The sequence below is a fragment of the Sebastes fasciatus genome, chromosome 13 (assembly GCF_043250625.1).
Source record: "Sebastes fasciatus isolate fSebFas1 chromosome 13, fSebFas1.pri, whole genome shotgun sequence".
NCBI lineage: Eukaryota > Metazoa > Chordata > Actinopteri > Perciformes > Sebastidae > Sebastes > Sebastes fasciatus.
The window spans coordinates 8,440,083-8,665,715 of NC_133807.1; the positions used below are offsets into that span (position 1 = coordinate 8,440,083).

Sequence of the window (225,633 nt, forward strand, 5' to 3'; positions counted from 1 at the left end):
CAGCTGACAGACAGGCTGCAAACAGCCGCGCTGATCCTGCAGCTCACGTTGGATGCCCCGAAAGCAAGTGTTTCCAGAGAGGTTATAAAGTATTGATTTGGTTTCCTGACAAAAAACATTTATTTACACGTACCTGTTGTTGTAGAAAAACAAACAAGCCAAGTGAAAGTAAAGGGCTCACATACACACAGTAGCTCATTCATAATAGTTTAGTGTGGAGTTTAATGATCCACTGACTAACAACAGTAGACTTTTTGACATCTGTGGATACTAGCCAAGCAACATTAAAGTCTGAGTGGCCCAATGAAGTATATTGATAATGATCAGCAAATAGATATCCATACAAAACAATGGTGATTCACTGTATATCCAGTTAAAGCTTTTACATTTGTTGTCATAAAAATCTGATGTAAGGAACATCTTTCGTGAGAAAACTTGCAGTTTTTCTGGACTCGTCTGGACAGATCTGAAAAGTGAAGCCAATGTGGAAGTGCCTTAAACTTGCATCATTTCTAACAGCCAGCAGGGGGTGACTCCTCTGGTTGCAAAAAGAAGTCTGACTGTATAGAAATCTATGAGAAAATGATCCTACTTCTCCCTTCTTCTCATTTATTACCTCAGTAAACATTGTAAACATGAGTTTATGATCTCAATCGCTAGTTTCAAGTCTTCTTCAATACAGCACGATGTTCATTTAGTCAATTATGGTCCCATTTAGAGTCAAATAGACCATAAAGCAGGACATGCTTTAGGGTGTGGCTACCTTGTGATTGACAGGTCGCTACCACGGCGTTGTCCGGTCTGGGAGTTGTCGGTGTTCAAAGTGTTTTTAGTTCAGAAAGTTAATTGTAACATTTTGGTCGCCTGAAAATGTCTTATTCAGCGTTCGGTTGTGCTAAACTCCACCCTCTCGTGTCACTTCTGGTTGCAAAAAAAAAAATGACGACGGCCAAAATGACAAACTCGAGGCTTCAAAACGGCAGTCCACAAACCAATGGCTGACTATGTCCACTTCTTATATACAGTCTATGTCGGGACTATATAACCACCGCTAGTGTAAGTGGCCAGATGATTCAAACATCATTCAAGTTGAAATCAAGCTTAAAGTGCAGTGGAGAAACATCACAGCCAACCTCTCACCAACTTCATCTTGCAGATCAACACATCAACACGTCAGCACTTTAAAACCTGTCTCTGCATGGCATGTGTGTATGTGTGTGTGTGTGTGTGTGTGTGTGTGTGTGTGTGTGTGTGTGTGTGTGTGTGTGTGTGTGTGTGTGTGTGTGTGTGTGTGTGTGTGTGTGGTATGGGGGTAGTGGTAAATGTCATTCTTCTGTCTGGGCCGCCTTGGGTCATTACAACATCACACCGGAGGACAAGACTGGAGTAAAACTGACAAATGAACCTGCCCGTCTGAGCGCACACACACACACACACACACACACATACACACACACAGATGGCGGGACAGTCTCGTACGTCAGCGACCTGATGGAAATCTGGACTGGACTAACCAGCTGGAAAAGTGACCCTCTGGTTAATGGAGTGGCCAAGGGAACGAGAGGATGAGAGGGAGAGAGGAAGAAGATGAGTGAGCGAAAGTTGCAGAGGCAGAGAGGGTGTGTGTGTGTGTGTGTGTGTGTGTGTGTGTGTGTGTGTGTGTGTGTGTGTGTGTGTGTGTGTGTGTGTGTGTGTGTGTGTTGTGTGTGTGTGTGTGTGTGTGTGTGTGTGTGTGTGTGTGTGTGTGTGTTGTGTGTGTGTGTGTGTGTGTGTGTGTGTGTGTGTGTGTGTGTGTGTGTGTGTGTGTGTGTGTGTGTGTGTGTGTGTGTGTGTGTGTGTGTGTGAGAGAGGGGGGGCGTCATGGGAAACATTTTAAAATTTAGAGCAGGTAGAAGAAGATTATTGGAAGAAGAAAACAGAGAAAGTGACGAAGACGGTGACAGAAAATCTGAAGTTAAAAGATTATTCCGGTTTATTACTTGGATCTTAGTTTAGTAGTTTTGGATCATCATTTCTATCAGTTATAATAATGTCATTCGCACCAAAATAACTGCCATTTTAAAACTAAATTTGAAGATAATAAGACAAGCCAACAGTTTATCCAGATTATCTAAATCACTTTTTGTTTGGAGGCAACTGAAATTTTGGCATTAATCCCTCCTTGCATATAATAACTGTATTATGTGCATACAACTACGGTAAGTACGGCAGGATGAAAATCAACATGGAAACTGGCTATCGAGTTAGCCAAATCATTTGGGAGTTAAAATCTGCCTCGTCAGACATCTTTTTAGCGATCCCGTCACGTTCCCAGACGTCAGCAATTAAATAACGGTGGAGAAACCAGAGAGAAAAAGATCCAATTTATAATAAACAGTAATTTCCCTTACCTAAACTCAGCCTACCGCTCACCTGCTGTTTATGCATGAAACGCTGTTTAACAGCCAATTAATCGCCATCTTTGTCTGTATAATTAATTTTGTGTGTGACCAGCAGAAAGAGGAAGGAAGAAAGTGAGGAGGAATCTGTTAGCCTTCATTTCTTACAGCAGTAATTACGAGAAGATCTTCCAACAACCGAGCGTGAAATCATGTCATCTGGTTTTATCGGACAGAAAGAGAGATAGAGATGGAGAGAAAGACAGAAAGGGGGGAGGAGGAGAGGAGTAGAGAGAGGAATAGACTGAAAAAAATAGAGACTCTAGATAGATGATTGTTGTCATGAGCTCTTGGACTGCCTGTTGACGCCAGTAAGGAATCTACACACACATCTACAGTACATATACTGTATGTTTTACTGTATTAAACATGCTGACAACTCAGCAGTAACTTACTAAAACAGACTCCGTTGTCAATTCATTCATGTGGATGCTGACGAGAATCTTTTTGCTTGTCAGCAGAGCTTGTGCTAACTCTTACAGTGTTAGTAAGTAGCACGATATGAGTGAATCTCAGGGTTAGACACTGTGCATACAGTACGTGTAACTTTGTAAATGTGTGTGAGGGATAAACGAAGGACACTGGTGCAACAGGAGCGAGACAAACAGTGGGCAAAGTAAAGAAGGGAAAGGTGAAATGCTTGTCTTGTCAGCACTCCGTCTGCCATCAGCCATCAGCTCAATTCACCTTGGACACGGAAAACACACACACAAACACACACACTTTATCAGGTCACTGTGGCAGGTAGAGCCACAGACTCTCCGCTCTCTGGTCACATAGCAAATCTGTCACTGCACACACACATCTTCGCACTCGACAAAACAGCATTCGAGCAGAGACGGTGAGCAGAGAAATAGTATATAATTTGTACAACAGAAGGTCTTTCCTCTAAAAACCTGCAGTAAAACTAATATTCCTCTGACAGAATCCCAGTAAAGCAGTCGCAGGTGTTTACCTCTGCACCCAAGGTCAGAGCTTTCGATGAGTTATTTTTCCATGTGGTAGATGCTATCGGCAGCAGGGGAGAAAAATAGTCTCAATATGGACAGTGACATTATATCCCCAGGGCGACTGAGCTCAGAGGTATAAACTGCGCTTCATCTCCTGTGGAGCTGTGAGTGTTTAAAGTTCAGTCAAAGTCATTTTCAGACAAATGAAAATTCACATCAGAATCAACCACCACTTTCAGTAAAAAAGCGTCGTTCTCAGCAAACCCATTGAGATATAATCTGGTGCTACTTTTCCACACAGCATGTCATTTTTCTGACGTTTTTTAAATCAAAGTGGATTGATTGAACACGGTCTTTATCAGTCACCACACAATCTTAACTTGGTGCTTCTTTTGTTACCCAGTAATCTACATTACAATGCAGTACAACACTTGCATTAATTTCCCCTGTTTTGAGAAATACTCTTATTAGCTTGCTGGAGGAGCGTTAGATGACGCCGCTGTCATATCTGTGGCTACCTGTTCAGACCTGGTATTAACACGCGTCCTGAGTGATCAGATCACAAGTGGATCTTTGGAGCTTTAATTACGTCTGTTCACACCTGGCATTAGAATGCGTCTCCAGTGGCCACCTGTGATCGGATCTCACTTCCCCGCTCTATATGCAAATAAACACACGACTAATACAGCGGACGTAATATTGTGACGTAATATTACATGAATGTCAGTAGTAAAAGCCTACATATTCATGAATCTGGGTGCATTTTATTAACATCAAAACGAAAGGCTATTGCACTTCACATGCCTAGCCTGATAGTCTGTAGATATGTAGCCTACAGATAAGATATATTTTAATTAAATACAGTTGTACCGACAGGATACAGTAGAGCACATAAGCTGTTTCCGTGCTGCGAGTGCAGACAAGCGCCTGTCTATTCACATGAGGAGTAAAGTGAGACCCCGCAGATCCCAGCGGGACGCCAGTAGAGTAGGCGGTCCTTAATGTGGCGCAGGACACATTCACGTACCCACTGCTAAAAGAATGTGGTCATATGAGGCACAGACCACCTCTGAATGTGGTCTGAGTGATCGGATCTCGACGTGTCCTCAATACGTCTTGAGTGCGTTCACACCTGTACTTAGATCTGTCCACTTGTGATCGGATCACTCAGGACGTATGTTAATAAAATGCTTAGCTTAGCTGAGGGGAAAGACTGGTAACAGAATCGAACTGGCTCTGTCCAAAGCTTACCAGCACCTCCAAAGCTCACTGGTTAAAATGTTTTATCTCATTTGTTTAATTCGTACAACAACCGAAGTATAAAAGTGCAGAAACTTCCCCGCTTTATAAGGTGTTATGTGCCTATTTCCTGGCTGGGAGCACTAGAGTCTTCACTGGTTGCTTGGTAACTATTTTAAGCCAAGAAATAGTTCCACACATAACACAACATGCACCATCGATTTAATGCACAAGCTTACCGGGGCTCAGGGGGGAAAAAATTAAATTCACAAGGAGAAGCGCTACCGGGCACGCACAAAATACTCTGCGTAAGCGCGCATATACATGCTTTGAGAGATGAATATTGGCCCCCAGTGAGCCGACCTGTACCTTTTGATGACATAGATTCTGTATGATATAAGTATGCTCCACTATGGGCTTCTAATAAATAATAAATTAAACTGCAGTCATGAATGTTGATGCGTTGTTGTATGCATGTATGAGGTGGGGGCCTTGAGAAAAGCCCTTGGAAACGCCATAGCCCCGGGGCCCATGGTACTTTAATGCGGCCTTGTCCGCATGAAATGAGCACTTGTCATTTTTATACTTCGATTTTTGTACAGATAATACACATGAGATATAGTATGGTGATTAGTTATCTTTAGAGGTGCTGGTATACAGATTGTGTTACCTTTGGACAGAGCCAGACTAGCTGCCTCTGTTTCCAGTCTTCACTTACTAACTCACCAGAAAGTGATTAAGCACATTACCCTAAAGGTCAAACTATTCCTCTAAAGAGCAAAGTAAATTTGGTACTTGTTAACCCTAGTTAACTACATTTAAATTACTGATTTAACCCTTAGAGACCCACATAGACCCGTTTTTGACTTTGACCTAGGTCTCTAGTTTGTGGCTGTAAAGTTTCATGAGGCTGTGACTATATGGTGTCATTATATGAAATGGCTACTGTATGGAATAACATCATCACACATGAATAAAGTTGAGCTCAATGGATCCACAAGAGTCTCAGCTTTCCAGTCATACCCAATTTATGTAATTCCAAGACTGTTTAGGGACCCCAGTATGAAGAAATATTCAAACACACCATTTTAGTATTGGCAAAAATAACACATTTATACTGCATTCAAAAGACGGCATGGTTTTTGCCTCAAACTGCATGTGATTATCATAAAGTGGGCATGTCTGTAAAGGGGAGACTCTGTGGGTATCCATAGAACCCATTTTTATTCACATATCTTGAGGTCAGAGGTCAAGTAATCCCTTTGAAAATCGCCATACCAGTTTTCCCTCGCCAAAATGTTGTGTAACTTTGGAGCGTTATTATTTCCTGACAAGCTAGCATAACATTTTTGGTACCAATGGATTCCTTATGTTTTCTTGTTTCATATGATATCAGTATCTTCCCTCTAGCTTTAAGACTGAGCTCACTACATATGGTTATAATGATTAAAGTAGTATCTTCTTTAATACTTTCTCTGGCTTAATATCTATTAAAGTAAATGATTCCCATGCTGTCATTAAGTCAAATTGGCCGTATCAAAAGTAGAAGCAGAGTGTACATTATCAAGCCGAACAAACTTTGAGTAAGAATGTTATGCTGTGACACGGCATGTGTTTATGTCCTGCTCAGATGATCCAATATTTGCTTCAATTTTTGATTATTCACAAATTGCAAAGTGCATTTTGACAGGCCCAAGCTACAAGGGAGGGAAAAAAAATCCATGCTTTTTATTTCAACAACCAATTGCCCCAAAACAGCAAACGTACAATAATCCACAGGGAACCTTTTGGGGGGTTCCCCCAAGAGCTGCATTTTAAGCAGTTTTGTTCTGAAATGCTGCACTTGGGTATTGTGTGCCGCTGTTCTAGAATCAACATCCATTTGTCTAAATCCAGCTTTTGCAACACTATTATGTAGAGTGCATATCCTTGTAAATAAAACAGCTTCGGTTACAGCCTCCAACCAGGAGGACTTAGGAAGTCTGCAAACATAAAAACACAGTGTTCGGCATCCAGGCATATACAAAACTTGCCCCTGCACACACTCACTTTCTACTACACAAGCTCTTTGGCTCGGTACATTCAATCACATGCATGATCGACAGCCACTAGCTAATGTTTAAACATTATTTTCTCCACGGCCCAATAGAAGATCATCCCCATGCCCTGCAGGAGCACTGATTGGTGCGTTTAATGCGCGAGACGCAGCGCTTCAGCTCGCCTCACCACATCTGAAATCAAAGGAGCGCGATGGTTTTATCATAAAGAGCTGAGAGAAAGAGAGTTCTGATACATAGATAATGTGAAAAGATAGAGAGATGGATCGACGTGCTAAAAGAGAGACAAAGAGAAAAGGTTGGGTGAGAGAGAGAGACACAAAGGGAGAGACAGAACCTGAAGCAAACAAAAAGACAAGGAGCTCACAGCTGAACAAAACATTCATACGGAGAGAGAGATTTGTCTACTGGATGGGGTCACGCTTAATTTAATCTTAATCTAATGTTCAGTGCATCTCAAACTTTTTCTCCATCCATCGCCTTTAATTTCTGCTTTCTCTTCCTCTGCGTCCTTCCTCGTCTGTATATTTTTCTAACTCTCCGTCAAACACAGCTATACTCACAACATGAGTGATGGAACGGAGGACAGGAAAAGAAATACGGCACAGAGAAAAGAAAAGTCAGGGCAGATGGGAAGGAGGGATCGAGGAAAGAGGGAGGGCGAAAGAGCTAGTATCATGTCTCTTTTTGGGTACAGGGACAGTGAGTATAAATAGGTGGTCACTGTGAACGCAGCCTGTACCATGCACCCGCCTAAATACTATTCTTACACACACACACACACACACACACACACACACACACACACACACACACACACACACACACACTCAGCAGCAGACAGAGGTTATGGGTGAGGCACTGTACATGATGTGACCTAGATGGTGGAAACTAGGCTATAAAGAACAGAGAGAACACACACACACACACACTGTAACGCAGTTGGTCCGTGTCCTATACAGAATGCAGGTTGGTGTTATATACACATATACAATTACTGTAGAAGACCTATTCATTCCATTAAGACTTGACAATGAAGAAGTGTTTGTTCTTTATGTAAGCCATACTTTTGTTAAAGCAAACATTTGTTAACTTATTTTTGCCAAATAAATGATGTTGAAATCAGAACATGACCTCCATGCTGTAACATAAATGTACCGAACCGAACAGAAAACCGTGACCCCAAAACCGAGATATGAACTGAACCGTGAATTTTGTGAACCGTTCCACCCTACACATAGCCATTTGACCCACTGGTTGTATAAAAACATATTGATTAGTGCGGCTTTAATTTATGCAGATTTGTTCTAGAAAAGCAGAGGTATCCCCATCAGTGTTGTGTGTCTGAGGCGGTTGAAAAAGGTTGCAAAAAGCTGTAGTTAGCAGGATATTCTTCTTCGGGAAAAAAGCTAAATGCTTCCTTCCATCTGTCCTGCAGTCTTTATCTTTCTCCGGTCCTTGTCTCCGTCTACCTGGCTGTCAGGTTGATTCGGTCCTCTGTGCTATCGGATGGCCCGCTGTTGATTTGTCAGTCTAGCTGATGAGCCGTGTGCCTCTCGGGCTGCCGGTGTGTCTGTCTATATGGCTATGTTTGTCTTTCACTGATTCTCTCTTCCAGAAAAAACACACACATACTTGCTCTTTTATTTAGTATCAATCAGTCTGGTTAGACAGCCGACCTTGAAGAAGCCCTTTGATTTTGACCACGCCAGTATATTTCTGCTCCGCTGGGGACTTGGATTCAGAGGGCTTTTTTTTGTCCTCCCAGTCTCTGATGCACTGTAGTCACTCTTCCTCCCTCACTGCAGTGCTTCCCTCCTCCTCTTCAAACAAACAGTGACACAAACTGCCATCTACTGCTCAAATAACAGTACTGCATCCCCTGCTCCATCTCTAACCCTTCCACTCCTCAAACCAGTAAACACTTCACGTTCTTGAGGGTGGAAAAAAAAAAGGTAGTAGCCGACTTAAAATGCTTAATGGCTGTTGCGCTTCATTTTGCTTCATGCAGCTGTCTTCTCGTTGATAACGAAGCCCGGACGACGGAAAACCTGCTGGACCATTTAGTTGACGCTTCTATTGAAAACAGCTTACTGTGCCAGAAAAACGTAATGTACAGGGAAATCAAACACACCTCGTTATCTATTCATACTAGCGCGCAAGAGATGTCGCCAAGTGCTTAGTATTGATTTTTTTTTTTTTCTGTGGAAGTTTTAAAATTCACCAAAGGGAGCAGTTTTATAGCAACAAAAGCAAACCACATGTTGCCACATAAAGAAACGTGTGGTCTTTTATGTTGTCACTATTAACCAAATGTTTTTCAAGTGATGTGAACATACTGTGGGCATTTAGCCGGAGGATGAAATTAGGAATACACACGGTCGCATAAATGTGATTTGCAGACGGGGGCCTACAGAGAACAGCTGCATTTGATGGCCACTACAAAGCGTATGACCTCTGGTAACAAGCGCATATCCTCCGTCATTTTCTGACAGGGCAAAGGCCACAGCAGGGACATGAACCTCAATGAACCCACATGAATAGTGCTGAATATAATAGCATCCATCCACGGAGCTGGTAGGGGTGCAGCGTCTTGCTCAAGGACACTCCAGCGGAGCAGATGTTTGCTCTCACGGGACTGACTTGAACCAAAAACCCATCGGATGAAAACATTCCACCCTGCTGCCTGATGAAGAGGGAGTGGATTGCTGCCTGCAGCAAAAGAGGGAAGATACAGCTGTTCCGTTTGGGATTCAGTCGGCTTCAAAAGGTTCAAGAGTGCAATATTCTGCCAAACTCACTCTTCTTTCAGACACGTCTGTCCTGTTTCTAATTCATGAGCCCGCTGGCAGATTATTGCAATTGAAAGTGCAGCCATTAGCTCTGTCGGAACAGGATAGCTTTTACTGGAGGGGGTCAGGTAATGTCATTTTCATGGAAGTAACTCATTGATCGTTTTTTTGTGTCGTGTGGCACAGAATCATGTGAAATTATTTCCAGTTGCACATGCCTGTGTAAGAATAATAATTTTGGAACAAATAAGTAAAATAAGTAAATAAGCAGTCATGTTAAAGCTAGAGTGGGGAATGTATTTTAGAAATATTTTTGTTATATTAGTTGAAATTCTCACTACATCCCGTCAGCAATCAATAAATCAAATACTCTGACTAAAAAAAAAGAAAAACCTGGTATCTGTGGCTGACGCAGGACTGTAATGAGCCCGTCCAATCATTTCATTCGGCCCAAATGAAATGATTGGACGGCCTAACTGCCTGTATACCTACCTACCTACCTACCTTGCTTGATAGTTATGAGTACTAACAATTGCCATGTTCGTTGTTTATGTTCATTGTGACAATTTTGGGGGAGTGGCTTTGGAGGGAGGCCTGAAGGGACGGACTGTCAGTGTTGCCGACTTGGAGACTTTCTCTTTAGATTTAGGGACTTTTGGAGCTACAGTAGTTCTGCTGGCTACGTACTTTCATTGGAAAAGAGTTGCCAACGCTGGGCTGGGTTTTTCTGTTGGACAATTTTTAAAATCTAGCGTACTCTTGCTGGTTTCTCCAATGTTACCTACCCGAGCTTTAAAGGTGCAATGTGTAAGATCTGGCGCCATCTAGCGGTGAGGTTGTAGATTGCAATCAACTGAAATTTCTTTTTTGTGCCAAGCGTGTAGGGAGATCTGTGGTAAAAACGCGAAAATGCGGATGGTCCAATCTAGAGCCAGCGTCTGGTTTGTCCATTCTGGTCTACTGTAGAAACATGGCGGCCGGTTCCGTGAAGTGGACCCGCTCCATATGTAGATATAAACGGCTCATTCTAAGGTAACGAAAACACAACAATTCTTATTTTCAGGAGATTATACACCAAAGAAAACATACTTATATTCCATTTCTGCCAATAGATCCCTCTAAATGTTACACACTGTTCCTTAAAGTACACTTTCACACTAGTACAATCTGGAATCATATACATAGCTGAGACTTTCAGCCAAAACGCCACTTTAGGCGTGAAAGTGCCACGTGTTATGGCAATAAAGTGGCAACGTCTAAGCCAGGTAGAACGTTGGCAATAATGTCTATATGGTGTAACATGTTGTACCTTTATCCAATCATAATCAACCATTGTGTGGCCTGATTCAAATGAAATCAAAGTGATCTGACATCCAGCCCACTACAGTTTCATAATGACCTGAAAATATGTTTCCATGTCTCAACCGGTGGAATCCGTGCAGTCTGCTTGGAAAGGCCCTGGGTGAAGGTGGCTCGCAGCTCCGACCGTGAGTTCTACAGCACAACCTCGCCTCACCTCGCCGCTTCCCGTGGACTGCGGAGTGCTCGCTCCACAGTGCGCCGGTGTGTCTGTCAAATGGGGCAGACTGTCCTCAGTGCGTCAAGGATCTGCAGCGATGTCGGACCCAGTCTGATTAAATTGTTAACTAGAGCACAAAGTTCTTCATATATCTAGCCTCTTAATTTTGCTCTCAAAGTGCACCAGATAGATACATTTAATTTGAAAATGTACAATATTTCCGTACCACCACAGTCTCTCAGAATCCTGTGGGAAACACAGTATTACGTCATCCAAAGCTGGATTGTCCCCCAACTTCAAAAACCCATCCCGCTGCCGCTGATTGCAATAGCATATTTAGGAAAAACTATGAATTCTCTTTACTATAATAAGCCTAGAGTTGGTACAAAACAGTGGAAGTGACTGTAGATTTATTTTTTGCTCAGAGTGGGTGTAGAGGGGGCCCGGCTCTGGGACAGTAGAAAATGACTGTTGAGCCTTCTGGAGGTGTTGTGAGCCTAATTAAATGAAACATCTGTGATGGAAGGATAACCCCAGTGCCATACAACAACAACAACAACAACAACAACACTTATAAACTAAACCATGTAACATCGAGATTAGGAAAGGGGTAAATAAACATTGCGCTGCATGTCAGAGTGCTCACATTGGATTTTAGCACAAAGAGATGCAGCGTCAAATCTTGTGTTGTGGTAAACAGATTCATGCAGATCATTTACTGTATTCAAACAGCTGACAAAAAGGTTTTAGATTCCCATTAGCGGGAATACTCATCCCGTCCCAGCAGGGATGCTTGTCATGATCAACTGGGTTGCATGAATTGATTGGGGAAGACTTAACCGAAGAGAAAGATAGCAGTCCTGATAGTAGAATTGAAAAATATACGGAAAATATTGTAAAAGACAGTGTAAAAGAGAACATGGGGGCAAACACAGTGTGTTATATTTGGGTTTTCATTCAACTGCAACGACTATTAAATGTGAACTAGAGCTAATTCACTCATATGTCCATAATCTAAAACAACAAAATTCAATTCAATTTACTCTACAACTAGCAGAGTTCTGCATGGCTGAATGCCGGGATGAGTCCAACAGTTTCTGCTTCATACATGGATGACTACAGTTACTGCAGCTTTACATCACGATCTGTGTTTATTGCGTGACAAAGAAGTTATATAGTGGAAAGATGTTGTAACATCCAAACAGGACATCCGTGCAGCCACTGGAACCATGACAAATAGGTTTTTCCATTTTCAAACAAACTGGGTTTTGTAAAGAGCATAATGGATAAAACACACTGTACTCCACTTGGTGATGTAACAGGTACACTTAAGAAGCAGTAAAAAAAAAACATCCAAATTAGTCAAATTTGGGAAGTGAAATGGAAGAGTTTTCTCTGTTTTCCTTCATTTCCCTTTTGTATTTTATTCCACATTTATATTTCAGGTGTTTTTTTTCAGAAGCTTTTATCCGGTGAGGTTTACATGTGCGAGCGAAGAAAAAGCTTGAATTCTTACATCACTGACATTTCAAGCTGCTGGAGTAAGAAATGCAAAGTAAAACTGCCTGTTTTCTAATGTGTTGGTGCACCTTGGGTCCTCGCGATGATAATGTGTGATGGAGCAGTGCTAATGTAAGCTATGCAGAAAAGGACAAAGAACAAAAAAGATGAGAAATTTCAGGGGGAATAATTCAGGGGAGGGAGTTTAATAAAGTGAATGCTTATAGCTTGGAGGGACACAAAATGACAGCAAAAAGTGCTAATGTGCTTTAAATTGTCAAAGCAGAGAGATAAATTGCTTGACAATTAAACTATAATGATCAATCTGACAATATGAATAAAGAATGGATTTAAGGAAGAAAACAGGCAATTATAACAGGGATTAAAGATGTGCGAATAGATTATTTATAAAGCCTGTCTGTTATACTTTGAGGGAATGATTTAATACTAGGGCTGTTGAAGTTAACGCGATAATAATGCGTTAACGCAAATTTGATTTAACGCCACTAATTTCTTTAACGCATTAACGCAACTTGTGATTTTTGAGTTGTAGCGGGCTCAGTTTTAAAGAGAGTGAAGATACTGGCATCATCTGAAATTAGAAAAACATAAAGAATCCATTGGTACCGGCCATGTCATAGTAATAACGCTCCAAACTGACATTACATTTTGGCGAGGAAAAGCAGGCATGGCCATTTTCAAAGGGGTCCGTTGACCTCTGACCTCAAGATATGTGAATGAAAATGTGTTCTCTGGGTACCCATGAGTCTCCCCTTTACAGACATGCACACTTTATAATAACCACATGTGGTTTGGGGCAAGTCATAGTCAAGTCAGCACACTGACACACTGACAGCTGTTGTTTACTGTTGTGCTTGAGTTTGCAATGTTATGATTTGAGCATATTTTTTATGCTAAATGCAGTACCTGTGAGGGTTTCTGGACAATATTTGTCATTGTATTGTGTTTTTAATTGATTTCCAATAATAAATACCTGTACATACATTTGCATAAAGCATATTTGCCCACTCCCATGTTGATAAGACTATTAAATACATGACAAATCTCCCTTTAAGGTACATTTTAAACAGATAAAAAAATGTGTGATTCATTTGCGATTAATCGCAATTAACTATGGACAATCATGTGATTAATCACGATTAAATACTATAATCGATTCACAGCCCTATTTAATACACTTCCTCTCTTCAGACAGGACACTGCAAGGCCTTTAGGCACAGACAGCAACGGCCAGATCACCTCTGGATTTTCAGCTGGACTTTAGTATGGCTGGGGATGATGGGAGGGCTGTGTGACGTGACATAAAGGCAAATAGCACAAACAATAAACACACACAAAGGAATTCAGAGAGACTATATACAGGTCTGGACACCAGAGGACAGAAAAAGAAACAATTGTTAAATTTTCAGCATGAAAGCTCGCTCTCACTCTCTCTTTGTCAATCTCAGACTCTCTCTCTCTCTCGCTCTCCGAGATAAACGCACACATAACACACATAACACACATTCACGCACTGTCCCAAATTTATTTCTGCTTTACAGAACAAACACGTTACACACACATCATGTCTCTGCTCACTGAAACCACTCACTGGTGCAGAAACCTTTGCTCTGACTGTGTGTGTTTCCATCTGGCAAAACTAGACAACAAGACTGTTTTTTTCATCCTCCTTGCTGCAGTGAAAACACTCGAGCACACACTAAAAAAGGCTGAGGAGGCACATCAGAAAACAAGGAGCCATAATGGCCTCATGGACGATGTGAAATGCTTGATCAACTTCACCACAAAGATGGTGGGACAGTTTGTAGCCTGAACTGATGTTGCTGCCATAACCACCCTGCTCTTTTTCTTTCTAGAGGAACGTACAGCAACCGAGAAATGTTTTGATGTTTAATTGTTCATGTCTTCGGAGAGAAGAGACAGTGCTGTAAAGATCAGTGCCAAGGACACTTTAGATCAGTGATTACCAACGAGCCATACAGCACTTGCCCGTTGTCAGGGGGTAAGATTACTGCTCAACTTATTTGGAAAAAACACAACACAACAGAAATTGTGATTTGATTAAAAACATATACTGCAAATCCACATATTGAGGTGGCTGTAAAACCCGAACATTACATTTTGCAGCTGAGAGAGTGTAAAAATAGCTAGCAAGCAATCAGGAAAGTTAAAACAGTTAGCTAAAAGTAATAAAAAAGTCCAAATAGATAGCTTAAAGTAATGAATGAAACAGATGGAATACTAAGTTAACAAACAGTTCAAATAGGTTGTAATGGATACTGTTTGAAATAGGTGAAAGTAATGAATAAACAGAAAGATAATCAGCATATTTTATAATGTTGGAAGTTCATTGACATAATGAAGCTTATGCATAAATTCAGTCAGGAAGACTAGGGGTGCAATCTCATTCATTCTCATTCATTCTGGGCCTCTCTCTCATGGGCTATTAATATGTCAGCTGATTATGGGCGTCTCTCTTTTCAGTGACCAATCAGATCTTGCCATATCTCCCTAAACCAATCACATTGCTGCTGTCAAAAGTTTAAAAAATGTTCTCCTCTATGCTGTTTTCAGTGTCAGCATTCAGCACAAACTGATGTGACCCTACACCACCTCCAGATTCATCACATCAGAGTAATCCTGCTCCACTTCATTCATCGGATCTGCATCAATCTTCACTACCACCATCACCAGTGTCTAGACCCGGGGGAATAATCCTAAATCCTACTACAGCCTCACTTCCCCCTTATTATTTCACATTGGGTCTAAATCGCCAAAGAATGTTACTATTCATAATTCGTGCACTTTGTAATAAATCACCATTCAATTCATACGAGTCTCTCCTGATTGAAATGCAGTTCAGTCAGCTTAAAATTCCACTGCAAGTGAATCCAAATTTCAGCTGACAGCTGCATGTCAGCTCCAAGGCAACAAGGTGATGATGGACACCTGACGGAAATATTTGGACTTTTTACTTAAAAGCCTGGAGACGTAAAATGAAACACAAACAAGTGTGCAACCTCCAACATAAGCACCGAAAAACACCTTTACAGCGCTGCCTCTCCCCAAAAAAGTGTGACTGACTGAGCTTATAAATGTTTTAGTACAACGCAGTTTGACTTCATCAGACGAAATACTGACCAATAGATTGGGCTTTAATCTTCTGCTACTGAAAATGGCACTTTTGAGTCTTTCAGTTTGAGCAATTTTGTAACACGTCACACTCCTGGAAACATCGATAAAAGGAGGTCTTCCCAGAGGTCCAGGGACTGGTCGTTGGTAAATGAGTTTGCTGTTGGCTCGATCGCCTTTCATCACATCTGACTTTCATCTCATTGCACGTCCGTCTGTCTGTCTGTCTCAAACCATCCAGTGTCAACACTGTGTGACACTCTGAGGCTGAGGGGAAAGAGACGAGGGAGCCAGAGACAGATAGACAGCGACAAGTACGGCAATTTGGAGGAAGGAGGTGGCGGAGGGGGGGGGGGGGTCAAATGTAAGCTGAAATGATGAAAGTCAACAGGATGAATAAGTGGGGGTTTTTTTTCCCCGCATATATGTAAGTGCATACGCCACCATTCAGTAGCCTAACACAGCCTGAAACAGATGTTGGTTTAGCACTACATAGTCAAATGTAATCTAGTGTTTATCATGCATAAACATATTTTAAACTTTGAAACTTTACAAAAGACACATACACATAAAGAGAGAGAATCCAGGACAGCTAGTTTTTCAATTTTGACCACCTCAATTTGGGAAAAAGTCTGTGTGAATGTGTCTGAGAGACAGTATACCGTAAGTGTGTGTCTAGTTTCATATTAACAACCTGATAAGTAATCACTCGTACAGGGTGATCTCATTAGGCTGAGATTTGTTTATGCGTGCATGTATGTGTGACGTATAGCCTATTTTTTACATTTCTAAAGTCTTAAAGGTGCAGCATGTAGGATCTGGTGGCATCTAAGGTTAAGCTTGCCAAGCGTGTAGGAGTACTACGATGGCTGCCGCAAAAACATGAAAACGCGACCTTATCTAGCATTGTTAGGTTTGTCTATTCTGGTCTACTGTAGAAACATGGCTCCGTGAAGAGGACCCGCTCCATATGTAGATATAAACGGTTCCTTCTAAGGTAAAAAAAAAACACAACAGTTCTTATTTTCAGGTGATTATACACAAAAATTAAACCTATTTATTAATATTATATTCCATTTCTGACAATAGATCCGCTTAAATGTTACACACTGTTCCCTTAAAGGGCTGTCCACACCAAGAACGATAACTATAATCATAATATATACTTTTAAATATTGTTCTAACTCAAGCGGATGGTGTAGTCCACACCACAACTATAACGATGGTGGTGAACGATATTGTTGAGATCACTTTGAGAGTGATTTGATGAACGATAGGAACACCGACAGCCAATTAAAATATCCATCCAAATTTACAGGGGTGTCATGGCCGACACATCTGGAGTCGGCCCTTTAGTTATGTGAAAGAACAACCCAAGAGGAATGTATTAGAAAGATATTAGACATGTATCAAACATATTTGCATATTTTTAAGAGTTATAGATTTGTTAGATTAAAATGAACTACATGTATTATAGATTTAAAAAGGAGGCAGAGGAGGAGAGTTTCACTCAAGAAACTGGAGAGATTATTTTGTCCAGAATTTACACATAGGCTTCACTTCTTATTCTGATGATGACACTGATATTTCTGAAAATATAAAAGAGTTAAATGTTTGAAGTATCATCACAAAGCAGTCCTAAGTAAACTCTTAACCATAGAAATATGTTGCCTAATGACTCGAGTGCATACCACATGTGGGTTCTCGCATGAGCAGGTAATACCACAACGTGGAAAAGGTGTATTTTGCTATGTGCTGTGGAGGACACCCAAAACACACTGAATTACATAATTACAATGGATGGTTTGGGTCCCATCACTATTTTTCATAGGAGTTCAGTCTATGACTCCTCAGACATGCGTCGACCTTCGGGAACTTCAACAAAGTTTTATAAGTGTTATTGACGGGTATATTAACTCTAGACTGAGATCCAGATGGATTTAACTTGACTTTCTGCTTCCTTCTTGGACATGTGTCAAACAGCATATTAAAATATCATATTGTCTTCTTTTAAATATTATTCTTCCTTTCGTGAGATATTCGCATCAGTACAAATCGTCAGGGATATTGTTTATTAGCTGATGATTGATGCGACTCACCAACGTCAACTATAACTTTCAGGGTTTCCTAAGCAGCGACCCTTCACGCCCGCACTCCTCTCAGTCTGTCCATTTCCGTCTCTTTGCACCTTTGTTTAGGCTATTAGAGAATTTTGCTGAAGTGCAACTCCCACTAAGTAAGGATTTGACTCAAGTCTTGTTCCACTTGTTCCCAGAGGTCAGACTTAGTGGGTAAAAAGAGAGAGATAGATAGATAGATACTGTAGAGGGAGTGCTTGTTTGTGTGGTAAACTTGTGCCCTCATTTCAGAGTTGCAGTCTCAAAGTGCTGGCTCGGCTGTTCTGAAGGAAGGAAAAAGAGTGAAGAGGCGCAGAAGGAGCAAGAGGACAGAGAACAACTTTGCCCAACGCTCAGAGAAGCAGGGGTCGGTCAATTATGATCACCTCCTCCGCCCTGCCCTCGTTTATTACTTCCTCCATCTGGCTTGCTGCGTCTGTCAGACACTTTTAACCCTGCTGGACTAATAAGTTAGTGTGGGAGTTGACGTCAGCCTGAGGTTTAAGTATAGCTGACCGCGTTCAAGCTAATCAGGTTGCAAACTATCCCCAACAAGGCCACCACTACAGCAGAAACAAGTAATTAGAGAGGGGAATACTAAATGTTCACATGTACACAATATGTATACAATCAGGCAAAACACACACACAAGCATGCACGTACCTGAACACGAGCGGTTACTCTCTGAGGACAAAAAGAGCTGGTCTATGCAGAACAGAGAGTTATTACCAGAAACACTTATTTAAACAAGGAGGAGGGGGAACGGTGGGATGAAGAGAGGGACGGAGGGAGAGAGAGATTTTGTGAATGCAATAACGCTCTTAATGGCGAGGAGAATATTAACAGGGTGTGGAGGCAGTCTCAAGGGCATATGCAAATTCAATCCAAAATGCAACTGTAGGTGGCGGGATGTGTTCGGTGAGCCTGTGCTTATCTGCGAAGAGTCGAGCTCCCTTAGAGGCCGAGTTAAGCATGATGCACATTACCGTGCATGCTCGGTCAGGGGGTAATGAGTCACCTTGAGAACACTTTGTAGGCTACTTCATTTTACAGTCTGTTGACTTTTCATAACAAGTCAATTGAAATGAAATATAAAACACACATTAAGTGCATTGTTCATGTGCAGCTCTAATGGTGTGCAAAAAAGTGTGGTTACTTGGGCAAAGAGGATGATTTGGGATCCACAATACAGTGATTTAGTTAGCAGTATTTTAGTAAATTGGTAAGACAGTTGTGTGGACGTTGTCTGTCTTTTTCTTGGTATCTTGAGTTGATTTCCCTATCTGCTTGATAAACAGTTAAATGGAAGGTACATAGGTTTGCAATGTAGCCCAGAGCTCACTTCAGCACAAAGCTCCCCCTCCTAATTTCCTAATTTGCAAAATGTTTTCATGGCTTGGTTCCCAGAACAAGAGGCCGACTTTCTCATTTAGATTCTTGTCTGAGAAATGATTCAGACCCCTGGTGTACTGTACATTATGAAGCACATCTGCGCAGCATTCAGGTAATACATTTACCTTCAACTCTGATAACTAACTCTGATAGTCAGTCCGTCAATGTTCGTCAATGTATTTTACCATCACGTACCAGAACTTTAACCCAACCTTAACCAAAAGTTGCTTAACTTGCCAAAGAGTATGTCGCCATGTTTCCATTCAATTGTCAAGCGAATTTCTAGCAAACTTTTGAAATGTCCCAAAAAAAGAAACGTGAATTAGGTGCCTTTCCATCAACTGGTTTGGAGCAAATAAACTCGGCTACAGCGTAGTTCGGTCAGAAGTTAGTGCTACAGGCTATGCAAGGCTGCAATCCACCAGTAAACACAGTGGAAGAAGTAGAGGTTACGAACCGGAAACAAAATAAGTCGGCTTGGCCATCTGTCAAATCCATGTACGAGAGGAAAATGGAGAGAGGTCTTCAGAAATTATTTTCAATTAGTCAAGTTTTAATTGCTCTTTCATGTCAGCTAATAATGCCGATGTTTCATGCTGTCCGTAGATCAAGACAAGCATTCGCACGTTATGCGAATATCCAAGAAGATGCAACAGCGGAAACAGCTGATCTGTCATGGGAGTTAAATGTCCACAGAATTTAAAAGGCATTTTCATAATCCACTTATCTCATCAACATTTTTTCGATAAAGGCAAAAACCACCTCTAGTGGGCGTAAAAACTTATTTTCCGCATTGAATTTTGACATTCTCCATACAGCTTTTCTAATGCGATACTTCAGAATGCGCAAATATGTGAATGTGAACACGGCTACTGACGGTTAAACAAATACATCAAAATGTGCAGTTTGTCCAATAATTTTGTTTGCAGTTAAGAGAAATGAATTATTTTGGCCAAATGTTATTGTTGTTGTTGTATTGTCAATTTGTCTTTTTGTAGCTGAGGTTTTGGTGCAAGAATATCTGCATGTGTGTGTTGGGGGGAAGTTATGTTTGCTTTAGTAGAAAATAATGGGACACTTCCCTCATTTTTCTATCAAAGCTAAGATAACACTGCGACCAGTTTTTGATTGGAAGATTAAACTTTTATCAGCCTTTGCATTGGGAGCCTCATCACAACCGCTTGATGATCAATAAATATTGATGGAGGAATCATCAATCATTTATTAAAGCCTTGAGAAGTGGGAGACAACACAAACCCCTTAGAGGTTAAAGAGAAATGCCGGCATAAGCGGTTTCCCTGCTTTCAATGAGAGGAAACTTGTTGAGGTTATCGTTTAAAGATGTTATTAGTTTTGGCCAAAACAAAGGGAAGAGGATGATTCATCACAGGATACAACAATATCGCCATCCTTCTCATTTAAAATGGTCAAACTCATCTTGTATCATATAATAATCTGTACTTTTTGTTACTCAGATGAATAATGACCTTTGTTTTTGCTTTTTTTCCTATGTATTTCAAACGCTGATTAGAGGTTACTGATTGGGCATTCTTTGTAGACCAACTGTTGTTATAAATATTTTTTTCATTTTTGGTAGAGCATTTTTAAGTGATAGTAAGGTCATTTCATCACTAAATGTAGAAAAGGCCTCTCCATGTGAAGCTGCAACTAAACATGAAAGGATCCAAGACTCAAAACGATGGTGGCAGCTCTACAAAGCCGGTAACTTGAAAGTGACCAATATTACATTTGACTGGTGATATAACACACCTGATAGTGGTATACAGGATTTTTTTTATGCTCTCTCTTTGTTGTTTATATACATAATAAGTCCTAAAGTATTAGTGAATATACATTATGAACAATCTTGACAGTGCCATCTTCCAAAGACGCCATCTCAGTGTCTTTTATAAGTTCTTCCTTGACCATAAATAGTAGATATTTGATAACAATAATAACTGAATATAAAGGCTTTTGGAAGTTGTTTTCATTTTGTTGATGGAAAAGTGAACAACTGTTCTGTAGGTTTTAATTTGTTTTAACCAGACATGCAAGACAGGCAGTATTCAAGTATCATCTATTAAGACAGAGAACTCTCTGCCAGAAAGGAGGAACAGTTGCAGTCTTAAGACCTTTGCACACCAAGTACGTATTTTTCGTATGTGTTTTTCTTATCCGTCATTCGATAAAAAACGTTATGCACAGAAACCTTGCACACTGAGTCCGATGCATTTTATTATTCTATTCGTTGTGAAAAATTCGCAAAGCGAGATAAAACTGAATTAATTACATGGTTGCAATGGATAGCTCTAGTCCCAAACAGGGCTAATGAATGAATGATATTAGCAAGAAGCTATTGTTTAGCTGCCTAGAGCACAATCACTACCGTCTAATCTTTTGTGCATTTCCGTACACCTTTGTTTTGCACCCTTCCCTGATTCCAAGCTGTTTCTAATCACCTCTCACAGTCTATCTTTAAATTCTGCATTGCTTGTAATCTTTTATTTCTTTATCGTTGAGTGCTTTGTGCTGGGAGACGAAGTGAATGTTTATCAGATTCCATTATGGAGGATGACGTTTGCACGGATGGTGGCTCTGAGTTGTCAAACAATCCTCTTTTGCCTTTTGACGGATGCGGAAAAAAACGCAGAAAAACAAACCTGTTCCGAAAACTTTAATGACGGACAAAAGTTTCAGATTTTCAGTATGTAAACTTGATTGACACAATGTGAGGTCGTATTTATTTTTAAAAGTGAGACAATTTGGGATGAAAAATACAGAGTTGGTGTGCAAGGGCCTTTAAATGTGTAGAACACCCAGCTGTGATTGATAACTGAGATGGCACACTGACATTAAAACTGGCACATCTGCATGTTTAGAGAATCAGATGGTGGGATCACACATGGCCTGGACGATTCTAGTGAAGTTCACTTGGTCAGTTCATGACATTAAACCTACTAGTTGGCTTGATATCAACAGCGACGGAAGTTAAGACCACGTCTTTAGGTTGTCAGTATTGCCACTCTTATGGCTCCAGCATTAGAGTTATAAATTCATCCGTAGAGGATTGACATCATAAACTCCAGAGCCTTGTTTCATGGTGTGGCCTGGTGGTGAAACAGTGTGGGGCATCAGTTTACATCTGTGGAGGCAAATTTATCATTGTGATGCTGTCAGCAGTATATCACTGTCTTTACCTCACCCCATAGCCTGCAGCCACCGCGGGGAGTTGACAGATTTGCCTATATATGTGTGTGTGAGAGAAAGAGACTGAGGGAGAAGGATGGGTTCCCCCCCAAGGCGCCCTCACGTTAAATGACCTTGTATCAAAGTGATGTAATGACACAAAAGATTGATGCTATAGAGTAACAATGTGGACTTTCCTTGTGCTCACACTATTGCGTGCATGCACAGACACCCATCTCCAATGAGATGTATTTGTTTAATGGAAAGATAGACATGACTGCCAACTCTGCTACGTCACCATCCAAATGAGAGGCTACACTTTCTCCTTGAAGACGGAAAGACCAACCACAGCAATTATTATTGAAATTCAAAATAAATTTAATTCAGCTTTGCAAATACCTCATGTTAAACAAAGTACAATTTTTGTAAGTACTCGAAATATAAAGGATCTTCGAAGAATGATCAAATAGTTCCCACTGATTTATTTTTGCTTGAAATGCCCATCCCTAGTTAAAAGGGACTATTTGTAACTTTCAGAAATGCTTGTTAACAGCGACACCTGTGGCCGTGAAATCAACGAAAGTCAGCGTCGAGCTCGCGCTTGCTCGCTCTAAATAGACATGAAAGAGCATCGCTCAAAACAGTGAGGCGACACACGTCAGCTAAAACCACAATATCACTCTATATTTCAGCTGCTTGGCAGTAATGTTAGCTGACCAGATGAAGGTCTCTCCATTAACATGATTTAGATCTGATCCTAGTGTTGGCTTTTCCTGCCTCAGCGCAGGCTGAGGCGGCAGGGCTCTGCAGCGTGTCTCCCTGCTCTCTCCGGCTGCGGGCGGAGAGAGCAGGGAGACACCGGCACCCGGTCGGTAACGAGACGATAACGTGTCTCTCTGCAGAGCCCCGTCACTTCACAAGACACAGGAAACCTCTGTTGGTCTGGAAGAGCTGCAGCATTTATTTCTGCACAAATCACTAGATATTCTCAGAGCTAAACTAACTCTTCTGCAGTGTGGAGTGAGCGCGCGTTCACGTCTAGAGGTGGAGCGAGAACGCGCGCTGTCTGAGTGAAGGCGAGCAGGCAGAGGAGCAGAGGCAGCGGCCACACGCGAATGCGCATATGCGAGCGTGCATGTGTCCCGACCCGGTACATTTATACGCTTAAAAAGTTACAAACAGTCCCTTTAAAAGTTCTAGAAAAAAGCTAGCAAGTGAATCTCGAGTTCACAATATGTTATCACAGATTTTGTATTCATTAGACATGGGGGACTCCATAGTTCTCCTGGGAGACTTCAACGCGCACGTGGGCAACGATGGAGACACCTGGAGTGGCGTGATTGGGAGGAACGGCCTCCCTGATCTAAACCCGAGTGGTCGTTTGTTGTTGGACTTCTGTGCTAGTCATGGATTGTCCATAACGAACACCATGTTCGAACATAAGGATGCTCATAAGTGTACGTGGTACCAGAGCACCCTAGGCCGAAGGTCGATGATCGATTTTGTAATCGTATCATCTGATCTGAGGCCGCATGTTTTGGACACTCGGGTGAAGAGAGGGGCGGAACTGTCAACTGATCACCACCTGGTGGTGAGTTGGGTCAGAGGGTGGGGGAAGACTCTGGACAGACCTGGTAAGCCCAAACGCGTAGTGAGGGTGAACTGGGAACGTCTGGAGGAGGCCCCTGTCCGAGAGATCTTCAACTCACACCTCCGGCGGAGCTTTTCTGGCATCCCTGTGGAGGTTGGGGGCATTGAACCCGAGTGGACGATGTTCAAAGCTTCCATTGCTGAAGCTGCGGCGGTGAGCTGTGGTTTTAAGGTCTTAGGTGCCTCAAGGGGCGGCAATCCTCGAACACCGTGGTGGACACCGGTGGTCAGGGAAGCCGTCCGACTGAAGAAGGAGGCCTTCCGGGATATGTTATCTCGGAGGTCTCCGGAGGCAGTTGCAGGGTACCGACGGGCCCGAAGAGCAGCAGCCACTGCCGTGACGGAGGCAAAGCAGCGGGTGTGGGAGGAGTTCGGAGCAGCCATGGAGAAGGACTTTCGGTCGGCACCAAAGTGCTTCTGGAAAACCATCCGGCACCTTAGGAGGGGGAAACGGGGAACCATCCAAGCTGTGTACAGTAAGGATGGGACACTGTTGACCTCAACTGAGGAGGTAATCGGGCGGTGGAAGGAGCACTTTGAGGAACTTCTGAATCCGACCAATACGCCCTCTATGGTAGAGGCAGAGCTGGAAGCTGATGGGGGACCATCATCAATTACCCTGGTGGAAGTCACTGAGGTAGTCAAACAACTCCACAGTGGCAAAGCCCCGGGGGTTGATGAGATCCGCCCAGAAATGCTGAAGGCTCTGGGTGGGGAGGGGCTGTCTTGGATGACACGTCTCTTCAACACCGCGTGGAAGTCGGTGACAGTGCCTAAGGAGTGGCAGACCGGGGTGGTGGTTCCCCTTTTCAAAAAGGGGGACCAGAGAGTGTGTGCCAATTACAGGGGTATCACACTGCTCAGCCTCCCTGGTAAAGTCTACTCCAAGGTGCTGGAAAGGAGGGTTCGGCCGATAGTCGAACCTCAGATCGAAGAGGAACAATGCGGATTCCGTCCTGGCCGTGGAACAACGGACCAGCTTTTCACTCTCGCAAGGATCCTGGAGGGGGCCTGGGAGTATGCCCATCCAGTCTACATGTGTTTTGTGGACTTGGAGAAGGCATATGACCGGGTCCCCCGGGAGATACTGTGGGGGGTGCTGCGGGAGTATGGGGTGAGGGGGGCACTTCTCAGGGCCATCCAATCCCTGTACGCCCAAAGCGAGAGCTGTGTTCGGATCCTCGGCAATAAATCGGACTCGTTTCCGGTGGGGGTTGGCCTCCGCCAGGGCTGCGCTTTGTCACCAATCCTGTTCGTGATATTCATGGACAGGATATCGAGGCGTAGTCGGGTGGAGGAGGGTTTGCAGATCGGTGTGCTGAGGATCTCATCGCTGCTTTTTGCAGATGATGTGGTCCTGTTGGCATCATCGGTCTGCGACCTCCAGCACTCACTGGATCGGTTCGCAGCCGAGTGTGACGCAGTCGGGATGAGAATCAGCACCTCTAAATCTGAGGCCATGGTTCTCAGCAGGAAACCGGTGGTTTGCCTACTCCGGGTAGGGAATGAGTCCTTACCCCAAGTGAAGGAGTTTAAGTATCTCGGGGTCTTGTTCGCGAGTGAGGGGACGATGGAACGTGAGATTGGTCGGAGAATCGGAGCAGCAGGGGCGGTATTGCATTCGCTTTACCGCACCGTTGTGACGAAAAGAGAGCTGAGCCGGAAGGCAAAGCTCTCGATCTACCGTTCAATCTTCGTTCCTACTCTCACCTATGGTCATGAGGGTTGGGTCATGACCGAAAGAACGAGGTCGCGGGTGCAAGCGGCCGAAATGGGTTTCCTCAGGAGGGTGGCTGGCGTCTCCCTTAGAGATAGGGTAAGAAGCTCAGTCATCCGTGAGGGACTCGGAGTAGAGTCCTTGCTCCTTTGCGTCGAAAGGAGCCAGTTGAGGTGGTTCGGGCATCTAGCACGGATGCCTCCTGGGCGCCTCCCTTGGGAGGTGTTCCAGGCACGACCAGCTGGGAGGAGACCACGGGGAAGACCCAGGACTAGATGGAGAGATTATATCTCTACTCTGGCCTGGGAACGCCTCGGGATCCCCCAGTCAGAGCTGGTTAATGTGGCCCGGGAAAGGGAAGTTTGGGGTCCCCTGCTGGAGCTGTTGCCCCCGCGACCCGATCCCGGATAAGCGGTTGAAGATGGATGGATGGATGGATAGACATGGTGGTGTTGTAGTGGACTGCATCATATTGAGAGGTGTTTCTAATCCATCTGTAATCTAATTGTCCATGATTGTATGGCTGAGCTGTTGCATTGGGTGGCATTAGATTGTACATGATAATGTAATACAGTGGCCACTGAATTTAGTTCTGCTACATTAAAAAAAATTGTTTTTCAGACTCTGCACTAATCTTTGAAAAAAGCTTGTAAGTTATTTGATAATTTCACCTCTTTGGGACTTCAGGAAATTATTAAATTAAAACAAGGGAAAATGCTCTTTGGTTGTTCTGGTTACAACTATGGCTGACATCGATTTAAATATTTAATCGCAATTAATCTCATGATTGTCCATAGTTAATCGCAATTAATCGTAAATTAATCACACATATTGTATCTTTTCAAAATGTACTTTAAAGGGAGATTTGTCAAGTATAGTCTTATCAACATGGGAGTGGGTAAATATGATTGCTTTATGCAAATGTATGTATATACAGTATTTATTATTAGAAATCAATTAACAAAACAATGACAAATATTGTCCAGAAACCCTCACAGGTACTGCATTTAGCATAAAAAATATGCTCCAATCATAACATGGCAAACTGCAGCCCAGCAAGTAACAACAGCTGTCAGTGTGTCAGTGTGCTGACTTGACTATGACTTGCCCCAAACTGCATGTGATTATCATAAAGTGTGCATGTCTGCAAAGGGGAGACTCTTGGGTACCCATAGAACCCATTTTCATTCACATATCTTGAGGTCAGAGGTCAACGAACCCCTTTGAAAATGGCCATGCCAGTTTTTCCACGCCAAATTTTTGCATACGTTTGGAGCGCTATTTAGCCTCCTTCTCGAAAAGCTAGTCTGACATGGTTGGTACCAATGGATTCCTTATGTTTTTTTAGTTTTATATGATGCCAATATCTTCACTCTAGCTTTAAAACTGATCCTCCGAAAGGTGAAATAGCAGCCGGGCCCGACAGTTGCTCATTGGATTTTTAAGAGGTTAATTTAAAATGGCAAGTTGCGTAATTGTGTTAAAGAAATAAGTGGCGCTAAAACAAATTTGCGTTAACGCGTTATCGCATTAACGTTGACAGCCCTAGTTACAACACGTAAAACATTTGCAATCAGCGACGATAGGTAGTAGACATTGCTTTGTTGTTAAGGGTTCACTGAACACTGGTGTAAAAGTACTATTCACATAATATAGCATTTTATTTTGAAGGAGTGGGATAGTGTAATCCTTCCTTGAGACTATAATTTTAGACAATTTCAACTTTTTTAATTATTATTATTTTGAACTGGTGATAGTGGACTTTTATCCCATCTGAACTGGACCTTAACACTGAAGTTTCGTCTCGACACAGAAAGGTAGTCCTGTCTAGATGAGAGTGCCTCCACAATGTTCAGCTGTACACCAGTGCCAGCATTTTTAACCATGTGTAGAATTTGGGGTGATGAATCATCTCATGTTTGTGTATGAGTGTGTGTGTGTGTGTGAGTGTATTACTGCGTGTCTCTGCCTGAGGTAGAATAGAGGGAATGACAGTTTGGTTTGAAAATTAAATCAGTTTACTGTAGCCGTCGACATTTGAGCTTATTCTGCATAATGGTCTGGAAATAGTTCACTATGAGTAATTTCAGCAGAGACAGAGAGCCTGGCAGGTCTACTCAATAAGCACTCGTCCACAGTATAGTGACACATCTTGCACAGTGAAAATAGGGAGTTAATGAAACCACTCGCGCACAGACAGAGGAGGAGTGATTCACACGTTGCTGATAAATGTAATTGTAGGCAAGAGTTCAATTGCCGCTTCTAAAATATGAGATTTTGACAAAGGCCTTCGACACCAGCGGGCGTATTACACTTGACATGTTATTAACACCCACCCTTTCCCCCTCTGACTGCCTCTCTGTCTCTCTCTTAGCTACAACTCTCTCTCTCTTAGCTACAACTCTGCCTCTCTTTTAGCTACAACTCTGTCTCTCTTTTAGCTACAACTCTGTCTCTCTTAGCTACAACTCTGCCTCTCTCTTAGCTACAACTCTGTCTCTCTTTTAGCTACAACTCTGTCTCTCTTTTAGCTACAACTCTGTCTCTGCATATCTGCCTTTTCTCCTCCTCCCTCTGTTTTATCTGCTTTCTCCCTCTTGTTCCCCAGATCTGCCCTTAGCACAGTACATCAAATCTAAATTACTCCAAAAACGGTTAATTAAGTAGCTGGTAAGGTTAAAAAAAAAAAACATGCATAAAGTAAAGTATCCCGCCACTTTATAATTAGCCCTCAGTGGGCAATTCGGTCATAGGAGGAGAACTAAAGTGTTGTATGTGAAAGATAGATAGACCAACCGAACTTTGACCTTGGCAATCAAAGGGACAGACAGGGGAAAAGAAAGAGCCAGCCTCTCTGGCCTCGTCCCACCATATTCCCCCTGTCTCCCTTGGTTGTCATGGTGATTAATAGAGACCTTAAGTCCACAGTGGGGTCCAAACGCTGTGATTAGAGGAGATTGCACCTGTCACACGCACACAAACCGACAAGGCAGACAGAGGTGACCTGAACATGGGCCGGGCCATATCTCTTCTCGGATAAACACAGAGGCTCAGCTCGTCAGTCGAGCATTGACATCAGCAGCCACACAGATGGGTCAGTGTCACGATTATAGATTATACAGGAGCTCTGCAAACTTTGCAGCACGACTCCACAGGCAGACCACAGTGCCTCGTGCGTCGGTGTGTAAACCCTGACTCAGACGGCAGCAAGTTAGAGGTTCATTCTCCAAACCATCCACTTTTGAGCCTGACTGTCCTGTATGACGTCTGCATGGGGCTTCACAGTCCCATAGGATGTTGAAACTTCAAAAAAAATTATCAGACAGAGAACTTTTAATTGCTTCCTGAGGAGCAGCCTCCTTGAGGTGCTGAAAGATTAAAATGGTCAAAAAATTATCGAATAAGTTTTTTTTCTTCTTTTTTTTTTTAAATATACATTTTTAAAAAAGCTGAAGATGACTTAATGTAATCGCGTCCTGGGGTTTTAACCAATAGATTCTCTATACTTAACACTTTTATCAAGTTTAACACTCTAAACAACAGTTTAAAGAGCCTCTGTATGATCACAAAGACACTGTGTAATAGGGGGAGAATTAAAGGTGCAGTGTGTAGGATCTGGTGGCATCTAGTGGTGTGGTTGCAGATTGCAACCAACTGAGTAACCCTCCGCTCACTCCTCCCTTTCCAAGACTACGGTAACGTGAGCCGGCGAGTGCAAAATCGTGGTAACGCCGTTCACCACATCACTCAGAGGCCATGCTTGCCATAATAACACTACTTTAAGAGCAACGGAAGTTTTATGCACTCTAAGGCTCACATTACTGCAGTTTCACAAGCGTGTCAGAGAACTACGGTGGCCTTCAGGTAACGTAAAAACTCGAAAGGCTTTCTTTAGTGCCAGTGTTTGGTTTGTCACAACATGGCGGACTATGTGAAGAGGACCCGCTCCCTAGATATGAAGGACTAAAAAGCTAACAGTATGCAGTATGTTTGACATGTTATATAAATATGCTACTTCTGGTGGAGCTTCAGAGTTTTGAGAAGTCAGTAGCGTGACGTGGAAGTGGTGTACTAAGTTGTTATGTTGTGAATAAACTATAAAAGTGTTTGAAACATCCTAAACGTACGGATTAACGACAGAGAAGCGGAATATACTGAAGGAGAGGTTTGAGTAGTTTCACATTTTTTGCCATGACGATTGGAATCCATTGTAATCGTTGACTACAGCTGCTGCCCTCCATGAACGAACCTTTCAGAGCTACCTTTCAAGCCTAAAGGGGCGAGTATTTGACACTCAAAAGATAGATTATCAATAGAGTATTCCTTTAAGAAGCTTGTGCGTTTCTTCCTTTCACTCTGAAAGGCCAGGAGGCGACCAAGGGGAAACTATTAATTGAACTCAGGATGACTGTTGCCTAGTATTCCTCTACTATTAATATTCTATTAATAGCATTTCAAATGGATCAACTGACGAGCATTGTAACAACAAACAGTCACTCTTAATAGACACGTGTGGTCATGCATCTGCTTGTTATCTGTAGTTTTGTTCAGTTTTTTTTCTTTGTGCTTCCATGTGTTAACAAAGGCATTTCCCTGCTTCTGTTTCTGCATTTACGTGTGTGTGTGTGTGTGTGTGGTTTGCATGATTGAGTGTGCATGTATAACAGGTGCAGCACCGCACGGAGAATTTCAGAATAAAACATGATAAATCTCGACCGCCTTCAAGGTTAATCTCTCTGGAGGTGTAGGATCCATATATATCTCCGCCATAATGAGCCATCAGCTGCCACGCTCCGCAGACAAGAGCCGGGGCGTAGATTCACTGTCACTGCCACGACGCATGTGTGTGAGCGTGTGTGAGCGTGTGTTGTTGTGTTTCTACACTTGATTACTCTTAGAAAGGTTATTTTAGACATCGACGTACGCAAAACTAATTGAAAAGAAAAAGACAAATTGGATGACAAAGGGAACATAAAAGATGACAAAACAGAGGAGGGTGCACGTGTTAGTAGAAAGTCTGATGTGCGCAGAGCGGATAAAGACAATGTTTTTAAAAAAGAAAGAAAGAAAAGGGGGTTCATGCTTTGGTTCTCTGAAAGAAGAGGGAGAGGCGGAAACTCTAATTAAGGATAAGAGACTCTTTCTGTCTCTCTCCTTTCTTTTGTGTGCCTCAGCAACTTTTACAGCACTTCTTTTTTCCCCCCCTCCTCCTCCCTTTTTTTCTCATTTACTGCAGTGGCAAGCACATTCCCCCACTCTCTGTTCAGTGCCTGCAGCATTGGAGAGTGCTGTACAGCCTCCTCTCAGGGCACACACACACACATAATACAGAAATGCGTACAACCCACACACTCGCATTCGTAACTTCTGCATTTTTGGGGCATGATGCACATGCTTAATCATGTGTTAACACAAAATAAAGACAAATATTGTGCCGCGAGGTGCCCCCGTTGGGCAACAGCAGGGGGTGTAGGGACTCAAAACGATGACGTGATTCCCCTCTCTGATCTCTGCTAATGGGTTTGTTTCCAGAGAGAGTTAAAGGAAAATGAGAGAAGCCGCGGGACAGAGGAGGACGGGAAGTAGATAAGGGGAGATGCAAAAAGATGCAGGAGTGAGGGGGAGAGAGGAAGAGGACGAGAGAGAAGAGAAGAGCAGCAGGAGGAGAGGAGGGATGAGATGTAGGTGGCAAAAAAAGAGAGGAGGGGGAAAGGAAAGGAGGGAGTCAAGCGAGGATAAGAGATGGATGGACTTGGACTTATAGATAGATGAGATGGAGAGATGCTGTGGATGTCTTAGCTAGGAGACTATTAGCATTCACACCCTGATGCCTCCCCCTCATTCTCCCATCGCACCCTCTATCTTGTCCATCAGTTTCCATCTAAGCCTTTAGGGTGAAAGATTCACTTACACACAGGCGCGCGCGCACACAAACACACACTGTATGGCGCATTTTGTTAAGGAAATTCTCCTCACGTAATTTCCTAAATAGTTTTTTTTTTTTTTTTTTTTATACTGTTTCTTTTTGCTGGCTGATTGTCAACAACAGTGACTGCTCAACTGATGTGAAAACGGCCCTCGCGACTGACCTCTTTTCCTATTTTTCTATTGTTTCCGGGACATTTGCATCATCGGAAAATAAATGTCTCAAAGACACGCTGATGAGCTGTTATGAAATAATCTGTGTCCTCTTCTTTCACATCCATTATTATCATATTTTGCTGTTTTTTCCTCTGAGACAAGATCTCTCATTACACCTCGGAGTAATAGCCTGGGAGAGATCAGGATGCACACACGCACGCACACACACACACACACACACACACACACACACACACACAAACACAGTGAAATGAGATGAAAGTGAATGTTCAGAGTGCCAATGTACTGCTCCCCTATAGATTGAACACTTGCAATAGATGGATAGATAAACAGATAGACAGATAGATGGATAGACGGATAGATGGATAGATGGAATGGATGGATAGAATACAATACAATACTGTCTCTGGCCACATGCCCCCCTTCCCTGACACCCTTGTGTGCATTTGTTTTTTCTTTTGCTCCAGTGAACGATTAGCTCTGCCTGGATGGAAGAACACGCCGCTCGTTCTAATTTGAGGCACAAAGAAACCCAGGCGCAGTCTATTGTGTTGCTGATGGTCTCACTTGTTTACTGTAATTATACCAGCATCTAAAAATGGAAGCGGTGATGACAGATCGATGTACACCCAGCATCTTTACCGTCGTCCTACTTCAATAACAGCTCAGAGACGAGATGAGATGTTTCGCCCCTAAACAGTCTATCCTTTGGTTGACTAAAGCTGCCCCGTGATCCAAAGGTCAAAGGTTTGCCCCCTGAAAGAAACTTTAAAAGGGGAACACCACCTAAATAAAGAATTCCAATTTGTTATTTCCATGGCCGAGGAAAGTTCAATCAATATTTGTGAATATGAGGTCCTCTCTCTCAAAGCCAGAAACCAGAGAGGTAAGTCTCAAACTTGTGATGTCATAGGGTATAAAGTCTGGAGCTGCTCCATAGACAATGGAGAGACTGATTTTGTGCACCCATAGTGTTTGTTTTGTTTTTTTTATACCCAAATGAGCTTTATTCTATTGCAATGTTCACAGTAGTGAAACAGAAAATGTGTCCATATACTCAGAACATCCCCCTGGATGCTCTCAGTGTCATCTAGAACATCTTTCCCCATTCATTGTCTATGGAGCAGCCTTAATGTGTATATCTTGCATGCATTCCTGCAGCACCTGCACACACAAACGTACAAAGATATAGGCTCATGTTCGTGTGTGTACAAAATGTTAAGTTGGCCAGGAATACATCAATCAAAACTTAAATTATTTCTTGTCAGTTTATGTCATTTCCATTAAACAGATTGACACTCTGAGTAAAAAAATACGTGTATGATTGAAGTGATTTTTTTATAGCATTCAATTTATGACTGAACAGTGTAAATGTATGGGAATTGCTCTTTTTAACGTGTTTCTCTTTGAAGGCTCCCTGATGAGTTAGAATCATCTACAAAATGTGTCAACATGTTTCATGGTGTTATTCCATGTCAATAAATATGAATGTAGCACCACACACACACACACACAAATACACCTCTAAGACGTGTTCACAGCTAATGACTGTTGATTGAATAATCAAATCAGTGTAATGAAGGAAGAGTGGGTTACAAATTGATTTGACAATGATTTTAATTATTGGCATATTTACAGTTTGATAAACTCATGAACTGCTCATTTTATTCAGCCGTGAAGGAGAGGAGAGGAGAGGAGAGGAGACGAGAGGAGACGAGAGGAGACGAGAGGAGACGAGAGGAGACGAGAGGAGATGAGAGGAAAAGGGAGGAGAGGAGAGGAGGAGAGAGGAGACGAGACGAGAGGACAGGCGATAGGAGAGGAGATGAGAGGAGAGGCGAGGACAGGCGAGGCAAGGACAGATGAGGCGAGGACAGGCGATGCGAGGACAGGCGATGCGAGGACAGGCGAGGAGAGGAGAGGAGTGGAGAGGAGAGGAGAGGAGAGGAGAGGAGAGGAGAGGAGAGGAGAGGAGAGGAGAGGAGAGGAGAGGAGAGGCGAGGACAGGCGAGAGGAGAGGAGACGAGAGGAGACGAGAGGAGAGGCGAGGACATGCGAGGCGAGGACAGGTGATGCAAGGACAGGCAATGCAAGGACAGGCGATGCAAGGACAGGCGATGCAAGGACAGTCGAGGCGAGGGCAGGATAGGCGAGGCAAGGAGAGAAAAGAGGACAGCACTGGACAGGAGAGGAGAGGAGATGAGAGAGGAATAGAGGAGAAGAGAGGAAGAGAGGAGAAGAGAAGAGAGGAGGGGAGAGGAGGGGAGAGGAGAGGCAAATGCCCTAAAAAGGCTGTAAGTGAAAAGGTTAGAGAGAGAGGAAGCCTGAGGAGAAATCAATAGGCCGAATGTTGACATAACCTTCTACTCATCTTATATTAACCACACCCTCGTGGCCTGTATTAGAGAAAACACACACACTCACGCCCACACATAAACACACACTCACAAGGTCGAGTGCACTCTGTAATGTATCATCCAGGAGTTCACAGGGGACTGTTAGAAGTTAAGAGGGAACATGTGTTGTAGCTCGGTGACTGCTGTTTGTGTGTGTGTGTGTGTGTGTGTGTGTGTGTGTGTGTGTGTGTGTGTGTGTGTGTGTGTGTGTGTGTGTCACTGCTCCTTCCCCTCTGTGCAGTTACTGTATACATAAATACTGCTGTAAATACAGTTGCTCCTCTCTCATTCTTATCTGACCTTTCCTTACTCTGCTTTCTTCCGTTTCTTCCTTCTTATTCTACGTTTTTTCTTCCTTCCATCTATCGCACCTGCTCATTTGCTTTTCTTTCTTTATGTTTTTCTTTCCTTTCCTTCATCGCTAAATCACTTAAAAGCAGTCGTTGCATAAAAAAAAACTGGTTAACTATTTACATACGGCCTTGCCTTAACCTGAATACCTAATGCCCCTCACATGTTGATATATTATTAAGCAGGAGCAGCATCACATTATAACATTTCCATACTATGGTTTGCATTAACCTATACATAAAATCATGCATGCTGTCAGTGTTTTCTCCTATTCACAGGTGGAGTTACGCACACTGCTCCCCAGTCATTCTACAACCGGCTGGCTTTATGCTACACACTCCCATGACGGTAGAGGGAGTGTGTGAATCTCAGAGCGCATGCTTAATGTATAAGTGTGTGCACAATATTAAATGAACACTCATAAATTTAAGATAGGTGCGGAAGCTGAAATCACAAGTGATAAACGAGCTAAGTGTATTCTTATGGCATGGGACCTGGAGTAACAAACTTTACAAAATGCATACAAAATAACATTTCTGGCTTCTGTGTACACACACACACATAGCTCAAATAGGTTAGTTCACATATAAATTGAGAGAAAGTATAGAATAAAAATGCCTGATAAATGACACTAGAGCTGATGAAGTTGCACAAAAGATGAGAAATACTGTATAATCAATATGAAAATGTTAAACTCAAAATGTGCCATTACTTTCTTCACATTCACTGTGATTTTATGTTGTTTATAAAATGTCCACCAGTCGATCTTGTTACCGTTAGCGACAGGATCTTTTGTGCAATATTTGTAAGAGAAAACCAGCATCAACATGCCCGTACCAGCAGTGTGATTTCAGCAGAATCCTACAAGCTCGAGGGTTTTGCATTGCTTCGGGGGATTTGGGCCAAAATACTGTAAGTCTATATATGGTAAGAGCTGCTGTAGCAATTTAGAGATATCTGCCAAGTACAATAAATAGACAGGAATGAGTGTTGGTGACATTGCTGCAGGAAAAAAAAAAAATGACAAGTCGCAGTGACATTTCTGACACATTTTACAGGAACAACAGTACTTAGTGTCCAGTGGATGGGGACAGCAGACTATAAATACCACCCTACATTTTTACATTTAACATGCCGTCAATATGTGCGTTCATACAGAGTGGCAAAGATGGCAGCTGTAGCAGGTAACGTTCTAGGTAGAAGACAGGTGTACGAACAAATATGCTCCATTTTGATGACATTTAGCTCTTTGTCCTATGGAGATGAAAATGGAATTATTGTAAGGCGCTTTGGATAAAAGCATCTGAGAAATGAATGTGATGTAATGAAAGTTACAATTCACATTAATAAATGTCTGTGAGGATCCATATGTGGTTCACAATAGGAAGTGGTGTGTATCATAAGCAGCAATGAAAAGGGTCATTCTATCATTTATACATAATGTATGTAATGTACAAAGTGTGAATTTGGCACTAAGCAACTCTCTCACATTACACAGTCATTTGATCAATTGTGATTATAAAAATACTGATTAAAGCAGCTTGACAAACCTTTAGAATAAAAGGGTAATAAAAATGACAAAACAGCAGAAAAAGCACAGTGTTACTAATAACATTAACAATGGCTCTGTTGAAGAGTCCCAGTATGTAGTGACAGTGCGCCAGCATGAGCAATACCAGGACCCTGAAACTAAAGCAGCTTAAACCTGCAGTAGGCAGAACGTTTTTGGCATCATTGGGCAAAAATTCCATAATAACCTTTCAGCATATTGTAATTCAAGTGACTTCTGCACCTCCTCATGGCTCTGTTTTCAGGCTTTAAAAAATCTAGCCCGTGACAGGAGACTTTGGCCAATCACAGGTCATTTCAGAGAGAGAGAGCGTTCCTATTGGCTGTGGTCCGGCTGGTGGGCGGTGCTTGGTATTTTCTCAACTGTCTCAACATGGCTGCTGGGTCACAAACTTTCTTATTTAACAGCTAAACAGTACACTACAAGATGTTTCTGGAACATTTGAGGCGAGAAATAGGCATTACAGTAACAGAATATTGATTCATATTTGATCAGCGCTGCCTAGTTTGACCGTTTGATCAGAGTTCGCGAGTGACTGACAGCTGCTCAGAGACGGCAGGCTCCAGCTCGGCTCCGATTGGTTGCTTTCCTCCGCTCTGTGAAATCTTGCAGATGCCATTAGGATCACCAGAGGACACCAGAGGAAACAGAGGCACATGATTTTTTTTCAGATTACCTGTCTCATGCACTTCTGTCAGGATATGACCGTTTTATAAAAAAGAAATTCTTTTAATCATATTTGCTCCATTTCTACACTGTTGCTTTAATGGAATTCAGCCATCATTCATTTTATCATTTGCACCTGTGCATTTCCTGCTGCGACATGTCAAAATGTTTCCTCAGAAAATCAGTGCTACGGTGCCGCCCACGCTGTTTGAATGATAAATGATCTCCTGTAGAAGCAGACACACCCTCGCAATTAGTACCAAAGATGTCACCAACCTATTAAGTGTGTCCTTTATGGTGATAAAAGTGCTGGTGGTACTGTGTGTGTGTGTGTGTGTGTGTGGTCTTTGGTGACAGTAATGTTAGATGGTGTTTCTTTGAAAGATCAGAGATGCTGTCCCCCTCACTACACTGCATCTGAACTCGATACGTAGTGAGAGCCAGTGTTTGGTGACATTACCGTGGCGTGGCACTTACTGGAAGGCCACTGCTTTTAATTACCAACAGCTGCAAGAGCCTTTTATAATGAGGGGCTCTCTCAGACCTAATTATTAGCGGCTCTACTGTTGCACATACAAGCTGGCACACACACACAACCACACATCTCTTTACTTCAGACCAATTAAAGATTCAACATTTAGCCCCTCTTTCTATCTATCCGACTCTCGTATTTCCTGCCCTCTCTTCCTCTCTGGTGGTTTATCCTAATTGGTCGTCTTGGGCTCTGTGTCGTCCTGTGAAAACCTGCTATTCACTTTGGTTTCAGTTTTTAGCTTTATCGCTTATTTACTTAGTGTCTTGTGATACCCTGCAGGCTCTAACATTAAGCAGCGTCTGGCATTCATGACTCACCCAGTATGTGTTGTTTTTTTCTAAAAACTCATTCTACATCCTTGGAAGTCTAGACAAGTTTGTTTTCTCCTAAATTTGGCTTCTAATCCGATGAGGCTGGTTCAAGAGAGGAAGATATATATAAAGATGGACGACATGACAGCTGCCCAAAAGGGAAGCCGGAACATCTCGATCGTCCCCTGGTGGCCGGCTGCAGTATAGCTCATAAATCCCACCCCCTCCATGTTAGCAGATGGGACATGGGCCAAACTAAAAGGTCAAAGTACACATCAAATACATTTTTCTCAAAGATCTGTCATGTTAGGTTGTTCTTATCACGCTGATGTATGTTCAAGTGTTATTTTTTTCTGATAAGTTTGGTTTTGATTAGTTATTTGATGCTATCAAAAGGGGGTGACACGTCGTGATTGGCGCGGAGCCAGAAGCTCGGGAATTGTACGAGAGAGGGGGATGTAACTTTCCATCACCGCCACCAGTCTGTGTAATAGAACATGTGTCAATTTGATCATAAATGTATTTATAGAGATACAGTATTATAGTTAGGTGTTGTGTCTTTCTAGCCAAGCAGCTAGGTGGCTCACACTAAGAAGCTGCAGCCGCGTTCAGCTTGTGATTGGCTCAGGCGGGTGTGTGGTCGGGACCTCGATACCGCAGCTCCAGCCCCTCTGATCACTACTGCGCAGACTCTGGCTTCAAATAACGTCAAAATCTCAAGATGGCAGCTCTCGTAACCGGGATATTTTGGCTTCACTTTTGTACAGTGGGAGGAAGTGGAGACGCGTTGCCCATCTAAAAAAGTGATATATATATATGCAGTCTATGGTCAGGTCCTAATGAATTGATGTGAAGTTGTTGCCGGTGCAATGTCAGTTAGACAAAGTGTGGATGTAAACTCATATATACTCTATTCAGTCAGCCGTCGCCACACAACAGGAAGGAATCACTCTTCTTGTTGTTTTGTTATCATAAAATGTTTCCGCCTGTAACTCAATCTGGATTCTTGATTACTGAAATGCATACAGTCAATACACATTATATAAACAGTAACAGTCCAAATGTCACGCAAACATCAATATAAAACCTTAACAGTTAACATTTGCTCATTTCAACTATTTTTCAAAAGGCGGATACTTTTTCTGTTGTTTTTTTATGTCTTCTGTGACAAAGAGTATTGACTCCGATTTTTTTTACACCTGCTAAAGGTCATTTCATTCATTCTCTTGCATAAATTCGGCCCTCTAAATGTTAGCTTAGCCCCTCTGATATTTAGGGCTCTAATGGACTGTTTGACTCAGACATTGTCAGGAGGAGCGTTGGTTTTGCTGTGCAGTCGTCTGCTGTGCTTGACCTTTTAACTCCCCTCTCACAATCATTAGAAACACAGATACATGCAGAGAGGGGATAAAGAAATCCCTAGGACAAAAAGTACAGTAGCAAATACACAAGAGAAGAACACACTTGTGGAGTTCTTTCAAAACCACGTTTATAATATTGTCTTTAAACATCTGTTTTGTTCACGTATTTATTAGGCCTGCGATAATAACCCAAAATCGTTTTAACGCCACTAATTTCATCTTTCGGAGGTTGTAGAGGGCTCAGTTTTAAAGCTAGAGTGAAGATATTGGCATCATATGAAATTAAAAAACCTAAGGAATCCATCGGTATCAACCACGTAACACTAGCTTCGTTAGTCACGAAGGAGGTTTAACAACGCTACGAAGTTACGCTAAATTTTAGCAAGAAAAAACTGGCATGGCCATTCTTAAAGGAGTCCCTTGACCTCTGACCTCAAGATATATATATGAAAATGGGTTCTATGGGTACCCATGAGTCTCTCCTTTACAGACATGCCCACTTTATGATAATCACATGCAGTTTGGGACAAGTCATAGTCAGTCAGCACACTGACACACTGACAGCTGTTGTTGCCTGTTAGGCTGCAGTTTGCCATGTTATGATTTGAGCATATTTCTTATACTAAATGCAGTACCTGTGAGGGTTTCTGGATAATATTCGCCACGACTTATTGTTGTTAATTGATTTCCAATAATCAATAAATAATTACAAGAAAAGATGACGGTCAATATGGGTTGCGCGCTTACTTTGATCTTTAACATCTGGTGGCTGTGTGTCTGGCCTCTCCAGTAGAGCTTTCGCTGCGGGGCCGCAGGTTTCCACCCGGCTCTGCTTTGCCAAGCACACCGGCAGTGAACACTCCGTCCTCCTCACGACGATTATCTCATTAACCTTATGGTTCCCTTATAGCATTGGGTTTAAAACCTAAAATATTGCCAAATAAGCGCTATTGCTTTTCGCTTCGACACCAAATCCTCTGCCATCGTTTTGTCTGTCAACTCTCTCTCATCCCGTGTGTGAAATGTGACTCCTTCTACTCTGTGCTGAGACTCCGTATGGAGCAGACACTATTCAGTTTGTAGAGTCCGTTGTCCCACCATGTATTGATAAAGATAGGCGAAAATGAACTAAATGGGTTTTATTTCTGTAAAAAAAAAAAGCACTGTGTAACACCGGTAACACCGACTACCGCGGCAAGCCTATCCTCTAGGCCAGTGGTCTCAAACTCAATTTACCTGGGGGCCGCTGGAGGCAGAGTCTGGGTGAGGCTGGGCCGCATCAGGTATTCCACAAAAAGCTTTGTTAAAAAAACATGAACTGTCCTGAACATGAATGGAACATTGAAGAACATGAACGGTTCTTCTGAACATGGCTTCTCTTGCCTACTCCTTGCTGCCAGAGATCTGGCAGCGTTTCCTCTCACATAGCTGAGCCACATTTGGCTTGAGGGAGGAAGCAGTTGAGACCCTCAGTATAGCTTGAAGATGATCATCAGTAAGTCTGGACCTGTACTTGGACTTAATGAAGTTCATGGTGGAGATGAGCTTTTCGCACAGATATGTGCTCCCAAAAAGGCACATGGTCCGCCTGAACATTCGGGAAAGCTCAGGGAAGCTGGGGGGCAATTCTCTCAAAAATTGCCCAAGCTTGTCTGCTTTTCCACTCACCTCCCTGAACTTGGCTTTGAGGTCAGAGTTGCACTGCAGGTCAATGAGCTCCATTTGAAGCACAGGAGGGGCATCTTGCACATCGAAGGAGAAGGGGTCCGCAAAAATTTGAAAAGTGGCTCTGTGCGTCTTGAAGTCTGCAAATCTGTGATCAAATTCCTCCTGTAGCTTCACAATGGCATCAACATACTTCTCACCACTGAATGGTGTGCCTGCATCCACGAGTGCCTTGCATGCTGGGAAATGGCAAAGGTTTGTCTGAGAGAGCTGGGCTTTCCATAACACAAGTTTTGTGGAGAATGCTCTCAAGTTGTCATAGGCAGCACTGACGAGCTGCCCCTGGCCTTGTAACTTCTTGTTCAGTACATTCAGCTCATGCGTGATGTCAACAAGAAAAGCTAAGTCCATGAGCCATTTGGGATCACTTAGCACAGGAACAGCCACCCCATCCTTCTCCATGAAGGCTTTCACTTCTGCTCTCAACTCAAACAATCTCTTCAAGACGTTTCCCCTGCTGAGCCAACGTACCTCGGTGAAGTAGAGCACATCCTCATATTCCGACTCCATTTCCTGTAAAAAAGCACGGAACTGCCGGTGCTTTAAGCCCCTGGATCTGATTTGGTTGATGCATTTCACAACGACAGACATCACATTGTCAAACTTCAGGCATTTGTTGCAAAGGGCCTGCTGATGGATAATGCAGTGCAGAGCAATGGCCTCCTCCACACCCTCCTCTTCCAGTTTTCTTTGAACAAGTGCCACCAGTCCATTTTTCCTCCCTGTCATTGATGGCGCTCCGTCGGTTGTTATTCCAACAAACCTCTTCCATGGCAAACCGGCATCCACAATGGCATCACACAGCTGGCGAAATATCTCCTGAGCGGTGGTCTGGCCATGCATTGGAATTACTGTGAGCAACTCCTCCATCACTTCAAAATTGTCATCAACACCACGGACATACATTGCGAGCTGGGCAGTGTCAGTGATGTCTGTGCTCTCATCAAGAGCGACTGAGTATGCATGGAAACATTTGGCTTTCTCACGCAGTTGATCATAAATGTTACTTGACAGGTCAGAAATGCGCTCTGCCACGTGTTGGCAGAAAGGCTGATGTTGCTAAACTGACCCTTCTTTTCCGGACAGACTATACTTGCAGCCTGTAATATGCACTTTTTGACAAACTCGCCTTCTGTGAATGGCTTTCCCGCCTTAGCAATCATCTCACTAACCACGTAGCTAGCTTCGACTGCTGCATCATTCTCTTTGGTTGCTTTCTTGAAGAAATCTTGTTGCCTCAGTAGACATGTTTTAAGATTGGCAACCCGGTTGGCTCTATCATCTCCCTGGTATTTTGCATACTCCTCAGCATGCCTAGTTGAGTAATGACGTTTCAGGTTGTATTCCTTGTGCACCGCAACTTTCTCTGTGCAAATAAGACACGTCGGGGTGCCCCTGTGCTCAACAAAGAAATATTGCGTCTCCCACTTCTCCTGAAATTGTCTGTGCTCGTCACCAACCTTTCTCTTCACTGCAGGCTTGGAAAAAGACATGATTGGGGCTCACAAAAACAACAAAACCAACTAGTTTACTAGCTATCTGCATTACAACTCCTTATCCTCTCCCGCTTCTCGTCTCCTGCGCGAGCCCTCCGCGTCACTCCCTCCTCAAGCCTCTGCCAATCACAGGTGGCTATCTTCACAAGTCAATGTCAATGCTGCGTTCGCTGACATCATGTAAACCTGACTAACTACAGTAACAGAACTTGTAACTTAAAAGTGGACCCCACATCACCCAGTCGTTACACTATATATTCATTCCACTTGGTGTCACTCCGCAATAAAGTTGTGCCTGCTGTGTTTGTGTTGCTCTGCAATTACACCACCAAACCGCTAGTTGGCGGCGGCGTCTCTATGAGTTTCCTTCTTCTTCTTCTTCTTCTTGTACTACAAACAGAAACTGAGCGGAGTTGGAGCTAATAACTGTTGAACCACAGAACTTTTACTGACATTACTGGAACGCCGAAAAGACAAAATATATCTGAATGGATTTGTGTGAACAAACATTGAAAAGATCGAGGCAGAGAGAAGTTGAACTTTATGTGGTTGTCCGGGGTCCTGGCCGTTCAGCATCGCTGAGAGACTGGACCAATCACAGCTGTTGCGGTCTGCGTCGCCGCGACGTGTAGTTACATTTCTGGAGAGGTGCACGTCAGGCTACGGCGTCGATTCAACGCAGATGCTTTGATGCTTGCATCAAGCCCGGCCGATTGCCCGTCCCCGGGAGCCATATACCCCACTGTGATTGGTAGGTTCGTTCAGCTCGGGCTCGCGCAACAAAGGGACCTTCCACACACAACGCGGCAAAGTGCCATTCACATAAAACTCGTGGGCCGTGGGCGCCTGGTTAGCTCAGTTGGTAGAGCGGGCGCCCATTTAACACGGCTTGGTCCTGACCGTGGCGGCCCGGGTTCGAATCCGGCCTGTGGCCCTTTCCGCATCCACTCTCTCTCCCCCCTTCCCAAGACTCTATCCACTGTCCTGTCAATAAAAATGAAAAAATGCCCCCAAAAAAATAACTTTAAAAAAAAAAATTAAAAAAAAACTCGCGGGCCGCACTAACATTAAACTTTCATATCAAGGTGGGGGCCACAAAATATCGTCTCGCGGGCCGCAATTGGCCCGCGGGCCGCGAGTTTGAGACCCCTGCTCTAGGCTATCTGCTTATGCTCGTTGACTCCAGAGAAGTGGAGAAGAGTTCGTTTGTAACGTTAGTTATCCAGCATTCAGGAGCAAAAGTGAACTGCAGCTGCGGCCTGCATAGGCCAAGTGCGGATGACATGCTTGACAAAATCCATAGAGCCCTGAAGCCCCGCCCCCGCTGCTGCACAGAGCGCTGTTCACTTGTTTATTAAAAGTTTATTAATATTGAATTTATCACATGTCCGAATTGCACCAAATTCAGCAAAGCACTCCCTTGGGCCCCCAGCAATACATTTGCCAAGTGTGAAACAGATCGGATGATATCTTGAGATATGTGAAGGATATACCCACAGACGGACAGACAGAGATTGCTTGCTTTGTAGTTAGGTTGTTGTTGATGTTCAGAAAAATGTGGTCACTATAATTATATTGTGGTACTTTTAAAAACTTTCCGTTCACTTACTGGATATGGATCTCTCCCAGTTCCACCCCCACCACCTCCTTTCCACTATTGATTGTCCTTCATCTGCTCAACATTGCATTTAAGCCACACCTAAACGGTTCAGAAAGCTCACTTCTGTGGGCTGTGGTTTTTAAGAAAAAAGAAAAATCTGACGCTGCATTCTGCCATGGCCTCGGGAGTGGGATGAGAAATATCCCAATTAATCAGTAAACGGGGGGGAAAAAAAGAAAAATAAACCCTTGAGTCAAGTCCAGTCCATGTCCCCTTTAATCAAACCCACCCCAACTTCCCTTTAATCACAGCACTTTTCTCTAATGCTAAATAAAGCCTGGAGGGCACAAGGGGCCGAGGGGGCGAGAAAATCCCCAGGAGATTGTCTGTCATCAGTTGAGCGTGTTACTGAAGTGGAAAATTAACCTCTTCTTTCACCTGACGCAGAGATGGAGTGAGGTAGAGCTGTAGGTCCATCGAGCACGGACAGTGCATCCTGTCATTTGTATGCATTGCAGCACCAGCCCTAGTTAAAAATCGCGCATTTGCACATTTCGTGTAAGCTCACTTCTTTTCCCCAATAAGCCTCTACTAACATCCCAACCTTACTCCTCTCTCTCCTCCTTCCCCAGTGTAGAGATTAAAAAAACTGCTAAATAAACCATATTTGTCGATTAGCCCACATGTTGTTCCATATACATTTTGTTTCTTTCGCTACAGGGTCTCCTCTCTCTAAGAATTTTGAAAGTGAGACATGATCTCTGCAAAAAATGACGCGTGTTAAGACTTCAGATACTCAAGTCTTTCGTTCTCTGTAAGGCTGTCCTCCATCTCAATGATGAAAGCTCTGTCAATTGGCTCTTCGAAGCAAGAGTTTTCTCGCACACACACACAGACACACACACACACACTCGCCACCAGCGTCCTCATTAGGGCTTCCTGCCACTTCAGCATTTCGTATCCTGTCTTGTTTTAGCAGAGCCAATTTAAATGTCTTGCTTGTAGATTTGAATCATTTATGGGTGAAGTTTGGCATTTTTTAACCATTCCAGGATTTTCCATTGTATACACTGTAATACTTGTATATACTGGTTCATATTTAAGCTGCTGTGTTGACAATGTCAAATGTTTTTTTATGTTTTAAGATGGTTTCATGTTGTTTTTGTTGTGTTTTTTATGTAAAGGAATGGGCTGTAGCACTGGGCCCAAGACAAATTTCCCCTCGGGGACAATAATGTTTACTCTATACGGTGATAGAATGCTTTTATTCTTATGTGTGCACTTAAGATGTATGTGTGACTGGGTTTGACTCTATTTCATGCTTATTCCTCTTAAACTGCTGTCTCTGCATCATATATAATGCTGTATCTCAGCATTCATGTCACCAAGACACGATTGTGATTCCCAAGTTTAACTAGTCAGGTCTTTCCATCTCTGTGTCCCTGCTTGCTCTGTAGAGACTGTGTGACAAATTACAAGTTTATAAATGGATAGAGGTGAGCCGTTGTTTAAAAATCAATACATCACAGGATGACTGACACCAAAATCCTCTTCATATCTGTGAGAAACAGCTTTGTACAAGCAAACAAGTATGTTAAAAGAGCCCAGTAGTGATTCAGTTTAGATTTATTTCATTTAATGTTAATCTGAAAATACACACTCTCCATGCAACGCGCAGAGGTATATGTTTAATTTTTATTTAAGGTATATAAAGACTTAATCGGACCTTCTGGAAGCAAAAAGAAAATTCTACCATGGCGAAGGCCTGAGGTGACCCGCCCTACTCTGTCTCTGGTTGGCTTTCCCTGATATTCTTACCCTAAACCTAACTAATCTCACTCCTCATGCCTAAACCTAACCAACCCAACCAACAAACGCAACGAGTAATAAGAGGCAGAGTCGTGGGTCATGCCTTCGTCAGTAGGAAAAACAATCGGGAAGGTCCAATGAACCATGTGCTTCTGTTTGTTGCAAGGAGAGTGTGTATTTTCGGAAAACAATGGCCGTTTGTTTTCGGGATAACGAGCTGTCGGACAAATGGGCTTTCGGTCCAATGGGCCATTTTTCGGACTACTTGGGACTTGGAATAATGGGCAGTCAGAACAATGGCCGTTTGTTTTATGGATGACGGGATAAAGGGCTGCACAGTTAATCGAATATTAATCGCAATCCCGATTTTGGCTTCCCACGCTTCCTAAAGTAACAGCTAGAGATGCACCATCAATAAGCAGCCAATTGAAGCCGGACGGTTTTCAGCAGTCTCATATATCCAAGTATTTGCCGGTCACACTCACATGTGCAGCTGCCACATGATGGTTTTACGTCGGCACAGTCAGTAACATCACAGACACAACATGTCGTTGTAGTGGAAGTTCTTCAGTGTGAGTGAAGAAGACATAAAGCTGCAATCACAACTGTAAGTCCAAAATGAGCCGTGGAGGAAAAACCTCAAAACATTTGGAACAACTAACTTAATCAGACACTTATTATGTTGGAAGTCATTCTCATGATGCTGCTCAGAGTAATCACAGTGACCGGCTCGTCTGCCTACGGCACAGAGCTGGAGAGCTCCGTTAACGGAGGTTCCATTGTGTTATATTATGATGTATTCAAGCTCAGCTCAATAAAAATGAGCATTGGACTATGGTAAATCATAACGCTATCATGACGAGTTCAAATATAATCTTGTAAAATGTAGTTTTTAGCAAGAAACTTGAATAAATCTAGTTGTTTGAAGGAGATGTTTTCACAGCAATATAGAATAGATATTAGAAGGAGAAATGTGACCTGTTTCATTTCCTTTCACTACCTCTAAGCAGCTTCAAAGATATAATTAGAACTACTAATGCCAAGATTTTTTTTAATCAAAGCAAATGTTTCAATGAAAATACAATCATTTATTTCCTAATAATTTGAATTATGTGTTTTTATATAAATAACAACAATAGATGACAGTAACAAAATAAAAAGGATAACATTTAGAGTTTTTGACAGTTGGAATGTAGCACGACATGGAAGTGAAAGCAGCGCTCTGCTTATTTAAATGTGGAATTGCAATACAATATTTTGTCCCTAAAATCTATGAATAATCGTGATAAATAAATGTGATCTCAATATTGATCAAAATAGTCGTGATTATCCTTTTGGCCATAATCATGCAGCCCTACCTCACTGGCTACCTAATAGCTGCCGCATTGCACTGCGCTCATACAGCAGTTACCACTGATAACGCCAACCCACAGCATCATCGCAGAAACGTAGCGCCCAGGTAATGTAAATGTAAATCGTAAATTGTAAATGTAAACACTGTTAGCTCTGTCAGCACTGTTGCTGTTGTTTGAACTGTTCGTGCTGTCAGCACCGTTAGCCGCCACCATGTTGAGAGCCGTGTGGAGGCAATCCCTCAATCATAGATATGATCTGAATCTGGAATTTAGCACCTTTAATACTATTAAAAGACAAAAGGGCAGAGTCATTGCAATGATAACTACCAATCAAACACCTGAATGAGTCATGTTTACTTAATATTTTTTCCTCCTCTCCCTCTTCCTCCTTGCTTTTCTGACTTTTTACCTTCTCCCTGCGTTTTACTTTAAACTCTGTCCGTTTCTGTTGCCCGGTATTTTTTTCCTCCCTTTTTCTCTGTTGGGATATGAATCACTGCTAATGTTTAAGACGCTATCTTGGAGTGTGCTTAACCTCTGCCCCAACCATCCACCACTGTTTTCTAACCCTCTTTCTTCTCTCTCTCTCTCTCTCTCTCTCTCATTCACACAGAAGAAGTGAGTCATACACAGAGAGCATTACACACATTTACAGAAAAATGCATACATGCAGACAGACACCAAATGGAAAATTTGTCTCTTTCCTGCTCTTGATACAAATTGTGTTTGGCACATGTCTATGTGTATCCACATCACCCACTTAATGTGGGTTTGTGTCCCTGTGCGGATGTGTGTGATACTGTAATTTACAGGGCATAGCTCTAATGTTGTCATCCCATTGTGAACGTGTCGCCTCGGTTTTTCCTGACGTTGTTTGTGCATGTGGGTGGGTCTCTGTCTGAGTGTGTATGTGTGTGTGTGGGCAAGTTTAATCTGACGCTGCAAATGATGTTTGACGTTAATGAAATGTTTAATGAAGCCATGGCCAGAGGGGAGGTGCGGGGAGACACATGCACACACAAAAACACACACATTTACCATCCACGCACCTGTGCATGCATGCACACAAATGGGCATGTTGCACACACATGCACACACGAAGGCATTATTAAAAGGTCCCCGTCACACTAAACAAAGGTGACAGAAAACCACCGTCTCTCCATCCTGAGACTGTCAGCACCAGAGAAACAAAAGCATCGGTTGCTTGTTCAAAAGCTTTCAATGCCCTGCGTTTGTGGGTTTTGTGACCTGTTGAGTATTTCCAATTTACATTTTTCAACATTTTTGAGCTCCACAAATTCAGATGGTGGTGTTGGCAGAAGTTTAGTAATGGATATCTCAAAACCCACCCACATAAAACCAAAACTATCTGCACTGCTAGCTACCATTAATGTGAGTTTTGTTGTGCTTTGGGTGAAATGATGCTTTAATTTGAGTCATAGACCAATTCATGCCTTGAGCCTCTCCCATTCAAATGTCATGTTAACTTTCAGACGTATTTAGCACTGGTTTTAACCTTTCACACTCCCTGGGCTTGCAGGGTCAGAGTTCTGTGATTTGCAAAAGACCTGAGCAGCTGGAGAGCAGCCAGGGCTCCTCAGTCATGGCACCTTTGGTTGGTCTGAATCACCGGTCCACAAATCAGGGTCCTTGAGGCCACAGTGCTGCTGGGTTTTTATTCTGCAGAGTTGTTTTCCTTTTGGCTGTCTAATCAGGGACTGGTTAGACCAAGGACGAGAGGTGACTGCAATTAGCCACCTCACAGAATAAAAAACGAGCAATGCACTGAACCCTACAGTAAATACCGTATTTGAGAATCGGTTGTCCATAAGGTCTGATGACATGGGTGATTGGGACTTGCCCTCAGGACTTCAATGAAAAAAAGCAGTGGGGTTATCAAAAAAATTATGCATGACACCCAGGCTGATCACCAGTTTGAACAATTTTGAACAATTTGATAATAATGAAAAACTGCCTCTTCAATTAAAATATAATGCCTCTTCAATAATAAACAAATGCCTCTTCAATAAGGAAATGTGTATAAAGGGGGTTTCAATGAAAATAAACCAATAAACAAAACACAGCCTGCAGGCTTTAGGTTATCAATAGGCAAGCACAAACTCTTGCACGAATAGCACTAAGATCTGATGCAGGTAACCGAGTGGAGAGGTGTTCTTTAATAATCACTCTAGCTAGGTTTCAGAATTTTGGAGGGATTATTGATCATTTTTATCAATTCACAAGTGGTAAAAAATGGTTAAATTTAGCACCAATTCCTTCCACATTTTCACAGTTTATTTTAACTGATTAATTAATTCATTCATTCATGTTTATTTCTGATTTATAACTAGAACAACTTGACACACAGTGCTGAGTTGCATCTCAAATTAATCTTCATGTTCCCAGCTTTCAGATGATGTACATCACTTCTATGTCACATCTACTGCTGACCTGCTATCTCCCCCTAAATACCCCCTATACCTCCCTAAAAAAGACAAAAAAACAGGTCTATTGTTGGTCTCAGAGGGTTAAAGATTCTATTATTTCAAAACTCTGCCAGGTGCTGGGCAACGCCGCCGCCGCCGCCGCCGCCCTCCTGGCGATCAGATCTCCTATCGGCGATCTCAAGTAACCACTATTGGACGGCATGTAAATAGAAACTATCACCCAACCACAGCTCAAGGAAAAACAGCTACTGGCTGCTCAAAACGTCCCCATTAGTTTCCAGATAAAGTAACACCCAAAGGAATTTCCCCTCGCCCTGAGTTGAGGGTCTAAGCTTGTTTTCATGTATTATTTTCATAATGCGAGCCCTGAGTGTAACAGAGAATAATGGCTATATAAACCAAAAAAAATTGCTGGAGGACTGCCAGTTTGAATCCAGTTTGTGTGTGGTGGGCATCCTCTCCTCTCCTCCCCGCCTGCCCCCGTGTTGTTTACATGTAGGTGCCTTTGAGTGAAGCACTTAGCTCTGAACTGCTCCAGCTGAGCTACTTGTTATTAACAGTGAGGTGCAGCTCCCAGGTGTGAATGTGTCTGTCTGTGAGTGTGAGGGGGGAAAAAAACAGGCTACATGCTCAGCAAACCTTGCCAGAGTAAATCAAATTCTAGAAAAAAAAAAAAGAAGGAAATTCCAGTGTTGCGAAGAATAGTAGAAGATTAACGTCTTATTTGTCCTCGCAATCAGCAGCACCATGAGTGCAACCTTATAGGAAAGTGGAAGTATAGAGAAGAGACCGTATAGAGATTTGGCTATCACAGTTAACTGCATTTACCATGAGACCATGAGACCATCACACACACACACACACACACACACACACACACACACACACACACACAGATATACACAAAGACAATAGGAGGGAGAGGCAGCAAGAGAGTGCGGGGAGAACGCGAAAAAGAGCGAGCGAGATAGCAAAATGGAGCAGGTGGGAGGAAAGAGAGGAGATAAGACTGATAGAACAAAAAGTGGTAAAATGCATGTAGAGAGGAGTCATTAATCTTTGAGATGCCCCTTCCTCTTTTGTTCTAAATTGCCTGCTATTTATAGGCTGTCGTCGGGGCTGCGCCCGGGTGTCGAGGATGTTCTCATTGGTCCAGAGAGGGGTCAGAGGTCAAGTGATTTAACTCCAATTGCAGACTTTGTGTCTCCTATGTGTGCGTGTGTGAGTGTGTGTGTGTGTGTGAGAGAGCGAGAGAGAGAGTGTGTGTGAAATGATTTAACTCTGCTCTGAATGTGTGTCTCCTGCGGCTTCATTATCCAAGCTGGAGAATCACACACTGAGGCAGCAGAATCACCTTTTAATGGGACTATTTTCAGCAAAATGGAAAGGAATGAGATAAAGCAACACACACACACACACACACACACACACACACACTCAAGTGATATAAGACATTTACGATCAGCAATAATGCAACATATTCTTCACAGAGGCATCAGGACAACTTTTCAGCTAGTTGTGCTGTTTGTTGGTAAAGTAACTAGTGCAGGGGACATTAACCATGGCCACAAAAAGTTACTCTGTGGCCACAAAATATCCGCTGTAGGTGGCCCCCTGTGGCTACCAAGTTTTAGTTTTGAGATTATGGCATCCGCGTCCTAACTGAATGCGAACGTCAGCAACAAAGTCAGTTTGATTGCATGGTTCTATACTAACTGGCCACAAGTGACGCAGCGCTGAACAGCACAACTGAACTTTTGTCGGACACCCTGTTTCTATTCATTCCTGTCACTTATTTTAATGAAAGCGCCGCAATGGACGAAGAACGGCTGATTCCAGAAGATGAAATGAGGGCATTAATGCTTTGTAGTCGGCAATCCCCATTAGTCGTTAGCAGCCGGCGGGCAGCACAGTCCTGATTGGCTAAATAGAGGCGCTAGCAGCTAACGTCAACGGAGGCTGTAGTGTGTTAAATTATGATGCATTCAAGCTCTATTCAGTAAAAGTAAATTAAAATGTTATCATGATGTGTTCAAATGTAATCTTGAGAAACCTAAATACAGTTTGAAGGGTATGTTTTCACAGCAATATAAAATAGATATTAGAGAAGGAAATATGACCTGTTTGACTTCCTAGCACAAGCTCTAAGCAGCTTATAATACAAAATTAAATTTACTAATGCCAATCAAATAAAAGCAATTATTAAAAAAAATAAAAATTCCTAATCATTTGAATTGTATGTTTTTATGCAATAAAGATAGACTGTATCTTTTGTAGTGTGTGCAATAAGAGCCTTTGAGAGAACAAAGTCTTTTTGAGTTTTCAATCTAAATAAATAATAATAATAATTATATATTTTCATTATTTAATGTTTAAAGGAAGCCTGTGTGAAGTTACATTAAATTGCCTTTTCTGTACTGTTTTTACACCAAAAATGTACTTTGGCTACCCAATTAGTGTCCCGTGGAGCCAGTGCTTAAACATATTAGCGTCAATCCCTGTAGTGGGTTGTGCACATGGATTCACTTTTACCCCATGGATTGACAAAGTAAAGAAAAGCACACTCACTAATAGTGGTATGAACATGTAAATGGATAAGGGAGGACAACCTATTGTATTCAGGATAACTGTTCCAAATGCTCCAAACACTGCCATCATGTTGATCCCTGTTTTTGTATCAACATGGAAAAAAACAGTCAGATATGGCGTAGCTTTTAATAACTTTAAAGTCAGCCAAACCAACTTCTTTCTTCCTCCTCTCAGTCACCCAAAAATATACTCAACTGCATGAACAGAGCAGAACAAGCTACAGCAATCAACTTGGATGGTTTATAAACATTTAATCAAAGGTGTCATAAATCTAAATTAGAGTAATCTTATTTTAAGCACTTGAACTTTAGTTTCCTCCATATATTCGTCTTTTCCTGGGCCACATTTGCTAAGCTCCTCATTTCAGATCCATGCAAGAAACAGCTTCTTAGAAAAACAAACTGATCAGTCGCCAATAATAACTGGAAACCGCCTGACTATGACACAAACTTAAGACAGATATGGAATTATACCTAATGCCTAGTTCACACTACACAACTTTCAAAGTCGTCAGATCGCAGTATTGTTCACACTGCACAACTTGCTCTCTTGTAATCGGGAGTCTTGAAGTCGTTGTGGTTTTCACACTACATGACTGACCGGCGACAGGAGGTCACACACTACAAGATCTTTCACCGAGAGGAATCCCCGATGAGGTCTCCAATCTACGTTTTGTCACGAAAACACGAGAGAAAAGCACAGTAAATGTTGTGATATGTGCGAGACGCATTGCTGATGTTGTAGTTGGCACATGTTCACAAAATAGCCTGTTTCCACAGGTCTTTTTTAATATTTATTCCTTGCTCCGTGTTGCAACTGCACACACAGTAAGTGCCTATTGTTACAGGCAACCCCTCCTCCCCCAGGTTTCTCCTCAACCCATGTCTTGCGCTCTCATTGGCTGTAGCTCGTGGCCGGAGTCCACGACAGGTCCAGATATTTAGCATACAAGATATCTGGAATGTGTCTACGAGGCGAGCAGTTCACACATGACATTCGAACGGCGATGTGCAAGCGACGAGCCAACGCCGATTTTCCTCAGATCTGGGGCTTTTGTCTGGGAACTCCTAAATCTAAAATCTAAAATCAGGGCTAAAGGCAGGTAGTGTGAACTCGCTATTAGAGGCCCTGCTTCTCACAGGCGCTGTAATCTATTCTGGATGATGAGACTCTGCTCAGGTTAAAATTGAGCGAGCTTTGATAGGAGTTAGGCGAGTTCACCAAACTCACTGCACTGATAACAATGATAATAATGCTGTCCCGCCCTAACAGATGCAACAAAACTAACAGCAGGGTGAGGGATGTCATTCATATACATGTGTTCACAACAAGAGGTCTCATCAGCCAAAATTAGGGCTGCACAATTTTGAAAAAATATCCAATTGCAATTGTTTTGACTGATATTGCAATTGCAATATGATTTGCGAAATATTATTATTTTTGTCATTTTTAGTGAAAAACATTAAAATGATTATGGTGTGATTTTTGTGGGGATCTGTAGCAGACAAATATGTTTTCTTAAGTCTGTAAAATATGATGTGTAGGCCAGGACATTTATGCAGCATGGCAATATTTAATTTAAAATGGTATTTTGACACATATTTAACCTTTAACAAATATTGCACCTCCTGCGATTTGAAAATTGCAGTAGGCCATATTGAGATTTTGATAAAATTTTGATTAATTATGCAGCCCTAGCCAAAATAAATGAAAACACCTGTGAAGGTGAACTGGGCCTTTAACTTACTTTACTGTCTAGGGTTAACAGAAAAAGAACAAACAGTGCTATACCTAAATTAATAATAGCTTAATAATGAGCCATGAATATCTGAATTTTGAAGTGTTTTTTTTTCATTGGGAATACTTTCTACTGAAAAATATCCCAATTATACCTCCACGGTGTGCTCTTTGGAGTAAAGACGACACTATATTTTTTAAATGAAATCGTTCAAGGTTGTCTTTCACAACAGCTGCTCCAAATGAATTTTAGGGAGTCAAATCCACATGGAGGCTTAAAAAGTTTCCAACTCCCTCATCAGTGTCACAGCCCGGTTCCATGCCAAGCTCAGCCTGCCACTGTCCTGCAGGGACAGACGTTGTCACGACAACCAGAGTGCATGTGAAGGCCAATCAGATGAAAACCCCCGGCCCACGTCAGGTCCCATGATGTCTGCGCTTCACTCGCAGTAAATTGTTTGTGAGCGTGTGTGTGTGTGTGTGTGTGTGTGTATGTTGGGTAACAACACGCCTGATGGCTATGGTGTCCATCTTGGCTGTGTCATCGTATGCTGACCTGTCTGTGGTGATGGTATGTGACACCCGTCTCTCTTCCGCCTGTGTGTATGTGTGTGTTCTTTCTTTTATGTCACATTAACACTTTTCTAGACTTCTTGCGTATTAAATGAACTCTCCATAGTTCAAAGAAACGTGTGACTTTGTTCAAATGTGGACAATCTTATGTTTATGTGTAAATATCATAAGAATATGTTTGTAAGTGTGTGTGCGTATGTGTGTGTGTGTGTGTGTGTATGTGTGTGTGTGTGTGTGTGTGTGTGTGTGTGCGTGTGTGTATGTGTGTGTTCATAAGCCCGCGGGACCTGTGCAAACTGGCAGCCTGTTTGTTTTGTGGTTGTCATTGATTATCTGGACGATGATGTTGCTTTAATTGCATCTATGAAAATGTATCCTGACAGCATGACTGTGTGTGTGTGTGTGTGTGTGTGTGTGTGTGTGTGTGTGTGTGTGTGTGTGTGTGTGTGTGTGTGTGTGTGTGTGTGTGTGTGTGTGTGTGCGTGCGTGCGTGTGTGTGTATGCATGTGTGTGTTTGCATGCATGTGTGTGTGCGTGCGTGCGTGCGTGCGTGCCTGTGGGTATTATTCTTCTTTACACGATGTGGAAAGTTTGCTCCTTATTTGACCTCAAAGACTGCAAGGCAAAAACTAGGACACCACAGTAAGTACACATTAGCATACACACACACACACACACACACACACACACACACACTCAGCAGATTCATATGGACCTGGCTAAAGCACATGCACATGTTTGATGTGGTTCAAATGTGAAATAAGTGCAGTTTGATGTTAGCTTGTGGTTCACAGTGCTTTGTAAACAGGTTAAGATAAAACTCCTTGTATTCTATTCTAAGTGTCATGTTTTATTCCAAACCAGCCACAGCATAACAATCTAAGAGATACTATTTTATGCATCCAGGGTTCTTCAAATGAGTAATCCCGAGAAACCAAGAAGTCAGCTGCAGACATCGCAAACACTAACAAATATTTTATATTTGTTTTAGGACGTTCAGATGTCATTCATCCCAAAGACAGAAAATATCGATACACATGAGTATCGTGATATTATGTTGTGCAATACTGTATCGATTCTCCAGAACACTGTATCGATTTTTTATTTAATTAATTTAATTAAATCCGACAGCCCACCGTCAGGCCCGGCTGCTATTCAATCTTTCAGAGGTTGTAGCGGGCTTAAGAAATCCATTGGTACCAACCATGTCATACTAGCTTGTCCAGAAGGAGGCTAGATAACGCTCCAAAGTTTCGCTAAATTTTGGCGAGGAAAAACTGGCATAGCCATTTTCAAAGGGTTCCCTTGACCTCTGACCTCAAGATATGTGAATGAAAATGGGTTCTATGGGTACCCACGAGTCTCTTCTTTACAGACATGCCCACTTTATGATAATCACATGCTGTTTGGGGCAAAAACCATGCAGTTTTTTGCATGCAGTATAAATGTGTTATTTTTTACTTTTCTAAAATGGTGCGTCTTAAAATTTAATTTTAGGAATCGCAATATATCGCCTTGCTTACAGTATAGCAATATATCACAATATATTGAATCGTTACCCCTATATCATGATACGTATTGTATCACCAGATTATTGCCAATACACAGCCCTATTCAACACTAAGCTCATATTTTTTTTTAAATGCCGAAGTGTCCTTGAGTGAGACACTGTAGAACTTTTTATTCCAATTCCATGGGGAGTAATATACTGCTATAAAAGCCTCCACTCTCCTGGGAAGGCCCTCCACCAAACTTTAGAACCTGGCTGCAGGGATTCACTCCCATTCAGCCACAAGAGCGTTGGTCCCAGGAAGTCAAGTTCCTCCACACCTAACTTGTAAAACCACGGACCTCGCTTTGTACAATGGAACGAGAAAGGACCTTCCCTTCCCCAACCTGCTGCCAATGTTGGCAGCACATTATTGGAACTAAAGGTGCTAGCCCAAACTATAAAGAACAGTGCTCCACAAATGGTACACTTTACTCCATTTACACTTAGCCACTTCATGCATCTTGGGAGGATCGGAACACTATTCAATAGCAAGTGTAAATGCTTCCAAGAAGCATTAGAGAGGGACTGAAATCCAACACATTTTAGCCAGAAGTTGAAAAGGTGTAAATGCACCCGTCTCTCTAACACACATACGTAATCTTCACTTTTCCCAGTAGTAACTAAGAAGCAGGGGAAATAAGGCAGCTGAAGGACAAACGCAGCTCCTGTAATTTCAAAACACCGTCTTACAGATTGTGCAACGCAATGTTGCAGCATTAAATTGATCCCTGATCAGTTGGGCCATTGATCTGTGTGGGTGAGGGAGCGAGCATAAACAGTGTGAAGGTTTTGTAGTTTGGCTGCCTACAGCAGATTATATCAGGACTAGTTGTCATTTCCACAGGTGAACATGATGGTCGCTGGCTAAAAGTTAAACGCCTGTTTATCCTTCCATCTACAATCACTCCTCCCCTCTTTTCTCCATTCTCACCCATTCCCTTTCTCATCCTAAACTCTTCTTCCACACTCGTGCAATCATTCTTCTACACACCCCTGCAATCTAAGCTGTGCATAGAGCTTTCAGAGCTTATCTACTTCAAGGACAATAAACCTACAATTACAATTACAATCTCTCTCTCTCTCTCTCTCTCTCTCTCTCTCTCTCTCTCTCTCTCTCTCTCTCTCTCTGCCACTGGGAGGCGAGTCTGTGTGTTTCAGGCAGGAAGAAAGATTTTGTCTTAGGTATATATTTGTCATAGGGTCAATACTGAGTTCACGATTATTTAACACGATTACTCATTGACTTTGGAAATGTCATGCACTTAGAAAGAATTTTTAAACACATCCCTCCGGTGCACTTTGAGAGCAGAGAGAGAGGGCACCACGAGCACTAAGCGGCGAGGCCTGGGTGAGGGGTGCTGTAAAGCGCCACCTTCACCCCGAGCCTATTCAGGCCGACCTAGCCAATGGCAGCGCACTACCACGGAGAAAATACGCCCGGCGAAGGTCAGCCAGTGCGGGGGCGAGTTCCCACGAGGGGATCCTCCCACACCGAGTGGCGGTTACTGGCCTGCCGGAAAAAGACGAAAGCGCACCGCTGTAAAGGAAAGGGGGTGCGCTCGATTTATAACACTGGCTGCGGATATTCGCTAAAAGATAAATTAGCATCAACTTTTAGTTTGGCCCGCACTTCGCCGCAGAATCAAATGGCCGCAGCTCGCCGAGCTCGGAGCAGCAGCCGCCGCAGCTTTTCATAGACATTACACAGCAGCTCACCACAGGCCGCACTTTTTGGCGTAACAGACACCATCCTGTATGAATATAAGCAACACACACAACCATCATCAAGCACATGCGGCCGTGCATGTGTGCATGTACTCGCACACATCCTTCCTTTCATCTTGTATGTCATTATCCAGCCTGTGCCTCTCTTACCTCACTTTCCATCCAGTATCTGAGTGTGTGTGTGTGTGTGTGTGTGTCTACATGACAACAGACACTCCTCTAGATAAAGATGCAATGTGTCTGTGTTATTTTTTGCTTCATATTTCAGGATATGTATTTGTTCCTCTAAGACCAATAACTATTCTGCAGGGTTTTTTCAACTTTTTCCTTTATTTTCTCTCTCTCTCTCTCTCTCTCTCTCTCTCTCTCTCTCTCATGCTAGAGAGGGTGAGTGAAAAGGGAAGCAATTGAATTACCTAACACACACATCACTCCTGTCAGGCTGTAGGTGATTGGCTGCATGTTCTCACAGCGGCTGCTGCTGCTGCTGCACTTGTAGTTGTTGTTGAAGCTGTTATTTTAGCTTTCATTTGGATGGAACCTTCTGGGGATGGTGAGCCGAATCAAATATTCATGATAGCAAAGAAAAGAAACATCAAACTCTGCGAGACTACTTCCAGCACCACAGTGTACACACACACACACACTTACTGTGTGGTAGGGAATAGAGGACGAGAGAAATAAAATCCTATATGTGCAAAACACCTATACAGTATGTCCTAAGACAGTAGGTATTCTGTGACTGTATAGGTTTAAAAGGGGGGGGGAATGCAGGATGTTTTTTTTGGTTTAACTTTGGAAAATAAAAAATGTTCTCCCTTCCATACATACGTAATAAACTGGAATAACGCTGATGATTTATTCATTATGTTCACTGTGGTGTCACAGACTGTGTTTTCTTAGCAAAAACTACAAAACTCAATCACTGACTTCTCCACTGTGCATTATCTGTCAAGAAACCCAGCTTGACATTTTGATTTCCATGCCCATGTCTCTTTGCTCAGACAAGCTGAAGAAATAAGGCTTTTACATTTAACGTTTTACTTTTGAAAGCTCCCTTCTTGAAATATTAATGCTGAATCTTGTCAAACAAGGATGTTGCATTAACACTCTTAACAGAGTCGTCTTCGCAGCCCGCTGCTGCCCACTGGCGCTCTTTTTGCCCGTGTTTGTTTTATTTTTTTCAAAGCAGGTATGGGTATGGCAGGATTAAAATAGAACACCAACGTATTCCCTGTAGGCATCTGAAGAGATACATTTCAAAAATAAGATACAGAAACAACAGCTCAGAAGAGGAGATACATACTACAAGAAAAATAATAAGGCTCAAATTAAACACAACAAAACACAATAGGTAAATCAACAAGTCAGCAAAACAATTCTTTAAATCAGATTTTTTTTTTTTAGTTTTTGAATACATACATTTGGATTTTTGTACAGATTAAATATACAAGATATAACCGGTTAATTAGTGAGTTTTAAAGGTTCTGACACGCACTTGCATATTCTATCTAGTTGTATACATTGTATATTTTGTATATTGTAATTTTTTTATATACTGTCTCTATAGACACTGTGGGCCTTATTTAAAGGATCTATAGCGCATGGTCTAAAGTGCGTTGCACAAGTGCATTTAGGGCGTATCAAATTCCATTTTTGCTAGTTAAACGGCGCATAATCTGGGCGCAAACTAAAGCGCAAGGGGCAAAAGGGGTTGTATTTGGTTTCTTAATCAATCAGAGGTGTGTTTTTGGGAGAAGCAGGAATTAAACCAATCAGAGTGTCAACTCCCATTCCCTTTAAAAGCCAGGTGCGTCTGCACATTGGCGCATTGCTATTTAAAAGGCGGATTTGGCAATTCAGAGAAGCGAGTCGTTTACTGCTGAGGAAATGGATCTGCTCATGCGTAAAGTGAAAATGTGCGAGCAGATGCATGTGGTACTTGGCCAGTGGACCCTCTGCCTCCGCCGTCTCCCAATCCTCTGTCCCATCAACAACTCCGTCAGACTGCATATGAGCACGAGCATGAGCATATGTATTGCTAAATAATGAAAACTGTGTTACTTTCCGATGCAACCCCCGGGGGGCTCAGACCGGCTGAGCGGAATCCTCCAGAGATGCATTACGCACGGACCTACAGCCGGGCACCGCCGGAGAAGCGGTGCGTAACACGCGGATCCATCAGCTTCAAAGGGCCCTGAATCTTTGAAGTAGCCTCCGTCTACACTCGCACACACAGAGGGATGAGGAAAGGAGAGGCCACAGAGGCATGTGTGTGCGTCATGATCTCTCTGGTCACGGCGGTCATGCCAGAGACCAGAGGATGAAATCTATGCGATGAATGAAGGAAAAACATTTTATGATGTCATTCAATGTTTGATATATTTTACATAAAAAACATTATATGCACGGTAAATTACAGAGTTCGAATTACACCGCAGCTTCCAGGGGAGCCCTATTTTTCAGGGACGGGAGGGTACTGTACACAATACTGTACTGTACTTTGTTATTGTCATCTATAGTGGTTATTATACCCCCGCGACAACGTAGTCGGGGGAATATAGCGCTCCGCCTGTCCGTCCATTCGCGTGTCACACTTTCATTTCCGGAGCAGAACTCAAAAACTATTTAACTTAGGAACTTCAAATTTGGTATGACGGTTGACAGTGTGGTCTAGTTGTGCTTTTTGGGGGTTAGAAGTCCAGGGTGCCATACATTTTTTTAATTTTTTCAAAAGGTCAAAACCTTTGGCCCTACTTTAGTAGGGGTCAAGCAGTGAGCGGGGGTATGTGAGACATGCTCACTTTTGCCTTGTTTGCATAAGAACACACAATTCAAAGGATTATGAGTATTTAATTATTTGCTTTGATTAAAAAAAAACTTTCATCAGTAGTTTTAATGATGTATTATAAACTGCTTAGAGCTAGTGAAGTTAAAGAGGTTATAATCTAATATCGATTTTATATTGCTGTGAAAACATCTTGAAACAACTGGATTTATTCAAGTTTCTCGCCAAACTACATTTTACGAAATTACATTTGAACACATCATGATAACATTGTAGTTTAACTTCGCCCAATTATTCAAAAATCATTTTTACTTAAGATTGAACACATCATAATGTATCTCAGTGGCACCTCCATTAACATTAGCAGTTATTTATCCAAGCAGGACTGTGCTGCCCACCGGCTGCCAACAGGTAACGCTACTAGCTCTCCTCTTGCCGATTTCAACACAGATTTGTTGTTCACAGTGTAGCATTACCAGGGAAAAAATAAAGTGCCTCCCCTCAGGTTTAGGCTCCGGTCGCAAACAAACTGATATATGATGTAGCATGCGTAATGCGTATGCATCATTGTGCATGCGGAACTGTCAGAAAGCATCAAATAATAATCGACAGTCACAGAGGCATAAGATCGGACAACTAGGAACTGGTTCTCAAAGGGAACCAATTCTCTATTCCCATCCCAAAGTGGCGGATGGCCTGACAATTTTACCCACCACTACCAACAATTTACCCGCATTTGGCGGGTGGCCTGTGCTAATTTCAGATCCTGCTGCCTATGTAGATGCTTCTTACTATCTGAATAATGCACCGTTTAGCAGGAAAATACTGCGCCACAACAGCCGGGTGTAAAATAGGGCCCTGTGTCTTTAACTTGTAGTCCACAATACCCAGGACTACAATTCCCATGATGTTTAGCCACACAAGTTCAACCGATTGACACAATTGTTCTGCATAAAGGCTAATCAAATGATGTTCCTTGAACCTTTTGTACTGCTGCATTCATTTGCTACCTAGAAATGTGTTTGAGTGACCCATCCTCATTCATATTATGAATATGGCCTATATTACATCCTAATACCAGTGGCTCAAATGGCTCACTGGGTGGCCGTAAGAAATGGACCGGAGAAGCCTGATGCATGTTAATGCTTCGAAGAATTACCATTTCCTGTTCCACACACACACAAACACATCCCTATACACTAACACACATGCACAAAATACATTATTTGTGTACAAAACCTCTGTACACTCAATTAATGTTTCGCAAAACACACACACACATATTTTCCCCAAACGACCAATGCTTTTTAACAGATTAGATTTTTCAAAAATAATTACATCCGCCTGTGTTACTGTAAATTGTTCCAAGAGGCTGAATGGAGGGGGTGCAAGAACAACACGACAAAAAGAAATCTAAATGAAAATTACTTGGACGGGAATTACTCAGCAGCTAAATGATGCGTGACATGTGAAAAGATGTGCTGGCAAAATATGTTCAAATACGTTCAAAAAGGATGACAAGACGAGGAAAGCAAATTTGTTTGTGAAAAACACTAAAATGTGTAGGCGAGCAGAAGCAAGAGTGTGTATGTGTGTCAGCATATGTGTGTGTGAACTGAAGAGAGCGATTGTATGTGTGCATGTGCAGGTGAAAGGTGAAATGAGCCATGTGATTTGGGTTTTCAGATGTGCACCAATTGTTGATGCAGTAACTGTAAATGCTGTGTGGTAGATGGTCAGCCTGTCACACCGAATCATTCGCTCTGAAGCACGCAGGCATATGTAAAAAGCACGCACACGCTCCCCTCATACAGCTCGTCACCCGTCTCCACAGTGTACACGACATGATCAAGTCATAAACACAAGAATGAGACATGCAAAAACAATACGTGCCCCATTAAAAAAACATGAGAGACGACTTTAAAGTGCTTCCACTTATAGACAGCCGCGCACAAAACACAGTCATACAGCTCGCATTTTAAACCAGGAAAGTCGTGCAGAAAGTAACGTCGTGGCTATTTCAGGTTGGACTAAAGAATCCAAGTGGATGTGAAAAGAGGGAATGACAGAGGAAGAAAGGGGAATATGTAAAGAGAGAACAGTGTGTGTGGTGGCTGGGGATCGCATTGGAGAAAGCCAGTGGCCTGCACACTAAACACACAAAATAGACAGTGGAAACTTGCACACACAAAGAATTAGATGAGACACAAGACTTATTTTCAACTCCAGATTATGCAGGGAAAAACGTAAACACTTAGTGGACTAACTCTGAAAATGCTTCATGTGAAAACATCTTTCCACGGCAAGTTGACAAGTCATTTTCTGAAATATTTGAAACATGCTTATTTGCTTTCTTGCCAAGAACTAGATGAGAAGAGTCATGGTAAAATTTTGCCACTTCTGGTTGCAAAATACCGAGATGGCGACGGCTAAAAAGCCAAACGCTTCAAAACGGCAGTCCACAAACCAATGGGTGACATCACGGTAACTACGTCCACTTCTTATGTAAAGTTATGTACAGTCTATGCTTCAGACCTGCCCTGCTTCCTGTCATCATCTAGAGTATGCTGTGTTTTAATATAACTGAACTCATCTTTTAGTTGTTCTCATTTACATATTTTATTGTCTAAGAAGTATGAATTTAATTGTGGTTCATAAATGCTACCTTAATGTTACCCCAAGGCAAACGGTTATTCCCGGGCTGCTGCTGCTGCTAGACTGAGATGTCGATCGAATCGCTGTTTTACGATTGCAAAGTCATCCGACGAAATAAACATAAATATCACAGAGAAACTTAGAGGCAGCAGTCACTTGTTCTCTTGACCTTCTTCCCCCACTAGCCTGCCACTTCACTGAAGAGGATACACAATGGGGAGTCATTTTTACACCTCACTCCTTTCATTTCGTACACCACTGCCATTGCAAATGGAACAATTTGTTAACAAGCCGATACAGAGGGTTTATCAAGCACCATGGATAAGGAAATCCTTAGTGCATAAATAGCATAATCTGATTTGAAATAACTGACTGTGCAGATGTTCAACCTCAGGCAGGTATGCATGAAAGCTACCACTGTCAACAGCTAGAAAATAATAAACAAAATAAAAATGAATGCCCATATGTTCAGTTGAACAATATCAAAAAAAAAATTCAAACTGCATAAAGGATAAAATCTTTTTCTAAAGATTGAGTATTGAGCAACAGCTGTTTCTTAGTTCTTTAAATTACTTTTCTGTCTGACTGGGTGTACCTTAGTATCTGTTATCTGGAATCTCAACTCTCAAATGTGGATCCAAGGCATGGTGGGTAACAATATTAAAACCAAACTATAAATCTATTTAATTTTTTTTCCTATCCCTTAATAAGTGAAAACTATCATATACCAAGCCAACCTCGCAGTAGTTCACTATTTGGGGAATCGGCAATAACAAGAGCACTGAAGACACAATAATACACCAAACTCCAACACACAAGGAAATAGTCTCTTCCAAGTCAAGTCAAATGGGGCTGTAAGTCATGAATTGGAGTGTGTGTGCAGGTGGGGCTGAGAGTTATGTGTGGTGTTAGCCTTGCGTTGCAGTCAAAAAGTAAAAAAACGTCGTCCTAATGTCTATTCCTACCTACTTTTCCTTGACCTCGATGGAAAACATCATGAGGTCAAGGAAAGATGTGAAGGAGAATTCAGAAAAACAACACGATGTTAAGAGTATCCGACTGCTCCTACACTTGGCTCCGTAATTATGATGCAACGGCAGTGGATGTTTCTGACGTGGGTCTGCCAAAGATGGACTACAAAAGCAAGATTGCCCCATGCGTTGTTAAACAGCTCTTTCAGTGACATGCTCCTTCACCCGTGGTGTGCGAAAGAGAGATACCGCAGGTCTTTCTGCTGCTGTAACACTTTACATCAACATCTAATAAAGGATTATCTGACCTAACGTGGACAACCGGTGAAAAATATTACTTTATTACCAAGGTTGGAATTGAAAAAAAAAGAGGAATATATTATATGATAAATATCATGATAATATATAACATATAATATAGTAGATAAATATAGTTAATTGTTTGGAGTTATATAGAAGGGGTAGGACCCTGTGTAGGCTGGACTTCTTCCTACTCCTTTCGGACATGTCATATTTATTTATGTTGATTATTTGTTTATTGACAGTTTGCTATATGTTTACTTTTCATTTTATTTGTTTTTCTTTTTTTGATTTACATTTTCAAAACATATAAATAAATAAAGATAAAGTGAAATGAAATGGTTGTCACTGTCCATATTTATCAAAATGAATCCCATTACTGTATGACTGTATGAAAATAACATGCAAGATAAGCATATCGTTTGTTTTCATGAACGACAGAATGGTGCGGCTGCAAGGAATTGTGGGGCGGCATTATCTCCTTTCTTTTCGTAAAGGATGGTCCAGTGTACTCTATGCTAAAGGAGATGAGAAAGGAAGCACTGAAGCACCTTTCCTTAACATTTAGAGAATTCAAACAGCTCTTATCATGGCTGCTACTTAGATACTTCCGGGTCATTTCACTCAGTTAGGAACCTTACTAAGCAAAAAAAACACTTTTCAACCGCAGCCTTGGTTTTATCCTACCATCATGAAGAGGTTGGCTGTTCTTGGCTCTGTGGATCTTCAATTCAGGAATCCAGGTTTTAGATGTTTCGACCGGTTTGGCTCAGCATCATCTTCACTCAACTCCAAAAACCTGCAGTTATCAACGTTGACAGAACTGATCATTATAGTCACTTGTCTGTCTGAACTACCAGGAATAGCTCATTCCTTTAACCTAAAAAAAAATTAATATCTTTAACTTGACAATGCATATATTTTTAACAACCATAGAGAATAATGCATGAATTACATTATGGTATGAACTATTTGGTATAAACATTACACACAGTATAATGCTAAGGTGAATGAATGAATGACAATTCAACAAAACATAAGCTTATTTAACATGTTGCGTCAGCATAAAACACTTCAGTAACTTAACCAGCTGCAGACAAAAACACAGCTTTACCAAAGCTTTCAGTAATGCTAATGATAAGTAAGCTACTACAGTCAGCTAAATGCACTGATCATCACTTAATGCACAACTAGCATATGCTGTCTACCTGCCTACGGTGCTGCGAAGCCGCGTTCTGATTGGCTAGGACAACTTCCGTATCATTAACCCTTTGTGGCATGAGTTACAAATGGGTTTAGACCAGGTGTCAGCAACCTTTACTATCAAAAGAGACATTTTAGGCAAAAAAAAATCTGTCTAGAGCCGCAAAACATTTGAGCAATGTGATGAAGGTAACACAGTTTATAGTCTAAGTATATAGTATATAGGTCTAATGCAGTGAGGCCAAAGTGCAAATGTACTACGGAGTATTAGGGCCACATTGAGGGAAAAAACATCTGAGATGTACAGGATAAAGTCATAATATTACGAAAAAAAAAGTTGTAATATTATGAGAATACAGTCCTAACTTTACAAGAAAAAAGTCGTAATATTACGAGAATACAGTCATAACTTTACGAGAAAAAAAGTCGGAATATTACGAGAATAAAGTCATAAGTTTGCGAGAAAAAAAGAAAATAACACGTAAAATTACTACTTTATAATATGCCTTTATTCTCGAAATCTCAGATTTCTTTTTTTTCCTCAATGTGGCCCTAATACTCCATCGTACTGTCGTACCATAGACCTACAACAATGATAAATAAAAATGAAAATGTAAACAAAAAAACAGTTATTATTTCCATTTTTAAAAAATCCACAGGGACCCACTGGAGAGGGGCTAAAGAGCCGCATATGGCTCCGGAGACGCAGGTTGCTGATCCCTGGTTTAGACCATGGTTTAGACAGGTGGAAATATCTTTATTTAGCCAATGTATAGGGAAAACACCAAATTTAGGCGGCAGGTAACAATTAAAAGTCTAAAAAAAAAAATTCTCATTTTACAGCTAAACAGCACACTGCAAGATTTTTTTGAAAACATTTGAGGAATATGAGAATATTGATTTATATTTGATCAGCGTTGCCTAGTTTGACTGTTTGATTGGAGTTTGCAAGTGATTGACAGCTGCCTCCGTTGAATGGATAGCCAATAGGAACGCGCTCTCTCTGTCTGAAATGACCTGTGATTGGCCAAAGTCTCCCGTCACGGGAGATGATGATGATGCCAAAAACTTTCTGCCTGCCCTTGCTTTCAGTGGAGGGGTCTGGAAAGTGTCAAACATTTCCTGCATTCTGGTGAATTTGTATGCACCAATTTCTGGTGGAAATGCCTTTATTTATGTAAAGGAAAAACAAAAATAAGATGGCAGGTGACAATTAAAAATATAAAAATATAATTTTTCAGTAACAATCTCAGGCATTCCGTATTGCTTCCAAATATTTATTCATCTGTAGATCAACTTTTCTCATTTAAAGTTAATCGTGCTGAGTCAACACACATGAAGGAATGATTTACCCTTCCCTCCTCTTTTGGGTCTTTTGTTTGGGAAAATAAGTAACCTCTTTTAAATGTGCATGTGCCACCAATTCACTTCAATGATACATTAATTCATTTTAATTCATTAATAAATCCCTGGACTTTAATTCAATTCAATTCATTTTTATTTAACGTTTATTTTTAGAGAGCGTCAAATCATAACAGAAGTTATCTCGAGATGCTTTTCATATAGAGCAGGTCTAGAACAAGACCCAACAAGAGCATGAGCATGCATTCTTATGCAACAATGGCAAGGAAAAACCCCATTAGTGGCTAGAAACCTTGGGCAAAACCCAGCAGAACCTTTAATAGCTCATATGTGTTTCAGCAAGATTTCTGTTCATGGTGACCCCTAGCTCACCTGGTAGAGCATGCCGTGCACCCTATATAGGCTGAGGCCTGGTAGCGGCCCGGGTTTGATTCCAACCCATGGCCCTTTGCTGCGTGTCATCTTCTCTCCCTCCCACCTTTCCTGTCATTCTCCAGCTGCACTAATAAAGGCAATAAAAGCCGTAAAAAAAAAAATCTTCTGCTCATGTTCAAAACTTTCTGCGCATTCCAAACATATCTCACATCTCAGTGTTCTCTGAGAAGTCAAGAATAAAGTCGGACTATTTGAGGAAAAAGTAATTTTACATACATGGTCCCTGGAGAATTTTGGTGATTCCTTCACTTTTTTTTAAGCTTCTAAAACTTTTAATGCACCCTGACCTTTACAACATATGGGTAAATCAAGATGAGAATATGAATAAATAATATGCATAAATAATTTCAAACAGAAGGTGACTCATGCGTGAAGGATTTGGCTCCTGTCTTTTCTAAAAGGGTGCTTAGCTCCGTTTATTGCCTCTGTGTTCCTACAGTGAGTGTGTGTGTGTCCATCTGCTTTCACCTGTTCCAAGGTCCTCCTGTCCTTGAGATATTGTTCTATATGAGGTAGGAAAATGTCCTTATAATTAAAATAAGCTGCATTCTTTCGGTAAAACAGAAACACTGCTTTCACAGAAGCAACCCTGAAATAGGGAGAGAAGTAGGGCCTTCTGAGTCCATGTGTTTCCTTCTAATCAAGGAACAAATATGCAGAGGCTATGCCTTGAAATGTCATTTATACAAACACACAAACATATACACATTAAACCAGCATGCCTACACTGTCGCCTGGCCTGGCATGCCATATCCTGTTAAGCATCCCCCTCTAGTGTTACACCATTAGAATGCAGTGACTGTGATATATAGTGTCAAATGCAGCAATGTGCAACATATATGACATGTCACCAGTCTCATATATCTGATTCCTCTGTGTTGCCTGGTGAAAGTGCAAAGCTTCTATATTGTGAAAAAAAAAAATCAAAACTTCTTTATTTAAAGGAACAGTGTGTAGCATTTAGGGGGATCTATTGGTAGAAATGGAAAATAATTAATAAGTATGTTTTCTTTAGTGTATAAACACCTGATTGTTGTGTTTTCGTTACCTCGTTAGAATGAGCCGTTCTTATCTACATACGGTGCAGATCCTCTTCACGGAGCCGATGCCATGTTGCTCCGCCAAGTTTCTACAGTGGCCCAGAATGGACAAACCAAACCCTGGCTCTAGATAGCAATTTTCACATTGGCCACCGTAGTTCTCCTACACGTTTGGTACACAGAAGAAGTTTGAGTTGGTTGCAATCTGCAACTTCACGGCTAGACGCTGCCAGATACTACACACTGCACCTTTAAGTGAGAGCGTGTAACTAGTCAGCCGATTAGACTGTTGTCAGGCTATTATATAGGTGGTATCAGTGGCTATAAGCCCCATAGATGTGGGTCAATAGAGGCCTACTACGCCCACTAGTAGGTTTTATCCTCTATTCACATGATAGATCACCGAAAGAAGGTATAAAAGAATACGACAGTGACCTCTAGCGACTGTAGTAATTATGACAGGAGCAGAAGGGGAAGTCGGGCGCTGTAGTATAGATAGTGTGAAACTCCGTAAGGGGTGGAGGTCGGAGACGATGACTAGGACACACAGGACATTCACCCAGGAGACCAGAGTTTGCATACTGAGTGAAACCAACAGTGCGTAGTTGTTTTGTAGTTATTTTAACCCAAAACACAATGTTTTTCCCCAAACTTAACTAAGTGTTTCTTTGTTGCGTAAACCTAAAGAAGCCTTTTTGTTTTTGTTTCACTTTTACAACATAGTAGGTGTAGTAGGCCCCTAATTACCCACATTTATGGCGCTTATGGCAACTGATAACGCCTATTTAATGGCCTGATAACAGCTGAATTGGGTGAAGTAGTGATGTTACGTGCTTTTTTGTTGAAGACGCCTGGAGCCGAAACACAGCTGAGAAATTATTGTCCCTGAATAAAATCAAATAAAGTCTCCCTTCTATCATTTTCTCATAGTTACACAAGCACATTCACTGTCCTCTGACCAGTTAAAACCCTGCCACTTTCCAGTTTTAGAATACTAATATTCCCCCTCTTGCCATTATTATGATATTGACTTAACTTTATTTATTATGGATTAATTTACCAGTACACACATTTGATGCATTACTCACAAGACAATTATTGTTTATTATACGCTTATGTTATACAATCATAATATAGGCTACTTGCCAGACAATACATTACATTGATATAAACGGATTAGCCTAAATGGAAACACATTTTTTTTCATTGTTGACAGTCATTATTTCCAAGCTTGTACTGGTGTAAAAGACATTAGCCTATATCACAGACCACATAATACATCTGCCTGTTTTACACTCTTTGACCACCAGGTGGTTTCGTGTGCACATGAAGCCCAGATGAAGTCTTGTGAAATGAACCCTTTTACCAACCAATTTGCTGGAGAGCTTCAGTGCTTCATGAAGCTTCATCTCATCATCACTACGTGTATCAATAAAATACAACCTCTAATAATTATTTAAGAAAAGGGTCTGGGTTATAAAGATGCAATCTTATGGCCGGACAAGATTATATTGGATGATTGCACCAAACCCCAGATTCACTTCAATAAATGGTCAATTGGTTGAAGTAATTGATTAAAAAAAGGTTTATTCCAGGACAATTTTTTTTCACATTTAGTCTTAAAAACAATACCTGTTCAACAGGAAGTATGCTTGTTTGCTTTCTGGCCGAGAGTTAGATAAGAAGATTGATATCACCTGCATATAAAGCTGGAGCCAGCAGCTTGTGAGCAGCTTAGCCCAAAGACTGTTGAACTGTTCCATTGCGTCACCGTATGCACGTTCAGTATATTTAGATGCGTGTGTGATGAACTGTGTTATCTATGTGGCAAAAATGTGAATGTGGGTGTACAAGCAGGTAATTGGTGCTTGTGTGAGTCTCTCCAAATATGACAAACCTGCGTGTGTGCTCATGTCTGTGTGTGCTCATGTCTGTGTGTGCACGTTTATCTCTGAGTGTAGAGATGCGTGTGTGTCCGTGCACCTCAGAGTGAGGTACGCTAACAAGGCTCCTACTCTGCTGACAACTGAAGGGAACCGGGGGAGAAACAGAAGGTGACAAAACAAACAGCAGAGGGGACAATCCCCATGTGTGTCACAGAGCTGACAGGAAGCTCCACAGACTGCTTTAATGTTGTCAAACCAAGTTTTAAAGCTCCCACCCACCCATCGACCCACCACCACCACACACACACATGCACATTTGCCCCACCTGAGCTACAGCACGGGACTAGAAACCAAGAATCTGATGTCTTACTTTGGCTATTTGTGTTCTGCTCAAAGATGTTCTGAGCACATAGATGAAGAATACAGTCTTATTTAGAGCAAATATTACTAGTTGGAGCACATTACTGTACCATATAGGCCTAGCTGCATGCATGGGGGGTCCATCCACAAATTTCAATGTGTCTCAAAATATCCAGGAATATCCAAGCATGTATTTCTGGAGATTGAAGCTATTCTAAAATCAATTTCATCCTGATTTTTTTTTCTTTCTTTCAGTATTTAGGTTCATTCCCTCCATCAAGATCAGCATAGAGTGCTCCAGGGATGACGTATTTTTGTAGGCCAACCAAGGCCTATTGAAAGAGGCTGGGACACGGGTCATGGGGTATAACACATGCGCAGTGTAACTGGAGCTGCGGTCGTGCGCTGTGATTGGCTCAATTTTGGCGAGTGCAGACCAGATTTTACTGCGAGTGTGTTGTACCCCCAAAGATATGACGCGTGACATCTCCTCTTTTCACCCTCCAAGAGGCAAACCAGGAAGTTAGCATCACCCTGGGTTCCCTCGACAAAAAGCCAATGGGATTTTTCCATCGGGTTTTGGATTATTGCAGAAAAGAAACTCTGTGGCAAACACACGTTTATAAGGCTTACACGTTTTGCTCCCTAAAATAATCTCCACAAATGAACACCACTTTTATGATTTTTGAAGCAATCGTCAGAAGTAACGTTAGGCTATAAACCAACTACACCACGGTGGCATGAATGCGAGTATATACAACGAAGCTGTAAAGGAGGACGTTTAGTAGTATCATTTAACCACTTGTTAGCAACAGCCTTTTTTAAAGACGCAAAGGCTTCAAAATTCACAAGTGGAATATTTACTGATGTACTTTACGTCTTAGAACAAAATGTTAAAATCTCTACAGCTTGTGTTAACCACAGACCTTATTTCAGGCATATAACTAAAAACCCATTAAAAAAACCCACTGACTTCGAGACAAGGAAACCAGAAGGGCTAAAACGCTAACTCATTTCAGGTGTTTACAACTCATTCCTGTAGCACTTTATAGAGACTTTTGTCAAATTCTTTCTTCCATGACCATATAGTATATCATTTTTCAGTTGGTATTTTTTTCTATGCGTATGTATGTGTTACTATGTCTAGTGTCTAACTCAACCTTTTCTTACACTTTGCTGCAATTAAAACCGATCAGACAGCTACTTTAGGTTTTATCTATGTGCGACCAAAGTGTTCTGCAGTCACATAATGAAAGCTGTGGGAGGAAGAAAGCTGAGCTGTGGTTATCTATGCACATCCATAATAACAGTAACCGTCCCTCTTTATCTTTCACATTCAGTCAGGGTGGGAGTGCTCTGTTTTTTTTTTGCCTTTGCAGGAAATGGTACACACACACATGCAAATAAAAATGCTTCAATAGTGTTTTTATTGTGCATCTACCGACAGGCAAACAGAAAGAAGAGGATGGATAATCAAGAGGCAGGAAGAAGAGTTTCTCTCTCTGCGTTTCACTTAACATTTCAACCAGAGGTGCAGTCAAAAAGATTAGATTTTATCAGAATCAGCTTTGTTTGCCAAGTACATGTGCACTTACAAGGAATTTGACTTTTCATCTCTCCTGTTGTACTTATACAGAAATAGAAATAACAGCGAGGGACAAGGGCAACAAAGTTGGACAAAAAGGTAAAAAATAGACAGAACTGTTATGTACACAAGTATGTGGAAAAAATAGGTGTATGTGTGAATATTACATAAATATATATAAAAAAACAAGAGAAACAATGACCAACAGTAAAATAAAAAATCAAATGTCTATATACAAGTCAAGAGTTCTGTAAGTTGTAAAAAATACAAATAGCGTACAGAAATAAATACCGAATGGAAATACATTGACTGGATGATTATGTACGGTATGTACAGGTGTCTATATACTGTGTGTACAGCGTGTAGGATTTATATTGACAGTGACAGATGATATGTACATTTCTTTTTAAAAATGGTGCATTATAAACTGTAAAATTATATCTATAATGGCAGCTTTGGATATGAGGAGATCAAAATTGATTCCACATATGGCCTGAATGTGCCACTGTGCTATTTTTGTTTCTCACAATCAAGTGGGAAATTTGCAGATTAACTTTCAATTGTTAACTGACAATCCAGAATTTGAGAAGTTGAGTCATAAAATGTGGGAAGAATTATAGACAAATCCTTATTGTACCAGTCTGAAATGTACTCTGCTTGATGTGCTTTCTGGCCCTTGTTTCAGTTGTTAAATGTGTTTTTTTCTCTAGATTTCCTATATTTTTAGTGGGCCATGCTGTGGTACAGATGTTTTTCAAAAAATATACAAACACGTACGCAAAAGATGGCTGGGTTGAGTATGCTGTGTGCTCAAACCCGCCCCAATTTGGACCCATATTTCTCATCATACTTTCACATAGAAAATGTATTCAACCTTTAAACAGGTCACGAGACTTGGATCTTTATTTGGCTAAATCAGTATGGTATTGACAAAGTCACAGTTTATGCTTTTTAAGACCGCTTTAGATCCTATAATGGGTTTGTGTTGTATGGACTTTTTGGTTACTTTATTTTACACAGGTAAATGGATCCATCTTGAAATTGGAAACCAGGATGGAGTGGTTCAGTGAAAGTTGTACGGACAGTGTGCAAGTGGGTCAGTGTGTCAGGAAAGACCTCAAAAAAGGACAAAATACCAGCAGGCCAGTCCAGATACACTCCTATCGTACTTCGACGTGTATAGGGGCCCATAAACTCCAGATGGGAATTGTTATGACAAAAGTCCCCATCAGAAAACCAGCACCAAGACTTTTCATTTTTTCCCAAAGAGAATTCAGTTGAATAGTCGTGTACCCTGGCTATACTTTTGTATGCCACTCCGACATCAGCTGAATCACACTCAACCTCCCAGTAATGGCGACCGGTCAGACCCTCTTCACACAGTACTTGACAGTTGTCGAATCTGGAGTCTGGATCATCAGGATACGGCTGCTTCTCATGAACAGATGTTCCCTTTTTGTTCTCTTCTGTCAAAATCACAGTCACACCTGCTGTGTTAGGGTCCAGTGTCAGATCACAAGCATCTGCAATCAAGACAGAAGAAACAATTTATTAGAGTTCTATTTCTTAAGTTCTATTGCTTTGTGAGCATGGCAGGCCGTTTTAATATGTAATAGCTAGACAGGATATTCATTAGAGATATCTGCAACGTCATTTTGCCTAGTCAAAACTCTAATTCTATTCTGACTAGGCAAAACTCTAATTTTATATACAGTATATAGCACAATGATACCGGAATCACATTACAAGGTCAACCTGATATCATGCCAAAGCCTGTCCACCAGAGGATAGCGTGTCAGTGTCACATTTTGCCTCGCCGAGGCGTGAATATTACTCGCATGAATGAAGCTGCAGTACCAGTAGGGAGCAACAAAACCACTCAATTAAGACCAAGACACACCAAGCTGACATAAAAGAACTAGCGGCGATGAAGGCCGACTGTTGCGTCGCCTCACGACGCCTTTGTCTTTGTTGACAAGTTGCATTTGAACACACCGCAAATAATTCAGACGTCCTGCACCTACATTTGAGGAAATAACTCACCACACCAGCAGGTCACAGTAGTCAGTATTCGTCATTCAAAAAGGGAAAACGTAAGACCTAGGTCGGCGGATATACAAGCCGTTGTTATGATACGTACATGAAAGACAGCGGCTTTTGCCGACCATTTTCACACCACTCTCACTCACCACTTAGCTTTATTCCAGATGGCCGTGTTGTTGTGAAAATATTTGTGTATTGAAATGATCAGATGAGATGAAGATGAAAAATGACAAGAGCCCTCTGTGTGTGCCCTCCTGACTTTACTCGTTGGCTTGCTTTCCTCACTTCCGTTTCTTTACTAGTACACTGATTCGCTGAAGCTGAACAGCCAATCAGAGAGCCAATTACCGACGAGCTCCACTGCCGATTCAACATGCTGATTCAGCCAAAAAGCCTCCGACACATGCAGACTAGAGCCAAAAGTGCGGGACAAACCGCAAAAACTAGATGCTCACCGACGGCCCCAAACTGTCCAATGGCCGACCATCAGCTTGTTGTGTCAGGGCCTTTAGGTTTAGGCAACCAAACCACTTAATTAGGTTTAGGGAAAACGTCATGGTTAGCCTTAAGATAAGTACGTAAACAAACTACAATACATATGGAAGCAACGTAACGTAAGTACGGAAAACAAATCACAAAAAAACACGTCACTAACGTAACAAAACAAAACACCGCTTTTTCCTTGGCATTATCGTGTCATTCACGTCTTTTTGTGCGACCGGGCTGCCCATGTAGATAAGTGCCCTCCACTTAACATGATATCCTTGTATCCACATTTGAAGGATATTTTAAGACTTTTAAAAACAGCCTTACTGCAACATGCATGTGTTTTACAACACCACAGCTTTAGCATTTCATTAAAAATAAATGCATTCTTACACTGTCTCAGTAGCTTCAGGTCAAACCAGCATTCTTCATTGTGGTCCACACTGATGGGAAATAGAGGGACAGCAGTTGACAACATCAGAAATACTGTCAAATCAAACGAATGAAGTGAATCTTGCAAATGAATCTTGGAATAATGATAGAAGTGAGTAGACAGCCTGTTTGAGCATACTTGAGTTTCTCCAGACTACAGCGTGAATCCCTCTGTATTTCAGTCAGCAGCTCGACTCCGTGATCCGCCAGGTGATTAAAGCTCAGGTCCAGCTCCCTGAGGCCGCAGTGGTCAGACCTCAGGACAGAGGCCAGGGCGACACATCCATCTTCTGTCACTTTACAGAATGACAGCCTACAGAAATCAGACAAGTGACATTTTAGGCCTGTGGTACATGCCCTTATCGGCAGCGATTTTCACTTGTTAACATGACATGAACCTGATTAGTCATTTATCAGGCTCTCCCTTTGGACTTGTTGACATGTAGCGCCACGCATCACACAAGTTGACACTTTCAGGGCAGGAGGCAGAGCAAAAGAAGAAGAAGCAAAGCACTTACACACTTAAACCTGCAGTAGACAGAATGTTTTTGGCATCATTGGGAAAAATATCCATAATAACCTTTCAGCATATTGTAATTCAAGTGTTCTGAGAGAAAACTAGACTTCTGCACCTCTTCATGGCTCTGTTTTCAGGCTTTAAAAAAGACTTTGGCCAATCACAGGTCATTTCAGAGAGAGAGCGTTCCCATTGAGTGTTCCCATTGAGCGTTCCCATTGAGCATTCCTATTGGCTGTGCTCCGTCTGGTGGGCGGTGCTTGATATTTTCTGATCTCAACAAGGCTGCCGGGTCACAAACTTTCTCATTTTACAACTAAACAGTACACTACAAGATATTTCTGAAAATATCTGAGGTGAGAAATAGGCATTACAGTAAAAGAATATTGATTCATATTTGATCAGCGCTGCCTAGTTTGACCGTTTGATCAGAGTTCGCCAGTGATTGACAGCTGCTCAGAGACGGCAGGTTCCAGCTCTGCTCTGATTGGTTGTTTTCCTCCGGTCTGTGAAATCTTGTAGATGCCATTAGGAGCACCGGAGGACACAGAGGCATTTTTTCAGATTACCTGTCTCATGCACTACTGTCAGGATAGGGTGACAGTTTTATAAAAATAACTTTTTTAAATCCTATTTTCTCCATTTCTACCCACTGCAGCTTTAACATGGCAAAAAATATTTTTAGAGGTAAATTTGTATGTGACACACACACTTCATATATTTACACCATCCTCACTGATATATCACTGGTATAAGGTGGACAAAATATTTATTCTAAGTATGATGCAATACAATTCAACAGCAGTACAACCTCCAAAATACCCATAAAGTTGAATCAACAACTCTCTGAAACAGTGCGTTTGTTGTGTTGGTGAATTACAAAAGGCTGAATCTGGATTAGCAAATTCGCAAAGACAAAGTGAATAAGAGCTATTCGTTACACTGACTTTAGTGTTTTCAAACAGCATGGGTTCATCAGTGCAGTAGAGAGCGCCATCACTCCTGTGTCCTGCAGGTCATTGTAGCTCAGGTCCAGCTCTGTCAGGCGGGAAGATTTGGAGCTGAGTGCTAAGGCCAACGTCTCACAACCTTTCTCAGTGAGCCTGTTGTGACTGACACTGAAAGACAAAGGTAGCAATATAATTGAATTGCTTAACAGAATATTTGAACAACATGTACACATGAAAAACTTTACTTAGCATGATGTTTTATTAATTATCTGTGTATGATCACGATTTAGTTTTTCTGGCTTAAAGGAACAGTGTGTAGGATTTGGCTGCATCTAATGGTGTGGCTGCAGATTGCAACCAACTGAGTACCGCTACGCTCACTCCTCCCTTTCCAAGACTGTGGTAATGTGAGCCGCTGAGTGCAAAACCATGGTAACGCCTTTCGCCACGCTCAGAGGCCATCCTTACCATAATAACACTACTTTAGGAGCAACGGAAGTCAGACGGTGGCTGGTGGTACCGCAGTTTTGTGCTCTGCGGCTCACGTTAGCGCAGTTTCACAAGCGTGTCGGAGAACCATGGTGGCTTTCAGGTAATGTAAAAATGTGACTCTCTCTAGAGCCAGAGTTTGGTTTTTCTGTTCTAGGATACTGTAGAAACATGGCGGAGCAACATGGTGGACTCTGTGAAGATGACCCGCTCCCTGTGTAGATATGAAGAGCTCATTCTAAGCTAACGAAAACACTACGATTCTTAGTTTCAGATGGTTATACACTCAAGAAAACATAGATATGAATATTATATTCCATTTCTGCTAATATATCCCCCGAATTTTACACATTGTTCCTTTAATGATATGAATTGATATTTGTTCTTTCACCTTGTCAGACATAATTTTGCCTACATACTTCTTCACATGTATTGGATTTTGGTTCCTTCTTTCTTCTATTTTGAATGATATTGCAGCTGTAACTGAGACTTTTTACAACTTGTTGCAGTGCGATATAATGCAGTCTTTTACCTCAACACCTCCAGGGTACAGTTTGTGCTCATCAGCCCAGTAGAGAGGATCTCCATTTCTGAGTCTTTCAAACTGGTGTAACTCAGTTCCAGCTCTCGCAGGGAACATGGGTTGGAAGTGAATGCCGTCACCAACTCCTTGCAGATTTTTGCAGGACCAGGATTTCTGTTCAGTCTTTTGGTACAGAGATGAAAAAAAACGACGTTAAATTTAGACATATATAAATAGGTCATACTGTACAGCTCTACCAAACTGACTTGTGATACAAAACAAGCTGACTGTAGCTAGAGGCTGTATAAAAGTACACAGTGGGGTGTTTAGCAAACAATTTTACATTACACAGTAATTTGATTCAGTGTTAATGTGGTAAACATTGTTTATAGTAATTGAGCTGTAATAACAATGATACATCTATCAAAAAGTATTCATTTAAAGATGTTTTAGCAGCACGACTATTCCTACAATTTCGATGGTGTCTTCATAGAACACGTTGTAATGTATCGAAGTAATAATACTTCTTTACAGTACTTTAGTATTTTTTTGGAGTATCTGTTCTTTACTTGAGTTTTGATATTTCTGTCAACTTTCACTTTTACTCCACTACATTTCCTTAATAAGATGTATACTTCTACTCTGATACATTTCCCCTAAGCATCTTCGTTACTCGTTACTATTGCAAGCAAACAGGTTTGGTGAATCAGTGATCCTAGCTTGCGAGTTACATCGTTCATGTGACGGGCAAGTGCAAACAAAGTGCTCTCAAAGTTGTAATTCAATTTTGATTTATGCTCAAGTCCAGGCAGGCTGTGTGTCAGATCATGCTACATGCTACCTGCAACTATGAGGGAAGGAAGAACTGGATTTTGTTCTCTAAATCCTTTAAGTCATTTTTCTACAAGTGTAATGCAAGCCCCCAAGAAGAGTGCCGGTCGTTGATCCCAGCTTTCGTAGAGGCCAAACGGAGGTACTGCAACTTCCGTGTCCGTCCGTCATTGGACCCAAAAATACTTTTTCCCATAGACTTACATTGGGAAAGAAACATCTGTAACTCAGCGGATAATTTCTTTTTAGGTAAATCAACTTCCCAGTACGAACACCTAAATAGCCCTTATTCGTTTCATTAGGTCCTAAAAGTTGTAAAATGCACTAATAGCCGAATCCAAAGTTATTTTTTTTTTCATGTGAATGAGACCCAGACCGTGACGACAGCGCAAGCCGTGACGACGGCTTGGCGTTGGGACCCCGTGACCGAGTCATGTGACCGAGCGGACGCTATCGCACATGTTCAATGTGCCCAATGGATGCGGAAGATTGCCGGAAGATCCGGGTACTTTTCCAGACTGAAGCTGAGCCATTTTGTCTTCATGCGCCACTGAGCAACTTTCATAGGAATGAACGGGGACTCGCCTCCAACGCTGTATCCAGTTCTCTTTATACATCTATGGTGTAATGTTGCCACCATTTTTAAGGTGGTGTATATGTTAAGAGGAATAAACTTATTAATCTCAAAATCATTGCTTTTTTTAAACAGCATTTACTTGTACTTTTACTTTTAATACTTATATACATTTAATATCAGAAAATTACTTTTGATACGTAAGTACAGTAAATATCAGACACTACAAGACTTACTCAAGTAATATTCTAATAGGCTACTCTAACTTTCACTAAGGTAATTTACTGGTTAGATTTCTACTTTTACTCAAAAGTAAAAAGCTTTCAGGTACTTCATCCACAACTGATAGAACGAATACATAATTTCTGCCATATGACATAGCCAAGAAAATTGACTTTTATTCATACTTCAGTGTTTTGGGGAACAACATGTCTGAGACTGACCTGAGCTTCTCCAGTTTGGGGCTACCTAGCCCAACAGAAAGCAAAGAGTATAATGAACCTCCCAGCAGGTTGCCACTCAGCTCCAGTTCCCTTAGATTTGAGAGAACTGATTTGATAGCTGATGCCATCTTTTCACAGTCTGGTTGTACCAGTCTGTGACCTGAGAGACTACAAACACAGAGGATAAAAGCGTTACATGAGTGCATGTATAACAGCAACAGCAGTTGGCAACACTGACTGAAAGAGGATGCAGTGGTTCGTAAATGTCCCTGTTTGTTGGGGCTCATCCTGGCTTGGCTGGCTGAGTGCACATTATGCAATTTTTGGTGTATTAATCCTCTAGGATGAGAGCCAACTGGAAATATAGAACTTCAACTATGGCAAAATGGCCTATGTTGTCCAGAAACCCTTACAGGTACTGCAATTAGCATTAAAAAATATGCTCAAATAATAACATGGCAAAATCAAGTTTGACCCAACAGGCAACAACAGCCGTCAGTGTGTCAGTGTGCTGACTTGACTATAACTTGCCCCAAACTGCATGTGATTATCATAAAGTGGACATGTCTGTACAGAGGAGACTCATGGGTACCCATAGAACCCATTTTAATTCACATATCTAGAGGTCAGAGGTCAAGGGAACCCTTTGAAAATAGCCATGACCGTTTTTCCTTGCCAAAATTTTGCGCTAATTTGGTTGGTACCAATGGTTTCCTTAGGTTTTATCATTTTCCACTCTTGCTATAAAACTGAGCCTGCGACAACCTCCAAAAGTTTGATTGCGTTAATGCATTAATGAAATTAGTGGCGTTAAAACGATTTTGCGTTAATGTGTTATTATGCATTAACTTTGACAGCCCTAATAGCAACACAATACAATTAAAAGTAATAGTTTTACTAACCTCAGAGCTTCTAGTTTACACTGAGAGTTTTGCAGTCCATCAATCAAGATCCCTATGCCTTTCTGAAAAAAGTAATTATTTGTCAGGTGCAGTTCTGTTAGCACGGAGTTTGGCATTCGAAGAGCTGAGGAGATTGTTTCGCAAACCCAAACACCAAGATCCACACCTGAGATTCTGCGAAGAAGAAATTAAAAAAGACAATCATGCAAGATCAGATACAGTTTGCAGGGAAATTATAAACGTGTACTTGTGTGCGCTATATTAAAAAACGGACAAAGTGATTGCATGCAATGCAGAAATACCACTATTTAAGTAACCAACCCACCTTGCTTTTCTGCAGTTCCTCACAGCTGGGACAAGCCGAAAAACACCTTTTGCTGATGGTCTGTATTTCTTCAGGTTGAATTCATCCAGAGGCGTATTTGACATCAGAATTGAGTCAGCCAGAGCTGAGCACTGAACAGGGGAGAGCTGTGTTTCTGGATCGTGATCCGGTCTCAGATACTTCCGCACAGTATCGTGTAGGGAACTGTCTTTCAGCTCGATCAGGCAGTGAACGAGGTTCAGACATCTTTCAGGTGAGCAGTCCCCTAAATCTATTTCTAAAAGGCTCTTCTTAATTTCCTCAACAACCACAGAGTGCTCCTCTTCCTGCTGAATCAAGCCTTGAAGCAGCTCTTGTGTTGATTGTAGGGACATGCCGATGAGGAACCTGAGGAACATGTCCAGTTCTCCTGTCTTTCTCTGAGTTGAGTTAGCTATCGAGATTTCCATCAGTTCGTCCAAAGGTAAATTAACTGGATCTGCATCCAAGATAGACTTGAGCTCTTCCTCAGACCCTTTGAGCAGGAACTCCTTGAGGCTTAGGGAATCTATCTTTTTACTTGCAAAACTGTGGTACACAAAGAGGGCAGCAAAGTACTCCTGAACTGTCAGATGCACAAAGCAGTAGAGTTTCTTCTTGTTGAACACATTCTCTTCTTTGAATATCTCTGTGCACAACCCACACTTAAGTCCAGCTTGGGTTATGTCGATGCCATAACTTTTCAGATCATTGCCAGTAAATATGATGTTGCTTTTATTCAAATGTTCAAATGCCATTCTGCCTAATTTAAAAATGAACCCTTCATTCGACTTGAAGATCTCCTCTGTATCTGACTCATCCTGGTTGTCGTACTTTTCGGTAGCTACCTGCATTTGAATGCAAAGGAAGTGTGTGTACATCTCAGTAAGAGTTGTGGGTATCTTTATGTCTTCACCTCCAGTGTTGTCCATCTTCCGCAGCAAATACGCAAGAACCTTTGCCGCAATCCAACAGAAGATAGGTATGTGACACATAATGTATAAGCTCCTGGACATCGTGATGTGGTTGATAATTCGTTGAGCTACTGCCTTGTCCTCAACTCTATTCCTGAAGTACTGTATTTTTTGTGGATCATTAAATCCTCTGACCTCAGTCCACTGGTATACATGCTGGCGAGGGATGCGCTGAACGTGTCCTGGTCTTGAGGTTATCCAGACAAGAGCGTTAGGAAGAAGGTCTTCCCTGATGAGGTTGGTCACCAGAGTGTCCACTGATGATTCCTTAGTGGCATCTTTCAATATTTGGGTTTTTTTGAAATTCAGTTGAAGCTGGCTTTCATCGAGACCATCAAAAATGAACAAAACTTTGTGATTATCAAATATTCTTGCAACTGATATGTTCTTAAGTGTTGGATGGAAGTCTCTCACAAGTGTCTCAAGGCTAAACGGATCATCTATGACTAGATTTAGCTCCCTGAATGGTAGTGCAAAGATGAAGTCCAAGTCCTGGTTGGCTTTCCCATCTGCCCAGTCAAGGATGAACTTCTTCACGGAGACGGTTTTTCCAATGCCGGCAATTCCCTTTGTCATCACGGTCCTGATATCTGATATGAAGATGTCATTGCAGTTGATTTTAATGTCCTCAGCTGTTTGACACCTCGCCTTATCTTCAATCTCCCAGATCTCATGTTCTGTATTGACACGTTCGCTCTCTCCCTGTACAATGTGAAGCTCCGTGTAAATTTTGTCCAATGATTTTTTCTCCTTATGATCTTTTTCAGTGCCTTCAAACTCGTACCTGAACTTTTCCCTCAGATATGCTTTGTGGTTTTTGATGACTTCTTTGACGACATCTTCGGCTGCAATGAAAGAGTGCAGCGTTGTCAAAGCACAAGCAGAGCAGTTTGTTCAATATGTTCAGCATTTGATTTAAAATTGCAACGTTGTTTTATCAACAAGCTATGCCATCAAATAGTCTGGAATCAATATTTTATGGCCGACCTGACATGTTTGCACCATAGACTGTATATAAAGATGGATGACATGACAGCTCCCCAAAAGTGAGGCCAGAACATCTCAATCGCCCCCTGGGGGCCGGCTGCTGTAAATGTTTCCCAAAGATGGTTTCTGTCATGTTAGGTATATTTCTTATCACACTGATGTATGTTCACTACTGTACAGACTCTGGCTTCAAATCAGAATCGTGTTTATTGCCAGTTGTAAGAGGTATACACTAGGAATTTGCTTTGGTTTTGTTGGTGCAAATAAGCAGTATAATAACAAAAGTTTAGATAAAATGGATGTCGGGGCAGTTGTGTGTGTGTGTGTGTGTGTGTCTGTGTGTGTGTGAGGGAGAAATTACGTCAAAATCTCAAGACGCCAGCTCCCGTATCTGGGATATTTTGGCTTCACTTTTGTACAGTGGGAGGAAGTGGAGATGCGTCTATATATGCGGTCTACAGTTTGCACAAGTCGGTTTATTACAACACTAACCATTATAAACATTGTAGTATCATTATGTTTTAGACAAAGACCTCAACAGATGTAAACTTATCAAAAAGACTTCACGTACTTCCAAATTTCTCTGGCTGCCATTTATGGAGGATTCTAAAGAAGTCCGATTTGGCTTTTGGAGACGTGAGGGTCTTGAAGAGCTTCCTCATCTTGTCCTGGTTGGTATTGGCAGCCTCGATGTTGTCGTACATCTCTTGATGCATTATCTTCTGCTGGAGCATCTCATCAGCTATTGTCATCACTGAGTTTACAGTCTGAATGAGATCAGCCCTGTTCTTGTCAACCCAGGCAGCTTCTTTTAAAAAGATAACAAACACACGATTGCGCATGTCATCACATTTTTGACACGGGTACCTGTTACAAGCATGCAGCAGAATAAAATGGCCTCTAAAACATGTGCATATTTTTTGTGATTGCCATTTTATGATCACCAAAATCAAGATTTGCTCTTGACACTATTGACTTGAACTCACCTTTCTCCTCTGTGTCGGCTGAAGCAGGATCATGTGTTTCAAAGAGGCAAGCACTTACAAATGACAAAAACAACATGAGTTAACAGTTAACAATGCATGTAACTATTAGTATTAGAAGTAGCTGTTATTTACTGTATATACACATATTAATACTGTTTTAGTGTTAATGTGAGCCTCACTTTGAGGGGTTAACTTCAACGACAGTGTATTCATGTGCCGGAGCGCTGCTTGTCTCACATCCCAGTTTTTCAGAGGAAGTTTCTTCTTCTTGCCTCTCTAAAGTCTCCTCCTCCTTCCCGGCTCCTCCCTCCTCCTGCAGAGATGGCCTTCTTTGGAGGAGAGGAGACTTTTCTCTACTCACTGTGGTTGAAACCTCATCTTTCTTTCTTATTTTGTGAGGTGTGTCACACTTATCTTCCTCTATTTTACCCCTCCTGAGAGAGCATTGGCTCCCCATGATGTTGTTTCTTCAGTGTCGGCTCAGTGAATCTGTCATTTGGAAAGTATTTAAATGTCAGCAAGTTTTCTTTGGACACATACCATGCTCCGCTACAAACATTGCTGTCCTTAGATCGTGAAAATGAAAGTAAAAAAACACTTTTGATCTGCATCCATCTTGTGTTAATTATTAATTTGATGCACACTGGATCATAGTCATGAGTCATGATCGTAGATAGCAGAGTTGTAACAGTTTTAGTTTAACTAGAAATTAACATTTTTAAAGTGTTTTCTGCAGGCACACATTAACAAACTATGTTTAAAGTGAAAACAATGTTTGTTTGGTCTATATTTTTATTCTTCACAACTCTAAAATAACTCTTGATGCTTTTGATTTTACCAAAACACTATGTAAGATATTTGACTGGACTATTCATTTGTAATAAAATATCTATTCTCCCCCCCCCCCCCCCCCCCCCCCCCCCCACACACACACACACACACATTCACAAACAGGCACAGATACATTCAAAAGTGTTGTCTTACCTGTGGTTAGCTGCTGCAGGAAATGAGACCGTGTTGCATGTCTGCCGGTGTACTTGTGAACAACATTACATGACAGAGGAAGCCCAGCATCTGGTGGGCGGACCCAGATTAATGTGTGTGTGTGTGTGTGTGTGTGTGTGTGTGTTCTTGTAACAGCTATCTTTGTGAGGACCAATTTGAGTTTTAGACCTTCAGAGTGAGGACATTTTTGGAAAGTGAGGACATTTTGGTCGGTCCTCACCTTCGGACAGACCTTCAAAGGCATGTTTGAGGGTTCAAACTTTAAGGTCCAGGTTAGAATTGAGGTAAGGGTTGGGGTCATGCATTTAGTTGTGATGGTTAAGGTTAGGGTAAGGGGCTAGGGAATGCATTATGTCAATGAGTGTCCTCACAAAGATAGAAGTACATGGCTGTGTGTGTGTGTGTGTGTGTGTGTGTGTGTGTGCACGTTAATCTCTGAGTGTAGAGATGTGTGTGTGTCTGTGCACCTTGGAGTGAGGTACGCTAACAAGGCTCCTACTCTGCTACACGCACACACATGCAAAGAAAAATGCTTCAATAGTATTTTTATTGTGCATGTACCGACAGGCAAACAGAAAAAAGAGGACGGATAATCAAGAGGCAGGAAGAAGAGTGTCTCTCTCTGCGTTTCACTTAACATTTCAACCAGAGGTGCAATCAAAAAGATTAGATTTTATCAGAATCACCTTTGTTTGCCAAGTACATGTGCACTTGACTTTTCATCTCTCCTGTTGTACTTACACAGAAATAGAAATAACAGCGAGGGACAAGGGCAACAAAGTTGGACAAAAAGGTAAAAAATAGACAGAACTGTTAAGTACACAAGTCTGTGGAAAAAAATAGGTGTATGTATGAATATTACATAAATATATATAAAAAAACAAAAGAAACAATGACCAACAGTAAAATAAGAAATCAAATGTCTATATACAAGTCAAGAGTTCTTTAAGCTGTAAAAAAATACAAATAGCGTAAAGAAATAAATACCGAATGGAAATACATGGACTGGATGATTATGTATGGTATGTACAGGTGTCTATATACTGTGTGTACAGCGTGTAGGATTTATATTGACAGTGACAGATGATATGTACATTTCTTTTTAAAAATGGTGCATTATAAACTGTAAAATTATATCTAATGGCAGCTTTGGATATGAGGAGATCAAAATTGATTCCATATATGGCCTGAATGTGCCACTGTGCTATTTTTGTTTCTCACAATCAAGTGGGAAATTTGCAGATTAACTTTCAATTGTTAACTGACAATCCAGAATTTGAGAAGTTGAGTCATAAAATGTGGGAAGAATTATTATCCTTATTGTACCAGTCTGAAATGTACTCTGCTTGATGTGCTTTCTGGCCCTTGTTTCAATTGTTAAATGTGTTTTTTTCTCTAGATTTCCTATATTTTTAGTGGGCCATGCTGTGTAAAGCACAAGGATAACCACATTTTTATTTGCCATACTTATTATTATCATTCTTTATCTTCTGTACAGATGTTTTTCAAAAAATATACAAACACGTACGCAAAAGATGGCTGGGTTGAGTATGCTGTGTGCTCAAACCCGCTCCAATTTGGACCCATATTACTTCATCATACTTTCACATAGAAAATGTATTCAACCTTTAAACAGGTCACGAGACTTGGATCTTTATTTGGCTAAATCAGTACGGTATTGACAAAGTCACAGTTTATGCTTTTTAAGACCGTTTCAGATCCTATAATGGGTTTGTGTTGTATGGACTTTTTGGTTACTTTATTTTACACAGGTAAATGGACCCATCATGAAATTTGAAACCAGGATGGAGGGGTTCAGTGAAAGTTGTACGGACAGTGTGCAAGTGGGTCAGTGTGTCAGGAAAGACCTGAAAAAAGGACAAAATGCCAGCAGGCCAGTCTAGATACACTCCTATCGTACTTTGATATGTATCGGGGCCCATAAACTCCAGATGGGAATTGTTATGACAAAAGTCCCCCTTAAAAAACCAGCACCAAGACTTTTCATTTTCTCCCAAAGAGAATTCCCTTGAATAGTCGTGTACCCTGGCTATACTTTTGTATGCCACTCCGACATCAGCTGAATCACACTCAACCTCCCAGTAATGGCGACCAGTCAGACCCTCTTCACACAGTACTTGACAATGTTGGAATCTGTCTTCATTTTTAGGATACGGCTGATTCTCATTAACATATGTTCCCTTTTTGTTCTCTTCTGTCAAAATCACAGTCACACCTGCTGTGTTAGGGTCCAGTGTCAGATCACAAGCATCTGCAATCAAGACAGAAGAAACAATTTATTAGAGTTCTATTTCTTAAGTTCTATTGCTTTGTGAGCATGGCAAGCCGTTTTAACATGTAATAGCTAGACAGGATATTCATTAGAGATATCTGCAACGTCATTTTGCCTAGTCAAAACTCTAATTCTATTCTGACAAGGCAAAATTCTAATTTTATTTACAGTATATAGCACAATGATACCGGAATCACATTACAAGATCAACCTGATATCATGCCAAAGCCTGTCCACCAGAGGATAGCGTGTCAGTGTCACATTTTGCCTCGCCGAGGCGTGAATATTACTCGCGTGTATGAAGCTAGAGTACCAGCAGGGAGCAACAAAACCACTCACTTAAGGCCAAGACACACCAAGCCGACATCAAAGAACTAGCGGCTTTGTCTTGGTTGACAAGTTGCATTTGAACACACCGCAAAGACTTCAGACGTCCTGCACCTACATGTGAGGAAATAACTCACCACACCAGCAGGTCACAGTAGTCAGTATTCGGCATTCAAAAAGGGAAAACGTAAGACCTAGGTCGGCGGATATACAAGCCGTTGTTATGATACGTACATGAAACAAAGCGACTTTTGCTGACCATTTTCACACCACTCTCACTCACCACTTAGCTTTATTCCAGATGGCCGTGTTGTTGTGAAAATATCTGTGTATTGTAATGATCAGATGAGATGAAGATGAAAAATGACAAGAGCCTTCTGTGTGTGCCCTCCTGACTTTACTCGTTGGCTTGCTTTCCTCACTTCCGTTTCTTTACTAGTACACTGATTCGCTGAAGCTGAACAGACAATCAGAGTGATTTTTCTTACCGACGAGCTCCACCGCCGATTCAACATGCTGATTAGGGCAAAAAGCCTCCGACACATGCAGACTAGAGCCGAAAGTGCGGGACACACCGCAAAAACTAGATGCTCACCGACGGCCCCAAACTGTCCAATGGCCGACCCACGGCTTGTTGTGTCAGGGCCTTTAGGTTTAGGCAACCAAACCACTTAGTTAGGTTTAGGGAAAACGTCATGGTTAGCCTTAAGATAAGTACGTAAACAAACTACAATACGTATGGAAGCAACGTAACGTAAGTACGGAAAACAAATCACAAAAAAATACGTCACTAACGTAACAAAACAAAACACCGCTTTTTCCTTGGCATTATCGTGTCATTCACGTCTTTTTGTGTGACCGGGCTGCCCATGTAGATAAGTGCCCTCCACTTAACATGATATCCTTGTATCCACATTTGAAGGATATTTTAAGACTTTTAAAAACAGCCTTACTGCAACATGCATGTGTGTTACAACACCACAGCTTTAGCATTTCATTAAAAATAAATGCATTCTTACATTGTCTCAGTAGCTTCAGGTCAAACCAGCATTCTTCATTGTGGTCCACACTGATGGGAAATAGAGGGACAGCAGTTGACAACATCAAAAATACTGTCAAATCAAACAAATGAAGTGAATCTTGCAAATGAATCTTGGAATAATGATAGAAGTGAGTAGACAGCCTGTTTGAGCATACTTGAGTTTCTCCAGACTGCAGCGTGAATCCCTCTGTATTTCAGTCAGCAGCTCGACTCCGTGATCCGCCAGGTGATTAAAGCTCAGGTCCAGCTCCCTGAGGCCGCAGTGGTTAGACCTCAGGGCAGAGGCCAGGGCAACACATCCATCTTCTGTCACTTTACAGAATGACAGTCTACAGAAATCAGACAAGTGACATTTTAGGCGTGTGGTACATGCCCTTATCGGCAGCGATTTTCACTTGTTAACATGACATGAACCTGATTAGTCATTTATCAGGCTCTCCCTTTGGACTTGTTGACATGTAGGGCCACACATCACACAAGTTGACACTTTCAGGGCAGGAGGCAGAGCAAAAGAAGAAGAAGCAAAGCACTTACACACTTAAACCTGCAGTAGACAGAATGTTTTTGGCATCATTGGGAAAAATATCCATAATAACCTTTCATCATATTGTAATTCAAGTGTTCTGAGAGAAAACTAGACTTCTGCACCTCCTCATGGCTCTGTTTTCAGGCTTTAAAAAATCTATCCCGTGACAGGAGACTTTGGCCAATCACAGGTCATTTCAGAGAGAGAGCGTTCCCATTGAGCGTTCCCATTGAGCGTTCCCATTGAGCGTTCCCATTGAGTGTTCCCATTGAGCGTTCCTATTGGCTGTGCTCCGTCTGGTGGGCGGTGCTTGGTATTTTCTAATCTCAACATGGCTGCCGGGTCACAAACTTTCTCATTTTACAACTAAACAGTACACTACAAGATGTTTCTGAAAATATCTGAGGTGAGAAATAGGCATTACAGTAAAATAATATTGATTCATATTTGATCAGCGCTGCCTAGTTTGACCGTTTGATCAGAGTTCGCAAGTGATTGACAGCTGCTCAGAGACGGCAGGCTCCAGATCTGCTCTGATTGGTTGTTTTACTCCGGTCTGTGAAATCTTGCAGATGCCATTAAGAGCACCGGAGGACACAGAGGCACATGACTTTTTTCTTTTTTCAGATTACCTGTCTCATGCACTACTGTCAGGATAGTCACACACAGTCACACACTGTCACACATCTCAGCCACTGGGCGTGGCTCCCTTGGATGTTCGCCTGCCTCATTGCTCCCTCTCCTCCTTCTTCCCTGTATGTGCTCCTCAGGTCGCCAAGTTGATCACTAAGGCCAAAGCCTCCACCTGTTCTCTGGACCCCATGCCCACAGCCTTGGTCAAGGCTTGCCTACCTGCCCTGTGCCCCATCATGGTGAACATCATCAACTCCTCCTTGGCATCTGGTTTGGTACCCGATAGCCTCAAGATGGCCTCAGTCACTCCTATCCTCAAAAAGCCAGGTCTGGACCGGGATGACTGCAACAACTACCGGTCGATCTCCAACCTTCCTTTCCTGAGCAAAATTCTGGAAAGAGCAGTGGCCGCCCAACTCCATCAACATATGTCCAACCATGAGCTCTATGAAACCTTTCAATCTGGCTTCAGACCACACCACAGCACAGAGACCACCCTCATCAAAATCACGAATGACCTCCTCATCGCTGCAGATTCCGGCCACATCAGCATCCTCATCCTCTTGGACCTCTCAGCCGCCTTCGACACAGTCTCTCACACCATCCTCCTCACCCGACTATCTGACTACCTTGGCCTCACCGGTTCAGCTCTCTCCTGGTTTCAGTCCTACCTCACAAACAGAAAACAGTTTGTCACCATCAGAGACTCCAGTTCCACCCCGGCCCCAGTAAACCATGGTGTACCTCAAGGCTCTGTGCTGGGACCCCTCCTCTTCACCATCTACATGCTCCACCTTGGTCAGATCATCCGCCACCACGGTCTCAGCTTTCACTCATATGCTGACGACACACAACTATATCTTAGCACCAAACCATCCACCCAGCTACCCCGACAGTCACTTGTAAACTGCCTGAATGCAATAAAAATCTGGATGTCATCTAACTTCCTTACACTCAACAGCAACAAAACCGAGCTCATGGTTGTGGCTCCCAAGGCCCTGCTCTGGAAGGTTGGAGATCTACATCTGGACGTTGATGGCTGTTCTTTCTCCCCATCCTCGGGGAGTCCGCAACCTGGGTGTCATCCTGGACCCAACACTCTCATTCCAGTCTCACATCAGGTTCATCACCAAATCCGCTTTCTTCCACCTAAAAAACATCTCCCGTCTCCGGCAATCACTCTCTGACTCTGTGGCAGAAACCCTCATCCACGCTTTCGTCACCTCCCGTTTGGACTACTGCAATGGAGTACTGTCCGGGGTTCCCAGCAAAGCCCTGGTCAGGCTCCAGTATGTGCAAAACTCTGCTGCCAGGGTTCTCACCCGCACCAAACCCTGGCAGCACATCACCCCCACCCTCATCCACCTCTACTGGCTCCCGGTCAAGTCCCGCATCACCTACAAATCCTCCTCCTCACCTACAAATCCCTCAACGCCATGGCTCCTCAGTACTTATCTGACCTCCTCCACCCATACACACAGCCCCGGAACCTTAGATCCTCAGGCACGGGTCAGCTCTCCATCCCTCACACAAAAATGCGAACTTTTGGGGACAGAGCTTTCAGTGTGACAGGCCCCACCCTCTGGAACGCTCTCCCCATAGAGCTCCACAACGCACCATCTCTGGACAGTTTCAAAAGACTTCTAAAAACCCACCTCTCCACCAAGGCCTATGGCCTCTAGCTACTGTTATGTTCCTTTTGTTGTGTTTATTTATGCCTATGTTAAAGCGTCCTTGGGTTTCTTGAAAGGCGCTATATAAGTCCAAGTTATTATTATTATTATTATTATTATTATTATAGGGTGACTGTTTTATGAAAATTACTTTTTTAAATCCTATTTTCTCCATTTCTACCCACTGCAGCTTTAACATGGAAAAAAATATTTTTAAAGGTAAATTTGTATGTGACACACACACTTCATATATTTACACCATCCTCACTGATATATCACTGGTATAAGGTGGACAAAATATTTGTTCTAAGTATGATGCAATACAATTCAACAGCAGTACAACCTCCAAAATACCCATAAAGTTGAATCAACACCTCTCTGAAACAGTGCGTTTGTTGTGTTGGTGAATTACAATCATGCTGAATCCGGATTAGCAAATTCGCAAAGACAAAGTGAATAAGAGCTATTTGTTACACTGACTTGAGTGTTTTCAGACAGCGTGGGTTCATCAGTGCAGTAGAGAGCGCCCTCACTCCTGAGTCCTGCAGGTCATTGTAGCTCAGGTCCAGCTCTGTCAGGCGGGAAGATTTGGAGCTGAGTACTGAGGCCAACGTCTCACAACCTTTCTCAGTGAGTCTGTTGTGACTGACACTGAAAGACAAAGGTAGCAATATAATTGAATTGCTTAACAGAATATTTGAACAACATGTACACATGAAAAACTTTACTTAGCATGATGTTTTATTAATTATCTGTGTATGATCACAATTTAGTTTTTCTGGCTTAAAGGAACAGTGTGTAGGATTTGGCTGCATCTAATGGTGTGGCTGCAGATTGCAACCAACTGAGTACCGCTACGCTCACTCCTCCCTTTCCAAGACTGTGGTAATGTGAGCCGCTGAGTGCAAAACCATGGTAACGCCTTTCGCCACGCTCAGAGGCCATCCTTACCATAATAACACTACTTTAGGAGCAACGGAAGTCAGACGGTGGCTGGTGGTACCGCGGTTTTGCGCTCTGCGGCTCACGTTAGCGCAGTTTCACAAGCGTGTCGGAGAACCATGGTGGCTTTCAGGTAATGTAAATATGTGACTCTCTCTAGAGCCAGAGTTTGTTTTTTCTGTTCTAGGATACTGTAGAAACATAGCGGAGCAACATGGTGGACTCTGTGAAGATGACCCGCTCCCTGTGTAGATATGAAGAGCTCATTTTAAGCTAACGAAAACACTACGATTCTTAGTTTCAGATGGTTATACACTCAAGAAAACATAGATATGAATATTATATTCCATTTCTGCTAATATATCCCCCGAATTTTACACATTGTTCCTTTAATGATATGAATTGATGTTTGTTCTTTCACCTTTTCAGACATAATTTTGCCTACATACTTCTTCACATGTATTGGATTTTGGTTCCTTCTTTCTTCTATTTTGAATGATATTGCAGCTGTAACTGAGACTTTTTACAACTTGTTGCAGTGCGATATAATGCAGTCTTTTACCTCAACACCTCCAGGGTACAGTTTGTGCTCATCAGCCCAGTAGAGAGGAACTCCATTTCTGAGTCTTTCAAACTGGTGTAACTCAGTTCCAGCTCTCGCAGGTAACATGGGTTGGATGTGAATGCCGTCACCAACTCCTTGCAGATTTTTGCAAGACCAGGATTTCTGTTCAGTCTTTTGGTACAGAGATGAAAAAAAACAACGTTAAATTTAGACATATATAAATAGGTCATACTGTCCAGCTCTACCAAACTGACTTGTGATACAAAACAAGCTGACAGCAGCTAGAGGCTGTATAAAAGTACACAGTGGGGTGTTTAGCAAACAATTTTACATTACACAGTAATTTGATTCAGTGTTAATGTGGTAAACATTGCTTATAGTAATTGAGCTGTCATAACAATGATACATCTATCAAGAAGTATTCATTTAAAGATGTTTTAGCAGCACGGCTATTCCTACGATTTCGATGGTGTCTTCATAGAACACAGTGGTGTAATATATCAAAGTAATAATACTTCTTTACAGTACTTAAGTGTTTTTTTGGAATATCTGTTTTTACCTGAGTTTTGATATTTCTGTCAACTTTCACTTTTACTCCACTACGTTTCCTTTATAAAATGTATACTTCTACTCTGATACATTTCCCCTAAGCATCTTCGTTACTCGTTACTATTGCAAGCAAACAGGTTTGGTGAATCAGTGATCCTAGCTTGCGAGTTACATCGTTCATGTGACGGGCAAGTGCAAACAAAGTGCTCTCAAAGTCGTAGTTAAATTTAGATTTATGCTCAAGTCCAGGCAGGCTGCATGTCAGATCATGCTACATGCTACCTGCAACTATGAGGGAAGGAAGAACTGGATTTTGTTCTTTAAATCCTTTAAGTCGTTTTTCTTCATGTGTAATGCAAGCCCCCAAGAAGAGCGCCGGTCGTTGATCCCAACTTCCGTAGTGGCCAAACGGAGGTACTGCAACTTTTGTGTCTGTCACGTGATGCCATTGGGCCCAAAAATACTTTTTCCGATAGACTTACATTGGGAAAGAGACGTCTGTAACTCAGCGGATAATTTCTTTTAAGGTAAATCAACTTCCCAGTAGGAACACGCTAATACCCCTTATTCAATTCATTAGGTCCTAAAAGTTGTAAAATGCACTGATAGTCGAATCCAAAGTTATTTTCCTTCCTCCGTTCATGTGAATGAGACCCAGACCGTAACGACAGCGCAAGCCGTGAAGACGGCGTGACGTTGGGACCCCGTGACCGAGTCATGTGACCGAGCGGACGCTACTGCCCGTGTTCCATGTGTTCCAAAGGATGCGGAAGATCGCCGGAACTTTTCCAGACAGAAGTTGAGCCATTTAGTCTTCATGCACCACTGAGCAACTTTCATAGGAATGAATGTGACCTCGCCTGCAACGCTGTATCCAGTTCTGTTTATACATCTATGGTGTAATGTTGCCACCATTTTTAAGGTGGTGTATATGTTAAGAGGAATAAACCTATAAATCTCAAAATCCTTGCTTTTTTTAAACAGCATTTACTTTTACTTTTAATACTTAAATATATTTAATATCAGAAAATTAGTTTTGATACGTAAGTACAGTAAATATCAGACACTACAAGACTTACTCAAGTAATATTCTAATAGGCTACTCTAACTTTCACTAAGGTAATTTACTGGTTAGATTTCTACTTTTACTCAAAAGTAAAAAGCTTTCAGGTACTTCATCCACAACTGATAGAACGAATACATAATTTCTGCCATATGACATAGCCAAGAAAATTGACTTTTATTCATACTTCAGTGTTTTGGGGAACAACATGTCTGAGACTGACCTGAGCTTCTCCAGTTTGGGGCTACCTAGCCCAACAGAAAGCAGAGAGTATAATGAACCTCCCAGCAGGTTGCCACTCAGCTCCAGTTCCCTTAGATTTGAGAGAACTGATTTGATAGCTGATGCCATCTTTCCACAGTCTGGTTGTACCAGACCGCGACCTGAGAGACTACAAACACAGAGGATAAAAGCGTTACATGAGTGCATGTATAACAGCAACAGCAGCAACAACTAGTTGACAACACTGACTGAAAGAGGATGCAGTGGTTCGTAAAGGTCCCTGTTTGTTGGGGCTCATCCTGGCTTGGCTGGCTGAGTGCACATTATGCAACTTTTGGTGTATTAATCCTCTAGGATGAGAGCCAACTGGAAATATAGAACTTCAACTATGGCAAAATGACCTATCTTGTCCAGAAACCATCACAGGTACTGCAGTTAGCATTACAAAATATGCTCAAATAATAACATAGCAAACTGAAGTTTGACCCAACAGGCAACAACAGCTGTCAGTGTGTCAGTGTGCTGAATTGACAATGACTTGCCCCAAACTGCATGTGATTATCATAAAGCATGTACATGTCTGTAAAGAGGAGACTCATGGGTACCCATAGAACCAATTTTCATTCACATATCTGGAGGTCAGAGGTCAAGGGAACCCTTTGAAAATAGCCATGAGCGTTTTTCCTTGCCAAAATTTGGCGCAAGTTTGGTTGGTACCAATGGATTCCTTAGATTTTATCATTGTTTCATATGATGCCAGTATCTTCATTCTAGCTATAAAACTGAGCCTGCGACAACCTCCAAAAGATTGATTGCGTTAATGCATTAACGAAATTAGTGGTGTTAAAACGATTTCGCGTTAAAGTGTTATTATTGCATTAACTTTGACAGCCCTAATAGCAACACAATACAATTAAAAGTAATAGTTTTACTAACCTCAGAGCTTCTAGTTTACACTGAGAGTTTTGCAGTCCATCAATCAAGATCCCTATGCCTTTCGCAATAAAGTAATTATTTGTCAGGTGCAGTTCAGTTAGCACGGAGTTTGGCATTCGAAGAGCTGAAGAGATTGTTTCGCAAACCCAAACTTCAAGATCCACACCTGAGATTCTGCAAAGAAGAAATTAAAAAAGACAATCATGCAAGATCAGATACAGTTTGCAGGGAAATTATAAACGTGAACTTGTGTGCGCTATATTAAAAAACGGTAGGGACAAAGTGATTGCATGCAATGCAGAAATACCACTATTTAAGTAACCAACCCACCTTGCTTTTCTGCAGTTCCTCACAGCTGGGACAAGTCGAAAAACACCTTTTGCTGATGGTCTGTATTTCTTCAGGTTGAATTCATCCAGAGGCGTATTTGACATCAGAATTGAGTCAGCCAGAGCTGAGCACTGAACAGGGGAGAGCTGTGTTTCTGGATCGTGATCCGGTCTCAGATACCTCCGCACAGTATCGTGTAGGGAACTGTCTTTCAGCTCGATCAGGCAGTGAATGAGGTTCAGACATCTTTCAGGTGAGCAGTTCCCTAAATCTATTTCTAAAAGGCTCTTCTTAATTTCCTCAACAACCACAGAGTGCTCCTCTTCCTGCTGAATCAAGCCTTGAAGCAGCTCTTGTGTTGATTGTAGGGACATGCCGATGAGGAACCTGAGGAACATGTCCAGTTCTCCTGTCTGTCTCAGAGTTGAATTAGCTATTGAGATTTCCATCAGCTTGTCCAAAGGTAAATCAACTGGATCTGCATCCAAGATAGACTTGAGCTCTTCCTCAGACCCTTTGAGCAGGAACTGCTTGAGGCTTAGGGAGTCTATCTTTTTACTTGCAAAACTGTGGTACACAAAGAGGGCAGCAAAGTACTCCTGAACTGTCAGATGCACAAAGCAGTAGAGTTTCTTCTTGTTGAACACATTCTCTTCTTTGAATATCTCTGTGCACAACCCACACTTAAGTCCAGCTTGGGTTATGTCGATGCCATAACTTTTCAGATCATTGCCAGTAAATATGATTTTGCCTTTATTCAAATGTTCAAATGCCATTCTGCCTAATTTAAAAATGAACCCTTCATTCGACTTGAAGATCGCCTCTGTATCTGACTCATCCTGGTTGTCGTACTTTTCGGTAGCTATCTGCATTTGAATGCAAAGGAAGTGTGTGTACATCTCAGTAAGAGTTGTGGGTATCTTTATGTCTTCACCTCCAGTGTTGTCCATCTTCCGCAGCAAATGCGCAAGAACCTTTGCCGCAATCCAACAGAAGATAGGTATGTGACACATAATGTATAAGCTCCTGGACATCGTGATGTTGTTGATAATTCGTTCAGCTACTGCCTTGTCCTCAACTCTATTCCTGAAGTACTGTATTTTTTGTGGATCATTAAATCCTCTGACCTCAGTCCACTGGTATACATGCTGGCGAGGGATGCGCTGAACGTGTCCTGGTCTTGAGGTTATCCAGACAAAAGCGTTAGGAAGAAGGTTTTCCCTGATGAGGTTAGTCACCAGAGTGTCCACTGATGATTCCTTAGTGGCATCTTTCAATATGTGGGTTGTTTTGAAATTCAGTTTAAGCTGGCTTTCATCGAGACCATCAAAAATGAACAAAACTTTCTGATTATCAAATATTCTTGCAACTGATATGTTCTTAAGTTTTGGATGGAAGTCTCTCACAAGTGTCTCAAGGCTAAACGGATCATCTATGACCAGATTTAGCTCCCTGAATGGTAGTGCAAAGATGAAGTCCAAGTCCTGGTTGGCTTTCCCATCTGCCCAGTCAAGGATGAACTTCTTCACGGAGACGGTTTTTCCAATGCCGGCAATTCCCTTTGTTATCACGGTCCTGATAGCTCTCACTTCCCTTCTGTCTTGCCCAGATGACACGCTACCTTCTGGCACACTTTTAAAGATGTCATTGCAGTTGATTTTAATGTCCTCAGCTGTTTGACACCTCGCCTTATCTTCAATCTCCCAGATCTCATGTTCTGTATTGACACGTTCGCTCTCTCCCTGTACAATGTGAAGCTCCGTGTAAATTTTGTCCAATGATTTTTTGTCCTTGTGATCTTTTTCAGTGCCTTCAAACTCGTACCTGAACTTTTCCCTCAGATATGCTTTGTGGTTTTTGATGACTTTGACGACATCTTCGGCTGCAATGAAAGAGTGCAGCGTTGTCAAAGCATAAGCAATGCAGTTTGTTCAATATGTTCAGCATTTGATTTAAAATTGCAACGTTGTTTTATCAACAAGCTATGCCATCAAATAGACTGGAATCAATATTTTATGGCTGACCTGACATGTTTGCACCATAGACTGTATATAAAGATGGATGACATGACAGCTCCCCAAAAGTGAGGCCAGAACATCTCAATCGCCCCCTGGGGGCCGGCTGCTGTATAGGTCATAAATCCCGCCCCCTCCATGTTAGCGGATGGGACATGGGCCAAATTAAAAAATCAAAGTACACGTGAAATAAATGTTTCCCAAAGATGGTTTCTGTCATTTTAGGTAGTTCTTATCACGCTGATGTATCAGAATGGCTTCAAATCTGAATCAGAATCGTGTTTATTGCCAGTTGTAAGAGGTATACACTAGGAATTTGCTTTGGTTTTGTTGGTGCAAATAAGCAGTATAATAACAAAAGTATAGATAAAATGGATCTTGGGGCAATTGTGTGTGTTTGTGTGTGTGTGTCTGTGTGTGTGTGAGGGAGAAATTACGTCAAAATCTCAAGACGGCAGCTCCCGTATCCGGGATATTTTGGCTTCACTTTTGTACAGTGGGAGGAAGTGGAGATGCATCTATATATGCGGTCTACAGTTTGCACAAGTCGGTTTATTACAACACTAACCATTATAAACATTGTAGTATCATTATGTTTTAGATAAAGACCTCAACAGATGTAAACTTATCAAAAAGACTTTACGTACTTCCAAATTTCTCTGGCTGCCATTTATGGAGGATTCTAAAGAAGTCCGATTTGACTTTTGGAGACGTGAGGGTCTTGAAGAGCTTCCTCATCTTGTCCTGGTTGGTATTGGCAGCCTCGATGTTGTCGTACATCTCTTGATGCATTATCTTCTGCTGGAGCATCTCATCAGCTATTGTCATCACTGAGTTTACAGTCTGAATGAGATCAGCCCTGTTCTTGTCCACCCAGGCAGCTTTTTTTAAAAAGATAACAAACACACGATTGCGCACTACATCACATTTTTGACACAGGTACCTGTTACAAGCATGCAGCAGAATGAATGGCCTGTGAATATTTTTTGTGATTGCCATTTTATGATCACCAAAATCAAGATTTGCTCATGACACTATTGACTTGAACTCACCTTTCTCCTCTGTGTCGGCTGAAGCAGGATCATGTGTTTCAAAGAGGCAAGCACTTACAAATGACAAAAACAACATGAGTTAACAGTTAACAATGCATGTAACTATTAGTATTAGAAGTAGCTGTTATTTACTGTATATACACATATTAATACTGTTTTAGTGTTAATGTGAGCCTCACTTTGAGGGGTTAACTTCAACGACAGTGTATTCATGTGCCGGAGCGCTGCTTGTCTCACATCCCAGTTTTTCAGAGGAAGTTTCTTCTTCTTGCCACTCTAAAGTCTCCTCCTCCTTCCCGGCTCCTCCCTCCTCCTGCAGAGATCGCCTTCTATGGAGGAGGGGAGACTTTTCTCTACTCACTGTGGTTGAAACCTCATCTTTCTTTCTTATTTTGTGAGGTGTGTCGCACTCATCTTCCTCTATTTTACCCCTCCTGAGAGAGCATTGGCTCTCCATGATGTTGTTTCTTCAGTGTCGGCTCAGTGAATCTGTCATTTGGAAAGAATTTAAATGTCAGCAAGTTTTCTTTGGACACATACCATGCTCCGCTACAAACATTGCTGTCCTTAGATTGTGAAAATTAAAGTAAAAAAGCACTTTTGATCTGCATCCAACTTGTGTTAATTATTCATTTGATACACACTGGATCATAGTCATGAGTCATGATCGTAGATAGCAGAGTTGTAACAGTTTTAGTTTAACTAGAAATTAACATTTTTAAAGTGTTTTCTGCAGGCACACATTAACAAACTCTGTTAAAAGTGAAAGCAAAGTTTGTTTGGTCTGTATTTTTATTCTTCACAACTCTAAAATAACTCTTGATGCTTTTGATTTTACCAAAACACTATGTAAGATATTTGACTGGACTATTCATTTGTAATACAATATCTATTCCCCCCCCCCCCCCCCCCCCCCCACACACACACACACACATTCACAAACAGGCACAGATACATTCAAAAGTGTTGTCTTACCTGTGGTTAGCTGCTGCAGGAAATGAGACCGTGTTGCATGTCTGCCGGTGTACTTGTGCTCAATTTCAGATTGAGGAAGCCCAACATTTGGTGGGCGGGCCCAGATTAATGTTTGTGTGTGTGTGTGTGTGTGTGTGTGTGTGTGTGTGTGTTCTTGAAACAGCTATCTTTGTGAGGACCAATTTGAGTTTTAGACCTTCAGAGTGAGGACATTTTTGGAAAGTGAGGACATTTTGGTCGGTCCTCACCTTTGGACAGACCTTCAAAGGCATGTTTGAGGGTTCAAACTTTAAGGTCCAGGTTAGAATTGAGGTAAGGGTTGGGGTCATGCATTTAGTTGTGATGGTTAAGGTTAGGGTAAGGGGCTAGGGAATGCATTATGTCAATGAGTGTCCTCACAAAGATAGAAGTACATGGCTGTGTGTGTGTGTGTGTGTGTGCACGTTAATCTCTGATTGTAGAGATGTGTGTGTGTCTGTGCACCTTGGAGTGAGGTACGCTAACAAGGCTCCTACTCTGCTACACGCACACACATGCAAAGAAAAATGCTTCAATAGTATTTTTATTGTACATGTACCGACAGGCAAACAGAAAAAAGAGGACGGATAATCAAGAGGCAGGAAGAAGAGTGTCTCTCTCTGCGTTTCAATTAACATTTCAACCAGAGGTGCAATCAAAAAGATTAGATTTTATCAGAATCGTCTTTGTTTGCCAAGTACATGTGCACTTGACTTTTCATCTCTCCTGTTGTACTTACACAGAAATAGAAATAAAAGCGAGGGACAAGAGCAACAAAGTTGGACAAAAAGGTAAAAAATAGACAGAACTGTTATGTACACAAGTATGTGGAAAAAAAATAGGTGTATGTATAAATATTACATAAATATATATAATAAAACAAGAGAAACAATGACCAACAGTAAAATAAAAAATCAAATATCTATATACAAGTCAAGAGTTCTTTAAGCTGTAAAAAAATACAAATAGCGTAAATAAATAAATACCGAATGGAAATACATGGACTGGATGATTATGTATGGTATGTACAGGTGTCTATATACTGTGTGTACAGCGTGTAGGATTTATATTGACAGTGACAGATGATATGTACATTTCTTTTTAAAAATGGTGCATTATAAACTGTAAAATTATATCTAATGGCAGCTTTGGATATGAGGAGATCAAAATTGATTCCACATATGGCCTGAATGTGCCACTGTGCTATTTTTGTTTCTCACAATCAAGCGGGAAATTTGCAGATTAACTTTCAATTGTTAACTGACAATCCAGAATTTGAGAAGTTGAGTCATAAAATGTGGGAAGAATTATTATCCTTATTGTACCAGTCTGAAATGTACTCTGCTTGATGTGCTTTCTGGCCCTTGTTTCAATTGTTAAATGTGTTTTTTTTCTCTAGATTTCCTATATTTTTAGTGGGCCATGCTGTGTAAAGCACAAGGATAACCACATTTTTATTTGCCATACTTATTATCATTCTTTATCTTCTGTACAGATGTTTTTCAAAAAATACACAAACACATACGCAAAAGATGGGTGGGTTGAGTATGCTGTGTGCTCAAACCCGCCCCAATTCCGACCCATATTACTTCATCATACTTTCACATAGAAAATGTATTCAACCTTTAAACAGGTCACGAGACTTGGATCTTTATTTGGCTAAATCAGTACGGTATTGACAAAGTCACAGTTTATGCTTTTTAAGACCGTTTCAGATCCTATAATGGGTTTGTGTTGTATGGACTTTTTGGTTACTTTATTTTACACAGGTAAATGGATCCATCTTGAAATTGGAAACCAGGATGGAGTGGTTCAGTGAAAGTTGTACGGACAGTGTGCAAGTGGGTCAGTGTGTCAGGAAAGACCTCAAAAAAGGACAAAATACCAGCAGGCCAGTCCAGATACACTCCTATCGTACTTCGACGTGTATTGGGGCCCATAAACTCCAGATGGGAATTGTTATGACAAAAGTCCCCATCAGAAAACCAGCACCAAGACTTTTCATTTTTTCCCAAAGAGAATTCAGTTGAATAGTCGTGTACCCTGGCTATACTTTTGTATGCCACTCCAACATCAGCTGAATCACACTCAACCTCCCAGTAATGGCGACCGGTCAGACCCTCTTCACACAGTACTTGACAGTTGTCGAATCTGGAGTCTAGATCATCAGGATACGGCTGCTTCTCATGAACAGATGTTCCCTTTTTGTTCTCTTCTGTCAAAATCACAGTCATACCTGCTGTCTTAGGGTCCAGTGTCAGATCACAAGCATCTGCAATCAAGACAGAAGAAACAATTTATTAGAGTTCTATTTCTTAAGTTCTATTGCTTTGTGAGCATGGCAGGCCGTTTTAACATGTAATAGCTAGACAGGATATTCATTAAAGATATCTGCAACGTCATTTTGCCTAGTCAAAACTCTAATTCTATTCTGACTAGGCAAAACTCTAATTTTATATACAGTATATAGCACAATGATACCGGAATCACATTACAAGGTCAACCTGATATCATGCCAAAGCCTGTCCACCAGAGGATAGCGTGTCAGTGTCACATTTTGCCTCGCCGAGGCGTGAATATTACTCGCATGAATGAAGCTGCAGTACCAGTAGGGAGCAACAAAACCACTCAATTGAGACCAAGATACACCAAGCTGACATAAAAGAACTAGCGGCGATGAAGGCCGACTGTTGCGTCGCCTCACGACGCCTTTGTCTTGGTTGACAAGTTGCATTTGAACACACCGCAAGGAATTCAGACGTCCTGCACCTACATTTGAGGAAATAACTCACCACACCAGCAGGTCACAGTAGTCAGTATTCGTCATTCAAAAAGGGAAAACGTAAGACCTAGGTCGGCGGATATACAAGCCGTTGTTATGATACGTACATGAAAGACAGCGGCTTTTGCCGACCATTTTCACACCACTCTCACTCACCACTTAGCTTTATTCCAGATGGCCGTGTTGTTGTGAAAATATTTGTGTATTGAAATGATCAGATGAGATGAAGATGAAAAATGACAAGAGCCTTCTGTGTGTGCCCTCCTGACTTTACTCGTTGGCTTGCTTTCCTCACTTCCGTTTCTTTACTAGTACACTGATTCGCTGAAGCTGAACAGCCAATCAGAGAGCCAATTACCGATGAGCTCCACTGCCGATTCAACATGCTGATTAGGGCAAAAAGCCTCCGACACATGCAGACTAGAGCCGAAAGTGCGGGACAAACCGCAAAAACTAGATGTTCACCGACGGCCCCAAACTGTCCAACGGCCGACCATCAGCTTGTTGTGTCAGGGCCTTTAGGTTTAGGCAACCAAACCACTTAATTAGGTTTAGGGAAAACGTCATGGTTAGCCTTAAGATAAGTACGTAAACGAACTACAATACGTATGGAAGCAACGTAACGTAAGTACGGAAAACAAATCACAAAAAAATACGTCACTAATGTAACAAAACAAAACACCGCTTTTTCCTTGGCATTATCGTGTCATTCACGTCTTTTTGTGCGACCGGGCTGCCCATGTAGATAAGTGCCCTCCACTTAACATGATATCCTTGTATCCACATTTGAAGGATATTTTAAGACTTTTAAAAACAGCCTTACTGCAACATGCATGTGTGTTACAACACCACAGCTTTAGCATTTCATTAAAAATAAATGCATTCTTACATTGTCTCAGTAGCTTCAGGTCAAACCAGCATTCTTCATTGTGGTCCACACTGATGGGAAATAGAGGGACAGCAGTTGACAACATCAAAAATACTGTCAAATCAAACAAATGAAGTGAATCTTGCAAATGAATCTTGGAATAATGATAGAAGTGAGTAGACAGCCTGTTTGAGCATACTTGAGTTTCTCCAGACTGCAGCGTGAATCCCTCTGTATTTCAGTCAGCAGCTCGACTCCGTGATCCGCCAGGTGATTAAAGCTCAGGTCCAGCTCCCTGAGGCCGCAGTGGTCAGACCTCAGGGCAGAGGCCAGGGCGACACATCCATCTTCTGTCACTTTACAGAATGACAGCCTACAGAAATCAGACAAGTGACATTTTAGGCGTGTGGTACATGCCCTTATCGGCAGCGATTTTCACTTGTTAACATGACATGAACCTGATTAGTCATTTATCAGGCTCTCCCTTTGGACTTGTTGACATGTAGCGCCACACATCACACAAGTTGACACTTTCAGGGCAGGAGGCAGAGCAAAAGAAGAAAAAGCAAAGCACTTACACACTTAAACCTGCAGTAGACAGAAAGTTTTTGGCATCATTGGGAAAAATATCCATAATAACCTTTCAGCATATTGTAATTCAAGTGTTCTGAGAGAAAACTAGACTTCTGCACCTCATCATGGCTCTGTTTTCAGGCTTTAAAAAAGACTTTGGCCAATCACAGGTCATTTCAGAGAGAGAGCGTTCCCATTGAGTGTTCCCATTGAGCGTTCCCATTGAGCGTTCCTATTGGCTGTGCTCCGTCTGGTGGGCGGTGCTTGATATTTTCTGATCTCAACAAGGCTGCCGGGTCACAAACTTTCTCATTTTACAACTAAACAGTACACTACAAGATATTTCTGAAAATATCTGAGGTGAGAAATAGGCATTACAGTAAAAGAATATTGATTCATATTTGATCAGCGCTGCCTAGCTTGACCGTTTGATCAGAGTTCGCAAGTGATTGACAGCTGCTCAGAGACGGCAGGTTCCAGCTCTGCTCTGATTGGTTGTTTTCCTCCGGTCTGTGAAATCTTGTAGATGCCATTAGGAGCACCGGAGGACACAGAGGCACATGATTTTTTTTTTTTTTCAGATTACCTGTCTCATGCACTACTGTCAGGATAGGGTGACAGTTTTATAAAAATTACTTTTTTAAATCCTATTTTCTCCATTTCTACCAACTGCAGCTTTAACATGGAAAAAAATATTTTTAGAGGTAAATTTGTATGTGACACACACACTTCATATATTTACACCATCCTCACTGATATATCACTGGTATAAGGTGGACAAAATATTTGTTCTAAGTATGATGCAATACAATTCAACAGCAGTACAACCTCCAAAATACCCATAAAGTTGAATCAACACCTCTCTGAAACAGTGCGTTTGTTGTGTTGGTGAAACACAAAAGGCTGAATCTGGATTAGCAAATTCGCAAAGACAAAGTGAATAAGAGCTATTCGTTACACTGACTTTAGTGTTTTCAAACAGCATGGGTTCATCAGTGCAGTAGAGAGCGCCATCACTCCTGTGTCCTGCAGGTCATTGTAGCTCAGGTCCAGCTCTGTCAGGCGGGAAGATTTGGAGCTGAGTGCTAAGGCCAACGTCTCACAACCTTTCTCAGTGAGTCTGTTGTGACTGACACTGAAAGACAAAGGTAGCAATATAATTGAATTGCTTAACAGAATATTTGAACAACATGTACACATGAAAAACTTTACTTAGCATGATGTTTTATTAATTATCTGTGTATGATCACGATTTAGTTTTTCTGGCTTAAAGGAACAGTGTGTAGGATTTGGCTGCATCTAATGGTGTGGCTGCAGATTGCAACCAACTGAGTACCGCTACGCTCACTCCTCCCTTTCCAAGACTGTGGTAATGTGAGCCGCTGAGTGCAAAACCGTGGTAACGCCTTTCACCACGCTCAGAGGCCATCCTTACCATAATAATACTACTTTAGGAGCAACGGAAGTCAGACGGTGGCTGGTGGTACCGCGGTTTTGCGCTCTGCGGCTCACGTTAGCGCAGTTTCACAAGCGTGTCGGAGAACCATGGTGGCTTTCAGGTAATGTAAATATGTGACTCTCTCTAGAGCCAGAGTTTGGTTTTTCTGTTCTAGGCTACTGTAGAAACATGGCGGAGCAACATGGTGGACTCTGTGAAGATGACCCGCTCCCTGTGTAGATATGAAGAGCTCATTTTAAGCTAACGAAAACACTACGATTCTTAGTTTCAGATGGTTATACACTCAAGAAAACATAGATATGAATATTATATTCCATTTCTGCTAATATATCCCCCGAATTTTACACATTGTTCCTTTAATGATATGAATTGATGTTTGTTCTTTCACCTTTTCAGACATAATTTTGCCTACATACTTCTTCACATGTATTGGATTTTGGTTCCTTCTTTCTTCTATTTTGAATGATATTGCAGCTGTAATTGAGACTTTTTACAACTTGATGCAGTGCGATATAATGCAGTCTTTTACCTTAACACCTCCAGGGTACAGTTTGTGCTCATCAGCCCAGTAGAGAGGAACTCCATTTCTGAGTCTTTCAAACTGGTGTAACTCAGTTCCAGCTCTCGCAGGGAACATGGGTTGGAAGTGAATGCCGTCACCAACTCCTTGCAGATTTTTGCAAGACCAGGATTTCTGTTCAGTCTTTTGGTACAGAGATGAAAAAAAACAACGTTAAATTTAGACATATATAAATAGGTCATACTGTACAGCTCTACCAAACTGACTTGTGATTCAAAACAAGCTGACAGCAGCTAAAGGCTGTATAAAAGTACACAATGGGGTGTTTAGCAAACAATTTTACATTACACAGTAATTTGATTCAGTGTTAATGTGGTAAACATTGTTTATAGTAATTGAGCTGTAATAACAATGATACATCTATCAAGAAGTATTCATTTAAAGATGTTTTAGCAGCACGACTATTCCTACAATTTCGATGGTGTCTTCATAGAACACGTTGTAATGTATCGAAGTAATAATACTTCTTTACAGTACTTTAGTATTTTTTTGGAGTATCTGTTCTTTACTTGAGTTTTGATATTTCTGTCAACTTTCACTTTTACTCCACTACATTTCCTTAATAAGATGTATACTTCTACTCTGATACATTTCCCCTAAGCATCTTCGTTACTCGTTACTATTGCAAGCAAACAGGTTTGGTGAATCAGTGATCCTAGCTTGTGAGTTACATCGTTCATGTGACAGGCAAGTGCAAACAAAGTGCTCTCAAAGTTGTAATTCAATTTTGATTTATGCTCAAGTCCAGGCAGGCTGCATGTCAGTTCATGCTACATGCTACCTGCAACTATGAGGGAAGGAAGAACTGGATTTTGTTCTCTAAATCCTTTAAGTCATTTTTCTACAAGTGTAATGCAAGCCCCCAAGAAGAGCGCCGGTCGTTGATCCCAGCTTTCGTAGAGGCCAAACGGAGGTACTGCAACTTCCGTGTCCGTCCGTCATTGGACCCAAAAATACTTTTTCCCATAGACTTACATTGGGAAAGAAACATCTGTAACTCAGCAGATAATTTCTTTTTAGGTAAATCAACTTCCCAGTACGAACACCTAAATAGCCCTTATTCGTTTCATTAGGTCCTAAAAGTTGTAAAATGCACTAATAGCCGAATCCAAAGTTATTTTTTTTTTCATGTGAATGAGACCCAGACCGTGACGACAGCGCAAGCCGTGACGACGGCTTGGCGTTGGGACCCCGTGACCGAGTCATGTGACCGAGCGGACGCTATCGCACATGTTCAATGTGCCCAATGGATGCGGAAGATTGCCGGAAGATCCGGGTACTTTTCCAGACTGAAGCTGAGCCATTTTGTCTTCATGCGCCACTGAGCAACTTTCATAGGAATGAACGGGGACTCGCCTCCAACGCTGTATCCAGTTCTCTTTATACATCTATGGTGTAATGTTGCCACCATTTTTAAGGTGATGTATATGTTAAGAGGAATAAACTTATTAATCTCAAAATCATTGCTTTTTTTAAACAGCATTTACTTGTACTTTTACTTTTAATACTTATATACATTTAATATCAGAAAATTAGTTTTGATATGTAAGTACAGTAAATATCAGACACTACAAGACTTACTCAAGTAATATTCTAATAGGCTACTCTAACTTTCACTAAGGTAATTTACTGGTTAGATTTCTACTTTTACTCAAAAGTAAAAAGCTTTCAGGTACTTCATCCACAACTGATAGAACAAATACATAATTTCTGCCATATGACATAGCCAAGAAAATTGACTTTTATTCATACTTCAGTTTTGGGGAACAACATGTCTGAGACTGACCTGAGCTTCTCCAGTTTGGGGCTACCTAGCCCAACAGAAAGCAGAGAGTATAATGAACCTCCCAGCAGGTTGCCACTCAGCTCCAGTTCCCTTAGATTTGAGAGAACTGATTTGATAGCTGATGCCGTCTTTTCACAGTCTGGTTGTACCAGTCCGTGACCTGAGAGACTACAAACACAGAGGATAAAAGCGTTACATGAGTGCATGTATAACAGCAACAGCAGTTGGCAACACTGACTGAAAGAGGATGCAGTGGTTCGTAAATGTCCCTGTTTGTTGGGGCTCATCCTGGCTTGGCTGGCTGAGTGCACATTATGCAATTTTTGGTGTATTAATCCTCTAGGATGAGAGCCAACTGGAAATATAGAACTTCAACTATGGCAAAATGGCCTATATTGTCCAGAAACCCTTACAGGTACTGCAATTAGCATTAAAAAATATGCTCAAATAATAACATGGCAAACTCAAGTCCAACAGGCAACAACAGCTGTCAGTGTGCTGACTTGACTATGACTTGCCCCAAACTGCATGTGATTATCATAAAGTGGACATGTCTGCACAGAGGAGACTCATGGGTACCCATAGAACCCATTTTCATTCACATATCTAGAGGTCAGAGGTCAAGGGAACCCTTTGAAAATAGCCATGACCGTTTTTCCTTGCCAAAATTTTGCGCTAATTTGATTGGTACCAATGGTTTCCTTAGGTTTTATCATTTTCCACTCTTGCTATAAAACTGAGCCTGCGACAACCTCCAAAAGTTTGATTGCGTTAATGCATTAATGAAATTAGTGGCGTTAAAACGATTTTGCGTTAATGTGTTATTATGCATTAACTTTGACAGCCCTCATAGCAACACAATACAATTAAAAGTAATAGTTTTACTAACCTCAGAACTTCTAGTTTACACTGAGAGTTTTGGAGTCCATCAATCAAGATCCCTATGCCTTTCTGAGAAAAGTAATTATTTGTCAGGTGCAGTTCTGTTAGCACGGAGTTTGGCATTCGAAGAGCTGAGGAGATTGTTTCGCAAAGCCAAACATCAAGATCCACACCTGAGATTCTGCGAAGAAGAAATTAAAAAAGACAATCATGCAAGATCAGATACAGTTTGCAGGGAAATTATAAACGTGTACTTGTGTGCGCTATATTAAAAAACGGACAAAGTGATTGCATGCAATGCAGAAATACCACTATTTAAGTAACCAACCCACCTTGCTTTTCTGCAGTTCCTCACAGCTGGGACAAGCCGAAAAACACCTTTTGCTGATGGTCTGTATTTCTTCAGGTTGAATTCATCCAGAGGCGTATTTGACATCAGAATTGAGTCAGCCAGAGCTGAGCACTGAACAGGGGAGAGCTGTGTTTCTGGATCGTGATCCGGTCTCAGATACCTCCGCACAGTATCGTGTAGGGAACTGTCTTTCAGCTCGATCAGGCAGTGAACGAGGTTCAGACATCTTTCAGGTGAGCAGTCCCCTAAATCTATTTCTAAAAGGCTCTTCTTAATTTCCTCAACAACCACAGAGTGCTCCTCTTCCTGCTGAATCAAGCCTTGAAGCAGCTCTTGTGTTGATTGTAGGGACATGCCGATGAGGAACCTGAGGAACATGTCCAGTGTTCCTGTCTTTCTCTGAGTTGAATTAGCTATTGAGATTTCAATCAGTTCGTCCAAAGGTAAATCAACTGGATCTGCATCCAAGATAGACTTGAGCTCTTCCTCAGACCCTTTGAGCAGGAACTCCTTGAGGCTTAGGGAATCTATCTTTTTACTTGCAAAACTGTGGTACACAAAGAGGGCAGCAAAGTACTCCTGAACTGTCAGATGCACAAAGCAGTAGAGTTTCTTCTTGTTGAACACATTCTCTTCTTTGAATATCTCTGTGCACAACCCACAGTAAAGTCCAGCTTGGGTTATGTCGATGCCATAACTTTTCAGATCATTGCCAGTAAATATGATGTTGCTTTTATTCAAATGTTCAAATGCCATTCTGCCTAATTTAAAAATGAACCCTTCATTCGACTTGAAGATCTCCTCTGTATCTGACTCATCCTGGTTGTCGTACTTTTCGGTAGCTACCTGCATTTGAATGCAAAGGAAGTGTGTGTACATCTCAGTAAGAGTTGTGGGTATCTTTATGTCTTCACCTCCAGTGTTGTCCATCTTCCGCAGCAAATACGCAAGAACCTTTGCCGCAATCCAACAGAAGATAGGTATGTGACACATAATGTATAAGCTCCTGGACATCGTGATGTTGTTGATAATTCGTTCAGCTACTGCCTTGTCCTCAACTCTATTCCTGAAGTACTGTATTTTTTGTGGATCATTAAATCCTCTGACCTCAGTCCACTGGTATACATGCTGGCGAGGGATGCGCTGAACGTGTCCTGGTCTTGAGGTTATCCAGACAAGAGCGTTAGGAAGAAGGTCTTCCCTGATGAGGTTGGTCACCAGAGTGTCCACTGATGATTCCTTAGTGGCATCTTTCAATATTTGGGTTTTTTTGAAATTCAGTTGAAGCTGGCTTTCATCGAGACCATCAAAAATGAACAAAACTTTGTGATTATCAAATATTCTTGCAACTGATATGTTCTTAAGTGTTGGATGGAAGTCTCTCACAAGTGTCTCAAGGCTAAACGGATCATCTATGACCAGATTTAGCTCCCTGAATGGTAGCACAAAGATGAAGTCCAAGTTCAAGTCCTGGTTGGCTTTCCCATCTGCCCAGTCAAGGATGAACTTCTTCACGGAGACGGTTTTTCCAATGCCGGCAATTCCCTTTGTCATCACGGTCCTGATATCTGATATGAAGATGTCATTGCAGTTGATTTTAATGTCCTCAGCTGTTTGACACCTCGCCTTATCTTCAATCTCCCAGATCTCATGTTCTGTATTGACACGTTCGCTCTCTCCCTGTACAATGTGAAGCTCCGTGTAAATTTTGTCCAATGATTTTTTGTCCTTGTGATCTTTTTCAGTGCCTTCAAACTCGTACCTGAACTTTTCCCTCAGATATGCTTTGTGGTTTTTGATGACTTCTTTGACGACATCTTCGGCTGCAATGAAAGAGCGCAGCGTTGTCAAAGCATAAGCAATGCAGTTTGTTCAATATGTTCAGCATTTGATTTAAAATTGCAACGTTGTTTTATCAACAAGCTATGCCATCAAATAGTCTGGAATCAATATTTTATGGCCGACCTGACATGTTTGCACCATAGACTGTATATAAAGATGGATGACATGACAGCTCCCCAAAAGTGAGGCCAGAACATCTCAATCGCCCCCTGGGGGCCGGCTGCTGTATAGGTCATATTTCCCGCTCCCTCCATGTTAGCAGATGGGACATGGGCCAAACTAAAAAATCAAAGTACACGTGAAATAAATGTTTCCCAAAGATGGTTTCTGTCATGTTAGGTATATTTCTTATCACACTGATGTATGTTCACTACTGTACAGACTCTGGCTTCAAATCAGAATCAGAATCGTGTTTATTGCCAGTTGTAAGAGGTATGCACTAGGAATTTGCTTTGGTTTTGTTGGTGCAAATAAGCAGTATAATAACTAAAGTATAAATAAAATGGATGTTGGGGCAGTTGTGTGTGTGTGTGTGTGTGTGTGTGTGTATGTGAGGGAGAAATTACGTCAAAATCTCAAGACGGCAGCTCCCGTATCCGGGATATTTTGGCTTCACTTTTGTACAGTGGGAGGAAGTGGAGATGCGTCTATATATGCAGTCTACAGTTTGCACAAGTCGGTTTATTACAACACTAACCATTATAAACATTGTAGTATCATTATGTTTTAGACAAAGACCTCAACAGATGTCAACTTATCAAAAAGACTTCACGTACTTCCACAGTAATCTGGCTGCCATTTATGGAGGATTCTAAAGAAGTCCGATTTGGCTTTTGGAGACGTGAGGGTCTTGAAGAGCTTCCTCATCTTGTCCTTGTTGGTAATGGCAGCCTCGATGTTGTCGTACATCTCTTGATGCATTATCTTCAGCTGGAGCATCTCATCAGCTATTTTCATCACTGAATTTACATTCCAAACGAGATCAGCCCTGTTCTCGTCCACCCAGGCAGCTTCTTTTAAAAAGATAACAAACACACGATTGCGCATGTCATCACATTTTTGACACAGGTACCTGTTACAAGCATGCAGCAGAATAAAATGGCCTCTAAAACATGTGCATATTTTTTGTGATTGTCATTTTATGATCACCAAAATCAAGATTTGCTCATGACACTATTGACTTGAACTCACCTTTCTCCTCTGTGTCGGCTGAAGCAGGATCATGTGTTTCAGAGAGGCAAGCACTTACAAATGACAAAAACAACATGAGTTAACAGTTAACAATGCATATAACTATTAGTATTAGAAGTAGCTGTTATTTACTGTATATACATATATTAATACTGTTTTAGTGTTAATGTGAGCCTCACTTTGAGGGGTTAACTTCAACGACAGTGTATTCATGTGCCGGAGCGCTGCTTGTCTCACATTCCAGTTTTTCAGAGGAAGTTTCTTCTTCTTGCCTCTCTAAAGTCTCCTCCTCCTTCCCGGCTCCTCCCTCCTCCTGCAGAGATCGCCTTCTATGGAGGAGGGGAGACTTTTCTCTACTCACTGTGGTGGAAACCTCATCTTTCTTTCTTATTTTGTGAGGTGTGTCACACTCATCTTCCTCTATTTTACCCCTCCTGAGTGCAGAGCATTGGCTCCCCATGATGTTGTTTCTTCAGTGTCGGCTCAGTGAATCTGTCATTTGGAAAGTATTTAAATGTCAGCAAGTTTTCTTTGGACACATACCATGCTCCGCTACAAACATTGCTGTCCTTAGATCGTGAAAATGAAAGTAAAAAAACATCTGATCTGCATCTATCTTGTGTAAATTATTAATTTGATGCACACTGGATCATAGTCATGAGTCATGATCGTAGATAGCAGAGTTGTAACAGTTTTAGTTTAACTAGAAATTAACATTTTTAAAGTGTTTTCTGCAGGCACACATTAACAAACTATGTTTAAAGTGAAAACAATGTTTGTTTGGTCTATATTTTTATTCTTCACAACTCTAAAACAACTCTTGATGCTTTTGATTTTACCAAAACACTATGTAAGATATTTGACTGGACTATTCATTTGTAATAAAATATCTATTCCCCCCCCCCACACACACACACACACACATTCACAAACAGGCACAGATACATTCAAAAGTGTTGTCTTACCTGTGGTTAGCTGCTGCAGGAAATGAGACCGTGTTGCATGTCTGCCGGTGTACTTGTGAACAACATTACATGAGAAAACTTTTATCAGCTAGAGGAAGCCCAACATCTGGTGGGTGGACCCAGATTAATGTTTATGTTTGTGTGTGCGTGTGCGTGTGCGTGTGCGTGTGCGTGTGCGTGTGCGTGTGCGTGTGTGTGTGTGTGTGTGTGTGTGTGTGTGTATGTGTGTGTGTGTGTGTGTGTTTGGGAGGGACAAGAAAAGAGAGAGAGGGAAGGAAATTTCTCATTTCCTGCACCGAAACTCAAAAACATGTCTTGTCTTTAAAATTAAACACTGCACAGTTTGAACGCAGCGCATAGTACAGCAGCCTCCAAATCCATTTGGGGCTGTTTCATGTGTCTATCTTTTTGTGTGAAAACTTATTGCACATTGACCCACAGTCTGACACAAACATCATACATTAAAGCCGGGCAGTTGGCAGCTTTCCTTTGTTAATAATTAGCCAGAAGTTCACTGTACCGGGCTGCATTTTGGGGTAGGGATTTTGTGGCTCACTTAAACACAGTGTTGTGTATGGTCTAAACAGAGAAATTACTCAAACAGAGAAAGGATGGCACTGCTATACTAATAAATATACAAGAACAGACAGTAACAGCAACACTCCATTACCCTAAAAAGCATGCATAGCTCTTTACTTGAGTCCACACTGACAACTTGACTGGCTTTACATGGCATTTCACTGAAAACAAACCTGTGAATTAGGTCTAGGTTTTACCCCTAAAAGGTGATGAGAGCCTACTCTGGATGACGTATTGCCAGGTCTGATGTATAGGAAGGGGAGCCAAATCTGAATGGTTTGTTGAATCACGTTTTCTGATCCGCAGCCCGCAAAAAAAACTGAGTGGGTTGTCTTATTTCACAGTTTGTGGGTTGGTAGGCACTCTAAGTATAACCTCACCCGCCAGATGGTTTGTTACACAGAACCAACTGAGAATTGGAAACTGTTTGGAAAAGGGCAGGCACTTCAAAAAAAATACTTGGTAGGTGATTGGATGAATCATCTGTCAATCAAACTGTTACCGAAGCCAGTCAGGAGAAGAGTGAAAACATCTTTTCCATCGAGAAAAGCCTTCAGTGCCGTTCTTTGCTCTTCTTTCAATGTAGAAATAATCTCCAGTTCCGATATAACTGAAGCTATTGCAGCATCTACGCTAACCTCTTCAGGAGCGCCATTATTGTTTAGAACAAACCGTCGCCTCTCCGTGTCGTCTCGGTTGTCTCACACTATGGTGTCACACACCTAAGCCATACTTGTAGCTCCTTACAGGACCCTGATTGATCCGTGATCTGGCTTGCTGAACACAAATGCATTACTTGGAGCCTGACAAGATGGATTTCCGTGTGATGTTATCCCGTGATTCTCGCATGATCGCGTGATGTGTGTCACAAGCACTGAAAAAGCAAAGTTTTCATAATATGTCCCCTTTAATGTTAGCTGTCCTTTTGGCTTCAAGTTGAGGATCTTAGCAACTCTGCTGTCATATACTGTATAGTTATAATGCTATATCGTTCATGTGCATTTAAAATTATGTTGTGTGTCTTATTTTTGTTCCGATAAGCAGATTTTAACGGAGGCAGGAAGAAAAATCAGGCCATCATCTAATAGTGGATTTACAAGTGCCTATAAAAAGTATTTTGCCCTTTGGACCAATAAAAAGACTATAATATCACATTTGTACTATGACACATCTACTGTCCAATAAATTATCACTGCCGCAGTCAACTGCTTTTAGGAGTTCATTGCAAATAGATTTTGTAGCGGTAAAGTGAAACTATGAGAACATTAGTCAGGGTACTGATATAACCAAAAGATGACCAAGAAAATGACAACTTACATAAAACCTATTGCTCATATTAGCTGCTTATCAACCGTTGGTATCAGGAAAAATATTTAAAAAAATGTCCCCCTGTATAATACAGGTGGGTTGTGAGCTGTACTGTAAGCATGAGAGTGGTGTGCTGCTGACTGCATGGAACTTTTCATTGAGACTGTGTACAAACAATGATGACTCTCATTCCTGAAATATTTTGCAACAATGCAGGGTTGTCCAGCAAAAAAACTGAACCTGGCTCAACTTTAGACGCAATGTCATTAGATTAAGGTTTTGAAATGCTGCTGGCATTGCTCTGTGCAGTTACCCCTGATTCTCTACATGGTCTCCTTACAGGTTCCTCAGGCCACAAATGTGGGATTCATACCCGCCAACACTGCTGTTTTTCCAGGGTTTCTCTCGTATTTCAAGGCCATCTCCCAGCGGCCTTCCGTTTTGTTGTTTCTCCCGGGAAACTCCCGTAATTCGCATGGCCCTCAAACTTTATTATGAATAATCTTCATACACTGATCCATAAGTTTTCTATGTTTGCCTGACGTCATCCAAGTTGCCAAATCGTCTACGAAACGCTAATTTTACACACAAAACACAATACATACAATTTCAACCAATCTGTCACCGCAACCTGCATTGCAACCAACAACCCGATTCAAGAGGTGTGTGAGCAGCTGCTGTTTGTGCAGAGAAGAGAAGAAGAGCGCCGGGCTTTGAAGCCAATTTTCATAGTGGCCAAACTGTGGAATTACAACTTCCGTGTCCGTCATGTGATGCCATTGGGCCCAGAAAGACTTTTTCCCAAAGACTTACATTGCGAAATAGAAATTGCCTTACACAGCCTTTATTTAAATCAGTAGGTCCTAAAAGTTGTAAAATTCACTAATAGTCGAATCCAGAGTTATTTCCCTAAATATAATGAACTGTTGTTCATGTGAGCGAGCAAAGACTGGGCGGTTGGGAGGTGGGGTTAAAGGAAATGCTAGTGCACTTTCTCTATGGGCCCCATGAATGCGGAAGATCGCCGGAAGATCCGGGTAATTTCCTACTGGGCAGTCTATCTTTTTTGGCTTCATGCGCCACTGAGCAACTTTCATAGGAATGAACGGGGCCCTGCCTCCAACGCTGTATCCAGTTCTCTTTAAGCCTTGGTTATACTCCCAACGGAGGCGTTCACGGACACGTGCAGACACCACGGGCGAGTGGTAGCTCTGTTTATACTGTCCGCATGGAGGACTCGTTCCACACATGTGCGGTAGATCGTCGGAGACAAGTCTGCGTGGTCACAACAAACTGCCGGTGCACGGACTTCCACACAGAGCCTACGCGTACGCCATCTGATGACAAAATTGAGGTCACATGGACCCTAACGGATACACGGACGCGGAAAGTACGAATTCAGCTTTATACATCCATGACAAAGGCAGGCAGACGGGCCAGCTAACTTAACGTAACTGTTTTAAGCTTAGTGGTCGTCAAAATGGCAGGGCAGGGCAGGACAGCGTTCCGCCTAGAAAGATCTAAATACACCTGCAAATTTAAGCAGAGTTAGCCTGAACAGTTTCCATTTATATCTGCTAGTCACCAGAATAGTGGCCATGCCTTTGAGCAAAGCCTGTAGGGTTGAACGGCATGAGCCAACATATCAGCTCTCAATGGCACAAGCGCGCCGTTGAGGCACAGACGGGTACACCGGCAATATCGACCTTCATCACCAAGGGACAGACAGAGGCAGGAAGCGTCTTATTTACTATCCCCCCTCACAAAATTAAGATGACAAGTTGACCTGTGTCTTCAAGCACACATTTATGAAAGGGGGTAATTCCATACACATCATCCATTTTACAGGACGGAAGGGACTCAGGAAGCAGGTCACCATTCTGCCAACACTTCACTTTAAAACTTTAAAGAACGCATTTGCTCCCTAATCACTCTCTCTGCTCCACCTCTGCTTTTTCTATCTGGCTTCCCTGCACCATCTTTTTTTTCCTCGCCCTCTTTTTCATAAGCTCTCTCTCCTCTGCTGTCAGCTCTAATTAGGCCACTGTGTGTGCCCGTATGAGTGTGTCAGTGTGATTGCGGGCTTGTGTTTTTAAGTGGTCTTAGGAGGCCCATCACTCTGCTGTGCTTCCCCATTGGGTCCTGCTGGTCGAGGGGAGACACACACGTACACACAGACTATTGCTGATGCTGGGAACAGGCATTCAATGTGGGTCTAATGACTCCCTTTACAGTCGCACTCCCACTCCTTCATACACAGCATAATATCAAACTGTGCCTGACCAACAGCACAAGCACAACAGCAGACCTTCTTTGAAACCTATGAGCCTAAATGGTTAAATATGTTGCCATCTATACATGCATTATACACATATTCCGGCCTGTGGGAGAGAGAATAACTCTAAAGTCTATGTGCTCTGAAGAATAATGCAGGTAAGACTAATGTAAGCCACTCCTGAGTAAGTACACCTCACTCTATGTCTGGAGGAGTGACTGTATTTGGTGTAATAACCACAAACACAACACAAGTCAGTCAACTATACATGTTAGCTTTGCACATAGACTGTATATAAGAAGTGGACGTAGTCACAGTGACGTCACCCATTGGTTTGTGGACTGCTGTTTTGAAGCCTCGAGTTCAGCATTTTGGCCGTCACCATCTTGAGGTTTTTGCCCACTGGTTTTGCATCACATTTACAAAAGAGGGGAAATTAAAAAATGTGTCCCAGGAGAAACATAAACATTATTGCTTATTGTCTTTCTGTTGAGTTTTCAGTCATTAGGCTACCTACGGGTCTGAAAAGTGAAGCCAATGCGGAAGTGCCTTAAACCTGCATTCTTTCTAACAGCCAGCAGGGGGCGACTCCTCTGGTTACAAAAAGAAGTCCGATTGTATAGCAGTCTATGAGAAAATGAGCCTACTTCTCACTTGATTTATTACCTCAGTAAACATTGTAAACATGAGTTTATGGTCTCAATCGCTAGTTTCAAGTCTTCTTCAATACAGCATGATGTTCATTTAGTAAATTATGGTCCCATTTAGAGTCAAATAGACCATAAAGCAGGGGATGCTTTAGGGCGTGGCTACCTTGTGATTGACAGGTCGCTAGTTGTCGAGTTGTCCGTGTTTTCGTCTCAGTTCGTGAAAGTTAATTAGAACCCTTTTGGCCTCAAAATGTCTTATTCAGCGTTCGGTTGTACTTAGCTCCACCCTCTCGTGTCACTTCTGGTTGCAAATATCCAACATGGCGACAGCCAAAAGTCCCGAACTCGAGGCTCCAAACGGAAGTCCACAAACCAATGGGTGACGTCATGGTGACTACTGTGCGTCCACTTCTTATATACAGTCTATGGGTCTATGCTGCAGGGCTAACCTACTAGGTTAACTTCAGAGGAATAGATCAAAACCTGCCAACAGCCCAATCAATGACCGTCATCGGTGGAAATTTATGTTCATCACATATTTATAATAGTTTGTTCATCATAAGACAAAAAAGTAAAAAGTACTCAATCTGCATTGAAGACATAATTAACACACTTAATATTGGGAAATGATTTCAATTGTTTCTACAGCTTCTTATTCTATTCTACTTATGTGATTATATTGAATAAATTTCACCTTATTGAATATCACTTTTTTGATGTCGCTCTATCCAAATTTTCCTGCAGATATTACCGTTTCATCTCATGTCATATCAAGTACTCCATTTGTGGTTGGGCTGATATCGCTTGTAATGAACTACTCCGCCTCTTTCACATGAGCGTGCTCGTAGCTGGATGGGAAACCCAGAGTTAACTGAGCCATAATTAACCAGCTTGGTTATTCAGGATCACCAATGTTAAGGCTCAGTGAAGCCAGGTAACCCAAAGAGAGCGTGACTAAGTTGAACTTAACTGATGATACTGGCCCAGGATCTGATCAGGCCCGTATCAAGACTTAAATCAGATCAGGTCAGAGTTAGATTGGTCTGGAAAGGGTCCAGTCAGTTGGGATGTGCCCTTTACATACAGTATATGTGTGTTCAAGCTGGTATTCGGGTGACTGTGGCACCTACCGCAAGGCAGATTGTTCATCCGGCTGTCTCATTGGTCCTGTTACTGGTCCAGGGGATCAAGCTGGGAGGTTTGCGGTCTATGGAATCTCTGGAGCCGCAAAACTAACTGGATCTCACTCAACGAAAACTTGCATTTAAAAACAGGCTTGTAGTCTCTTGTCTGTATTCCTCTTATGTTTTCTCGTATGCGTTATCATGTGTTTTTACTATACCTGCTTATCCAGTTCAGGATCACAGGCGGGTCTGGGACCCTTGAAGGTCAACTTGTGCCAATAGGACAGGCCCCTCGGTACATGGTCAGCAACAGACATTCAATGAGATCCAAAACTATAGAGGACCAAACCTGGCTTCATAAGAAAATAAAAAAAAATGATTAAATACATTATACATATACTGTCTGTATGTATGCATATAAATACATCATATGCTGACTGGATGCTAATCGTCATTATTTAGAGGTCATCTTGTAGAGGAAATGGCAGATATAAGGCTGGATACCACTATGTGGGTGAACCGGTCTTTTAAGGTCGAGCCAGGTCTGCAAGTCGGGCTCACAAGTCTACCCAATTTTGACGGAGTATTCCAAGCCTCTATTGTGACTGATGGGGATTGTATCCTGTCTTCTTCACTTACACGTACTGAATGTAAGACCTCGCAGCAGAGCGAGAGAGTGAGGAGACCGTTGACTGCTGCCAGCTGGCAAGAAAGCAGAGCTCTATCAAGCAGGAAAAGGAAACATCTGGAGCAGCACAATCATAGCTTAGTGTGTACATGCGAACTGAAAGGAAATGCATTCTGTGTAAAGAATGCAAAGTATGGCGTCACAGAGGAAAGGCAATGGTGTTACCTGAAAGAAAGCAGCTGTACTTCATCAGCCTCAGCTGTATTTAACTGGTGCAAAGCCGACACCTCCCTCTATCGGCCGCTTGTGGGTTGATCCGTGTTACTGTGCAAATTCAAATTCATGCTTGCTTCCATAATTGTTACAGTTTAGGGTCACAAATCACAAATCATTTGTTCAAAGGTTGCATCTGATGAGAGCCGAATTTCAGCAGAGAAATAAGCTTCAAATTTCCAATCAATCATTGTACGTCAGGTGTGAGTCGTGAATTATGTGACGACAAACAAAAACACGTCACAGAGATTATGGTATTACAGTGTATTCACTGGCATCGCCATATTTATTACATCACATTAGGTATTAGGGATATCACATATTTAAATACAACATTAGCATCCTCCGTGAGATATTATAGGTTGGTGGTGTATATGGCTTTAGTCTGACCAGCAGCCAAATAATCCAAAGCATTCAAATCATTATATGAAACAGAGAAGCAAGAAATTAAAAAATTAAAATAAAACTTCAAAATTTACAAACAACAAAATTATCAAGGCGAACATATGTTTAAACTTTATTAGCTCATTAAAAAATTCAACATTTATTTATTACTAAAATTTTGTGATATCTAATTTTTTCAAAGTGAAATGATAACTCACAATTAACTGTTTAATTATGGCTCAAAAACTTAAAAAATTATGTAGGTAACATTGCCTCCAAAGACAACCAAAAAAAAGGAATCAGTATCCTCCCGATGCTCTCCTTGTTATCAACCTTGAGGCACTTGAAAATAGTTTTGTTCATGTGAAAAGTGGGGAAATCCCTCTTTAAGTAGCCACTTGTGTCGTCTTTTCAGGTATGGCTGCGGTTACAACTTTACTGTAAGGTCCGAACCGGCCAAACGTGTCCTTGCCCAACACAGCGACACACACCTTATGCCCAGGCTTGTACTTGTTGATCATCGCACACATGGGCAGAGGGATGGCCTTCACCTCACCGAGGGTAGTCCAATCTGGGAAGACGTTGCTACCCTTCACCTTCTCCACAGTCATGAAGACGCTGCAGCGTGGGCGGAGAGAGAAAACAAGGATGCGTAAGAAGTGAGCAACTAAAAAAAGACTAAAACGGACAAGTGAAGGTAACACGACAAATATGGCAGGACATATTGTCGTAAACGAATGAATGAATGAAATTAACAGAATCTGGTGGCTTTCTGCAGGTGAGGATACTCAAGCTGTTTTTGTAAAGTACCCGTCTGCCATCTAGTGGCTCTTGTTTTTGTTTTTGTGATTAACAATTTGTTCCCAATTGACTGGTGAATAGAGCTGTGTAATAAATCAGTTTGATATGATATGGTGTAGGGCGATGCTTAAAAATGAAAATTGATTTTCATTTCAACTTGGGTAATTACAGTATAGAACCACCACCGCGTTCCTGAGCTCCCGAGTCAAGCAGCCAAGTGGGAGAAGTGTATGGCACTGTGAGTTGCAGAAGACGGCAGCAGCCCCTAAAACACCTGCTAAAAGCAGGTAACATTAGTGGAATCATTTTCTCATAGCATCCTATATTAAAAGATTGCGAGCGGAAATGAAAACGTCGGAGTTGGACGACCCGCCTGCTGGTTCTCTGTCAGTTAAAACAAAAACGGAGAGAGTTGTGTATGAAGGCCCTGACACACCAAGCCGACGGTCGGCCGTCGGACAGTTTGGGGCCGTCGGTGAGCGTCTGTCGGCCTAGTTTTTGCGGTGTGTCCCGCACCGTCGGCTCTGGTCTGCATGTGTCTGAGGTTTTTTGGCCGATTCAGCACTTTGAATCGCCGGCGGAGCCCGTCGGTGAGAGAAATCACTCCGATTGGTTGTTCAGCTTAAACGACTCAGTGCACGAGAGAGAAAAGGAAGTGAAGAAAGCAAGCAAACGAGTAAAGTCAAGAGGATAGTTGGCAAAGGCCACTTTGTTTCATGTACGTATCATAGCAACGGCTTGTATGTCCACAGTCCTAGGTCTTTCGGGTTCCCTTTTTTGAATGACGAATTCAGGCTAACATCACCTGCTGGTGAGGAGTTATTTCATCTCACACAGGCACAGAACGTACTTGCTAACTGGCCGTTGGCTGTAGACTTTGCGGTGTGTTCAAGTGCAACTTGTCGATCGAGACAAAGGCGACGTTAGGCGACGCAATGGTCGGCCTTCATCGCCGCTAGTTCTTTGATGTCGGTCTGGTGTGTCTGGGCCTCGAGACGAGGACGGTCTGTGTCAGCGTTGCAACCACCATTTTAGGGTATGTGAATGGAAACATCCAACATGCTAACGCACATTCACTGTAAGCTGGCCAAGAAATACCTCTCTCTCTATCGCAACGTTCCCCGTCAGAGAGGGTCTTTAGTGTGTGTGTGTGTGTGTGTGTGTGTGAGTGAGTGTCTTTTATTTACTTTTTTAAAAAGCGAATTTTGGTGAAAGCTAACAATTCCTTTGTCTTTTTTAGGCCTAGATGTTTTTAAGGGGGGAAAAAACACAATTAAAATAGCACTACTGGTAAAATAAGTTATTGTTATTACATTTTGAATACATTATTTAAATGAGACCATATGGCCTTAGTGTGGGACATTCCAAAAGAAATAAGGTGGATATATCCTACTTACCATGTAGCCTTCTTTTTAAAGAAGAATTTGAAAATGTAAATGACAGTTGTCAGGGCATAAAACCAATGATCTTTGTGGATCACGACAGAATAGTGGCATAGAAAAGAAAATGTTCAATAAATCAAAAATCGAATTGTGACCTTAAAATCAAAAGTCAAATCATGACACCCCTATCTCAGAGGCAGAGCAATGATGGCAATATATATAGATCTAATTCTAATATGCCAGATGTCACCATCTGGCGCACTGCTTGCCTCAGATATCGCTGTCTAACGCCGAAACGATTAGTCGATATATCGATTAGTCGATCGACACAAAACAATCTGCAATGCTTTTAATAATCAATTACCCTCTTCAGTCCTTTTTCATGACAAAACTGTGGGAAAAAAATGCTACACATTCTCAGTTTTAAGCTTCTCAAATGGCAGGGTTTGATGCTTTTTTTTGCCATGTATAATCGCAAAACTGAATACGTCTGGGTTTTGGACTTTCGGTCAGACATTTAAAGACGTCATTGTGGTGATGCATTTCACAGCAGCATTTGGAGGAGCCACTGGAATGAGACGAATTCAGTGAAAGAGGCAGTCCCTTAAAAAGGTAAATATTAGGGCTGTCAAAAAATTTAAATATTGAACCTTGATTAATCGCAAATTAATCACACATTTTTCATCTGTTCAAAATGTACCTTAAAGGGAAATTTGTCAAGTATTTAATACTCTTCAACACGGGAGTGGGAAAATATGCTGCTTTATGAAAATATATGTATATATTTATTATTGGAAATCAATTAACAACACAAAACAATGACAAAAGTTGTCCAGAAACCCTCACAGGTACTGCATTTAGCATAAAAAATATGCTCATATCATAACATGGCAAACTGCAGCCCAACAGGCAACAACAGCTGTCAGTGTGTCAGTGTGCTGACTTGACTATGACTTGCCCCAAACTGCATGTGATTATCATAAAGTGGGCATGTCTGTAAAGGGGAGACTCGTGGGTACCCATAGAACCCATTTTCATTCACATATCTTGAGGTCAAAGGTCAAGGGACCCCTTTGAAAATGGCCATGCCAGTTTTTCCTCTCCAAAATGTAGTGCAAGTTTGGAGCGCTATTTATCATCCTTTGCGACAAGCTAGTATGAAACCAATGGATTCTTTAGGTTTTCTAGTTTCATATGATGCCAGTATCGTCACCCTAGCTTGAAAACTGAGCCCGCTACAACCGAAAAATCGCAAGTTACAATAATGCGTTCAAGAAATTAGTGGCGTTAATACGAATTTGTGCTAACGCGTTATCGCATTGACTTTGACAGTCCTAGTGTATAACAACAGTCTGGTTCAAGGTTCAGAAGGGTGATTTTATCCAGTGGCTAGCAAGGATGAAACCTGCCTACTCAACACATTATATCTCACCCGTAACTATCCATGGGTGGTGCAGAGGGGTCTTTCTCCACCACGTCCCAGAGCACAGAGAGGCCAGCGGGGTTCCTGATGAGAGCCATTTGTACCTCTGGTCTCTGGGGGATGGTGTATGACGCCGCCTCCATGCTCAGGGTGGAGGGGAAGGGATGGAAGGGGAGAGGAGGAAACAAGAGCTCGTCCTTAGGGTCAGAAAAAGGAGGGGAAGGCAGTGAAGATTAAAATGTGTTGCAAACAGTCAAGTGAATTACTACTGTGGGTCAGTGTTAGAGTGCGCGTATTACCTGCTTTGATTCTGTGTGCGTGGGAGTGTTGATATTGCCAGGAGAGACACATTCTACTTTCACCCTCCTAGCCCCTGGTTCCTCACACTGCTTGGACTCCTCAACGTTGTTCTGTATTTCCTCTGTATCTTGTGGCTCTTTCTTTATGAACCGGAGAAGTTCCTGAATAACACAACATAACAATGTGAGTAAATGAAGGCACGACACAATATACACGTAAACACTGAGAATAAACTCTAACCGATGTAGGTTTTTTTTTTGTTATTAGCTACACATAACATATTTATGCATGGCATGTTTTGAAAAGTGTATCAAATAATGACGCATCGTACCTTACAGTCAGGAGAGCCATATGGGGTAAGAACCGGAGGAGGCAGCTCCTCACTTAAATCGGCTATGGCAGCCTTCAAAGCTTAACACGGATTATGTGCAGTGATGAGTAACAGAGGAAGGGACAGGAAAGAGTAGGACAAAAGGATATGGTTATTAATTCATGTACTCACTGACTCATATTATTTAATTTGGGTCATTATAACAGCTTATCGTGTCAGTTTTTCCTCACTGTGTGGCAAAATAATGTTACCAGAACCTACATTAGATAGTTTAAACTTGAGCTATTCAAACATCAGCTTGTTTATATATTTATATAATCAATAGGGTTGTCAAAGTTAACGTGATGATAACGTGTTAACGCAAATTTGTTGTAACGCCACTAATTTCTGTAATGCATTATCACAACGTGCAATTTTTAGGTTGTAGTGGGCTCAGTTTTAAAGCCAGAGTGAAGACTGGCATCATATGAAACTACAAGACCTAAATAATTCATTGGTACCAACCATGTCATACTAGCTTGTTGCAAAGGAGGCTAAATAACGCTCCAAACTTACATTCAATTTTGGTGAGGAAAAGCTGGCATGGCCATTTTTAAAGGGGTCGCTTGAGCTCTGACCTCAAGATATGTGAATGAAAATGGGTTCTATGGGTACCCACGAGTCTCCCCTTTACAGACATGCCCACTTTATGATAATCACATGCAGTTTTGGGGCAAATCATAGTCAAGTCAGCACACTGACACACTGACAGCTGTTGTTGCCTGTTGGGCTGCAGTTTGCCATGTTGTGATTTGAGCATATTTGTTATGCTAAATGCAGTACCTGTGAGGGTTTCTGGACAATATTTGTCATTGTTTTGTGTTGTTAATTGATTTACAATAATAAATATATACCTACATTTGCATAAAGGAAACATATTTGCCCACTCCTATGTTGATAAAGAGTATTAAATACTTGACAAATCTCCCTTTAAGGTACATTTTGAACAGATAAAAAGTTTGCGATTCATTTTCGATTAATCATGATTAACTATGGACCATCATGTGAAAGTGATTCAATATTTTAATTGATTGATAGCCATAATAATCATCTTACCGTTATTATCAGCACGGATCTCATTTAGTGCCTTTTTTGTTGTTTCCTGGACAGAAAGGATTGATCAACTTCAAAGTTTACCCCATTTTTATTTTACTCAAAACAGCGTAAGCCACAACATTAAATAGCCTAATAACCAATTTTGGCCATACATGGCCATAAAAGCCTCTACTCTTTTTAATAACTATTGTCTAAACTACAATCAACACTGACCTGTGTGATTATTTTTTTTGCTGATTAAACAAGGAGACATTTGTAAGATGTATTTAACGGGTTATTCCAAGATAAATAACTGCATATTTACCATAATTTTAGAGAGCTCTCCGCTCTTGTCCACGCACTCCATGCTCTTTTTGTTAACTGAAAAATAAAATTGCATAGAATGAATACTCATGGAACCCACAAATGCAAATGTTCATTAGCGAAACGTACGCTTTGCTGGGCTCTTACACTGTGACGTGTTTTCCACTTCAGAGTTTGGGCTCTGAAAGGCAAACCGAGAGTTTGTTGTGTTTACGTCTCAAATATTATTATTCAGTGCATCTATCATCACATTTTCTACTATAAGTTACCATACAAACCGGACAAAAAGATTATATTAAGATTTTTTTCACTGCTTTGTGTTTGAACATACTGTATATTTAAAAAAAATTTAACTGCACGAGTAAAAAACCTTTTTCTGTGTCTTCGTCATGTAGGCAATAACTTCTTCCGTCCTCTTGGTTACCGTGTTAATCCGAGCCTGAGAAAGAGAGGAACATTCTGTAGAGATTTAATGGGTTTACGGTATTTGTTATCGCCAATTCGGCTTTGAGACATACGCACAATAGATTCATGTTTGGTTCTTTTGTTTTAAAGAGATAAGAAATGGCAGAATAACAAAAATGTGGATGGTAGGCATCTGTGTACAATTCAAGTGGATTTAATGGTGAAGAATGGATGCTTAAAAGATTAAACCGCAGCTGTTAAATTTAGAAAGGGCCGAGGCGGAATAAAAAGGAAAAAGACTGATTTTAAAATGGCTTGATGAAATTAAGGAATGAAGAAATTAAGTAAGAAAAGACAAAAAGGAGAAAAAAAACAAAAGGAAAGAACAAAGAAAAAGCCATGCGTTTATACTAGCAGAATTTAGCAGAAAGAAAAAAGTAAATTAAAGCATTAGACCCCCACTACCTAACTCTGACGATCCCAAACTTCCCGTAGAGTTGAAACCTTGTCAATTCCATGCAGAATTAGTTCAAAATGTGTACCACACTACTTCCACCAACCTCCAGTTTTTTCATGGAGTTTCCATAGTCTACTGCACGATCCAGCTGTTGAATAGTTCCTATCAAACCCTGCAGCTTGCTTTCTTTCTTTTTCAACGCAGTGTGAACCTCCTGTTCGATCAACATTTCGACCTGTGGAACCACACACACATATACGCAATCATATGGAAGAGCTGCATTCAGTAACTGCAGATTATAGTTATAATCCGGTATATGCATTTACAGAATGTAACCATGCACAGAAAAAGTATACGTTTAATAATCGCACAATGTTGTCTCTTACCTCAGATTGGGAGAACTTCATCTTTTTATCACTGTCTCCAGGGGAAGCTGACCTGGAGGGTAACCTCTTCATTCTGCATGCATACAGACAGACAAACACAGAATGTCAAGATTTACTACTGTAGGTATTCAGTTGATAACGTTTGTTTGCAGTAGTTAGAAATGGAGCAAATATGATAAAAAAAAAAAGTTATTTATATCCTGACAGTAGTGCATGAGACAGGTAATCTGAAAAAAAAAATCATGTGACTCTGTGTTCTCCGGTGCTCCAGAAACATCTTGTAGTGTACCGTTTAGCTGTGAAATGAGAAAGTTTGTGAACCGGCAGCCTTGTTGAGATCAGTTAAAGAAATACCAAGCACCGCCCATTAACCGGAGCAAACCTTCTCATTTTCCAGATAAACAGGACACTACAAGATGTTTCTGAAAAACATTTGAGGTGAGAAATAGGCATTACAGTAACAGAGTATTGATTCATGTTAGGAACTCTCTCTCTCTCTCTGAAATGACCTATGAAGTCTCCCACCATGGGCTAGATTTTCTAAAGCCTGAAAACAGAGCCATGAGGAGGTGCAGAACTCTAGTTTTCTCTCAGAGCACTTGATTTACAATACGCTGGAAGGTTATTATGACATTTTTGCCCAATGATGCCCAAAACGTTCTGCCTACCCTCGCTTTAATGTCTAGAAGTATAATACTTCTACTGATATTGTTGTGCATTATGATCAAAGTCACATTAAAGCTGTTCCAAACAGAACCAGCGTGCTGTAGGCATCGCATTTCACATCATTTCATTTTCACACGCTGAAATCAGAAGTATAAGCCTGAAGCACAACACTAAGTAAAACACATGTATAAGCCCAGTAATATCACACTATATGAGACAAATATAATGTATGAGAAATATACCTTGAAGCATCATATAAATACACTTTGTATAACCTGCTGTAAAGAGAAGTGGCAAAATGTGGTGCGATAACAAGAGTATTCAATGTAGTATAGGCTGCGAGAGAAAACAGCAAAGCAAAGTGTGCATTTCAATCTTGACAAGCCATTTGCGAAAGCATCACAACACAGGTTTCATTAAGTTGAACAAGCACTGAGTGCCAAGAAGAAAAATGTGCTGGAGCAACAAACATTTGAAGCAGTAAAAAAAAAAAAAAAAAAACAATGAGAAACTTCCGCAGAGATCAGCAACAAAGCAAAGCTGGTAACGGAGTACATTTAGAATTTTCTTTAGACACTTCACTGCACGTCCTGAGCCTCAGACTCAGAAACGACTGTGCGATCTACAAGCCAGTTATTAAGTTCATTTCAAAATACTGCATAAAAAATGTGAAGTGATGCGATCGTCCGCAACAATTTGGGTTGAAGGACACTTTTTCTCCTGCCGGCAAATTTCAGCTTCACACGATACTTTCAGAGGATCACATGATCCTTCCCATCAGATCCATCTTTTATGCAACTCCGCAACCATATTGCTTGACTCGTCCAGCTAGTAACAAAATGAGCAGCAGGGCACACGGACGCTGGACAAACAAAAGCAGCTGTATGCGTGTAGATCATATTATTAGTAAAGCACTTTGAATTAAGCAAACTGGCAAGCTGCAAACATGTATGAAGCTGATCTGCAATCATGAAGCTGTTGGGAGGGTTAACTCACGCATCCAGCAGATTCAGGGCCACTTCTGCATCAGATTTCAATCCATTTGCCGCTTTCAGCGCACGCCACCTTTTAAATGTATTTCCAATGTCCACTCGAACCCTTATGCGGTCTGTTAGTGTCTGAGAGGAAGGTCTGCGCCTCTTGGGTTTGGTGGAAGGGTTTACCTTCCTTGCTGGTCTTTTATTGCCCTTGCGACTGTGAGTTTGATCTTGAGCATCTGCCATATTTTACTGCAGTGTACTGTCAAGACAAAAGCTGCATGCAGACGGTTTTGTTGAGTTGGGGAGCGTCAAGAGAATGTACAAGGCCGACATTCATCAGTCCGTCACCTGGCAATAACAGCCTTTTAATTTCGTTTCACTCCTACATTATTGGACTCTTACTCAGAGCTGAGTAACTCTATGATGTGATGCAATGTTATTACTGTACAATATGTTGCCCATAATAACAATATCAGGGTACACACAATGTTGTAATATATGCTACTGTATATTGTAAGAGGCTTCTACTGTTCAGATATCTGTGTAACAAAAGAGGTAAAAGTAACCATTCAAATTGAGATATTTTTACTAAAATATATTCACTGCATTGGGGTTTACATTAGTTTTACAAATATATTCTCTGTATAACAAACAGCATATCAAAATGCTTTGAGTTTTAGCCTCATTGACACAAACAACATGAAGGACATAATGCATGCTATTACTCAAACTGAACAGAGGCTTGACTTTCAGAGAGTGCAACAGTTCAGAGTTAAATGTCTTAAGTAAACAAACAATTCACCTTTACCCCTGCATAGAAGTTATTGTGTTCCAAGTTTCTATCAATGAGTCCACGAGGCTTTAAAAGGCCATAGTGTGATTTGTTGCCATATTGGTTATTTGTCTCACCTCTGTTGTCTATGTTCCTCTTTGCCGCTCTGTGCTGTAATGAAGTACTTAACGTCTTCGCTGATGCTGCAAATTGCTCTGTCAACAGAAACACAGAAAGAAATGTACACATTTAGATTAAACCTGGAGTAGGCAGAATCTTTTTGGTATCATCTTTCGGCATATTGTAATTCAAGCATTCTGAGAGATAGCTAGACTTCTGCACCTCCTCGTGGCTCTGTTTTCAGGCTTTAGAAAATCTAGTAGTGATGTTAACAGCTGTGCCGAGGCTTCGGAGCGTGTGTCGAGTGATTCAGGAAGTTTTCTGTGAAGCGCGTATCGAAGCGTGTATCGAAGCGCGTATCATTTCAGACCAATGACGTCATTGAAGATGTCCGAAGCCGGAATACAGTTGAGAATTTATATTCCTGAATAAAAATTAAAAATGTTTCCCCATCTATCGTTTTCCTATAGTCACACAAGCACATTCACTGCCCTCTGCCCGGTTAAACCACTGCCACATATCTGGCTGATATCTGGGCTGTTCATTCAACAGAAGCAGCTGTCAATCACTCGTGAACTCCGATCAAACGGTCATTAGGCAGCGCTGATCAAACATGAATCCATATTCTGTTACTGTAATGCCTATTTCTCTCCTCAAATGTTTTCAGAAACATCTTGTAGTGCACTGTTTAGCTGTAAAATGAGAACGTTTTCTCCGGCTGGAGGGCGGCGCTTGGTATTTCCTCAACTGATCTCAACGTGGCTGCCGGTTCACAAACTCACTCATTTTACAGCTAAACAGTACAAAATTTTTCTGAAAACATTCGAGGTGTGAAATAGGCATTACAGTAACAAGTGTGGCGAGTGATTGACAGCTGCTCAGAGACGGCAAGGCTCCAGCTCGGCTCTGATTGGTTGTTTTCCTCCGGTCTGTGAAATCTTGCAGATACCATTAGGAGCACCGGAGGACACAGAGACACATGATTTTTGTTTTCCAGATTACCCATCTCATGCACTACTGTCAGGATATAAATATGTTTTGTTTTTATATCATATTTGCTCCATTTCTACCTACTGCAGCTTTACGTGTTCTGTTGGTATTAACATTGTTAAGTTGTTACACCCCAGTCACCCCTATTCTTATCCAAATTCAACACACTTTAACACTACTTTGACATAAAGATATATTTCCACAGTCATCAGTCAATAACTGGAAACACTGTTATCTGTGCAGGCTAACAACCACTTTACCATCACATTTTACTCTCTGTTGATGTTGACAGCGTTGTTTTGTGAAGTGGAGAACAACAACTAGGAGGTAAAGTAGTTGTTTGTTTGGGGAGAACAATGGGTTAGTTTGCAAAACATGCTCACTGCTGATAAGAGGGTTAGCTTACCTGTAGCTGAAGTGTTTAGCACTTTATTCCTCTCTCTAGCAAAGAGCTACTAAACTAATAACTAGTTCACTATGTGGCGTTGCTGTACAAGACACCTACTGAAACAGCTTCTACGGTCAAAAGACTTCAAATTGGATATAATATAATTTGTGAGTGCAGTGCAATGTTATGCTGCTGCTGCTGCTGCTGCTTCTTCTTCTTTGGTGTTTATTGGCGGTTGGCAAACCATCTTAGAGGTGCATTACCGCCACCATCTGGACTGGAGTGTGGAACAGAAGATTGTGCAGAAACAAAATAGAACTAAAAACAAAAAATTAAAAAAAATAAATAAATAAAATAAAAAAATAAAAAATGATAATGAAAACTCTAGATTCTTTTAACTAAATCAGTTTTTCTCAAAAACTGAATAATTTCACTGTATATATTATCTGCTTTATTCCCCAATAGACCTGACACTGAAAAGTCGTGATGTTTTGCCTTCCTTAGTGTCTGAAAAAGGTGATTCCTCTGGATAGTGTAATTACTGCAGTGTATCAGTACGTGTTCAACAGTTTCTGGCTGGTTACAGTGTGTACATTTCCCAGTTGGGTGTTTGCCTATTCGATATAATGTTTGATTAAGACCTGTATGTCCGATTCTCAGTCGAGTGATGATATTTTCTTCCCTTCTTTTCCAGCCCACCTTTCTCCCTGCTCCAACATGTTTCTGTATATTGTACATATGCCTTCCAGTTTCCTGATCATCCCAGTACTCCTGCCATACTTTTTGTGCATATTTCTTGATGAATGGTTTAGCCTCAGCTTTACTTAATGGAATTTGTAATTCTATATTCTTAATTCTTAGTGTTTGTTTGGCCAGAATGTCTTCCTGCTCATTTCCTTCCACACCAACATGAGCAGGAACCCATATGAATCGTGTACCTGTGCCTTTTATTTCCATCCTATACATAATGAGAAATATTTCATTAATTAAATCCGTTCTGACTGATGATCTACCAGATCCTATGCTTGTGAGTGCTGAAAAACTGTCAGATGCAATAACGGTGTTCTCTCAGTTTCTGGCGCATCACAACCAACTTTAAGCTGCATACCGCCACCTACTGGACTGGAGTGTGTTAACATCATGTCATTTTATACATCACTGCTACTCTTAAATTCTACCCACCAATCCTGTGTCTCTTAAGAACCGTGTGGTGCAATATGCTTGTTTTGCTATCATTTTGTCCGTAGCTGTGTGAAATCAGTACAACGGTGACAGTTTTTTTGATTGTTAACTCCAAATGTGTGAAAGTGCGTGTTTTTAATTTTTAATTTTATAGTCCAAATATCTTGGCACATCACTGGTTACTTTCACAGCAATTCAACAGTAACATGACAAAAATACAAACAAAACAAGCTCAGAGATCAAGGATAGCCTCATGGGTGACATAAATAGTAAACTTCCTCATTACAATTGAAGCAAGTTGTCAGATAGACTATTGTCAGATAGACTATTTCTTCTGCTAGATTATTTTTATCTTTTGAACACTGAAAATAAAGAAAGTCATCTCGCACGGCAGCATGGAAGAGTGAAATATTGCTTACCGCAGACAAGTGGAGGTGTGGGGATGAGGGCAAGCAGGCACTAACAGTGTATAATGTGTGTAGATGGATACTTACTCAATGACAGATTTGGCACACACACAAAACAAATATTCATTGTAAAATACATTTATTGAGATCTACATCTGACGGATTGGCACAACAGGAGAAAAAAATAAGCACCTATAAATTTTGGCAGGGGAGATGAGTCTTTGTTCCTGAATCAGTTGGAAATTTGCCCATTCTGTCGTTCAGAGATTAGAGCAGCAGGATTCACCAAGATGACACAAGTTCATTCTTTTCAGGAGTGCTTGACAGTAGCTTGTAGAAGTCTATTCTGTAGCCTGAAACCATAAAACTATCATGAAGACATTGTGTAGTTTTCTATCAGTCCACTGGGTGTCAACAGCAGACAACATTTTAGTTTGTGGTGAATACATGAAAACACAGTGAAATTTTACAGATTACAGAAGCAGCCACTCATGTTACAACAGATGTCATAATTACTAATAGCATGTTGTGATTTAATTTGCCTAAAATAATAGAAGCAAAGGAGCCTGTAACAAGCAGAAACAAGCCGATGTCAAAACTAACAAAACATGTTTCCAATTTCCAAAACAAATCCAATTTAAGTTCTTAAAACATTGACTATTTCAACATGTCCCCGTTATAAAGCAACATGAGATTCTCAATCAATGTGGAATTAATACTTCATAAGCATTAGAACTATTTAAAAAATGTTTAAAAAAACAAATCCCCATAAATACAGTTTGGCTTCAACAACTCATATGCTCATTTGTCACTGTGGTGCTGTGGGTATTTGTAAAGATCTACACTATCTAACATACAGTAAATCTACATTGACATAAAATAGACTACAGGAAAAATGATCATAACCATAAACCAAAACATTTCCAATTCCAAATCAAGAGTATACATTTAGATTTCTTCTGAAATCACCAAAGCTAAACCAAATAGATACAAACTTTACATAATTTGTAATAAACTGCATTCCCCCCCCCCCCCCCCCCCCAAAAAAAATCTCCTTTTTCAGCCTGCAGTGACTTACTTTTCATCTCAACATAAGTTAAAAAGGGATCTGCTGAAAGACAAAAACTTGCATGCAAACAGGAGGCTTATTATTTAGTTAAACACTCTTAAGATGACAACTTCACAAAACGTATGAACAACAAACATGACAATCTTGGCCTTCGATATGTTGTTTTGATCATTTTCAAGTATCTTGAGATAGCAGAGCAAAATCTTCACTTCCATTTCTTTTCCCTGAACCTTTATTATTGGTGCGATAGTAAGTTACCACCAGGCTCTGTGGTCCAAATGTGAACATATTCCTATCACAAAACAACCCAGTGCACCTCTGAAGTATCCATCAAGTCCAAGCTGCATGCATTAATACACCGCTGGTGTCCCTTAAAGGAACAGTGTGTAACATTTAGACGGATCTATTGGCAGAAATGCAATATAATGTGTTTTCTTTAGTGTATAATCACCTGAAAATACAAATCGATTGGCGTTGGCCACCGTAGTTCTACTACACGCTTAGCACACAGGGGGGAAGTTTAAGCTAGTTGCAATCTGCCACCTCACCGCTAGATGGCGCCAAATCCTACACACTGCACCTTTAACTGTTAAGCCCCCAAACTAACACTAAGATAGAGGAAAATATCATCTCCATATTTCCAAAAAAGCTGAAATTAGAAGTAGTTCTGGGAATGGGTGGCAGGTACAGTACAGTAACACATTTATTGTTGTTAAATCCCAGAGCACACATGTGCACAGGGGTGTTAGAGATGTTTCAGTAAGGGACCAACTGAACAGAGAGGGAAAACATATGGCAAGACTTAATTACTTCATACATCCTCAGTCACATGATGCTAAAATACACAACAGTGGTTTTAAACAATAAATAGCTTTTTGTATTGTTTTTTCTGTGAAGCTGTGAACAAAAAAAAAGCACAATAATAACAAATAAATGTCCATTCTTATTTCAAGTTTGCATGTTGTTGTCATTTGAAATCCCGAATATCACAGCACATCATTGGTTCCTCTTTCACCATTAAAACACAAGTCAGTAACAGAAGAATACAAACGACGAATTAAAATCCTACATATTATACCTCAACTAGTGCCTCACTACACTTCTATGCTATGGTTAACATAAGATTCTCTATTTTTTTTCTTTTTGTATATATAGTTTTAGTATTTCAGTCTTAGAAATAAGCTTATGGCAATTGCCTGAACTATACATACACAGCAAATATGTACAAAATAAATTCCGTTGACTATAGATTCACAAAAAAAGTATGGACCCTTTTGGAAAGTCCGGGGGCTGTGTCCCAGTAAGACAAATCTTCCCACTTGTCTTCGACTTTTATCCTTCGTGACCAGATATTTCAGACAGGTTCCTATGAATGGAGTTGGTAGGAACCAGGACACAATGAAACAAGAGGAGGAGACGAATCAGTATGTTGGAACAGTGCTCATGTCCTGTGTAGTGGCTAAAAAGTAGGAAGAGGATTAGTGAAGGCATGTTCTCACTAAACGTGGCAATGCACGTTTCTATGCAGCAAGGCGCATGGGTGGTGCATTTGCTGATCTGCATTTGTATTGAGTAGATTTGACCTCAACTTCATGTAAATTAATCTATCCAGCACAGTTGACCTAGCTGGCAAAAGTATGATTACACTTTTCAAACTACAGATCAAGTGAACATCAATTGAACACACTGGGTGTCTGGAGAGTCCTGGTGCATCTTTGCCACATTCAGCGAGAACATTCAGGAAGGAGAAAGCTGCGCAACTATTTGGGGCTTTAAGGTGGACAAAAATGTGCTGCTGAACGCTTTACTGGTGAAGTGTCTGGTTCTAAATCTGACACTGAAAGTATTGTGGATTTGTGGTGGATTTCCTTTTCTCCGATGTTATTATAAAATCTAAGGGTTAGAGAGAGAATGCATGTTTGTCGAGGCAAAGTGTATGTCTTTATGTGTCCAAGTGTTCCTGTTTTTGAATATCTGCATGCCTGTGCTTGACATCAGGCCCGTCACATCTATTTGCGCTTCCTGAGCACCAGGTACATGAGGCCGCTGATGAGAGTCATGGGGAAGCTGATCCAGGCCAGGATGTAGGAGGAGCCGTAGGAGCCGTCCTGGAGACTGGCCACATGGAAGCTCTGCTTCTGAGCCGTGTAGATGGACGCCGCGATCATCACACATAGAGCTGGGAGGAGGAGAGAGGACAACGGAAATTATTACACTTGATAGTTAAAGAAAGAATTTAATTTCAGACTCTGAAATATTCAATCATCCTCCTGCTGCCTTGTTGGTTCCACTTTAAGGAATAGTTTGACACTTTAAGTCCCCTCTTTGTCGATTAGTCGACTAATCGGTTGATTTCGACAAAGATTTCTTTAGTTGATTAGTCATTTTTTATGCTTTTTTTCATGCTGAATGACTTATTTCCTACAACCTTATGAGCACGTTTCTGGAAAAGACAAGATTTAAAGTGGTGCTTTTGTGTGATTCTTTGTGGAGAAACTCGGTTTTAGAGATCTGACGATTAAATCAACTAATTGATTCGTCGACAAAATCGTATAAGTGTTAGTCGACTAAGAATTTCTTTGGTCAAGGACAGCCCTAGACACTCGATGAAATACACTTATTTGTTTTCTTGCTGGGAGTTAGATGATAACATTGATACCACTCTCATATCTGCCTGTTAAATATAAGGCTATAGGGCCAGCAGCCAGTTAGATTATCTTAGCAGCAACACTGGGAATTGTGGTAACTGGTTTTGTCCCTCAATTGCCTTTGAACAGTCAGCTCCAATCTGAAAGGGCCGACTGTGCATCACTAAGGTAGATCAGATTGCTTTAGATCTGCAATTTCTTAAAATGAATAGTGTATATTATAATGAAGCAGCATTTGCTAGTGGAGTGTCAAATGTTGAGAAGCTTTCTGCACTTTGTCATTGTTTACTGGCTGTCAGGGTTGCATCTGTCCTGGTTGACAACGCCAATAAAGTGAACAACATATTTGATTTCAAGTCTTTTGGTAAGTCGATGACATTTCTCAGTCAAAATGCTACATACCGAATAACTCCAAGGAGAGACAATAAGAGTAAAGGCTCTGCTATCTTCCCATCAATGCGAGAGAAGTTAAAGATTACAGATTGTACATAACACTTGGGCTGGGACTCAACATAGTCCTGATCTAAAAGTGTGCAACAAGTGTGAAAACAACTTAAGCACACTGCATTTAATGTATGTGTGTGTGTGTGTGTGTGTGTGTGTGTGTGTGTGTGTGTGTGTGTGTGTGTGTGTGTGTGTGTGTGTGTGTGTGTGTGTGTGTGTGTGTGTGTGTGTGTGTGCGTGCGTGTGTGCGTGTGTGTGCGTGTGTGTGTGTGTGTGTCACTTACAGGCCAATAGCTCGATAACAGCGGTGAAAATGAATCTGTCTCCCTGTTGGAGCCTGAAGAGCTGAAGGATGAAGACGAAGAAGCTGACGCAACATAAAATAGTGGCCAGGATCATAGTAGCCTGGACGGCCTGCAGATAGGCTGGGGAAAAGAGGAGAGAGGAGGTGTTACATACACAAACACAACACTTTACAGTACACACACATAGGCTAAATAGCTACACACTGTCTTACCCGCATCAGCAGTATGGCTGTTCTCCACAGGGTAGCAGGTGGAGTTACAGGAGTACCACAGGTCAGCGTAGATCACCTCACGTCCGGCTGGCGACACCACCCACCACGCCTACATCAGGGAGGATGATGGTTAAAATGATGAAAAAAATGTCCCGTACTACCCTGCTCTGTGTCGAATGTGCGGTCTTTCTTGGTTTATATACTCACATTGTGAATGGTTGCAACAAAGAGGAGGATGGCTGCAGCCAGATGGAAGAGGAGGATGAAGGCTAAGATGATCAACATGGCTGCTCCTCTGTCTGGTCAGGCCAGTTAAATATCGTACAGGCTGCTTCAGTAGCTGTATGTCGTCACTGTCACTGGTTTTCAATGCGCAGAATGTACGTTTCAGCTTTTGGTGGATGACAGTCCTGCTGGTGTGTTTATGCTGGTTGTCACACAGGCTGGATTGCAGGCTGATAGTCGCGGGTGGATCAAGGTCCTTCACATGAAAGGAATCTGTTGGGAGCAACATATATGTAATACTTTAATAACACACACAAATACAGGGAAGATTAATCCCTTGTGTGTCATCAGCATACATCAAACACATAGATAAAACTATTGCAGAGGTCCTAATTACCAGTACTTGGCCTTGAATGTTTGTAAAAATGTTTTACTGTATATACCCACAACTCATGAAACACTGCAGAAAAGCATATTCATATTTACCAATTTGATTTTCCTGCAATCACGTTTAAGTTTTAAGCAAAGGATAGTAAAGGAAAAAGTCACTCAATCTCTGCTATTTTATGAATTGATTTTGCGCACAATTTGATGTACTTTATAAGTGTAAGATAAGAATAAGATAGATCACATTATTTCCTCGTACAGTTTTAATATATTTGCTGCAGTATCTCTGACCCCCACATCACTGAATGGTTTAAAAAGACAGCTGAATATGCAAAATATATGCAGACTTCAATATTTAATTATGTCAAATTTAAAATAACTGAGAGGAGAGGGAAATAGCGTAAAGGCAATCCGAGTAGAGTTCATATGCACTTACGACAACTATTACATCTGCAACCGATTACCAAAATACAGCATTTCCAAACAACTGTGAAGAATGCAGGGTTAATGAAACAGCCAGAGAAATGTTTGTAGTCTAAACGTCTTCCCTCAAATTGGAGAAAATGCTGCTGAGATGTGAGATGAAGCGTGTGTCTGTATGTATGCCAAACCATGCGTGTGTTTGGGAGTGTGTATGTGAGTACAGTATGTGGGAGTGTGGTGTTTACTCTGCAGTGATTGAAGGCCTTAATCCTGACTATGACTTGTTGATAGAAGCGAGGAGTTGACTGTTTACATCTTGAAATGGGCAGTCTGTGCTCTGTCAGTCAGTGTAGACAAGAATATGACATGCTAAGTTAGCATAGCAGCATTAGCAGACAATTCTATCCAATGGTGCCAAGAATACTAATGCATCAAGATGCTATAGAGCAGGAGTGCCCACACTTTTTCAGCATGCGAGCTACTTATAAAATGACCAAGTCAAAATGATCTACCTACTATAAAAATGCAAAACATATATTTATTTATAAATATATTGAGTATTCTTTATATGTACAATATATGTTGGTGTACCTTGCATAACTGCATGAACCCATATTGTACAATATAACTCTGTACATTTTTTGTCATTACCTTACTCTGATGACTTGCACTGAATGGAATCAGCCAGGGATGCATAGTCCGGACAGTAGCTGCTGATAGCCAGTCTCAAGCACACTTCCAAATGATCATCAGTCAAGGTGGAACGGTATTTGGACTTAATAATCTTCATGTGGGAAAAGGTTGACTCTCATAAATAAGTGGAGCCGAATAATGCAGTCAAGGAGGTAGCACATTTCCTCATGTTGGGGTACTTTTCCTCTGTGAGTAAGTTCCAGAACTGTCCATGAGCCCTGGACTTAAGCTGAATGTCAGCTTGTAGTGTCAAAATCTCATCCTCCACTCCAGATGAGTTCAGGTGAAACAGTGTTGCAATTTGTTGGCTGACGTCTATTTAAAAAAAAAAAAAAAAAAATTTTTTTTTTTTTTTTTTTTCTACCCACACTACCTTTGCGATCGACCGGTAGATCGCGATCGACGTATTGGGCACCCCTGCTATAGAGGGTCACTGTAAATGAACCAAAGCCTCAGCAGCCCTATCCCTTGGAAAATAAGATGCCTAAAATAACATATCCAAAATGAATCAGGAATAGCTCCTTAACCATAAGGCCTATATGCATATATTTGGTCTCCTTTAAAAGGTAAGAATCTTAGGGATATGAATCCATTGTAAGTAAACTAAACAATATTACCATTCCAGAGAAAATGGAGATGAAATAAAGGAGAAAATAAGATTTCCATCCTCACCGAGTATAAAATCTAAATTTCAAAGTAAATATCACCATCAAAACCAAAAATCCCATAGATAATGATGCAAATGAATGTCTTCTCCTGGACTTTGAAAACAACTTTAACTATAAATGTGATGGAAATACACTAAAATACAACATTTATGATTCATAAAGATGCACTCAGGCGGTCTCAATGTTTTGGCCATGTATATTGTTTAGATGTTGACTTTACTAGGAGTTTTACTTATAAAAAACTACTTATTTCCATATAGCCATGTTACAAATGAATTAAGTCTCTCAAAAACATTGAAATAGTAATAATCACAACAAATATTGATCAATATTTATATACTTTATTGTTTAAATGCTTCGTAATAAGTAAGGCTATCAAAGTTAACGTGATAACGTGATTAACACAATCGATCTTTCAGAGGTTGTAGCGGGCTCAGTTTTAAAGCTAGAGTGAAGATACTGCTATCACATTGAACTAGAAAACCTAAGGAATGCACTACCATGTCATACTTGCTTGTTGCAAAGGAGCCTCCAAACTTGTGCTAAATTTTCGCAAGGAAAAACGGTCATGGGCATTTTCAAAGGGGTCAGCAGCATAATTGCCCACTCCCATGTTGATAGGAGTATTAAACACCTGACAAATCTCCCTTTAAAGTACATTTTGAACAGATAAAAAATGTGCGCTTAATTGAGATTAACTATGGACAATCATGCAATGAATCGCGAATAAATATTTGAAATGATTGACAGCCCTAGTAATAAGACATAATTTGAACAACATACAATTGGGTTACATATTCTGAAAGCTAAAGACCTCATGTTTTCAAAACAGTGTAACATCCATATCTTCTTTAAATAGACGATTGTGAAATAGCGATATTTCGTAACTACATCGGGTTATAGAGGTTTCTGGGTCAAAGGCTTATTCCTTTGTTTTTCTGCAGCCCGACCTTGGTGTTTGTAGCATTATAATACAAACCAAATGTCTAAAGTGTATGGCTTCAGACAACACTGTTGACAGTCACAACAGGGGTGTGTGTGCGTGAGTGTACCTCCGCTTAAGATATGATCGTCTAGTAAGGCCTTGATTTTGTTTGTGCACTTTTCTGATCTGAACTGAAACTAAATTGACTACAAAGGCTAATGTTACTCTTTCCGTCGGGATATCCAGTTGTTTGTTTTTGTGTTGCTTTCCTGTTTTTGTTCACATATATTACGAGGGATTGTCTTGGGGAGGGGGAAGCCATCAAAAGCACCAAATACATCCAGAAACCCATTAGTTTGTTTGTCCAGGAAAGGGCTTTGCTCAGCATGTAAAATGCTTCGTCAGCATCATTCTGTTTAACATTCATAATGACACAAATAACCACATAGGATGAGATTCTGAAGTCTAGAATATCATTTTTCCGACAAAACTTTTCCAGCACCGCTTTTACATGCTGTTTTACAACTTCGCATGAATGCAGAGTAAAGACTTCACCTCTACTACGCTTGCAGTCTGCTCTCTGTGTACACTGTACACATTAAACTCAGCCTAACTACCCCGTGGGGATAATGTACTGCATACAATTACTGACATATGAGTTTGATCCCATTAACTGCCTAAACTCCCACCAAAGGCATTCAGAAGCTGAGCAGGCAGAGACACAAACATGTTTAAAAGCACATGTGAGTGCACGTGCGCACACACACACACACACACATACACATGGAGCCAGACAGCAGAGGAATTAGCCCTCTCCGCCAAAATGGAGTCGCAGTAAAAACAGCCTCTCCCCGCCGACAGGAAGCAGGCCACAGTTTGTGTGTGTGAGCATGTGGCTTTGGGGTGTGCCAGAGGATATAGGCCCCTGTCTGAGTTGGGGGGAAGAGGGCGGGAAAGGGGGGAAATAGTAAAGAAGGAGGTGAGGAAACATCAAAAGTAAGCTATACACTTTGAAGGGGTTTAGGGTTTGGACAGGAATGTAAACAGCAACTGTTTTTTCTGGCCTCCTGATCCTAATGCTCAATAACCTGGCAACACACACTTTAATTTGCACCTTAACCTTGTGAGGAAAAATATGAATATCACACAAGTGGAACTGAAATTGAGCATGTGCAAACCTGCATTTGATGTGGATGAAATATGTGTTTAACATCCACAATGTGCAGCAAGACAGCATTAAGGTGCATGGTTTGTATATAGTTTAGAGCTCCAGAGACGATATTGTATGTTACATATAGGCCTGTCAAGATAATTATTTTAAAGACTTATCCCACAATATATGGACGTGACCTTGATAATTTTTACGTTGTCGACTTAATTGTACAATATACAGGAATGACATCAATCATTTTTACATTATCAACTTATCATATGGACATGAACTTTATAATTTTTACGTTATAAACTTATCGTACGATATATGGACATCACCTAGACCGTTTTTGCTGACATTTTTGCTGAATTGAATGCCTCTCTAAATTATAATATTTATATTTAATATGATGCAATATTTGTTAACAGAGCCCACAAGTCTAGTTTATTTATTATCTTGGTTGTGTGGTTATTTATTTAGGATATTTCAAAATGTCTTCACATTCCAATGTCTGAATATTATCAAGAACTAAAAGTTATTTGCTCTTTGAAAGGGTGTACGTGCATTATTGTTTTAAATCAGAATCATAAAATGGTCTTAAATGATATTAATATCATCTACCGCAATTATTTCTGGGACAATATATCGTCCAACAAAATGAGTTATCATGTCAGGCCTTGATTCATACACAAAACATATACAGCTGTACATTTTAACATCTACATTTTCTACATTTCGTAAAGGATGTGTGTGAGCTTAAGTATAATGGTGTGTGTTAGTGACAGCAGGTCACACTGGAGGGAAATGTGAGACGCACCCTTATTTTTAGGATTGGCGACGGCATGCTGGAGGTCTGACTTTTGCAGCTTCAGAGCTCTATAAATTCCCAGAAAAGTGGCCTATTATAACATTTTATAATCGCCGTGTCTCTAGGGGGGGCAATCAGACTTTAGGTTTGACCTTATAGAACAAAGCTAGTTTAGACTGAGAAGAACAGAAATGGAAAGCACAGGCAAGCCAAAGTAAAAACCAACAATTTAATTCCCTGTATCCGTTGCAGAGCATCTCTCTGGTATTTGAGTCTAATCTGACCTGCAGGAACATTCTTTGGAGCAGTAAATAATCTCCTAGACATGTACACACACACATCCACAGAGCTAGATCTGATTCCATCTGCAGCTGCTTTCTCCTCTCAGTGGAGATAAAGGGAGGAGCGAGGGAGGAGACAGAGAGGGAAAGAAGGGAAGCCCATTGGAGGGAAATGGAGGGAAGCGAGGAAAACAAAAACAAGAGCGTAAACGCACACACACACACACACACACACAGACTCTGATGTACACACATACATATAAACTACACAAAACCGCAAATATATAGCCTGCCAAGAAACTCACAAAAATAAGAGACTCGAAGACGCAGTTCAGATGATAAAAGTTCATTCAAACTATGTAGACCACAGACATAGAAGCCTGGCGATGACTGACAGAGCAGACACAGTCTGTACCGCTTGTTTAAATGATGTATACATGACCCTTTGTCTGTGTTTGTATTTAGAGATTTGCTGCTTTGATTGTCCAAACTGTAGTCATGTTTCCAAAGCGAATTTTAAGAAAAGTTTTGAAAATAAATGAAATGCGAATCAGATGCGTTTCCATCAACTGGTTTGGAGCGAATAATTTATCAGAAGTTGGCGGTAATAAAGATGTTTTACGTAAATGCAACTTGTAATGATGATATACAAGGGTAATTATCCAAAAACTACAATTATGCTGATTTATTATTGTCATTTCTTATCATTTCTCTCTCTCTAAGGTGACAAAAATGAGAACAAAGTTAACTTTGTATATGGGTGGATGATGAACCATCCCTTTGTCCATTCCTTTGATTTTATTGAGCAAACATAAACTGCAACATAATAATAACCAAACATTACTCCATTACTGCCTAAAACCTGTTCATAATAGTGATACACTCTTTCTCGCCGCCATTTAACACACACACGCACACTTTCAACAAAAGCACACACACAAACATTAACCTAAATGTGGAGCCCTGTATTCCCCAGGGGTGCTTGGGAACGGTGTTGCGTTGCAGAGGTTTCACTCAGCGCTGATAGTAAAGTGTGAAAGCACTGATACTCACCTCTGACACCAGGCAACAGCTGCATACACACACACACAGAGCACATATCCCTGCTAGTCTGGTATGCATAACACAGCTATTTCATGCCTTATCTATCGTAATAGACATATGCACACACTGAGGGTGCTTCCCTCAGCTGTGGTGCGTCAATCAGCAGAACAAGTGAATAACAGTCCTCATCATCCAAGTTAAAGATAATCCTATATTCACCATACATCACTCAGATCATTAATAAAGTCATTTGATTATGATGCACTGATGTCTAACCAAAGCAGAGTCTACTGCTGTCATAGGAAAAGAAACCTGCTAACTATTATTTTTCACTACAATGTTTTTAGAGCTATAAAAAGCGGATTTCTATCTGGTTTACTAAGATAAAAGAAAGACACCAAAACCGAAGCAGTGTTTTTTATCCGCAGCAGCAGCTTTTACACTCAACCTGATCTCATGGGAAGGCGTATAAATAGCATGGTAATGCATTTTAGGAACGCATTTTAGGAAACGTCTTTTCACATGTCATTTAACGCCATGTTGTTACTGTGAAACATTTGCGGTTATGTTTATGCAACAAAACCACTTAGTTAGGTTTAAGAAAAACATCATGGTTGGGCTTAAAATAGGTACATAAACTAGTAAAACACGTACGTAAACAACATAACATATGTATGAAAAACCCGTCACAAACGTAACTTCAAAATAACTCCAAAACAATTTGGGACACAGACGCCACGTCATGTCACTTTACTGTACGCATCTTATTCTATGTTTTGTTTGTTCTTGATGTCACAGTCGTCCTTCATGTTTAACTTTCAGAAACTGTCACATCGCTAAGTAGATACAAAAAGAAGAAAGATAACAATGCTGTAGTTTTGTGTGATCACGTAGGTAAGGCTGATAGATTCTGTCAGACTCCAGCCACCTCGGCTGACACTGACAAACAAGCTGCCATTCCTCCTCTCCACTCAGCCTTATAATAGGAGGCTGGGGGACTCGGTGCAAGAGTGTAAGTGTGTGTATGTGTGTGTGTGCTGACTGATTCCCTTGCGTGGTGGAAAATGCTGACTTTTAATGTCCTTTTTTTACTCTTTTCATAAAACACAAAGCCACAGACTTAACTGGGCCTCTGACTCTCACTCCCCCGTCTCTCTCACTGTCCCACTCTCTCTTTCTCTGAATGTCTCTCTTTCTGTCTTTAGCCATGGAAAAACTGATTGAGGAAGAGAAAAGGCAAGAAGGCTTCCAGTGGAGCCCTCTGGCCCCTTATGAGGTCGTACAGTTGAGACTCAATATGCAACATTTCCTCCTCTAAACCCTCAGTCTGGAATACTTGTTGGGATTCCACGAACAGGGGATGCTTCGTCTGGAGTGCCTCACTTTGTTTCTCATGAGCTCTTATGTTATATTCATCAAACCAGTTTAAACTAATGCAAGGTCAAACAGCTGGGAAAACTAAAATCTAACAAAACAGACCATTTTTATAATTCTTTTATAGGTTGAGTTTGAGCGCTCTTTGCAAATGGGATCAAATCTCTGTTATGGTGCCTTCGAATGAAACTTGTGAGGTCGTGTTTACAACATGGGAAGTCCTGTACACGTTATGCTAAGCAATGGCACTATTACTGTTTCTGTCTAGAAGCCACAGAGGCTAACAATTTAGCAAGCTAGCAAGTTAGTAACATAATGCAGGAAATGCAAAGGCACAATGACAGAGGACAAAGATGAGGCCGTTGGGAATATCAACATTTTCCTCAGATATTATAAAATTACGAAGAAAAGCAATATAATACTACAATTACAATAAATTCACTTATTATGAACCGAAAAATTTACTTCCAAGGCCTCCGCCATTTCTGACAACGTCAACAAACAAGTCACAACTCGTAAACTCTGAGCTTTCAGAAACCTTCCACTCACGAGGTCGTGAATACAACAAGAGGGGGGCGTTCATATAGACTCTTCTCGTGAACACGGTAAACCCCATTTGAAGGCACCATGAGCAACAAACTGTTCTATAGGGAACAATGAAAGCGACAATTTGACATAACGGCGCAAAGTGTCAAACCTATCCCTTTTCAAGATACTTTGCGTAGTAGTTTTCAGATGTGTCACGTGTTGACACTGAGCAAACACGAACGAAAACCATCCACTCATGATGACGGTGACGTGCGGCTGAAAGCCCTGGAAAAGAGGACAGCAAGTGCACCTCGAGTTAAGACTGAATTTCCAAAGTCAAGCATGAACCTTTGTGCTCATTTTTGCATTGTTTCCCACAGGTTCAACAACCTAGTGTGTGTTTGTGTGTGTGTACACAACAACAATAGCCAAGCTAAGGCTTATTTTTAGAGAAAACAGGCGAATCTTCCCTGGAGTGAAGCCAGTGACCAAACAAAGTTTAGGAAGAGCACAGTGAAACCAGTAGACACCAACAGGCACACATGTAGGCTACGCACACAGTTTGGTTTTAAGATGTACAGTATAAGGAGTCATCTATGTGACAGTGAAACAAGTACAGAATTATAATTATAACCAGATTGCCCAGTGTGACAGCTATAATCCTTCACATTATGGATTTACAAGAGCTCTTACAAACCTGGTTTGTGGCTGCCTGTGCACTCTGAGACAATAGGGCCTTTTCACAGCAACCATTTTGACATGTCATTGCAGGATAAACACAGGTGTAATTATTAACATTAATTATGGGCCCGTATCCTGTTCAATTAAGGTGGAACAGGGCTCTGGCTGTTATTGTGCATGCGTGCTGACTGGAATGGCTGCTATGACGTGTCAAAACAGCTGCTGTGAAAAGGGCCTAAAGCATCCTTGAGAAGCAAAGAGCAAAACTGGATGAAAGATGCCGACCTTGCTATTTGCACATCCTTACCATAAGCCAAATATTTGACAATTTGGCTCACTAGAAGTGTCACTAGAGGATAAGCCATGGATAATCCAGTACATCTCAAATGCACGATAGTTTAGGTTTCTGTGAGGCTAGACCATCTCAGGCTCAGGTTGACTCTCTGGCTTTGTCTTTTAGAGCGTCCAGCCCCTGAACATCCTTACCAAAATGAAGTTTATTCAAGTGTGCTATTAGTATACTTCTTTTAAACTTAAAATAAGAGTATGCTTTCAGTTTACATTTTTAGGTACTTATGAAAGATATACTTAACAAAATTAGTATACTTGGCTTATACTGACAAGTATACAGAAAAGTTTAAGTATACTTGGCTTGGGTGTGAGAGTTTACAAACATATGTTTTGATATGAATTGACTTCAGTTCATCAAGAATTTTCTCAGTTTTTGCATTCTCCGTTCACCGTGGAGGCATGCTAGAGAAACTCATTTTATTTATTGTTTTAATCTCATCACAAAACATCAAGTCAAATAGAAAAAGGAGCAAGTCTCTTTATGTAACGCATAAATCATTGGCTATAAGTAAGTATACTTGCTGTTAAAACTATTAAACTAGTAGTTCGCTGAGAGCATACTTTAAAGTGTACTTTCATAAACTAAAAAGTGAGCTACAAGTATTTAACTAGTAAACTAACAGTATAGCTATAAGCTCACTTGTAGTATAGTTCACTTCATAGTAGAGTTGCAGTACAAAATACAACTTAGATGTAGTTGTGTTCTTAAAGTTTACTATTCTTACACTTAAAGTGCACTTAAAAGTATACTTTTATAAACTAAAAAGTGGGCCAATTTAGTCCCAAGAAGTATTGAAGTAGTACACTTAATAGTATACTACTAGTATATTGATATCAGTATGCTTACTACATAAAGTATAGTTGGGTAATACACTTGAACTTTACATCAGTTTACTTGATAAAATAAAATTGAAGTATCCTACTTTTTCATAAGGGCAGACACGCAGCTGTTGTTGTTACCAAGCATTTATCTTCAACATCCCAGTCAAACTGGCTTATCTTCTTCCGTCTAAGTTTTTCGGACTACTTATGCAAAGCTGTGCTACAAGCTTAATGCTAACAGTATCATGCTCTTATACTAATGCAATTAACATGCTAACAGTTAATGTTTGGGTGAGAAAAAAAAAACATTAGGCTCGTCATGCTGAAATCACACCCAATGAGGGTGGTTGCGGAAAAACCCAACCCGTTCTCATTCCCAACTCGTCAAATACCGCCATCAGTAGTTGCCCCTCGGCATTGGATAATAAATGCACAGAGGAACCCTTTAGCGACTGTATGCGACATTTTCAACTAACTCCAATTTAAACCTACCCGCAGCATTATTACGCCTAATGTACAGTATACTTCAGTGGAAAAGCTTGCGCAGAGCAGAGATGGTTCGCGAAGCTCGTAGAGTGCCGCAGGGCCGCGTTGCACACCTCCTGAAAAATGCAATTACTCACCAGGCACCGCGGAAGTTTAATTGGACATCAGAGCCGGGAGGTGGCATGTTTCAGACGAGCAGCCCACATCAACAACCTTATTCATTTTAGGCACAGGAGCTCCTCGTCATCATCATCCAATTCTAACATAATTGTGTTTTCCAGCCATGGAGTTGTGTTGGGCCAAATTTATATGGAAATATTGAATCACGCTTATCAAATAAATAAAAGACCGCCTGACAAAGGATTTGAAAACCGCGGGTCACGCGAGCAGTTAGTCACTCGGTAGTCACGTGAAGGTAACGTCACCCATAACTGTTTCCTAAAAGTGGTTGTGCTGCCTAAACCTAAGTTCCTGTGAAAATGGAAGTTTATTTTGAAAAGACACTGTGCATGTAATGAGTGTATATTGACACACCGTTCCTGACACATCCAAAAGTAACGCAAGAGGGGTTCCCAGTTGCGTCGGTCTCCGATGCCGAGGAGCACTGACCAAGCAGCGGTATTGGAGGAGTTAGGAGTGAGAATGCCTACAGCATCTTGTAAAGCTGACAATTTTATTAGGATTTTCACATCCTCATGCAACACTGTCACTTTATTTCTCACTATCCACACTCTAAATAAGACAAGAGTTGACTTTTGTTTCTAAAAGGGGTAGTGTGCATTTTAAATTGAAATTCAACATGTGGAAAATGGATCATAGGTGCCTACAAATGATGCATTCACAGCCCAAATAGACAACAACACTGTCGTTTCAAACTGATTTTTTCATAATGGTCATGAGACTGTTTTATTAGTGGCAACACAAGCCTAATAACTTGACATTTCCCGGAACTTACCATAACCCCAAAATCTATCAGTCCATCTGCATTATTCACATAAAGTTATTAAACACCGGCTGCTTTGAGGCTTTGAAATAAATATTTGAGCTATGTTGAGTTTTGTTGAATGCAAGGAGAGAATGGAAAATCATTGTTTTGCACAATGAAGCCTACACTGTTGCAAAGGAGTTCGGTGTGTGTGTGTGTGTGTGTGTGTGTGTGTGTAATGCCTCCTTCAGGAATCAGGAACCTAACAAATTGACAAATCCACACACACACAGACACACATGCACCCAACTGTTTTCCTGCTGGGTTTAAAGACTTCCCTCTGACGCAGGAATTCTTTCATGTTGGACAGTAACATGGTTTGTTAGGTGTGTGTGTGTGTGTGTGTGTGTGTGTGTGTGTGTGTGTGTGTGTGTGTGTGTGTGTGTGTGTGTGTGTGTGTGTGTGTGTGTGTGTGTGTGTGTGTGTGTGTCTGTGTGTGTCTGTGTGTGTCTGTGTATGTGTACGTTTTCACACACATTCCTAAAGTGACAGCGCTGAGTAATGACTCCCACATGGCAGAGAGAAGTTGGGAACACCTGATAGAGAGGTAAAAAAGAGACATCCATCCTCATCCGTTTATCATCCCTCCCATTCTCTTCCTTTATTCTATTCTACTCTCCGTCACTTCACACTTGTTCCCTGATAGTTTTCATCTGTCAGCACCTTTTAAAACCTCACCCCCCCCCCGACTAATCCTATCCTCCTATCAAATATCACACACCTCTCTCCTCCCGCTGCATTCAGTGTGACTGAAAATACTTTCAAATTAACACTAACACGTTCAGGCCTTGTGTCACATCACATCTAAGTTAATTTGTGGTTCTTTAACACAACTTCACACATTTGCATGTTTGATGACTGTAGGGCTCATTAAGCTAAATTAAAAGCTTGAAGAGAAGAGAAGAGAAGAGAAGAGAAGAGAAGAGAAGAGAAGAGAAGAGAAGAGAAGAGAAGAGAAGAGAAGAGAAGAGAAGAGAAGAGAAGAGAAGAAGAAATGGTCTGCACTATTATTAAGACATTTTATAAAATGAAATTGTATTGACCTTTGACATTTAGAGCAGATCTAGACCACCAGCATCACAAGAACAACATGTGTGAAATGCCTGTTGGAGTTCATGTTCAGCCTACAGAGAAAGGCTTCTAGAGCAACTTGAACGGGTCCAAATTCAGATTTCATAATCTCCCTTCTATTTTTTACCCATGTATTGCATGCAACAGTTTATAACTGATTGTCAACAGGGGGGATTAGTTTCCAATAGATTGAGACATATCTGTAACCTTCCCCAGCCGATTAGACTGTTGTCAGGCTGTTAAATAGGTGTTATTAGTCGCTATAAGCCCCATAGATGTGGGTCAATAGGGGCCTACTACACCCACTAGTAGGTTTTATCATCTATTCACATGACAGATCACCCAAAGAAGGTATAAAACAGCGCAACAGCTACCAGAGTAATTATGACAGGAGCAGAAGCGGAAGTCAGGCGCTGTAGTATAGATAGTGTGAAACTCCATAGCGGGTGGAGGTTGGGGACGATGAAGGGGACACAAAACACAAGATTTTCACCCAGAAGACTGTGGTTTGCATCCCATGTGAAACCAACAATATGTAGTTGTCTTTGTGTTCGTAGTTAATTTTTTTTGCCTAAACCTAAAGAAGTTGTAGTTTTTTTGCCTAAACCTAAAGAAGTTGTAGTTTTATTGCCTAAACCTAGCTGTTTTTTTCCCCTAAACTTAAAGAAGTTGTAGTTTTATTGCCTAAACCTAAATAAGTTGTAATTATGTTGCTTAAACTTAACAATTTTTTCACCTAAACCTAAAAAGTTGTAGTTTTGCTGTCTAAACCTAAAAAAGTTGTAGCTTTATTGCCTAAGTCTAACTTCTTTTTTTTAATAAACCTAAACAAGTTGTAGTTTTAATGCCTAAACCTAACTGTTTTTTGGTGCCAAAACTTAAAGAAGCCTTTTTTATTTGTGTTCAAAACATAACGTTCCATTCAGTTTTACAACATGTTAGAATGTGTTGCTTTTACGTTTCACTTTCACTTTTACAACGTAGCAGGCATACCAGGCCCCGAATGACCCCCACATCTATGGTGCTTATAGCAACTGATAACGCCTTTTTAATGGCCTGATAGCAGTTGATCCAGGTGCTTTCCCATATTAAATTGAATCTGCAGACCATTGCCATAATGGCAGGGCTTTCCTCAGACGGCATCCTCCATCATGCAAACATTGCCTGAGTCTCGATTTCTGCAGCCCGGTCTGAAAAACCTCCTCTAACCATGGAAAACCTGGACCGAGTTGTTTTGTTCTCAACCACAAGAGGGCGCCCACCATGAGGGGAGAAGTCAAATGGCCTCATCAATATGCAAATTAGTCAACAATGCAACAGGGGCAGCGGTATTCAGCTTTATAGAGCAAATAAAGTAGGCTATACTTACATGGGACCTGAATAGATTTTAAATCGGTGTCAGTTCAATTCAACTGTATCATAAAGTCAAAGTTTAATTAAGTTATATAGAAATTTAGCATTAACATATGGTTAGGCCTACCATAAATTTAGTGAAAAGTCTAATGTATAACAGCCTACAGATAGACTTTGAGTCAGACACACGCATTTTCTTGTTTCCGTTGAAAAATTAGCAGTTTATCTTCCCTGGCAATACACTAAACATTCATTCACATTCAGCACTGAGACAGACAGATAAGCTACATTTAACACACACACACACACACACACACACACGCACACATTGATGGCTGACAACGCCCCTTTCATTCCCAATGTCTGAAAGTTGGAGCCACTCAGCAGTGGAGTTATGATGTGAGTAAAAATGGGGGAAAACACGACAGAAAAGGCTCTTTAAAAAAGAAAAACGAAATAAACCTGTCCTCATTTTTAAAGACACAGCCTACTATACACATATCCAGACAGAGCACCATTATATTAAGAATATTTAATGCTATTACAGCATCTTCAAATATTCCACAGCAGTAAAATAAGGACAGTTAAGCTAAAAACTCACCAGAAAGACACTTAGTCAATATAATAATGTCATTGGTATATTAAAGAGGGCATTTCGCAGCCACATTGGATTTGAATGGGACCTGAATCCACATAGAGAAAGTTCAGTGCAGCATTCAAACAACATGCAAAACTTAAAAAAATATAAGTTTACTTACCGAGTTTGGAAGGAGAAGGACAGCACAGCTGTGTGGAGTTCCAGATGTGACTGTGTGTCTCTGTGAAAATTGGAAAGTTAAGGGATAATAAATTGGAAAAAATATATATATTGCAGGAAAACAGCCTCCAAACGTGACAAAACGGCAGCTGGAGATCTCACTGGTATAGTCCCCAAAAAAAAAAGTTAGAGGCGCACGTTCTCTCTGGACCGGCTGTCGTGAGCGCGCGTGGGCGGGCTCGAGGGCTGGAGCTGGGTGTGGTTATAGGGATTTAATATGCTGGGAGGTGTGTGTATGTGTGTGTGTGTGTGTGTGTGTGTGTGTGTGTGTGTGTGTGTGTGTGCGCGCGCGTGCGTGTGTGTGTGTGTGTGTGCGCGTGTGCCTGTGTGTTTTCATTTCTTTCTTTTAACTTATACTTTTATATTTTTTTTTTCGTTTTTATCTTATGCACTTTGTGCTCTTCTATCTTGCTTGTATATATGTAAAGCACTTTGAATTGCCTTTGTGTATGAAATGTGCTATATAAATAAACTTGCCTTGCCTTGCCTTGCGTGTGTTTGTGCGTGTGTTTTGTGTGTGGCAGTGACACTTGAACGGATTGGTGACAAGTTTAGGGCTAGGCGGGAAAAGTGACAATAAAAAAATTATTATGGCTGCAGTCAGTCAGAGAGGAAGTTTTTGAAAGTTTCCTCACATGGCAGACACAGGCTGAACTGGAGAAAAGAAAACAAACGGCAGAGGTCAGACAGAGAGGAAAGAGACAAAAGGAAATTAAAAGGATAAAAGGGGATGAAAAGTCAAGGAGAGGAAGGAATGAAGGTTTTGGAAAGAATAGTGAGGGGAAATGTGGTTAAAAGAGGAATGGAGCGGTGAAAAGGAGGGTGAATGGGATGTTTTGCACAGAAATCTCCTAATTGCATGAATAATATTCCCCCTTTTTCCACATTTCCCTGTGTTTGTATAACCCCCTGCCTTCTCTATTTCTCTATTAGTCACCTGGGAATGCTCCTTTTTTATTTTTCTGCACCACACCTTCCAGAGCAGGGTTGGCAGCACTGAGAGGTCGATCTCTTGATAACATTTGTGTTTCACTCTTTTCTTGGCTGGCTATCTCAGCTCATTATAATTAAAACGGTTCCTTTTTTCCTCAACTGCTAACAGAAATGTAAGACACAGCACTTCTTAGATTGAGTTCTATACCCTCTGTCCTCTCAAGCCACACCAGCTGTTGCACTTCATTTCTTTTACGGTCTTTTCTGTCATTCTTATGAAGCACAAGAACATATTCTCCAGACCCTTACCAAAAAGAAAATGTATTCAAGTGTGCTAGTAGTATACTTCTTTTAAACTTAAAATAAGAGAGTATACATTCAGTTTACTTTTTTTATGTACTTGTCAGAGATATACTTAACAAAAGTATACATAAGTATACTTGGCTTATACTGACAAGTATACAGAAAAGAGTAAATATACTTGGCTTATAGGCCTAGTTGTACTTAATCTTTTGATCGAGATATATTTAAGAAAATTATGTATTCTTGCCTTCTAGGCCTACAGAAAGGTATACTTGGCTTGTAGTTGTGCTCACTTTTTGATAGAGTAGCTTATTGAAGTGTGTGACAACGACCCCAATCCTCATGCTTTCTGTCCCATCATTTGACCTCTTTGAGTTGTCACAGTTTTGCATTTTTCATACGCAAGTCTATGCGATTCATGTGGTTTTGTTTTTTTAAGTTGTTCTGCAATGCTTGAGGTGGTTAAAGGAATAGTTTAATATTTGGGGAAATAGCCTACATTAATAGAGTGGTGCAGGGATGATGTATTTTTGTAGTCCAACCAGGAAGCTAGCATCGCCCTGGTTCTCTCGACAAAAAGCCGATGGGATTTTTCCATTGCGTTTTAGATTATTGCAGAAAATAAGCTCTGTGGCAAACAATCGTTTATGATATTTACGCGTTTTGTTTAGCAAGATAATCTCCACAAATGAACACCACTTTTATGATATTTTAAATGCAATCACCAGAAGTAAAAAGCTAACGTTAGGCTATAAACGAACTACACCGCGGTTGCATGAACATGAGTATGAACAACGAGGCTGTAAAGGTGGACAAGGAAACGTGACAACGTTTAGTAGTCTCATTTAGTCACTTGTTAGCAACTACCTTTCTTTAAGACATGTAAAACCTTCAAAATTCACTAGTGGGATATTTACTGACGTATTATACTGTATATCATAGAACAAAACATTCAAATCTTTGAAGCTTGTGTTAACCACAGACCTTATTTCAGGCATCTAACCCAAAAACCCATTAAAAAACCTGGAAACAGGGAAAACAGTCTGTCTCTGTCCAAAGGTAACAAAATCAGCCTGTCACCATGGTGACGACAAATAGAAGAAGAATAGTCTAGTTAAGAGACATTAATATTAATTTACAGCCGAAGGTGTACAAGGCCTGTACGTGTTTATACAATGCCACACCCATCACTAAAGGCATATCAGCTCTGGGGCTGAGTCGACAAACAACTCTCCCATCGAGACTTTCCATTTGCAAATAATTGATAGCTGAAAAATCAACACTTCACCTCAACAATTATCCAACATGCAAATATTTGCTGCGATCCGTTTTATTATACTTGATTAAGTTTACATTCAGATCTCAGGACGTCAGGATATTTCTTTGTCCCCTGCATGTGCTCGGTGGTCCGATGATGGGATTGTTTTGTCAGGTCATAAGGAGACAGTTAGTTGGGACAGGCACGGGGTACTGAAGAGGGCATTGTCAAGGCTTGTTATGCAGCACATAATTCTTTGGCCATGACACGGGACTGCCATCACTGCTGGAATAAATGGGAATCCATCTATCCAGCCTGATGAAACAAGTTTGACTCTAAATCTTTACATCTTAAATAAATGTGACCTTGTGCTACAATTGATTAAATTCTGTGCATAGCACTGATTAGTAGACTGTAAGACATTGGCCAGTCAGAGGGAGTTGGCCCTTTGATGTGACATTAAAAGCATATAGAGATATGCTGATTCAAGTCAAACTTATGTGGGACAAACACCGCGTGTGAGAGCTTCTGATGACTCATTAAGCGTTGAAATAACATCCACAGAAAGTAACGCCTATAGGGAATCATGGATGTATAAAGAGAACGGGATACAGCGCTGGAGGCGGGGCATCGCTCATTTTTATAGGAAAGTTGCTCAGTGGCGCATGAAGTCAAAAAAGCTCCACTTCTGAGTATAAAATTACCTGGATCATCCGGAGATCATCCGCACCCATTGGGCCCATAGAGCAGGCGCAGTAGCGTTTCCTTTAACTCTGCCTCCCAGTCCTCAGTCCAGGCTCATTCACATGACCGGAGGAAGAGAAATAACTCTGGATTCGGCTATTAGTGCATTTTACAACTTTTAGGACCTAATGATTTCAATAAAGGCTGGTCAAGTGTTCATACTGGGAAGTTAATTTACCTCAAAAAGAAGTATTAGTTACAGGCGTCTCTTTCCCAATGCAAGTCTTTGGGAAAAAGTATTTTTGGGCCCGATGGCATCACGTGACGGACACGGAAGTTGTAGCACCACCAACGAAAATTGGCATCAAGGCTCTTCCTGGGGGCTTGGTGGGAATCAGTCCCCCAGGAAGTGAGCCAGGCTTTGAAGCTAATTCGAAGGCTGTGCAGTTCCCTTTATACATCAGTGGAATCAGTGCTAACAAGCTTCATCTCTCGTAGTGTGAGCTAGTTAGCCGACATTACTAGCTTCAATTTTCCAAGTGGAATATAAACATAACAGCTTGATTGGTCAAATAACATTGGCTCAAATATCAGTAAAAAAGTTATTCCTCTATTAAAAAGTGGAAAAAAAAATGCCTAACAGTCTCAGTGTCATTATATGTTTTCCTTACACAAAAACGTAGGAGAATTACAAATTCAATTTGACTTTAAATTAAAAAAAGAACCAAAGCGTCCAGTAAAGAGTTACATAGTTAAGCCCCAATGTTAGATTCAAAATTTGACTTTGAGGCTTTAAAAAAAAGAGTCCACAGATTACTATGATATTTGCTAACCCTTCCTTGTAGGCTATACGTGTTCTTATACCAGACAGCAGGAGGGAAGGCTGTTAGGATTCTCGTAAAAAGCCTCAGGACGCCCCGATCGCGTTGCTGTGTGAGAATAGCAGGTAACCAAGGACAAAAATTCTCGTTAGACTACAAATTACCCTCCGAATGTTTGCACACGTTCACGTTTGCACACATGCAGCGTGCACGCACACATACACACACATTCACAAGAGTTATCACAAAGTCTAATATATGCATGCTCTCAAGAAACCACACACATAATGTGTTGTGCAGGCAGGAGAGGAATGAAGGGAATCTATATGTTGAGCTTATGATGCCTCATTGTAACACTTAATACAATGGACTCTCTCTCTCATTTGCTTTCTGTTTTTTCCTCATTGGATTCCTTGCCAGTTGACAAGCATACACACACACAGTCACACTTTTTCTTGCATTTCCTACATATTTTATATGTTTATTGATGTTTATTACAGCCCAAGACTAGTAAATGTCCATAAAATGGCACAGGATTGCAATTTGTCTCTATTGTGGAGGTTTATCCCTCAAAATTTTAATTAAATCTTGTTTTTTTATGGGTCTTTTGCAGAATAGCATCATAAAACTAAACCGCCCACACACCACGCACCTGTGTGTCACCCTTCTGCACACTTGTTGTTCATTTCAACATCCCATCGCTGCACATAACAGCGCTCACACACACGTACACAGGCCCACAGCTAGTGCCTGTTTAAACAACAAAGCAATCCCATCATCTTCAGCTCCTCGAGCAACAGACCTCCCGTACCACTGCTGTCGCCCAAACACACAGGAGTGGCGGGAACAGGTTTAACCTCTCTGCCAGGTGTCAGGTGTCCTCCACACAGGTTAACACACTACAAACACTGGGGACCCACTCACACTGTACGTCACTGTGGACACATATCAGCTTCCTGCTATTGTTAGAGACCTATAGGTGGATACAATGAAGTGCATACAGCTCCACCCTGTAATAAGGCTGTTTAGTACAGTGTAGTATGTCACCTGCATGGGGCACAAATAGATCATTGCTGCCTCCTCGTGCTATTCTGTGTATAGTCTTCTCCTTTAAGAGATTCGCAGACTTTTTAATTATGTTTTAACCCACATTTTCTTTTCTGTAAATATTTCATAGTTCTGCCCAAAGACTATATTTAGTATGATAAGGAAAAATGCCACATTTGTTCTGATTGGTCACAAGTTTTGAAATTTGGTATGGACATACTTAGGGCAACTATCACATGTTTAGATCACATGAAAATTTTCTCACTTTTACTTTTTCACTTTTCAGCCAAACTGAAAAGTTTGACCGATTTTGAAAAATGTCTTCACATTTGTGCTCAGGCAAGCCCAGAGAACACTTCAGTTCGGACACAAATGGGTTAATAAGTATTAACATATATATATTCTGAATGTTCTCACTCCAATGAATGAGAGCTTTTCCTTTATCAAAGAGGAATTCCACCCAAAACTCAAAAATACTAGGAATGACTGTATAGGGCCTCATTCCCCCCAAAAATGTGCAAATACAATCTCATGTTAGTATAGCTGACCATGTATAATTTTTTATTATATATGGCCATGGATCCTATGATGGGAAGAGAAAATATAACATAACAAAATAACATATACAATTTTATGATTAAAAAACAACTCAGCCCACATTGTGAAACAGTGTTTGAAACATTCTTTCTGTGGAGTGTATGACCTAGAAGCAAAGAGTATTGCATAATAAAAGTGGAAGAGGCCCAAATATACTGCAAATCTACATGCACACATCAAACATTATCAGTGGTGGAACAAGTATTCGCAACCTTTAAGGAGGAAAAAGGAATTTAAAGGAACAGTGTGTAAGATTTAGCGGGATCTATTGGCAGAAATGGAATACAATATCAATAACTATGTTTTCTTTAGTGTATAATCACCTGAAATTAAGAATCGTTGTGTTTCAGTTACCTCAGAATGAGCCGTTTATATCTACATACGGAGCGGGTCCTCTTCACGGAGTCAGTCGCCATGTTTCTACAGAAGCCGAGACTTGGAAAAAAAAAATCAAAAATCCTACACACTGTACCTTTAAGTAAAAATACTCCATTACAAGTAAAAGTCCTGCAGTCAAAAGTTGACTTAAGTACATAAGCACTACTAGCGGTGTATAAAAGTATTTATCATGCAAAATGTTCTCTACCAGGGTGCTGTATAATCTTATTTAATTCAAAATAACATGAGCAACATTTTAATGTTGTAGCTGGTTGAGTTACTTTAACTAATTTAAATGATGTTTAATCTATAACAATGTATTATATTTGTGAAATTATCATAATTTGTGTAAAATCTTAATCTGCAAAGCAACTAGTAACTATAGCTGTCCAATTTATGTTGTGTGAAAAGCACATTCAAGAAAAGGATGGATGGTTATTGGCCACTGTCTGCACACATTCCTCTTACCTCAGCCCCAGTTTCTGCCTCTCATGGATTACATCCAAATCACAGAGATAAGCACCTGATTTTCTGAGAAATGAATACCGGGCAATCTATGAAAAACTTCAGAAGGTTGTTTGTCATCATTTACTACCGTTCTAAATGCATTCCCAGAATCCTCTCTGAGGCTCTTCTGACCATCTGGATGAAAACGATTTTTCACCAGTCTCCCTGGTAACCTGGAAATGAAGTAGATCATCTGTACAACGTTAAACAAAATGAAAAACACTTTAGTTAAGAAAAAAAACTTAAAATGTGCAAAATAACATCACACATCTTAAAGGACCTGAAGTTTTCAATTAAGATGCAATTTGACATGAATTAATGGATACATTAATGATGATTTTGTAAAAACTTTTCCCAGGAATTGAACCCAGACTACCTTGGTATAAACCAGGAGTCCTGACCAGTAGACCATCTGGGACAGCAATGCATAAAAAAACATCCAAACATGATAAGCAGAATGAATCTCCTTATATAAAACACCAAAAGCATTAAGACAAAGTGCAAAAGAAACATATAAAAGCTTCATTTGTATATGTGGACCCTGGTGGGAGCTGTCAGTGTGCACACACAAGAAAACACACACAGAGATCTACAGCCAGACAGGAAGCAACCCCCCACCTCCGCTGTTCCTGTTTCTCACAGCACATACGTGTATGTGCGTGTGTGTGTGTGTGTGTGTGTGTGTGTGTGTGTGTGTGTGTGTGTGTGTGTGTGTGTGTGTGTGTGTGTGTGTGTGTCCATGCTTGCTCCGTAGAGGCCTGCTACTGTAGGTAATCAGCAGGAGGCAGATTGAACACCACAGGAAAATAAATGACACAAAAAAAACGAGATAGAAGATTGTGGAGAATAAAAGCAATATTACTAGAGAGGAGAAAAAAAAAGTACACAAAATTACGCAGAGAGAAAGACACAGAGATAATGACGAAGTCAGAGAGATGTGATTGTGGAACAATGCTGGCGGTCAAACTGTTTTCTCCACCTCTTTCCTCCCTCCCTTCCTCTCCGCTGGCAGAGACTCAGGCAGCGTTCACACTGATGCAGATAAAAGTGATGTGAAATGCGGGACATTTTCTAAATGTTTTCCATTCACACTGCAAGGCTTAACACAATTATGGCTGTTTTGTATTTATGTTATCAACCAGACCTTTTTGGACAAACACTGCATACAAAAACATGAAACAGAGGCATCGTTTTTTCTGTTGATGTTGTCAGACAGCTGCATGAAAGGCTGGTTTTACGGAGGATCGTAAAATTTACTACAGCACTGAGATTCATCAGTGCTCAGCTGAAAGTCAGCACATTGCCTGAGGTTGGTCACAGACAGTCATGTTAGAGTGTTTTCAAAAAGTGTTTTTTTTTGCATTAAAGATGCAATGTGTAGGATTTGGCAGCATCTAGTAGTGTGGTTGCAGATTGCAACCAAATGAGTCCCCCTCTGCCCACTCCACCCTTTCCAAGACTGCGGTAATGTGAGCAGCCAATTGCAAAACCGTGGGAAAGCCGTTCGCCTCGCTAAGAGGCCATCCGTACCATAGTAACACTACTTAAGCAGCAGCGGAAGTCAGATGGCAGCTGCAGACACCACAGTTTGCACTCTTAGCGCACTTTCGCAAGCGTGTCGGAGAACTATGGTGGCCTTTAGGTAACGTAAAAACTAGAAAGGCTCTCTCTAGAGTCAGTGTTTGGTTTGTCCATTCTGGGCTACTGTAGAAATATAGCGGAGCAACATGGCGGACTACGTGAAGAGGACACGCTCCCTATGTAGATATGGACGGCTAATTCTAAGCTAACGAAAACACAGGTTGCAGATTGCAACCAACTCAAACTTCTCCCGTGTGCCGAGCGTGTAGGAGAACTACGGTGGCTGAAACGAAAACTTGAAAATGCTAAAGTTTGAATGTCCCTATCTAGAGCCAATGTTTGGTTTGTCCTTTCTGGGCTACTGTTGAAACATGGCGGCCGGCTCTAGATGTAGATATAAATGGCTCAATCTAAGGTAACAAAAACACAACGATTCTCAGTTTCAGATGATTTTACACTAACGAAAACTTAGTGATGACTATTATATTCCATTTCTGCTAATAGATCCCCTGAAATGTGATACACTGTTTCTTTTAAGTGGACAGAGTCTCAGAGAGACAAGAAGAAAGATGTGAAACTTGTCTTATTAACTAAGTAACGAGGTAATCCGTGTTTGCATCAGCAGGCTGGTTGCAAGCAAGCAAACACAAAGAAGTACAAAATTCACCAACTGCACACCTCTCACCATTTTTGTTTCCACCTTCCCTTTCTCCTTGTCTCTCCACCCCCAACCTGGTCAACTGTGTGTGTGTGCGCATAGACAGACCAGTGTGATACAGATAAAAGATCGCACACATACACACACAGAGTCAAACAAACACATGCTACTTTCCATTGCATTTGCATCCTCAGATTTTCATTCATTTGCTTAAGCACCTGGACACATGAGACAATGCTGGACAAAGAGCCGATAGAGGCACACTGGAACTAAACTGAAAAATTGAAAACTGTAAGATTTAGGTCAGGAGCCTGGCAATATCAGCTGGGTTTGTCCCTTTAAAGCATACGCACACACACAAATAAACAAAGAGGGCAGAGCCACCCAAACCCCACAAATCAACAAGGAAATGACCACTGGCACAAGTGCTACGCTGATAAGAAGGCCGCCACTAAGGACCTGTAATTTACACGGTCGTCGTAGTTTATCAGGACACGTTCTCTCTCAGCTGATGAATACACAAACCACCTACGAAAAACACACGCACAGATTCAGCCCTGTGCACACTCATTTAGACACACACTGTTAAATCACCTAATCAGTCAAAAACAAATATTTTATGATCAAGATAAGATTGGTAACCATGTGTGTGAGTGTTTGAAAATGTATTTCATCAACACATTATTTTGTTTGTTTTGTTTTTAAGATCAACAATTCTATTGCAACACCGAAAATTAATGTCTGTAAAGAAAATGTAAATGTCATGGTAATTACTTGATAATTAGCAGGTAACTTACTTAAAATATCTTTGAAATTAATGCCAAATTACTCCAATATTTACCTCAAAATTGATCAAAAATTACTTAATTATAAACATTATTTAATAATTATATGCTGAAATAGCATATAATCATTAAAATAGGGCCCTTAGGCTTTAGAAGCGGCTGTGCACTGCTCTTCATTGGAGGTAGAAAACCAAAACTAATGGAAGACACTTCTGATCAGACACAAATCTCACTATTGTGTGACTTATTGTCTACACAAATGTAACCTGGGAGCTAATGTCATGATTCAGGTTTTTTTTTAAAGACATTTCAAAGAAGTTATTTGCTAATTATTATCTATTTATCAGCAGACATGGAAATAAAGCATATCAATGAACTTTGTATTCTTTTCCTGGAAATGTATCAAATAAATTACCAGCTATTTATTACTGCTTAATGGGAAATACCAGTATATAATTATTAAATAATGTTTATAATAGAAGCCAAAAAATAAGCCAATAGTTAGGGGTAAAAATGCATTTGTCAAATAAATGATTATAGTCAGACTGACATAACACATGGTTGTGTCCTTTGACCATTCAAAAGTGAATTCAGACAACTAAAAATTATATTTTTATTTCAATGCCACGAATGCAAACGGCTTATTCCAGGCTCATATTCTGCTGCATTTCAAAGGTTTCAACAGTCTTAACTTGACGGCTTAATAACATATTTTACTGATATGAACATGTGATGACAACAAACATCTGCCCAGTGTCTAGAGCTAAAAAGGGAACATTGAATAATTAAATTAAGAATAAATAGCCTAACTTTCCTGTTTGTGATTTCATTTCTATGGTAGGAAATGCAGTGTACTGTATTTTCCCGTCGAATGCAGAGGAAAACACTCTTCTATCTAACGCTGTATGACCAGAAATAGGCTGCTAGCTAATCTTCCTTCCTCTACATAAACACTCTGACAGTCGAGGACACTCACACACGACTGGCTTCCCTTCCTTGGAACAAAAGATATTTTCATTGTCATCACAACTGTCAATTCAGACACACCCAGACAGAGAGATAACGGAGGTTATTTTGGGGTTATTCTGTTCAGGCAGCGAGGACAGCTGAGAGGGAGCAGGGGACCCCATCGGCCAACACCTGACCTCTCCTCTCTACTGACCTCTGACCTCTTCAGACCGTGTGTGTGTGTGTGTGTGTGTGTGTGTGTGTTTGTTCACATGTAAACATAGTCTCTCGTGCTCTCAGTGCCGTGATGGCTGTTTGAAGTGTGAAGGTTTTGGCAGGTCAAAGGTCAAATGAGGATACTATCCCCACACAAACACGCCACCATCTCACGTTCACACGCACCAACATTAGCCAGTCCTCTACTTTAAAACAACATCAACACATTCATGGTTCAGGTTGAGATGTGAGGTTGAGTTTAGTTTCTTTTGGGGGGGTGGTTTGATTAGTTTGGTCCTGGGGGAGCAGGGTGGTGTAAATGTGGTCAGTGGTTTGAGTTGGGGGCTGGTGGGATGGAGGCATGAAGATAGAGTTGATGTCTGGGATTCGTTTGGCTGCAGCCTGACCAGAATAACCGCAAGAAGTATCTCAAATTCCAGTGGGACTGCATGTGTGTGCACATATGCTATTGCAAAATATCTTGAAAGATACTGCATAAAGCAATTTACCAGGCATTTATTTATATATTACATTCTACATTTATTCATTTTGATATAAAAAAAAGAACAAAACAAAACAAATGAAGACTACTGCCCAGAAGAGTGACAGTTTCTTCTTGCCCTTATATTGCACTTTGAAATGTATGTGATATTGTTGGGGTGCAGTGGAATTTATTCTACACGCATTACTCACTCAAGAAATAGTTCAAGGGCTGTCAAAGTTAATGCGATAATAACTTGTTAACGCAAATTCGTTTTAATGCCATTCATTTCTTTAACGCAATCAATCTTTCGGAGGTTGTAGCGGGTTTTAAAGCTAAAGAAAATATACTGGTATCATATGAAGCTAGAAGCTTGTTGCAAAGGAGGTTAAATAACGCTCCAAACTTGTGCAAAATTTTGTCAAGGAAAAACTGGCACGGCCATTTTCAAAGGGGTCCCTTGACCTCTGACCTCAAGATATGTGAATGAAAATGGGTTCTATGGGTACCCACGAGTCTCCCCTTTACAGACATGCCCACTTTATGATAATCACATGCAGTTTGGGGCAAGTCATAGTCAAGTCAGCACACTGACACACTGACAGCTGTTGTTACCTGTCTGGCTGCAGTTTGCCATGTTATGATTTGAGCATATTTTTTATGCTAAATACAGTACCTGTGAGGGTTTCTGGACAATATTTGTCATTGTTTTGTGTAATTAATTGATTTCCAATAATAAATGTATACATACATTTGCATAAAGCAGCATATTTGCCCATTAAATACTTGGCAAATCTCCATTTAAGGTATATTTTGAACAGATAAAAAATGTGTGATTTATTTGCGATTAATCGCGATTAACTATTGACAAATCGTGTGATTAATCACGATTAAATATCTTAATCGATTGACAGCCTTAAGTTCAACGTTTTGTAAAATATTCTTATTCACTTTCTTCCTGAGAGTTAAGGCCAAACAGCGTTTTCAAACTGTTGTTTTTTTTCATGAATGTGTTCACGCAGAATGTGAATATTACTCTGTGAAAAAGCAATGTCATTTTTTTTTTTTTTTAAGGGAGGTTGATTTTATAAGCTTTCGCACCGCGAATAAAGGCATCAACCCATCACGTTGCGCCTTTATTTATGAAACAACAACACAGAGGCTCTGTAGTCTGAACCAGGACAGCAAACTGTTACTCCTTTCAACCTTGACAAAGGCAGCGCATACCAGATCCACACCTTCTGTTCGTATCTTTTACAATAAAAGCCCTAGACATATAATCGTTGCAGACAAGTATTTTGTGTTTTCGTGTTGTTTATTCGTCATGCCCCCGGGGTCTAAAGGCCTTTAGATAAGAAGATCTATACCTTCTTTGCAAATTAGGAGAAAATAATTATTAATTTGTTTTCTTAGCAGTGTGACTCAACTTTGATCTGATAGTAGTCAAATCTGAGTGCCTGATATATGACATTTTTTCAAGCACATCCAGAAATGTATCACTTCTTTGTCTGTGTGCATCTCTTTTCTCTGAAAAATAAGCCCAAAACAAACAGTCTTAAGTACAAGCTGGATGGGTGACTAATGGAGATTTGCATGCATTATCACTAAGGGAGTGTCCACACACAAACACACACACAAAAGCATGAACAAGAATGCACGCACGTACATGTAGACAATGTGTTCCTTATGATGGTGAGCAATGATTTTGCATAGTCTATGTTTGATGCGTGTGGGTGTGCGTTACTTTGCTTTATCGTTGGGTGTGGACTGTGTAACAAACATTCCTGTTTCTGCAGTGAAAGGAGAACTTAAAAGCAGGTGAAACTGCTTGCAGTTTATTAAACTTAAATGTCAAACACAAATGTCTTTGTCACTCTCTACAGACTCCGATATTGTGTGGTCACACACCGGAGTGTCGGCCACCAAAGGTGAGGTTAAAACAGTTAAAATAGTCTCCGAGGGGATGACCCGATGTGACCGTAGCAGCTGAGAATTTCATAAGAGAGGATGGAAGGAAGGGGGGAGGATCAGAGGCAGAAGAACGATGGAGGAGGATCCCAAACCACACAGAAGTGGTTGTTAAACAAACTGAACCTGTGACGTTCTGTCATCCTGCTTCTATCTCTCACCAACAGGCCACCCTGACTCTCTCATTCACTTCAATGAGACCACTGTGCTGGCACAGCAGGGTGCCGCCACAGCAGGGTGCCGCCACAGCAGGGTGCTGTCGTAGAGATCTCAGCCAAACAACTCCTCCACATTAAAACAAAGAATACAGCTTTTGCAATTGCCTTCCAGAATGACCCATATAAGCGTTTTCTGATCTGACATCCCACTATGTAGGGTAACATCATTTGCCTTTGTCAGTTATGATCTCACTGCGCCATGATTTGGTGAGATTGAGGCACAAAACAACTTGATTGTGGCTAAGGAAAGAGCATGGTTTGGGTTGCATTAAGCACTTAGTTAAAGTTAGAAACACATCTTGGTTGGGGTTAAGGAACGATTGTTGTCATGGTTTAAAAAGTATTGTCTGTTGGCGGGAAACCAGTCTACCATGTTAAAGTCCAACGATTTCTTGTTTTTGGGGTGTTTGCTGAAACAACTGATTTTGTCATTTTTCGTGTATTTTTCTCAAAAAAACACAGGTTTAGTCCTGCAAAAAAGTTTACACTTTGTCAACTTTACTGTCGTGCAAATATGTCAAACTGGACATTCAAGTTACTTTACCTTGTACACACCCATATAAGCTGTAGAATTTATGTCAATGATACCTTAGATGTAGTGAAGAACAAAGATGCTGTATCAGCCATAGACTGTATATAAGAAGTGGGCGTAGTCACCGTGACGTCACCCATTGGTTTGTGGACTGCCGTTTTGAAGCCTCGAGTTCGGCATTTTGGCCTTTGCCATCTTGTTTTTTTGCAACCAGAAGTGACACGAGAGGGTGGAGCTAAGTACAACCGAACGCTGAATAAGACATTTATAGGCGACTGAAATGTTATAATTAACTTTCATGAACTGAAAACACATTATGAAAGAAGACGAAAACATGAACAACACCCACACTGGACAACGCTGTGGTAGCGACCTGTCAATCACAAGGTAGCGACGCCCTAAAGCATCCCCTGCTTTATGGTCTATTTGACTCTAAATGGGACCATCATTTACTAAATGAACATCAAGCTGTATTGAAGAAGACTTGAAACTAGTGATTGAGATCATAAACACATGTTTAAAATGTTTACTGAGGTAATAAATCAAGTGAGAAGTAGGATCATTTCCTCATAGACTTCTATACAATCAGACTTCTTTTTGCAACCAGAGGTGTCGCCCCCTGCCCTCCCAGTTTAAGACACTTCAGCATTGGCTTCACTTCTCAGACCCGGAGGTTGCCCACTGTTATCAGCACTCGATGGCAGTACTTATAAAATGAAATGAAATCCACAAACACTTTGTTTGCTTCTGGGTTTCATTTTTTTCACATGCAATTTGTTAACCGCACCACGTCCAGATCACACCCATCTTTTTTCCATAAACAACTTACTTCCTCTTTCCTCTTCAGTTGTGTGACATCTCTACCCTGACAAACACTTTCACCCAAACACACACACAACTTCCTCTGTTAATCCTTATAGAAAAAGTGTGAGTTATGTTAAGGCTGGTGTGTGAGTGTGTGTGTTTGTGGCATTGTTCCCAGTGTGATGACTGTTTGTGCAGCCAAGGCTTAACTTTTGTGCTGAGTAACTCTGTGACCAAAATCTGACCTGAGTCTATTAGCGTGTGTGTGTGTGTGTGTGTGTGTGTGTGTGTGTGTGTGTAAACCACTTGCTGAATGGACAGAATGTGCCTGACTTCATGATGGACTATCTAGTCTAGTGTGTGTGTCTGTGTGTGTGTGTTTGACAGATTGTCAGATGATGTCATTGTTCAATATTCCGGCACAAAACATTTGAAATATCTAAGTCAGTTAAGGTTAATAATAATAATAATATAACATAACCTCTTGTTTTATTACAGAGAGCAAATGCTCAATAATCTATACACATTCCTATTTTTTGCTGCCATGCTAGCAGCATAACTGTAGGGATTCCAATGTCTGTTGGTGAACCGGTCCACCACTTTTGCTAAAATATCTCAACAATCTCATCGATTACCATGACATTTTCTACAGACATTTATGGTCCATAGAGGATGAATCCTACTGACTTTGGTGATACCCTGACTTTTCTTCTAACATCACCATGAGGTTCACATCTGTGGTTATGAGTGAAATGTCTTAAAAGCTATTAAAGAGATTGCCATGGGATTTTGCGCAGACATCCATGCCCCCCTCTGGATGAAGAGTAATCATTTTGATGAGTGTTTAAGTGTCACGGTCCCTCCTCCGTGACACCTGCCTGCCTGTGTGTTTTTATTATTTTTTTAATCTGGCATTACCGCTGCATTTTTTTATACAGTACATTTAAACTAACATTAATATTAACTAACTAACATTTATTTATTTATTTATACTATTCTTGCATTTTTACACACTTAAAGATAGATCCAATTTTTCAGCTTTATTAATTGCACTGTTGTTATACATATTTCGTATTTATATTTTCTAATGATTTCTCTAAACCTATGTTTATTATTTATTTATTTGTTTATTTATTTATTTATTTATTGTTTCCTGTTTATCTGTTTTCCCGCCTGCTCTCCTCAACTAACTGCTGCTCTCCACCCTCCAGAGGAAAAACCTACCTGCCACACCAGTCAGCTCACATCCCCGGAACCCCCCTTTCCCCTCACCAACCGCCAACGCCAGGCTGCAATATCAAAAACTCCTGTAATAAAATACTTACCTTTTCCCCTAGCGTCTGCATTTGGGTCCAGCCACAGAAAGCCTGACATTAACTTTTTTCATCTTGTGCCATCAATCTGGTGGTAGCTTCATATTTACCATATAAACATGAGGGCGCATCTCATCTAACTCTCAGAAAGAAAGCGAATAAGCATACATGGCAGTGTCAACACTGATCTCCCTTCAGGGTCTTCATGGGTCTACACCGCACTCTGCACTCAGGTTTGACACATTTCAAACACATATAGTTCTAAAGGAAAATCTAGTTCCTTTACATCCAGAGTCTTGTTCTCATTGGCTATTTATTTGTTTACTTTCTTCCTCTATTCTACCAATATGCAGTACATACCTAATGTGTACACATGAGCACTAACGGCCACAATAGGAGTTTAATTTCCGCTGGGCTCACCTAGTCTAAAAATGCATGAAATAGAGTTTGTTTTCTCCCTTTCAGAGCATTGTACACAGGCTAATGTCAGCTTCTCTCTCCATTCAAAGAGCTAAGTGCTTCCATTAAAGGGTGTGGAGAGGCATTGGGAGGAATAGCGAAGTGCAAAGAGGAAGGATATCATAGCCCTTTCACAAACTACTATTCCAAACTAAAGTCTCCAGCTGCACTGTTGTTTTCCTCTGCTCAGGCTTTCATGTAGCCTCGAGGGATGAATTACACACCTAATGACACCCCTCTCTCTGTGCTGCCTACACCCCTCTCTTTATGTCTCTGTATGCGTCTGTCTCTATCGCTCTTTTCATGTCTATTTTTACATCTCTCACAAAATGTTCTGTCACTCAAGGACGTTTCTCACGTTTTTTTTTTGTGTGTGTTACTGCACCACTAACATCTCCATCCTCAATGTCCATTTATAACAGCCTCATCGATATCTACAAATCCAGGACAACATCAGACACATTTAATTGAAACATATTTTACCTAATATGTAAATTCTTAATGTAATTTACAATCATTGAAATCCCACTTGATGTGTGTTTTGTTTTTTTCTTTCTTCATTGACGATATGCGTCCTACACTACGCAGAAGTCAGTGCCAAGACAACACAGTAGGACAATCTAGTCTTAAAGGGGAACTAGGCCCATTTTCAAAATTCATGTTCATGTTATTCCTGTGGTCTAAAACAGTCCAAAAACACTAGTAAAGATGAACAACACTCTCTTAAATCCAAAAACTAGAGTGCTAAAACTCAAATTTGTGATATCATCGGGTATAAAGTGTGGAACTGCTCCATAGACAATGAATAGGGAGAGATGTTCTAGATGACACTGAGAGCATTCAGGGGAATGTTGTGAATATATGGGAACATTTTCTATTTCACAACTGAGAACATTACAATAGAATAAAGCTCATTTGGGTATAAAAAAGCAAGCAAACATTCTGTGGGTCCATAAAATCAGCCTCCATTCACCGTCTATGAAGCAGCTCCAGACTTTATAACCTATGACATCACAAGTTTGAGACTTACTTCTCTGATTTCTGGCTTTGGGAGAGAGTAGCTCATGTTCACTGATATTGATTGAACTTTCCTCGGCCATAGAAATAACATACTGGAATTCTTCATTTAGGTGGTGTTCCTCTTTAATACACTGTGGTCTGGCCAACTGTTGGTTGACTTCCTACCATGCACGGGAAAGCAGTGGTGAGCAGTGAATAAAGCTTGTTAAAGGTTTGTGTGAATACGTTTGTCAGTTAATGACGGATGGACCGACACAAAGAAAATATCATATTACACACTCTCGACAGGGCAAACAGTTGGGGGAGGGATAGGCACACACACACATAAACACACACATACACTCAGACACACACACACACACAGGCACAAAGATACCCAAATTTATCCATGTAAAAACACAGAGATCTTATACTGACAACAAGGATACATAAGATTCTTGAACATAGTAATATCAAGGGATAACTCACAAACCCACACACACACACACACACACACACACACACACACACACACACGTAACACACCTAACACTTCTCCTTGTTCTTCGATCACAAAGCCAGACAAATGATACTCTGTGGACCAATCACCTTTTCCTGTGATGCCAGTGAGCCAATAAAACAGCTTGGAAACAAAGTTTAAATGTGTTTGAACGGAAACAACAGTTGGCCACAAAGACCCACATACCGACATATGCAACACACACACAGACACACACGCACACACACACACACACACACCTGTCGTATGAGTTCCCAGAGAGAGAAAGAGTGAGGGTGGACAGTTGGAGATAGATTTCACAAGGGCGACAGTCTAAAGATGCTGTATGCAGCATTTTTAAAAAGCTGTTGGGCAGTTTTTATTGGGACTGCCATCCAAAGCAGGAGTCTTAGACTCTCAAATGTAAACTATTCAATTGGATCTTTAGAGAAAGTCCCATGGAAAGAAAATAAATGGATATGAGAGCAGCTTCATAAATGTATGGCAACCATTGATAAATCCCTATAATCTAAGTGACTTACTGTAATTCAAAGAGGAAGTGGCACAATGGACTGGAAAGCTCCAGAGGCTCTTCTACAATTCACTTCATGAATGATTTGCATGTAAATAGTGGTGTGTTAGGAACAGTGTGTACATGTTCGTAAAATGTATCATTCTATGATTAATGTGGGTGTTTATGACTCTAAGGGCAGCATTACAACCCCCCACCCCCTTATTTATTTATCTATTTGTCCTTTATTTGATTCTATTTTTTATTATTTATTTTTGTTATTATATCAATTTCAATAATTTACCTGTTCATCTGTTTACTGTTTCATCAAGCTCAGGCATGTAACAAAAGGATGTTATATTAAATGTGAAAAAATAATACAATTTTCATTTTCAAAAAATAAAATAAAAACATAATAAAAGTAACTGTTACCGTGGTCTAGTTACTATATACAGTATACAAACTGTTTACACAACAACATGGTGTTACTCATGTCAACTGCATTGTTGATGCTTCCCGGGGATATTATTACCCATTACAGTTCAAGGCCCTCATGAGCCGCTGAACTACTCACCTTAATTATGTGTGACATAGAAATTATGTTATTAAAATTCCAGATAGAGCAGCTTCAAAATGCACTTGATTACAACCGTAGACTGTATGCATCACAGCATACTTTGTGTCAGAAAAGCATGACGTTAAAAGAATGTGCATTGCATGAAACTATACTGTAAATTGTCAGAAATCAGTTCACATCTATTCATTTCACCAGCTTTAATTCAAAGTTGTATTAAACTTGAACATAAGCCCCCAATCCCTGCCTCTCTGTTTCTGTCTTTTCCTACTTGTGTTTGTGTCTATATGACTGTAACTTTTGCTGGCTTAAGTCAAACAACAGCACCACCTAGTGGACATAGTTAGTTCCTGCTGCTAATTCATATTAATAATCATAATTTTGTTGAACACAATACTGTTAAATACTGAGTAACACTAAATACTAAATGGATTACTTTTCCAGCTTATGGCAGTGCCCCAAAAGGTAGGGAAGTGTTAAATTCTAGCATCATTTTGGCTCAATATAAATCAGTCTTACAATGATCTTGTTTGGTACACCACTGTAGCAGCTCTTTAAATAAGACAATTAAGGTTTGATGATTTTTTTTTTTATATATAAAGCTCTGAAGTTTCAAACATTTGCAGATTAATCTTTAGATGTTTTGGCTGGGAACTTTTAAGGTATGACCTTGTAAATGTATAATAATGCCAATTAATGCACTGTTTTTGTTCTTCGCCAACTTGTTTCGTGTTAAATAAAGTGTAATACTACATTAGAAGAATTTAATAACCATTATATGGCATTGTTATTTGTTCATCTGTTTTTTGCATCTGCTTTTGTAAAAAAAAAGAAAAGAAAGAAACTCAAAGTTTAATTTTAGCTGTATTCTGTTGAGGTATTATCAAAACAACTCAACAGCAGGTGCCAAAAAGTGCGTCACTATGAACGTTACACACACAGCCTATGAACGTTACACACACACACACACAAACACACACACTTGAAAAAAAGGTTTTCTTTTCTTTTTTCAGGAAAAGCCCGGAAAAACAGCTACATCCATCGAGGCTTGTGTCATCTGAAAGGGTTTGGTTTCACCAGAAGTAGGTTGGACAACTACAGAGCCAGGAATACATATTACATTCATAGTTTCCTCGCAATAGACGCGGACGGTACATACTGCGTTGCGTATCCGGAACCTTCGAAGGGGGAAGACTTTAACCAGAGCACACTCGTGTAAAGATGTCAGACGTACCAGATAATGCACCGGAGCGTGAGTTTTTACATTATTTTTGTACTTTAAGACAATAAAAATGATTTGTAATGTGTAATATTGCCGTTATACTGTAACGTTTAAGGTAGTGGTGGGTTTTAAACAAACGTGTCACAGTTAATCACGTCTCTGTTGCTGTTGACAACACTGTACTGCCAATATTCCAGAATGTGATCAAAACATGCACATGGGCCATGATCTCTCTGCTACTGCTTCTTTTAGATACAATTAAACAGAAATGGCTTGTTGGGTTGTGAAGTTTAATGACGCACTTACTAAAGTGTTTCTCTCCTAACGTGACAACCACTATAGATAAACGTCAGCAAATTAATGTCGTTACAGAATTTGGTCATTTTTGCCTAAATAAGATATAATATAAGCTAATAAATACACTGAATGTGCCACACTACTCCCTGAGATGTTGCTGAGTCATTGTGACACGGTTCTTCTCAGCCTCCAGAATCAGTGTGGAAAATGACAACAGTTACTATCTGTTATTTACTGATAACATACCACTTTTAACCGTATTGTACTGCAATATTAAATTGTATAATCAATATAAGACATTATGTATACTTCATGTAATCTCCTAAACATCCAGTTTCTTTTAAAATCTCTATGTTATCGTATTTAATGTTGTTAAAATCATCTTATTCACGTCTTTATTGAAGCTATAGGATTGAGTGAACTATTCAAACCCAAGACTGTTGTGTTTTCTTCTCAGCCTCCAGGATCAGTGTGGAAAGTGACAACAGTTAATATCTGTTATTTACTGATAACATACCACTTTTAACAGTACTGCACTGCATAATACTGACGTTATTGAATATTTGTCCCATTACAAATTCAAAAGAATTATGCAAAATAATATTTTTTCCAAACTAAATGTTGTAGTGCAACCATGAGGAGATAAATGATGTGTGATGTAATTGTGATGGTACTACACTGTACATTACTGAAGTTATTGAATATTTTTCCTATTTAAAAATTCACCAAAATTATGCAAAAGCATATTTTTTCTAAATTAAGTGTTGTAGTACAACTACGAGGAGATCATTGATCTGTGAAGTAATTTTGGTGGTACTACACTGTATAATACTGAAGTTATTGAATATTTTTCTCTTTTCAGCATTGCATTTTGTAGACTGTCCCTGACCACTTGTCTCACCGCCGGCTGCACATAGAGACCAATGTTATGTGTCTGGATGGTTCATAACATAGCAGAAGTTCAGATTGTAGACACCTTGCGTGACATTTTATGCACACTTCCCCCAAATTCACCTTGACATATTTGGTATGTTTGGAAACTCTGGCATCTCTACTAGAATCTAAAAGAAAGTCCTCATTTAGTCCTGCGGGTTTCATCCAAGCTTGAGATGAAGGTCCCACCAGCAGGCAGTGGGTTTTAAGAGGTTAAAAATATATATGTATGTGTGTGTATATATATATATATATATATATATATATATATATATATATATATATATATAGTTCAACCATTGACTTGAGTTCAACTTCAGCAACCAGAACCAGAACAGGTATTGGGTTCTGATTAGTTTATGATGATCTGATAAAGGCAACACACTGATACCTGGTTTGTGTTTTATTCTTTCAGACTGCCCGGGTACACAAAGTGAGAAAGCAGGAAAGACTTCGACATGTCAGGGCTGTCCCAACCAGAAAACCTGTGCTTCTGGAGCCTCCAAGGCCCCCGATCCTGGTAAGACTGTTGTTACCACATCTTGATATTATGATCATTTATAGACAGTTCAACATATACACGTGGTATCATTAGAATCATTTAAATTGAACAGGAAAAGTTAGTAGCTTAAAGGTCACCTATTATGCAAAATGCACTTTTCCATGTCTTTTGAACATCAATATCTGTCCCCAGTGTGTCTACAGGCCACCATAGTATCATAAAAGACCATCCTCTCTCTTTTTCTCCTGCTCCGTTTGACCGGAAATGGGTGTAGAAAAATCACTAAGCAGATTATCCTTCTCTTCTGACGTCATTAGAGAATTGCAAGCCATGTAAGGGTTTCCTGGTCGAACCAGAGCAGAACCTTCAGTAGCTGACCCCGCCTCACACTCTCAACCGAACTATGAGCAAAGTAGCTCCTGTTAGTCTGCAAGAACCAGCAGAACAGGCTTCATGTACTCCCATCATCTAAATATAATATGTTCTTTCACAAAGGCTTTATGTAATTACACCGTTTAAACAGGTGATATTTATATATTATATATAGTTGATGTCATGCATGTAGAAGAGTACAGGTAGTAAATAGTGACTTGTAAGCAACACAACACATTTCTGTTTCACAGTCAAACTTTATTTGAGTAGACGGATGACAATATTAATTATTCACAGCATTATTAATCATCTCACCTGCAGTTAAGTTAACATGGTACAGGAGAAAGTCTTTCAGCTCCGGTAAACTACGGTAAGCTAAGCTCCAGTGGTCTGTAGTCATGGTAACACAGAGACAGCTACTACTGTAAATAATATACCATTACTCTGATCTTCCATACATTTATCAGGTGTCTTTTACCAGAAATAATGAACTGACTACTGTTTCACATCTTCTATTTTCCACCCTGATGTTCGCTAACGGATTAGCTCTGTATCTCCATGTAAACAACTATTTGCTCACTGCTAATGTTTTCTTCTCGTCTGGGATGATTCTGTCGGTCATTTCTCACAGATGGACCTGTAAAGACAGACGTAAAACAGAGTGTGTGTTTACGGTTTACAGAGTTGATGCAGGTAAGAAGGTAAACACTGAGCTAACTAACAGAGCTATAAATAGCATTATTTACCTGAGAGAAACCGTCAGGAAAACCTGGAATCTGGACCGCAGGTGTTGTTCATTTGTCGCCGATTTCTGATCAGATTCCTCCGGTAACGTGCGCTGTGTGAAGTTTCTGGTTTATAAACTTTAAAGTGGTTTATAAACGCTATTCTAGCTGCTTCTCCCTCTCCTTACTGTCAGAGCTGCACTCAGAGCTACAGGCAGCTCTCTCTCTCTATCCGTGACGCTGTGTTGTTGAGGACGTTTGATTGACAGAAACGCTGACCAATCAGAGCAGAGTGGGAGGAGACAGGCTGTGAATCAGGATCTCTCAGACAGAGGCTAAATGCAGGCTGAGTGAGAGAGACACTGAGGAGAATAATGTTTTTTTTAACATTGCAGCATGTAAACATGTTCTAGTGCAACATCAAAATACATCTATGAACCTGGAAATGAGCATAATATGAGACCTTTAATATTTCAGTGAACCCTTGTTTTGAGAGTCCTCTCCATCCTTCATCATCTCCTCCCTTTGTCTCATCTCCAGCCATCGCAGAGATCGGAGAGAAGCTGTCGACGGTCAAACATAAGATCCTCGTGCTGTCTGGGAAAGGAGGAGTAGGGAAGAGTACCTTCAGCGCTCACCTGGCTCATGCCCTGGCAAGTGACTACACCAAGGAGGTAATATTTAAGATTTTGGTTTTCACAGCACAAACCACAGAGCCACCAGCTGGTATAACATTTTTCTTCAGTTTCCCCTTTTTAAGGTTCAAAATGCGGTTAAACCTGTGATGTGTGAAACAAAATAAACCCATTTGCTGTGTCCTTTTGAAGCTGTGGTTTACGCTGTATCTGAGATTAAGTCTAAACCCAGTTGTTGTTTCTTGTTGAAATCAACTAAACGCCACTAGAGGTCACTGCAGATATGAGTTAACAGTGGTCATAAAGTCCAGTATAAGAGCAGACTTCTACAGCTCAAATCATTTTACTAATTTCTAAGTAGCTAAGTTCCAGCCTTTCACCATGTGTCATCTTTCGAAGGCAACACTATTACAATTAACAATCTAATAAAATTGTGTAATTACATTTAAAAGAGGTCATTCCATAGAAACTAGGGCTGCTCGATTATGGCAAAAATCATACTCGCGATTATTTTGTTCAATACTGAGATCAGGATTATTTAACATGATTACTCATTTACTTTGGAAACATCATGCATTTACTGAGGACATTTTCTAGTCTACATTTTAAAATGAAATGCATCAATCTGGTGCATTTTGAGAGCAAAATTAAGAGGCTCGATCTATGAAGAACTTTGTTCTCTAGTGAACAATCTAATCTGCAAAAGTACACAAGAGCGTGTTTCACGATAATCGCTTTATGTCGTTTATCTTGTTTTCATAATCTTTGGAAGCCAAAATTGTAATTACAAATTTGATTAATAGCATAGCCCTAAATAAACAATTGATTAATCATTGCACCTGCATTCTGTCCAGTACCTACAAAGAGGACACAAGGTCAGCAATCCAGGCAGGTGAGACACTTGAAAGTGTTCACTCTCCTAAGGAAAAATATAGGTGTAATATAAGAACTATTACCTTTGCAGTTTTAATGTAAAATTATATCTTTGACAGGTTATTGATGCTGCAGTAGATTGAAAGGAGACACCGTTATTATTGTAATAAAAATAAATTTAGTGATTTTGGTTGCTAAATTTGAAAGCAATTTCCATAATTACCATTTTTTCGAATTAGTGTACGGTGCTATTTGTGCGGCATTTCTCTGAATCACTTGAGTGACATGGACTAATTTCATCGTGTACCCAGTTTAGCTGCTGTTTAGCTGTGGTCTGGTTCGTTTCTGACACAGATCAGGTCCAACTTAGCATCAAGCTGCATTTTAAACCCCTGCAAGTCCTAGTTTAGCTAGACCTGTTCTAAGCCACAGCTAAGTTCGTCAGTGACACAGCAGTCATTGTTGTATTTGTGATAACTTAGTTGCAGTGTGTTAAAGACACATGTAAACAGCTTACTGTAAACCACAGACCTCTCCGGTCTTGGCTGTTTTTGGGCATAAAAGACCTGACGTGAAATGGAAGACCAAAACTGGTGAAAAAAAAAATCAGATTATAAGATTTAACTTAGTTTTGGATAGCTTTAGTTTTAGATTTGGCTTAGTGTGGATGGAACATACTTGTGTTACTTCTGTTTGTATTCAAAGTTTCACCTTCTGCTATCCTAATATTTACCTCAAGAGGTCAGCTTCCTCACCATCAATGTTTGCTGTGGACATTTGTAAAGAATTACAAAACTGAGCCTCAGCCTTTCGCTGGCTCCACTACACTGGAGAGTAAAGAGTCTTTATATTTCTGCTTTCTGTGTTTTTAGGTCGCTCTCCTGGATGTAGATATCTGTGGTCCGTCCATTCCTAGGATCATGGGCTTAGAGGGAGAGCAGGTGAGTTATGGGCAGAAATATTAACAGCAATACACAAATACGCTGTGAAGTAGGGGTGGGCGATATGGTCAAACTCTTCTATCACGTTATATGTCATTTTATATCACAGTAATGGTATATATCATAATACAGTAATTGTTCTGTAAGTTCAATTAAGAAATGGTTTAAAATAACCCTAATGTACTTCATCACATTTGATTATTTTCTGCTTTTTTTGGGAAATTCCATACAAAACAAAAACAACTGGCTCACATGAGACGGGTGCAAATAAATACCAACCTGACTTCAGTCAGTAATTTGTATACCAAAAGAAAAAAAGACAAAATGTACATATTTAAATAAACTACAGTGTGCAAATGTCTGGTAATCATGTAACCAGAGTTCTTCCTCATCTCGGGTTGGTTGGGATGCCTCTTCCTGCTCTGAATATACAACTTCACTCTCCTGCCCGAATCATGTTACCTTGCGAGGCGGCAGGATTTGTGATATCGCGAGATCGTGTGAGAATCACGAAATAAAGTGAAAATAGCTACCACAGTGGACACGGTGTTGCCAAATCTCTACCGGTGGACACATTTCTACCGCCATACGGTATATACCGTCATATCGCCCAACCTTACTGTGAAGGAAAAGTCATTTTTGCTTTGACATCAAAGCTTTTACTTAGGAGTAATAATCTGTTCTCTTGTGCACAGGTTCACCAGAGCGGCTCAGGCTGGTCTCCTGTGGTGAGTCAGTTTATACAATGCTGCTTTAATGTTTAATTCTTTGAAGAAATGAGCATATTTCATAAATGTATATGTGCGTACTGTATGTTGCAGTATGTGGAAGAAAACCTGGCAGTCATGTCCATTGGCTTCCTGCTCAGTAGCCCTGATGATGCTGTGATCTGGAGAGGACCCAAGAAGAATGGTATTGTGTGCGTGTGTGTGTGAAATGTATCAGACTTTTTCCTAAATGTCACACCAGTATAATCTGTGTGGTGTTTGTCTAAAATCAGGGATGATCAAGCAGTTTTTGAGGGACGTTGACTGGGGGGAACTTGATTACCTCATCGTGGACACGCCCCCCGGCACCTCCGACGAACACCTGTCGATCGTCCAGTACCTGAGCTCCACCCCCGTCGACGGAGCCGTCATCATCACCACGCCACAGGTAGCACATGCTCACACATATAAAACCTAACATTAACAGCATTTACAGCAACTGTAAACTGTCACGCCACCTGATTTGACTACTTCAGTACTTCAGTTGGTGGTTTCCTACATTTCCCAGAATGACTTTCAGCCGCCTTGAGTTGCTCGTTGAGCCGGTGTTTTTTTTTGTAACTCTAGTGAGTAATAATGATACCGATGTTAGCACTAATAGCCACAAACGATATTAACAGAGAGAGAAGTGAGATAATCACACACGCTTTACTCAAAACGCAACATCGGTTGCCTTGCATTATACAATCATCTTAGTGCAACTGTTAATGGGGAAACTGGTATCTCTGCCTTTTTGTGACACAACAACCTATTGAGATATCTCCAGTAAAGTTACAATGCTATTTTTCTAGACGATGTGCAGTTAACATGTCTAGAAAAAAACATCTAGAATTTTGCAGTGTTTTAGTGAATCAAATCAAATAAATTAGATTAATATGACACATTTAAAAACAACCGTAATCAACCAAAGTGCTTTACAGTGGTGTTTCACAGCAGTGACAAAGAGACATTATTACAAATAAACAGTAAAATACAAACCACATTAATAACAATAAATAGTAATGATAAAAATAAATGGTAATAATAGATGCAATGTTATGACTAAAAAACACTAAAAACATGGATGAGGTAAAAAGAATAAAGTTCTAAAACACAAAAACCACTAAGAGCAACCTAAGGCCAATGAAAAGATAAATGTCTTGAGATTTTTCTCAGAAGTGTCACTAGTGGGGGAACATGTGATTGACAGTGGGAGGCTGTTCCACAGCTTTGGTGCTGCCACTGCAAAGGCACGATCTCCCCTTCCCACCAGCCTTGATTGTGGAACAGTCAAAAACAATTGTTCTGCGGGTCTAAGAGGCCTGGGGGTGGTGTAGGGACAAATAAATGAAATGTACTGTGGTGCTAGCCCATGTATTGCTTTAAAAGCAAATCAAATAATTTACAAAATTGAAAATTAAAGTAAAGGGTGGGAATCCCAATTTATCTCAACTGGAAAACCCCTCACTTCCATTACTGCTGTGACTGTCACCAGTCCTCTTTACGCCTATGTGTTTAACCCACAGCTAAATGCAGTAAGTTACCACCCGCTGTGGGGGGTTATGGAAAGTAATGCTGGTAAATGCATTGAGGCAGGTTGAGAGACCGTGTGAAAGACCATAAAATTAGTACACGTTATCAGTATCTTTTCATCAGCCTAAACTTCACCACACTGTATTTACTACATGTCAGTATTGTAGGGAGCAGTGAACATGTTGCAGATACAGTACACATGATATGAAAGTTTTGTCTGAGACATTGAAGTAACGTGTTGCACAGTCGGCATTATGTTCCCAGCCACTAAATGTATTTTGTTATTTCGAAATAGTCGTATATTCACAGTCATACTATTGTCAGTAAAGTAATCCTGTAAAGTATATCATTTACAAACTGCTGTTGTTGTTTCCCTCTCAATTTTTTTTACGGCGTTATCCAACAAACACTGTCGGCAAAATGCAACTACCATATGGCAACTAACAGAGGCTGCTATCTTATCATAAACCCATAAAAAAGGCACCATATAAAGTTATAAACCTTTTAGTAGTTATTTGTTGATACAAAACACAATAAAAGCAGTACAATGCTAGCAAGACAATAAACCCTGCACATGTCTAGGAGTCCTATTCTAAAGTACACATTCTATCAAATCAATATAAAACCCATGTGTTGATTTTACAGACACACAACACGATACCATCAGGCTTTAGTTGCTGACTGCACATTCTTTCACACCAGTTTTGATAAGGACTTCTGTCTTGTTTGCATAACAAGAACACACCTTAAGCATTAGGTGGATGGGTGCACTAAACGGGCACCAAAAAGTCTGATGCCATAGCAACGGTACAGACTTTACACGTCGTTTACACATAGCTCTGTGTACGTATACGAGTCATTCTTTCAAGACGTATGATGCATGCACTCTATATGTTACACAGCTAGCATGCTACCATTGTCAGTTAAATATGCCATCAAACTTTTCACTTTAAAAAAAACAGCAAAAAACTGACAAAATTATTTTCTCTCCAATATCTGCGGTGTTGTTTCTATCCATCCGTAAAGAGATGCATTTCCTCGTGATGAACACTAGGAGGTGTAATCCGTATACAATACAGATTTACGGACACAAAACAAAACTGTGGAAACGAGACATACACACATACACAATGCCATCATAATACAGACATAATGTAAATTAACCCATATAATCTTACATGCAGACAATATAGCGACAATGCTCCAGTGTCCATGCTATCTCACTCAGAACCTTATGTTAATAAAGATTTTGAATGTGCACATTTCACCTGACTTGCACCCAGTGGCAGCCATATTGGAGGTACTCCGTTTGTAAACAGCAGCTCACAAATGTACCGCTTGGTCATGTTAACAGAAGTCAGTGAACACATTTCATTCCTGTGCCGTTCCTTACTGTTTCTGTACAGTACAAAGTGGAAGCAGATGTTGGCAGTAGAGTCTGGACTAAGGAGAAAGAGTTTTAAAACAAAGAACTTGTGTTCTTGTTTTGTTGTTTGTGTTGCTGAGCCCTAAATTAATCAGGTTTTACGATACTTGGTGAAAGATTATCTGGGCAAACACTTCCTGGTGCTTAAATTAGGCCTGGACTCATGAGGTCAGACAGCAGTAGAATCACTTCCTCATTCCTTCAGCTCTCACTTAACCAAAACTAACCACACACGACGAGGTGGGAATCAGCCAAACAAAGGAACCGGTCTGTTTGATATTAAGAGACGAGCTCTTGATATCAAAGCTAAGACGTTTTAGTTTTTTTTCACACCCAAACTTTTCAACACATTTACTGTACATGTGACAGCTGCCCAGTTCATCTGATTTTCTCAAGGGGGAACCATGACAGCAGTTGCGAGGGGAGGGAAAACAATTCGCTGTTTACACCGGTGTCTTTGTTTCCTCCCCGTCTCTCTTGTCTTCTGCGGTATCGTCTCTGTCTCCCTCCTATCCTGTTTTGCTTTTCTTTAACTGTCTTTCTCTTTCTGTTTGTCTCTCTCTCTCTTTAGGAGGTATCATTGCAGGATGTGCGAAAGGAGATCAGGTTCTGTCAGAAGGTCAAGATGCCGATCATCGGAGTGGTGGAGAACATGAGTGGCTTCGTCTGCCCTTCATGCAAGGTCACTGAAAGACACACATGCACAGTTTTGCAAACGGACAGTCACACACGCACGTACACACAAAAAAAAAATCATATACGCAATACAAGCAGACGTCTGGACAGTTTTGCCAAACAACCATAGGACGCACAAAGCAAAGAGGAACAATGGTTAACGGACATGGTAGAACCAACGTCACCACAGAGCTGTCACTTCAGCTGTTACAGCAAAACAAGTTAGGAATGTCAGTTGCTCGTCTTCTTTAATCTCTGCAATCAAGATGTTTCCTTTTGCAGTTTTAATTAGGTCAAAACACAAGCTAGCACTGCAAAGCAGTTCTCTGTTGACACACAGACTGTGAGAGAGCTCACGTTGCAAACATCAACTGAGATCTGATATTTCTTTGATTCTTTATGTCTGATTTGGTTTCGTTCTCAATACTTTTCTCCACTAAGATGGTATTTTTGGTGGGAGGTCTCTGGAGAAACCTCATTCCTACAGAACACTTAATATGTTAGATGCTTTGCTAGTGACTGGAGTTTTGAAAATATTATTAAATTATAGTAGTTGAAGTGTGGTGGATGGGACGGGACAGGACTGATTTTCCAACCTTTCTTGTCACTTGCTGATGTGTCTGCCTGCCCCGTCCCACAGGAAGAGACGCATGTCGCATTTACAGATCTTTTTAATGTAGTTACTCAACTCTTAAGGGGACACGTCTCCAATTGTTTAATCAATTTATTTGTAGCGAGGAGTACCACTCAGCCCGTGAAAACAGTTGTATTAAATCTTCTGTTGCTCTGCAGGGAGTTTTGTCAAATCCAATTAAATAACCCTGATGATGTCATAGTGATGTCATCAGGGTTATCTCCGATTTAGCTCGGAGACTGCAAATTCAGAACAGAAAGCCAGCGTTAAAAATTTGGGACAGGGTGTTTGAACCAGACAGGAAAGGTCTACCGAAAGATGCTATTGAGTTGCATTATGGGAAATGCAGTGTTAGGCTACTAGGGACTAAAAATCAGGATATATCGCTGTTTCGATTTTGATAATCTCTCGTGAGTATGGCTGTACCGAATAGCATTTTTGGACCTCGAAGCTTCGGTGAGAACTATTTGAAGGTATTCAAACTTTGCGGAGCAGTGCGGCGGTGCAGGCTGGCATGTTCTTCTGTCTGTCTGTCTCCATCTCCTCCGTTTCAGTGCCGCTGCCGCACTACTGTACACACATGCACTGAACACACAACAAACAGCGATATCTGAATAACTAATAGTTATTAATGTTGAATATGAATAATGTTGTGGGATTATTCCTTATTTCATGGGCTATTTTGGGAGTTATACATTATTATTATTACATACCTTTTATATAAATTAAAAAACAAAGCATTTGAATCGTCGGTCGAGGTCGGTTACCACGGCAACGGTCAAAGCTTCGAAGCATTCGGGTCAGCCCTACTCATGAGTAACCCAACTTCATGAAAGTGCAATGCTAAAGCTCCTCTTTAAGCGTGTGTGCATCAGTGTTCATTTTGGCACCTGATTTAGTTTTAGTCTGATGAAAATACTGTGTATATTAGTTTTAGATGTCTTCTAAGCATTTTGAGGCTACAGCCGTCACAGTTTCTGTTGTGTACAGTTACCATGGTTACAGGTGTTGTTCTCGTCTCTCGCAAGGTCAGTGGAAAAGGCAGTGTTCACTTGTTCACACACACAGGCTGTCCATGTCCCTCTGCTCTGCAGTGATACAACGTACTTACTCTCCTCAGTAAATCTAGTTATTATTTCCAAACTCTGACTTTTCATTTCGTCATCATTCTCAATCATCAACTTTTTATTTAGTTATAGTCTAATTTTCTGTGTGAAAACAAAGTTGTGCATCTTGAAAAAAAGCTGGAAAAGGGCCTCGCAAAGCATCACACAGCTTCAGTTTGTGAACTAAAAAGTAGTTGAAAACACAATACATTGTGTCCTGTGTTTCCCAGGTATAAACCAGATATTGAAAAGTGAGACTTCTAAACAGCAATGTTGGTGTTACTGTTTTCTCAATGAAACCATGGAGGCCTATACATAATGATTTCATTCATTACATGACATTGATGGATTCCAACTGGCCAGTTTTCCACTTTTCCACCCCTGGGCTCAGCATGTAAAGAGTAGCACAGATTCTATGTAATTTGAGGTCCATAGAATCTGAAAATGCGTACATAACTTTTTTCTTTTCTCTCTTGCAGAACACGTCTCAGATCTTCCCTCCCACCAGCGGGGGCGCAGAGCGAATGTGTGCGGATCTAAATCTACCCCTGTTAGGAAAGGTACCTCTAGACCCGAGGATAGCACGAAGCTGCGACGAGGGCAAGTCTTTCCTCACTGAAGTACCCGACTCTCCTGCTGCTAAAGTCTACCTAAGTATTGTGCAGAGTGAGTGTTTATAGGAATGCAAACCCAACACGAACACACCCACGCATCTCCGACATCTGTTATGCCACCTCTGGCATCATGTTGTAGATTTCGTTACATTACAGAGAAAGGAAGTTGGACGTAGGTACGGCTTCCAGCGAAGTCCCTCGTAATTTTTTGATGACTAGAGGGTTTACTTGATGGTCCAATTCCCGATTAAATGTACTGAAAGAAGAAGTGATCACTTTACAAATGGGAAGCAGTCGACTAAAGGGGAAGAAGGAGAGATCGAAATTCAATAACTGTAGTGACAGCATTAGATTAAAGTTGAAGAATCAAATGTGGTTTGTGTGATAGATGATTCACAATGATTTTACAGGCAGTTATTAAAAAGCAAACGCACACAAAGATCTTTAATAACAGAGGTATATTTATTTGTGTCCTTGGCAATCTTCATCAAAACTACATCATCATCGTCACACTCCTCTCCTCCTCCAGGTATCAAGGACTACTGTTCCAACCGTGAGACAGAGGAGCAGCGCACCACCTGAACCACCACTCTGACGGCAGCCCTATTGGACCAGAACAGATCACATGATGAGAGCGTGGTAGAAATGATTAACTACTGAGTAAGAAACACACATAGGAAAGCTAATATTGTTAATAATGCAACATTCACCAAAGCCTGCCAGAATTATCTCAACATGATTATAAGTCATGAGGGGCAGCAGCTTGTGTACCACAAGGTGAGCTGGTCAGACGTCGCAATGCAGTGGATTATTCTGCTCTGGCTCGCCAATACAACTTTTCCAGAAAAAGCACTGAGGATGAAAAATATATATATATAATAATGGGGATTAATTGGAATATATTAGGGATTAGTTCCTGTTTGTGATAAATTGAATATTCAGAAATAATTCCAGCTTTGATCTTATCCAAATAAGCACTTGGGCCTAATTTTGAACATGCATTAAAAAAAAAAAAAACATAACTTCAAACCACCACTCTGGGTATACTCTGTATATAACATGTTTATACTTGAGCTGAGATGAATACACTTAAATCCCTGAGGTATGATTAATATGAAGACAAAGGAGTAGTGGCACTGCTGGGTCTTTGTGTTAATCACATACAGCAGGTGCTCTTTGGATCCTTCAGCTGTGCTGTGCTTATTCAATCTTGTGAAGGGCTCATTGCATCGGTGGAATATGGTCTCAAAAAAGTATAAAATACAAGTCTCCTTCAGAAATAATCCAAGGCACACTGTGGGTTTGTGCAAAATTAGAATACCTTTATTTTAAGTGGGCAAAATGTACTTTTTTTTAGACGATATTCCACTCATGCTATGAGCCCTTCACAAGATTGAATAAGTATAATTAAAATACAGTAATTGATATGAGGCAATTTGGAATATTCGTCTTAAAGGATGAAGCTGCCGATATTCTATTTGTGTTATTGTCTTACAAATCCCATGAAAGGACCAAAACCAACAATGCGTTGTGCTGTCTCTCAATGCTGTCAGCATTACACAACCTCTAAGCAACGAGTCCATTGGTTCATACTGAAGATATATATTCATAAATACAACAGCTGGGCATTGTAGTTTTTACTAAACTTAACTCAAACGGGAGTAAATAGTGCATTAATGGGGACTATGTTTGGCTGTGAATTAATAAACATTTGGTGTTCGAGTGAGTTCATAACAGAAGAACGGGATTGACTCAAAATAAACTGTTCATAATAACAAAGGGACGATGTCTTTCAGTGCAACAGTGGCTCAATTATGTGTTTTAGTGGAGTTCTACAGCACAGAGGAAGCTATATGTATGCTATAGGCTTTGAATACACAGGCAACTATTCAATTTAATGTTGTTTTTGGTCCTTACATGGAAATTGTTGACAATAAGAAAATGTAGATTATTACCAGACTTTTTCTTTCATGTTAAAGTATAGGTGGGAACTCTCCTCATTGTGCTGCAGTAAGGAGATGTTATTTGGGGAAGTTAAATCTCTGATCGTCATGTAGTAAATCAAGCAGTAGTGTCAAACATTTAACCATTTCCTAGAAGGACGGTCCCTCACTGTCCCTGGTTACAGGAATCAATAGAAAGCAGGGATGGAAAGTTAAATGATAGTACCATCAGTGGGATTAAAACCACAGTTGATCAAGTCCTCTAAATACAAAGCACAGTATCATCAGCATAGTATGAAATCTCAACTTCTGATTTGAGTTTGTTTTCTCTGTGACTGTATGGAGCTGTTAACCTGTCAAGCCATATAGATGTAGACTTTGTTCTCAGCATATCTAGTTAATCTAAAAATGTGAATGTTTGAATTTGGGAGAGTTTATTTTTGTCTAAAATATGCAAACTGTGCATATGAGGATACTTAACTTTCTCATTTACAGGTCGGAGCCACTGAACAAATGGTTCAAAACATAAAACACCTGATTTCAAAACATTTTGCAAACATAAAAGCTGCAGGCAAAATGTACTAACATTTAATTTTCTTCACTGACCAGATATGAAGTTCAGATGTAGTTATGACTGGAGTATCTCAGTTGTTCCTGATTTACAGTAAATATGATTTTTGATTAGATTAATAATTTGTTATAAACAATTGTTTTAGACACATATTGTACTTGCCATAACTGCTTTACAAAATAAATGACCAAACATGAAACCACCATCAATGATTTTTCTATCAAAGTTACCAAAGTATTAATGATCCTTTTTGTTTTATCTGTTTATAAATCAAAGATTAATTGAGATAACCTTGTCTTTAATATTAAAACCCTCACTTAGAGCCTTTTGTCAACATATTTCAATGATAATGATATCAGCTATGTGGACAGTTTTAGTAAAAGTGATGTGAACCCAGTTTCACCAGGTCTGTACTGCCAAGTCTTGCCACCATGTTTTATTTGTGCGGTGTGTCCTCGTGTGTACTTTTGCCATACATGGTGGTAGTTCCTCAAGGGTTCACTAAAAAACACATGTGAAACTGCATCTGCATCCTGCTAACAGACAAAACAACAGCAGCCACAGCCACACAGACGATGCGTTTCTCACACTTTGGTCTACTTTTACTTTGTGATTGTGTTGGCTGCAGTCTGATGAGTTATAAAAGTATGACTTCAAGCACTGAAATGTATTCCGCCATGTTAGGCAATTCAGTCTATGTAGAAAAATACAGTCAGTTTTATTTCCTATGATACAAGACAACACATTTAAGGAGTGAAGATTATAGTGTCCATGATTAACACTGTACATTGTGACGCATAAAGGATTCAATACACAGGAAACCTTATACAGAGGGCACAAAATAGGGTTCTCACTAAATTAAAGAAGTGCACTGAACTGTTTTTAATATGGAAGATTATTAACATTATTTCAGATGCATTAAAGGACCAGTGTGTAGGATTTAGGGGCATCTATCGGCAGAAATTGATTATAATATTCATAACTATGTTTTTATTAGTGTTTAATCACCTGAAGCTAAGAATTATGTTTTCGTTACTTTAAGGCCTTTACACCGGGGGCGTGGCGAATTAACCACACTAAAATGCTAAATACTCTGCAAATATCATATGTCTAGGTTGAAAGGAGTAATAAAGTTTGCTGTCTTGGTTCGGACCACGGAGCCTCCATGTTGTTTTTTTCATAAATATAGGCGCAACTCAACCTGTTCCGGACAACGTGATTGATTGATGCCTTTATTTGCAGTGCAAAAGGTAAAAAATGTACCTTGTTTAAAAAAAAAAAACTGAACATAATATTCAGGTTCTGTGTGAAAGTATTCATGACAAAAACAATAGTTTGAAAAAATTATTGATGTGAATGAAAAATAGCCCCCGGTGGTAAAGACCTTTAGATTGTGCTCTTCAGATCAACATAGAGTGTGTGTCCTCTTCCACGGAACCTGCCATGTTGCTCCACCATGTTTCTACAGTAGCCCAGAACGGACAAACCAAACACTGGCTCTAGTGAGGGCCTTTCACGTCTTTACAAAATGTGACACACTGTTCCTTTAAATTAACTATTCTTAACACCAATGAGCACCAGTATTTTTAGTCTTGACTCTCAATCACTTCAACAAGTTGCCTTTCCATCATACATTTTGCAGACAATCTCTACCGTGGTGCCGGAGGTGTGGCTGCTGTGGTGATACTAAGGAAATGACACATGGTGAATACCAGGCATGGCAGTTGGGCGTGCATTGTTTAGCCAAACCAGTTCCAATCCCTAAAACAAACAATAGAGTGGACACATTTAATACTTACGGTGACACGGTTTGACATACTTAAGGTCATGTCGCGAGCATACATATATATATGTACATATATATGTACACTGAGCTCAGTTGTTCTTTGTGCTTGCCAATTCATACTTAAAAACCTTCAATAGCAACGGCACAAGAAGGAAGACCATTTACATTGAAACTAAAACAGTAGTATATATATATATATATCAATGCTCGGTTATGTGCGAACTGTTATTTGTCTCTGATTGCAAAAAACAGTAAACGTGTGAAAGCGTTAAATCATGATAGATCAGGTAGTTCGTCCACTGTTTCAGTTTCTGTTACACAAAGAAAAAGTCCCTAAATCAGTAAAACAGTGACTCGTCGAACCTGATTTCTTTCAGAAAATCTGGTGATCCTGTGCGACATATTGTAGACATTGCTCAGAGATATGAAACATTCAGTCAAAGGTATTATAAGCAATGCAATAATTAAGTATTTATATACAAATTGCTATATGTACAATATGTAATTGTTTAAAATAATGTTTTATTGGTTATAGAAGTGTGCGGTGTGATACTGCACTCAAAATTATATGTCTAAAGCAAACAAAAACTGATTTGTTTTTACTTTGAATGAAAAATAGCTAAATATTAGGTACCATTAGACAACATTAATGCAAATTAAGAATGCGTCATAAACAACAGGGGTGATTTTATAAGAAGATCTATGAAAGTGTTAAGTCTGAAGCTGAACTTAATGCTCTCCTTGTGCAATCTAACCTCACTTCCTAATAATAATGACATCTCTGTCCAGTCTCTCTCACGCACATTCTTACACAGAAAACTGAAGTAATTCTTCGAACTCACCTCCCCTCCAACCACACAAACACCTCCCCCTTTTAATGAAAACACCTCCTGAACAAAATCCTTGTGTCCCTTTAAAAAAAAACAATCTTAAACTCGACCATCTCTACTAGCAGCTGTCTTTTTTAGGACATCGATGTCCGGGGAGCAGACGTCGTCGTCGCCATGGCCCAGTTCGAGGAGGTTCTGAAGGGAGTGCAGCTGGCTCTGACCTGGGCCTCTGCTGCCGAGATCCAGGCTCTACTGGAAGGTTTGGTGGAAGAGCGGATCATCTCGGAGGCCTACGGGAAGAGCTTGAGTCTGCACCGACTCGCTGAGGGGATCGCACCTGCAGCATGTAAACCAGGGTCTGATTATCTGATAGGTTCTCAAGGATCTACCACCCAGTGGCACGTCAACCAAGGCAGCCAGGTGAGCAAATGTGGGCCATCAATGTCTAGAGACCACAACCAGACAAGATCAGAGTCTGTATGGTCAATGGATGAACATGACAACATAGTGTCCAGGCCACAAAATCATCCACTATATGAGGTTGTTCACGAAAATAGTCTAATTGAGGAATTAAGGGGGGGACCAGTGATGGACGAACACTACCTCAACCACAAGCTCTCTTCTACACAGATATGCGACTACCAATGCGGTCTCACATTAGACAATGAAATTGCAGAACTGCTGAGAAGTGCAGAATTAATGCAGAAGCCAGTAAGTGATAATGAAAGTGTAGATGAGGGGAATTCAGAGGATGAGAAGGAGTGGTTAGAGCAGGTAGAGCAGGCGGCGAGAAGGATAGCTCTCCCTCTGTGGCAGCACTGGGACCGAGGACGGAGGATGTTGCTGCCCCTGGTTCCTTGTATGACCGCTGGCCGTGCAACAAGTGAAAACACAGGGACAGAGAGTGAAGCACAATACCCTTTGTTGAATATGGAAGAGGAAGCAGAGCTTGCAATCGCTTGCAGGACATTAGATTTGTACGCTGACGTCTTTACAGAGCTGGAGGTCACTGACCCAAGCTTCACACTGGATTCAGAAGGAGCGCCAAGAGGCCTCCGTTTCTCTACGGGTTGCAGCGCGGCGACAACCGGATTGAACCGGGATAACTGGTACACCTGTGAAGCACGAAGAAATGCCTCACCTGTTCAAGCGTGTGCAGCAGCTAACGACAGCATCACAGACAGGCTGGGGGGAGATCTAGATGCCTTCTGGATGGCCGACAGGACAACAGACACAACAGAGGACCTGCTCTGTCTGATGGGGGACGTACAATGTGGCGCAGGATTTGCAGAAGACATTGCACATTTGTTTTCTCCCTGTACACCTACAGACACTCATACTGACGCACAAGACTACTCATTTTACTCCGACACAGATCACAGCATGACATTAGGCGTCATGGACAGTGTAGAAAATGTTTTCAGGGCTGCTTATGGTACAAGAACGTGCAGCGCTGACGGAAAAGCAGACTTCCACAAGAACAAAGAGGATGAAGAGAGGATGGATTCACTCTGGGGTAAGTTTGCACTCAATCATCACCTGTCCTCTGTCTGTTCTTGTTTACCCTTACAAAAAAGAAGTTTATTCAAGTGGGCTATTAGTATACTTATTTTAAACTTAAAATAAGAGTGTATGTTTTCAGATTACTTTTTATGTACTTATCAGAGATATGCTTAATAAAATTATACTTAAGTATACTTGGCTTATACTGAAAAGTATACAGAAAAGTATATTTGTCTAAGTACTATAAGTTCAAAAACTTACAAGTATTCTTGCAGTAAAAAACTACTAAACTAGTAATTTACAGAAAGTATACTTTACGTGTACTTTCATAAACTAAAAAATGGGCTACAAGTATAGTATAACTACAGTATACCTAGAAGTTCACTTGTAGTATAGTTCACATTATAGTTGCAGTACAAAATACAACTTGGATGTAAACTAAGTGTGTACTCAAAGTTTACTACTCTTACATTTAAAGTATACTTAAAAGTATACTTTTATAAACTAAAAAGTGGGCCATTTCAGTCCCGAGAAGTATTGAAGAAGTTGAACTAGTTCATTGATATTTGTATATTACATAAAGTATACTTGGGAATATACTAAAAGTGTACTTAAGTTTACTTCATGAAATTAACTTGAAGTACACTTATTTTTTGTAAGGGTACATGGTGTGCCTGGAGTTATAGGAATAGTGTCAAAGCCTTGATTTCATGGTTGTATGGGTGCTGAAAGAAACTTCTTTTCTGTCCAAAATCTCCAGGTGCTTTCCATTAAAAATCCCTAAATAAAAGTCGCCTCTGCCACCCGCAGGGGATGGCAGACAGAGTCGGTTAACTGCTGTCTTGGCATGATTTGGTGGTTAAGGTGTGTCTCACTTTCAGTTTCATTTTGAGTTATTTCCAGGCTGCAAAAATAGCAAGAGGGGGGGAGAGAGTGGGGTGGATTTTTCCACGCTGGCACACAAGAAGAGCTTGTTTGTGTTTCTGTTAAAAGGACAGAGTGTTAGATGGGCATAAAATACAGAGCATATCATATTGATACTGTAGCTTTAGATAATAGAATTAGTGATTTTTGTTAAATATTCTAAAAATGTGTCAATCTCACATCCCATATTACACTATGTTTGAGCTTGAGCAGTTATCGATTGGAAGAATACGGTAGAGAAATTAAATCTTCAGTAGGCAGAGTGTTTTTGGCATCAAGGGGACAAAAATTCCATAACAACCTTTAAGCATGTTGTAATTCCGAGTTGGCACTCGGAGAGCGCATACGTCCGCCAAGGTGCCCGACTTTTCTAAAACAGATCACAGCTCACAGCTGGCGGTACCCTGAGGTGGTCGGCATATTATTAACACGGTGTTTTTCCGTGTAAAGTATCGGCAGAGGCCTCTGTCATTCAGCAGTCTTGATAGTCTGTATAACGTTACACTACCTTGTCTGTCATCCCGTCATCTACCGCTTTTTTCTTTCTCACCGTGGACGGCCAGCAGCTCCCGTATTCACATCCACACGTATCTCTCTGCTCAAAGAAGGAGGCAGGGTCACGCGTCATCAACGCATCATCAGTTACACTGCGCATGTGTTATATATTGTGGTCTTAATGCTCAGGCTGATCAAAATCCTTAAAAAAATGTAATGGATTATTCATTGTGCTACAATCCACCCCTCCAAAAAAAATCATTCAAATCCATAGTAAACTTTTGGAGTAATCCTGCTAACAGAAAGACAAATAAACAAACAAACAAACCAACGCCGGTGAAAACATGACCTCCTTCAAGGCCTTTGGCCTTGGCGGAGGTAACTAGACTTCTGCACCTCCTCATGACTCTGTTTTCAGGCTTTAAAAAATCTAGCCTGTGATGGGAGACTTTGGTCAATCCCAGGTCATTTCAGAGAGAGAGCGTTCCTATCGGCTGTGCTCCGGCTGGTGAGCGGTGCTTGGTATTTCCTCAACTAATCTCAACATGGTTGCCGGGTCACAAACTTTCTAATTTTACAGCTAAACAGTACACTACAAGATGTTTCTGAAAACATTTGAGGTGAGAAATAGGCATTACAGCAACAGAATATTGATTCATATTTGATCAGCGCTGCGGAGTTTGCGAGTGATTGACAGCTGATCAGAGACGGCAAGGCTCCAGCTCGGCTCTGATTGGTTGTTTTCCTCCAGTCTGTGAAATCTTGCAGATGCCATTAGGAGCACTGGAGGACACAGAGGCACATGATTTTTCTCAGATTACCTGTCTCATGCACTACTGTCATATATATTTGCTCCATTTCTACCCACTGCAGCTTTAAAGTGGACACCAGTGGTGGAAAGTAACTAACTACATTTACTCAAGTACTGTACTCAAGTATAACTTCAAGGTACTCGTACTTTACTTGAGTATTTCCATTTTATTCTACTTTCTACTTCTACTCTGCTACATCTCAGAGACAAATATTGTATGTTTTACTCCACTACATTTGTCTGACAGCTTTAGTTACTTTACAGATTACAGTTTTTCATCCCCTTCCTGTCCAGAGAAAACAATGTATCTCCAGATACGTGGTTCTCACAGGACAGCGACGCTACAAACATGATCTTATAGAATATGATGCATTGCTGTAGATATAGCCAACAGTATAAACGAGTTAAAAATATCTACAGCAGTCAAATGCAGAATACACATTAATGCAGCAGTAATATTAATCCAAAAACATCATATATAATAGTAAAACACTGACAAGGAACATTTTACTGCTCTATCAATACTTTTACTTTAACAACTTTAAAGCTGCAGTGGGTAGAAATGGAGCAAATATGATTAAAAAAAAGTTATTTTTATATAATGGTCGCTATATCCTGACATGACACAGGTAATCTGAAAAAAAAATCATGTGCGTCTGTGTCCTCCGGTGCTCCTATAACGGCAACATTTGCAAGATTTCACAGACCAGAGGAAAACAACCAATCAGAGCTGAGCTGGAGCCGGCCGTCTCTGAGCAGCTGTCAATCACTCGCAAACTCCGATCAAACGGTCAAACTAGGCAGCGCTGATCAAATATGAATTAATATTCTGTTACTGTAATGCCTATTTCTCTCCTCAAATGTTTTCAGAAACATCTTGTAGTGTAGCTGTAAAATGAGAAAGTTTGTGACCCGGCAGCTATGTTGAGATCAGTCGAGGAAATACCAAGCACCGCCCACCAGCCGGAGCTCAGCCAATAGGAACGCTCAATAGGAATGCTCTCTCTGAAATGACCTGTGATTGGCCAAAGTCTCCCGTCACGGGCTACATTTTTTAAAGCCTGAAAACAGAGCCAAGAGGAAGTGCAGAAGTCTAGTTTTCTCTCAGAACACTTGAATTAAAATATGCTGAAAGATTATTATGGAATTTTTGTCCAATGATGCCAAAAATATTCTACGTACTGCAGGTTTAAGTACATTTTGCTGATAAAATACTTACATACTTTTACTTAAGTAAGGTTTTAAATGTGGGACTTTTACTTGTAGTGGAGTATTTTCACAGTGTGGTATTAGTACTTTTTACTGAAGTAAAGGATCTGAATTCTTCTTCCGCCACTGGTGGACGGGTGGTTTTAAGGGTTAACCAGCTGATATTTGTCATGCAAATTGAGGTGAACGAGACACTGAACAGCCACGGACTTTGCCGTGGGAAACCTGCTGTCGGTGTACATACCACAAAGTTGTGTCAGAGAGAGATAAAAAATGTTTGGCCCTAATAATGTTCTGCCCTGTGGAGATTAAGGTAATATGACCCAGTTACAGGGCGGAGCTTGACTTTCATACAGTACATACTGTAAGTGGGTGTTACCCACTGTGACCTCTCCCCACTCAGTCAAAGGTTTCAGAATAACATTAGTGCAGACTTTGTGTTTTTGTTTGAAAGCAAATAACAAAACACTGCTATCATCTCTGAGTCAACTTCATAAGAATGGACACCCATTCTACTTCCCCTCTCTTTGTCTTTGCTTCCTCCCACCTTCAGTCATCTCGTTCATAGACTCTTCCCTTCCAATACTCCGTCAGGAGAGTGCCATATTTCCCATTACTGAGTGTGCTTGTGTTTGCTTGTACATGCTGTCCACACACACACACCCTTTGTTTCTGAAGAAAAAAATCATGCTAGTGGTGGACAAACTGGTACTAATGGTATGATGACATGTGTGTGGCACATAATCGCTGGTTTATCTGATTGGCGCTAAGAAACAGGTAGAGCAGGTACTTTCCACTTTGTTGTCAAAACTCTCCGTGTTTCCTTGTACATAGCTAGAGGTGAGAGTGTGTGTTTTATAGGGCACAATCGAGGGCTAGATAGTAGATTTCGAGAGATATGAGCATGTATTTAATATTGTAATAAACTCAGAAAAAAAAGTTTGGAAATTTGTGTTTGGTGGCATTTGGCATTGTATTTTACATTGTTGGAAAGCCTGTTTATTTACCTTCACAAGGCCATTATTATTATTATAATTATTATTATTCAGCACCTTTCTGAAGGCTCTGTGGATGTATTATTTAAAAAAAATATGAATCTACCTACATTAAAATGTTATCAATAAGACCTTTAAAATAACAAATATAAAACATGTTCACAGAATACAGTTAAACTATGTGGTACATTGTGTTCACCTCATAGGAACAGCACTTGCCAGCATACAGTATATACCCATACACATATCCCACTTCCCCTTTTTTCCATCATTTCCCTCGATGTCTAAGGTCCTCTTTCTTTTCTAGCAAAGTGAGCCCTACCTACATATCAGACAGTTATGTTCAGGTTTTGCTTTTTGAGCACTTTTTCCCAGCAAGGTGCTTTCAGCTGTCCTTGCATTGTTTCTCTTCCAAATAAACTCAGAAAAAAAGGTTTGCTAATTGGCATTGTATTTTTCATCGTTGGAAAGCCTGTTTATTTACCTTCAACAATGATGTCCAACTTGTAAGGATCATGCATTTGTGGGATGAGCAGCACAGCTGATTATGTGGGTAGCGCCCAAGTAAAATCTGCCAAAATGCTCTGCCAATGGTAAACAGTGTATTCTCCTGTTGGTACTGACTCTTGTTTTGAGTTGTTTGGTGGATTGGATGATTGAACTCTCTATCAGTAACAAGGAACAAACAAAACATTTTAGGATTTTACACTTTATTCATTTAATACACCGTCAGTAGCCTCAGTAGCGGGTGGAAGATCCATACGCAGCCACAACAGCCTGGCACCTCCTCCTCATGCTGGTCACCAACCTGGTCACACGTTGCTGTGGGATGGCGTTCCATTCCTCAACCAGGATTCGTTGCAGGTCAGCCAGCGTGGTTGTGTGTTGGTCACTCTAACACGTACAGCGTGCCCTAGCTGCATATCAATCAATGCATAATCAGCTGTGCTGCTCATCCCACAAACGCATGATCCTTACAAGTTGGACATCATTGTGAAGGTAAATAAACAGGCTTCCAACGATGTAAAATACAATGACCATTAGCATTGTAACAACAGAGAAATAATCGACTAAACACAAATTTCCAAACTTTTTTTTTCGAGTTTATTTGGAAGAGAAACAATGCAAGGACAGCTGAAAGCACCTTGCTGGGGAATAAAAGTGCTCAAAAAGCAAAACCTGAACATAACTGTCTGATATGTAGGTAGAGCTCACTTTGCCAGAAAAGAAAGAGGACCTTAGACATCGAGGGAAATGATGGAAAAAAAGGGAAATGGGATATGTGTATGGGTATATACTGTATGCTGGGAAGTGCTGTTCCTATGAGGTGAACACAATGTACCACATAGTTTAACTGTATTCTGTGAACATGTTTTATATTTGTTATTTTAAAGGTCTTATTGATAACATTTTTATGTAGGTAGATTCATATATTTTTTTAATAATACATCCAAAGAGCCTTCAGAAAGGTGCTGACTAAAAGTGGCCTATGGCTTTTCCTGAAAAAAATTACTACGATTGTGAATTTATCATTTAAAATTTTTTGGCGGGTCCAAAATGGATGTTTTGTTTATCTCGGTGGAAGATATCTGACGTTTGGTTCCCACTTCTAACAAGGTATTGGTATCATGCGGTATTTCTGGGTCGTCAGCTAGTTTGGAAAAAAAACAGATAAATGACTGAGATTGATGGTAAGGGCCTGGCAACGTCTTGTTGTGAAGTAAATGCAATGGAACGAGGGAGGGAGAATGCAACATCTAGTGGCAGAAGAGCACCTTTAAAGGCTCTTCTAGAGATGGGCATTGTAAATGAGAGGTATCCACAAATGCTGTGATTCATTGCACTGGGAAATTGTTGTGCAATTGTCTACATATACTGTATTTGTCCCTATGAGGGTGACCAGATCCCAACAAACCAAATGTGGGATAAAGGGTATGTTTGTGTGGGACAATGTGGGACACGTTACCAAGGCTGACAGGTAGTCTACTATTTTGATATAATATCTATCTAACTTAAATAATAAATATTTATATTCTGCTCCATATCTTATAACATCTCTATTCTTTGCCCGAATGCATCCATAGATCGCATCTCTTTTTGAGCCGCACGTTTCTTGTGAGACTCTCATGAACTGTGACGCTTCATGTTGTATTCCCCCCCGTGTGAAATTGAAAAATAACGGGCAAATTTCACAAAAAACTCGGAGAATCGCCTTCAACCGGTTTGTAAATACTTATAAGTAGTTTCACAGGCTTTGTCGTAGCTGCTCTTCCTTTTCTTTGTGGTAGTTTCCATCATATTCCGCTTAAATCTGCATAGCTTGTGACTTTGCGGTGACTCGCAATCGTCTCCGTTGGGCGTAGTGTAGCAAAGACGGTGAAAAGTTAACCTGTTCCGTGTGTGCAGTATGACAGCAAACACATACCCGTGATGACAGCCTTCACAGCCATTGGATGAAAGCCAGATTTTTAAAAAAGCGTCTGTCCTGCAGTGGTTTGACTGTTGAAAACTAGAGCCAAGGAAAATGTGGGACATCGTCTCAATATGTGGGACGTGGGACAAGGGATAAAAAATGCTCTGCAGTCCCTCGTAAAGTGGGACACCTGGTCACCCTAGTCCCTATCAAGTAAACATGAAATAAAATTAAATATAATAATAATAATAATAATATCCTTAGATTACAGAGACTTCATTTCAAATAAAATCAAAGTACTAATAGAGTATAATAACTGATCCTTGTCAGGTGCTGGCTGTCTTCACATCAAAAGGGAGGTGAGCTGAGCTGGCATAATGGAATCAGGAGGTCTAATGGAGAGACATATTCATCTGCAAGACAGTCCTGGACAAGTCAATGAATGGATTTATAATCAGAATCAGAATCAGAATCAGAATGGTGTTTATTGCCAGGTGTAAGAGGTATACACTAGGAATTTTCTTTGGCATTATTGGTGCGAGACAAACTGTATAATAACAAAAGAATAGATAAAAACAGAAGAATAGATGAATAATGAAGTCAAATTAAATTACTATACTGTAAACAATTGCTGTTAATTTACAGCAGGATTTCAACAGTATTAACCTGTTATTGCTAAAAACAGTGCTTTATTGTTAATACAAAAGAAAACCTGTTAAAGTACGCTCATAGGCCGTTTTTAACTGAACTATAATGCATTCTTAAAAAACAGCACTTTACTGCTGATCAACTGTCTAAAGTATCATCAGTAACAGTTTCATGCAGAACTTTTTTAATTCTGGGACCTGATCTTCACATGTGAGGCTTGTACATTGTACATGATTGTAAAATCAGTGAATTAGCTTTATTGTTCTTCACTCACATGTTGTTCTGGTTTGCATTCTGTGCTTGTAGCCAGATATAGACAGACATTTTGGGAAAAGTGTCAACAAGTCTATTATAGCCTTTTTCCCAACAAGTGCCTTTAATTGTATTTAGTGTGACTATTCCTATGTCTGTAACCTGCTAAGTCTATTCATCTAGGCAAAAAATAATGTTTATTAAAATGTATGTAAAAAAATACAACCTAAATAGTGCGTTAAAACAAATCAGTAAGATAATGTAAAAGAAAGGTGGAAAACAGCTATATAATGTAGCTTTAAACAGTAAATTAACTGTAAAATACTGTGAAATTAATAAAAAAAATAACAGTTCAAACAGTATTTTTCATTAACAGTACAAAGCTGTAAATTTCAGCAACAGTATAATAATGTTAATTTTACAGTGACATAAAGGCAACCCTGCTGCCAGTTCTTTACTGTTATTTTACTGGGTAATTCTTAACAATATAGTCTTAATCAGCATCACCTGTATTTTGAGCACGTGGTTAATGAGGTAATGTACAGTAATTTAGGTTTTTAGTTATGACTGTGCTCCCTCTCATCAGTACCACACACAAACTGTGTTCAACTGATCATTTAAGGAGTGTTTTTAAAAAAAAAACGTTCTTCATGAAAGCAGTTACATGAACCCCTAAACGAAAACTACAGTATGCCACACCCAGATGCAACCAAACCAGACCACCACAGTTTGGATTGGTGTAATTGGCGCCTCCGATGCGCAGCTAAGTGAAAGTAAAAGCAGAGGTTATTGTAAGACGCAGCAGGTTGTGTGGTACACACTCACTGGAAAGTACTGTATCTGAGGTTATATGCTGCGTTGGATGTACACACAGAAGCTGGGAGTTTATTGCACAGCAGCAGGAGTCCAGCGGACCTGATCATCATCCAGTGAGTAAATGTTATGGGGAGACTTGTGCGCGCTTTTATACAAAGTGCGCAACTATGCCCATGCAGGAAAAGATGTCGGGGTGGTTTCCTCTCTTATTTATTTATATATATATGTGACTTATATGAGCTTTTTTATGTATCTTTATGATTTCAAGTTGTTTTCCTGAATGATGCACAGTGATAAAAGTTGTATTTTGCAACATTAGGAAATCAGGATCAGCATGAAAAAAAAAAAAAAATGCATTTTTCCGTCTGATATTTTCTGCCTTTAAATGATTAAATTATAAATGAAGTGAACTCCATGACGCATGTGTGTAAACTGGCTCCTGCTATATCCCCCCAAGGCACATGAGTAAATGAGATGAGAGGTTGTTGCCAGGGGAAGTTAGTGAAAGCAAGGTTTTTTGGGGGACTTCCAAGGGAATGAAAAGAAAGTGATTTCATTTCTGAGAATCATTGTTTTGCCCTCACCAAACAAACAAGCATGCATAGTAGACCAGTGGCCAGCCTGGGCCTGTGTGGGAGTGTGTAGGAGTAGCACTTGTAGCAATGAACAATGACTTCCACTCATTCATGAACAAGATTCAAGAGCATTTAAGGCGTTTCTTTGCTTTATTGCAACGATTTCTCACCTTGTTGCTATGTGTTGTGCTGCATGTGTTTGTTTTTATCGATGAAGCGACTGAGCATGCAACATTGTGCTGCATTTTAAGCTGACAAGTTCCTCATAGCTGCTCATATCTGCGTGTTGTCAGGTGACAAGTCCACCCCAATGCTACTGCTTTAATAATGGGCTATAAATGCCATGAGCAACTTTTGTATTATCTTCATCCAAATCGGCCCTGGCATTTTGGCCCAGACCGACCCCATCACCGGCCATTTGTTCTGTGTGTACCATGTTTTGTTGAAGACTGTTCGAGGAAATCCCTTCAAATGTGGTTGTTTCGTCAACCTTGAGACCTTGAGTTTCAGAGACTTTGTTTCCTGACTTCTGGTGACTTTAAAACAATGAAAATAACAAAATAATAAGTACACTGCAACACCATTTTTATGTTAAACTTCTAATTTTACCTTTAAATCTCAGGAAAGAAAACTGAATAATTTGCCCCTCTGGCATAAACTTTGCGTTTGAATATTTAGCATAAAGTAATCATCAGTTATAATAAATTGTTTTGCCCCTGCTGTCCCTTTTTTAGGATTATACATGCTATACAGAGCTCCCTCCCTCATCTCTCTCCCTCTCCTCCTCACTGTGGCCGCCCAGCACAGAGCAATTGGGCCAGCCCAGTGTCAATTAAGGAAAAGACATGGGCCGATTTACCTGTTTTATGGGCCAAAAAAAGAAAAAAAGACATACGTCGGCCCAAAAGGACGTCGGCCCACCGGGAAAATGCCCGGTATGCCAGATGGCCGGTCCAGCTCTGCCCTACAGTGTACAGCAAGTGCAGATTGGCTGGTTGTCAGTCAAAGTTGTGATGAGTTTTGTTTGGTAAGGGTGTTTGTGTGTGTCTGGTGGGAATTTTGGACTTATCTTATCTTTTAGGAGATGACATCACCACACCTCAACAACACATCAGCACACTTGCCATTGTATTTGGCAGGAGAGGAAGTCTGCCTCTGCCAGCTGAACCACAAGCTGTACCTTGAACTTGTACCAAATGTTTACAGCCAAGATACCTGCGGTTAATTTTCTTTAATGTTTGCTCAAGTGGAGCCTCTAGAGTAGTCCAAACAGAGAGGTGAAAAGGTGGATAGTGATAGAGGGTGATAAATGTGCCACTGACAGTCAAACAGAAATAAAATGATCCCCAAACGGAGAGAAATGGCGGTAAAGTCCTCCTAAGTGCTCCCCATATAGTGCTAGTTTAACCACTGAAACGCCACTTGACCCTGACCAGATCAGATGCACTTTTTTCTGGGTCAACTTTTTTTTGCGATCCCTTACTGTAGCTCCAAAAACACAGGAACTGTCTATCTGCCGATAATCTTTATAAACAGATTCTGCATTCAGAACAACCTCTGTGGTCTTTCAGGCAGCAGTCACTTTGGTTTTGCCTATAACCCAGCTCGATTGGATCATCAGAAAATTGAGAGTTTTGATGTAATGAGTCATCAAGACATAAGCATTTCAGCGGCTGGTTCGTGCAAGCAGGGATTTTTGTCTCCAACTGAACCCAAAAAGTCACGACACAACCCCAAGACAACTTCAAACAGAAAGTGTAACTACTGACTCACAATGCGTCCCCTATCTTTCATTTATGACTCTAGCTTCGTGCACCATGTCAGCTTGGCTTTAGTGTTAGCCTCAGTTAAACTGAAGGAGAGAGAGAAGAGAGGGAAATACTTCCAGCAATGCACGTTTGTTTTGTTAAGATAGCAGGATTAGTCCAAGATGAACACAGACATGATGGCGTGAGGTGATCCAAGTCTGTGTGGCGAGTCAGGGCCGGTCTCTGAAACAATCCTACATCGAGGCAAAAGTGACGGCACGCGTTCACCACCCACCATACAGAGTTACACACTGTATCGTTTGTAATTTCAATAAGTAAACACTATTACCACTAGAGAGATGACAGGAAATGAGGGGGAGAGAGAGAGCGAGAGAGATGCATTAAAGGCTCAAACCGGGGATGTTGCAGTTCATGGTAGGCATCTTGATCTCTCAGGTGCGAGGTCACCCCGTCAATCGCTACTTTTAAACCATGTACTGTAGTTCTGCACCTCTGAGAAACAAACAAACAAATCCAGAATTCTGGGTCTGTGTTTATCAAAAGTGCTTAGAGTGAATTTTTGATATAAGTTTAAGTAAAAATCCTTCTTTTCTTTTACTTCTACTTGCCAATGTAAGAATATAAGCTAGTTAGGGTATTTCTTTTGACCTAAGAGTCCTCTGGAGGTTTCTCTAGCTGGGTAGGAGAAGCCCTTTAGCATCCTTAAGGCTACTCTATAAAAAAGTAAGCACAACCACAAGCCAAGTATACCTTTCTGTAGGCCTATAAGGCAAGAATACTTAATTATACTTTTCTTAAGTATATCTCGATCAAAAGATTAAGTACAAGCACTACGTAGACTTTTCTGTATACTTGTCAGTATAAGCCAAGTATACTTAGACTTTTCTGTACACCTGTCAGTACAAACCAAGTATACTTAGGCTTTTCTGTATACTTGTTAGTATGAGCCAAGTATACTTAGACTTTTCTGTATACCTGTCAGTACAAACCAAGTATACTTAGGCTTTTCTGTGTACTTGTCAGTATGAGCCAAGTATACTTTGACTTTTCTGTATACTTGTCAGTATAAGCAAAGTATACTTAGATATTTCTGTATACTTGTCAGTATGAGCCAAGCATACTTAGACTTTTCTGTATACTTGTCAGTACAAGCCAAGTATACTTAAACTGTTCTGTATGAGCCAAGTATACTTATGTAAACTTTTGTTCAGTATATCTCTGATAAGTACATAAAAAGTAAACTGAAAGTATACTCTCTTATTTTAAGTTTAAAAGAAGTATACTAATAGCACACTTGAATAAACTTCTTTTTGGTAAGGGGCCTTACAGAGAGGGAGGCAAGCACGCACCTGTGACATGTTGCGGAATGATTATACTAAATACTGTAGCATTGGTCATGATGATGATGATGATGATGATGATGATGATGATGATGATGATGATGATGATGATGATGATGATCTCAGTCAATCTTCAGAATAGGACAGTTTTAGCTGAACAGTTTAAGAAGTTGCTTTCTTGTAAGCAAACACACTTTGATTTGTTACAGCACACTATGCATTTTTTTATTATATGCAGAGCTGCTCTTATAAATATCTCTGCTTGTTGTTGTGATGTTGTAAGGAGGACCCAATCGCAGGACACTGACATGGAGGAAGGTGAAGTTTAACAGGTTTATTGTAATGTTACTGCTGATGCAGATGGGTTGAAGAGAGGGGGTGGCAGGAACCGGAATCCTGGAGTACAGGGATCAAACGAGCATTAAACTTGGGAAACAAGAACACAAGGAAAACTCTTCTGAAGGACACTAAAGCTTAGCCTGAGCATATAGTTGCAGTAGTTGAGATTACAATCTGGTTTATATGCAGGAGAGGTGATGAGCTGAATGTAGCCAGGCGTGCTGGAACAGGAGCTGGGAGAGGTGATGAGATCGATTGCAGGCAGGTGTGCTGGTAACAGAGAGGAAAACCGAGGACTGGGAAGAGACAAGAGGAGTGGGAAACACTGCTGCTCTTCTCTGTCAGTCAAGTCAAGGCAATTTATATGTATAGCATGTTTTAATACATACAAACTCATTATGCTGTACATAAAAATCCATACTTCAACAATTTACATACAGAAAAATATGATAAAGAAAATGAAACGAAAAAACAAAAACACAAGAAACAAGCACACTCTGAAATCTAGTGAAGAACACCACATCCTTCTCATAGACACAAACCACACACACACACACAGTAACTAAACATAAACATAAACAAAGAAAAAATGAAACTGTTTTCGTTTTGCGAGCGAGTGTGAGTCGCTCGATGTAATTTTTCAGAGCATTGATGAACACGGCCCCTGGTTGTTGATGTATGTCCGGTGATCTATTGTGAAGGCTTTTGACCCCTAAAGCAGGTCCTTCAAACTGAAACATTAAGATGCACAGACCATCATCATCATTTATTGAGTCTGATACATAACATTATGTAAGTTGGGATCTTTGTACATGCGTTGCTCAATATGGGACTGTTTACTAATAGCAGTGTTGTAGTCAAGACCACCTAAACCGAGACCAAGTCATGACCAAGAACAGAGTGTATCGAGAGCGAGACACGACCAAGACTTTGAGGGGTTGAGACCAGACCAAGACCAGACCAGTGCGAGTCCCACACTGAATGACACACTTACAATAAAATGTGGAACATGCACGTCATAGGCACTCCTCAAATTGATCTAAAAGATCCATATTCCCTGAACAACACCCACATAAAACAAATGAAGCAAGTACAAGAACAATTTAGTGATATCACTGCATTTATGGTCTTGACCAGTCTTGAAATAAAATCCGGAATCCTCTGTCTGAGACTGAGACAAGTGATCTTGAGACCGGTCTCGAGACCAAGGCTGGCTAATAGCATTATTTTCATAAATGATCCATATCCCCTCAACTTGTTTGGTATAGCTGCCAGGTATACTGTTGTCATTCCCTGTGTCCTTTATATCTTTGTGTAAGGACAGACTGTACAACGCTGTGAGACTGTTTTGATTTTGTACTTAGAGCACAAAGATGCAGGAAGTCCTGCATTAATGGAAACCCTTCATCTGTAATCTGTAGCTCTTTCATCAGCTGCACGGCACAGGTAGCACATGAAAGTGGTCAAATGGTTTGTGATTTAGAGGATTACATTACTTCTCATCTTTCCTGTATTTTAAGATGACAATAGCGTTGTATTTTCAATGCGATTTAGCAATGAGGAAATGCTGAAACTTAACGTGAGGACGTGTGCAAAGTGTGAAAAACAAAAACCGGTTGTGGCTGCATTGACATACTGTACCTAATCCTCATCTGATGCTGTCTGTGACACACATTAGGAGCCACTGCCGCTAATCAGTGCACACAGGTCCAAGAGGTTTCCATCAGTTGAATACAGGCAACTTTAACAGACCATGTTAGCTTTCAGTCCTCAAGCATCAATATCTTCTTTTCTTAATTTCATTTTTTTATGTGTGTTATCAGGTGCCAAGATGCAGGAAGTGGATCAGGACCCGTTGATCAGTTCTTTCTGGGGAGATCTACCAGGTGTGTATTGTTTGAGTTTGAATAACCCATCTAGACTGTACGGTTGAATGGTTCAACATGGATCAAGACACTGTTTACATGAAAAGCTACTGCTTTTACCCCATTTTATCCAAAATATGAAGCAGACCATGTTAATACCAATAGCCTAATAAAAAAATACACTGCAAGTGCAAGATATACTGATGGAGCATTAAAGGACATATAGTAAGTTTATCATTACTCAATACACCAGGATCACCACCAAGCTATTTTTGCATTAAATGCAGCAATGGAGATAGTAATTGATGAAATAATCAGTGATCTAACGGACATGTCTATAACCAGACGACTCAGCTGTTATCAGGCCATTACATGTGCGTATAACTGACTATAAGCACTATAGATGTGGGTCAGTAGGGACCTTTTACGCCTACTATGTTGTAAAAGTGAAAGCGAAACTTAAAAGCAACACATTCTCACATGTTGTAAAATTGAATGAAACGTTATGTTTTGAACTCAAAGAAAAAGGCTTCTTTATGTTTAGGCAACAAAACCACTTAGTCAAATTTAGGGAAAAACATCGGGTTTTGGCTTACCTATGTTTCAAAAGTGAAACATAACATTGGGAACACAAAGACAACTATACGTTGTTGGTTTCACAGGGGATGCGAACATTGGTGTCTTGGGTGAATGCCCTGTGTTTTACGCTATCTATACTATAGTATAATAGCGTTGCTACTGTTATAACCATTGATATCGTCTTCTTTTAGTCCTTCTTTCGGCAATCGACCATGTGAATAGATGGCAAAACCTACTATTAGGTGTAGCAGGGCCCTACTGACCCACATCTATGGGGCTTACCACTGATAACGCCCAATTAATGACCTCATAACAGTCTAATCGGCTGACCAGACCAAGGAAAGCAACAAAGACACTGAAAATTTGGTCCAGTATTTGGGCTGGTATTTCAACATTACTGGTATTGTATATACTGGTTTTATTAGTCTACACAAAAAGAGGAGATGAAGAAGACATTTGTTATTCAGAAAATTTGATCTCTTCCTCTACAACCACATCTATCCCCCTGATCACCACGTATACAATAATGGCCTTTTTATTACATTTATTGATACCAACGGTTTTAGCTGCATATCTGAGTTAGGTTCAGGTTAACAAAGTAGCCCATATATCCTGTAGGACTCCAACTGGGGGCATAGCAGCTGGACCTCGAGCTTGTTGTGCTCCTCCAGGTCATTCTGACGTGGTTCTCCTGTAGGAAGAGAACTGTTGCAGCCTCTTGTCTTGATGATAACATGTTGGTACTGCAACTCACACATTATAATTGAGACGTGCCACATTTAGGAAAGCAGCCCCAGAAACAGACATGCAGGCCCAATGAACTGTGAGATTTAAATGATTCATTAGCAAATACTGAATGAAAGAAAGGAAAGAAAACTGTTGTGAATGTTTTGATAATACTCATTATTTGTGTTTTAGATGAATGTTTAACTGAAATCTTGAATGATGATGATGAACTGCGGAAGTTTTTGGATGAATCCCTGGGGAAGTGTTTGGGTAAGTTGCAACCAAACGTCCTCATACATATTCATTCATTTACAGCGTATGCAGTATGTAATAACACACTTAACTACTTACACATACAGTATATTCAAGTATGAACGCAAAGGTGATCTATTGTCTAATTCCCTCTTTGCAGATCATGAAGATATGCTCTTTGACGAGTCATTTTGGAACTGTGAGAATGAACTCAGCACCTGCTGTAAGGAGATCTTCTTTTCATTTTGCAACTGCTGACATACAAGTAAGGGATAATGTACAGCGAGACGGTCATTGTTGTGAAATAAACCCCTTCAGGGCGATGCCGCACCCGTTTGCTCCACTTCAGGGTGCGGCATCGCCCTGAAGGGGTTTATTTCACAACAATGAACCGCTAGCTGTACATTATCCCGCTTATTACACGGCTACTTACTTAAGAAATCAATAATTTGACACAAAAACGGTCCGCCAGAGTCCGACATCAGAACTGCGCCCATAGCAACGGTCTGTTATACATAGCAACGGTCTGCTATAAAGAAATAACAGACTGTAGAACGCCGTGATTGACCAATCAGAATCGAGTATTCAACAAAGCCGTGTAATAACAAACATAAATGAGAGTAAAGGAGAAAAAGAAAAGGTCTAATTTAAAGTTTAAAACAAACATATTAGTAGACAGAGGATGGATAACAGATAGACAGACATACAAAGTCCATGTAACATACTTCCTTATTTGGTATAATAACAATGCTGTATGGACATTTTTGCATGTTTGTCACCTTTAGGTAAATGTGCAAGCCCAGTGTGAGAAGAGAAGGGTTATAAATTCAACACATTTCTACATATCAGTAGAAAATAAAAAAAAATGAATTTGATGTGAAAAATTTGAGACATTTAGCAGTGGTGTCTGTATGACCCCAAACAGTAAGGAAGTAAAGCCAATGCCGAAAAGAACCACAAGGGCTATGTTTCCTTAAGATTTACCGTCTACCACTTCCTTTTTCTAATCTTCAAGGTGTTTGGAGAAACATGCTTCACTGGCCGGATTTTCAGTTCACTACTGAGAAAAACAATATTTTTTGGTTACTGTGTCTATTAACTGCATCACTGACTCTTTTACTTCCTCTTTCATGCACTTTCAGGTGATCTTCCCAAGCCAACAGAGCTGCCCAGCCCAGACAGCCACCAGCAGGTACAGGAGGATAAAGTAACAGACAATACAAAAACCAGGAGAAAAAGAGCCAGAGGTAAATAACCAACAGCTAACTACAACCTACTAACAGCAGCTCAACATCTGCTCAGTTGTGTGATCATCCCTTTTTCATATAAAACTTAATTTTAGGATTGCAGTCAAAATATTCTGCAAGTCTGATCCAATGTATCAGTTTTTCTTGCTTGGCAAGTTTACATGTTCTCTTTATATTACTCTTTTCCAGTTCCCCGGTCACAACAGTGCACTGATGAGAGCACACCATCTAGGCCAAAAAGGCAAAGAGCAGCAGGTGACCTACCCACATTGTCTGTTTGATTCCTGTCTGTTAACTATTTTTGACCTGGCTTATAATGTGGGGCACTGTGAAATATATAACCCTCACGGTGTCATGGGAGCCACCAGCCCATCTCGTGGCTAATGTTTTGTCTTTATGCAAATCGTGCTGGTGTGTTTTAGAAGTCTATGTGTTTGTTAGACTATTCCAGGAAGTCATTGGTTTCCGTCATATCAGTGTTACAGGAAAATCATTCAGCAGACTTTTGAAACATCACACTGAACCAAATGTACGTTATTGTTATGTGATGATGCAGCGCAATTTTTTTTAAAAAATTAATCTTTGCTTAAAGTTCATTACCATGCAGCAATAATGTAACAATGAAATCACATTGCACAGAAATGAATGGAAACCAATGGCTGCATGGAATGGTAGGAAAAAATGCATAAAAAAATATACATCATGCATTAAAGCTGCAGTTGGTAACCTTGAGCAAATATGATGAAATGTTATTTTTATAAAACGGTCACTATATCCATGATCTCATTTTACAGCTAAACAGTACACTACAAGATGTTTCTGAAAACATTTGAGGCGAGAAATAGGTATTACAGTAACAGAATATTGATTCATATTTGATCAGCGCTGCCTAGTTTGACCGTTTGATCAGAGTTTGCTTAGAGACTGCTCAGTTCGGATTGATTGTTTTTGCCATTAGGAGTACAGAAGATTGCACCACTCTCAGGAGTAGTAACAGTTTTATAAAAATAACTTTTTTAAAACGTGTTGCTTTTGTGGCTGCCTGCATGTGAGGTTAGATAAGAGAGATGTTGTAACGTTGGTCGTTTTTCATCTCTTGCAGGTCGACAAAAAACCAAAGGGGCACAGGCTGAGCCAACTGTCACTCAAGGTACATTTCTAATGTTTCTGCTGCTGTAATTCTTAGGGGAACACATAGACACTTTTTAAACATTTAAAGGGACGATAATGCTTCGATGGTGAAAATAGAATATAATAATCATAACTGTTTTCATTAGTGTATAATCACCTGAAACTAAAAATTTGTGTTGTGTTTTCGTTAGCTTAGAATGAGCCCTTCCCATCTACATATGGGAGCGGGTCCTCTTCAAGGAGTCCACCATGTTTCTACAGTAGCCCAGAATGGACAAACAAAACAGTGGCTCTAGATAGAGCTTTTCGCGTTTTTACGTTACCTGAAGGCCACCGTAGTTCTCCGACACCCTTGGAAAGGGAAGAGTGAGCAAAGTGGTATTCAGTTGGTTGCAATCTGCAACCTCACCTCTATATGCCACTAAATCCTACACACTGCTCCTTTAAAGGGATGAGAAACATTTGATCATTGCTAAAAATACATCAATTAATGACATACGAAATATCAGTTACCACACTGCACGGTAAAATGCTAATGTAATACGTTGCGTGCCGCTGTAATGTTTAAGATTATGTTTTAAACAGACCAAAACATCTGAGTGTTATGCACATGAGATATATACAAATAAAATGACATTTGACAGACAAGGCAAACCACGTGATGTTGTTGGTTGGCTTTGCTTGACTTGGTTCCTTCATGGCATAGGAATGCAGATCAAAAAACAGGAAGTTAAATTGTGAAGTTGCCAAAAGAAGTTGCCAAAAGAAGAACTCTCACTCGACTTCCTCCAGATCGGTTTGGTGCTTGTTAGATATCCGATTTAGTTCTCACTATGATGAAAACTCCTGTCATTCCAGTTTAAAGTTACTCGCCGTACACAGTTGTAATCTGCCAGGACAATCATTCTTGTCTTTTAAGTCTGCTAAAATTAAAGTCTCAATCATGAGACAAAATCTTTGGATCTAAATGCCTTGTTCTGCCCTTGGAAGACAAACTATCAGCTTGTTTTCCTTGTTCAACCTCTGTTGTTTTGGTACGCTAAAGATTAACAAACTCTGCTGGCAGAGAAAGATACAAATGTTGTCTCTGCTTCCTTTATAGGGTCAGAGCCAAGTCCAGCAGAGACCCCGGCAGACCCCTCAACCACTACACCCAGAATCCTTCATCTCCATCCCTCCATTCAGTTCATCACCATCCCAGATGCCCCAGCATATCAGGTCATTAGACTTCCACATCCCAATACAGCTGCTACACCTACCTACATATTAGGTGAGTACGGTATTCACATATATACATACAATGTTGATTGTGTAGAGGAAATAAAGACTCAGTTGATATGCAGTTTTTTCATATTCATCTAGATACTTTTTCTTCCAAATATTTCCATCATAATCACATTCAATATCTGTTTTTGAGTCAATTAAGCATGTAGCCAGATAGACTGGGACTATTTTGTTTCTGTCAAGATTACTGTATGTATCTAAAGGCATGCAGAGTCTCCCATGGCTCAGTCCTTTGTCCCCAAAAGGATTTGAAAATTTCGGACTTTGGCAACTGCTAGCGGTTGTATTAAAAAAGAACACTGCCACTGACAGCAATGCACGCCAATCTGCCTTTAGTTATCATGCAACACTTCTTGGGATAAGCTTCTCTGAAGATTTGAGATGTTTTGTAAATCTAATTCCACATCCTGATCTCCTCCCTATCTATGTCTGTTTTCATTTTAAAGGGGATATATCATGCTAATTTTCAGGTTCATACTTGTATTTTGGGTTTCTACTAGAATATGTTTACATACTTTAATGTTCAAAAAACACATTATTATACTCATACCGTCTGTCTTAATATACCTGTATTCACCCTCTGTCTGAAACGCTCTGTTTTAGCGCCTGTCTCTTTAAGACCCCCTCCTGAAAAAGCCCAGTCCACTCTGATTGGCTTGTAAGAAAAATATGGTGCACCTTTGCAAAAGTAGTTCTCAAGCTGTGGGTGCTATATTCTAATGAACCTGCATGTGACATAGGAAGGGGAGCCAAATCTGAATGGCTTGTTGAATCACATGTTTTCTGATCCAGGCAGCCCACAAAAACAGACTGGTTTGTCTTATGTCACATTTTGTGGGATGGTAGGCACTCCAGATACCCAAATGTATACTGTACATGTGTACTGCACTGAAAAAAGCAATAAATAGTTTTTAATGATATGTCCCCTTTAAATTTTTCTTTTACATTTTGTTTCTGTCCATTTAATTTGCGTTTTATTGTGTTAAATATAAATTACTCTTTTACTTTTAAATGTATGCTGTGCACTATGTAAAGCACTTTCTGTATGAAACATGTTAAACATATTAACTTGCTTTGCGTTTCTGTGTATTGCACATATACTGTAACAACAGTACATACTCTAACCCTTATTTCTAATACAGTTCCTGCTGCCTCACCACCCTTCAAACAACAAGTGCCACCACTCTCCCCGAGTGAGTATAAAACTCTTTAACCTGGGATGTATATGTGTGTGTGTCTGCCGTTCTCTACTTTTGTGCATGCATACAGAGATCTCATTCTGGTAGTGTTATGTAGGTTTTGGTTCCACATGTGCAGTTTTAGCTCTGCAACATGGAAACCACTCTCTACCAACTGCAGTATGTGTGAATGCAGTTCTTTTCTTGTGTTTGTAGCGAACGGTGCGGTAGCGCCAGTCCAAATGAGCTCATCCCCAACAGGTACTCTGTCAGACACCGCTAGCAGAGCCGGTGTGCCCCCTTGGGCCTCCCCCCTCTCCCCCAGCAATGGTGAGTACCAGCATCTGTCTGATTTCTTTCTCCTTGTGTGTAAATCACCTTGTAGAGTTATTGCCATGTTACAAATATCCTGACATGTTGCATTTCAGAGATAACTACGTGTAAGGAATCCCCTCTCCCTCAGTCTCCCACTGTCCTTGATACTCCACGTGAGTTACCACAAGCTTTTATTCCTCTCCCCTGCTTTGATGTCAAATGTCTTGAAAGTGCTACTACAATGAAAGTACTACTACTAAATCATGCTCTTTTTTGTAGAAGCGGATTCAAATTCAGTTGTATTTCTTTTTCAGAGGTTGTAAAGGACTACATTCAGGAAGCCAAAGCCCATATGAGTCAAACCTGCCAGGATATGGGGTCAGGCCTTAGCCTGACTTCTCATTACGTAGATGTGCAAGTGAGCCGGAGAGAAGTTCTTCGCTCTGGAAAAAACACAAATAAAGTCCTGGACAAGGAGCTAGTCATCATGGGAGATACAGATCGGCAAAAAAGCTTGTTGGAGCAGAGTCAAGTAAGAGTTTCACTTTAGTTCGATAGAAAAACAGTTATCATCTAGTGCTTTTTGAACACAGACAAATGTAATACTATAAAGTATTTTGATTTGTTTATATGACTAGTGAAATCACTGGCTTCTACTCACTGGTACCCTATATGTTTGTCTTTTTCCACTCAGATCTTCGAAGGCTCAAATGGAGACAAACCCAAAAGCTACATTTTGCTACTCGGCAATGCTGGCATGGGAAAATCCACCCTGATCAGGAAACTGTGCCTTGACTGGTCTAAAGACTGCTTCCCACAGTTTGACTTTGTCTTCTTTTTAGACGGCAACGCGCTCTCTTTAACGGAGGCGACCTTTAGCCTCCAGACCCTCCTGTTAAATCTCTCCTCCTTTGTCCCTCCCTGCATGGACCCTAAAGCAGTGTACGCTCAAATCCTCGCAGCTCCTAAGCGCGTGCTCGTCATTTTTGATGGGTTCGGTGAGTTGCGGGATCTTGAAATTCTTCTCCAGACTCAAGAAAAAGACTTGGTAACGTCATTGCTGAAAGACAGTAAAGCACAGAGCTACACAGTAAAACAGTTATATTCTGGCATCCTTCAGAGGCTGCTCCTTCCAGGCTGCACTCTTCTGCTCTCTACTCGACCAAGAGGCACCGCGAGCCAGCTACTCCGGCGGACGGACAGCCTTTTGGAGGTGTGTGGCTTCAACCCTGCAAACGTAGAGACATATTTGTCCCAGTACTTCACCGATCCTGACCTCAGAGCACCTGCTTTGGACTGCTTAAAAAACTGCAGCTATCTACGTCTCCTCTGCTGGAACCCTGGACTGTGTCGGTTGGTCTGCTTGGTTTTAGAGCAGTGCAAAAGTTCGGAGGCCCTACCGAGAACTTTAACTGGGCTCTGCCATCAAGTGCTTCGTCTGACAATGGAAAAGGACAGTAAGAGCTCGCCCTCGCAGGATGAAACTCAATCAGAAGTATCTGTGCAATCAGAAGAAGAAACCCAGACGCAAATCTCGAATAGTTCTCAAGTGAGTAGGCGTCGCAAAACGTCCAGAGCACCGGTTCGCACTGGCTCTCGCACCCGAAGAGCAAGGGGGTCAAAAAGACAGGAGCTAGAAGAAGATGACGTTGATGGGGATGTAGATAGAACAAAGGAGAGAGAGTTGCTGTCCCAGCTGAGTTCTTTGGCCTGGGAGGGGGTGAAAGCAAACTCCTCCATCCTCCCCACAGGACGGACCATATCTGCCAAACTCAGGGCATTCGGCCACAGGACGGGGCTCTTCTTCTCTTACCACCTGAAGACGAGGTCGGTTGTCTCAAGTGGTGAGAGAGAGGGAGGAGGAAGAGAGGACATAGAAGAGACGGGAACAGGAGAGAAAGGAGAAAAGAGGGGAAACAAGGGGAGGACCGACAATAAAAAGGCTCAGACCGGTGACGACCACATCCTGTTGTGGGCCAACCCTTTCCTTCAGAGTTACCTGGCAGGCGTCCATTTGTCTTTGTCAAAGTAAGTTTCATGTGAAGAAAATAGTCTTCTTCTATGTTGTAAGACCATTCTAAGCTTTTAATCTGTCCCTTGATTGAAAATGAAAGAGCATATCCCTTTCCACTCCCAGCCTCTTTTCTCTTTTACTTTCATTGCTGCACCCTCTCTGAATTTCCCTGACTCTTTCCCACTTCCTGTTTCCCCAGGACCGTAACAGACCGTGCCTTCCTCCAGACCCTCCCTTTCCAGTCGAGCCAGAAGGGTCGTCGGCGGCCTCAAAGGGAGGAGCTCGAACTCACTCAGCAATTTGCAGCTGGGCTCCTGTTCCACAACAGGACAGAGCTGCCAAGGCTTCACTCCTGCACAGAAACAGCATTCAGAGATATGGTGGCCGCCAAGCAGGCTTTAGTTACAAAACACCTCGAGGGTCTTTCCCACGGTGACCTAAGCTCCGCCCAGGTTCTGGAGGCTTGTCACTACATTTATGAGGCGAGTTCCACGCGTGGTGATGGTAACAGAGACAGTGGCAGCGCACGATTAGTCGCTCACCTGGCGGCGAATCTTCCAGAAGTCTTGACATTTAACGGAGTTCCGCTCAAGCCGTCGGACGTGTTCGCCGTGCAGAACGTTCTGGAAAGGGGCGGAGCTGAAGGTAGAAGGTTCTGTTTGGATCTGGAGGATTCTGGGATACAGATTTCGGGACTCAGAACTCTGGTGGGGCTCAACAACATCAACACATACAGGTACTGGTTACAATTCACTTCTCAAAAAAGCTGCTTGATATCAATTGAGTTTGTTAAAGAAGACCTATTATGCTTATTTTCAAGTGCACACTTTTGGAGTATTTGGGGTTTCTATTAGAGCATGTTTACATGCTTTAATGCTGCAAAAAACACTTTATTTTTCTCATACCGGCTGTGCTGCAACACCTCTTTTCACCCTGTGTCTGTAATGCTCTGTTTGTGTTCCTGCCCCCCCTCCTCCCGAAAAGCCCAGTCTGCTCTGATTGGTCAGCTGGCCCACTCTGTTGTGATTGGTCAACCGAACCAAATTCTTCAGACTCCTCTCCAGCTCCGCTCTAACTAGCTTTGTTTGAGGATGTGCCAAACTAGCCGCTAGGCCGATATTATGCAAATGTATTACTTGGTGACATCACCACGTTACGCAAAAGGCAGGACTTCAAGCGAGGCGTTTCAGGCAGTTCAGGAGCAGTGTTTCTGTGGAGGAGAGTAACAACTCCCTTTGGTGTGGACTTTGGGCTTTGTAACTTTGCAGACCTCTTACATGCACAAAACACAATATAGCACACTAAAGGAAAGAGAAACATCACAAAAACATTATAGGTCCTCTTTAAACATCTTCCCCAAACAGTGATTGTCCAATCATAGCTTAGCAACCCATAATAAGGATAGGTCTGTCAAGCTTTGGATTGATCCACAATCTGAAGCAGTTTTCATGGGGCTGTAGTAAGAGCGATACTTAGCATTTAAATTGTTTAAACTGTGGTAGCAATGTGTAATTTTTATGTCTGGCTAACTACTGCACTGCCTACGGTAGTAAACATGTTACTTCCAAGGCTAATGAGCATTATACTATAGCATAAACATACATTATAATAATTATATAATTCAAATAGAGCCCTGTATTTTTTGAGAATGTATTCCTTCATCAGTGTCAGATGATGTTCCCTTAATAACAACATCAACCCCTTGGTTGTCTTATAGGGCATGCATTGCTGATGTCATCACCTTATGGGAGCAGCTGGAGCAGAGTGGCGAAGAAGGGCTCCTACAAGGGTCCGTGTCCAAATTCAAGATCCACCCTCTGAAAGCCACACAGGTGTGTCACATAGAGCACCTGGCAAAGCTGGTGAACATCCATACGCACAAGAGGCTGTCGGACAGGTAACACACCACACACACACAGACACACACACACACACACACACACACACACACACACACACACACACACACACACACACACACACACACAGTTACACTTTACAACATACAAACTATATGTGTCTGACAGTTGAAGTGTGCGTTGTGTTTACTCGTAGTTCCAGCCAATCAGATTCCATCCTGGCGGAGGGAGTACCAGCAGTCAGAGAGCTACACAAGCTGGAGTTGGGGTGAGTAACTCCGACATTTGAACTGATGATGATGATGATGATGATGATGATGACTAGGGCTGAACGATTTTGAAAAATATGCAATTGAGATCATTTTGACTGATATTGCAATTGCATTATTATTTGTTATATCAGAGGGAATGATCATTTTTACATAATTATTCTAATTTTCATTGAAAAACATGATGAATATGATGTGTAATAATAATAATAATAGGCTTTATTTATATTGCGCTTTTTAAAAACAAGTTTACAAAGTGCTTCCAGACATCCCAGACAAATAGAAAATACGCAGTGCAATTACAAATTATTAGATATGAGACAATAAATAAGAATGAATAAATGAATAAAAGCATAAAACAAAAAGAGAAACTCCAATTAAAAGCTGTTTTATATATATAAAAAAAAGTTTTTAAACCAGTTTTAAAAGAGGACAGTTTAAAAGAGGTAGTTTTGTCTCATTTCTAATGGAAGGTTATTTGAGGTAGTCCAGGATATCTGTGCAGCACAACAATATTTAATATAAATTGGTATTTTGACTCAAATTTCGCCTTTAACAAATATTGTGCCTCCTACGATTTGAAAATTGCTGTAGGCCATATTGCAATTTTGTTATAATTTTGATGAAGTGTGCAGCTCTAATGATGATGATGATGAGGATATTATCTTTCTCTCTAGGCTTGGTCCAGAGAAAGGTCCCCTGGTTCTCCCCAAGCTGTGGGAGCTCCTGCCAGGTCTACATGACCTACAGCACTTAGAGTAAATATACACACCTTTACTTCTAGTTCTCTCTCAGTGCATCTATCTCTCTGTGTTTATGTGTTTGTTTCTAGTGTCTCACTCTCTCTCTCTCTCTCTCTCTCTCTCCTCCTTCAGTCTAGAGAACAGTAAGATAGGCGACAAAGGAGCAGAGAAACTGGCCGATGTTTTAGTCTCGCTTGGTTCCCTTGAGATACTCAAGTGAGTGTTCCTTTCTCATCCTGTACAACATAATACAATTTGTATGTACATTGTGTGTGTGTTTACCCTCTCCTTCTGGTTTCTAGTCTGTCACAGAACTGTATAGGAGACCAGGGGGTGAAGAATCTGGCAACCATGCTGAGGGATCTGCCCAAACTGCACTGTTTAAGGTATATAATACACACACATATACCTAAACAACAACACCCACAGTGGCACATACAGTGTAAACCCACAGAATCTCACTTCCCTCTCTCCTCCCTTTATTTTTTTCCAGTCTCTACAGTAACGTGATTTCTGACGAAGGGGCAGAGACTTTAGCAGCTGTCCTCCCACACATGGCTTCGCTCACTGACCTGGAGTAAGACTATATAATGTCATATATAAGCATATACATACTGTATATGATTTATATGTGTATGTGTCTGCTTTGATGTGTATCCCAGCAACAAATATCTTGTAGAAATACGGAGTAATACCTCACCATTTATTTAAGTAATGAGAAAATGTACTATATATGTATTTTGTACTGAATTTAAGTTTCATCAGACCTTCAACAGACAGAAATTGAAACTCCCACACACACACACACACACACACACACACACACACACAGATCAAAAGAGGAACCAGTGAACTATGATTAGACACAAGTGAATGTTGATCAGCTGATCTGTTGGTCTGTAGTCACTAATATGTTGACAAAATGATGTGTTTACATGGATTTATTGTCACTATCCAGTAGATATGGTAGTACACATTGAGGATATTGATATTTACACTGTTTTGTGTTTGACAGCGTGAAGTTTAACAAGCTGACAGATGTTGGAGCACAGAGCCTGGGAGCCAGTCTGAGAAACTGTAGACAAATGAAGACTTTGAGGTGAGAAAACCTGGTTGTGTGATCAACGTCATGTTGTCCAGTACACCCTTTTTTAGGCAAGATGTTTAACTTCGGTGTTTTTAAACCTGGACCCTATTTTCCCATGTTTCTGTGTCTAAGTGTCTAATGGGGACAACAGTTTCTGAAAGTGGTCCAGTATTGAGGGAAAACGCTGTAACCTGCAGCCGCGAAACGAGCTATGAGGGCAAGTGAGCAGCGTCAATGTAACGTTACATCCACTAAAAGTGCTTGTTTTTTTCTGACAGGCTCAGATTGTTATTATAAGTGTCTGACGGCATTATGGAAAGAGCCCTACAGAGAAATAAACATATTTCTTACCTTTTGCTTGATCCGTTTTGTTTGTTATCGTGTCCAAGTCCCGCTCAAGGAGAAGTGTTGTGAAATCTAAATATCCGTATACTCTGGCTCAAATAAATACGGGCGGCCATCAAATTCAATGACCTCATCAACATTGTGGAAATCATCTAAATATTCAGCCATGACATTTAAAATCTTTTAGATGACACTAAGCTACGCTTTCTGCACTCCAACACAACAAACTCTGCCCATCTGGCACTCGCAGTGTTTCAACCATGGATGTATTCCACTTTTCCACCGTTGTCTTCCAGCAGCAAGTCACCTCGCAGAATGAGACTTCACCTTGAGCGAGACTCTTTCCAAAATGTCAGACACTTATAATAACAATCAGAGCCTGTCGTGGCAAAAACAAGCAGTGGATGTAAATGACGGTGTACGCTTGCCCCATTGGGTTTACATTGCAGCCCGTGAACGGCTGCCGTCTACGGCGCTCTCCCTCAATACTGGCCCAATTTCAGAAATGATTGTTCATATTCGTCAGTTAGAAACAAAAACATGGGACAATAGTGTCCAGGTTGAAAAATAGTTACCCTTTAATAGTTCCACAACCAAAACTAAAGTATTGTTATCTAGTTTCCTTTCCTAGCATATTACATCATTGTATCTCTTTCCATCTCATCCTATCACAGGATGTGGAACCAGTGCATTCCCTACGGAGTGTTTGAGAGACTTCAACAGCAGGACAACCGGATCCGTTCGCAGTAGAACGATATGAAACCTCTACAACAGGGCTATGGACTTTTAATCGTGCATCTCACGCGTACATGTTTACACTACACAATACATTTTCCAAAGCATGTTTGTTTAAGAACAGGAACAGGAACAAAGAGAGCGTTAAATAGAGAGAGAGAGAGAGAGAGAAAGCACATGAAAACAAACCAAAAATGGAAAATTCTTCGCTGCTTTATTCAACAGTTACCACTTGGCGCTACAACAGGGAATGATTCAGCATTACACAGTGCTGCATGTGTGTACTGTATGAGTGTGTGGTACAAACTCAAAAAGCCTATTTGCACTATGATACTTGTCTTTATTATAGATGTGTTTCCTGTCTGATGTCATCACCCTAGAGGCCTGCTGTCCTGTATTTGATGTGCGTTCTTTTATTGCGACTTTAACAGTATTTTTGTTTGCACTGACTCTGTGGCTGTAAATGATGGATTGCTTAACAATCACTTGGCACTTTAATATAAATAAAAATGTTCATGTTGTCACCTGATGCATTATTTTCTTTCCTCTTTTTTTTTTTCCACTAACCATTTGACGTGTTTACTGAATTCATCTGGTTATTAACAACTTCTTTTCGCTTCCTTCCCAATAGGTTTCTGTTCTCTATTTTTATGCAAACTGACCTTTAAAATGTTAAAGTGTCTGAAACTCTGCGTAGTTGATCATATAACTCTATTTGCATTAAGCCATGTGTTACTGACTGTACAAAGTGAGGGCAGGCTTTCCCCAATTGTGACATCATGGTAAAATAAGGGGAAAAACTGAACTTTACTGACGACATAAATGCTAATCACTTAACACTTGTCATGTTCCTTTAAGTGAGCTCAGATGTCTCTTGAGATTTATATTACATTCTTAGCAGAAAGCTTGTGTTACGAACAGGGGGTGTGGAGTTTGAGACACATAGACATCTACCAGACAGGGAGGCTGTTGAGTTGCATTATGGGAAATGAAGGATCCAGTGCTTTGGTGGCTTGACCCATATTTGAGACTATAAATTAGGATAACTGACACTGACATTTTTATTTTGACAATTACTTTTCTGATCTCTCTTGTAAGTCCCCCAACATTATGGAAGAGGACTACTAAATCGCTACGGCAATCCTTTAAAAGTGAGATTAAACAAAAATAAGCTCAAATATAAGAGAATCACAGGTATTTCCAACAAGTTTGGACATTTGGACCTGGTTCCACCAGACCTCTGAAACCTCCACCCACTTCTCAGATTTGTTCATCAGTTCAAATGAATGAATGAACTGAACCAAAATGCTAATCTGGCTCATTTGGGCAATGTTTGACTTGCAAATTAAACCGAGGATGAGGATCGCCATCTCATCGGTTGAGGATTTTCTTTATCAAACACCAGCAGCATCAAAGCGTTCCACCAACCTCCTGTTGTTGTCTGGTGCACTGATGCTCTCTTGTGGACAAAATGTAAAAGTGACACCAAAAGAACACATGGTAACAAGTAAACAGATCAACAAGTCCACTTTAAAAGAACAACGTTTCCGTCTACAACAAGATAACCAATGAACACACATCCAAAAAAGGGAGAGTCGAAGTAAGAGGCAAAAAAGCTGGCATTCTCTCAAAGTTTATTAAATACACATTGGAAAATAAAACTCTGTTACGATCCATAGCTTATCATAGCATGTGTGCATGTCTGCCTGCAAAGAAGCAGATGTGGAGGGATGACACAAGCACTGGGTAACGGCTGAATGTTGATGATCCGTCACAGTCCTCATGGGAAGTCTCGTGGGTTTCCACTAACCGTACCAGCACAGTGTGGTATCATGTCTGGGAAATGGCACAAAAAAGTCTGATACCTGCAACTATAACACCAGGGATTTCTAAACAGTTTTCAGACAAAACTAGGGTCCTCCCCATCTAACAGCTTCATTCACAATTGATTTTTTTAGAATATGGGGAGCCACTTTAATGTTTGATTTACTCAACTCATTGTACTGACGTCAGCTGCCCTCAACCTCCAGCATGGCAGGTTTATTACACACCATTCACCGTTCAACTACAGTAAGCCCTTTGCTGGTTTTTGATCCTATGATTTTTTTGGATCAAATTCCATACAAACGTGTTTTACAATATTTAATGATTATTATATATATATATGAGTATCCTGAGCTTTAGTGTCATGTGATCTAAATGCTGTTTCAGATGATTTTTTTATCCCGCCAAAAACAGATTATAAAGGTCACCACAAAATATTGCTTTCAGGCAACCTAAATCCAAAAAGAAGAAATAATTTGGTTATCAGTCATTAATCAATACTGGTTGAACCGTATGAACTCTGAAAAAGTCTTGCATTGCATACCAAATCAGTTTTGAAGTGGTACATCTCATCGTCTGTTCATATTAAACTGCGCTGTCATCGTTTTTGACACAACTTTTTTTTTAACATCCCTGTTCTTGAGTTCCAGCACTGCTCTTTTTCTGTTCGTTACACAATGTGGCTGTGGACAAATATCTGGTCATGTTTAGTGTGCCATTTAAGCTGATTTGACAAAGTGTTGGTGAAAGGTTGTCTAGCAGAATGTAATGTTCAAAACACTGACAGTCAGGCAATGAAACTCTAGTTGCATGTTTAGAGTATGAAACATGCATATGCAAATATTTCAAAATATTTTTTGTCTCTATGACTTCAGTTATTTGGTGGACAACAACCACATTGCTATGATTATTATGCACAATATGCTTATAGACGGGGTGCTGTATGCAGTGAGAAAATACTAGTTCCTCTGTATTGCCTCCAAAATCAATGTTTAGTTCCTTAGCTGGGCTATAAGTGCTCTTCACAGACCTACAGTATGTACAGTACTCTCAAGGCTTACTAGTATTGAACTGCCTCACTGCTTGGATCCAGTTTATTATTGCTGCCAAGAATATACATTTCATTAACTGAACTCTAAATTCATAACAAACTGAACAGAAGAAAGTGCAATAAAACAGAATTCTGACAACTAAACCAGTATTTTTAAACACAACCAATATCATGCGCTGAGTCTTTTCTATGTGTCTATAACACACATTTGTAACATTAAAACAAACGGCAACAAATAGAGGATGAAAATATCTGAAGCACTTCTTCTCTGAGTTTCTTTTTCAAATGAGGTTTCAGCCTTTGACACGACTCGTACTGATAACGGTTTGTCACATCTGGCCAGCTGTGATCACAGCTGTCACAACTATTGCTGTTAACTTTTAAGTGGAAATATTACATGTGCATGTGCAATTACTAATGTGATATAGTTCATCAGAACACACACTGCATCAAACAAATGGCTCTCCCTAGATACTTTAACACTTTCCGCATTTCAGTGATGAGTGTGGCAAGTGTGGTATGTTGTAAGAGAGCTGTATCCTACAGTTTCACAGCCTGTGTCCAGTGTCTGTGTCTTTGCCAGTGCACCCATAGTTCCTAACTGTGCTCCTGAGAGTGTGTACATCCCTGAAGCAGACATACAGTATGGATGACCTCAAAAGACGCCTCAAGAGGATGCGTGAGGCTGCAAAGTTGCAATGCATTCTGAAAACTTAAAAAGGGACAAATAGTTAAAACTAGTGGTTCTGTGAGTGATTAAGTATGTTTCCCGCTCTTTGCCAGTTCTTGTGAGATGTCACACTGTGTAGAAGGACATCACACTGTGACTGACGTGGCAAATTTCAGTTCACTTCCTTAATCAGCCACCAGATCTTGCACGGTGATTGTTCGGTGTCACGTCGGGCTACCGTATCTGAAAGTGGCCGCTATGCAGACGACCCGAGTCATGCTCCACATCTCTGGTAACATTCATTTTACATCCAAACGGGAGGAACAGCTGTCTCTTTCCACTGAGAGCACATTGTGCTTCCTTTTCATCTGTCATTGTGTCCCAAGTGAAGGACACAGATGCCAGTGCTAACCCCCATGGTGTGCGACTGCCCAGAGTCGATTGCCATTAGAATGGCAACAGACTGGCCGACAGCTGATCCTTTGCAGAGTGCTCTTCCTCTTCCCATGGGACAGTCACACTGATCATGTGGCCGGCGGTGCTGAATCTCTTCCTCGGGCTACCTTCTTTTGAGCCGAGACAACCTAGAGACGTGACCAAAAAAACAAAAGACTTCAGAAGATCATCACCGAAACATTTTGCATAGCTTATCTTACAATATAACATAAAAAAAGGGTGAGCTTTGTGGGTAAAAAAAAAGTAGGTTTAGTATCCTGTTTGTATCAGTTGCTCCCTCAAAAGACAAAGTTGTTTGCTGTAGTGCATAATATTATATTCTTAGTATCTCATTCTGATCATGAAACAGAAAAGACCTAAAAACACAGCATGTTTTGTGTGCTCTGCTTACTTTTTCACTGATATGTCTGTGGGAGAAAAAGGCAGCAACAGCATTGGCTTTGAGGCATCTTTTCCCCACATCACTGAACAGGATGTGTTCACACTGGTCCAATCTGCAATGAACCTCTGCATCACCATCACCACCACCACCACTTATGTTTCTTCTTCTTCTTCCTCCAGCACCAGCCTGTCTGTCACTCAAGGTACCCCTCAAACATATCCAGCTCGGTGTCCGTGTCGTAGGGGACAGAGGCCGGGTCGGACAGCACCCCGAGGTCCACCAGCGCCTGGTCCATGTCCTCAGGCAGAAACACTATCCCCACATTCAGCACGATGTACTCCATCAGGAATGCATAGTAGAGGATCAGGACGTTCACAAAGAACAGGCCCAGATAAAACATATATGGGAGTTCGTCCAACAGCGATTCCACCGAATCTATCTGGGCATAAATTGGCTGTGTCATAGAAAAGAAAGAGAGCCAGGATGTGGCGGACTGGAGTCAGCTGGTGTCACCGCTAGAAGTCTCCCTGGGGTGATGGTGGTGGTGATGGTGATGGTGATGGTGCTGGGGCGTCCATTTCGGCTCGTCCCAACCTGCAAAACAGTGATTGAGAGGCAGATTTTAAGAGCTAATTTATCTGTACGGTCCAAAAGAAAACGACAGCAACACAGGTAGACTTTCATAGGTAGTAATAACCCAAAACATCCCGTTAGTTTAGCTAGCTCCACGCATACTCTTTGCGGATATTCACGCCATGCCAGCCTGCTATAAGGCTAACAACAGTTGCTAATGACAACTAACCTAACAGGAACATTTACTGTAAGCAAAGTTATTTGGAGTTTTTTTTGTACACACACAGCCGTACCGGAAAAATACGAAACATTCACAAAATACACGCTTCTGTCGATGTTTTTACAGCTTAAACGACGTCCCGTCTACTAACATGTTTTAGCCAACTGCATCAAAACAGTCCCCGACCACAAAGCGACACCTGGAGCCTCGGGAGCTGATTGGCTACCCGCTTTGCAGGCTCGGGCTGTGATTGGCTCTTTGAGGTGTCGATCAGCTCCGCAAGGACGTGTCGCGTGCTTTAATCGTCACTGCTAAACACCGGAAGTGAATGTTGTAGTTTTCATCCACTCGACTATCGAGCGTCTACCGTTGGGAGAGAACTAGTGATGGGAATTCAGGCTCTTTTTAGTGAGCCAGATCATTTGGCCTCAGCTCACAGAGAAGAATCAGAATCAGAAGAATCAGAAAGGTGTTTATTGCCAGGTGTAAGAGGTATACACTAGGAATTTTCTTTGTTTTTTGTTGGTGCAAGTCAGACAGTATAATAACAAAGAAATAGATAAAACGTTAGAATAAAATAAGAATAAAATGTACAATTTACAAAATAAGCTATGAACAAAAATAAACATGATATAAAGAGATAGTGCAAATATTGCCGGTGTGCAACGAAGGAAGAGCCGGCTCTTTCAGCTCCCAAACAGCTCTTCGTTTTTACCGCTTCTGCCTTTTTATAATTCAGCCACATTTAGCACTGTTTTGACCTATGATTAGTATTTGTGCACATATATCACTTAAATTATTCAATATAATTATATTAT

At 40.8% G+C, this 225,633-nt stretch overlaps 8 protein-coding genes and 1 long non-coding RNA gene across 13 annotated transcripts; 2 read left to right on the top strand and 7 right to left on the bottom strand.

Moving 5' to 3' along the window:
* Positions 1-40,385: 40,385 nt before the first annotated feature.
* LOC141781521 (general transcription factor II-I repeat domain-containing protein 2A-like) lies at positions 40,386-41,633 on the bottom strand. Its single transcript, XM_074657345.1, has one exon. The coding sequence runs from the start codon at positions 41,631-41,633 to the stop codon at positions 40,386-40,388; it is 1,248 nt and encodes a 415-aa protein (XP_074513446.1).
* Positions 41,634-72,018: 30,385 nt separating this feature from the next.
* Positions 72,019-84,751, bottom strand: LOC141780154 (NACHT, LRR and PYD domains-containing protein 3-like). Of its 2 annotated transcripts, XM_074655253.1 has the most exons (12): positions 84,660-84,751; positions 83,855-84,164; positions 83,676-83,728; positions 83,261-83,497; positions 80,711-82,547; positions 80,386-80,559; positions 79,484-79,651; positions 77,645-77,818; positions 76,621-76,791; positions 75,296-75,469; positions 75,118-75,167; positions 72,019-73,718 (listed from the first exon to the last, which is right to left on the bottom strand). In XM_074655253.1, the coding sequence occupies exons 2-12, from the start codon at positions 84,130-84,132 to the stop codon at positions 73,198-73,200; spliced, it is 3,837 nt and encodes a 1,278-aa protein (XP_074511354.1). In that variant the 5' UTR covers positions 84,133-84,164; positions 84,660-84,751; the 3' UTR covers positions 72,019-73,197. The 2 variants fall into 2 exon arrangements, with proteins under 2 accessions (XP_074511354.1, XP_074511355.1); XM_074655254.1 differs by lacking the exon at positions 79,484-79,651.
* Positions 84,752-85,210: 459 nt separating this feature from the next.
* On the bottom strand, positions 85,211-114,015 carry LOC141781522 (uncharacterized). The gene is made up of 24 exons (XM_074657346.1): positions 113,122-114,015; positions 112,336-112,648; positions 112,157-112,209; positions 111,742-111,978; positions 109,104-110,946; positions 108,779-108,952; positions 107,890-108,057; positions 106,053-106,226; positions 105,029-105,199; positions 103,691-103,864; positions 103,513-103,562; positions 101,597-102,113; positions 99,028-99,315; positions 98,849-98,901; positions 98,444-98,680; positions 95,782-97,663; positions 95,452-95,625; positions 94,517-94,684; positions 92,679-92,852; positions 91,655-91,825; positions 88,498-88,671; positions 88,320-88,369; positions 87,584-87,625; positions 85,211-86,952 (listed from the first exon to the last, which is right to left on the bottom strand). The coding sequence occupies exons 2-24, from the start codon at positions 112,614-112,616 to the stop codon at positions 86,435-86,437; spliced, it is 7,773 nt and encodes a 2,590-aa protein (XP_074513447.1). The 5' UTR covers positions 112,617-112,648; positions 113,122-114,015; the 3' UTR covers positions 85,211-86,434.
* A 6,566-nt stretch (positions 114,016-120,581) lies between these two features.
* Positions 120,582-131,354, bottom strand: atf7ip2 (activating transcription factor 7 interacting protein 2). 2 transcript variants are annotated; one of them, XM_074655257.1, is made up of 13 exons: positions 131,160-131,354; positions 129,781-129,858; positions 128,888-129,145; positions 127,226-127,298; positions 126,943-127,074; positions 126,348-126,416; positions 126,125-126,158; positions 125,979-126,034; positions 125,675-125,720; positions 124,580-124,659; positions 124,248-124,409; positions 123,958-124,145; positions 120,582-120,960 (listed from the first exon to the last, which is right to left on the bottom strand). In XM_074655257.1, the coding sequence occupies exons 3-13, from the start codon at positions 129,112-129,114 to the stop codon at positions 120,729-120,731; spliced, it is 1,299 nt and encodes a 432-aa protein (XP_074511358.1). In that variant the 5' UTR covers positions 129,115-129,145; positions 129,781-129,858; positions 131,160-131,354; the 3' UTR covers positions 120,582-120,728. The 2 variants fall into 2 exon arrangements, with proteins under 2 accessions (XP_074511358.1, XP_074511359.1); XM_074655258.1 differs by lacking the exon at positions 128,888-129,145.
* Positions 131,355-132,852: 1,498 nt separating this feature from the next.
* Positions 132,853-152,598, bottom strand: emp2 (epithelial membrane protein 2). Its single transcript, XM_074655242.1, has 5 exons — positions 152,425-152,598; positions 137,616-137,906; positions 137,409-137,517; positions 137,176-137,316; positions 132,853-135,978 (listed from the first exon to the last, which is right to left on the bottom strand). Exons 2-5 carry the CDS (start codon positions 137,691-137,693, stop codon positions 135,809-135,811), a joined length of 498 nt encoding a protein of 165 aa, XP_074511343.1. The 5' UTR covers positions 137,694-137,906; positions 152,425-152,598; the 3' UTR covers positions 132,853-135,808.
* A 19,901-nt stretch (positions 152,599-172,499) lies between these two features.
* nubp1 (nucleotide binding protein 1 (MinD homolog, E. coli)) lies at positions 172,500-187,504 on the top strand. Its single transcript, XM_074655243.1, has 10 exons — positions 172,500-172,809; positions 174,425-174,529; positions 176,149-176,282; positions 177,989-178,057; positions 178,753-178,785; positions 178,879-178,969; positions 179,058-179,212; positions 182,334-182,444; positions 184,657-184,843; positions 185,321-187,504. The coding sequence occupies exons 1-10, from the start codon at positions 172,779-172,781 to the stop codon at positions 185,371-185,373; spliced, it is 969 nt and encodes a 322-aa protein (XP_074511344.1). The 5' UTR covers positions 172,500-172,778; the 3' UTR covers positions 185,374-187,504.
* Positions 175,240-175,972, bottom strand: LOC141780147 (uncharacterized). Its single transcript, XR_012596569.1, has 3 exons — positions 175,848-175,972; positions 175,630-175,772; positions 175,240-175,520 (listed from the first exon to the last, which is right to left on the bottom strand). It is a non-coding gene; the product is annotated as an uncharacterized LOC141780147 (long non-coding RNA).
* A 2,505-nt stretch (positions 187,505-190,009) lies between the features above and the next one.
* ciita (class II, major histocompatibility complex, transactivator) lies at positions 190,010-220,168 on the top strand. 2 transcript variants are annotated; one of them, XM_074655244.1, is made up of 22 exons: positions 190,010-191,437; positions 205,834-205,896; positions 207,373-207,450; positions 207,593-207,655; positions 208,575-208,679; positions 208,869-208,934; positions 209,782-209,829; positions 210,913-211,080; positions 212,237-212,287; positions 212,489-212,602; positions 212,701-212,760; positions 212,902-213,119; positions 213,282-214,615; positions 214,801-215,337; positions 216,319-216,498; positions 216,657-216,728; positions 217,407-217,487; positions 217,605-217,688; positions 217,775-217,858; positions 217,966-218,049; positions 218,488-218,571; positions 219,579-220,168. In XM_074655244.1, the coding sequence occupies exons 1-22, from the start codon at positions 190,096-190,098 to the stop codon at positions 219,652-219,654; spliced, it is 4,992 nt and encodes a 1,663-aa protein (XP_074511345.1). In that variant the 5' UTR covers positions 190,010-190,095; the 3' UTR covers positions 219,655-220,168. The 2 variants fall into 2 exon arrangements, with proteins under 2 accessions (XP_074511345.1, XP_074511346.1); XM_074655245.1 differs by lacking the exon at positions 190,010-191,437 and adding an exon at positions 199,963-200,100.
* A 2,378-nt stretch (positions 220,169-222,546) lies between these two features.
* On the bottom strand, positions 222,547-225,058 carry dexi (Dexi homolog (mouse)). 2 transcript variants are annotated; one of them, XM_074655247.1, is made up of 3 exons: positions 224,922-225,058; positions 224,032-224,616; positions 222,547-223,768 (listed from the first exon to the last, which is right to left on the bottom strand). In XM_074655247.1, the coding sequence occupies exon 2, from the start codon at positions 224,483-224,485 to the stop codon at positions 224,216-224,218; it is 270 nt and encodes an 89-aa protein (XP_074511348.1). In that variant the 5' UTR covers positions 224,486-224,616; positions 224,922-225,058; the 3' UTR covers positions 222,547-223,768; positions 224,032-224,215. The 2 variants fall into 2 exon arrangements, with proteins under 2 accessions (XP_074511348.1, XP_074511347.1); XM_074655246.1 differs by having other exon boundaries at positions 224,889-225,027.
* Positions 225,059-225,633: the final 575 nt, after the last annotated feature.

Coding starts and splice junctions, on each gene's coding strand:
- nubp1 (XM_074655243.1), top strand. CDS start 172,779: ATGTCAGACGTACCAGATAATGCACCGGAGC. Junction 174,530..176,148: donor CTCCAAGGCCCCCGATCCTG/GTAAGACTGTTG, acceptor TCTCATCTCCAG/CCATCGCAGAGATCGGAGAG. Junction 176,283..177,988: donor CAAGTGACTACACCAAGGAG/GTAATATTTAAG, acceptor CTGTGTTTTTAG/GTCGCTCTCCTGGATGTAGA.
- ciita (XM_074655244.1), top strand. CDS start 190,096: ATGGCCCAGTTCGAGGAGGTTCTGAAGGGAGTGCAGCTGGCTCTGACC. Junction 207,451..207,592: donor ATCCCTGGGGAAGTGTTTGG/GTAAGTTGCAAC, acceptor CCCTCTTTGCAG/ATCATGAAGATATGCTCTTT. Junction 214,616..214,800: donor GTCCATTTGTCTTTGTCAAA/GTAAGTTTCATG, acceptor CTGTTTCCCCAG/GACCGTAACAGACCGTGCCT.
- emp2 (XM_074655242.1), bottom strand. CDS start 137,693: ATGTTGATCATCTTAGCCTTCATCCTCCTCTTCCATCTGGCTGCAGCC. Junction 137,317..137,408: donor CAGCCATACTGCTGATGCGG/GTAAGACAGTGT, acceptor TCTTTTCCCCAG/CCTATCTGCAGGCCGTCCAG. Junction 135,979..137,175: donor TGTTATCGAGCTATTGGCCT/GTAAGTGACACA, acceptor TCCTCCTCCCAG/CTCTATGTGTGATGATCGCG.
- LOC141780154 (XM_074655253.1), bottom strand. CDS start 84,132: ATGGGGAGCCAATGCTCTCTCAGGAGGGGTAAAATAGAGGAAGATAAG. Junction 75,168..75,295: donor TGTAGTCTGGAGAAACTCAA/GTATGCTCAAAC, acceptor ATTTCCCATCAG/TGTGGACCACAATGAAGAAT. Junction 73,719..75,117: donor CCTGAAGCTACTGAGACAGT/GTAAGAATGCAT, acceptor TCTTGATTGCAG/ATGCTTGTGATCTGACACTG.
- atf7ip2 (XM_074655257.1), bottom strand. CDS start 129,114: ATGGCAGATGCTCAAGATCAAACTCACAGTCGCAAGGGCAATAAAAGA. Junction 126,417..126,942: donor ACTCCATGAAAAAACTGGAG/GTTGGTGGAAGT, acceptor TCTCTTTCTCAG/GCTCGGATTAACACGGTAAC. Junction 124,410..124,579: donor ATGGCTCTCCTGACTGTAAG/GTACGATGCGTC, acceptor TGTGTTATTCAG/GAACTTCTCCGGTTCATAAA.
- LOC141781522 (XM_074657346.1), bottom strand. CDS start 112,616: ATGGGGAGCCAATGCTCTGCACTCAGGAGGGGTAAAATAGAGGAAGAT. Junction 112,210..112,335: donor GTTGAAGTTAACCCCTCAAA/GTGAGGCTCACA, acceptor GTCATTTGTAAG/TGCTTGCCTCTCTGAAACAC. Junction 106,227..107,889: donor CCCAAACTGGAGAAGCTCAG/GTCAGTCTCAGA, acceptor CTGTACCAAAAG/ACTGAACAGAAATCCTGGTC.
- LOC141781521 (XM_074657345.1), bottom strand. CDS start 41,633: ATGTATGTCCGTGGTGTTGATGACAATTTTGAAGTGATGGAGGAGTTG.
- dexi (XM_074655247.1), bottom strand. CDS start 224,485: ATGACACAGCCAATTTATGCCCAGATAGATTCGGTGGAATCGCTGTTG.